This window comes from Heterocephalus glaber, unplaced genomic scaffold (assembly GCF_053883595.1).
Source record: "Heterocephalus glaber isolate CG9 unplaced genomic scaffold, H.glaber_assembly_v1.0 deba00001504, whole genome shotgun sequence".
Taxonomy (NCBI): Eukaryota; Metazoa; Chordata; class Mammalia; order Rodentia; family Bathyergidae; genus Heterocephalus; species Heterocephalus glaber.
Window position 1 is genome coordinate 72,272,187 of NW_028258324.1, and position 281,024 is coordinate 72,553,210.

Below are 281,024 nucleotides of genomic sequence, written 5' to 3' on the forward strand. Positions count from 1 at the left end.
AAGGACAAAGTGCAGGTTTCTAGGGAGTTCTGAAGCAGCCTAGGTGAGAAGTTCCAGGGCTTCCTTGGAATCTTTCCTGTCATGCCCACTTCTGTTCTTGTGGGGCAGGGCCTTGGCCTAGAGCCCTCTCTGAATGCTCCATCCATGTGACATCCTCCACAAGCCCTCCATGCTGCTGGGATTGGGAACAAGAAGAGGCCCTGGTCACCTGGCAGCCCTGTCATGGGAAGCTGTGAGAGAAATGATCCCAGATCACATCTGGTGGGTGACGTCTAGCTCAAGGACCACTTTATATGGGGAAAGTATGAAGGAACTGAGTCTTCTCACCTAAAGAGGGAGTGAAACATGACAGCATTCCCTGGGGTGGGGAGAGGTTGCTACATGGAAGGGGAGCAAGGAGATTTGGTTGGTGTAGCCCCCAAATGCCAGCTAGGGGACACACGTTACCAAACAGGAGCAGACAGTTTATCAAAAGGTGGAAATGGCTGAAAGGCAAATTGTCATCTTAAAATAAGAAGAAGCTTGGGCCGGGGATTTAGCTCAGTGGTTTCGCCGCCTGCTGCGCAAGCGCAAGGACCCGAGTTTGATCCCCGGTACCAGAAAAAAAGAAGAGGCTTGAAATAAGAACAGTCCTGGCATGAAATTAGTAGTGAGAGCCTCTCAGCTGTAGGCCATCTGGCAAGGGGATTGCACGTGGTGGAAGTTTCGGCTGAATAACCCCGTGGTCTGTCCTTCACCCATCAGTGAGCAGATGGATGTGGGTTTTGTTAAATCAGAGTCTTTCTCATTCCTGTCCCCACTACTTTTCCCTCACTGACTGATTATGGTCCTGAAACAGCTCTCAGAGACTCTGGGCCACAGTTCCTGATTCCTTCCCTCCCTTGTTGCCTCTACCCTTCCTAGGACTATTTGGGGTTCGTTGGTCTTCGGGGGCTTGTCAGGAAACGGGTCATAGAAAATAGGGTTATATCTTATTAGGGCCACAGGAAGCAGCTGTTTGTGGAGTCCCCAATCTCTCTTCCCTCCAGTTCCCAGTAGTGGCTGGCATGGCCTGGCCTTGCTGGACATCCTGTCCTCCAGAGTCCTTGGCAAGGCCCGAGGCTTGCAGCCAGGTCAAGCTGGGCCTTGTAATGGCAGTTGGTGCTGGCTCCTCTCTATTTGTCTCAGGTTCATCTGCCATCACACAGGCCTCTCCCATCGGTTCTGCACAAATTGAACTGAGTGATCATCAGGGTGGGTGGAGCCATGGGAATAAACTGGGATGGTGTTCAGTAGATCACTGTCCACACCTCAGGACAGGAAGGTGGGAGGCACTGTGTTACTAAGCTTATCATTCCAGAAAACCGCTTCTGCTGGGCCAATTCAACCATCTAAGTCACATCTAAAGGGATTTCCTTCCATCAATGGGACAAAGAAGGTAACCCAAACACATTCCTGCTACAGAGGCTGGCTTTTTCCAGTACTGGGGCTCCAACCAGGGTTTTCACATTGGGCTACATCCATACCAGCCCTTTTATTTTTATTTTTATTTTTGAGATAAGGTCTCAATAAGTCCCTAAATTGCCCAGGCTGGACTCAAACTTGTGATCCTCCTGTCTGAGTCTCCCACAGTGCTGGAATTACAGGCCTAAGCCTCAGTATAGTATTTTTTTTTAATGCAAAATTAAGTTTGTAATAAAGGAGGAACTGGTCAGGCGTGGTGGTGCACACCTGTATACCAGAACTTGGGAGGCTGAGGCAGGAGGATTGCTGCAAGTCCAAGGCCAGCCTGAACTACACAGTAAGACTCTGTCTCAAAACACCAAAAAAGGAGGAGGAAGAGGAAAAACTGAAGCTGGTGTCCATAATCCCAGCACTCCGGGGGCTCAGGCAGGAGAAGTGAGAGTTCCAGGCCTGCCTGGCTTCATATTGAGTTTGAGGCTGTGCCTGGGCTACATAATGAGACCCTGTTTGTCTCATTAAACCAAACCAAAAAAAAAAAAAAAAAGGAAGGCAGGTACTTGAGACAGAATTGAAAACCAGAGTGATTAAAGAAAACAAGAGTGGTCAGCATGTGAACTGGCTGTGGCTGGTAGGCCAGGGAGAAGGTGTGTGAAAATGGTCTGCTGCACTTGGGCATTTGCGTCCACACAAGTGTGAGAAATGAGACTTTGGCCCACGCCTGCTAGGAAGCTGGAAACAGGACTCCCTGCACGAAGATGGCACCCTGAAGACTTCCTCCTTGGTGAAGAAGTAAACTATGAAAAAATTCTTCCATGGCAGGGATGGGAGAGAACAGGTTCCATGAGAGTTTGCAACCACATATAGGACTCAGATTCAAATTCACACTGTGTGGTCCAGAGAGCACCATGCTGAGGAATTAGCATCAAGATTACTCCCAGCTTGGATTTAGCTCAGTGGTTTCACCACCTGAGCGCAAAGACCCGAGTTCCATCCCCGGTACCAAAAAAAAAAAAAAAAGAGTATCCCCAGCTTGTGATAACTCTGTAACATTTAGTAGAATCAATTTTTTTTTTGAGGGGAGGGTACCAGGATTGAACTTGGGACCTTGCGCTTTTGAGGCAGTTGGCGGAACCACTGAGCTAAATCTCTGGCTCAGTAGAATCAAATTTTAAGAATCAACTGTATGTGCCTTCAGCCTAGCCACAAAACCCACAAAGCACTAGTAAATATAAGCTTTAAAGATGAAACACACACAGAGAAGTCAGGTATGGTGGTATACATCTGTAATCCCAACACTATGGGACACTGAGGCAGGAGATTTTTGAGCCCAGCACAGGCAACTTAGCAATTTAACAAGATTAAAAAAGAAATTAAAAATTTAAAAAGAAAAAAAAATTTAAAAAGAAAGAAAAAGGAGTGGGGATGCAGCTCAAGCCCCTGGGTTCAATCCTCAGCACTGCAAAAATAAAAAACAAAAAATGGAAACAACCTAGCATCGTGAACACACCATAAAAGGTGAAACAGACTTATAAGAATTTCAAATAAGTTATTGGAGAAAGATTATACAGTATGTGCACACATATAGGTATATAGTAAACAAAAATGTACATATAAACATGTACATATACATATATAAACATATGTATGTATGTATATATAAGGAGAGCTGAGCATAGTCATGCGTATCTGTCATCCCAGCTACTCAGGAGGCTGAGACTGGAAGATCACAAGTTCAAGCCCACCATGGGTAACATAATGAAACCAGCTCAAAAGAAAAAAACAAATTGAAAAATGAGAGATTCCCCAGGGCTTCAAGTCTGCAGCTGGGCCTGGCCAGGCCTTGGTGGCCCATGCTGCTGGGCAGGGCATCCTGCTGCTGCTGCTAGCCATGTGCACCCCATTTTGGCGAGAGGTGGAGATGCTGGGGAATAGTTATGGGCACATAGTGACCTGTCAGGACAGTGGCACAATGACATCTAAGAATTCCCAGGGACTTAACACCAATCACACTGTGAAAAGACGAAAGCAACACAGCCTTGTATAGCTCCTTATCGAGTGCCCTGATTGCACTGAGAGGCTATGACGAGTAGGAGAGCTCTAACACCTAGGTTCGTTATTATGTTCTGTGATTGTCCACACAATGGCAAGACTGCCCAACTGCCCAAAGTGACAGGCTGATTTGGAGGTTGGGTGATTCAGATATAGAATCCCAGATCTGTGCCTATATCTTTTCTTTCTCTCTCTCTCTCTATATGTATATACACACACATATATGCCTATATATGTACATATATTGTATCCTTTTTCTCCAATAATTTAAGCAATAACTTTTTTCATCAGTTTCAAGACCAAAATCACACAGCCACCTGAGATGACCTAATAGTTTTTTTTTGTTGTTGTTGTTGTTTTTGGTACTGGGGATCGAACTTGGGTCCTCGCACTTGCGCAGCAGATGGGGAAACCACTGAGCTAAATCCCCAGCCCAACCTAACAGTTTTTAACCACTCTCATCATTGCCTGTGATGCCCAGTACGTGGGGAATAGAGAAGTGTATACCTTGATGCATATGCTGTCTCCCTGCCAGAGACTAGAAGGATTCTAGGCTGGGCTGGGAGCAGGCAATTTACTTTTCCTGCAGGACAGCTCTCTTTTATTCATGCATGGGAAGATGAAGGAATTTCCTTTCAGCTGTGGATAGAACAGTGGCCCCAAACAAGGGAGGTGACAAGAGGAACTGGCCTACTGTGCTCCAGAAGGGAGCTCCTGTGGCTCCCAGCCCTTGTTTCTTTGTGTCCAAGAAATCAGCCCATTGTCTACAAGGTCTTAATCTTGAGCCCAGTGCTAAATGCTATAGTGCTGCTCCACTTGCATCTTTCACAGCTCTTCCCACCATCAGCGGCTGCCAGGAACAGCCCAAGAAAGGTGATAGCCTTCTGATTCTTCTCCCCACCTAATGAACTGCTTGCCCCAGTAGGGTGGGAATTGGTGACACAAAGTGAGACTGAACCTGCCTTGCAGCTGAGGACAGAGGCAGGGCAAGGTGGGAAGGTGGGTTTCAAGTCCAGCTGCAGTAAGGATGAAGGAGTGCTGGTTGTAAAGCATATGCCCCTGAAAAATGAGAGCGGGGCTGGAGTTGAGTCTGACTTTGAATCCAGACAGATTTGCCATTCCAGTAGCACTTTTCTAGCCAGGGAATAAGCCACAGTCAAAATCAGAAATCTCTGAGCTCTCCTTTGAGTTTCAATGAAATTTATTTTTGTAAATGTTGAAATGTAGATGTAGATGCTTCTTGAAAGTCAAGACAGGAGGTCCTAACTGGAAGTGCAGACCAATGTCACCGAACAACAGAGATGTGTTCTGAGAGCCACAGCTGCCATTGGGCAGTTTTGCCATTGTGTGAACATCATAGAACAGAACACACTGACAATCCTAGGGGGTGCAGGTTGGCCACTTGGCACGGTCTTTAAGTGCAATCAGGAGACTCAATAAGAAGCTACGAGAAGCTGCTGATGGAAGAACGTGACCTGCTATTTGACAGCAAACCTTTTATATATACATAGAAGGATGCAGTGAAAATGACAAGACACAGCATGGTAAATATGTAAACACCCTCAGTGACTATCATTACTGAGTGTTACATGCACACAATTTAGTGCGCTATACTTGTGTACAGCTGGCACCAGTGTCACTACAGATGCATGAGCAGTGGATTGTGCTGTGACACTGCAATGGCCAAGGTCACCAGGCAGGAGGAAGGGTCCAGCTGTGTTATGATTTCATGGGCTCTGTCCCACACAGGCATGGCTGTGTGTATCATTCAGGTGAAGAGTGGCTGGAGGAAGTCTTTCATCAGAAGAGATTGTCTCCTCAAAGGAGTCAGCTGAAAACTGGGAACTTTACTAGGACAGACCTCGAGGGTCTCTCCACTGTTTCCCTCTCACTGCCAGTCACGTTTTTCTATTTCCTTTCTCTTCTAGTTCTAGGAATGTAGTTATTAATCCCTGGTCCAAGAGGAGGAGTCTGCTTCCGTCAATCCTGGAGATGGGTAGTGCTTGAGACATTTTGCCAGGGGCAGCTCCTGTGTCCACCTGAGACTGACTCTCCCTCCTGCCACTGTGAGGTTGTGATTGTGATGGACCATGGAGAAGCCTTGAATGAAGTCATCTGCACAGAAAGGGCATGTCCTGTTCCCTCTGGTTTTCAGTTAGGGTTCTGCAGCATATTAGTAAGGATGTGAGAGGGAATTATTCTAGGGTGTAAGGTTAATTAAAGGAGGGTGTGTCCTCCTTTCCTTGAACTTCTTCCAGAAGCATTTACATACCTTCAAGAGGATGAAACCAAAGTAGAGTTTTACTTTGTATATGCTATTTGGTCTAGGGGAGCGGTGGCAAACCTATGGCATGTGTGCCACAGCCAGCTCTTTGTTATCATTGAAAGCTCTAAAAGGGTCTGCAGCCATACCACCCTGAATGCATCAGATCTCATCTGAAAGCTCTAAAAAAGATTCACCATCACTGGTCTAGGGAATCATATATATTGTACAACTTAGTAAGATGACATATATGCTTATTATCTATTTTTGTAAAATATGTACAATTTTGCAACCTTCAACTACTTCATAAAATCTAAAAAAAAATCCACATACATTCTCATTGATAATCAAAAAAGAAAAGAAAAACAAGAGGCTATCAAAAGAGACTGTAGTTTTAAAAAAAACTCAGAAATTCTAGGAATGAGAAATAGTCTAAAAATAAAAATAACACACTAGAAACAGTGAAAGAGAGAATTTGTGACCTGGAAGCTGATTCTGAGGAAATTACTTAGAAATCAGCATCGGTGAGATGAAGAGATGGAAACTGAAAGAGTGTGTAAGAGATTTGGTGGACAGAGGGAGAAGACCCAATATTCAGCTAATCACGATCACCAGGCAATAAGGAGATCACTCGCTTGGTGACCTCACCCAGGCTCATGGCTTGCTTTGTTTATTTGGTGGGTGGTCACCATACCATGTAGTTCAGGCTGGCCTGGAACTCACTGTGTACCCCAGGCTGTCCTTCAGTTTGTGATCTTCCTGCCTTGGCCTCCCAAGTGCATGGGTTACAGGTGTGTGCCACCATGCCTGGCTCAGTCTCATGGTTTTAAACATCAACTACATGCCAACTCTCAATTTTATATATCCTATGTAGACCACACTCCTACACTCCAAAGCTGTATAGACAACTGCTAACTTGACATCTCCACTTGAATAAATAATAGACATCTATAAACTAACATGTTCAAAACTGAATGCCTAACTGTCCCTCTGAACGTGCTCTACCTAGAGGCTCCCTTATCTCACCCCAGTTTCTTAGGCTAAAATCTTTCATTTTGTAGTTCACTCTTTCTCTCACACTTCAGGTTGAACCTTTCAAGAGATTCAGCAAGCTTTACCTTCCTTCCTACTCCATTCAAAATCTAGCCACTTTACTTTGGGCTTGGTGGTGCATGCCTGTAAGCCCAGCAGCACTCAGGAGGCTGAGGCAGGAGGCTTGCCACAAGTTCGAGCCCGGCATGGGCTATACAGTGAGTTCAAGGACAGCCAGAACTACATAGAAAGATCCTGTCTCAAAAAACAAACTAACTAAATCTAGCCACTTCTCACCACTTCTGCCCTATCCTGCTCTAAGCCACAGGCATCTGTTGCCTGGATATTGTAATTGTCTCTCAGCTTTCAGAACAGCAGCCCAGTTAATCCTTTTCAAATATGTTAGATCATATTACATTTCTCAAACTTTAAATGGCTCCCAATTTATGTCAGAGTGAATTCTAAGACCTTAAAACAGCTCACAAAACCCTCCATGATCTTGCTTGCTGTGGTTTTTTTTTTTTTTTTTTGGTACTGGGGATCAAACTCGGGTCCTTGAGCTTCTGCAGCAGGCGGCAAAACTACTGAGCTAAACCCCCGGCCCTTTTTTTTTTTTTTTTTTTTAGTTTTTAAATTTTAAGCCAGTCCAGGCTGGCTTTGAAATCATGGCAATCCTCGTGCCTCAGCTTCCCAAGTGCTGGGATTACAGTTGTGCACCACCTCTCCAGGCTTGCTGTGGCTTCCAGACCATCATCTCCTCTCCTGTCCCTCTTGCCGACTTGGGCTTCTTTCCTGTCTCTCCAACATGACCATCAGCTCTGCTCCAGGGCCTTTACAGTGTCTGTTCCCTCCGCCCAAGACACTTCTGAGTCCTTCACTTCAAGTCACCTTCTATGGCAGACACCATCATGCTTTGACCACAATCCCTTGCACTTCCCATTTCTGCTAATGGCTTCCAACTGAAAGCATCTGCAACTCTCTAGTGAAGGCTTTCTCAGCATCTGAGCTCACCTGCTTTAGGGTAGGCCTGAATGCCAGGAAGTTAACACCTGTAGGAGCAAACCCTATCCAGGAGTTCTTTTTTAGGAGTCAGTGAAGGAGTACTAGCCTCCTCCACCTTGGGTGGAACAACCCTGAGACATGATCTCCACTGTTTCACAGAACCTCCTAGACTTGTGTTTATACATAAATTCATACACAAACAGAATTAAAGAAAAAAATAGTTGGCACATTGTTAATGGGCTACTCGTTGAAATAACATGCTAAAATCTTTAAAGATATTTTAATAACACACTGTTAAAGACAGGTATTATACGAGCATAATGAAAAGGGTGAAGATAGACCAGTATAGCACCCAAGGTTTCCTTTTAGGTCCAAGATTCCAGGTAGGACAAGGAGTTCTGGAGAGGCTTCCCTTTGTTTCACCATCTTTAACCCACAGGGCTCAGACGCTTCTCCAGCTAATTCCTCTGACATCAAGTGGATTCTGTTATACACTGCCCCCACACTCTGGACTGGATTGGTGGCCAGCGGGTTGCACTGTCCTGAACCAATACAAAATAGGGGTAGAGCACAGGCTTTGGGCCAGAGATACCTGAATTTGGATCAGGGTTCTACATCTGACTGGCACAAGACTTTGAATGAGTTCTCCAACTTTTCTGCCTGCCTTTCCTGGTAAAACAGTGATAAGCATGGGGCTCCAAGAAGTGCAGGAATTCATGTGTCAAATGCACGGCAGGGCCTCAACCTGCTGGGCATGCTGTGCTGCAGATGTGCCTTCGTCCCTGTCCATTCGCATAAAACTATCAAAGCATGATGTTCAGCAGACCTTAGCTGCTCTCCCTGCTGCAGTTACAGACCAGCCCCTTCACCTCCCCTGCACTTCCCTCATCACTACCACTATAAATAAAGGCGCTGTAGTTATCAGGCAGTCCCATTCTCCCATCAGGAGGAAGGTTCCACCTGGCCTCAGCTTTTTGTATCTCTGTCTGTCATTTCTTCATTCCCCACCGTTCTCCCTCCATGGACCTTCCAGCCATCAGAACCAACAGAAATGACAGCCCAAATGCCCATCAATGGACAAATGGATAAAGAAGATGTGGTTTTTTAAATACGATGGAGTACTACTCTGCCATAAAGGATGAGCTTCAGACATTTGTAGCTAAACGGATGGACCTTGAGACCACACTCTTTTTTTTTTTTTTTTCTTGGTACCAGGGATCAGAACTCAGGACTTTGTGCTTGCAAGGCAGGTGCGGTAACCACTGAGCTAAATCCCCAGCCCATGAGACCACACTTGTAAGTGAAATAAATCAGGCTCACATGTTTAAATACCACATTGTTTCTCTGGTGTGAGAAACCAAAAGTGGAAATAAGGACTAAAATGTATAATAGATATTGGGAAATGGGAAGAAAATGTTCAAATGGGAAGGGGAACAAGGGAGGGGGAAGAGGAAAGGAAGGAAGGGACAAGAAAAAGTGAAAATAGAAGGAAAAAATGGAAACGAAGCTTTTGTATATAGGGAGGGGAAGGGTTTGCGGAGAGGGGGTGAATGGGGAAAAAGAGGGGGGACGTACCATGCACAGGTGCAAATTCCCTATGATGAGCGTTATTATGTATGCCTAAAATGCACCAATAAATGTTTTGCTATTAGAAAAAAGGATGAGCTTGAGACATTTATAGCTAAATGGATGCACCTTGAGACCATACTCTTAAGTGAAATAAATTGGACACACATGTTTAAATACTGCATTGTTTGGCCAGTGTGAGAAACTGAAAGTGGAAATAAGGACTGAAATGTATAATAGACATTGGGAAATGGGAAGAAAATGTTCAAACAAGAAGGCAAACAAAGGAGTGGGAAGGGGGAAAGGAAACAAGGGACAAGAAAAAAAGAAAATCAAAGGAAAAAATGGAAACAAAGCTTTTGTACATAAGGGAGGGGGTGAATGGGGAAAAAAGAAGAAGCAAGATATGTCATATACTGGTACAAATTCTGTGATGAATATTATCATTATGTATATCTAAAATGTACCAATAAATATTTTTCTAAAAAAAAAAGCCTTTTTAAAACTGGGCATACTGAGAAACTGAAAGCATAAATAAGGATGAAAATGATTAAAATGAACAATTGATAATTTGAAATAGGAAAAGGTCCAAAGGTGGAGGGGTGGTGAGAGGGGAAGGGGAAAGGGAAGAAAGGAGAGGAAAAACTATGAGAAAGAAAAAAAAATGGAAACAAAGTCTATGTAAATAGGGAAGGGTGGTGGGGGTGAAGGGTGCATAGGTAATGGGGAAAAAAATAAGAACTAAGATACATTATGTTCAGGTACAAACACCCAATGATAAATGTAAATGTACTGTATACCTAAAATGTACCAATTAATATATAAATAAAACTGGGCATACTGCATGCCTGTAATCCCAGCACTCTTGAGCCTGAGGCAAGAGGATTGCCATGAGTTCGAGGCTAGCTTGAGTTGCACAGTAAGTTCAAGACCAGCCTGGACTACAAAGTAAGACGCTGTCTCCAAAACAACAACAACAAAAACCCTTTTTACACTGAAAAAAAAAAATAAATAAGGGCTGGGGATTTAGCTTAGTGGCGCTGCACCAGCCTTGCAAGTGCTAGGTCCTGAGTTCTATCCCAGGTACCAAAAAAAAAAAAAAAAAAAGAAATCTATCTATCTATCTATCCATCTATCTATCTATCTATCTATCTATCTATCTGTCTATATTGACTTTAAAGACCAAAATACTGAAAGTGGTTGCTTCCAAGTAAAACTAAAGATGACTTTTTTCCTCTTTTAAAATGTTATTTTTTCTCTATTAAATACAAAATTGCTTTTATTAACAAAAATAGCAATTTAGAAAGAATATATATATATATATATATATATATATATATATATTTTTTTTTTTTTGGTACCAGGGATTAAACTTAGGACCTCATGCTTGCCAGGCAGGTGCTATGCCACTGAGCTAAATCCCTGGCAAGAATAAAGGGAGGAACCCTATTTTTGGAAATGTATCAGCAACCTTGAAGAATAAAGAGAGGATTCTACGTGTGAGAAAGATGGGCACCTCAAGAATAAGCTGTGACTGGGCCAGGGATTTAGCTCAGTGGTTCCAGCGCCTGCCTTGCAAGTGCAAGGTCCCGAGTTTGATCCCCGGTACAAAAAAAAAAAAAAAAAAGAATAAGCCGTGACTGTGAGTCCGTAACTGCAACAGCTAGAACACAAGTGGGTTTTCTTTGATACAAGCTCCTTGAGGGAGAATCTGCTCTGTCCAGATATAAAAGCGCTAAAAGGCTAGAATTCAGTGTGAGTGTGTTAGTAGTCCTAGTAGTAGTAGCAGACAAATATATATATATATATATATATATATATATATATATTTTGGTACCGGGGATATAACTCGGGTCCTTGTGTTCGTGAGGGAGGCGGCGAAACCACTGAGCTAAATCCCCGGCCCAAATATTCTTAAATTTAAAAATAATGTCTGAGAGGATAAGAATGAGCTAAAAGCACGAACACCCAAGAGTAGGCCTTTACTAGGGGACAGGGTGCCAGGCTGTCTCGAACAATGGCGAGAGCAGTGGCCAGGGGCTGGCTAGGTGACCTCTCATATAGGCAAGGGGCACAAAACGGGGGAGACACAGTGGAGGTAGATGTTTGGCTGCAGGCAGAGGTGAGGTTTAAATCCATTGGCAAGTTTGAATTTCTTGGTGGGAAGGGCTATAAGTGGGAGAGCTTTGTGGCGGGAAAGTTGGGTTATTGTTTCCCTGACTGATTTATTATCTGCTGGGAAGAGCCATTTAGGATGTGGGGCTGCCAGAGCCATTTTATCTAGCAGAGAACTCTATCAATGTCAAGGCCAATATTATGGTTTATATTTTATGTCCTCCCAAAGCCTCATGTGCTCATAGGTGGGGTTTTGGGAAGTTACTGGATCATGAGTGTTTGATACTGGATCAGTCTACTGATGGGTTTATATTATAGCTGGGTATGATGTCAGAAGGTGAAGCTGGGTGGGAAGAGCTGGGTCACTGTGATGTGGCCTATATCCCCCCTCCTCCCTTGATTCCTCTCCGCTTCCTGCCTGCCATGTCATGAAGTGTTTCTCCTCTGCCAGGCCCCTCTGCCATGGGACCAGCCATCTATGGACTACAAACTTTAGCCAAAAAAAACCTCTCCTCCTTTACCTTGTGGGTGTTGGGTATCTTTTCCCAGCAAAGAGAAAGTAAGATAAGCAGTCGTGGTCAGGGTGGAAGGAAGCTTCTTTGTTACAGGCTGTTTCCTAACCTTCACTTACAGAAGGGATGAAACAAACTTGTATGTTTTATATGCTCCATACTTGATTCTGATTTGTAGTTAAGACCTTGGGCCAGGGATGTAGCTCAGTGGTGCTGTGTCTGCCTGGCAAGTGCAAATGCAAGGCCCTTAGTTCAATTCCCAGTACAAAAAAAAAAAAAAAAAAAAAGACTGGCAGACCTTGTGATAGGTGCTCAGCAAACATTTAGATGGATGGGTGGTGGGTGGATGGATATGGTAGAGTAAGGGTTCTCAGACTGAGTGCAGGGGGTAGGGCGGCTGTTCTATGCATTTGCCAAAGGACACTGAACAGTATCGCTAGCCTTTATTCATGAGATGGCAGTAACATCCCTGCATTATGACAGCCAAAAATATGCCCAGACATTTCCAAATGCCCCCTGGGGGCAAAACTGCCCCTGGATGAGAACACTTGGGTAGATCAGTCCATGGTAGACAGATTGATGTGTGCACGGAGGCACGGTGTATGGGCACATGACACAGAGGGTGGGGAGCAGGGTGGGTAGATGGATGGTGAGGGGGTGAATTATAATTTGTGACGGATGGGTGGTTTATGTTGGGCAGGTGAATGCTTGGTTGGAGGGGGAGATTAAGGGTGAGTGGAAAAATGAATGGCTGTGCGGGTGGGCAAATGGCTGGAGGGGAGGAAAGGAGGGTGATGACCCATTAGGCCTCACAAACCTAACTGAATGTCTTTGTTTCTAAAGTTTTGATTCTTAAGAACATCCGTTTGTTTTCTGTCCATAAAATAGCATAGCAGAGTAAATATGTGGCAAATAAAATAACTGGAAGAGTAGAGATGGGCTGAATTTGAAATTTCGGACATTGGCATCATTCTCCAATGTAAAATTGAGTTCTAAACTCTGACCCGGGACAAAGAAGACTTGGTAAACATAACTGACATAAAATGAAGTTGAGTATGGCAAAAACCATATGTGGAATACTGTTACTGACTGAAAACTGATGAAAGAATCAAGTCTTTATCACAACATCACGATACAAAAACTTGAACCAAGAAATTTGGGATGATTTCTTCACTAGACTTCATAATGCCCACAAAATAAAATTCACATTAACTAAAGCCATAATTAGTTACATTTAGTATAAAAAATTTCAAAGATTCAAGTACATATTTTAAAATGTAATAATAAAAATAACCTCGATTTTTTTTTTTTGGAGCTGAGGATTGAACCCAGAGCCTTCACACTGAGCTATATCCCCTCTCCAACCCTTTTTAAATTTTTTATTTTAAGGCAGTCTTGCCAAGTGACTAAATTGCCCAGGCCGGGATCGAACTTGTGATCGATCCTCCCTCAGCCTCCCACCGTGCTGGGATTCTAGGCCCTCGCTGCATGCCCGGCTGATTAGGTGGTATCTAGTAGACTCTTCCTAGTCAAAGGACTCTAAGGGAGCTGCAGTTTTGTTTTGTTTTTTGCTTTTTGAGACAAGGTCTCACTATGTAGTTCAGGCTGGCCATGAACTCACTATGTAGCCCAGGCTAGCTTTAACCTTGAAGGAATCCTCCTGCCTCAGCCTTCTGAGTGCTGGGACTATAGGTATGTGCCAGTCCCTCCAGCAGGAGCTCTTACTTTTCAAAATCTTTGAGCTACTTTACAGCTCAGTAAATGACCTAATGGGTAGAAATACAAACACTGTCCGTAGACAGGCAAATTTTGTTCTTCTACTCACCCTCCCCTAAAAAAAGCCAGTATTTAGTGGTACTGCGCCTGCCTCGAAAGCACAAGGTCCTGAGTTCAATCCCCAGTACCAAAAAAAACCACAGCAAAAACCAGTATTTATAAATTCATCTCAGCATTTCTGAACTATGTAACTGCTATGGTTAAAACTCTCCTTTGAATTTTCAGAATCTTATTTTCCTTCATTAACTGAGCCAAAATCTTAGATATATATCTAATTTTATATGTATGACAGTCAGGATTGTAACTTTTTTTGAAAAATGACCCTTTAATAACAGATAAATGGACACTCCACTGCTGGAGAGAGCATCAGCTGTTCATGTCTTCTGAAGAACAGCCAAGACACGTGTCCTCAGAGCCTTCAAAATGTACAAATGGGTAAATACTGTTCATATTACTACATGCTTTTTGGCTAAAAAATTGGCAATATCTTTAAATTTTTCAATTGTGCATACACAAAATGTAATGGACATATTTTGTTCAAATGTAAAACTTAATTATTATTGTGTCATTAAAAATTTAGGGGCTGGGCCGGGGATTTAGCTCAGTGGTTCCGCTGCCTGCCTCGAAAGCACAAGGACCCGGAGTTCCAGAGTTCCATTCCCTGTAACAACAACAAAAAATTTTGGGGCTGGGAGTATAGCCTAGGGGTAGAACCTGTAGGGGGCGGTGAGGGGAGTAGCAGGCGCCCCCGCCACGGTAGTCAAATTTTTAAAGTTTAACATTTTTGCTGGGCATGGAGGCGCGTGCCCGTAGTGAAGGCTGAGGGTACAGGAGCACTTGACCCGCTCTCAAAGCCATAGCAAAGCCTGGACTCAAGCACAGTTTTTTTTGTTGTTGTTGTTGTTGTTTTTGGTACCGGGTATTGAACTCGGGACCTTGCCCTTACAAGGCAGGCGCCCAAACCATTGAGCTAAATCCCCAGCCCTAGGATCTTGTGCTTTCAAGGCAGGCACAGGGCCACTGAGCTACATCCCGGACCTCAAACACAGTTTTAACTCTAAGACACTGACTCTATGAATGGACAGTGGCCAGGCCATCTCTAAAAATAGAATCCTGATCATCGTCTGCAGCCACCGACCCAAGAAACCAATCTATTATTGACAATAACCAGCCTGCTATCTACAACTCAGACTTGTAGGAAGTCAGATCATTATCTTTAGCAACCAAGCCAGGAAGTCAAACAACAACACCTGTGTTAGTCACTTTCTCCTCCTCTTGGAGACACAATACCAACACTTGCATCCTAAAGGGGAAGAGGTTTATTTTGGCTCACAATTTTAGAAGTTTCAGTCAAAGCTAGGCTGGCGCCAATTTAGAAATGGCATGGTGGAAGGGCCAGGTGGAGAACAGCTGCTCCCATTAGAGCAGCCAGGAAGCAGAGAGAAGGGAGGAGCTGGGAGGGAGATGTTCCCTTCCAGTCACACCCTCAGCTCATACCCCCACCATCTGGTCACCTCCCAGAAGCCCCACCTCTGAACTCATAAGACTTCTGGGGGACAGTCTAGACCTAAATGGAAACACCCCATAAAAATGAGCCCTACATAACCAGGACTTTATTGACAACTTCCCTAATTTTTGTCCCAATTTCCAGTTTAGGACCCTCAGGCCAACAGCCTCTGCAGGGTGCATCTGAAGCCTTCTTTTTCATGAGACTTGGTCCACTCCCTTGCCTGACTTTGATTCTCTGCCCAGGTACGGGATGGTGGCTGGCCATAGCTAGTGCTGACTCATAGCCTTTGCTTGTTTGCATTTGGTTGGTCTTTGTTTCCATATCACATGTAAGGTTTATAACTGAACTGGGCAAAATACCATGACCTTTATCTCCTGGTGTCACTGGATGGGGTCCAAGGAAGTCCCTCAAAGAGGACATGGGGATCTAACTCACCCTACCCAGCAGATAGGTTGCAGGTTCACTGACTTATATCACAGAAAAGAACTGCAGGATGTCAGTGGTGAGCATTAGAAAGGTGTATTAGGCAGAATCAAAGAAGTGACACTCAGAAGGGAGCGCAGGCCTCACAGGGGCGCATCATGGTCTGGGGTGGGAGGTTTTTATGTGGCCTTGGGGTGTCTTGAAGACAGGTGATCTAGGATGTGTGTTCCTACTGTCCGTCAGGCTACACATTGGCCTGCAGGCTTCTGCTGGCCACAGAAGTGTGCTGCTTCCTTGAGAGCAGAGGTCTGTGGAGGAAAAGCACAGGTCTAATTTACAGGCTTATTGTATCTTTATGGCCCTCAGGAATCTGGGGAGGGGTGTTTCCTGGAAGGGAGGAGGGCACTGCAACCTTGGGTAACTTCGTGTCAGGAAGCTGTAGTTTTCCTTTCTTTTAATGGCTATTTTATTTTATTGCAGTACTGGGAATCAAACATAGGGACAGTCTACCACTGAGCTACATGGCCGGCTTTATTTATTTATTATTTATTTATTTAGAGACATGGTCTCACTAAATTGCCCAAGCTGGCCTCAAACTTGCAACCACCTGCCTCAGCCTCCAGAGTATCTGGGGTTATAGGCATGTGTCAGTGGACTTGGGAAGAATACTCTTTCTCTTTCTTTCTTTTCTATTTTTCATCCTTTTTACTGGTTATACAGATCAATGGGTTTTATTTTGGCAGATCTGTACATGTGCATAACATACTTTGATTGTTTTCACCCCTCATTACTCCCTTGCTCTGCCCTCCCCTTTGCAGTTTTTCTTAAAAGAACAATTTTAAAATTATAATTTTCCATGTCAAGTGAGGTGGCGCATGCTTATAATCCTAGCACTCGGGAGGCTGAGGCAGGAAGACTGCTGTACATTCCACACCAGTTTACGTTATATAGTGAGTTCAAGACCAATCTGAACTACATAGGGAGACTCTGTCTCAAAAAATAAGCAGGGCTTGGGCCGGGGATTTAGCTCAGTGGTTTCACCGCCTGCTGTGCAAGTGCAAGGACCCGAGTTTGATCCCCGGTACCAAAAATAATAATAATAAAAAAAAATAAACAGGGCTGGGGATGTAACTCTGTGGCACAGTGCCTGCCTGGCAAACTCAGGGCCCTGAGTTTGATTCTGGTACCAAAAAAGAAAAAAGAGACACAAACAAAAACAAAACAAAAAATTTTACGATTTTCCTTGTCTCCTTTTTACATATCTTTATTTCATCTATCTTATTTCACTAAGGCTAATAGCAATTATAATGAACATCCCATTCTCTGACATCACCAGAAAACTAGCCTGAGCCGGACATGGTGGCATATACCTGTAATCCTAGTCAGGAGGCTGAGGCAGGAGGATCTTGGAAATTCAAGGCCAACCAGGGCAACTTAGTGAGACCCTGTCTCCAAATAAAATAAGAAGGGGTAGGGAATGTAGCTCAGTGGTAGAGTGTTTGCCTAGCATGTTCATAGGTCTTGGGTTCAATCCCCAGTACTGCAAAAAAAAAAAAAAAAAAAAAAGAAAAAGAAAAGAAAGAAAAATCAAAACCAACCTGTAAGGTCACTTAATTATGGAACTCAAGAAGCCAAAATCTATGAAGTCATATTGTCTCGGGGCATCTTAATTACTGAAAGCCAAAAGATTTAATTTACCCTAACACAATTTTTAGGCGTTGCAATGACAGTAACACACACTACCCACCAGAGTTAATGGTCTATCACCCTTTCTTTTTGTGGCCCAATTTTCCAAGGTTTTATGACTTTTTGCATCAAAAATTCAGTCAATGCTGAAATTTACTCATTTTAAGTCTCAACCTGAGATTGCAAATTTCCCAGCAACTTCAGAAAATGTCCCCTTGGGACAGTTTTAAATTAGGCTCATGCAACAAAAATGCACATTTCATCTGAACACTCTTGTGCAGGTGTGCCCAGCCAGGCAAATCCAATCAAACAGGGCCAGGGCCTAATGGTGGGGTACTTATTCTTTCATTTGGCTGCCCCCAGAGAGGCCCCTAGGACATAAAACAGTGAAATCCCAAGAAACCAATTTTTTTCACATGGCAAGGAAGACTGGCACAGTACTTAGCGATTTGGAACAGTGACCAAGGGTGATTCAATTCATTCCAGCCCTGACTGATGTAGAAGCTGTGAGCACATTTGCCCTTGAGGATAAGTGGTGCCTTGACCTTGGTCAGCAAAGAGCCGCAGGGTTCTTACATGAGAAAAGAGGGTGGGTAACGGCTGTGAGAGAAGTGGAAGAGTGTAAAATTCACATCAAGAAGGATGTGGAAAGCAGTTAGACTTACAAAAGTGAGGACAGGTGCAGGAGTAGGGGCCTCAACTGCCTGGCTGAAGAAATATCAAGGTGTTAAGAAAAATCATTTTAGGCCAGGTGTGCTGGCGCGTGCCTGTAATCCCAGCACTCCAGAGGCTGAGGCAGGAGAATCACTGTAAGTGTGAGACCATCCTGGGCTACATTGCAAATTCAAGACCAGTCTAAACTACATAACAAGACCCTGTCTCAAAAAACAAAACCAAGGGGGCGGGGGATTTAGCTCAGTGGTTTTGCTGCCTGCTGCACAAGCGCAAGGAACCGAGTTTGATCCCCGGTACCAAAAAAAAAAAAATTTTGTGGTATTGGGGATTAAACCCAGGGTCTTCACACCGAGCTATATCCCCAGACCTTTTTAAATTTTTTGAGACAGGTTCTAAGTTACTGAGTTGCTAAATTGCCCAGACTAGGCTTGAATTTGTAATTCTTTTGTCTTAGCTTCTCAGAGTGCTAGGATCACAGGTATATGCCACCATGCCTGGTTTATTTTCTATTTTGAGACAGTCTTGCCAATCACTAAATTGCTCAGGCTGGGATCAATTTGTGATCCTCCTGCCTCAGCCTCTCAGAGTGCTAGGATTATAGGCATGTGCCATCACACCTGGCTCATGTTTCATTTTATTTTTTTTTTTCAGGTTTCATTTTAATGCTAGGATGGATATATTTGTATTCATAATTCTATGCTTAATATACACCTTTAGTAACTTCCAAATTGATCTCTCATAGACCATATAAAGAAAAGTACATTTTGGAATATGAAACATAAGACCATTCATCTATAAAAAAATAAATTGGGGGGAAGAGTCAAGAACAAACTAGGATCATTTACAGCAAGGAACAGACCGAGGAAATAGGACTTAAACAATCAAGGAAATTGGTCAAAAACTGTTGTGATCTTCATAAAGCCTTATACTGGCAAACCTCAACTTCCAAACATTTGACCTTGATACAAACGCCTCCTGGGTACACTGTTCATGTGGATTTCCAAAATGCCTCTCTTTACTAAAATCAACCTTTCATACACCAGGAACCAATTCAAACCACAGACTATGGCTCCTGGAAACGCCGGGACTCTGCCAAGATGAAAGCATCTGTGTGAAGACATGTACAAGTATGGTTTCCCGTGCTGCCATGCTGACCCCAGGGCCTTGTGACTGCAAGGCAAGCCCTGGACTGCAGGCCTGCGTCTTGCCCTCTTGCCTATCTCACCAAAGTTGGCATTGTGTGAGCTGCTCCACCAGTCCTTTACAATCATCATTTAGGGGAATGATGTGGAGCGGGGAGGAGGCTTGAAAAAGGCAAGAGTAAGCGGGTAGGGGTGGTATTCTCACTCAGCTCACCAGCTGTGGACTCCAGGGGGAGCGAATGACCTTTTCCCTCTTTCCTCATGAGTCAACAGAACTTTGTCCTCAGCATATGGAAAAAAAGTGCCGCTCAGTGTCACTTCAAGGTACCTCACTTAATTGCCTTTGGATTCTTTCAGTTCTAAGAATTGTCTAGTTAACATATTACCTCAAAAATTTGTTTACCAATAGTAATTCTGGAACATGTGCTCAGGGGATGAACTTGCGGTCCCCTGTCCTTACTATATTTCTTCTCCTTCTCCTTTTTTTAAAACTACTTTTTCTCGGGGCCGGAGATTTAGCTCAGTGGTTCCACAGCCTGCCTCGCATGCACAAGGACCCAAGCTGGATCCCCGGTACCAAAAAAAAAAAACCAACCCAAAAAAAGACTTTTTCTCCCATCCCTTTACTATGCACTAGAACCTACTTGGGGGAATGATTAATATTTGGCCTTCTTCTGTCTCCCCTAAGACATAAAATGCTCACGTTGACTTTCACTGTCACTACCGGCCACCCTGGGTCCCCTGGGCACACAAGAGACATTAATAGCAGGAACGATTCTAATGGTTTGTATGTTTGTTTTTTGAGACAGGATCTCGCTATGTAGTTTAGGCTGGCCATGAACTCACTATGCAGTCCAGGCTGGGCTCAAACTCATGGTGATCCTCCTGCCTCAGTCTTCCAAGTGCTAGATTATAAGCATGCACCATCACACCTGGCCTGGTTTGTATGGTTTTTAACACTCCAGGAATTGAATGACTCTTATATTTCATGTTTGGGCTTTTGGACATTTTTCCTTTAACCACATTTGCAGATGGCTTTATGTAAGCAAGCAGGAGACAGTATCTAACAATGCTAAAAGCGAAATTATTCCACAGCCTTCACTGGGAGACCAGATTCAACCATGTGTTCCAGGTAATGTGTTTTCTTTGACTCAAAAATACAAGTACAAAGGTTCCCCAGTATAATAAAAGATAAAGATACTGCCTATAAAAACTCAGATCACAGGATTTATGTTTGGGCGCTAGAATTTCCCACTCACCCCCACGGTTTGACATGGTTACTGCACTGGGTTCTGACCAGGCGAATGCTATCATGAGCCTAGGAATTACAGCTCAGCCGCATCTCTTGCAAGAGTGCTGCTTAGTTTGTTATTAAGGAAATAGGAAACTGGTACCTGACTATTCTTTTTCCTCAATTCACCTCAGCTTAGGGCCTTCTCACTTCATACTTACATTGTTTCAGCCACTTCCAACTCAGGTAGTCCTTCCTGCCTGTCCAATGTCAGGTGGCTCCCCCTGGTCTATGTGGCACCTAAGGCATAGGGGCTTAACCTAAGCCTGAAAGATAACACTCGCTGGGTGCTTACTCAGAGGTACTGTGCAAAGCATGTCCATAGCATCCTCTGCTCAGTGGATAATACCTCCATTTGGCAGGGGAGGCACTGGAAGCATGAGAAGTAACCATGCTCCATAGCTGCTATATACAAAGTTGTTAACCACTGCACTATGACTGAAAAAGTGTTAATATTTGTTGGTTTAGGGCTTTATATTATCTCATTTAATCCTCACAACAGTGAGAGGACCAGTCCACATCAATATTCTCATTTTACATTGAGAAAAACTACAGAGAAATTAGTAACATTCATAGTCCATAAAGAAATGGCCATGGGAGACAAACCTAGGGGGAATGTGATGACTCTGGAACTCCATGCTCCCTAAGTGAGAAACACTGATGATAAAACACTAATAGACATGGCTAGTCTACACAGATGTTAAGAACACATTTTAAAAAAGCTAATGAAGGATATCTATTCGCTTAGATCGCATTTCAGTAATTACACCACATGGCGCCATCCAACTTGTTTACTAGTAAAAAAATCCTAAATTAAAATTAGCAGCCAACTGGGCGTAGTGGCGGAGTCCTGTAATCCCAATACTCTGGGAATTTGAGGCAGGAGGGTCACGAGTTCAAGCTCAGCCTAGGCAATTTTAGAGACTTAGGGAGACCGCGCAACCCCCCTCTCCCCATAGGTATGAGAAAGTACCTCAGTTCCAAAGCCTTGAGTTCAATCCTCAGGACTGCAAACAAAAACAAAGTCCCTCCCCCCAAAAAATCTTCAAAGGACTGACCCTATAAACCACCACCTTCAAAGTGATCAACTGCTAAATTCTCCAATGTCCTGGAAGTTTGGGTAACAGATTTATGTATTCTTATTCCTCTTCCACAAACAACAAAAACTTGCAGCCCCTTCACGTTATCCTACTTCATCTGACCTTGTCATTTCTGCAGGAAAATGATTAATATTTGGTCACGTTCCCCCCCCCCCCCCCCGCAGGACATTGCCTCCCAAGCCTCAGGATACGCAGAAGCAGAGGTGGCTCGGAGACTCCGGGTGGTGGCCGCCCGCCGCGCAGAGATGGAAGGCAGGAGGTGGCGCGGACCCGTCTCGAGGTGGCCGGCGGGACTGGAGGGGGAGCCGGGGCTCAGGGCGCGTTCCCGCCCTGGCTGCGTTTCCACGCTTGCTTCGTCGAGGCTGCGAGATGAAGAGGCAGGAGGGCGAGAGGGGAGCAGCCCCACAGCGCCGGGCGGGCCGTGGCAGGCGCGGCAGGCGCGGCATTCGAGTCACCTCAGACCCCGTGGCGGATCCCTCAGGGCCGTAGGGCAGCGCGGCGGGCGTCCCAGCTAGCTCGGGCCCTCCCGGGAGGTAGCTAAGGGAGGGGTCGCAGCGCGCCCCTCAGCTCTAGGGCCGGCCTACAACACTGAGGCGTGGAGCTTATTGTTCCGGGAAGCCTCTGTCAGGGCCCGGCCGGACCCTGGAACTGCACCGCGCCCCCGCCCGCAGAAGCAGGCAAGCTGACGGGCGAGAGGTGCGGTCCCTTTAAGGGGCGGGGCCTGCGGGGCGGGCGGGGTGCGCGTCGCTGCCGGGGCGAGTGTGTGAGGAGAGCGGCGGCGGCGGCGGGCGGGCGCCGGCGGGAGGGAGGGAGCGAGAGAGCCAGCGACGCGGGCCGACCCGCGGCCTCCCCCGCCCTCCCGCCCCTCCCCCGCGTCGCCCAGCCGCGGGGACGGGGCTCGCGTCGCCGCCCCTCAGCCGCTTCCGATGAAGCAGCTGCCGCCACAGCAGCCGCCTCCGAAGATGGGGGATTTCTACGACCCCGAGCACCCGACCCCCGAGTAAGTGTCGGCGGCGCGGCCTCCTGAGGGCGGCGCGTCCGGGCGCGAGGGGTAGCGGGTTGCGCGGTGCGGGAGAGGCCTGGCCCGGCGGGCGGCGTCGCGGCGGCGGTTGGGCCGGCGGTGGGGGAGGGGCGGCGCGGCCTCCGTCGCCGCCGCGTCGGCTCGGGCCGGTTAGGCTGGGCCGGGCACCGCCCGGGGGTCCCCGCGGCTCCCCGGGGCTCCCCGCGCCGCGGCCGGAACCCGAGCGGGTCCCGGGCCAAGTCGGAGGAGCTTCGGCCGCCGAGGCCGGCGAGAGGGCGCCGGCGAGCTAGGCCTCTTGAGGATCCCCGGGCTCGGGTGGAAGCCAGGTCCGTCCCTGGCCGACCCGCGACGGCGGCAGCGACCGGAAGGGCCCAGCTCGCGTCGCCCGGCCCGGGGCCGCGGAGGGGCCCGCGCTGCAGACTCGGGCTAGATTTTTTCTTTTTTAAACTCCTGGAACGCTATCCCAGCCTTGGAACGCTTCTGGCTTCACATTTTGCACCTTTGGCACCTGATTCTGTAATGGTGGCGAGGTTTGTGTGGCCCTGTTGTTGCGATGACATCGGCTTTATTTTTTCACCCGAAAGCGAAAGCTGCATACATTTTCTTGCAGATTATGGGGTTTGCACACTTTCAGACACGCTTTCCCTGGTAACAGGAACCTTTTACCTAAATGGTTGACTTTTACTCCTTGTGTAGACTTAGTGAAAAGCCCAGACTCATTTGAGGTTTCTGTGTAAAGAAGACATTTTCTACTAAACAGAAATAACAGTTTCGCTCAATAATGGCTTTTTAGTCTAGGACTTCTTTGCATTTCTGTTGAGGGCTGTATCTGCTGTGTCCAATACAGATTCGATAGTCCAGAAAGCTTTCACTCCAGGCCATGAAGTCAGTTCTTTCCGTAACCCCGCACAACACCATTGTTTTGAAAAGGCATTCTTCAACTCCATTGCTGACATTGAAGTCTACTCCCAAGAATGTGATTATACGATTCATTTTGAAGTGAACATTAATGGGGGTTTCACGTGAAACTGTCGAGCTTTCAGGGCCACAGTGATCCAAGAACTTTGCCCTTTGACACATTTTACCTTGGGTTTGCTGTGGCAACTTCTTGACCCATTGCTAAGTCTTCTCACCTTGGCCCAGAAATGTCTGGATCTTGATAATTTTTTTTTGTTAGTGCTTAGATTTAATTGCAACACGAAAGGATTCTCTTGGGGTGTTAGTCTTTTCTGCACAAAAAGAAATTGTGTTGCCTTTTTAGAACAAAATTCAACTAAATTGGAATAGTAAATTAACGTGCTTTTATCTTGGATTCTTGGTCGTAGGTTAACAATTTAATTAGATTGTTTTGATTTACTGAACAGTCAGTCCAATTACAAAGCTCATGTTACAGGTTTTTGGTGTGAGGACTTGAAAAACCTCAAAAAAAAAAAAATCTGTATCATGATTCAGTAAACGCTGATTGAGTGCTTGTACTGTACAGGGTAACATGGTAGTCCCTGAATGGGCAAAGTGTGTGCTTTCAGTTCCTTTAACTATGTTGTTTGGTGAAGTCTAGAAGCTTTAAGGATCATATCCTTTCACTTTTTGGGGGGTAAGGTTACATAATATGTGTGAAAATGGATTCAGAAGTGCATCTTTGGTGGATGCAGGGGAAGAAACCAAGAATTTTTATTATTTTACCCAAGATCTTGGAGTATTTTTACTGCTTTTCTGGTCTAATTGTTTGAATTTCTAATAGTGATTTAAGTTCTGTATTTTTTATTCCTGTTTGTTAATCTGTACAGGTTCTTTAAAATATTATGTTTTCTTTTACAATAGTCTGAGGAGTGGAGATTTTGGTAGGCATTCTCAACACTACCACCTGTTTTACAGATGAAGAAAATGAAGCCTAGCCAACAAAATGAGAAGCGTGACAGCAAGCCCTATGAGGAAGTGTATAAAAGCTAATGTTCATAATGCTGGAGAGAGAAAGGAAGCATAGTACTTGGTTAAAGTACTTGGATTTCAGAGCCAGATACCAAGATTTGAACGCTAGTTTGACCTTGGACAGGTGACTTCATCTCTCTGACATTTTCTCATCTCTGAAATAGTTATCCTAATGGTGGTAACTTGGGCTTTTGGGAAGATTGAATGATAATGAATGAAAAGCACTTCGCACAGAATGTGATGACAGCTGCTTCTTGTTAGGGTCATCTGGGAAAAGCAAGAGGATTTAAGTTGAATATTTAAAAAATTAGGTGGGTTTAAGCAGGGGTGAGGTAGGGTGCAATGTGATTGGGAATAACCAAGTTCTCCTTAGGATAGTTTGAAGTGGTTCTTGGAGATGTAAAGAGATTGAGGTGAAAATGTAAATTCAGTTTGAAGTTCCAGTTTAGGCTTCATACTGTCTTCTACTCACTCTTAATCAGATACAGCTGTAACTTCAGGCCTTCCTGCAGCCTAGAGCACATTGGTGTTTCAGGTGAAAATGAATGGAATCACTTGAGTATCTGCATTAGGTGTTCATTTTAGAGCAGAGACAGGTGTTGAGGACATGGCAGATTAGATACAGTCTTCAAAGACCTTTCCTACGGTAATAAGAGAGGAGGCAGATACTTTATGGTGATAGAAGTGCTGCTTTGTGAATTATGCCTGTCTGTACTTAAGGTAGGCACTCTAGGGATGATTGGAATACAAAGCAAAATTTTATCCTTATGCAGTTTACATCCTAATGAGGGGTGATAAACAGTAAATTATATAGAGTGTTTGAAGATATGTGCCTTGGAAAATGGACCTGGGTAAATGGGATTCAGAACTGTTGAGGAAGAGATTGCAGTATTGACAGTCTCCTTGATTTTTTTTTTTCCCCTCAATAGTGCTGGGGGTTGAACTCAGGCCTCAGCATGCTAGGCAAGCGCTCTGCTATTGAACTACATCCTCAGCAGGGTGAGCCTCCCTGAGAGAGAAGTATTTAGGCAAAACTTAAAGGGGCAGTAGCTATGTTTATATTTGGGAAGAAAGCACTTTAAGCAAGAGTATGGTCTGAAGGTGCTGAGACAGACCTGTAAATTCTGCCCAGTAGGCTAGGGTGGAATGATCCAGAAAGAGTGACAGTAAATGGGGTCATGATGGGTTAAGGTGCAGATTTCATAGGGCCTTGTACAGCCATTATAAAGACTTGGTTGGAAAGTTTTTTTGGTGGTTTGCTTTTTGAGATGGTTTCTTCCTATGGTGCCAGGCTAGCCTTGAGTTCCTAGGCTCAAGTGGTTTTCCTGCCTCAGCCTCCTGAGTAGCTGGATATGTAGGCACTGTGCCTGGGTGGTGGGAGTTTTAAACAGAAGAATGACAGGACTGCTTTCAGCTTTAGAAGGATCATTCATATTGCAGAGAGGAATGATGTAGAAAGCTTGGAGATTTGTAAGGAACCTAGTACTCAAGAAGAGATATGCTGGTGGCTTTTTCCAAGGTAGTAAGAGTGGTGAGAAGTGGACGGGTTCTAGATATAGTTTGAAGACCAAACTAATATGGTTTGTGGATAGATCAGATATGTCTGAGAAGGTGATTCCAAGGTTTTTTGTATGAGCTGTTAGAAATTTGCAATCTGCTAAGATTGTGGAAAGAGCAAGTCTAGGAACTAGATTAGTAATTAAGTATTAAACATGGTAAGTTTGAGGTGCTTGTTAGCTGTTTGGTTTGAATTGATATATAAGTCTGGAGTTCAGGGGAAAGGTCGGACTGGATATAAATTTTGTGGTCATCTCCTTAGGTATTATTCAAAGCCATGAGATTGGATGAGATGACTAAGGGATCCAGTGTAGAAAGAGAAATGGACCAAGGATTGGTCCTTTGAAACTCCACTGTTAAAGAGGATTGTGTGTGTGCAGTGTAATGCTCTTAACATGGATGATATCCATGAATTTAGGGGGAAAATTGTCTCTTTGGAAACCTCTAGCTAGAAGTTAGCATTTCTTTTAATTACTGTCAGCAATGAACTACAGTAGTAATAACAGCACCTGTGATTTTAGTACCGGTACAAATCACAGCTATTTTAAATTAATGGTTATTATAGATATCTCAGCTGGGGATGTAGCTCAGTGGTAGAACACTTGCCTAGCATGTGCAAGGCCCTAGGTTCAATCTCCAGTGCAGGAAAAATAAATGATATTCATCATTACATCACAGTGAATATGAGATCCATCACTACTTTTTAAGAAGTATGCATATTACTATATCACACATTGCATTTTTTTTCTTCTAATATATTAGTTGTGTTTTGCAATCATAGGTATTTTCTTATGCATTTTAAAATGTTAGGCTGAAAGGAAATCCACAAGTGTCATTAGACTTTCAAAAGGTGTAGGGCAAAAAAAGAGTGAAACCCTGGCTCTAGAGTTGGAACTCAGGATTTTAGAATCTCAACTCTTAATAGTTTTGTGAATGTGGACAAGTTTCTTAATTACTCTGTGCTTGGTGGTCTTAACTATAAAGTGAGGATTATGATAGTTTGAGGATTTTAGAATTAAAACAGTGTTCTTTTATTTTTCATATTTATGGAAAGATTCAGCTAGAAAGAACAGTACTTACAAGGTATCACAATATGAAAACATGGTAAATTTAGCAAAAAGAATATTAACTGGGAAAAATATTTCAGCATGTTCAAATAAAATATAAAGCAATAAGGATATTCACATTCTCATAATTCACCTTAGAGTGAAGATAGAGATGCCATAGGAAGTCAATTGAGAGGAAAAAGTTTAATGAGTTCAGCAGATTCTGTGTCTGGTCCTTTAAGTAATTTTTCAGTTAAGAACCTGAGTCAGGGCTGGGTGTAGTGACACATACCTGTGATCCCAGCACTTGGAAGGCTGAGGCAGGAGGATTGCCATGCATTTGAGGCCAGCCTGAACTACATAGGGAGACCCTGCCTCAAAAAAAACCAAATAAACAAACCTGAGTCAGAATTTTTGTTATGAGAGCAGTTAGCTTTGTGGTGATTAAAGTATGGTTCCATAGGCCAGGGGAATCCTTTTTGGATTACTGAGATACATGGGAGGTCAAAACAGTACTTGAGGGTTTACCGGTAATTTTGGAAAGCCTAATAAATTATTGCAGAGCTTAGGATATAGTATACCGCTTTAATATCCATTTCTCTCTTTGGTCTTGCCTTTTCAGAATTTTAGGCAGACCATTCATTCTCCTTTTGACACGTGTTCAATAGTATTAAGCAATGGTTGACACAGTTGTTTTCCTGAGAAATTGTCAAGCCATATTTTGTACATATAATCTAAAAATCATTAGATTCCTTAGCAAGTCTTTAGTGTTCCCAGATCTCTGGCACTTTTCACTGAATTGACTGATTTCATCTATTCTTTTTAAAAATGCTTAAGTGCATTGTGATTTATTCTTTAACAGATATTTAATAATTTCTTTCTTTTTTTTTTTTTTTGGTGCCAGGGATTGAACTTGGGACCTTGCACTCACGAGGCAGGCGGTGTAATTTCTATGCATTTTTCAGTGAATATTGTCAGTTTTTGCAGAGAAGCTAAAGAGTAGTCCTCTGAAAGGCAAAAGATGGTCATCCTGGGTTAGAAATTCAAGGTTAATTAACATCATCATTTCTGTTAATTCTTCCAAGAGAACTACAGAGTGGCTTATTTTATAATGAACTCTGCTATTATTATAAAACCCGGAGATAGTTCATATTAGAACATTTATACTTAGAGTTCCTAAAAGTCAGCTTTAGAATCCTTTCTTTTTCTGCATCTACTTTTTTTTTTGGTCTTATGAGACAGGCTCTCACTATGTAGCTCAGGCTGGCCTTGACCCCATTATCTTGTCCAGGCTGTCCTTGAACTCACAGAAATCCTCCTGCTTCAGCCTCCCCAGGGCTGGGATTATAGGCGTGCATCACCATGCCTGGCTTAAATATATATATATATTTTTTAATAAATTTTACCCCACTCCCCCCCTCAAGCCCCCTTGAATCTACTTTTTTTTGGTACCAAAGATGGAACTTGGGACCTTGTGCTTGTGAGGCAGGTGGCAGAACCACTGAGCTAAATCCCTGGCTCTTGAATCTACTTTTTAAAAAAAGTTTTTATTTTGAAAAAATTTCAAACTTGTAGAGGATTTGCAGGAATAGTACTGTATTCACATATACTTTTTTTTTTTTTTGGTACCGGCGATTGAACTTGGGTCCTTGCGCTCGTACAGCAGGCGGCGAAACCACTGAGCTAAATCCCCGGCCCCATTCACATATACTTTTAACCTAGATTAGCTGGTAATTAAAATTTTCCCACATTTACTTTACCATTCTCTAAAAATTTTAAAATTTATTTGTGGCTGGGGTGTTTGAGAGACATGGCAACATGATTTTTCTCACCTAAATATTTCATGGTATTACCCAAGAACAAGTATTCTCCAGGCACTTTAACATTTATGACAATTGTTACCCAGTATACAAGAAGTGATCGAAAAATACAGTAAATATTTAAGCAGTTTACTATAGTAAAAGACACATTGCCCTTAATCCCTCTCAGAACTCTCTTTGGTTTCACACACACTTATCCCATCATTCTTGCTACTCTTTGAAGCAGTTCTGGAAGTCCTCTTTCATGAGTGTCTTCCTGAGATGTGATCAAGAATGTGTTGAATGCAACTACCAAGTAACACCTAATGGAAAGTCAGGTTCGTGAAAACATTGTGTGTGTCCTCATCCACCTTATTCACTGGATCTGGCACTGTGCAACTTCTGGCTCTTTCCCAAAGTCAAAATGACCATGGAAGATAAACGTTTTGAATTGCAGGACATGGAGGCAGCCATGACAGCACAAATAAAGGCTCTCACAAAAGAGGACTTCCAGAACTGCTTCAGAAAGTGGCAAGAAAGATGGGATAAATACATATGAGGTGAGGGGGAGTATTGTGAGGGGGAGTATTGTGAGGGGGATTAATGACAGTGTGTCTTTTACTGTAGTAAACTTAAAAAAAATTAAAACACCATATATTTTTTTTGGTAACAGGGATTGATCTTGGGTCCTTGTGCCTGTGAGGCAGGCAGCAGAACCACTGAGCCAAATCCCCAGGCCAGACACCATATTTTTTGATCATATGGTGTACAGTTCATATTTAAAATTTGCCAATTGCTCCAAACTGCCTCTTTTTCAATCTGGAATTACAGAATTAATTTATTGTGGTATTGGGGATTGAATCCAGGGCCTTTACATTGTTTTTAAATTTTGAGCCAGGGTGTCCCTAAGTTGCCCAGGCTGGGCTTGAACATGTGATCCTTCTGCCTCATCCTCTCACAGTGCTGTTAGAGGCCTGTGCCACCATGCCCAGCTCATTGCATTTGTCATGTCACTTAGTCTTTTTTGTTTCTTTTTTTTCTTTTACTTTTTTCTCTACTCTCTTCCCTTTATTTTTCTTTTTGGATTGAGATTGAATCCAGGGCCTTCATAGTGGCCTATATCCCCAGCCTTTTTTTCACATTTTATTTTGAGATTTTATTTTTATTTCCCTGAGTGCTAAGTTGCCCAGGCTAGGCTCAAACTTTCTGTCTTCCTGTCTCAGCCTCCCAGAATTATCTCCCATCTTCTTCTTCTGTTTAATCCTTATTTTGTGGTACTGTACCTAGGGTTGAACCCAAGGCTTCTGCACTGAGCTACACCTCAAACCCACCTCCCTCCTTTATTGATTGGTGGACTGATTGATGTGGGTCTATTTTTGAGGCAGTTTCTCACTACCAGTATGTAGTTTAGGCTGGCCTCGAACTCACTGTGTAGCCCAGGCTGACCTTGAATTTATAGTGATCCTTCTGCCTTAGCTTCCCAAGTGGTGGGATTACAGACATGCACCACTACCCCTGGCTTATTTATTTATTTTATTTTATTTTATTTTATTTTATTTTTTTGGTATGGGGGATCGAACTCGGATCCTTGTGCTTGTGAGGCAGGCGCTAGAACCATTGAGCTAAATCCCTGGCCCATTTATTTTTTGAAAGAGGCTCTCACTAAATCACTAATTGCCCAGGCTGGACTTGAACTTTTGATCTTCTTGCCTCAGCCTCCCAGAGTGCTGAGTTTATGGGGATGTGCCACCATGCCTGGCCTTCAGATAGTCTTATCCTGTCTTCTCTTTTTTCTTTTTCTCCTCTCCCCTCCCCTCCCCTTCCCTCCTTTTCTTCCCTCACTCCCTTCTTTTTTTTTTGGTGGTGCTAGGGATTGAACCCAGGGCCTTAGGAGTGCTAGGCAAGTACTCTTACCATTTAGGTATATCATCAGCCCTTTCAGTCTTTTTCAGTCTCTGAGGATAACTTTATATTCAAGCTGGGAGGTATTTTATGATTATATCTATTTACTAAACAAGTGTGTAAAACACAACAAGTGTGATATTTTGGAAACAAAATATCTGGTAGTGTTTAAAATGACTTTTTAAAAAATTCATACCACAAGTGCTTATTACAGAAGGATTCGATGCTGTACCTCTCCAAATCCCACCTCTTAAGAGGTAGCCACTGTTAACAGTTTAGTTTGTACCTTTGCAGACTTCTTCCTTTTTTTGTTTTTTTATAAGTATATTCATATCATGACACATATCTTCTTACCTTTTTAATATACTATTCATCTGCATGTTGTTTTTGTTTTGTTTTTTAAGGCAGGGTCTTGCTATGTAGTTCAGTCTGGCCTTGAACTCACTGTGTAGTCCAGGATAGCTTTGAACTCACAGTAATCCCCCTGCCTCAGCCTCCCAAATGCTGGGATTATGAACCCGTGCCACCACACCAGACTTGACCTATGTGTTTTAATTCACATATAAAATGTGCTCAACTTATTACTTTATTTTCTTAAATTGTGTGATTATCATGTTAAATAGTTTAAAAGGGTATTAAAGCATATTTTGCTGTGTAGAAAGTGTCTCCTTCCAAATTGTTTTTTCCGTATGGTGAGTCTCTCTGGCTATTTATATGGTGGTGTTTTGGGGATTTTGTTGAGAGCTTTTTTTAGTTTGTTGGTAAAACATTTATTGGTACATTTTAGATGTACAGAATAATAACATTCATCGTAGGGAATTTGTACCTGTATATATCTTGCTGCTTTTTTTTTCCCCATTCCTCCTCTCCCTTGGACCCCTCTTCCTCTCCTTATTTACAAAAACTTTGTTTCCATTTTTTCCTTCTATCCTGTCTGTCTTTTTTTTTTAAGGGTGGTAAAGTTTCACATTTATTAAGGGTAGGAAAAGAAAAAAAGGATAGGAGAAAACAGGCTCTGTAGAAAGTACCAAGTAAAAAGGGAGGAAAAAGGGCCGGGGATTTAGCTCAGTGGCATCATGCCTAATAGGCACAAGGTCCTGAGTTTAATCCCTGGTAAGGGGGGTGGGGAGCAAAAGGGAGGAAAAAATAAAAATAAAAGTATATCCTACAGCATAGGGTGGGATATGAAGAGACATGACAACCTTTAGAGGTTTTTTGGAATCTCATATTGATACGATGTATGATGATGATGGATTAAATAACTTTTGTTTTTGGCAGTAGTGGGATTGTAAACAGGACCTTCACACTGAGCTTACATCCCCAGTGGTTTTTTTTTTTTTTGGTACCGGGGATGGAACTCGGGTCCTTGCACTTGCGCAGCAGGGGCCCTTTTTTTTAATAGCAAAATATTTATTAGTACGTTTTAGACTTACATAATAACACTCATCATAGGGAATTTGCACCTGTACACGATACCTCCCGCCTCTTTTCACCAGCTCTTTTTTATTCATTTTCCCCCACACTTTTTATTAGTGCATATTTGATATACAGATTAATGGATTTAATTCTGGCAGATTTGTTTATGCACATAATATACTTTAACCATCCCCCATATCTCGCATTTGCCAATTCTCCCTAGTTTCACATTTTTTGGGGGGTGATTTCAGTGTATATAATGTATTTTGGTCATATTCACATTTTTCATTTTGAGATACAGTCTCAGTAAATCTCTGAGTTGCCCATGCAAGACTTGAATTTGTGATCCTCCTGCCTTAGCCTTTTAGAGTAGTGGGATTACAGGTGTGTACCACTACACCTGGCTGGGGCAGTCACTTGAAAATGGTTGGTTGGAAGCTAGCCAACAAAGCTAAGACAAAGTTTGATCAGTTTATTGTTTTTTACTTTTGGTGTTTTGAGGCAGGGTCTCGCTTTGTAGTTTAGGCTGACCCTGAACTCACTATGTATCCCAGGCTGGCCTTGAACTCTTGGTGATCCTCCTGCCTCAGCCTCCCGAGTGCTGGGATTACAGGTGTGCACCACTATGCCTGGCATTTTATTGTTTTTTTTTTTTTAATAATGGGACTTAACGTTTGAATTCTTCTTCTGTGAATTCACTTGAAGGGCATTACCTCCTACAATTTTTAGTTGTCATATGTTAATAAAACGTGTTTGAGTCCCTTGTCTTTGGAGTCTGTTAATTTGGTAATTTATTTACTTATTTTTGTCAGGCTAATGGTTACTGTCTTTTCCAGTGGAGCAAATAAATGAGTCATTTAAATGAAGGTCTAAGGTTGAGCTGAATCCCTCCAGGTGGATTTTATTTTAGAATTTTTTTTTTCAGATGCTAACATCTTGATAATGAAAATAACCTTTGATGGTGTGGGTGTTGATAGGCATGTGGTGCTGGCATGCTGCTGCAGGGTTTGGTTACTGGGAGCACTGCTGTGGACTTCAAGAGTGTCCAGCAAGTGGTGGTTTCTGAGTATAGTTCTCGGACCCGCTCTTCAGCGAGACCTGTGCAGTAACTAGTATGTGCTTCATGATGAGCACTTTGTGAACACTTGGTCTAAATGTATTTTGAGCCTTTTATCTCATATTTGGCCTCTTGGTGAATAGTTCATTAAACATTCTATTTGAATAGACAGATATGTGAGGTTTAAAATTTTTGAGTTTTGTGTGAATGTGAAGTAGAAAAAACATTATTTTTGATAAGTTATATGAATGACTCTAAAAACCCTTTATGGAAATTCATTTATATATTTTGGTCTTGAGCATACCCCAATTTTTAAAATATTGCCTGTTAAAAATGTGACTCCTGGGCCAGGGATTTAGCTCAGTGGTTTTGCCACCTGTTGCTCAAGCTCAAGGACCTGAGTTCAATCCCCGGTACCAAAAAAAAAAAAATGACTCTTCCACATTTATCAATTTCTCATCAGAGTATATCAACTCTAAAACATAAGCTACACATTCTATGGTACTTCTTCCTTGCCAAAAATGTAGTTAAGAATTATCTATAGTATAGATGTGAATTTGATTGATATACAGTAAAGTATCTTGTTAGTAATAGGTGAAAATGTACTCCAAAACTTTCCCTCAAGATACTGAAATAGGTACACTCTTTAACTTTTTTTTACCATGTCTGTTAAACAAAATCAAAACTCTTACTGTTGTACAAGTATTCGTAAAGCTAGTTGTCACTTATAAACAGTATAGTTTATACAGTCTTTTTGGCATATTAATAGCAGCTTGTATAAAAAAGTAATTTTCCTAACTGGCTATGAACTAATTAAAAGTGGTAGTTGAATATAAAAAGTATAGTATTGCTCAGGTGCGTAAGGGAGACAGTGAGACTGCCAAGAAATTCTTGATGTTTTTCTTGAAATACTTTTTTTTCCTACTAGAGAGAATAATGATAGTGTCAGAGGATATGAAATATGAGCCAGGAGTTAGAACCTACGGTAGCATATTTTTTTCAGGTGTGCATATGCTTGCTGTGTATTTTCCTGCTAGCTGTGTGTATTTGTGAAATGTACCCACTGCTTAACCATTTTTATTTTCATCACTATTTCTATAGAGATATACATGTACATGTTTACATGTACACTTTTATAACTTCTGTGTGTGTGTGTGTGTGTGTGTGTATGCGTGCACGCTTGTGCTGGGAATCCAACTCAGGGCCTTGTGCGTGCAATCTACTAGCTAGCTACATCCCAGTCCCTAACTTTGCAACTTTTATGATGATTTGGATGGTTAGTAATACAAAGCATTATGAAAAGCTAACATTTCATTGGAGCCTAGCTAGCTTAGCATTCATCCATTTTCTTGTATGATTTAGACTTGTTTGGGTTTAGTTACAGGGCTGAGATATTTTGTAGCTCTATGTACTAAAAAATTCAAGGACTATGTTAAATGTTGTAGAATATATTATTTTTAAGTGGAAGAATCCTAGTGACTAGCGGCTGGGTACATAGTACGTTCTTAGTGCATGTTAGAAATAACCTGATTCTTCATAACTCTTAAATTTCCTGTCAGGCCAGGGATTTAGCTCAGTGGTTTCGCCACCTGCTGCCCAAGCACAAGGACCCGAGTTCGATCCCTGGTACCCAAAAAAAAAAAAAAGAAACCACATAATGAGATGATAGTCTTTGGGGCCGGGGATTTGGCTCTGTGGTTTCGCCGCCTGCTGCGCAAGCGCAAGGACCCGAGTTCGATCCCAGGTACCAAAAAAAAAAAAAATTTCCTGATAGAGTGAATGTTTTATCAACACTTAATAATTGCTGATGTCTATTGTAAGAGATTCTAAATTTTTAGATTAGGACAGACGTGGTCAGGGAATTAGATGGCTTGTATTGAGCTTATGGTAGTGTCTTAGTGCTCAGTTTTATGCTCTATTAGGATGGTGACAAACTGATGAAAAGAATTTCATGATCATGGTCTCACACAGAACATGAATACTGCCTTAGGTAGAATAGGCTGTTGTATTTTGTCCTGGACTAGCTCCATCCCCTATGCCTTTTCTGTTGTTTTGTACTTGCTTGTGTATTTTCCAGGATGGATAACCAGTTTAAGGGTAAACTGTATTTTACCCTTGTTTGGTTCACTTCCTGTTGAAATCCTTTAGATCAGTAGTCCTGTTTTTCCTCTCTGAATATTAGAGGCCGAAAAAAAATGAGGACCCTCAGGGAGGCGATAAGACAAGAGGTGTTTTTGGTATAAAAGGTCATGACGCTGAAAAATGGTAGAAAACTTGGTACTTTAGAAATTGAAGCTTTTGTTTTTCTCCAGGGTAGTTGATGCTTTTTATACCTAACATAGAGTTTCAGTTTCCTAAATATTGTATGAGGCAATTAGAAAGTATTGAAGCTGTTTTCATTATAATTGAGTCTTTTAAACAATGTTTAAAAAAACTGGCTGAGATTGAACGCGACTGTTAATTTATTCAGCTAACATTTTTTAGAATGCCTGCCTAATGATAAGGACGGATACAAAAGTAAATACTATGTCCTCTTTTTTTTGGTACCAGGGATCGAACTCAGGACCTTGTGTTTGCGAGGCAGGCGGCAGAACCACTGAGCTAAATCCCTGGCCCTTATGTCCTATGGTAGTGATATATAAGCTAGACTCTGGGATTTGGAGGTTAGGAGGGTAGGCAGACAGGAAAGGCTGCTCAGAACCTGAACTTAGTCTGGAAGAATAGGAGTTAGGCCAGAGAGAGGTAGGCAGATGGTAGAGGATGCTCTAGGGTAGTGGTGTCACAGCAGGTGTTTATATATTGAAAGCTTGAAAGGGTTTGCCTTTACTGCTCTAGGGCCACATATTGGAGGGGGAGGGTTACAGAGAGAAAATTATTCCTATGCACGTTTCCAGTTAGACAACTCTGAAGTTGCTGCCCAGTTTAAATTACTGAACTGCATGAGGGGTGTAGTGGGTCCTTATTACTTGCTGTACCTAAATATTTCATTCTTGTGTCTCCCAGCTTTTCCCCCCTTAACTTGTTTGACTTAACATCGCTGTAATTTTAAAGGGCAGAAATGCCTATCATTTTATGTGTAAGGGAGGATTAGAAAACTCAAAAGTTTGGGCTTTGCTGACTGGCTGATTTAGTGGCAGTAACTAGAACTTGAGTCAAGGTATTTTCATTTACTAGCTTGTCAAAGATTAACTTATTTTTTTATTTTTTATTTTTTGGCTCTTTTATTTATTTGTTAACTTTGAAAAAAGTAATAAAACATTTATTGATGCATTTTAGGCATACATAATTTAACCATACATCATAGGGAATTTGAACCTGTGGATGGTGCTTACCACCCCTTTTTTCCCTTGTCCCCCCAAACCCCTTCCCCTACCTATGTACAAAAGCTTTGTTTCCATTTTTTCCTTCTGTTTTTACTTTTTTTCTTGTCCCTTTCTCCCTCCCTCCTCCCTTTTTCCTCTTCCCATTTGAACATTTTCTTCCCATTTCCTAGTATCTGTTATACATTTTAGTCCTCATTTCCATCTTTGGTTTTTCACACCAGAGAAACAATGTGGTATTTAAACTTGTGTAAAGACTAACTTTTTTTTTTGGTACTAGGGATCGAACTCGGGATCTTGTGCTTGTGAGGCAGGTGGCGGAACCACTGAGCTAAATCCCCGGCCCAAGACTAACTTTTTAATGATGTTAAGGAATAACATTTAGAAGAGTTGTCATTTATAAACAACTGGATTGTTATACTCTGAGCTACTTTTCCTATGGGTCTTCAGAATTAATCTTGATGAGCTTATATTAGTTCATTTTGTAGAGTTCATGAAATTCCTTACCTAAGTTGATTCTTCCCCTCTGTATATGTGAATGTATATGCTAGAAGGTTAGAAACGTGAATACCATTGGAACAAAAAATACACTGTGCTTGTGAACCATGCGTATCTGCCCCTTTCCCAGGTTTTTTTTTTTTTTTTTTTAGTACCGGGGATCGAACTCGGGTTCTTGCGGGGCAGGTGGTGGAACCTGGGTTTCTTTTTTTTTTTTTTTCTGGTACCGGGGATCAAACTCAGGTCCTTGTGCTTTTTTTTTTTTTTTTTTTTTTTCCTTCATACCGGGGATCGAACTTGGGTCCTTGTGCTTGCACAGCAGGTGGTGAAACCACTGAGCTAAATCCCCGGCCCCAGTTTTCTTAAATAGTCTGAAATCTTCATTGGAAATGAACTTCCAGGAATTTTGTTTTCTTTTTTTTGGTACCAGGGATCGAACTCAGAACCTTGTGCTTGCAAGGCCGGCAGCGGAACCATTGAGCTAAATCCCCGGCCCACCTTCCAGGAATTTTTCATCCCATCATGAAACTCAAACTTCCATTCATTTCTATTCTATATATCAAAGGAGACTGGGTAGGGGGAGAGGCAAAGGAGTGTGTGTGTGTAACTTGCTTTTTGTTGACAGGATAATTTTTTAAGAATGCTTTTCTTGGGCCAGGGATTTAGCTCAGTGGCACCACACCTGCCTCACAAGTGCAAGGTCCTGAGTTCAATTGCTGCTACGGAAAAAAAAAAAATGCTTTTCTCATATTGAATATACACGTGAAAGTATGCCACTTTATTACTTTTGTCTTATAACATACTGTGTCTAGGTGGTGGGGTAGTCTCAAGTTCAAGAGTGGCCTTAAACTCATGGTTTCTATCAGGGAACAGAGTTTACAAGTAGCAATAATGAACATATTTGTGGGAGCATAAGATATCAAACAGATACTCTTCTCTATAGCTGATACTAGGGAAATCAAAATAGCTCTGGGTTAACAGGAGAGGCTGTACAGTCATGGTCACTGTGTGAGTCACTTCTACTGATGTGACAAGTACTTGACATAATCAACTATTTTATTTTTTTTCTTTTTTTGGTGTCCGGGATCGAACTCAGGTCCCTGTGCTTGCAAAGCGGGCAGAACCACTGAGCTAAATCCCCGGCCCTGTATTTATTTATTTAGGCAGATCTCACTAGATAGTCCCAGCTGCCCTTGAATTCAGGCTGCAGAGTGCTCGGATTACAGGTGTGTGCCACCATACCCAGCTGACACAATCAACTTTTAAAGAGAAAAGGTTTAATTTGGCTCACAGGTTTTTTTGTTTTTTGAGACAGGGTCTCACTGGATATTCTGGGTGGCTTTGAACTCATTATGTAGTCCAGGTTGGACTCAGGCCCTACCTCTTAAAGATTCCACCACCTCCCAGTACTGTCAAGCTTTAACACACAGGCTTGGGATAGCAGCAGCAGGGGACGAGGGAACTCCAGATCCAAACTGTAGCAGTCATTTGAAATGAGAAACTTGTATGTAACTTGATTGAATGTCTATAGATGTTTTTTTCTCCTAGAAGAATTGTTTGGGGGAATGGAATGATTATTACTCTAACCTCAGTTCTGAGTTGAATATTAAGATGCTAATTAATGAGTCTCTGATTCAGAAATTTGTATTGATTCTAAGATAATTTAAAAAGCAGTGCTCATTTTATGGTGATATAGAGATGGGAAGAAGGTATAATAAAGGTCGAAGAACAGTTGAATCCAAATCATACTTTGAAATTTTCCTTTTAGCTAATTTTCTTTTGTCTTCACTAAAAGAAAGTTTGAGAAGGGTAAATTGTTCTACTTTAGTGACGTTTCCAAGTTATGTGATATCTATAAACATATATATCATTTTACATATATACATACATATCTGTATATATCACATTTATGTATATCTATATCTATAAATTGTAAATGAACATACCATACTAGGGATTGAACCAAGGACCTTATGCATGCTAGGCAAGTGCTGTACCACTGGACTACATCCCCAGCATGATGTTATAGTTTTAAGCCTATGGTTAACTAAAGTAGGGTTTTTTGAGCCTTTTAATAAGTATAATACTTTGATTTTTGTAAGAGTTGTAATCTAGATCAGTTGGCAAATTGGCCATTGGGCCAAATACTGCCTGTAAGCTAAGAATGGTATTTTAATTTTTAAATGATTAAATAAATTGAAGAAGAGTTTTTTTTGGTACCGGGGATCGAACTCAGGACCTTGCGCTTGCGAGGCAGATGGCAGCACCACTGAGCTAAATCCCCGGCCCTAAGAAGAATATTTTATATGTGAAAATAATGTGAAATTCAACTTTCTGTGTCCATAAGTAAAATGTTACTGGAATATAGCCATGTTTTTTTCATTTACATTTTGTATGCAGCTGTTTTTGTACAGTGACAGAGTTGAGGAGTTAAAATATTTACTACCTAAAATATTATACTTGTCCCTGAGCAATAATGAAAAATCTTATTGAGGATTTGGTTTCCAAAGCTGTATGTTCAGAATGCTTTCAAGAAAGCATGACCCATCCTAGTTACATGCTTTTAAGAGCAGCTCAGTAAGAAGCTCGTAGTACTTCAGCTTAACATTAAAGTGTTGAGTAGTAGCACTGATATTTTGGAATAATTCTGTTTTATGTTTCTCTTATTTATTGCGGTTCTGGGAATCAAACCAACCCAGGGCCTTGTGTGTATTAGGTCAGCACTGTACTATTGAGCAGCCCCAGTGCTTCTGTTTAATTGAGGAAAATATTCTTGTTTTTTTGGTAGCAGGGATCGAACTCAGGTCCTCGAGCTTGCGCAGCAAGCAGTGAGTGAAACTACTGCTTCTATTTAATTATAAACTTAAGCTTTAAGTTTTTAGAGTTTTTGGTCTATATCAGCCAAGGAAGTAGAGTTAATGTAAGGAATTGGTTAAAAGGGATTTTTGGAGAACTGAAAAAAAAAAATGACAGAGATAAGCACAAAATAGCTACCTATACCAGCACTGGGAAAAACTGTATGGTTACTAGAACCTAGCAGCCTGGAATAGAGCCCCTTTGATTCTGGAACCTCTGAGAAAATGTTAGCCAACAGTGGATATTATCTGTGAGGATTTATACTCAAGCTGATTATTGTATCTTGATACAGGGATCCCTGCTCTTGCCCTGATGAAATCCAACAGTGGGTTAGTCACATACAGTAACTGACAAAAGGAGAGGAACAGATTCCCCTTACTTATCCACCCTTTTGACCTTCTTAGTGCCTGTCTCTCCATACTGGGGCTTGAACGTGGGGCCTTTATACACCGAGGTACCCCCCCATCCAGGGCCTTGTTAATTTGCTAAACTGTCCAGACTGGGCTTAAATTTGCAATCTTCCTATCTCAGTCTCCCAGAATGCTAGGATTACAGGTATGTGTCACCATACTAGGCTTAGCATCTGGTTTTTTTGTTTTGTTTTTGAGACAGGGACTCGCTGTGTAGCCCATGCTGGCCTCAAACTCATGGTGATTCTCTTGCCTCAGTTTCCTGAGTGCTGGGATTACAGGTGTGCACCACTATGCTGGCTATTTTTTTTTTTTTTTGGTACCGGGGATCAAACTCAGGACCTTGCGCTTGCGAGGCAGGTGCCAGAACCACTGAGCTAAGTCCCTGGCCCCTATTTTTTGTTTTTTAAGGACAGGATCTTGCTAAAGTAACCCAGGCAGAACTTGTGATCTTCCTGCCTCAGCCTCCCTCAGTACTCGTGTTGTGCTACAGGTGTGCACCTGCCTGGTTTGGACTTAGACACAAAAGGAAAAATGAATTACTAGAAAAATGAAGTGAAAAATTTAGACATTGAAAATACAGGGCCACTGATAGAACAGTATGTATTGATTGTGGTTGTTGTTACACAAATGTATACATGGAATAAAATTGGATAGAGCTATGTATATATGTGTATGGCGAATATGAATGCTTGTTAAAAAGAATGGTGAAAACTGAATAAGGTCTAGTCTCGTTAGTGTACCTTTGTCAATTTCCTGGTTTTGCTGTTATACTACACCTATATAGTCTGTCACTGTTGAGGGAAATTGGGTAAAGAGTACAAGGGATTCTATTTTTGCATCTTCCCATGAACCTATAATTATTTCCTAATAAAACATACACCCCCTATCAGTGGTCAAGGTCAAACGGCTGTAAAATTTTCTGAACCCTGTGTCAGTTTCACTATTTGTGGAAAATGTAGCCAACTGTTAAACTGGCTCTGGCTTGAATATCACTTAAGTGTTAACTTCCTTTTCCCTTTGTAGCTACTCTATTTGCCACTCTCCTCAGCCTGTATCTCATCTCCTTCCTTCACCTCTGTATTTTTCATTTGTTCACAAATATTTATTGTGCATCTAATCATTGCCAAGACCCTGAGAATATAAAATGAGCAAGATTCTGGCTATTGCGAAGCTTATTTTTTTTTTTATAATGGAGACTATCGCAGTCAAAGGATTTACAAATACGTAATTCAAATTGCTCCATATTTTGAACATTAACTATGTGTTGGCTGCTAGATGAAGAATTTTAAATAGACAATCATCGTCTCTTTGAAGTAAACATACTGTTTCAGTATTATAGATAATGTCTTTGTCCTCCACTTTTCTTGGTAAGTTAGATTTTAAAATATTGGAGTTGGTATTCAAATTCAGTTTGACTTTCTAGCCTTTGCTCTTAACCAGTATGTTGTACCAAAGTGCCTTCTTATCTGCTGTTTTAGACACATAACAGGAAATGAGCATTTGGGATCCGCCTTCTGAACAGACATGGTAGAAAGACCGTAGCACAGAAAATTTAGTCTGTATACTTCTGTTTAGACTAGTGGTTCTTAAACTGTGAAATTTTTTTCGTTATACTAGTTTTGGTATTCACAAATTGTCAGCCTTGATTTTCAGGGCTCTCATCAGTGTAGACTTAAGCATGTGAACCAGTTGTCTGGTTTGACTTTTGATTATTAGCTGCTGTTTTCAATTCCAAGCCATAGTCTTTCAATTATTTTTTCTGTTAAGGCACATCACCCTTGTCAGTTTAAATAGTTTTTGTCATAGAACATAAGATTTGATCTTCTCTGATGAACTGTTGATATTTAACACTTCCTTACTGGCTTGACTACAGTGGTACAAGCTACCTGAAAGGGAAAGTCACACATGTATGGCCCTCTGGTGAACATCTTAACCTCTTTCTTGAGGCTGGCTAGGGACTTGACAGCTAGGGCTGTTGTCCAGTTGTATTTTCTTAAATTCTGGTACAAGCTGGATGTGGTGGTGTATGCCTATAATCTCAGAACTGAGGCTGAGGCAGGAGAATTTTCTCGAATTCAAGGCCAACCTGGGCTTCATAGTGAATTCAAGGCCAGCCTGAATGACATAATGAGACCTTGTCTCAAACAAAACAAAGAACAAAATAAAACAAAATCCTGGGGTAATATTTGAGCTGTAAAGTAAACAAAAATGGGATAAAGGGCTGGAGTGTAGCTCAGTGGTACACTTACCTAAGCTTTGGGTTTAATCTCCAGCACCTCTAAATAAATGAATCTCATACATTCTATTCTAGATTAGCTTTTTATGTGAATATATAATTATATATAATAAGGAAATGTATAGAAACTACAAAGATTAGTAGACCAGAAGTCAGTACTGAAGTTTTAAATTTCTTCTAGGCAAAATTTGACACTGGAATTTTAAAAATTGTTTTTTTGAGATAGGGTCTCACTGTCTAGTTTAGTTCAGCCTTAAATTTGCTTATAGGCTAGGATCATGAATTCAGGGCCAGCCTGGACTGCGTAACAAGGGAGGGGGAGTGAGTGTGTATGAGAGTGTGTGTGTGTGTGTGTGTGTGTTGTGTTATGTTATGTTACAGGGGGTTTAAACCAGGGCCTTTGTGCAAAGATACATCCTCAGCTGTTTTTATTTTGTGAGGAGTCTCAAGTTGTTCAAGTGAGATTTAAGCTTGTGGTACTCCTGCCTCAGCCTTACACAGTGCTGGGATTATAGGTGTGGACCACAATGCCTGGCTGTCTTTCCTTTTTGAAGTACATACAACTCTGTTGAATGGATCTATCAGGGTTATTCAGCTTTTGATGGAAATTTAGCCTGTTTCTAGTCTTTGAGTACCGATAGCCTTTTGCACTTTATTTTAACCTTGTATTTGTTGAGTGAAATGTGTAATTGTGGTGCATTCAGTTCACTGTTGTTCACAATATCCTATATTAATATTTTATAAAAATACTTCAGAGTTTCTTTTTTCCCCCAAGGGCTATCGTTAGAGTATCTTTGGCCCTACTTGTCTTTGTGTTAGTGGACTTGAAATATTTCTGTGCTCTAAACATTAATTGCAATGAAAAAAATGCTTAAACTCTTCACAAAAGCCAGAAAGTAAGCATGGGCTATTTTTACTGTATTTAAGCTTTTGGTTTTCTTTTTTTTTTGGTACTGGGTATCGAACTTGGGACCTTGCGCTTGCAAGGCAGGCGTTGGAACCACTGAGCTAAATCCCCTGCAAGCTTTTGTTTTCAAGAGAACTGAATTTCATTGCCCTTTGTTGTGTTTTGATTTTGATCTGGTGATGATTTGTTATGTAGAATCTCCTAGATTTACTGTATTTGCTGTTACTCAATAGAAAGCAGCCCGGGTACATGCCCCCCCCCCCCCCCGCCCCCTTAAATAACAAAAGGCTTCCTTGGGAGCATGAAAGAAAAATTTTTTTTTTTTGAAAAATATTTTTTATTTTTATTTTATTTTGTTATTATTTTTTTTGTACTGGGGATCAAACTCGGGTCCTTGCGCTTTCGCAGCAGGCGGCGAAACCACTGAGCTAAATCCCCGGCCCAGAAAAAGATTTAAAAAAAAATTTTTTTATTTTTTGGTACTGGGGATTGAACTCAGGACCTTATGGTTGTGAGGCAGGCAGTGGCACCACTGAGCTAAATCCCCATTTAGGTTTTACTTTTATTGTATATTTAGTCAAATGCTTTTTCTCTGAACCTTTTTACCCTTTGGTTTCAGTTTTGTGTAAAGTCTACATAGTTGACTTAAAAACAGGGGTTCTGCAGACAGCCTGAAACTTCACTAGTTGTGACCTTAGAACATTGTTTTTATACTATGGTAATGAAAATATTGCACCTGTGAGCCTGGCATGATGGTGCATACCTGTAAGCCCGGCATTCTGGAAGGCTGAGGGAGGAGGCTCCCAAGTTCAAGCCCAGCATGGCAGTTTACTTAGTGAGACCCTGTCTCAAGAGTAAAAGTGGCTAATGTGGCCTTTCCTCATCATAGCCCACCCTGCTTTCTTCAGGGTGTACATTTATCTTGCTTTTTCCTCTTTTAGTCAGCCCAAGCACTCTGCAGAGCCAGTTTCTCCCCCACTCTTTGCTTTTACTTTCTTGAATAAACTTAGTCACTCCTTTAAAAAAAAAAAAAAAAAAAAAAAGGAATAAAAATCATGGAATTGAATTGCATACAGTCATCATTAACCCTGACTAGGCCCTGAAGTGTTCAGGTTAGATCACCCTACACCCTAGTTTATGGGTTTTGGAAAAAGGAGATTGTTCCAGCAGGGAAGCGTAATTTATTTTATGTAAGTGTTCTTGCAAACTAATTTGGAAGATAAATTTAGAAAAACAAAATTTGGTATAAAGATAATTGTTAACATTTTGATAATATTCTTTTATCACTGACTTTGAAATTCTGAAGTGATACATTTGAGATAACTGTATGTGTTAAAGTGATTTGGTTAAGAAAAAAAGTTAGAGAGCCGGGGATTTAGCTCAGTGGTTTTGCTGCCTGCTGGGCAAGCTCAAGGACCCCAGTTTTATCCCTGGTACCAAAAAAAAAAAAAGAAAAAAAGTTAGAGATAGGCATGGTGGTGCACACCTGCACTCCAGAGGCTGAGGCTGAAGGATTTCAAGTTTGAGGCCATCTTGGCAGTTTAGCAAATAGAAAGATAAGGGTCTCAAAAAAAAAAAAAAAGTGATTGTAGGGGAGAGAGCTGTTATTTCTGTTATTTTAACCTATATTTAATGTCAGGGCATCTTTTTTTTTTCCCCCCAGGTACTGGGAGTCGAATGCAAGCCCTTGTGCTTGCCAGGCAGGCAAGGTGCCACTGAGCTAAATCCTCAGCTCTAGGGCATCTTTTATTTGTTGTTTTTTGAGACAAGATCTTGCTATGTAGTGTTCAGGCTGGCCTTCATCTCACAGTGATTCTCTTGCTTCAGCCTCCCAAGTGCTGGAATTATAGGCATGTGCCACCATGCCTGACAGAACATCATTTTTAATATCACATTGTTTTCTATAGACTAAATTTCTGTTTCTAATACTATGCTAGACTTAAAGCAAGCAAATAGTGCTTGTGTTTTCTGAGTCCATCAACATTAGTTCAGGTTAGCTTATTTATCCCAGGATGCTTTACCTAAAGTTTCAAGATCTTTGATAAGGTCATACTCTTAAGTGAAATAAATAAGACACACATGTATAAATACCGACTAGTTTCTTTTTTTTTTTTTCTTAAATTCTTTTATTGGTACATTTTAGGTATACAACACATTCACATTTCTCATTGGGAACTTGTACCTTTACATGATGCATCTTGGTTCTTATTTTTTCCCCATTCCTAGCCCTCCCTTCACCACCTCCACCCTTCCCTATTTACAAAGACTTTATTTCCATTTTTTCCATTTCTCATCATTTTTCCCTTCCCTTCTTTCCTTTCCCCTGCCCCTCCCACTACCCCTACCCCTTTGGACCTTCCTATTTTGCATTATCGATTATTCTAATCATTGGTATATTTTAGGTATACAATATAATGACATTCATCATTGGAAATTTGCACCTTTGCATAATCTCTTTGTTCTTATTTTTCACCCTTGTCCAGTCCTCCCTTCAACCCCTCCATTCCTCCCTATTTACAAAGATTTTGTTCCTATTTTTCCATTTTCTCATATTAATTTCATTCCCTTCTTTCCTTTCCCCTACCCCTCCCACTTCCTTCCCCTTTGCCCCTTTTCTTCCTATTTCACATTACCTATTATGCATTTTAGTCCTTATTTACACCCTCAGTTTCTCACACCAGAGAAACTATAATACCCAATAGTTTCTCTAGTATGAGAAATTGAGGGTGTAAATAAGGATTAAAAGGATTAATAACTAATAATTGATACTTTGAAACAGGAATAGGTCCAAAGGGGTAGGGGTGGTGGGAGGAGATGGAGAAAGGAAAGATTGGAAAGGAAAAATTATGAGAAAAGAAAAAAAATTGCAAAGAAGTATGTAAATATAGGGAAGGGTGGAGGGGTGAAGGGCGCACAGGTAATGGGGAAAAAAAAGAACCAAGATATATCATGTTCAGGTACAAATACCCAATGATAAATGTAAACATATTGTATACCTAAAATGTACCAATAAAAGAATTTAAGCAAAAAAAAAAAAAAGATAAAAACTCAGAGCTGCCATTATGATTCTATCATGCTGTTAATAAAATGAATCCCTTTATTAAAGAAAAAGATCTTTAATAAAAAGCAGTGTGATGTTTGCCTTTATAAACCTAGCACTGCTTTCAGATGAGTATGCCTTGTGATTGATTAGAGAACTGGTACTTTTTTCTTTTGGTACTGGTAATGGAACCCAGGGTCTTGTTCTCTACCACTGACTTAACATCTCTGTCCTTTTAAAAAATTTAAAAATTTTGAGACTGAGTCTGGCTGAATTGCCCAATCCTGATCCCAACCCCAAGTAGCTGGGATTGGATGTGAGGGCAATGTGGCTGCCACATCTGTCGCTCCATTGATTGCCAGGGTGGATTTGGCTGATGTGGCTGGCTAGGCAGGTGTTCCCTTCCTCCCTCACTGCTCCATGTGTGTCCCTCCCGAAGCTGTGCACTTGGTCAAAGAAGGACCACCCCCAATAGAGGAGGCTGTTTCCTTGGTCAAGGTTATACGAGTAGCTGCACTCCCCTGCTAGAACCTCCAAACAAGCTCTCAAATTGCTAGGATTACAGGTGTGTGCCACCATGCCTGGTGAGGACTGATAAATAAGTGTTGCCTTTCTGAATGTCATTGAGCAGTCCAGCATGATTGTGTGCTAACTGAAGATATGTTCTGATGTAGTTTTCAAATTTGCCCACCTCACTCAGGCAGTTAGCTAGCACATTCATTCCCTACCAAAATTGTGGCCTACTAAAGGGTTAGCCCAATTGTTTAGAAAAGGTTTGCAAATGTATATGATTATAGGGTAAGCAGAGAGCTAGGTAGTTGTGACCTTTTATGATAAAAGTCTTAATTTGGAAGAGTTTCTGTCTGGTACATACTTCTATATCATTGAAGATCTGTAGTTTAACTTTAAAAAATTTTTAGTATACGTGCTGCCAAAGCAAGTGCATATTTTTCTGAATTTTTCATTTATTCTGCCCCCACGCCCACAGGTATTTTTCACTTGTGTTTACTGGGGAGCAGGTTAAAATTTGGAAACCTAAAGTGGGAACAAGACCTGGGGAGCTAGAGCAGGAGCTGTGAGGTTTCATTTCTTTCCTAATAATGGAGATAATCATTTAGGGATGGAGAAGGACACACTGCCAGTATTTCTCCATGAGTCTGTCTTACTTGGGGCATGGTATAGCAGATGCCTTTTTTCCAAGGAATCCAGATTACTACTGAGCAAGTGTTCTCATGTTAAACCCATTTGTGGCTGATTCTTGCTATTAATTGTGACCTCGCAATTTCATCAACTGTAGGAATCTACTCTCATCATGTCTAGATCTTGTCGTTTTCTTGAAGTATAACTCAATTCTAAATGCTGCTCTCACTATGATTTCTGATTCTTCTACCTTATTCTCCTATTTCTTTTTCTGGTTTTCACTAAATCTGTCCTTTGAAGCCACCAGTATTGTCTTGCCCTTGCTTTGTTCTTTCACTTTCAGATTTTGTTCCTTTTTCTCTATTATCTGTGGATCTCTAGGGTCGGTCAGTCATTTCAACATTCTTGGGAATACCTTCAGTTGTTTCAACCCCTTGCCTTCTGCTCTTCTTGTCTCACCTGTCATGCTGGATTAACTTACCAGTTGTTTCCTGTGAAGTTTGATGCTCTTAGCAGAAGTAGAATAAGTGTGCCAGTTAACTGTTATAAATTGCTAATGTCCAACTTGAGGCAGCAACATTGAGGATTCATTTCTGTTCCCCACACGTGGTGTTTCTTTTTTTTACCTGGCCAGTCTCCAAACTTTCAACTAATGGTGTTAGAGAAATACAGAGGCCAAAAGGGATATGCTTGCTTTATTTTGTTTACTTTGAGATGCGTTCTGACTAAGTTGTCCAGGCTGGTCTTGAATGCTGGGCTCATGTATTCTTTCTGCCTCAGCCTTCTGGGTAAGTGGGACTACCGGAACCACCATTCCAAGTTTTTATTTTGAAATGTCTTTTAAAACTGTTAAAAGTCTGTTAAAATTCTTCTATTGTGCAACCACAAGGACCCAAGTTCTATCCCCGGGACCAAAAAACAAAAAAACAAAAAAGAACTGTTAAAAGTCTTGAAAAATTATCATGATTACAAACATTATTATTATTGTGTTACTGGGATTGAACCCAGGGCCTTTACACTGACCTACATCCCTAGCCACTTTTATTTATGTATATATTTATAAATTTTGCAACAGGGTCTCCATAAGTTTCCCAGGCCTAGCTGTAGCTTGTGATTCTTCTGCCTCAGCCTCCCAGATTACAGTTTTGTTTCACCATGTCCAGCAGTACAGTAGTTCTTACGTGATATCTAGGAGGGTTTTGGTGCTTTTGGAGTAGAAAAAAATGTTTAATCTTGGCACTGCTTTAGATCTCTTCCATATATTGCTAGCTTCCCCCCTCAATCCTCTGTTACTTGGTTTGACTACCACAAACATTTGGGAAAAAGATTTTGTACACTTAAGGAGCATTTTAAAAAGATTGTTAGGGCCAGGGATTTAGCTCAGTGGTTCCGGCCCCTGCCTCGCAAGCGCAAGGTCCTGAGTTCGATTCCCGGAACCCCCCCACACCCCCCAAAAAAGATTGTTGTGCTCAATTCTTGCCACATATATCCTACAGACCAATCAGTTTAAAATACTTACTTGGCTGCTATGCCCTTTTGTAGCTTCCCTTTCCCCAAGTAGATAGTCCCCCAACATACCTTGGTGCGCTAGTGTACACCAGACTTTTGGTGTTCATTTCCTCCCAATCAGGTTATGGTGTGGTTACCGTTCAGCTCAAAGAGCCATGCACTGTAATATATGGAGCAGATGTACTGTGATGTGGAGCATCTTGGATTTAGCAAAAGGACTGTTGAATAGTTAAAGATTGAGAACCACTGATTCATAAAATAAAATGTTTCTTCTTAAGAAAAAAATTAGTCTGTGGATCTGCCCACTGCCCCTTATTCTGCTTGATTGTTGGCTTCTTTGTTTTTTTGGTACCGGGGATCAAACCTGGGTCCTTGCGCTTGCACAGCAGGCAGCGAAACCACTGAAGTAAATCCCCGGCCCTGTTGGCTTCTTTTTGCTTTATACCTTATACTTAGTATAGAACTGTTTATCTCTTAAGACAGGGACTTGTTGTGTAGTAAGCTAGCTTTGAACTCGTTATGTAGCTCATGCTGGCCTTGAGCTTGGGTATCATTCTGCCTCAGCCACCCAAATGTTAGGATTACAGTTGTGTGGCACCATGCCCATCTAAATATTGAACTGTTTTAAATGTATGTATATGTATATATGTATTAGACTTTGTTCCATTATCTGGGACTTCCCCTTGAGCAAGATCTCCTCCCACATAGTCAGAATTAATCCTCTAGTCAGGTTTGGTGGCATAGATGCTGTGTTTCCAGCATCTCAGGAGGCCGAGGCAGGAAAATGACAAGTTTGAAGCCACCTGGGCAAATTAGTGAGCCAGTTTTGTTTTTGTTTTTTGAGCCAAGGTCTTGTTATATGTTCCAGGATGGCCTTGAAGTTTCGATCCTCATGCCTCAGCCTTCTGAGTGCTGGGACTACACATGTGGATTATTTCACCCAACTGATAAGAGCACCTTGGGTTCAGTTCCCACTACTGCCGAACAAGGAAACAAAAAAGCAAAAAACCCCTAATCCTGACTTTAGGAAAGATTCTTTATATCACTATTTTCCCACTAGATTAGTTGCTTACTTTCTTCTTTATTGCTACACCACAGGTATGTCTAGGTTTGTATTTACTCTATTCTGTTGGAATAACTTTGTTTGGGATCAAGCTCTGGATCTTGCCTGGAACCACTGAGCTAAATCCCCAGCCCTGGAATAACTTTGGTAACAATTATATTCTGTAAAGGAAACACAAGTTTATTTTCTTATTTTTGGTTTTTTTTTTTTTTTTGACACAGAGTCCCACCTGTGTCATCCAGGCTGGCCTTGAAGTTGCACTCTTCCTGCCTCAGCCTCCTGAATGTTGGGATTATAGGCATGCGCCACCACGCCCAGCTGGAAGCTGAGTTTAAGAGCAGGAACTCTTTCTTACCTCTGATCTATAGCACATAGCACAGAGCATGGCATTATCTTCAATCCATTTTTGTTAAACTAAGTGTAACTGAGGCAATAGAATGGATATTTCAGTTAGAATATACTTGTAGGTACTAAGTAGGTTTAAGAACAACCTTCATTTCAATCGGTTTTAAGTATTTATAATAAATTTTTATTCTTTTGCATGTTTTCTTGGCTGTATGGAAATAGAGAAGAAGAAAATGAGGTAAGTGTGATTTAAGTAGGCATTCAATGATTATGGGATTGACCTCTATATTTTAGACACTGGGTAAAAGCTGAAAACATTTAAAAAGTTACAGTGGACCCTTGAATTACGACCCGCCTGACATATGAACAACTTGGGTTACGACTGGAATTTTAATTTTAACTTAGGAACAAAGTCTTGAGTTACAACCCGAATGCTGGCCGCTTGTGCTTCCAGATGGTCTCAGATACAGATTTAACCCTTAAAGAGTTCTAGAAGGAACATTATAACATCTTCTCCTGTGTGGGGTTGAGAAATCCTGGGCCAGTGTCTAAGGACACTAAGATCTATCTGCCTGTGTACAGGAGAGAGACTTTGAAGGCTACATAGAGGAGTCTGAGCCTTCAATTGACCAACTTGAGTTACAAGCATGCCTCTCGAATGAATTGAGTTCCTAAATCAAGGTTCTACTATAGAGCTATCATTTTGAGTGTGAAATGAAGTAATACTTTTTTCTTTGTTTTTGGAGCTACAACAACTCAATTCAGTGAGAAATGTGTATGCAATTCTTACCCACCCCCTTCCCTTGGTGGTATTGGGGATTAAACCCAGGGCCTTTGCGTTGGATTACATCCCTAGCCCAGTTTTTATATTTTGTTTTGAGACAGTTTTGCTAAGTTGTGAAGTTGTCTCTGGCTGTGCTTGAAGTTGTCTTCCTCTTCCTCCCAGATTTCTAGGTATGGACCACTGTGCCCAGCTAAGAAAATGTTTTTTAAACATTAGGGATTCAAAAATTCTAGTAAAGGCTTGGGGATTTAGCTCAGTGGTTCCGCCGTCTGCCCCACAAGCACAAGGATCAGAGTTCAATCCCCGGTACAAAAAAATCTAGTAAAGGTTCAAACAAAGTATCTCTGCAGGCAGGTTTTAAAGTTTTTACCTATTGAGCTTCCATTTAAAATTTATTTTGGAAAATGGATTCTGTTTCTTAAAAGAATTTGAAAACTACTAGTTTATGATAATATTATGTGAAAACATTTATTTTCCCATTTGAATAGTTAGTATATACTTTGAAAACTGATTTTGGATTTCACTGTGTTGAATCGAATAATTACTCTTAAGTAGCCACAGTTGATTAAAGATTATCCATTAGAAAATTTTTTTGGATGGCAAGCACACCATCTTTAATTTAGTCTTGAGTTTGTAGCTATAGATTTTTCTCTATTTTTTTGACTCTGTAGGGAAAGTCTTGCTGGAAGGCTCTCTCCCTTTTTTTTCCCCCCTCTTTGACCTAGGTCAGTGTTGTCAAACCTTTTAGAGCTTTCAGTGATACAAATAGCCCAGTGTGGCACATGTACCATAGGTTCACCATCACTGACCTAGGTTATCCCTTTTACTTCTTGTTTTTTGGTACTAGGGATCAAACTCAGGCCCTTGTACTTGTGAGGCAGGTGGTGGCACCACTGAGCTAAATCCCTGTCCCCTGTGTCTTTTTTTTTTTTTGGTACTGGGGATCAAACTCGGGTCCTTGCACTTGCACAGCAAGTGGCGAAACCACTGAGCTAAATCCCCAGCTCAAATAGTTTTGGTTTTTTTTGGGTTTTTTTTTTTTTTTGGTACCAGGGATTGAACTCAGGACCTTGCATTTACTCGGCAGGCAGCAGAACCACTGAGCTAAATCCCGGGCCCTGGCCCCTATGTCTTTTACTTTTAATTTGCACCATTTCCTTTGATGGTTTGGAAAATAATGGAGGGAGAAGTATCACTGTCTGTCTGGTTGCTCATATAGTAGCATCAGACCATACACTAGCATTACCCAAGTGTGTGTGACCCAGGTAGAGACAGTGACAATGTGCCATGGCAAGTAATTTCTAAGAAGACAGAAGGCCTGGTCTTCATTTGGTTACCTTGTCTGTAAAATGAATGAGAGATGGGAGACTTCCCTATACAAGGGGTTTTCCTGGGCAGCTTTCCAGAATCGTTGATGGTGTTTGTCATTCCCCCCCCCCCTTTCTAAGAAATTAAAAACAAACACCCAAAACAAATGTTTTCGCTTCATCTTAGAGCTACTGAATTAATCCCCTAGAGTTTGGGGCACAGATCTATATTTTTATGATCCACCCAACTGATTGTATGTGATGCCAGCAGACCACAGGTTTTGTTGATCTCTATTGTTTCTTATCAGGTAGTACACAAGAACAAACTATCTTGCGTACTAAGATATTAGCTACTGCCCTTTATGTATATGTCCTTTACATACCAAGTCTTAAAAAAAATCTTATTGAAAAATGCTGGAAAATAGCTACAAAATCAGATGAAATATTTTTATGTAAGAAAAAGCAAGAATGGGAAAATATGGGTAACTGTTGAAGCTGGGAGTGGGTATTTAATGTTGTATTATACTGTTCTCTATGTTGTTGAATATATTTGAAAATTTCCATAGTGGTTGAAAAAAATCTGTAGCATAGTAAAATTCATCTTTTGTTACCAAAAAATTTTTTTCCTGATGATAATCATTTTAAACTGTGATGGTAGCCATTTGAAAGTACTACTATTTATTTAATAAGTAATTGTTTATTTCATTTCTTTTAGGCAAAGATTGAAAGTGTGCAGAAAACAGGTTTCATCAAAGGACCAATGTTCAAAGGTGTTGCTTCTAGTCGATTTTTGCCCAAAGGCACCAAGACAAAAGTTAATTTGGAGGAACAAGGACGACAGAAGGTGTCATTCAGCTTCAGCCTTACAAAAAAAACTTTGCAGAATAGGTTTCTTACCGCACTTGGCAATGAAAAACAAAATGATACTCCAAACTCCCCTGCTTTATCTCAAGGAGACTCAACTCCTAAAATTAAAGTGGACATTGGAGATACCTTAGCTACTACAGAAGAATCTTCCCCACCAAAATCAAGAGTGGAATTGGGCAAAATTCATTTTAAAAAACATCTGCTTCATGTGACTTCCAGGCCACTGCTGGCTACTACCTCAGCAGTAGCATCTCCATCTCCTCCCCCAGTACAGTTACCAGCAGTCATACCAGAATCAACAACTATAGACTCACCACCTTCATCTCCACCTCCACCACCTCCACCTCCCCAAGCCACAACACCCTCATCACCAGCACCAATAACAGAGCCAGTGGCCTCACCACACACACCAGTAACAGTTCTCACGACAGCACCACTATCCTTACCAGTAGATGTAGCAGTTAGAACTCTGAAAGAACCACCAGTTACACTTGTAAAAGAGTCTTTAGAAGTGGATACTAAGCAGGACATTATATCTAACAATTCAGAAGAACACATAACTCACAATCTGAATGATCAAGTAGATAGTCCTTCACCAAAAGAAGATTCCCATATTGGGAAGGAAGAAGATATTCCAGATAGTTCTAAGATTAGTCTGAGCTCTAAAAAACCGGTTTCTAAGAAGAAATATTCACAATTTGAAGGCTCATTTTTTGGCTCAGAATCTGATGAAGATTCTGTAAGGACTTCCTCCAGTCAAAGATCACATGATTTAAAAATTTCAGCAAGCATTGAAAAGGAAAGAGATATTAAAAAGAGCTCAGCGCCTTTAAAAAGTGAAGATTTAGGAAAATCTTCAAGGTCTAAAACAGAAAGAGAAGATAAATATTTTAGCTACTCAAAACTTGAAAGAGATACTCGGTATGTATCTTCCCGATGTAGATCAGAAAGAGAGCGAAGGCGGAGCAGATCTCGTTCCAGATCTGACAGGGGGTCTAGAGCTAGCCTATCCTATTCCCGGTCAGAACGATCTCATTATTATGACTCTGATCGACGCTACCATAGGAGTTCCCCTTATCGAGAGAGGACACGCTATTCTCGGCCATATACAGATAACAGGGGACGAGAGAGTTCCGACTCTGAAGATGAATATAAGAAGACATACTCAAGGCGCACCTCGTCTCATTCCTCCTCTTACAGAGACCTGAGAACATCATCCTATTCTAAATCTGATCGGGACTGCAAAACTGAGACCTCTTACTTAGACATAGAGAGAAGAGGAAAGTATTCTTCCAAACTAGAGAGAGAATCCAAAAGGACTTCAGAAAATGAAGCAATAAAAAGATGTTGTTCTCCTCCTAGTGATCTGGGATTCCGATGGGGGTCCTCATATTCTAAGCACGATTATAGTGCTTCCCGCTACAAATCTGCCCTTTCAAAGTCCATACCCAAGTCTGACAAATTTAAAAATTCTTTCTGTTGTACAGAATTAAATGAGGAAAGCAAACAGTCTCATTCTTCTAGTTTACAGACTCCTTGTTCAAAAGGTAGTGAGTTAAGAACTGTTAGTAAAATTCCTGAAAGAGAAAAGACTGGGTCTCCATCTGCATCAAATCGGTTAAATGATTCACCTACTTTTAAAAAGCTAGATGAATCACCTATTTTTAAGTCAGAATTTATAGGACGTGATAGCCATGATAGTATTAAAGAATTGGACTCTTTATCTAAAGTGAAGAATGATAAATTAAAAAACTTTTGTCCCATTGAATTAAATATAAACGGATCTCCTGGGGCAGAATCTGATGTGACAACATTTTGCACTTCTAAAACTGATGCTGTTTTGATGACATCTGATGATAGTGTGACTGGATCAGAGGTATCTCCTTTGGTCAAAGCATGCATATCTTCATCAAATGGATTTCAGAGTATTAGTAGGTGCAAGGAAAAAGACTTGGACACTTGCATGCAGCATAGTAAGTCACAAAGTCCATTTAAAGAAACAGAACCTTTGGTGTCACCATGCAGTGATAATATGTCTTTGCCAGTTATGACTACAGATTATTCTAAAACAGAAAAAGAGCCAGTTGATATGAGAGTTTCTTGCTGTAAAACCAAAGATTCAGATAGATATTGTACTGCAAATGAGAGTAACCCTTCTTTGTGTTATTCTGAAGCTGAAACTGTTGAGCCTTCAGTTACGAAGATTTCTTCAAATAGCTTTAAGAATGTACATTTGGAATCAAAAACAGTTGTATGTGATAAGAGAAATCTGACAGATCAGCACTCAAAATTTACATGTGAAGAGTATAAACAGAGTGTTGGTAGCACTAGTTCAGCTTCTGTTAATCATTTGGATGATTTATATGAACCTATTGGGAGTTCAAGTATTGGTTCATCTCTTCAGAGTCTTCCACCAGGAATAAAAGTGGACAGTTTGACTCTCTTGCCATGTGGTGAGAACACATCTCCAGTTCTGGATGGAGTGCTGAAGAGTAAAAAGAGCACAGAGGTTTTAAAGCATACAGGGAAAGAAAAAATAGTAGACGTAGGTAGTGGCTTTTCTAATTCAGGAAAGGCATTTGCCTCTTGGGAAAACAGGCATAATAATGGGCTATCTGGGAAATGTTTGCAAGAGGCTCAAGAAGAAGGGAATTCCATATTGCCTGATAGAAGAGGAAGACCAGAGATCTCTTTAGATGAAGGAGTAAGGGGGCATGCACATACATCTGATGACTCAGAAGTTGTACTTTCTTCTTGTGATTTGAATTTAACTGTGGAAGATGATGGTGTAACTTACACCTTAAAATGTGATAGTAGTGGTCATGCCCCTGAAATTGTGTCTACTGTCCATGAAGATTATTCTGGTTCCTCTGAAAGTTCAAGTGATGAAAGTGATTCAGAAGATACAGATTCTGATGACAGCAGTATTCCAAGAAACCGTCTCCAATCTGTTGTGGTTGTGCCAAAGAATTCTACTTTGCCTATGGAAGAAACAAGTCCATGTTCTTCCCGGAGCAGTCAAAGTTATAAGCATTATTCCGACCACTGGGAAGATGAGAGATTAGAGTTAAGGAGGTATTCATATGAGGAAAAATTTGAGAATATAACAAGTAAAGGCTGTCCTCAAACTGAAAAGTTCTTTTTTCATAAAGGTACAGAGAAGAATCCAGAAATTTCTTTTATACAATCCAGCAGAAAACAAGTAGATAACCACCTGCCTGAAATTGCCCATTCTCAGAGTGATGGTGTTGATAGTACAAGTCATACAGATATGAAATCTGACCTTCTGGGTCACTCAAATTCAGAAGAAATAACAAAAGCCAAAACATCCTTTAGGCAACAAGATGAGCTACCAGTTTATTCTGATGATTTTGAAGATATCCCAAGTAAATCTCGGCAACAGACCACTTTCCCTAACAGGCCAGATAGTAGACTTGGAAAAACAGAGTTGAATTTTTCTTCTTGTGATATCTCATGCATGGATGGCTTGCACTCATCAGAAGAGCTCAGAAACCTAGGGTGGAACTTCTCTCAACAAGAAAAGCCTACTACCACATATCAGCAACCTGACAGCAGTTATGGAGTCTGTGGTGCACACAGGTATCAGCAAAGTGCAGAACAATATGGTGGGAACCGTAATTACTGGCAAGGCAATGGCTACTGGGATCCAAGATCAGCAGGTAGACCTCCTGGATCTGGGGTCGCTTATGACCGAATTCAAGGGCAGGTTCCAGATTCCTTAACAGATGATCGTGAAGAGGAAGAGAATTGGGATCAACGGGGTGAATCTCACTTTTTAAGCCAGTCTAATAAATTTCTTCTGTCCCTTCAGAAGGACAAGGGGTCGGTGCAAGCACCTGAAATAAGCAGCAATTCCGTTAGGGACTCTTTAGCTGTAAATGAAAGAAAAGACTTTTCAAAAAACCTAGAAAAAAGTGATATTAAAGATCGAGGGCCTCTTAAAAAAAGGAGGCAGGAATTGGAAAGTGATTCTGAAAGTGATGGTGAGCTTCAGGATAGAAAGAAAGTTAGAGTGGATATAGAACAGGGAGGGACCTCAGTGCCCCCAGGTTCAGAGCTGATTGGGCCTTCCTGTGTCATGGATGACTTCAGAGACCCACAGCGATGGAAGGAATGTGCCAAGCAGGGGAAGATGCCTTGTTACTTTGATCTTATTGAAGAAAATGTTTATTTAACAGAAAGGTGAGCCTACTTAATGTTTGTCAAGCAAGTTTCAGCTTTCTTTTTTTAAAATGTTAGCTTTTCCAAACTTCAGATGGACATAGTGTTCTGTGATAAAATGGAAACTTAAAGTATTGTTGACTATTTGGATGTAATAGTATAATTTCTTGTCCTTTTTTTTTGGTACTGGGGATCGACCTCAGGACCTTGCATTTGCAAAGCAGGCACAGTGCCACTGAGCTAAATCCCCAGCCCTAGTATAGATTTCTTTCTCCAGATTTTTTTTATTCCTCTCCCAAGAATGGGGATGTTTTAATTTTTTCCTCTCATTACTTTGATTCTAAAAGTATTTTAGGCGAGCTCAGATTTTCTTTAATTTCTTTTTAATGTAGAAGTATGGCTGAAAGTGAAATTAAACTACAGCAAAATAGCCTGTTCTGAGTGAAAGAAAAAATGGTTAGATTGAATTTGTTTCCTTTTTCCAAATGTGCACAATGAAATATCTTTATGTATTTTTATAAAACAACTAGATTACAATAGAATTTTTTGTCAGTTGTTTTAATGTGTTTTTTTTGTTTGCTTTTAGTACCGGGGATCGAACTCAGGACCTTGCGCTTGTGAGGCAGGCGGTGGCACCACTGAGCTAAATCCCCGGCCCAATGTATTCTTAATAGATTAAATTTGATAATAGTGTAAACATTTTAGAAATGGTAAAATGATTGGAGATGTAGCTCAGCCGTGTAGTGCCTACTTGGCAAGCATGAGGCCCTGAGTTTGATTCCCAGTAACAACAAAAAAAAGAAATTATCAGAAATGGTAAAATGATTATCAAAAATCTAATGTGAAGGAAGGTGTGAAAGTATGGGTAATAAAAACAGTCTTCTAGAGCAGAGCTTCTCAGTTTATAAAACTTAGAGCCCTTAATAATCCTATTTTCTCCATACAGATGTATGTTGATTTTGATCTATGTGTATATGTATTATATATGTGTGTTTATATATACTTTCCTACCTACCCATTCTCTCCTCTTGGAAATTTTCCTCCAAGTTGAGAATCAACCTGTCATTCTTTTAAACATATTCAAAATTTTGTTAAGTCAAAGAAATTTTTGACTATGTAGATAATGTAAAAGATTTCATGTACAGTTAGGTCCCACCAGAAATTTTTTTCTATTAAATAGTTTTTTCTGTTGTAGAGAGCCTGTTCAGCTATGTTCATGTACACCTAGTTGTAAATTAGGTTTTGGTCGAAAATATTTGGTATCTCAAGCAGTGTCTTTCAGGAATTATCGGAGTAGGTTGATGGAATTTATAGCATCTTTGTAAAAGAATGTAAAGGGTGGGGGCCGGGGATGCAGCTCAGTGGTTACACCGCCTGCCTCACAAGCTCAAGGTCCTGAGTTCCATCCCTGGTACCAAAAAAAAAAAAGGAACGTAAAGGGTGTTTTATATGCTAGGCATTTAGGAACTGCCAACAAATTCTTGTGAAATAGTATGAGTGTAATGAAAAAAATAAATCTTAACATCTAATGAAAATACTTATTGCAAAAATCTGTGCCTGTTCACCAAATCAGGCTTTCTAAAGCAATACAAAATAAATCTGAGTCATCAGAACTACAGCTCCTTTTTAAGTACTTACAAATGCATATTTTCTTCATCTTTAGGTTAAGTATACTCATACATCAATTAGTGAATTGTGTCTTTAGTTGATCCAGAGGAATAATTTTTTTTACCTAAACTTAGTTGAAACAATCACAATATTCCTTAGGTACTTTATAAAATGAACTAGAATAGAACAGGTGTTAAAGATCAAAGTAGATTAGAGGTAGGAAATTATGATAGCTACTTATGAAAAATAGCTGTGTTCTTCACTGCCTGATAGTTAGTTTCCTAATCTCAAGCAGATCTTTTTTGATCATCCTTGATTTTCTTTTTAAAATTTTGACCAATGTTAAAAAATAGATTACAATAACCTGTAATCTCTCCACTCAGGAGACTGAGGCAGGAGGATTGCCACAAGTTTGAGGCCAGCCTGGGTACATAGTGAGTTTAAGGGCAGCCTGAACTGCCTAGCACGACCCTGTCTCAACAAAAAAATAGACCACAACAAAAATGCCAATATTCACATGTTCACTTTTGCTTTACAATCCCTAGCATAGTTTTTTATGATTCCAAACAAATTTGAACAGTTTTCTTTCTTTTTTTGATGCTGGGGATCAAACTCAGGACTTTGCGTTTATGAGGCAGGCGGCGGAGCCACTAAGCTAAATCCCTGGTGTGAACAGTTTTCTTTCTGCTCTAGAAGTTTGTCTGGCATTGAGAAAGTTTTGCCTCTAAAATCTTTGATTATTCTTTTTTTTTTGGTACTGGGGAATTGAACTCGGGTCCTTGCGCTTGTGCAGCAGGCGGAGAAACCACTGAGCTAAATCCCCGGCCTCTTTGAGTATTCTTTTAAATTTTCATTCATTCATTCCAAATGAGGTCTTTCTTGTTCTGTTTCCCATACTGGCCTTAAACTCCTGAGCTCTAGTGATTCTCCTACCTTAGCCTCCCAAGTAATTTGGACTGCAGGCCTGTGCCACTGCACCCTCCTCTGTCCGATTGTTTGATAATCATATTTTATTTTTTAAAAAATCATTGTTTTCTGTTAAACAGATTTATGCAAGTATGACAATACTAATGGATTCTCTGAAAAATGTGGTTGAATTAAACTCTTAAAGCTCTTAGTTAAAAATTCTTTTTTTTTTTTGGTACTGGGGATTGAACTCGGGTCCTTGCGTTTGCGCAGCAGGCAGAGAAACCACTGAGCTAAATCCCCGGCTCTAAAAATTCTTATTTAGCAACTTCTGTTTTCCTCGGCTTTATACTTCAACAATTATTTGTTCTCCATGAAGTCTCAATTTTCTATTTTTTAAGTGCTGGGGATTGGATCCAGAGCCTTTGCACTGAGCTGCATCCCTAGTGTGCCCTCTCATCCCTGCCCCTTTATTTGCAGGTGGGTTTTGCTAAGTTGCCTAAGCTGGGCTCAAACATGTGATCTTCCTGCCTCAGTCTCCCAGAGTGCTGGGATCACAGGCATGTGCCACCATGACTGGCCTGATTCTTAAACCGTAACCATATATGTCATTATTTGAAACTTGTGAGCTCAATGTGACTTTTTTTTTGGTACTGGGGATCAAACTCGCTCGTGTCCTTGCACTTGCACAGCAGTTGGCGAAACCACTGAGCTAAATCCCTGGCTCAGTATGACTTGACGCTTCAAACTGCCCAGAATCTGGAACTTAGCTGACCTGAACTAGGAAAGAAGGGTGATAGATTTAAACTCATTCTATCCTCCTATCTGCCAAGGTTAGGGTTGCATCTGTTATTTTTTTGCCATGACGTTCTTAAAGTTTGTAGTCTTATGATGTGAGTGATTAGATGTTTTCTTGTTTTTGAATGATGTATGTATGGGAATCATAAAATGTAGAATTAATATGTGTTAAATCATTAATTTTACATTTACCAATGTTCAATATTATATAATTTATATAGTGTTAAGTGTTCATTATAACAATGTTAAATAATGTCATTAATTTAATATCTCATAAGTAAATATATATATGTCATCTCCTGGAAATTTATTTAATAATTTTTAATGAAATTTTACTCAACAGAAAGAAGAATAAATCCCACCGGGACATTAAGCGAATGCAATGTGAGTGTACACCTCTTTCCAAAGATGAAAGAGCTCAAGGTGAAATAGCATGTGGGGAAGATTGTCTTAATCGTCTCCTCATGATTGAATGGTAAGTAAATTAAAATGCTCTACTTTTAATCAACTCTTCTAGTAAATGTTTGTAAATATTAACAATTGTGAATGAGTAAAATTTAACCTTTTTCCCACTTATAGTTGAATATTCTTTTTTTCTTTTTGGTACTGGGGATCGAACTTGGGTCCTTCCGCTTGTGAGGCAGGTGGCACTTATAGATGAATATTCATGAGCAATAAAATCTCCAGTGTATAATAGAAAACATTAATAAAGATAAATCTCCCAGGCTGGGGATTTAGCTCAGTGGTTTCACTGCCTGCTGTGCAAGTGCAAGGACCCGAGTTCGATCCCCAGTACCAAAAAAAAGATAAATTTCCCATGTATATTATATCATAGTATCTGGCACATTTTAAGTGCTTTATGGAGTTCTATTACTAATGCTAATATAATAATACTAATTTTTATTTAGTCCCCCCTTTTTTTCGCTTGTAGTATTTGTGTTGTAGGAAGTAAATGTTGGTATTTAGCTTTCACCATAAAACGAGAGGAAACCCTAACATTTCAAAAATGTATAAAGATGAAATGGGGCTGAGGATTTAGCTCAGTGGTTCCAGTCCCTACCTTGCAAGCGCAAGGTCCCGAGTTTGATCCCCGGTACCAAAAAAACCAAAAAAAACCCCAAAATGAAATGTCATCTCCCAAACCTCAATCCTTTTTTTTTGGTACCGGGGATCGAACTCGGGTCCTTGTGCTTGTGCAAAACCTCAATCCTTTTAATGCCTGTGCTAACATAGGTAGATATTTTCCTCTTTTTCATGTTGTATGTACTTTCTTGAATTTGCTAATCAGAGCTATACATACCTACTAAATTAATTATTTAGGTTTTTTTTTTTTTTTTTTAATTGGTACGGGGCATCCGAACTTGGGCCCTTGTGCTTGTGGGGCAGGTGGCAGAAGCACTGAGCTAAATCCCCGGCCCTAGGTTTTTTTTTTTTTTTTTTTTTTTTGAGACAGAGTCTCGCTATGCAGTTCAGGCTATCCTTGAACTCACTGTGTAGCCCAGGCTGACCTCAAACTCTGGTGATCCTCCTGCCTCTGCCTTCTGAGTGCTGGGATTATAGGTGTGTGCCACCACACCTGACTTAAAGTTTTAAAATTGTAAACATCTTCACTTTAAAAATGTGTAGTAAGAGGTAAGTTACTCATTGTAGAGTATTTGTCTGGGTTGTGGAAGGCCCTGGGTTCAATCCCCAGGATCGTGCCAAAATAGAGTTTGATAAAATTTCTTAACCAGACTGATCAGTGAGGGCTGGAGATTTAGCTCAGTGGTGCTGCTGCCTGCTTGGAAAGCACAAGGTCCTGAGTTCAATCTCTGGTACCAAAAACAAACAAACTGATCAATGAAAAGTTATATTCATGTTTTTATCCTGGAAAAAATATTAAGGTGCTAGTGTAGCTACCTTATTTTAAAGGTTAATAAAGGTCCCCCAAAAGCTCAGTTTTTGTTTTGGTTCATATTATAGTATTGTAAAAATAAAATAGACATATTTCAAAACAGTGAAAAAGAGAAAGCTTTTTTTTATTTAGTACCGGGGATCAAACTCAGAACCTTTTGCTTGAGAGGCAGGCATGGTGCCACTGCCCTGTCTAATTCGTTTTTTTTTTTATTTTGAGACAGGGTCTCACTGTGTAATTCAGGCTGACCTTGAGTTCATTGTGTTGCCCAGGCTGGCCTTGAATTTGCGGTAATCTTCATACTTCAGCCTCCCAGTATTGGAATTAGAGGTGTGTGCGCTGCCATGCCTGGCTATAATTAAAAAAAATTTTTTTTTTGTACTGGGGATCAAACTCAGGACCTTGTGCATTTTTTTTGTACTGGGGATCGAACTCGGGACCTTGCGCTTGCCTGGCAGGCACTGGAACCACTGAGCTAAATCCCCGGCCTGGGACCTTATGCTTTTAAGGCAGGCAGCGGAACCACTGAGCTAAATCCCTGCCCCTGGCTATAATCTTTTTTTTTTTTCCTTAAATTCTTTTATTGGTACATTTTAGGTATACAATACATTTACATTTATCATTGGGTACTTGTACCTGTACATGATGGATCTTGGTTCTTACTTTTTCCTCATTCCCTGTCCTCCTTGCACCCGCTCCACCCTTCCCTATTTACAAAGACTTTGTTTCCATTTTTTCCTTTTCTCATAATTTTTCTTTCCCTTCTTTCCTTTCCCCTTCCCCTCCCATTTTCCCTACCCCTTTCAACCTTTTCTTCCTATTTCAAATTATCAGTTATTTGTTTTAATCATTTTCATCCTTATTTACACTTTCAGTTTCTCACACCAGAGAAACTATTCGGTATTTACACGTGTGTGTCCTATTTATTTCACTTAAGAGGATGGCCTCAATATGCATCTATTTAGCTATAAATGTCTCTAGTTTCTCATTCTTTATGGCTGAGTAGTACTCCATTGTATTAAAAAACCACATCTTTATCCAGTTTCCAGTTGATGGGCACTTGGGCTGTTTGCAAGCTTTAGCTATTACAAACTGTGCTGCTATAAACATGGATGCACATATATTGCTGTGTTATGATTCTTTTAATTCTTTTGGGAAGATACCCAGCAGGGGAATAGCTCAGTCAAAAAGGACCTCTAGTCTAGTCCTAGTTCTTTTTGGTATCTCCATACTGATTTCCACAGTGGTTGCACCAGTCTGCCCTCCCACCAACAATGGAGAAGGGTTCCCTTCTCCTCACAACCCCGTCAACATTTGTCATTGGTTGATTTCTTTCTTTTTCTTTCTTTTTTTTTTTTTTTGGTACCTGGATCGAACTTGGGTCCTTGTGCTTGTGGGGCAGGTGGCGGAACCACTGAGCTAAATTCCCAGCATTGGTTGATTTCTTGATAGCAGCCATTCTTTCTGGGGTGAGGTGGAAACTCAGTGTTGTTTTCATCTGGATCTCTCAAATGACCAGTGATGTTGAACATTTTTTCATATGTTTATTTGCTGTTTCTATTTCTTTGTCGGAGAAATGTCTGTTCATTTCAGATGCCCAGTTTTGAATTGGGTCTTTGAGTTTGGGGGGGGTCTGATTTTTTTCAGTTTTTTATATATTCTAGAGAATAGTCCTTTGTCTGAGGTACAGCTGCTAAAAATTTTTTCCCACATTGTAGGTTGTCTTTTAGCTCTGTTGGTAGTTTCTCTTGTAGTGCAGAAGGTTTTTAATAAGATGAGATCCCAGTTGTTGATTCTTTGTTCTAGTTCCTGTGCTACTGAGGTTTTGTTTATAAAGTCTTTTCCTGTGCCAGTGTCTTCAAGAGTTCCACCTAACTTATCTTCCAGCAAGTTTAGTGTTTCTGTTTTAATATTTAGATCTTTTTTTCTGGTACTGGGGATCGAACTCAGGACCTTGCAGTTGCAAGGCAGACGGAGGCACCATGGAGCTAAATCCCTGGCCGAATATTTAGATTTTTAACCCACTTCAATCTTAGTTTTTTAGTGCATGGTGATAGATATGGGTCTAGTTTTAATCTTTGGCAGGTTGAAATCCAGTTTTTCCAACACCATTTATTAAATAGGCTCTCTTTCCTCCAGTGAGGGTGCTTGGCTCCTTTGTCGAAGATGAGGTGGCTGCATATGTCTGGAGTTGTTTCTGCATCTTCTGATCTATTCCACTGATCCTCTGGTCTGTTTCTTTGCCAGTACCATGCTGTTTTTATCAAAGTAGCTTTGTAGTATAGTTTCAAGTTGGGGATTGTGGATACGCTCTGCCATGTCTCTGTTGCATAGAATTGCTTTTGCTATTCTAGGTCTCTTCTGGTTCCAGATGAATTTTTGGATTGTTTTCTGTAGTTCTGTGAAATATACTGTTGGGATTTCAATTGGCATTGCATTGAATCTGTGTAGCAGTTTTGGAAGTATGGCCATTTTCACTATGTTGGTTCTTCCTACCTAGGAGCAAGAGATGTCTTTCCATTTTCTTATATCCTCCTCGATCTCCTTTTTCAGAGTGCTGTAGTTTTCAGTGTAGAGGACTTTTGCTTCCTTTGTTAGATTGATTCCTAGATATTTCATTTTTTTGGATGCTATTGTGAAAGGAATTGTTTCCCTAATTTCTCTCTCAGTGAGTTTGCTATTTGTGTACAAGAAGGCTATTTTTTGAGTGTTGACCTCGTATCCTGGCTATAATCTTAATAGACATTAAAATCTCTAGATCCAGGGATGGTATGTGCACACCTGTAATCCCAGCACTCTGGAGGATTAGGCAGGAGGATTGTAAGTTCTAGGTCAGCCTGGATTACCTAGCAAGACCCTGTCTCAATAAACAACGCCCCCCCCCCATAAAAACCGTTGATAGCGGGCAATTTTGGAATATTAAGATTTTGATGAATGTTTTGTTATTGGATCCATTGAAGAGCCTGGCCCTGTTATATTGCATTTACTCCCAACAAGGCTATGTTTAATAATGGCTTTGGTTTCTCTCAAATGTAGATAAAGTAGTTCACTACGTTCGAAAGACCAAATTAATGATGAATACAGTGAGGAAATGTAACAGAAAGTACACTTAAAAAAATGAGTGCTGAGGCACAGTGGCGCACTGGCCTGTAATCTCAGCACTCAGGAGGCTGATAATGAGCATAGGTGTGAGTTAGAGGTCAGACTGGGCTACATGAGTTCAAGCGAGCCTAAGCTATAGCAAGACTCTGTCTCAAAAAGGAAAAAAAAAAAACAAAAAACTGGGTGCATGCCTGTAATCCCAGAACTCTGGGAGGCTGAGGGAGGAGGATCTCAAGTTAGAGCGTAGACTGGGTAACTTAGTGAAATGCTGCTTCACAGTAAAAAAAAATTTTTTAAAAAGGGGATCTGGGGTCTGGGGTGTAGCTCAATATGAAGGTTCTAGGTTCTGTCCCCGATAATGAAAAACGAATAAAAACCAAGCACATATATATAAAGAAAGAAAATAAGTTAACTCTGCAGAGTTGTCAAAGTGTTGTAGCTTGTACATAGCCTGGAACCGTATTCTAAACACTAGGGAGTGGTAGGCAGACCTTTCTGTTGATCAAATGGCAAGGCTATATTTTAAATATGTTTGGCTGAGTAGGAATGTAGACACTGAATTCTGAAAAATCCCTTTGTGATGGAAAGAATGATTCAGGAAGGCTGACTTGGAGGATAGCTGTACATGCACTGATTATGCCATTAAGATGCATTTATTTTTTTTAATGACACATTCTAGTGAAGGTATTTTGGTTCTTCTGCTGCTTAAAGAGTTAATTTTCACCTGTTTCTTATTTCAGTTCTTCTCGGTGTCCGAATGGGGATTACTGTTCCAATAGACGGTTTCAGAGAAAACAGCATGCAGATGTGGAAGTCATTCTTACAGAAAAGAAAGGTTGGGGCTTAAGAGCGGCCAAAGATCTTCCTTCGTAAGTTATGTTTTAATCACCTTATTAAAAATTGCTGATGAGCTTGGTTAGATGTCTTGTAGGAAAATGAATTCTCTGTTGCACTGACATTAAATGTTGGTTATTGTACAAAATGATTATTTGCTAACTTTTTTTTTTTTTTTTTTTTTTTTGCGGTACCGGGTATGGAACTCAGGACCTTGTGCTTGTGAGGCAAGCACGGCGCCACTGAGCTAAATCCCCGGCCCTGGTAACTTTTTCTTTAATTGACTTCTAGGAAATAAAGAATCCCTTTCTATATACCAGAAAAATATTTTGTCACTTGTGACATTTGGACTAGTAGATCCTTTCTTGCCAGGTACCTAGGTAGATAGTTATGATTTCTGTAATTGCAAGCCGTACTGTTTGCTGCAGATCCCCAGAATTGCTGTGAAGTCCTATAAAAAGGGAGTTAGCACAAAATCTATTAATGTTCATAAAACTGAGTTGGGATAAGAGTAGAAGAGATAATCTGATACTCATCAGTGCAGAACATTAAAGCAGATTTGGTAGATACACAACAAGTGTTTGAAAGAAATTCTTTCACTCATGTAACTTTTAAATGTAATACAATGAAAGGTTCCCATTATTTTCTACCTTGAGACATCTAGTTTTCTAATCTATAGCATGTTTAAATGTTCTTAATAAAAACTGAGCGCCGCTGGGGATTTAGCTCAGTGGTGCCGTCTCTTGCCTTGCAAGTGCAAGGTCCTGAGTTCAATCCCCAGTACAAAAAAAAAGTTGAGTGCCTTTTACTTTATAGTTAAATATTGCATGTGTTTATGGTTGAAATGATTTAAAAATACATAAATGGAAGTAAAGGAGCAAATAAAATGTTTGCTGCATTCAGTAACTCAGGCACAACTATTCTTTCAGAACCCTGTAAGCATATAGCCACCCTTGGATGGAAATTGAAGTGGGAGTTGGAATGGGGTGTGGGGGTATGGGTGGGTCGGGTGGTCTTTTTATTGTTGAGATAACTGGGTAATAAAGGCAGTAAGTTGGATTTCTGACATGAATCTTTGTACATCTTTTGAAAGCCAAATTGTTCTTTTTTTCTTGTGTAGATAGAAAATGATTTTCATATCAGTCTCTTATTTTCTCTCATACAAACACTTCAGGTACATCCCTAGACCTTTTAAAAAATTTTTTTAAAATTCCAAGACAGGGTCTTGTTAAATTGCCCAGGACTGGGCCAGGGATTTAGCTCAATGGCACTGTGAATTTCTCACAGGCACAAGGTCCTGTGTTCGATCCCTGGTACTGCAAAAAAAGAAAATTGCCCAGGACTTGTGATTCTCCTGCTTTAGCCTCCCAGAGTGCCGGGATTATAGGCTATCACCATGCCTGGCTAAACCCCATCTTTGTTATCTGTCAGGTGAGCATAATACCTAAGTGACATGGCATCAGTGACCTTTAAATGATCAAATTCAAGGAGTAGAATTTGACTTTTGGTAAAGGAGGGAATAGAAGAATTTTTTTTTCCCTGTGAGTGTCTACAGCCTGCATATAGTAGGCTTTGTAGCCATTATCACAATTCACAAAGCAGCCTATGATACGTTGTTTCTTTTTCTCAAAGGAAGGTATGAATCCTAGAACTGGAGAGCCAGACATTGCATAGGACTTTGAGTTTTATCATCTTTTTGCTTTACTTACAGGTTGATTAGAAAGGAAAATTAAGTTTGGTTGTTAAGATTTGACTCTAGTGGTTTAGTCATAAGTAACTTAATTTTTTGTTATTGAGGTCTAAATATGTTTGTGATAGGCTGGTGCACAAATACACATACATCTTTAAATTTTTCTAATCCTGTTTTTGAGTTTGCTTTTTAATGCAATTGTTCATTTCTCTTTAAAAATTTTTTAATTTAGGAGGGGGACTTGGTCTTGCTATGTAGTTCAGACTTGCACTGAGCAACATCCCTGGCCCTGAAATGCGCTATGTAGCCCAGGCTGGGTGCTGATCCTCTTGCCTGAGCCTTCTGAGTGCTGGGATTACAGGCATACACTGCCCATCTTCTCACTCATTTTATTTATTTATTTATTTTTTTGGTACTGGGGATCAAACTCGGGACCTTGGCGCTTGCGAGGCAGGCGAGGGAACCACTGGGCTAAATCCCCGGCCCATTCTCACTCATTTTAAATGCTTTGTTTTTCTAAATTAAGAGAATTTAATTTTTTCAATTGGCCAGATTAACTCTTTTCTTTGATAAGAATTTTGATTATGTTAGTATGTTGTAAACAAATAAATGATTTGCATTTTTAAAAATCTTCAATAGTGTTAGGACATGTTTATTTTGAGGGCTTAAGACTTCCAGGCAGGCGCCAGGGGGACGGGTGTGGGGGAGTGTATAAGGTAACTGAAAGAAGCCAGAGAGATTAACCATAATTATTCCTAAGTGTAAGAGAGAACTCACAAGATGCAGTCAGAAAAGGTCTTAATTTTCTTTTATTCTTTTGACAACAGGCTATGTAGTCCACACCAGCCTTGAACTTGCTTAATAGCCCAGGCTGCTCCAGTGACATGTACAGTTGAATCTAAATTAAAGACTTTTTTCTTCCTCCAGTGACTCATGTATAGTTGACTCTAAATTAAAAACCTGTTTGTACACCAAAGCCAAGTCCTTTGGGTGGTTCAGGCCACCTCACTTAAAGAAGTCAGACCTCTAACTGGTCACAAGAGAAGTATCCACTCCTTGGCTCGGGTTTTAGAATTTTGTCCATTTTGAGCTCATCAGTACTCATCAGTTCATTATCTTCAAGTATCTGATCCTCAGAGTAGTTTTCATTTATTTGGACCATTAGTGATCTACATTGGCCCCTAAACATTCTACTTCTATAAGAATAAAAAATTTGTTAAACATAGCTTCCTCCACTTTTATTCCAAGTTTTTTTGTTTTTTTTTTTTCCTGAGTGGCTCCACTATGCTGTTAGAGTTCAGCAGGCACAGTATAAGCAATGCAGACCTAAATGAGATACATGGTGTAAAAAGTTGCTACCTCATGTACTTTTATTGGAGGTACTTACAAAACTTTTGCAGCCTGTGGCAGAGGCAGGCAGCCACCCATTCTGCCTTTGGGCTACATCCAGGAAACTTCTGGTTTATACCCCTTTGGATTGATTTTTATTTTTTTAAAAAGGAATTACCTCTATCCTTTTACAGTTGACTGGTGTGAAATCAAATGGAATATGCGGGTTATTCTCAGGAGCATCTCTGTACAAATAAGTTTCTTCCAGCACCATTCTGCACAGCTCTCTTACACAGATTCTGTATGTGTGTTCTACACTGGATAGTGAGGCCACTGGCCCAGCTGGAGCCTGGATTTGACTTTTTTTTTTTTTTTTGGTACTGGGGATTGAACTCGGGACCTTGGACTTGCGAGGCAGGCACTGGAACCACTGAGCTAAATCCCCGGCCTGGATTTGACTTTTAACATCATTAGAGATGTTAGAGATGTTTGAGAGTAAAAGTGGCAGAAGAGCTGCTCCATTTAACTTTCTTTTTTGTTTCTGTTTTTGTTTTTTAATATGGAACGCTTCACGAATTTGTATGTCATCGTTTTGCAGGGGCCATGCTAATCTTCTCTGTATCGGTCCAGTTTTAGTATATGTGCTGCCGAAGCGAGCACTACATTTAACTTCCTTTACTCCTCCTCCTCTTCCTCTCCCCCCGTTTTTCTTCTTTTTTTGGTACCGGGGATTGAACTCCAGTCCTCGCACTTGTGCAGCAGGCGGCAAGACCACTGAGCTAAATCCCTGGCCCCTCCCCCCTTTCTTTTATGTAGTGCTTAAACCCAGGGCTTAGTGCATGCTAGACAAGTACTGTACCACTGAGCTATACTCCTAGTCCATTGCCTTCTCTTTTTCTAGAACAAAATGCCTGTAAGTTTTCTTTGCTTGTCTATTTTTTCAGAGCTGTTTTCTAGCTATGAATCAATTTTCATAATATTAATATTATAAACCATATTTGAACTTCTTTTCCATCAGAGGTTGGGATTGAACCCAGGGCCTCACATATGTTAGGCAAGCCTTTTGCCCCAGAGCTTCATCCCCATCCCAAACATTGGTTTTGCTATGTAGTTCAGGCTGGTCTTCAACTCACTGTGTATCCCAGGCTGGCCTCAGCTCACAAAGATCCTCCTGCCTCAGCCTTCCTGGTGTTGGGATTACAGGTGTGTGCCACCACACCCAGCTCAGCTCAAACATTTGTTTTAGTATCTAAAGAAAGGATATGTATTTTAGAAGTAGGTATGAAGTATAAAATCTATAAAAGGTTCTTAGAGTTAGTATTCTTTGAAAAGTATTAGAAGAAAATTAACCTTGGTTAGATATTAGATACTTAAATATGCATTTTAATTATATTTTGTGTGATATCAGATTGTCTACTTGTTGATTTTGAGACTTGAACTCAATATGTAGCCCTGGGTGGCCTTGAATTTGCCATTATCCTCCTGCCTTAGCTTCCCCAGTGCCGGGATGAAAGGCAAGCACTGCCCAGCCCAAATTTATCCATTTTGCATTATTTCTTTAAATGTTATTTTTGCCTGGATGTGTATGTGTTTGCATATACTTAAGGCAGGAAGTGCTATATTTTTCTCCCATTGTTTGACAGGAACACCTTTGTCCTGGAATATTGTGGAGAGGTACTTGATCATAAAGAATTTAAAGCTCGGGTGAAGGAATATGCACGAAACAAAAACATCCATTACTATTTCATGGCCCTGAAGAACGATGAGGTGAGCAGCATGGGTGTGTTTTCTTTGAAACAGAGCTGGAAATTGTTGGATTGGAAGGAGTATACTCACTGATTGCTAAAGTGACAAGTGAGAGCTAGAACAGTGCAGAGTGCACAATTTCTGTTTGTTTTCAAAAAGGATGGGAGAGGGAAGTGTTTACATTTATATGTAAGCATAAACATGCATGCTTTATATTACAAGTTTTTCTTTTTTTACAACACTTAAAAATTATTGATGACTGACCCCCAAAGTGCTTTTTTTGGATCTGGGTTATATTTACCATATTTTAAACTAAAACAGATTTTAAAATATTAATTCATTTAAAAGTAATAAGCCCATTACTTGTTAATACAAATAACATAATGTTATGAAAACATACTTTCAGAATAATTTTTAGTTGAAAATAACATTTTTGTATGTTTAAAAAGTCTTTAATGTCTAGTTTAATAGGGTTCAGCTAGATTTAGATTTTCCTATTTGCTTCCACATTCAGTGTGGAAATGGAAATTTAAGGACCTACTCTAAGACTTGCTTGATACATGGTAATTGGGCGTGGGCCCAGCAAATTTTTACACTCTTCAGAGATTGGACACATATTCAAGTTTTAGAGTGTGGTACTGGGCTATGGTATAGCATTAATTTTGAAATGAAATGTTACACATATAAAACGAGATTGGAATGCAGCAGGATGTAAGAAGTAGCTACAGGTAAATGGGAGAAACATTAATAGATAGGGAGATAATTTTGCCTTTATATAAAATGTTTATAGTTAACAGATCTTCCAGAAGAATTGTTAGATATTTGTCACTTTGATTGTGAAGTGGTATGAGAGAGTTCTCTTAAAGCACAGCAGGGCAAGAGTGCATGTGGTTTTTAAAATTTATTTATTTATTCATTTTCCATTTAGTTTATTGGTACATTTTAGGTATACAATACAGTTACATTCATCATTGGGAACTTGAATCTTTACATGATGTATCTTGGTTCTTATTTGTGTGTGTTTTAAATTAGCCTTAATACTTTCTCCTTTGCAAAGTGCATGACTATTGTAAGGTCTCACTTTTAAACTATTATCATCTTCCCCCAGATAATAGATGCCACTCAGAAAGGAAACTGCTCTCGTTTCATGAATCACAGCTGTGAACCAAACTGTGAAACCCAAAAAGTAAGTTGAGATAGAAGTAGAGTTTGGGATATTTATTGAAGATTTCTGTTTTAGATTCCATGACAGAGATACTCATAAATTTTATTTTTTTCTAATCTGTTATATTATTTTTATTTTGAAATAAGTTTAGATTTATAGTAGTGTGAAAATAGTGCAGTGTATGTACCCATATGCTCCCCCTTTACCTAGCATCCCCAAATGGTAATGTCATATATAACCATAACACAGGGCATACTGTTAACTAACTGAAAGACCTTATTTAAATTTCGACAGCTGTTATTTTTCTAGTGTAGCCAACAAAGGAACTCACATTGCATTTGATTGTTTCCTTGCCCATAATTATTTTGTATATTATTTCAGAGATGCCAAAATACAAAACTAAATTTTAATTTTGATGATATTGAGCAGTTATTTGCATATTCAAATTCTTTATTAAACACTCATAAGAGACCAAATAGCCAAAGTTAGAGGTATTATGAGTTTAAGAATAAGAAAGGCATAGGCCTATTTGCAGATAAAAGATAAATTGAGCTACCGTCTTATAAATAAATGTTTATCATTGGTTTCCTCTCATGTTGAAATAGTGCTTTTGACTCCTGGATATTTTTGACCCTTTTATCTATATGTTTATAGATATTACATATACCACATAACCAACATGGAAAACCCAGTCTAGAATCATTTAATCTAAGTGATGGTTCCCGTTCTGCCACATCTGGTGGCCACATGTGTAACTGTGAGACTCTCACTCTACTGTGTGCCTTGATCTCTCGAAGTCTGGCATTTCATCAGTAATATGCAAATGGAGCTGGAACGGGGAGCAGTACAGTCCTTGATTTAATCTACATGTTCTGAAACTACACGGTGTACCACCAGTGTATCTGCCCATTTAATTTTTTTTTTTTTGGTACTGGGGATTGAACTCGGGTCCTTGCGCTTGCACAGCAGGCGGGGAAACCACTGAGCTAAATCCCCGGCCCTGCCCATTTAATTTTTGAGTGTTACACATCTGTTCTGTTGTTGCCCTTCCCTTTCAGTATCTTCAGCCATATGACCACAGTTTCATAAAGATAAACAATTGACATCAGTGTTTCTAAGTTTCTAGGACCCATTTGTCTTAGAACATCATTACTTTTGACATAAGTAAATGTAGATTTGCTTGTGATATCAGTGATACCACACATCTTCTATTTGCCTATTTTCAGAACAAGTGAATCTTTATGTATGAAAAAGAGTTAAAGTAGCACTTTTTTCCCCCCAGTGCTGGAGACTGAACACAGGGCCTTCACACTGAGCTATATCCTCAGCCCTTTTTAAATTTTTTATTTAGAGATAGGGTATTACTAAGCTGCTGAATTGTCTAGGCTGGGCTTGACCTTGCAGTCTTCCTGCCTCAGCCTCCTAGACTGCTGGGATTATAGGCATGTGCCACCATGCCTGGCTGGTAGTTACTTTTATTAGAGACAAATTATAGTCTGTTAAATAAAGGTAACAAAGAAAAAAACTCCACTTGCTGTTTGGAAAAACCTTTATTGCCTGAAGAGTCACATGTTTAATTAAGCCACATGATTATGATGTGTATGCACACACATTATTCAGTTACTGATTTCTTTTTTCTTTTTAAAACATCTCAGTGGACTGTGAATGGACAGCTGAGAGTTGGTTTTTTTACCACCAAACTGGTTCCTTCAGGCTCAGAGTTAACATTTGACTATCAGTTTCAAAGATATGGGTAAGTATTATTTCTGCTCTTATTTTGCTGCTTCTGATAGGTAAATAGGCTCTTCAGATATAGAAATATAAATGTGAATGTGAATGACTTAGATGTTACATTTACTATCAGTTCTCATCTATATTATACTGTTTTGGTTTTGAGTTTTTTTCCTGTTGTTTGACACTTCTGACCATTAGGGATATTGTACAGGAAGTATGTAATTTTTCTCTGAACTTCATACTATTTTACTTATATATGATCTTTATTGTAGAAATGCCAACTACGTGTGAAGAGAATAATGTAATAAATCCCTGGGTATCTATCTTTAGCTTTAACAATTAACTTATAACTAGTCTTGTTTCACCTGTATACTATATTGTACTTTTAACAATGACTTTGGTCCAGCTGGGTATAGTGGCACACTCCTGTAATCCTAGCACTTGGGAGGCTGAGGCAAGAGAATCAAACTCAGCCTAAGCAGCCCTAGTGTCTTAATGAGAACTTGTCTCAAAATAAAAAGCAAAAAGGACTAGGAATGTAGTTCAGCACAAAGGTGCTGGATTCCATCACCAATTCTGAAAAAGGAAAAGTTGTCCATTCAGAATGGTAACTTTATGAATACTTTATCACTGAAAGCGGGAAGGTTCTTTTTAACACTTCAAGAATGATAACTGAGATGGTTTGAAAAACATTATGTAAAACCCATGAATTTTTTTTCTTTTTGGCAATGGAGATCGAACTTAGGACCTTGCACTTGTGAGGGAGGCGTGGTGTCACTGAACTAACACCCTGGCCCACACCCATGAATTTTAACACTGTGTTTTAAAAATAAAACTACATTAGTCAAAATTAAAAGAGCCAATTTGTGATTTTGAAAACTAAAATTTATAAAGGCAAAAATCAAGAATTTATCCTATGCTTTTTTTGTTCTTGTTATTGGGATTTGATCCCTGGACCTTCACACTAAGCTACAGTCCCAGCCTTTTTATTTTTGAAACAGGGTCTTGCTAAGTTGTCTGGGCTGAACTTGAACTTTTAGTCCTCTTGCCTTAGCCTCCCAGAGTGGTGGGATTATAAGCACGTGCCACCATGCTTTGCTATCCTGCCTTGTATAGTTTTTTACTTAATAAATTAAGTAGTAATCACTACATCACCATTTGCAACACCTACTGAACTAATAGATCTAAACAGTGGTTGCCAGTATCAAAAGAGAGAATTAATGCCCCCTGCCCTGGAGATTAAATCCAAGGCCTTTGCACTGAGCTATATCCTCAGCCCTATTTTTATCTTGAGACATGGTGTCTCTAAATCACTATGTTCCCAAGTAGTTGGGATAATGGGAATGTACCACCACTTATGGCTGTGTGTGTGTGTGTGTGTGTGTGTGTGTGTGTGTGTGTGTGTTTTCCTTTTGTCTGGTTTCTAAGGTACAGTGCCTCACAAGATGATTTCTGGTTATTAAGAAACCAGTACAGTTGAAAGGATGGAAATTTCAAGTAAGGTACAAAACGCTAATAAAATATTTTTCCCTAGATTATACCTAGTGAATTGGTACTTTGGGTGTTTATGCTAAAAAGCACATAGAATTTCCTGGGCATTTTAGTCTTTTTAATGGTAGCATATGACAAAAGATTTTTTTTTTTTTTGGTACCGGGGATCGAATTCGGGTCCTTGTGCTTGCGAAGCAGGCACCGTAACCACTGAGCTAAATCCCCGGCATGACAAAAGATTTAACTCCTCTGCTTTGTCCGGTTGGATATCTGTAACTGCTACTCTGGCTGTGAAACTGTTTCAGATGCTCCTTCACAGATATCATGCTTCACATCTTAGAAGTTAGCAAACTGAGATTCTTCCAGTTCTGAAACTTATTATCTGATTATAAACTTAAGACGGATGCTGGATGGTTATTTCCTATTCTGACCACTTCTCATGTCATGTATTTGGAGTATGGGTGCAGACTAGGATCTATATAGGACTCTTTATTTTTTCCCTCTGTACTTGTGCTGTCCTAGGAAATGAGATATCGAGTGCTATTTGTGAATTCCTGCTGTTTTCTTTAAAAATTTTCTTTTATTAGTTTGTGTACAATATATGTATAATGTTTACATTCCTTGTGTGGAGTTGGTACATGTACATAACACATTTTAATTCTTTTTTTCATCTCTTTCCCCTTCTCCCCTTCTCTTCTCTTTCCATCTCCACTCCCTCCTTTTTTGTTTTTTGTTCTTTTGAGACAGGGTCTCAATGTGTAGTCCAGTCTGGCCTTGAACTCACTATTTAGCCCTGGCTGGCCTTGAACTCATGAGGATCCTCCTGCCTCAGCCTCTCCGTTGCTGGGATCACAGGCATAGGCCACCACATCCAGCTTTCCCTCTATCTCTTGATCCCCGACCCTCTTCGACCCTCTTCCCATTTGAGAACGATCTGTCTCCCTACTTCCTATTTTTTTTTTTCTGTATTTTGGGTTTTAAGAGAAACCATGTGACTTTTAAGCTTGTGTTTCAGATTTATTGCACTTTACATTATGATATCATTATGCATTTTCCTGCAAATGATTCAAATCTTTTTTGTGGCAGAGTAGTACTCCATTTTGTGTAAATAACACATTTTCTTTTGCATTCATCTGTTGATAGATATATAGCCTTCTTCCAAGATTTAGCTATTACAAATTGTGTTACTATAAACATAGGTATGCATGGATCACTGTAACATGATGGGTTTGGGAGGAGGCTTTGTTTGTTTGGTGTTTTGAGACAGGGTCTTGCTGTGTAATCTGGGCTGGCCTCCAGCTCATGACAATCCCCCTGCTCCCGGTGCTGGGATTACAGGCATGTGCCATCACACTCGGCCTTGTAATATGTCTTTAACTCTTTCAGGAAGATACCTAGAAGGGGAATAGCCGGGTCAAATGGAATTTCTACTTTTAGTTTCTTGAGGAATTCCTATACTGATTTCTGCAGTGGTTGTACTAGTTTATAGTTTATACTTCCACCAACAATTCAAAAGGGTTCCTTTTTCCCCTGCAGCCTTGCCAGCATCTTTAAGTATTTATTAAATAATTTATTTTTATGCCTCTAATTGGTACTGTCATATACTAAATCTGTTCAGTTTTGAGTATTCTTTTGTTTGTTTGTTTTGTTTGGTACTGGGGATCGAACTCGGGTCCTTGCGCTTGCACAGCAGGCGGTGAAACCACTGAGCTAAATCTCCGGCCCTAGTTTTGAGTATTCTTTATGTATTCTTTGATTGTAGAGGTAGTTTTTACCCAGGCTTGTAGTCTAGGTTTGTGTTCTTTCTCACCATTCTCCCTAGCTTCCATGGTTACATTTAATTATTATTTTATTTGTTATTATGGTGTCTTATCCTTATATGATAATAATTTTTAATAGCCAAATATTTCTTGAGTGTCTTATAAAATGCACTTTATTTGTGCTAATTAAACATTCACATATAAACATTTACCAGTTAAACATTTACATAAAATAATAGTCTGAACTATCCAAATAATTTTGTTAGCCTAAATATGTATGTGATCTTTTATTTTCATACATTAGACAGTATTCCCATAAAAAGGAGAAATTATTGTTTAAGTTGTTGGCTAGTTTTGTCTAACAAATAGAAGATTAGAAAATGAATTTTATTTTTAACCTTCACTAACATTGAGTATACTGTATGTCAGGCTTTATGCAAAGAGCTTTATATACATGATCTATTCAGTCTTAAAATAACCCTTTGTTACTGGGTCCATTTTACTAAACTAAGGCATGAGAAAATGAGGCAATTGCTCAGTGTCACACAGTTAGAAGGAAGCAGAGCTGGGTTCAGATAACATGTAGTCTGGCTTGAGCCAAAAGGCATAACTACTGTGCTATACTACTGGATTCTTTTTTTCTTTCAGTTTAAAGTTTTTATTAGTACATGCTTACATTGCTTAATGATTTTATTCTTTGGGGAGAGTTGGTACATATATATCACACTTTCTAGTTGTGTTTTTCATTCCTTTTCCCTCCCTTCTCCCTGCATATTTTTTTTTTTTTTGGTGCTGGGGATCAAACTTGGAATCTTGCGCCTGCAAGATAAATCACTGCCCCCCTCCCTGTATTTCTTGATCCATTTAACAGAAACTATCCGATATTTAAACTTGTGTGTCTGATTTATTTCATTTAACATTATTAGAGTCTCAAGGTGCATCCATGGAAAATAAATTTTTTTTTGGTACCTGGGATTGAACGTGGGACCTTGGACTTGCAAGGCAGGCGGCGGAACCACTAAGCTAAATGCCTGGCCTGGCAAATGACTATTTTTAAAGGAATTTTTAAGCATTTGTATTAGATAGTAGCAGATTTGTTAAATCTCTTAAAGTCACCCGTTTTTTCTTTAGTTTTATTTCCACTAGGCTGCTATGACTCTTATATATTATATTGTTGCCATTTTCATACAGTTTTCTACCACATAACTAACTTGTTTCCTATGCAGAAAAGAAGCTCAAAAATGTTTCTGCGGGTCTGCTAATTGCCGAGGTTACCTGGGAGGAGAAAACAGAGTCAGTATCAGAGCTGCTGGAGGGAAAATGAAAAAGGAACGCTCTCGTAAGAAGGATTCAGTAAGTGTTCTGTCTTTCAATTTCCATAAGAAAAATTTTAAGAAGGGAGATAGCTTTTCTGATTGAAGAGATCATCCTTCTAACAGAGAAAGCTAGAATCAGATGTGATATTACTAGAAAAGAGATGTGGTTGGCTACTTTTACTTCAGATTCATATAGATTAGATTTGAGTATGTAGAACTATTGAGATATTCTTGAAAACACTTGTGCCAATAGTGTTTCAGAGCCTGTAAACCTCCTAAGTACAAATAAAGTATTTGTCTTTCCTCCTCTGATAGCTCACCTGAGTCTGGTTACATTCCTAATTTTTTATTATTGGTTTGTCTTGGGTTTGAAACTCTACACTTTTTGTTTTGAGATGGGGGTCTGGCTGTGTTGTTCAGGCTGGTCTGGAACTCTTAGCCTCAAATAATCCTCTGGCTTCAGGCTCCCAAATAGCTGGGGCAACAGACAAGTGCCCCTGTGCCCAGCGTGGAACCCTAAACTTTAAAAGTATTCTTTTTTTTTTTTCCTGTTATAAATACTTTATTTCAGCTAGAAGGTACAATCTCTCAGGGTTTTCATAGTTTAAAAAGCTACAATCACATCATGTTGAAACTACATTAAAAAAAACAACAGTGCTGTAAATGGAACTGCTTGGCTTTGACCACATACATTTCTGCACAGCCCTTACGGAATCTGCACAAAGAAATATCTTCTCCCTTTGCTCCAGTTAATTGTTCTTGTATGTAAGTTGCTTTCTATTCCAGTATATTCAGAGTGGTGAAATAACAAGGCCAGCCATGTAGGCAAAGGTTGCTCCAAGTGTACAGGAGATGAGCCATACCTGCCATGGTCTTTCCCAATCTAATGGAATAGGAAATGCTGCAAGCCATGCTCCTACAAAACTAGAAATTGTAGTGATCTGGAGACTGTTCTCCCAAATGGATGTAACTCCATTTTTACTGAAAACTCTTAGCCATGTATTGAGGTTTGGTTCTAACAAACGTAAACAAGGTACAGTAGTAAAAGTAGACAAAATAACTGTAAATAAAAATGTTTCCAACACCAACTCAATTAGTAGTGCTCCATATAAAACAAAAATCACATGAAAGGAGAAACAAGACACAAGAAAGTAGACACAGCATTTCAAAAATCTGGTTACCTTATGTGATAATGAACTTCTTTTAGAGGATGCATTTGGCTTTGGTACTAAATATAATACAAGATTGATTGAAGTTACAAAAAGAGAACAGAAGCAAAACCACGTCAAGTGTGTGTCCAATATTGAAAAATTCTCCATGAAGAATGATGGAATAAGGACACTTAGAATAACTGAAAATATGCATAGAAAATGAGCATATAGTAGTGTCTTTATCAGTATCTTTCATGGTGTTTTTGTGGCTAACTCTCCCGCCCGTGGAAGAGGAGGAGCTGCTGCCTCCCACCATCAGGTGCGACGGGAGGCCTTGACCTTTGCGCAGGCGCATGTCCTGGTGGGGGAACCCACGGCCGCACTTTAAAAGTATTCTTAAAATGTCTGAAACTGCTATGAGTTTTGAGAGAAAACAGACAATCTGAAAATGGAAAAAAGTTTTCTCAGATAGTCTTTTCATTTAATGAACCAACAGTTGATAACCTGTTTGTTTTTTGCACTGTGTATCACCTGAGTGACTTCTGAGGAAAGGGAGGGTAGTATCCTGCTACTACCTTTAGACTTTCAACTCTCAACTGAGACTTTGTATTGCTTTAAAAATTTCTCCATTTTTGTGAGGACCACTTTATTAGAGCACTGTTTCTCAGAAGTATTATCCTTATATCATCTGCCTCCAACCATGTAGCTGGATTCATAGTGAAAATGGCACATTTAGGGGGCCTGCCTTCAATTTTACTAGAGCTTAAGGGGTGTTAAGTAGTTCTCCCTGTGATACTTAATTTATGCAGTTATCTTATTCCTGAACTTTGCAGGAACTAGCTCTGTTAGGAACTATAAATTATAGCAATTTTCCTTGTTTGATGGGAAGATAATATTAGGGAAACAATAAAAGTATAATGATTAAAAGGTGATATCAGAGCTGGGTGTAGTGGTGCACACCTGTAATCCCAGAACTTGGGAAGCTGAGGCAGGAGAACTGCTGTGAGTTTGAGCCAGCCTGGGCTACACACTGAGTTCAAGACCAGCCTGAACTACATAGTGAGACCCTGTCTCAAAAAACAAAAGAAAAAAAGAAGTGATACCAGTAAACATAATGATGACTCTTAAAATACAGAGTTGTGCTGGGAGTGGTAGTGCATGCCTCTAATTGCAGCTGCTTGGAAGGCTGAGGCAGGAACATTGAAAGTTCCAGGCTAGCCTGGGCAACTTGCAGGACCCTGTCTCAAAAAATAAAAAAGGGATGAGGATGTGGTGGAACATTTACCTTGCATATATGATGCCCTATTTATGGTCAGGGATTTGCATTTAGCAGGTGGACCTGTAAAGAAATCAAAGAACCATTTTCCAAAAAGTTAGGCCATGTTATTTCTACAGCACAAGAAGGGAAGGTTGTATAACTTGGAAAGGGTGCATTGGGCACTTCAGGAATGCTGGTAGTATCCTATGAAGAAAACATAATATAAAAGGTTTTTTTTTTTTACCTGGACAGTAGTTACATGGTTATTACTTTGTGTTTTTTATTAAACCTGTTTATTTGCTATTTGTATACTGTTCTTATATGTGTTAAATATTTCATCAAAAAGTACCTAAAATAGCTCTTAGATTTGCAAATACGCTAAAGTATAGACAGTTCCTGGCTTAACGGTGTTTCAGCTTAATAACTTTTTGACTTTGCAAAGATGTGAAAGTGATATTCATTCAGTAGAAACTGTACCATGGGGTGACTGAAAAATGGTGACTTTAAATTTTTAAAATGTATTATAGTAAAAGACATTTCCATTAATCTCCCTCAAGATGCTCCCTCTCACTTTGAACACACTTATCCACGGCTCTTGCCAGTCTCTGAAGCAGCTCTGGAGTCCTCTTTCTTGAGTGTCTTTAGGTGTGCTGTTGTGGCTGCCTTGGTGTCCTGAATCGATTCAAAATGTTTACTTTTCGTGGTTATTTTGACTTTGGGCATGAGCCAGAAATTGCATCGTGCTGGATGCAGTGCACAAAAGTGGGTGAGGACAACATAGTTGTGTTTTTATGAGTGCTTTTCCTTGGATGGCACTTGACAGTGGTATTCATTGCATTTTTGATCACGCCTTGTACTTTGGATTTTTTTTTTTTGTACCAGGGATCGAACTCGAGTCCTTGCGCTTGCGAGGCAGGAGACAGAACCACTGGGCTAAACCCCCGGCCCAACTTTGGAATTTTTAATTTTGATCTTTTCTGCTGCTGGTGATATGCAATATGATGTACTCTTTGATTCTGGGCACCTACAGCGAGCCACAGCTCCTACTCAGCCACTGAATGAATAATGAGGGTAAACAGCCAGTACTCTGTAGTGTATTGTGTTGCTGTAAGGTATGATGTTCAGTAGGTTAGGTGATAGTTTCAGTTTACAGAGGATTTATCTGGACCAAACCCCATTGTAAGTCAAGGAACATCTGTTTATTTTAAAACACCCTAATCATTTTTATACATTTATGCTTTTAGTTTCTGTAGATCTTTTTTGGGAGGTAGTGACCCATAAATAAAAAGTAATATTTTTAGTAAATGTAAATAATGAAAGGAAAATCAAATTTATTCTCTGCCTCCTTTCTCCAGGTATTCCAAAAGTTAATTAATTTTACAATTGATCACACTGTTTGACCATCCAAATTATATGGACACTGTATTATAGCACCACTGAGGTTTCTTTCCCCTTCCTCCCCTAACCTTCCTTTTTTTAAAGAGAGGATCTTACTATGTGTAGTTCAAGTTGGCCTCGGATTTACTATGTAGCCCACTCTGGCCTCCAACTCATGATTATCTTGCCTTAGCCTCCCAAGTTCTGGAATTACAGGCATGTGCTACCACACACACCCTATGCATTATTTGGTTCTTAAGTCAGTGGGTGGCTTTCTCTTTTTATAATCAGATATTTTTCTTTGCTGTGGTAGGTAGATGGAGAGCTAGAAGCACTGATGGAAAATGGTGAAGGTCTTTCTGATAAAAACCAGGTGCTCAGTTTATCCCGGTTAATGGTTCGAATTGAAACTTTGGAGCAGAAACTTACCTGTCTCAAGCTTATTCAGGTGAATACTTTAATATAAATTTATTTTTTATTTCTGGATTGGGGATGGGGTAGTATAGCTGATGAGAAGAATGAATGTTATTTTTTAAATGGGTATGAGTTCTGTGTGAATCTGAATGCTTGCAGTCTTAAAAATGGCCAATGAATTCAATATTATTAGTAGATCTGGTTTGCTTTCTCTATCTGGACAGAGAATTCAGTGGGATTTTTTTGATGTAACAGTTAGTGGCACTTGGTATAACCCACCCCAAACCCTAGTTATTAACAAACCAAAGCTATCTTTTTTTAACTTTATGATCTCAAAGCAAGGAATTTTTTTTTTTTTTAAAGGATTTTATTGTTGGTTTGTTTTTGTACCGGGGATCGAACTCAGGTCCTTGCACTTTGAGCAGCAGGCGGCGCAACCACTGAGCTAAATCCCCAGCCAAAGCAAGGAACTTTAACAGTCTTATTCACTCCTCTTTATTAAATATGCCATAAGAAATTGGGTAATAAAAATGAATTCATAGATCTAACCAGAAAGAAAAAGCCTTTTGAATAAGCATCTAAAAGGGACAGAAAAAATGATTGAAAGACTAACTTTTTGGTTGTAGCTTTTTCAGTAAAAGGTAAATGCAATTTTTCCCTTAGTCATTCAGAATTGAATTTCATTGTAAGTGACCTATTTTTATAATTTTCTGTGTTAATAAGTCCTGTTTTATTACCAGAAAAGACACATTTTTTATATACCAGAAATGATTGTAAATCTGTTAGTTTAAACCGTTTGTTTGTTACACAGTTTTAGTTAGGGTTAATGAAAATACAATTTAAAGGTTTCTTACTAATACGTATGGTCCTCTCCATGGTCCTTCTATAACATTCTGTCTCCCCAACCTCCGCATCTGCTCTCTCTTCCCCCATGAAAGAATACACACTCACAATCCTGCCTGAAGTCCTTTCTGGAACGACATGGGCTGTCTTTGTTATGGATCTGGATGGCAGAGCTTGGTGATGGCCGGGAAAGTAACCAGAAGCTTCAGGAAGAGGTCAGGTCACATTCATCTTGCTTATTTCTTTAAACTGTTATATTGACTGCATGATTATGAATTTAACACTATATTTACCACTAACATTAATAATAAACAAGTTTATCATCCCAGTATCATTCCTGCAACTATAATTAACTGTTCATATGTCTTGTTAGTAGTGAGCTTGTCCTATGGCTTTCCCCGGTAGTATCTTCTTAAGGTTGATTATGTAGCTGAGAACTGTAAGAGCAAGTTACATCATTGTAATTAAGTAATGATCCAGTTTGTTGCTGAGGTTATCTCTTTTTATATTTTTTTTGAGACAAGGTCTTACTGTGTAGTTCAGGCTGGCCTTGAACTCAAGGCAATCCTCCTGCCTCAGGCTCCCAAGTACTGGGATTACAGGCTTGTGCCACTGTGCCGGGCAAGACTATCAATTTAAAATGGTGGGAAACAATATAAAACTTGAATTCTGGGGTTCTGAAAAATTGGTAAGGAGCTGAATTTTAGATGACAAGAGTAAGAAAAAAAGAGGAAGGATATTTTGAGATGCAAATGTTTTAAACAATCTCAGTTAAGATTTATTGGCAGTGAGGGCTGGGAATTTAGCTCAGTGGCACCGCGCCTGCCTTGCAAGCGCAAGGTCCTGAGTTTGACCCCCAGTACCAAGAAAGCAAAACAAAGATTTATTGACAGTATTGTTAGTGGAGTTGCAGTGTTTATACCACTGTGTTTATACTGTCTTTTGAACAGTATTTTCTAACTTGATATATATCTTTTTAAAAATCATACTTTCTGGGCTGGGGATTTAGCTCAGTGGTGCCACCGCCTGCCTCACAAGCACAAGGTCCCGAGTTCGATCCTCAGTACCAATAAAAGAAGGGGAGTGCTGGGGATGTAGTTCAGTAGTAGAGTACCCTTGCATTCAGTCTGAGTACTGCTAGAAAAAAAAAGTTGAGGAAACTTTGGGGTTTCTGTAGAACTATACCTAGGAGTACTTGGGAAGAAATTACTGGATTTCAGAGTGGGAAATGTGTCCAAATGAAGCAAAAGTCTCTCTTGCTAAATAGCTACTTATCACAGATTAAAGAGGTAATGTCTGCATCATTTGCATGTGAGACAGCAATTAAACCTTTTCTTGCCAGGCATAATGGCGCCCACCTGTAGTCCCAGTACTCGAAAGCTGAGATAGGATTGCCATAAGTTAAGGCCAGCCTGAACTACATAGAGAGACCCTGTCAGTAGTCAGTCAGATCAATGGATCGATCCATCACATTCTTTTTTTGTTCCCCAGTACCGAGAATCAAACTTAGGACCTTGTGCTTGCCAGACAGGTGCAGTGCTGCTGAGCCACATCCCTGGCCCATTCTTATGTGGTTTCCAAGTCTTATTATAGTCACTTGGGGAACTTCATAGAAAATGATACTCAGAATGAAGTTCAATACTGTATATATTTTTTAGTAAAGCTGTGTAAGTTTGGGAACTACTGGTAGAGAATATGAATCAGTCCTATTTGATGTTGTTCATAGTCACCTGTTCTGCATTTTATTCTTATTAGTTAGACTTACTAAAATAATTTTCTAAGAATAAAAGATAAAAAGACCAAGAGAAAAGCCAAAAAAGGAAAAAATTTTCTTCCTAAGGTAAAATAATATATAATCTTTAAATGCGTCTTTGTTCACAAAGGCTTACATCTTAATAAGACTGTTCCAAAATGTAATACCCCTATAGAAATAATGAGTGTCATCCAGAAGTTTGAAAGGTCACTTATACAAAGTGATGTGATTTTTAAAATTTTTGTTTAATCAGATCATAAAGACCTTGGAGCACTTACCCATTCCTACTAAAAATATGTTGGAGGAAAGCAAAGTACTTCCAATTATTCAGCGTTGGTCTCAGACCAAGACTACTGCTCCCCAATTGAGTGAAGGAGATGGGTATTCCAGTGAAAATACATCTCGTGCACACACCCCCCTCAATACACCTGATCCTTCTACCAAGCTGAGCACAGAAGCTGACACAGACACTCCCAAGAAGCTCATGTTTCGCAGACTTAAAATTATAAGTGAAAATAGCATGGATAGTGCAGTCTCTGATGCAGCCAGTGAGCTGGAAGGCAAGGATGGCAAAGAGGACCTTGATCAGTTAGAAAATGTCACTGTAGAGGAAGAGGAAGAGATGCAGTCACGACAGCTATTCCCTGAACAGCTGCCTGAATTCAAAGTTGAGAGTGAAACCACTGTGGAGGCCAGTAAACTTCCCACATTGGAACCAGAAGCTGACGCTGAGATGGAGCCCAAAGAGAGCAGTGGCACCAAGTTGGAAGAACCCATTGCTGAGGAAACACCATCCCAGGATGAAGAGGAGGGCGTGTCTGATGTGGAGAGTGAGAGGAGCCAAGAACAGCCAGATAAAACAGTGGATATAAGTGATTTGGCCACCAAGCTACTGGACAGTTGGAAAGACTTAAAGGTAAGAAGCATTTTTTCTTCACTGTAACCTGAATTATTCAGGTTTAAGGTTCTGTAAACCTCAGTTAAGTTAACTGCTTTTCTAACCATCTGTATTTGAGAAATGGAATACTTTCTCTACTCTCAGCTTATGTTAAATGTGTCTCAAACATTCTTTTAAGATAAAATATTCAAAAATTTCAAATATTCAAATATTCTTGGCAAAAGTCATGGGCCAGTCAAACCAATATACAGATGTCTCCTTTTCCCTCATTCAGAGGAATATATTACAATAGTAACTTTAGTCATTCAAGCGTTCTTCTTTACATGAAAAATAAGCACATCTTTTCAGTAAAACCTTGATTCTATTTGTAATGAAGAAAATGTTTAAATTAATTGGAAATCAGTTTATTGGATTAATATATTACAGTTGAAATCAGAAAAACCAAATAATTTAGTAACTTCATCAAAAATAATTGAACATGAATTTTTATTCTATAAAAACAACTTTATGGAGCTACTTATTACTCAGTTCCACTATTGTCTCATATAGGCCTGATTTTAAATGCCTATTTCTTTGGACAGAAAACATCTAAAGAAAAAATAGGCCTAGAATCCTTATGCCTAATATAAATAAATTTTTTGTTTAAAAAATGTAGCAAGATGTGTAAGATTAGCTTTGCAGAAAACCTAGCCTGTGTCTTGAATAAATACAAGTGTGTGTAGAAAGATGAGTTTATGAGAGACATGGTAACATTTTGGTTGTAAGTGCTGGACCTGAAATCCACATCTCAAGGACCCTGAGGGAACAGGTCATTTCCCACCTTCTGTTTTTCTATTCCTCCTCTCCCCTGCTAGAGGTGAAGCAATCAAATAAACAAGCAGTCCAGATTTATTTGCCACAAGATGAAGGTACAAAGCTCACCACATTAGATCCTGTGATTTGATCCAGTGGACCTGGCCGTACACTGAATGAAATGAGTAGCTGGTGGTTTGGTTGTATTCATTGCTTCCCACTTGCTGTGTTGAGACCCTTCTTTAAGTATGGTGTGGTTTCAGCTTTTGTTTCTTGATTTGTGCTCTTACTTATTTTACTCTTCCATCACTTAAAATTCAGCATAAACTTTATTAAGTATTATGAAATCTGACTTTTTTATAAATGTAAAAGGAAGCGTTCATAACAGATCTGCTTGTGATAGAATGTGTGATTTCCGGGAATCAGAATTGCATTTAATTGGAAGATTAACTGGGATGGTCACCTATTTAAAGCCTATTTTATGACAGCACAGGAATCCCTAAAAGAAGTCCTTCTTGTGTTTGGAGGCTGTTGCTGCTGGAGCCTGCACTTAGGACTGTAGCTCAGTAACAAAAGTAGAGATGGAGACAAGTACAAAAGTGGCTATAGAAAAAATCCTCTGCAGCCATAGTGTTATAAGAATGAATGGGGTTGTGGACCCAGTAGTTTGCCTGAGAAGTCTATGATTGACAGCTTTTTATATCGCTAAGATATGATGATCATAAACCTGTCGTCTCTTAAAAACCATGAAAATAAATATTTTTGGTTTTCTGTGTAATAGTTTTTGTCGTTGTGATAATATGAATTATTCTCTAGAATAAATTTAACCCAATTAGATGTAACTGGAGTGATTCAAACTCACACGCTGGACATCAGTCCTTACAGAGTTATTTCTTCCCCTTCTTATCCTCACTTCTATCTGAAAGATCAGAGCAGTTTTATAATACGATGTAGGTATTATGATCCTCTTGACTTGAGGTTTAAAATTTTATTTATGCTTAAAATATCCTTCTTATCCTTCATACTTTGGATTTATCTTAACTCTTAGCACCAAGGCAGCCATTAAATAAAATCATCCTTTCTTCTTCAAACTGTAGTTTGCTCTGGAATTGTATTACTGAGAAATATCTTTACTTGCCTGTGAACTGTGATGTTATGTTACACATTGGAGTGGAGATTTCTTTATAGTCTAGTTAACATTTACTGTGGCTATGATTTCTAAACTCTGATTATGGTTGTCCTGTTTTTTTCTTTTTTGTTCTTTTTTAAAAAGATAATTTAGATAGGATTTAACCAGAAGTCTGAAATAGGAATCCATATTTGAACACATTTTAAAGAAACACATTAATGTTTAAAGAAACACATCACTAATGTGATGTATGTATCCATACTATCCCGGCATCAAAAGAGTTAACTACTTCTGTCTGACTTCCACCTATGTGTTTGAGTAGACAATGGCTGAAAAGAAAATACCTTATTCGACAAACCTTATTTAAGCATCTGTTGCCAAGCACAGTGTTAGTTGCTGATATTTAATTCCAAAATCATACTGAAAAACATTGATCCAAGATGGTGGTTATGTTAGCCACTCCAAGTCTCCCTGACCTTCTGGAGACACTAACATTTTTGGACATGTGTTCCACTTGCCTTTTCAACACTGGACAGAGTGAAGAACTGAAAGAGATTGCTTCTGATTTCTTAATCTTGATTTTGCTGTGAAGGCAGACTGTAGGGATCATCAGTAAATGAAAAAGGGTGGGAGGGAAGGGAATGAAGCTTCATGAATTACTCTTTGTCCTCCCAGATCTGATGATGATCTCCCTTGTAACTTGAACCATTTCCATCTAGCTTCTCAGGGCAGCAAGGAGCTTGTTAACATCACCAGCTGACCATGTGTCTCCTTTTCTCAACTCCATTTCCAACTTCGTGCTGAAGAAAAACAAGAACCTAGCGTGCATTCTGTGAAGAAACAGGAAGATGGTTGGGAAGTTGGATGATGCATGAAAAATATAATAGGTGAAAAGAGGACAGAGGTGGTTAACTCACTGGCGCCAGCGTTATTTTGGTGCGTCCATTGCCGACAATGGATGTCGTTCCGGGAAATTCCCTACTTCTGGCGAGAAAGGATTAAGTGAGCTATTTTTCTATACCTATATACACAGGAACACTGCCTTGACACCACGAGGCTTACACATTTGACTCCTAAAGTAGACCTGAACCAGAAACTTCACCTAGCACATTGTTGCTTATGAGCATGTATTCATTTTCATGTGCACATTTACTGGGCTACATTTTTGGCAGGGATTTGTGCATATATATCTGTCTGAAAAGGCATTGTTTGTTTGTTTCCTTTTTTTGTACTGGAGATCGAACTCAGGACCTTGTGGTTGCGAGGCAGGCGGCAGCACCATTGAGCTAAATCCCCTGCTAAAAAGGCATTGTTGTACATTATCCCTTCTGCTAAAAATACAGCTTAGATTTCACAAGGCAAAACAGCTGGTTACATGTAATGACTATTTATAACTTGACTGGAAAAATCTTCATTCATTTGGATCATGTGAAGAGGAGGAGGTAAGGTTCCCATGAACTTGGCAGTTTCAATTGTTAAGCACCAAGGGGTTGTAGTGGCTAGTGATTCCAGAGCCTCTCTCATAAACACTTTAGATTACAGATGTCCATCTCTCCTAATAAGTCTAGGTAGTTTCATTTGTACCTGGATTTAGATGATTTAGGGATAATATTTCCTATGCATGAGAAGTTAAGCACTTTTTAAAGACTCTTCTTATTCTTCTTTCATCTTTTATCTAGACATTATCCTTATTTTTAAAATACAGTATTTATCTAGAAAACTAAGCATTAAACTCTACAGAAAGTTGAAATAAAATACAGTTAACAAAACTGAAAAGTGTGATGCTTGAAATTTCACTCCACTAATACCATTTGTAAAATCTGCTGTGCAGCAGGTTACATGTCCTGATTTCTGTTATAAATTTCAGCCTTTAGTAGAGTGAAGAGATTATTTTATGTCCATGAAGATCAACATTACTTACTCTGCTTTTTAAAAACAATCAGAACTGCCTTCAAAGAATGCTGTTTTAGATAATGCAACATTAAATTTTTTTGTATGTCTCATTTGGTAAAAGGCAGAAATGGTCAAATATCAGTAATTCATGTTGTTATTGGGTTAAATACTTTTGTCTAAATCAGGTGTCCACTGCCTTTTTTTTTTTTTTTTGGTACCGGGGATTGAACTCAGGACCTTGCTCTTGAGAGGCTGGCACAGTGCCACTGAGCTAAGTCCCCAGCCCCCCACTGCCTATTTTTATAAAACCTTTTTTTTAAAGCACAAACCATGTTCATATTATTTTTTTTGGTACCGGGGATCGAACTCGGGTCCTTGCACCTGTGCAGCAGGCAGCAAAACCTAAATCCCCAGTCCCCATATTCATTTTTTAATATATTATCTGTGGTTGCTTTTGTATTGTAGTGGTAGAGTTGAGTGGTTGCCACAGAGATGGGATAATTTACAAGCCTGTAATATATATTATCTTGTCCTTTATAGAAAAAGTTTGCCAACACCTGATCTAAATGATAAAATACAGAACCTGGCCACCTTAAACACTCTTGTCTTTGAACAGAATTGTTTTTCCTTTACTCTTTTAGATGAACTCTTAGTTCTGTTTCCCTAAAAATATACAGTCATGTTTCTGTTGCCCATGAAGTTAGTATTGTTGTCGTTTAAAGTATTGACTTTGTTCAGGAAAAGTTATTTTAAGTGATTTGAATGTGAGACCCTCTGAGAAATGAGAGAGTAATATGCATTTACAGAAAGAATGTGTAGGCTACAAAAGTGTGTTATGGAATGTTCCTCCCATGATGATATCAGTCAGAAACTTGAGAGACTTTTCTAGTGTAGATGTAGGTGGTAAAATCTAGCCTTACTTGTAACCATAGTGGAGAATTCGTGTTTTTCTTTTTAATGTTTTAAATTTTAAATTTTGTTTTAGTTTTTGGAGTCAAGATCTTGGTATGTAGTTCAGGGTGGCCTTGAACTTACTGTGTAGTCCAGGCTGGCCTCGAACTCGTGGTGATCATACTGCCTCATCTTCCTAAGTGCTGGGATGACAGGTGTGTGCCACCGTAATAGTTCAGATTCATGGATTCTTGCTTTATTCAATAAATAATGATCCACCAATTCCATTATTTGATGTGTAAACTGCCCCATATTTGGTCAGTGGGAACTTTTTAAAGATGGCTTTAGCATCATTTTGACACCCTATGCCTACCCTCCATGAAGCCAGGGCCTTCACGCTGAGCTACATTCCCTAGCTTTTTGTTTTTGGTTTTTTTGTGGTTTTTTTTGAGATGGGATCAGGATCTTGCTAAATTGCCCAGGGTGGGCTTGAATTCATGACCTTCCTGCCTCGGCTTCTCAGAGTGCTAGGACTACCAGTGTGTGCTGTGCCATGCCCACCTCCATTACTTTTTAAACTTTTGGTACAGCATTCCAGACTCAGCTTGTGAGTCTCCCCTTCTCAGCCTGGAATTAGCCATTTCTCCGAGAAACTCTGGTGTCTTGTGGTGGGAGATGATATTTTGAAATCAATAACTGGGCTCTAGGGGAGATCTGCTTTTAGGAGCTGTGAGCAGATTGTATTAAAATGTGTGTTATGTGTCTGTGTATATATATAAAGTACTTGACCACTCTACATTTTTCTTTCCTTCTGTTAATCTGAGACCACCTCCTCTTCTGAATCTTTTGTGCTTCCCTGGGACTCTCACTTACTGTTCTTTTTTTGAGACAGGGTCCCACTATGTAGTTCAGGCTGGCCTTAAACTCACTATACAGCCCAGACTGGTCTCAAAACTCTTGGCAGTCCTCCTGTCTCAGCCTCCTGAGTGCTGGGATTACAGGTATGTGCCACCATGCCTGTCTGTTTCTTATCTCATAAAAGGATGTATTTTGGCACACCTGAGATTTCTGTCCTTCGTGTCAATAGGTCACATCAACTCTTTGCCACTTAATTTGGGCTTTTGTCTTTTTCTTTTTCTTGTTCTTTTCCTGGGGAACAGACATTTAATGATATATTGCTTGTCAGAGAAGTGAATACAGAGGCCTTTAAAACCTGTAATCCAGGAACCATGCACCATAAATCTAAAGTAGTTTCTTACCACAACTACCCTTTAAATACTGTGATCTTTTTCTCTCCAAAATGACCTGAATCTCACATGAAAATAATTACCAGTTGGGAGGGGAACCTAGCTTTGTAGCCAGAAATAAAAATCAAAGGAAAAATAGCAATTCACTGGTTAATTGGTAAAAACAGAGAATCCAGTGCTCTTCACTATGCTGTTTTGCTCTTCTTCGGCCCATCCATGTTTGCTCTCAGAGGTCTGAATAAGTCATCTGAAATTTACTACTTTGGAGCTCACCACAGTGCTGATCTTATTTCCCATCTGTAGCCCTCAAGAAACATTTGTTATCTGATGGCACAAAGCCCTCCACAGAACCCTTCCTTGGCGTGGATTTAGTTTGACTATCATATTTTTTCAAAGTGATGTACATGCTACCTGACAGCTGGCACTTCTGGTGTGCTCAGCTTGATCAGGAACTGCTTACTCTCCAGCAGCCCCATCCCTGTGATACAGGTTCCAATCCTTTTGTCTCTTGTCATTTCTTGTTTAGACTCTTGGAGCAGTCCCCTGTTTGTCTTTCTTGCTCCCATTCTTTTCTCCCTTCATATTATTCTGCATTATGTTACAGCGTTAACTTGTAAAACACAGATGTGATTGATAGAAATCTCTAGTAGAATCGCAGAGACCCTCATTATTCAAGGAACAGAGCCTCTAATGTATAGAATGGAAGCATTTCTGTGTCTTCCCTAACCTTCTTGTCCATCACTTTCCTTTACATATTCAGTGCAGGAATCACATCAGTCCTTCATTTTGTATTCATTTCTCCATGTCTTTGAACAGCCTCTCTGTGCCTGGAATATTTTTTTTCCTTAATATCCTTTCACTGAGTTTGATGGTTTCAGTTCATTCTTTACAATGCTTTGTACTGTCTTTTTCTGAGTTTTTTAAAAAAAAGTAGTAATTTTAACAGATTACAAAGATTATTTACTTAGATGTTTGTTTCCTCTCCCTAAATTGTGAGCTCTTCAAGGGCAGGGACCATTCTTTTTTTTTTTTTTTAATTAAGTTTATTTATTGGTACATTTTAGGTATACAGTATAGTTACATTCATCATTGGGATCTTGTACCTTTACATGATGTATCTTGGTTCTTATTTTTTCCCCATTCCTGGCCCTCCACCCCCTCCACCCTTCCCTATTTACAAATAATTTGTTTCCATTCTTTCCCTTTTCTCATATTTTTTCTTTTCCTTTCTTTCCATTCCCCTACCCCTCCCACTTCCACTACTCCTTTAGACCTTTTCTTCCTATTTCACATTATCAGTTGTACATTTTGATCCTTATTTACACTTTAGTTTTTCACACCAGAGAAACTATTCAGTATTTACACATGTGTGTTCTATTTATTTCACTTAGGATGGCCTCAGTGTGCATCCACTTAGCTATAAATGTCTCTGGTTTCTCTTTCTTTATGGCTGAGTAGTACTCCATTTTATAAAAAAACCACATCATCTTTATCCAGTTTCCAGTTGATGGGCAATTCGGCTGTTTCCAAGTTTTAGCTATTACAAACTGGGCAGGCACCGTTCTTTTTTTTGTTGTTTTTTGGTACCAGGGATCAAACTCGGGTCCCTGCGCTTGTGCAGCAGGTGGCAAAACCACTGAGCTAAATCCTGGGCAGAGACCATTCTTAATCTTTGTAGTAAAAGTTATTTTTATTATAGTATCTGGGTAGTAATGGTTACAATAATAAACAACATCTTAATGATTGTGAATGACTACTAAGTGTCTTCTATAACCTGTGGTGCATTCAGTATACAGAGTAGTGTTTTGGGTCACTATCCTTTAAAATTTTTTTCCATGATTCCCCATTACACTGCTAAAATTAAATTCATTTTCCTTAACATGACTTGCATGCCATGGCATTGTCTGATGCCTATTTATTTTTCTATTCTAAATTCAAGTTATCCTAATGTAACAGTTGGTTATTGTTTCCCTTCCTCTTTCCTTACCTTTTCCCTACCCTTCCCCTATCCTTCACCACCTTTCCCCTACCCTCTTATTCATTCCTGAAAATGTTTTTGTTTTAGGTGTCTGTTCTCATTTAAAGTTTAACTTTTCCCCCGGCTGAATCATACCTGTTTCTCTAAGATAGTGCTTGTTCTACCTTTGTGTATGCTCCCATGAGATCCTTTCAAGTCATAGCAAATAACATTTCACAGTGGCACACTGAACAAAGATAGATAGATGAGTTCTGTCTTCCCACTCAAGTCTTAGTGTTCTACTTCCTAGGTGTGAAGAGCCTGGGTAAAGTTGTTTGGTATTTCATAAATGTTTGAATGAAAAAATGAAGAAAAGTCTGTCTTTTTCCATAGTTATCACACTATTTCTTGAATCCATAGTGTGCATCTTGTGTTTGATAGATGATCAGAAAATACTTGTGTGAGTGTTATGTAATTGTTTCAGTCCTGTGAGGTATGTGGTGGGGTTTTGTTTGTTTTTAAGCGGCTGTACAAGGGCAATAAACAGGCTCATGAGGTTATGACTTAGCTTTTGAGTAGAGTGCTAAAAATTGACTCAGGCCTTCTGATTTAAATCCTATATTCTTCTACCCCCCTTTCTGACCTAAATAATAATCATTTCTTTGTTCTTACCAGGCATCTTGTGCAATTTTTTTCTCTTTGGTACTTTTCACATTTCTTTTAATCTGCTTCTGATTTAAAAACTGTAATAAGTCTGCTTTCATTCTATCCTAGAATCCATTTTAATGTTTTGTTGAAATATCTTTTTTTCCTTAATGCTGCAGGCATTTTCAACCTATGATCCATGATTGAACATGAGATTTTCATAACTTCTGAGATTAGTGGAGGTCTTTTCTGGTGTGAAGGCCCATAAATATAAGCAGATTCTCTAACAGGAACCCATATATGTGTGGGATGGGAGAAGGACGAACTGTGGTCCCAAAAGGGTTTTCTGGGTGGTTTGAACATTAGGAGGTTTGGATTGACTAGTGCAACAGGAAATTCAGAGAAATCAGTTGGAGGATTGTGGTGATTTTGAAATTTTAACAATTACAATAGTGGAAGAAGTTAAATTTGAAAAGTATGAGGAAAAATGTTAGATGTAGATTCAATTTGCCTGGAAAACAGAAATCTAAAATTGGAGAAACAATTATGACCTTGATTATTCATCAGTGATTACCATTATTCACAAAAGTGCTTTTATCCCTTTTTTGTGAACACATACTTACTGCTGAACTAGGAGGAACTTGAAAGCAGGAACTGTGCCACCTGGTGACTTGCGTGCTTCAGTACTGAGCCTGAGCCTGCCAGAAGTATGTAGAATAAAACTGCCTTGCCAGAGGAGGGTCTTTGAATTATAGTCAAGATGGGCAAGGCTAGAGAAGAGAGTAGGAACAAGTTTAAACTGAATGACAGTTTCCAGGGAGAGCTTTTTAGATGTGGTAGTTACTAAAGAGCGACTAAAAGTTGCCTTGTGAGTAGCCGGATCTTCACCAGGAATATGGTCCGTGCACCGGTTATTTTGGTACTATGCTCAGTGCGTCTTCTGACACGTTATCTTCTTCTCCTCCCCCCTGCATCCCCCTTCTCCTTTTTCCTTCTCCTCCCCCTCTTTTTAAAAAAATTAAGACTATTTCTGTACATGATACAAAATTCAAAAGGCATACACTGATATGTTTTCCCCTCCCACCCCTGTTCCTTGGAGGCAGTCAGTACAACCAGTTTCTTGTGTAGCCTTCCAGAAATACCTTACACACATATATTTTGTCTTATTTTTTAATAAAACTGGAAGTACTATTTACCTTTTGTTTTTTAAAAAAGTTACAAAAATGATAGTTTATTAAAAAAATTCTTTCATTCATTTTTTTCTTTGGATCAAAGCCCATGGCTTCACTATGCTAGGCTGCCTCTGCCACTGAGCTGCATGCCCAACCATTTATTTATTTAGGTACTGGGGATCGAACTATTTTATTTATTTAGGTACCGGGGATCTAACTACTCTCATTGTGCTTGTGAGGCAGGCGTGGTGCCACTGAGCTACATTCCCAGCCCATTTTTTTTATTTATTTATTTATTTATTTATTTATTTATTTATTTATTTATTTATTTATGGTACTGGGGATTAAACTCTGGACCTTGCACTTTCAAGGCAGGCGGCAGAACCACTGAGCTAAATCCCCGGCCCTTCAGCCATTTTATTTTTGAGAGCAGGGTCTCACTGAATTTCGCAGGCGGGCTTCAAACTTAAAATCTTTCTGCCTCAGTCTGTTCTTTCAGCTATAAAAGTGGCATTTTGCTCATAGTCTTTTTTTCTCTCTCATTCTCAGTAGTGCTGTCCTTTAGGAAAATATTTTATAAAAAGATTTGGGTGGCACATACAAAGTTTGCTCTATACATGCCAACAAGGTAAAGCTAAATAATCTAATCATAGTTTTTTAAAATCTGTTATTACAGAACAATAATTGTTCTTAGAATAAAAGGTAGAAAACTTATCTTACTCTCATTGTAAATTATTTTGTTCTTGTAAGTGCCGCTTAGTTTAGGAACAGTCTAAATCAGTATTAACTTTTTTCCCTTCCCAGAATAAGTTTTTTGGGTTCTTTTTGCAATTGAACCTAGGGTCTTGCACATGTTTAGCAAGCGTTGTACTACTGATCTATGTCCCCAGCTTGTAAAGATTTTTTATAAATTGTTTCCTAATTTATTTTATTTTTTGAGATAAGTTCTCACTACATAATTCAGGCTGGCCTTGAACTCATTATGTAGCCCCAGGCTGTCCTTGAATTTGGCAGTGATCTTCCTGTTTCAGCCTCCAAGTGCTGGGATTACAGGCATGCACCACCATGCCTGGCTATGATGTCCTTTAAAAAGTGCTACATTGAGGGGTCGGGGATTTAGCTCTGTGGTTCCACCGCCTGCCTCCCAAGCACAAGGACCTGAGTTCGATCCCTGGTTCAAAAAAAAAAAAAAAAAAGTGCTACATTGGGCCAGGGATTTAGCTTAGTGGTGCTGCAGCCTGACTCGTAAGCACAGGGTCCTGAGTTCGATCCCTGGTCCCCCGCCCCCAAGTGCTACATTGCTTTATCAGTGGGCTTCCAAATTAGCATACATCCTCCACTCCTTCTCTCCTGTGTACAGGTAGTTTCATCAGAGCTGTGATTCACTACCCTGCTGAAAATTAGACAACCCCAGGAAGCTTTTATAGAAACACCATCCCAGAAAATTGAATCTCTGAGTGTGGCTTCCACATAAACTTTTTTTTAGAAGCTCCTCAGATGATTCTGATGGCACAAAGAAGGCTGAGAATCACTAGATTAATGGCTTTTCTTAGCAGTTCTCAAATCTCATTATAAGAGAGAATTTGGGAAAAAACTACACATAGCCAACTTCAGCTCAGAGCCATATAGTCTCTCTTTCCTCTTGGGCTGGTTTTGCCTATAGGGAGAATACATTTCGGTCGGCTACTCTGAAGAGTGTCTGGGGTTATCAAGTTGCCAGCTTCTACTGAATCAGGGATAGACCGGAAGGACTCTTAGCTCTGTCTGACTCATTGTCTAAGAGGTTACCAGACTTGGAGAAAAGAATGCCATTTAGAGCCAGGCATGGTGGCTCACGCCTGTGATCTCAGCACTTGGAAGGCTGAGGCAGGAGGATTGCTGTAATTAAGACCAACTTGGACTACATAATGAGACCCTGTCTCAAAAAAAGAAAAAAAGGGATGGGGTGGGGTTGAGATTAGCTCTGTGCAAAGGCCCTGGGTTCAATCCCCAGTACTGGGGTTGGGGAGGATTGAGTGCAGAAGCAAGGTTTTTTTCCTTCTTGTTTTCCTTTTGAGACAGATCTTGTTGTGTAGCCCAGGGTAGCCTCAAACTTGTGATCCTCCTTGATGAACCTCCCAAGTGCTAGGATTACAGATGTGCGCCAACACACGTGGCTAAGAGGCAAGATTCTTTTAATTCTCTCTGTTGGCAAGGTGAGAATCATGGTCTCCTAACTCACAGTTTAGTGTTCTTATACTACTCTTAAGTTGAGTAAAAAAAGTGACTTTACATCCACTGCTGATGTGAATGAAGCCAACTCAGATAAACATTTTCTGATGGAATGTGTAGTTTGTGAGTGTGACATTATTCTCAACAGACTTTCATATCACTCAGCCTAACATTGTTTATTCACAAGACAAAAATGAATTTAAGAAATATCACACTAATTTTCACATGGCTGTTTCATTCTCAGCTTCCAATACTGTGAGATTTTGGAAAACTCCAGCTGGATTTTCAGGACTTCAGTCTTCTAATGTATAAGTTGGAGAGGAGGGAGTTAGATCATCACAGTTTCCAGCTGAAATTTTGTATGTAACTTTGACTTCATAATAAGGATGAAGTTAGCCACTCCAAAGATGTGGGCATATATTGATGGAACTTGTGTTTCCATGCTGTTAGGTTCACAGTAAGTAGTCAATAGTAATTGTTTATTCAGTTGAGACTTTTTTTTTCTGTATGGGGATCGAACTCAGGACCTTGTACTTTCGAGGCAGATGTGGTACCACTAAGGTAAATCCCCCGCCAAGTTTAAATTTTGCTTTTTTGTTGGGTTTTTTTGGTACTGAGGATTGAACTCAGGACCTTGTGCTTGCAGGGTGCGGAACCACTGAGCTAAATCCCCAGCTATTCTGTGAACTTCAGCATACATTTTCAGCTTAGCAGTTGACCTAAACTTTTGAATGGAACTAAGAACTTTTAGTATTTCAAGGATAAGTTGCTAAATTTTTCAAGTAATTTTTCCTGTTTGTAAAATGGAGATACTACTTACCTGGTAGGGTTGTTTTGAACCTCAAATAAGATGATGTATTTGAAAGATTAATTGTTTTTTTAATTTTTGGTTTTTTGAGACAGAGTCTTATTCTGTAGTTCAGACTTGCCTTGAACTCACTGTGGCCCAGGCTGGCCTCACATTTGCAGTGATCCTCCTGCCTCAGCCTCCTGAGTGCTGGGATTATAGGTGCACACCATCATGTCCAGCTGCATTTGAAATGTTTAGAATAATACCTGACAAATAGGATAATTACACAAATGCCTGTAACAGTTGCCATCTATGTAGTATCTGTATTGTTCATATATGTCATTTTAAGTGGCAGCTAAATATTACATCCTGACCCTTCCTCAGTTGTGTGTTGCTATGTAGGCCATTTCACATTTCCACAAATATTGATAGAACCAATAATAATGTAGAGATCCCAGATAGGACCACTAGGTTACACAGGTGTGTGCCTAGTATTACATGATTATTTGAAAGAAGAGATACTATTTATGTGTGATTGAGAGTTGTGGATTTGTAGTGTGACATTGCCAGAGATTCCTTAAGATCAATTTTGGTACAGTATTAGATGCCATTCCAGGAGCAACAATGGCTTAATCACTGTAACAGTACCATTGTAAAAGTACATAGTACATTTGGCGATTAGCCAAGCTGGCTTTGCATTTACAGAAAATTCCTGCTGACAGGCAGGAATTGTCTTTACACATACACTTTCTGATGTTTTTATGTAACTGGGTTATTGCTGCTTTTCCTCCCTTGAGTAGGAGTGGTAGGTGAGATGTTAGAATTGTACTTACAAATACAGTTAGTAAGGAAACAATACGTATTTTATGCAGAAAGCATACTGAAATGAGAATTCTCCAGAAGGATATTCTTGGCAGAAATGTAATGCCCAGTCGCTTAAGCTGCTCCTTTTGTAGTGAGATCATACAACCCTGGTTGATGTAAAATAAGGACATTTGTGCTGTATCTCTCCCTCTCTCTCTCACACATACAGTATTGGGAATTAAATCCAGGGTCTCACAAATGCTCACCCCCAACTCTTTTTGAGACAGAGTTTTACTAACTTGCCCAGGTTGACCTCAAATTCATGATCCTCCTGCCTCAGCTTCCTGAGTAGTCGGAATTACAGGTGTGCAGCACACCTGCTGTTTTTACTAGTTTTTAAGGGATCATACTGGGTTCTGTTTTTGTTTAAAGCCAAATAGAAGTCAAATTTTGGAAAATAATAGCAGTTTGTTCCTTCCCATTTCTTTGTTGACATATGAAACCTTATCAGTTTCAAAGCAGTCACTACTTCCACCCCACACTAATCCTTTTGGTTTATTTTTTTGCAGGAGGTGTATCGAATTCCAAAGAAAAGTCAAACTGAAAAGGAGAGCACAGGTAAGTATTCAGCATTATTCTATGGAAATGGCTTTATGAATATTCTTTTTGTATATGCAGAGGTGATCGATAAGAACTTTAGCTTTCGGTTCTTGAAAGCATACAATATATAATTAGATAAATTAAACATTTTGTGTAAAAGTTTGGAAAGTTGCACTGTTTTTGGGGGGGTACTGGGGATTGAACTTGAGTCCTTGCGCTTGCACAGCAGGTGGCGAAACTACTGGGGTAAATCCCTGGCCCCGAAAGTTGCACTTTTTAAAAAATAAATTTTATCCCTTTCCCCACCTCAATCCCCCTCCCCTCCTTATGTACAAAGGCTTTGTGGAAAGTTGCACTTTTCTTCTTTTGTAATGATTTTTTGCCAAAGGAGAGGTCCCTTAACTACTTGTGTTGATCCTTTCCTTGAAGTCATGGTCTTCAGGAGCTTCCCATCCATTCATTTGTTCCTCAAGAGTAGACATGGTTAATTCTGTACTCCCAGAGGTCTGTGAAAGAATATTTACTTCTAATATTTATGCAAAAGCCTATGTATATATTTACTTTTCTGGGGAAAGTTTAAAACTTCTACCAGATTTTCAGGACAACAGTGATCCCTGAAAAGGCTAAAAAAATCATTGTTACAGAACAGAAACAGGGAATCCATGGTTTCTGGGCTTTACAGTTAGTTATGTTTCAAAGGAGTTTTTGTTTTAGGAATTAAAGCAGTGAACTCAGTTATAGTGGCAGTCATTGGTTTCTTGAAGTCCTCCAGCATTGAGCCAGTATAGAATGAAGAATCCAGTTTGTAGGATTTTTTTTTTTTTTTTTTAGTCTTTTACCTTATTTTTGGTGTGTATAGCCATAATTTTAAAAAGTCTTGGGCTGGGGATTTAGCTCAGTGGTTTCACCGCCTGCTGTGCAAGCACAAGGACCCGAGTTCGATCCCCAGTACCCAAAAAAAAAAAAAATTAAAAAAAAAAAAGTCTTATTATTAAGGACCTGTGAGAGATCTTTTGCACCATTACTGTGTCTTTGGCACATTTTTAAATTCTACTGGTTTAATCTCTTCATAACCAGACATCAGTCAGGAGTGCAGAGAACTCTTTCTATAAGAAAGAGAGCAACGGGCCAGGGATGTAGCTCAGTGGGACCGTGCCTGCCTGGCAAGCGCAAGGTCCTGAGTTCTATTTCCAGTACTGAAAAAAATTAAAAAAGAAGCCAACACTGGGCAGTATTGGTTGGCAAAAATGTGGCACCACTGTGGAGTTGATTATCTGAGGCTAACTGCCTGAGCTCACTTAGTTGAAACCATTAGTAACGTAGACAAAGCTTAAATATCCATGAAAGTTTTCCTGCAATATTTTGCAAGTATTTAGTCTGTTGTTGAATTCCAGGGGATACAGAAAATGGTATTTAATGGACAACTATGATCTTTTTAGGGAGCAGCTTTTTATGTGGCATCTTCAGTGTCTTCTTCACATATGGAACCCCCATCTCAGTTTCTGACTTTTAGAACAAGGAAGTTGTTATTAGTGGGTTGGTTTTTTTTTTTTTGGCACCGGGGATCGAACTCGGGTCCTTGCACTTGCACAGCAGACAGCGAAACCACTGAGCTAAATCCCCGGCCCAACAAGGAAGTTGTTATAATGCAAGCCTGTATTCACTCTTCTGTGTCAAGAAATGAAAGCTTAGAACCTTTAAAATTTGAATGAACTAGGAAATACATAGTCTAGCTGTACCTCTGTTTTATAATATGAGAAAATTAGCCCAAATAAATGGAATAACTTCCCTGCCTCACATATTCTAAGGTACAGAGTTAGAATGTGAACTGTTGATGTGAGTCCTTTTTTTTGTTTTACTATGTATAGTGGAAAAATAGGTGCACTTGAAGAAAATTTACACCAGGGCGAGAAACATGACTTTGAAGGAGGAAACAATAGTCCTGAGCACTTCATAGGAAGACATAGTGCTAGTACCTTGTGAACTGGACCAGTTAATTGTACAGCATTTTATATCAGCATGTGATGCAAATTCTGTTAGCCTCCCCACTGTCAGATGCTTATACATGGGGTTTTTGGCTAAAAGAAGTGGAAGAATGGCTTGTGCAAATCTCATCCTGCAGTGAGGACTGATAGCATGTTTTTATGATGTGACAAGAAGAAAAAAACCCATCATGTTTATTGAGAATCTGCTTTGTGCTAAGAGTAATATTTTATGAGAAAGTCTTTCTTTAATAGTGCAAGCCTAGCATAGTGGTGCACACCTGTAATCTCAGCACTGAGGAAACTGAGGCAAGGAGGATCAAGGCTAGCCTCAGCTACATAGTGAGACCCTGTTTCCAACTAAGAAAAAGGAGGGAGAGACTAACATGCAAAGCAAAAGCATATATTACCAATCAATTTATATTGAAGTGTTTAATAGCGACTGAAATGTTCAGTGGGGAGATGACTTAGGAAGGTGAGAAACCATTTAGTAAGCATGATTAGTGAAGAGCAGTATTCAGGTCAGCTTTGGGGAAAAAATGGCAATGGAATTTTGGTTAAGTGAAGATAGAATAAGAACCATTCTCAGTAAAGAGAAACAGTGAAGAAGGCTAGTAACACCATCTTTTAATAGGAAGTTGTTATTCTTTTCTTTGGAGATGTATCTCCCTGCCTAGCCCTGATAACTTCCAAAGTTAATATCTGTGTTTGAAATACTTTTCCTTTTTAGTTGTAGTTCATAAAAAATTGTTTAATCGTTTTTTTTTTTTAATTAAGGAAATGTTTCTAATTGATGTTTTTATGCTTAGCATGTCAGGCTTTTCTACCCATTGAAATACGGAGTTACAGGTCCAGTTGAAGGTTTTCTATATTTTGAACTGACGAACAGATTGCCTTGCCAAAGGTAAAAGGAACATCTTGTGTGCACTGACGGTATTTGTTAGAAGTGCTGAAGACTTAGTCTGAGTCTTTGATGGGGAAAAGAGAAGGGCACTTGTGGAAGAGAGTTTAAGTCAGTAAAGTGAATACATAAGATTTGAGTCTCATTCATATTTGGACAAGATTGCTGAAGGAAGGGTCCATAGGTCCATTTGTTGGATAGAAGTTTAATCACATACTTGATTTACTGTTATAGTGGAGAGGAGTCTACCAAATAAAGTTTTCAAAATATTTTTCCCTTAGTAACTGAGCGAGGAAGAGATGCTGTTGGACTCAGAGATCAAACAGCTGCCCCAAAGACTCCTAACAGGTCAAGAGAGAGAGATCTAGATAAGCAGACTCAGAGTAAAGAGAAAAGGAAACGAAGGGGCTCCCTCTCACCACCTTCTTCTGCCTATGAGCGGGGAACAAAAAGGTCAGATGACAGGTAAGTGATTGTGTTTTCTTTTTGGGGGCCAAGTCAGAAAGTATCCAAGCCAGCAGATGTGGTGACTTGTAATCCTAGCACTCTAGGAGGTTGAGACAGGAGAATTGCAAGGTCAAGGCAAATCTGGGCAACTTAGAGACTTAGACTGTCTAAAAAGTTAGAAGGACTAGAAACGTTGCTCAGTGTGAAGGCCCTAGGTTCAGTCCCCAGTACTGCCACAAAAACAAAAACTAAAAACGGTGCCCAAGTGTCATGCAGTTTGCTCTGAGTCTACTTCTGACTTTGGATACCAGTGACTTTTGGAATTAGTATTATGTCTTGATGAGTGATAAATCTTAAAGGTTCTCAATCTCATTTGAATAGTTTCTATTTGATAATATATAAGTACTATTTAGGGAACCAAAGATTTATTCTTTAAAGTGCAATGGAGATTGATGGGAGATAACTCTTCAAAAGTAATGGTGTCAAAAGGCTGAGGCAGGAAGATTGCAAATTTGAGGCCAGCCTGGGCAATTTAGGGAGACCTTGGCTTTAAAAAATTTAAAAATTTGGGGATGTAGAGCACCCCTCCATTCAGTCCTCAGCACCTTCCCCCAAAGTAATAATAATTCTTCCAAAGTCAGAACTTTAAAGGTGATGGTCTGCACTTGTAATCCCAGGTACCCTGAAGGCTGAGGCGAGAGGATCACAAAGTTTAAGACCAGCCTAGGCAATTTAAATTTTTTGAAAAAAAGAGAGGGAGCTAGGAATATAACTCAATGGCAGTGTGCTTGCCTAACATTCAAGGGCCTGCGTTCAATCACCACTACCATCAAAAAAAGGGGTAAGAACTTTGCTGAGCATGGTGGCTCATACCTGTAATCCCAGCTACTTAGAGGGTGAGGCAGGAGAATCACAAGAGTGAGGCCAGCCTGGGCAACTTACTTGTTTTCTAGTGAATCTAGTGAACCTTGTGCCACACCAATCAAAATACTGATTTAAAAATACCAGAGACTCCCTTCTGCTGGTGGAAAAGCAAACCACATTGAGAGCTAACAAGTATTTCTTCCATGGAAATTCTTTTCAAGTTAAATTTGCTTTTTAAAAAAACTAACAAATAGGATTTGTATAATTCAGTTGCCAGAATTTTTTAATTTTGGGCAGTGTAGATATTTAATAGTAATTCATTGTGATTTTAATTTCATTTCCCTGATCACTAAATAGATCAAACATCTTGTTATGTTTATTGGCCATTACTTTTTCCTCTTCTAGAAAATGTCTTTTATGTGTTGCCCATTTATTGAATTATTTGTCTTAAGTTTTAGGACTTCTGGGTATGTATTCTAATTCTGTCTTGATAATTTTTGCAACTATATTCTATGAGTTTATGACTCATATTTACTTTTTTGGGTATCTTTTAATATTCAAAATTAATGTGTAATTACATATATGGTTGGTTTTTTGTGGGGTTTTTTTGTATTTTTCCTTTATAGTTAGAACTTGCTGTGACTTAACAAATCCTTCTCAGGGCTGGGCATATAGCTCAGTGGTGGAGTGCTTGCCTGGCAAACACAGGGCCCTGGTCTTGATCCCTGGCACTAGGAGGGGATGGGGGAGGAATCATTAGCTACCCTGGAAGTAATCATATATATGTGTTTTTGGAAGAGAATTAAATCCCTTAAATCTAATTGGAGTTGAGTGTGGTGGCGCACACTTGTAATCCCAGCACTCTGGAGACTGAGGCAGGAGGAGGATCACAAATTCAAGCCCAGCCTGCGCAGTTTAGCAAGACCGGACTCAGAATTTAAAGGGGGAGAGGGCTGGGGATGAAGCTCAGTATGAAGGCCCTGGGTTCAATCCCCACTACCACTAAACAAACAAGTAAAATAAAGGGTTTCTTCAATAAAATGTGTAGTTCTCTCCAGACGGGATTATGTATCTGTGGTATATTTATCTAGGAACTTTAATTTTTTCTTACATTTTTGGTTAGGTATTTAGATACACAGTTGACTTATATATTGATAATCTGTTTGGTGGCCATTCAAAACTAATTTTGAAAATTTGTATGAGGTTTTGCTGGTCCCCCACCCCCGTGTTTGTATGTCAGCACCTCTTGGCGTTTGTTTTCTTTTTCTTCTCTGACCCTTGTGTGCCCCCAGCTCCCTCTATCCTCTTCTCCTTCCCTCAGTGCCAGGGATTGAATCCAAGTCCTTCACGCTAAGCTGCACTCCCTGACCCTTTTATTTTTTTCTTTTGAGATGTGTTTTCCCTAAATTGCTCCACCTGGGCTTAAACAAAGTGTGATCCTCCTGGCTCAGTCTCCCAGAGTGTTGGGATCATGGGCGTGTACCACTGTGCCCACCTTAGCATTGAGCTACATCCCCACCACCCCTCTTTAATTTTTTAATTTGAGACACTTTCTTGCTAAGATTTCCAGGCATGATTCAGATTTGTCATCCTCCTTCTCCCTCAGCCTTCCAAGCACTGGGATTTAAGCACATGCCACCATGCCAGACTTTGTCTTGTTTTCTGCTAATAAGAACCTCCAATACAAATCGGAAAGTGATAACTTTTTTCTTGCATTAAGATGTTTTTGTTTGGTTTGGTTTTGGTACCGGGGATCAAACTTGGGTCCTTGCGCTTGTGCAGTCGGTGGAACCACTGAGCTAAATCCCCAGCCCTGCATTAATTAAAACCAGGGCCTCACACACGCTAAGTGCTTGACTACTGAGCTTTTTAAAAGCCCTTTTAAAATTTTGAAACAAGGTCTTACCTAATTACTCAGGCTGGCCTTGAATTTGCTGTCTTGCATCAGCCTCCCAAGTGGCTGTAATTACAGGCATCTGCTACCTTGCCCAGCAATATTTTTTGTCTTAATAATGATTTATACTGATGTTTTCATTTTCTGCTTTCTTTTTTAAAGATTTTTTATGTTGGTTTTCTTTTAATTCTTAATTTGCATGTGTTCTTAGCTCATTAATATCCAATATGTTTTCTCTTCTAATTCCAGTATGATTTCCAGTGTATGCTTGCATTTTTTGCTTAAGTTTGCTTTTAACCATTAGTTGGTCTTGTGGGCTGGGGATTTAGCTCAGTGGCACTTTGCCTGCCTTGCAAGACCAAGGTCCTGAGTTCAATCCCAGGTACCACAAAAAACCCCCCCAAAACCCATTAGTTGGTCTTGTATGATACCAGTTCTTGAAATTTTGTTTAGACTTGATTTATAGTCTTAAATTCTCTTTGTTTGATATTAATAGAAGTATACTGTCTTTTTTTTTTTTTTTCTGTCTTCTTTTTTTTCCTTTTTCTTTCAACCTTTTCTTCTTTCTCTACACTGGGGATTTATCCCAAGGTCTTTGTATTATGTCCCCAGCTCTGTTTATTTATTTTTTTGAGACAAGATCTTGCTAAATTCCCCAGGCTGAGTTTGAACTTGTGATAATCTGCCTCAGCTCCCCAGAGTGCTAGGATTACAGATATGTACCACCATACCCAGCTTGGCTTTAACTTTGTATGTGTAATAAATAGTTTATAACTTATGTTGTAAAAATACATACTGGTAGTTCTTTTTTGGCTATTTCAATCAGCTTAATGAAAATCTAAAATTGATAAATATTCTAAACAATACAGGTACTTAGAATCTTACTCATTTTTCTTGCTTGCATTACTCATATTTAAAAAATCAACTATTATGAGGTATAAATTACTTAGAATAAGATTATTTTAAGTGAATTCAGTGGGTTTTGTCAAATGCAACCAGCACCACAGTCATGCATACAGAGCATTTCCATTGCCTCAGAAAATTCCCTTGTGTTCCTTCGTAGTCAGTTTTTCCCATACAGTAAGTATCTCTCACTCCTGCTATCCACTAACTCTGTTCTTTGATTCTCTTTTCCAGAATGTCATTTATATGGTATCTATCATAAGTACAATACATTTGAATGTTGTGTCTCCATAGTTCTTTTTGGGGGGGGCGGCGACGGAAACAGAGATAGAACTCAGGACCTTGTGCTTGCCAGGCAGGCTCAGTGCCACTGAGCTAAATCCCCAACACTCCATAGTTCTTTATTACTGAGTCCATTGTATAGCTGTACAAATTTATAAATATATCAGACATTTGGGTTATTTCCATCTCCTCCTCTCCTCCCCCTCCTCTGTCCTCCCTCCTCTTTTTTTTTTTGAGATATTGTCTTCCTACATACATTCCAAGCTGGCCTTGAACTCATGATTCCCCTTCCTTAAGCTGCTAAGTGCTAGAATTACATGCATGTGCTACCGTGCCCAGCTGTGTTTCCACATTTGTGCTGTTGTAAATATTGCTTTTCTGTACAAGTCTTGTTCCTTGCTTTATTTATTCATTTATTTTTTGGTACCAGGGATCAGACTTATGACCAGGCAGGTGCTGTGCCACTGAGCTAAATCCCTGGCCCTATTTTTTTGTTTTTATTTTTAAATGTTTTATTTTTGAGGAACTGAGGATTGAACCTACATCATCTTTTACATTGGGCTAGCTTCCCAGCCCTTTTTATTTTTTATTATGAGTCAGGATCTTGCAAAGTTGCCAGGCTGGGCTCAAACTTGTGACCCTCCTGCCTCAGCCTCCCAGTGTGCTGGGATTGTAGACATGCGCCAACAGGCCCGTCTGAATCCCATGTTTTAACTTTTTAAAAAATTTAGTTGCTTTCATTTATTTTCAGTATATACATGGAAGTGGAATTGCTGGATCATCTGATAGTTCTATGGATAATATTTTGAAAAATACCTCATTTTTAAAGGGCAGTTTAGTTATGTTAGCAGTTCTTCTCAATACTTTGATGCTATGGTCCTCTGACTTTCCCTGTTGCTTTTGTGAAATTTATTGGTCTGTTATCATTCTTCAAGTAGTTTTGCTTTTCTCTTAGTCTACTTTTAAATTTTTTCTTTCTTTTTTTCTGTACTATATGTTTATATGTGGATTTCTTTTACCTGGTTGAAATTTATTGAACTTGTGTTTATCTTCCAAGCTCTTAATTCTCTTTTCAGAGCTGATCTCCTTCTTAACCATACTGTGGACCTTAGGGATACTGAATTGAGTATTGGATTATTTCTTGGTTCATTCCACTTATTTTCTCTTTCGGATTTCAGAATTTGTAGTTACACAATAGACTTCAGCTATAAAGAATACAATGCTGTTGTATATCTATAAATGAAGTCCAAGAATCTGAGAATCCCTTGTGTCTCCTTGTAGTCAGTTTCTCTCATAGTAATTTCATCTAAATGTTGATTTCTTCTGGGTTCTATTCTATCTGCAAAGCTCTTTAATTAATTTTGAGTATGATTTTTTTTAACTCCCGCCAAACTGAAATTGGTGTGGTTAGTGGTTTAGTAATGAGTCATATAACAATTCTTTGTTCTTGGATTATGCCCATGATGTAGTGAGTAACTTTGTGACCCTCTTACTGTTTTCTTTCTAGGTATGACACACCAACTTCTAAAAAGAAGGTACGAATTAAAGACCGCAATAAACTCTCTACAGAGGAACGCCGAAAGTTGTTTGAGCAAGAAGTGGCTCAGCGGGAGGCTCAGAAACAGCAGCAGCAGCTGCAGAATCTGGGAATGACATCACCACTGCCCTATGACTCTCTTGGCTATAATGCCCCCCATCACCCCTTTGCTGGCTACCCACCAGGCTATCCCATGCAGGCCTACGTGGACCCCAGCAACCCAAATGCTGGAAAGGTGCTCCTGCCCACTCCCAGCATGGACCCTGTGTGTTCTCCTGCTCCTTACGATCATGCTCAGCCCTTGGTGGGACATTCTACAGAACCCCTTGCTGCCCCTCCACCAGTGCCAGTGGTGCCACATGTGGCAGCCCCTGTGGAAGTGTCCAGTTCACAGTATGTGGCCCAGAGTGATGCTGTGGTACACCAAGACTCCAGCGTTGCTGTCATGCCAGTACCAACCCCAGGCCCAGTCCAGGGACAGAATTATAGTGTTTGGGATTCAAACCAACAATCTGTCAGTGTACAGCAGCAGTACTCTCCTGCACAATCTCAAGCAACCATATATTATCAAGGACAGACATGTCCAAGTGTTTATGGTGTGACATCTTATTCACAGACAACTCCACCAATTGTACAGGTATCTAACTCTATTACCTTTTTTTCTGAGTGTCTGTGGGTGTTAGAAAATTTGGTACAAAAGATAAAAGTCCTGTCATGAATTGCTTGTGTGTGTGTGTATGTATGTATGTGTATACACACGTAAGTTTTTCTTCCCTTGGTTCTAGGGATTGAACACAGGGGCTTGTACATGTGGGCCAGGAATTCAGAAGCAGCTTTGGTGGGTGGTTCTGGCTAAGGGTCTTCTGTGAAATTAAAGTCAAGCTCTTAGCTTGGGCTGCACTCATCTGAAAGCTAGGTTAGGAATGGAGAATTTGCTTTCCACCTCACTTCTGGTCCCTAACAAGCCTCAGTTCCTCATTGCTTAGGCTTCTCAATAGGGCTGCTCACTAAATTATCAGCTATTTTCCCTAAAGCAAGTGATCAAGGTGGGTGGAGAAATGACCAACTGCAGGAACTACAGTCTTCTATAATGTATTTTTTAGAAGTGAGCCCTGCTTGGTGGTGCATGCCTGTAATCCCAGCACTCGGGAAGCTGAGACAGGAGCATCACCATGTATTTGAGTCCAGCCTAGGCTACATAGTGAGAACTTGTCTCAAAAAAAAAAATATAACCATCACTTCTGCTATATTGTATTGGTACCCCAGGGAGGGAGGAGAGATGGCCTAAGTGTGAGTATCAGGAAATGGTGATCATGAGGAGTCATCATGGAGGCTTGGCAACTACTACTGTCTAGTGAAAATAATTTGGTATTAACATAATTGTTTTTTGTGTTAATCCTCTCCTTGTTGCTTACAAATAGTGAATTACATAGATGATTATTCTGTATTCCTGCCAAATGAGAACCCTTTATGGCTTGTCCTGTTTTCCTTTAGACCTAGTTTGTACATTATTCCCCTCTACCCCCTACCCTATCCCATGGTATTAGGGATTGAACCTAGAGTCTTCACAGTAAGCTACATCCCCAGCCCTTTTTATTTTGAGACTAGGTGTCCATAAATTGCCCAGCCTGGGCACAAATTCGTGATCCTCCTGCTTCAGACATCCAGAGTGCTCAGATTACAGGTGTGCATCACCACGCCTGGCTACTTATTACTCTCATGAAGCTGGCCAGAATGGTTTTTTTTTTTTTGGTACCAGGGATCGAACTCGATTCCTTGCGCTTGCACAGCAGGCGGCGAAACCACTGAGCTAAATCCCCGGCCCCAGAATGGTTTTGATACACTGAGCCTGAGGTTATTTTTTGGTAGGAAATAATAGTGAATTTAAAAGGTAAGAATACTGATTTTATATTTCAAAGTATATTTTGTGTTTTTAAATCAGATTTCTTTTTTCCCGCCCAAGAAAACAAAGCAGTACATTTTTAAACTTAAAAAAAAAAAAGGATTAAACATCATTCTTACCACATTCTTGTGTCCTTCCCATCACTTCTTTGTTTGTTTTAGTTTGGTTTTGTTGAGACAGGATCTCGCTTTGTAGTTCAGGCTAGCCCTCAACTCACTATGTAGCCCAGGCTGGCCTCGAACTTGCAGCGCTCCTCCTGCCTCAGCCTCCCAAGTGCTGGGATTACAGGTGTGCGTCACCACGCCCAGCTTTCCCATCACTTTAAAGATGAATTATTGCGGATACAGAAGACTCCAAACAATGTTTCTTCTACATATCACTTAGAGAAGTAAAAATTATTATATAATACTTAATATTTTTGTGGTAAAGCTATATAAAAAATATTTTTTGAGGAAGGTTCTCTCTGTTGCCCAGGTTGATTAATGGACAGGTTCAACTGATTCTACCTGAGCCTCCTAGGTAGCTAGGACTATAGATCCAAACCACTATGCCAGGCTCAAATATTTTTTAAATGGCCATGGCAAAGTGTCCTTTAATTCCTAGAACCTTAGCTGAATTAATACTTTTATTTTTTATGATTTCTTTAACCACATGTTTATATATCTTAGGTATTTGTAGTCTTGAATCTCATGTTTTCCTACTTAACATGACTTTTCCCATATTACTATGTGTCTTTGTGTATGTGTATACACATACATACACATTTTAATAGTTATGATTTTTCTCATTTGCCTGTAATGTCATTATCCATTTCCCTGGGGTAGTCATTTAAATGGAAAGATCTTTCTCATAATTATAAATGATATTGCATTGAACTTTTAAAATATATTTTTTTTCATTAGTTCATATTAATTTACATAATACTTGCTTCCAATGTGGTATTTTCTTTCTTTTTTTTTTTTTGGTACTAGAGATCAAACTCAGGACCTTGCACTTCCAATGCGGTATCTCATACATACATCTAACATATTTTGATCATATCCATTCCCCCCCATTACCTTTCCTTATATCCCCTTCCCCTATCCTCATACTCCCTTCCTCTTGTCTAATAGTATTTCTTTTTATTTTCCTCTTTGGTTTTGTTTTGTATTTAGATTCAACATATTAGGGGGAAAACATGCAATACTTGACTTTCTGAATCTAGCTTATTTTGCTTACCATGTGAAGTTTCTTAATACGTGATTATTTTGTTGGATTTTTTTGTTAAAAATTTGACTTGAATATTGCTAAATAAGGCTAGTAAGAAAATAGACATTATTGGCACTAGATAAGAATTTTCTTTGTATATATACATATACATATTTGTATGATTAATTCTGCCTCCTTTAGAATGTCTTACGAGATTTTTTTTTTCTACCATGAATGAACTCAGGACCTCTTGCTTGCCAGGTAGACATTGTGCTGCTGAGCTACATCCTCGGCCCGAGATTTTTTTTTTTTTTTTTTTTTTTTTTTTAAGACAAGGTCTCAGTTTGTAGCCCAGCCTGACCTTGAACTTACTTTCTGCCTGCTGTAGCCTTCAGAGTGCTGGGATTGTAGGTATGTGCCACCAAACCTGGCAGTTTTAGAAATCTTAAATATGTTGCGTCCTAACTTGTCCTGCTTTATCTTGCCATATTCTTTCTTAGACCAAGCCATTAGTTTTGAAAGTTTTTTCCCTGAAAAAATGTATCAGAGGTACAATAAATATAGTTTACATAAGGGCTGGGGAATGCAGCTCAATAGTAGAGCACTTGCCTAACATGTACAAGGCCCTGGGTTCAATCCCCAGCTTAAAAAAAAAAGTTTACAGTGAACTCTTGAGTTACAATCGACCTGACATACAAACAACTTGGGTTACGACTGGCATTTTAGTTTTATGACTAAAATCTTGAGTTACGACCCGAATGCCAGCCGCTTGTGCTCCCAGATGGTCTCAGATATAGATTTAATCCTTAAAGATTTCTGGAAGGAACATTATAACAGCCTTTCCTGTGTGGGGTTGAGAAATCCTGGGCCAGTGACTCTCTAAGGACACTGAAATCTGCTTGTATATAGGAGAGAGACTTTGAAGGCTGTGTAGAGGAGCCTGAGCCTTCAGTTGACCACCATGAGTTACAATCAGCCCTCTAAGAATGAATTAAGTTTGTAAGTCAAGGGTCCACTGTACTTCACTCCCATTCCTATTCTTGAAGTGTGTCTTCAATTTCAGTGTTAGAGCCGAAGCAACATCACTGGAATATCCGTTAAAGACTCCTCAGTAAAGAGCCCAGTGGTTATATGGTGGTTCTTACAAAACAGAATCTGCCCCCTGCTTCTGTCTCTCTTAGGTAGACGCTTTCTTTCTCCCAATAAATTTTTCCTACTCTTAAAAAAACCAACAAAACACAATCTGTGTTTTCTATCCCAGTAAGCAAAAGGTTTCTCTTAAGTTTAGTTATCAGGAGCAATGCTCAAGCATCACAGTTTTGTTTTCTGTCTTTGAGTCTATCACGTAGTCCTTATTAATTCCATAATCTTTTTTATGTATGCTTGAGTAATAGATATATGGACAAGTATAATTCAGTTTGTCCTTTTGCCTCTCAAAAACATTAGTTGATCAGAGATGATTTGGGGCTTTGGGTAGTGTCTTGGAGATAGTCACTTATATGCTTTTTTTGAATGTTGGTTTTTCCATCTATAAAATGAGCAGAATGTCTCACCGTGGTTGAGATTTTCATGAGATACTAACAATAATTGAAAGCACCATATATCTTGAAAGTTATCACTCAGTTACCTTAATAATGTTGAGGGAGTATTGACATTAATGGGCTGTGAAATACAGCTGAGTTAAGCTCACTGGTAGCCCAAAGATGTGATCTCCAGGAAGAATCTTTGAGATCTTCGTTGTTCAAGCATCAACTATACCAACACAGGCTGCTGAGAATTTGCAGGCTGTCAGTACCCTTAATGATGAAATAATATGTAACATGATTTAAATTTGTGTCATATGTGTATGTACATATTTAGTATAATTTTCCAACAAATGTGTTATCAGAAGGTAACTTTAACCCTTTATCATAACTGCATATTAAATATAAAAACTTTTGGGGTTTTGGCTGTATTGGAGATTGGACCTGGGCCCTCATGCATGCTAAGCAAGAGCTCTACTTCTGAGCAACATCCACAACTCCAAAGTTTAACTTCAGCAGAGGTCATTTGATAGATGTTGATCTTGGGACACTAATAAGTGACCTATTTTTACAAAGTTATCACTCCCCAAAATATTGAGTGCTTGACTACACTTTTTTTACTTTATTCAGTGAAGTGATTTAGATATTATTAATGGTGAGGGGTTTTTTTGTCCCTAGAAGCGAGGCACAAAAAGTATGTTTACCTTTCTACAACATGTTGAACTTTCTTAGATTTCTCTTGTAATTCCCATTAAAAACCACATTTTAAAGATATTTCTAGACAGATTTACATTTAAGAAATTAGTTTTTGTATAAATTCAGGTCATTTCAAAGGGCAAGTCAGTCTCCAGCAGATTTCCCCTCATTAGATTTAAGCAGGTATGTGATATTTGTAAAAGCCTGAAGTCTGTTTTGTTTTTTTTTTTAAAGTATATATCACTATTGTTAGTTTGATGTTGGCATATAATTATCACTGGTTTTAGGGATAGGGAGCCCTTCTCATTTTTCCTTTATTTTAACAGTAGGTTTCCTGAGGTTGAAGCAGAAGGGTCACCACGGGTTCAAGGCAGGCCTAAACTACATAGCAAGACCCTGTCTCAAAAGCAAAACACAACAAAAAATAATTAATCTAATGAATGCAGTGATCTTGGGTGATTTGTCTAGCAGAGCTGATGTTGTTCAGCACGCTTTACCTTTTCCTTTGGAAGTTATTCTTTGTTATTCTTGATGGTAAATTGTCATCCCTTAACATCTTTTATATTTAAGAAACATAAAATTGGAGACTTATTCTGTAAATATAGGTCATAATCAAGCTACATAATGCCATTTCAGTCCAGAAGTTATCTCACAGCCAACATTTGGAGCCCATCTTCATGCTAAAGAAACCACAACTTGATTCTATAGTAATCAACACTTTAAAATGTCTGCATGATGAGACTTTTTTTTGGTACTCGGGAACGAACTTGGGACCTTGCACTTGCCGGGCAGGTGTCGGAACCACTGAGCTAAATCCCGTGGCCCATGATGAGCCTTTTTTAACTCTCTGATCTTGTCAGACAAATTCTTTGTTTTTTTCCCAGTACTAGGGGTTGAACGCAGGACCTTCACACTGAGCTACATCTCTAGTCCTTTTAATTTTGAGACAGGGTTAAGCTGCCCAGGGCAGGCTTACACTTGTGATCCTTCTGCCTCAGTGTCTCAGATTGCTGGAATTACAGTTGTGCTCCACCAGCAGCAGCTTCAAGTATTCTTCTTCTTTTCCTTTCCTACTGTTTTCTCTGCTCAGAAAGTGTTTATCTAAAGGCTGGAATGTATCTCAGTGGTAGAGCACTCACACCATTGGTAGGTAGTGCATGCCTATAATCCCGCTACGTGGGGTCTGAGGTAGGAGGACCAAAAGTTGGAAGCCAGCCTGGACAATTTAGTAAGATCCTGTCCCAAAATTTAAAAATTTTTAAAGGGTTGGGGATATGATGCAGTATTAGATTGCCCCTGGATCTGATCCTCAGTATGTGTTACTAGTACTGGTTGGTTACTAGTCCAGAAATTTGTTAAGTAGCTGCATTGGCCTTTTTACATTACTTGGGTACCATTTGTGATTGTTTTACAGTGGATTCTCAAGTTATGACTGGCCTAACATACGAACAGTGGGTTAATTAGTTAATGGGAGAGTCATGTGCCTTTTGTTAGCTTTAGTGGGTGCCCAGGTAAACATTCAGATCTCAGCTGTATTGACTTACAACCATCTTGAATTATAACCAGCCCTCGTGAACTGATCAAGCTCGTAAGTCAAGGGTCTACTGTATTTAGGATTTGGAGTACTTATCAGTTAATGCTTATAATCATTTTACCTGGTAGAATCTTAGTCCATAGGATCCAAATCTGTTTTTAAGTAATGGATACAATTCTTTAGCAGTCACTCCTTTTAGGTCAGGAAAGTTATTTTTTAGGCTTCTTGTTACTTCTTTAAGCAGGCTTTGTTGTGGTTGAAAAATAATTGCAGAATAGGTTTAATTCCTAGACATAGTACTTATTTCTTATGAAACTCGAGGGCACAGGCAATACTTGCATCTTAGGTGGTTAGGACTAAATGAGATAATATATATGAAAGAGGTTTCTGCATCCTAATAGGGTGTGTTGTAAATCAAGTGTGTGGTGAAAATTTTAGGTGGATTAAATTCTGCTGTCTTTGTAGAGGTTGTATTAGCAGATTACAAAAAGCTAAAACAGATGAGCTTGAAATTTGATCATTTTTTTCTGTGATTCACTCCCTTTAACTTTATTCCATCAGAACAACTTGCAAGTTACTGCTAGTTGATAGCGAAAAGGTTTCCTGAAAAGAGCAGCATGGAGCTATTTCTTGGCTGTCCTAAGACCAGCATGTCATTAAAGTGATACTAGCCGGGGATTTAGCTCAGTGGTTCTACTGCCTGCCTCACAAGCACAAGGACCCGAGTTCGATCCCCGGTACCAAAAAAATTCAAAAAATAAAGTGAAGCTAGTGGAGAGTGTCCATGAGCAAAAAAAAGTTCTATATTCTTATGACAAAGTGAAATCAAAGTAAATGAATAGGGAATTTTTGTAAAAATAAACTTTTATGCTCGAACAAAGATTGCTTTACACATTTGCATCCAAATACATGCATAAAAAGTTTATGAGAAATTTAATGGGTTTATCTGCCAATAAGATTATGCCATCTTGGAAGTTGGTTACCGCTTTATTAGATCTAGAAATTACAGATTATTAATTTCTTCATTTTATCTTTTAGAGTTATGCCCAGCCAAGTCTTCAGTATATCCAGGGACAGCAAATTTTCACAGCTCACCCACAAGGAGTGGTGGTACAGCCAACTGCAGCCGTAACTACAATTGTTACTCCAGGGCAGCCACAACCTTTACAGCCAGTAAGAAATATTTCAGTTGCTAAAACTCTCATTGACTGTCTGCCTTGTCTTTAGACTTTCTTTTATTTTGGGGTTTTGTTTATATTTCAATATAGGTAGTCACCAGTTTCACTTGAGCACTCTTAGAGCGTGGATTCAACCATGCTATACAAAAACTTTGTTTAATTTTGTGAAATTTGGGGTTTTTTGTTTTTTGGTACAGGGATTGAACCCCAGGACCACTGAGCTACATCCTTGGCCCAATTTTGTGAAATTTATAGCCATATTTATTGTTATATATTTTTCTCCTAGGATTCTTTTTGTCATTTACCCTGGCAGTATATTTTTATATTCTGAATTTTTGAAGTAATAATTTTCTAGACCAGGTATCTTAGTATTTACTGAGTATGAGAATATGATTCTATACTAATCACTAGGTTACTAGTGACTAGATTAGGTTAGAGTTATACAGTTGCATAGTGTTATTTCACTGTATATGTTGTGTAATATAAGTTTTGTGTTCTGCAACATATATGGAAGGTTGTAGTGAAATCTTGAAATGTTACTGGCTTTGGATAAAATAGAAAATGAGAGGGCGGTGTGGCAAAAGGTATGAAAAATTAAACAGTAGAGTAATGTGATTGTAGGTTTTCATAGCAATCTGGCAACTGAAATGGGCTTTAAACAGATAGGTTAGTGCAGAGAGTACCAGATGATTTGGAATATTCTTCAGTGACATAGAAGTGTAGGGAAAGAGATTACTTCACTGGCTAGACAGAGCACTGTGGGAATGGAGGAAATAAAACTTAAACTGGGGGGCCGGGGATTTAGCTCAGTGGTTCTGCCACCTGCCTGGCAAGCACAAGGTCCCAAGTTCGATCCTGGTACCCTAAAAAGAAAAAAAACCTTAAACTGGGCCAAAAACCCCAGCTTGGCAAAGTAAGGTGAGGATAGACAGGGAAATGCTCAAAGAAGGGACGCTCAGAGACCCATATGAGGATATTTAATCTGAGTCTGGGATCTCATATTCCTCTTTAACTGCTCAAATAAAGGTAAAGCTGAAAAAATTATGCTTCATCAATTGGTTTACATAGAGTGATGAAGGATATCTGACCTTCTGGTGATTGTGTTAGTCTACTAAGACTGCTGTGACAAAATACCAGGCTGAGTGGCCTAATCAAAAGAAATTCATTTTCTTACAGTTGTGGAGTGGAAGTCACAGATTAAGTTGTCAAGGGCTGGTTTTCTCCAGAGGCCTCTGTCCTTGGCTTCTAGTTGGCCACTGTGTCTTCACAGGACAGTTCTCTGCGACTGTCCTCTGTTGTTACTTCCTTTACTTGTATGGACTCCAAGTCCTAATTGGATTAGTTCCCCATTTTTTTTTTTTTTTTGGTACTGGGGACCGAACTCCGGTCCTTGCACTCGAAAGGCCGGCAGTGGAACCACTGAGCTAAATCTCTGGTCCTCTGCTCTTATGTCTTCAGTTGAGCCTTAATTACCTTTTTAAAGCCACTACCTCCAAGTACAGTCGCAATAGAGTTAGGGCTTCAGAATATGGACTTGGGGGAAACACTTAAGTCTATTACAGTGATTATGAGGCTTTCAATGCTTTTTAACCTGTAACACTTAAGATTTTTAAAATGCAAGTATGAAATTTCAAACTTACAGAAAAATACAGAGAAATGTAATGGATAAATGTTAACATTTGTATAGTATTTGCTTTTCAGGTTTTGTGTTTATTTTTAAAATGAAGTCCAATCAGTATCCTGACATTGGTATGTGCCATTTAGCATTGGGTATTTAAAGTTGGATTAATACTGCTGTAGATGATAAACAGCTTTTTTTTTTTTTTGTACTGGGGATCAAACTCGGGTCCTTGCACTTCTGCAGCAGGTGGCAAAACCATTGAGCTAAATCCCTGGCCCCCGGCTTGGTATTTTTTAATGTGTTATCTTGAATGGTAAATTTGAAGCCACTGTCAATTTTCTGATACATCCCTTCATATATTTTGCCCCTTCAGCTGTTTTCTAGTTTTTACTTTTCCCTTGTCCTTTCTTAAAGAACTAGATGTGTAGAGCTAAGAGACAACCTGCAATGTGGGAAAAAAATTTTAGCAACTGTACCTCAAAGGACTACTCTCTAGAATATATAAAGAACTGAAAAAAATCAGACCCCCCCCCAAATTCAAAGACCCAATTCAAAAATGGGCATCTGAAATGAACAGACATTTCTCAGACAAAGAAATAAAAGCAGCAAATAAACGTATGAAAAAATATTCAACATCACTGGTCATTCGAGAAATGCAGATGAAAACAACACTGAGTTTCCACCTCACCCCAGAAAGAATGGCTGCTCTCAAGGAATCAACCAGTAACAAATGTTGGCGGGATTGTGGGGAGAGGGAAACCCTTCTCCATATTTGGTGGGAGTGCAGACTGGTGCAACCACTGTGGAAATCAGTATGGAGATACCCAAAAGAACTAGGACTAGAGGTCCCATTTGACTGAGCTATTCCCCTGCTGGGTATCTTCCCAAAAGAATCATAACACAGTGATATATGTGCACCAATGTTTATAGCAACACAGTTTGTAATAGCTAAGGCTTGGAAACAGCCCAAGTACCCATCAACTGGAAACTGGATAAAGAAGATGTGGTTTTTAAATAAAATGGAGTACTACTCAGCCATAAAGAATGAGAAACTAGAGACATTTATAGCTAAATGGATGCATATTGAGGCCATCCTCTTAAGTGAAATAAGTAGGACACATATGTGTAAATACCAAATAGTTTGTCTAGTGTGAGAAACTGAAGGTGTAAATAAGGATTAAAACAAATAATAATGTGAAATAGGAAGAAAAGGTCCAAAAGGATAGAGGAAGTGGGAGGGGAAGGGGAAAGGAAAGAAGGGAAAGAAAAAATTATGAGAAAAGGAAAATTGGAAACAAAGTCTTTGTAAATAGGGAAGGGGAGCACAGGGAATGGGGAAAAAATAAGAACCAAGATACATCATGTACATGTCCAAGCACCCAATGATAAATGTAAACATATTGTATATCTAAAATGTACCAATAAAAGAATTTAAGCCAAAAAAAATTAGATGTGTATTTTTATATTGCTTAATTGGGCTATTTTATTCTGTTGAGCCAATTGAGAGATATGTTGTTGATCAAAAATGTGTGTTTTTTTAGCCTGAAATGGTTGTGACAAATAATCTACTGGACCTGCCACCCCCATCTCCTCCCAAACCAAAAACCATTGTCTTACCTCCCAACTGGAAGACAGCCCGAGATCCAGAAGGGAAGATTTATTACTACCATGTGATCACAAGGTAAGAGGGCTGTGTGGGCATCCCCTAATATTCTTCCACTTGGTCAGAGAAGCTGCCACCATTGGGGGAATTGTACAGTTATTGGTTGCCCACTGTGTTTAAGTGCTACTGAATTCCCAGAATCACATTTTAAAAGATACTGTAGATCTTAGACTTTGGTACTTTTAAAATATGTTTTTGATGTACTTTTTTTTTTTAGATGAAATCTCATTAAATGCCCAGACCATCTGTAACATGAAATCCTCCCACCTCAGCCTTAGGAGTAGCTGGGATTATAGGCATGAAGTAATACCACCTCAGCCTATTATGATGTACTTTTAATCCTTAAGACTCTTAGAGATAACTAGGGATTGTTTTAAAGTGGTAGTAACTTTATCTCCAGTAACATTGTAGATAGGGGGTGTGTTCAGACTTTGCTGGCTAAGCAGTCTCTTATCATAACTGTTTAGTTCTTCTAGTATTTTGTAAGCAACCGTAAATAATATGTAAATGATGTCTGTGTCCAATTAAACTTTAGAAGCAAAGCATAGTGGTACACACTTATAATCCTAGCACTTTGGGAGGTTGAGGCAGTAGGACACAAGTTAAAGTCCAGCCTGGGCCACTTAATGACTTAGCAAGACCCTGTCTCAGAATAAAAAAGAAGGCCCTGGGTTCGGTCTCCTCTACCATGGAAAAACAACAACAAAAGACCCTTATAGAAATATGTAGTGGCCTGGATTTGATCCATGAACCTTGGTTTGACAAGTCCTGTAGGTATAAAAATCTGACTTTAGGGTTCAGCGGTTTCACCGCCTGCCCTGCAAGGCAAGGACCCCAGTTCAATCCCCCAGTACAAAAAAACCAAAAACAAGCAAACAAGGCCGGGTGTGGTAGGGCATGCCTGTAATCCCAGCACTTGTGAGGCAGAGGCAGGAGGATCACTGAGCTCGAGGCCAGCCTGAACTACAAAGGGAGACCCTGTCTCAAAACAAACAAACCTGACTTTATCTTAGATTGTTTTTCTAAGAAAATAATTGAAAGCTGTATTGTTTTATTTGGACCAAAATTATGTAGGCTTATTGTACAAAACAAATATCAGAAGAAAGTATTAATAAGGAAATAAATGTATTGGAAAGACCACTACCCAGAGCTATTTAATATTTTTTAAAAATACCTTTTTAGATAGGTCTGGGGATGGGATGTGATAAACTATATGCTTGCATTTGTGAGGGCCTGGGTTCAATTCCTACTACCAAAACAAAATAAAAATACCTCTTTAGTTGCATAGGTTTTATGTAGATCTCCATGGTTTCTGCATATGTATGTACACTCATCAGTAGATAATCTTATGTGAATTGTTGTGTATGTTTTGTAGTCTGCATCATTTACCAATAAAGATGGTGGGCTAAAAAATTTTATTTAACTCTCCCTGATTGGTGGATCTTCATTATTTTTATGTAACTAATCCTAGATATCCTCAGAAACACTAATCTTTGAGTAGATTCTTTTGTTTTCCAGTGTTAGGAATTAATATGTTCATAGTGGGGCTGCAGTATATGTTTCACTGCTGAGTGGCTTCAGCCACCAGTGTTACATGCATGACTGTACCATCAGGTAGCTTTTTATTAATTTTATTAGTAAAAAGACCAATAAAGGCGATGAGATAAAAGTGATTAGATCCCAGTACACCACTGGTGGTTCATGTGGTAGGAACATGTTAAACCCAGGGCCTTGTGGATGGTAAGGAAGTGCTGTACCACTGAGCTAACCCCAAATAGAGTCTTACAGGTGAAATAGTTGGGCAAAACAGGTACACGTTTTATGTTGGGAAATTTGTCAGGGTTTACTTTCGGTTTTTTTTTGGTACTGGGGATCGAACTCAGGTCCTTATGTTTGCGCAGCAGGTGGGGAAACCACTGAGCTAAATCCCTGGCCCTGCTTTGTTTTTTTTCCCTTTCTCCTTCTCCCCTCCCCTCCTCTCTCTCCCTTCCCCTCCTCCCTTCCTTCCTTCCTCACAATGAGCTGCATCTCCAGCCCTTTATTATTTTGAGATAGGATCTTACTAAAAGTTTGTACAAATTTAGACTTCACAAATAAATGTGCAGAAATGCCTTTTTCCTCTTGTCAACTCTTAATCTTGTCTAATAGATGAGAAATCACTTTCATTTACAATTCTTTTATTGTTCAAATGGAACATCTTCATTAAATTACTGGCCTTTGTTTCTTTTGTGAGTTGCTTGTTTGGAACATCTCATCAGTCTCCATTATTTCTCTTCATCAAAAATATTGCAAATGTTTTTATTTTTGATATCTTATAGCATAAAGAAGCATAATTTTTGGTTCTGGGGATCAAACTCAGGACGTTGCCCTTGCCAGGCAGGCGTGTTGCCTGAGCTACATCCACAGCCTAAGAAGTTTAATATTTTTGTAAAGTCTCATATTCTTCCTTTGTGCTTTCTGCTTAGAAAACCCTTCTTTACTCTCATTAACATATCTTTATAAAATGAATGCTTATTATGTTGCTAATTGATGTGTATTGATTTTAAAACCAGTGTCTGTAAATTTAACCCAAGACTTTTTCAACATCAAAACAAGCTTTTTAGTATATTGCTATTCCTCCAAAAAATTTTTAAAAGATCGTATTTCTTATTTATGTGTTCCTTTTCCATTTTTGGTATTTTTCCCTTTCTAGCACCTATGAACAGACATATGTATCTGTTTAGTGTCCATAATATAATCATGGTTTTAGTTCGTATATTTCAGTAGAAATCTTGATTTTGTTTTTTACCTATTTGTATAGATTACGTGTAATCTCTTTTCATGGTCGTTTATAAATTGATATGCATCAGGTGCCTTTAGTATTGCTGATTGATGACTGCCCTCATAGCATTCCCTGTGACAGCTGACTTAGGACTCCTGAACATGAATGCCCTTACTTCCAGTTTTTACCCTATAGATCTAGCTTTAAAAAAATAAATTTTTGGGCTGGGGATTTAGCTCAGTGGTTCCAGCACCTGCCTCGCAAGTGCAAGGTCCCGAGTTTGATCCCTGGTACCATAAATGAATGAATGAATGAATGATTGAATCTTTGAATCTTTGCCTGCTTATTTTCAAAACAGCTACAGGGCTGGGGATTTAACTTGGGTTCCGCCACCTGCCTCGAAAGAGAAAGGACCCAAGCTTGATCCCTGGTACCAAAAAAAAAAAAAGCTACAAATGTTCAGTGTGTTAATATAACTGAGCCCTTTTGTTTTTTGCAATCAGTTAAGAATATTTTTAGCAGAGAGCACTGGTTTTAACCTGTACATCCTGTCAGTCATTAAACTAAAGGGGCAAAATTACAAACAAGATTCCTGCAGTGTGTGGTGGCAAAGGCCTGTAATCCCAGCTACTTGAGAGGCTGAGGTAGGAGGATCAGGAATTCAGGGTCACCTTGGGCTGTTTCAAAATAATTGGGCTGTAGCTGTAGCTCAGCATTGCCTGGGTTCAGTTCTCAGTACAGATTGATATTTCTAAAAGCGAGGGACAGTTTTCTTATGTGATCAAGGACTATGAGGGCTATATTGTGATTTGATTTAATGTATTTTGCTCCAGGTGTATACTAGGTGTAATCACTATTTGATCTCTTGATCTACAAAGGATAGTGTAGGCAGACACCTACTCTGCTTACTTTTTAAACTTTGCTAAATCCTATTTCTAGGGCATTAAGAGTCAGGTGAGAGGTACACAAGATGTTATATTTTAATCTCATAGTGCTGACTTATTCTGCAGTCCACTATATGTTGTATTTTGTGTGTGTATAAGCAAATGCCTGTGCCAGGTTTCTCTGTGTTCTAGCCATGACAGCATGGCTGTTCTTAACTCCTTCTAGGCAGACTCAGTGGGATCCGCCTACTTGGGAAAGCCCAGGAGATGATGCCAGCCTTGAGCATGAAGCTGAGATGGACCTGGGAACCCCAACATATGATGAAAACCCCATGAAGGTGAGTGTAGTTTACACATATGTTTCCCAATTATCCTAGAATGTGTTTTCTGTCATTCTGTCTTTTGTCTTATTCTGAAGAACACGTGAAAGTTCATGTGTCAAGATGGAGGTCGTTAGAGAGACCTTCTTTTAGACTTTCAAGAACTTCAAATGCATACTAGCTACTTAATCATTGAAGGGATGTATACAGGAGAAGAGTTTGAATAGACCAGTCATGAAAAGAAGTTAGGGGCACTAAGAACAGTAACAGAAGGCGAAGAGAGAATGAGAGCAGCCCAAGATAGTCATAGTATTCATAATCTTTTATAACTTATGTTAGTATATCTTAACTCTTTCCTTCCTAGTCAGTGTTGGTCTGCATTCTTCTGGATGGTGAGATGCTGGATGGATAGATGGTTTCTTTGTAACATGTGTTTTGGCTTTTTAAACTGAATACTTAACCTGGATGCATGGTGTAGGTTAATGTGTTTTGGGTCTGGAATGAAGTTAAACTGGTTACATTAAAACTTAGAAATATAAACCTACCTTCCTCCCCCTTTTAAAAAAGATTTCAGGCAGAGGTAATAGAAGAAAAAAGAAGCCAGGTGAGGTGGCCTGTAATTCCAGCACTAGGGAGGCTGGCGCAGGCAGAGCCATGCCTCCTGAGGCAGGAGAAGCACATGAGGCCATAAGTTCAAGCCCAGCCGAGGCTACATAACAAGATCCTGTCTCTAGAAAAAGAGAAGAACGAGCTTATTCCTCATCTCTGCCTCTGACAAAAGTAGTTGGGATTGGAGGTCTTATAAATCATGTACTCAGTGACTGAATTAAGAGTCTTTACTTTTTCTACTTGTAACAGGACCCAACTGTCTTTAAGGATGTGGTATCTTTTTTCTTTTTTTTTTTTTTGGTACCTGGGATCAAACTCAGGTCCTTGTACTTTCGAGACAGGCGTCGGAACCACTGGAGCTAAATCCCCGGCCTTAAGGATGTGGTATCTTAAAAGAAATTAGAGACCATTCTTTTAAGACCTGAGTAATATTTTTTTTCTTTTGAAAATGAGTCACTAGTTAGTAGGGTCAGTTGAAAGAGGGAAGAGAAAAGAAAGGTGCTGGAGTAAAAGGTAAGTAAAGTAGAAATAGATCCATACCTTCTTTTATATTTTATTTAGAAGGAAGTGCTTTTCTTTCTTCACCATATATTTGATGTTTGCCCAAAAAAGTCTGTAGTTACGTTAAATCTATGTGGAGCTCATTAAAATTCAGATGAATCTGTTAAATCACTTGACCACTTGACACCAGCTGCTATGCTGCCGTGTTTCCTTGAATCATTTAGGAATATGCCCAGGACTGTTATACCACTGCCATTTGAATTATCTTTCAACTTAACAAACAAGCAAAAAGCCCCAGCTCCCTCTATCATACTTCTATAGCTGTATAAGTTACATCTTTTGAAAAATAAACAGGCATTGTGATATCTGTACTGCAGCAATACAGCTGTCCTCAAGTTAGCAGGGGATATTGAAAGCCAGCAGCCATGGTGCATAGCCATAATCGCACCACTTGCTGGAGGATCACAGGTTCAAGTCCTGCCGGGACAATTTAGTGGGACCCTGTCTCAAAAAGGAAGGGCCTTGGCTGGGGATGTAACACCCCTGGGCTTGATCCCTAGTATTGTGGGGGCAGGGAGTGTGTTGGAAAACGAGTCTTCTACATAAAGTCAAGTTTGTGGGCACTTTAGCCGTTAATCATGGTTCACGCTTGTTCATATGTATGTATATTAAGTTAGACCTTGAAAAGCAAATGAAGAGTAAGCATATTGCTTACTTAATGCTTAGGGGGAAAGCCCCCTTCCCTCCATTGTTTTTTTGTTTTTTGTTTTTTATTTTTTCAGTCCTAGGGATTGAACCCAGGGCCTTTGCACTAAGTCTACATCTCTAGCCCTTTTTTAAATTTTATTTTTTACTTTGAGACAAGGTCTTACTAAATTGCTTGGGGTGAGCTCAAACTTGAGATCCTCCTGCCTCAGTCTCTCAGAGTGCTGGTATTACAGGCGTTATGCTAGGAAATCCAGCCCGTCAAAATAGCCAAGCAGGAAGTAGGAGCCAAGTAAAAAGGTAGGCTTATCTATCATATTAAGGAGTTAGACCTCTATTCTCTGCTAATGTGGTGGAAAACCTTCGAAATGTATAATAAAAACTTTCTGGGGTCCTTAGTGTTTTAAGATACACAGGTGTCCTGAGATCTAAAACTTTGAGAACCATTGTTCTAAGATTTAAAGTATCCCTATTCATCTCATTATAGCCTATCATCATATAATGTGGCACTCTTTAAAACCTGTTAATGGAGCTAGGTGTGTATTTTAGTGGTAGAACACATGCCTAGTTAATGTGCTTGAGGTCCTGAGTTCAATCCCTGGAACCACCCAAAAATGGTCTGATAACTGTGTAAGAAAATTTAAAACTTCTGACTAAGTCATGTGTTTACCATTTCCAACCTCTTTTGAGTTTCTGTCTGGAATCATTTTCCTTTCACTGGAAGAATTTCCTTTAATACTTTCCTATTTCAGATCTACTGGTGATGAATTTTCTCAGCTTTTGTTGATTTGAAAAGGTTATTTATCAGCTGGATATAATGGCCCATGTCTGCAATCTCAGCACTTGGGAGGCTGAGGCAGGAGGATCACTTGTGAGTTTAAGGCCAGCCTGGGCTACATAGTGAGTTCAAGACCAGCCTGAACTCCATAGGGAGATCCTGTCTCAAAAAAAAAAAAAAAGTTATTACCCTTTTTAAAAACAAACTTTCTTTTTAGAATAATTTTAGTTCTATTTTAGCACAGCAAAACTAAGCAGGAAGTAGATTAAAGGCATCAGGACATGAGACTCCAAAGCGCCTGTGTACCCTTGCTGCCCATGTGGATAGCCTCCCCCACTGTCAGCATCTGGCACCAGAAGACTGCATTATTATGGTGGATGAACCTCCATTGTTGCTTAATTATCACCCAAGGATCATAATATTGGGATTTGCTCTTGGTATTATACATCTGTGGGTTTTGACAAGTGTATAATGACATTTTCACCATTACAGAATCATACAGAATAGTTTCACTGCATTGAAAATCATCTGTGCTAGCCAAGCATGGTGGTGCAGGCCTAAATCCCAGCTACTTGAGAGGCTGAGGCAGGAGGATTGTAAGTTCAAGGCTAGCCTGAATGATTTAGCAATGCCTTGTTGCAAAGTAAGATTCAAAATGCAGACATAGGTCAGTGCTCCTTGAGTTCAATCCCCAGTACCAGGAGGTGAAAAAAAATCGTCTGTTCTCCCTCCTGCCTTGTCATTCTAATCCCTGGCAACTACTGATTACTTTCCATGGTTTGCATTTTCCAGAATGTAATAGAATTTGAATCATACACAGTATGTGGCCTTTTTAGATTTTTTTTATATAGTTTTGTGCATTTAAGGTTCCTCATGTTTCATTTCATTTTTGTGCTGAATGATATTCCATTATCTGGCTATACCAGTTTATTCAGTCATCTACTGAAGGATATCTTATTTGCTTCCAACTTTTGGTAGTTACGAATAAAACTTCTGAAAACATCTGTGTTCAGATTTTTGTGTGAACATAAGTTTTTAGTTCATTTGGGTAAATACCGAAGAACATAATTGCTGGATTAAATGGTAGGATTATGTGCAGTTTTTATTTTGGGTGATATTTTCACTGGATATAGAATTCTAATTTTTCCTCCCTTTTTAACACTTAAAAGATGTTATTATATTGTTTTCTTAATTTTAATTTTTTGATAAGCAGAATATAATTGTAGCTGAGTGTTGTGGCACATGCCTATAATCCTAGCTACTTGGGGGGCAGAGGCAGGAGGATCATAAGTTTTAGGAGAGCCCAGGTAATTGAATGAGATCTTGACTCAAAAAGGGCTGGCTGGTGTTGTACTTCAGTAGAAGAACATTTGCCCAGCATATACAAGACCCAGGGTTCAACCACTATTACCAAGGAAAAAGGAATGTGATTCTTATCTTTGTTCCTCCATTTATCTTAATTATCTCTTTGTTTGTTTGTTTGTCTGTCACAGGGTCTCCTTGTACTGTTGTTCAGGCTGGCTTTGAACTCACTTTGTAGCCCAGGCTAGATCCTCCTGCCTCAGCCTCCTGAGTGCTAGGATTACAGGTGTGTGCCACCACACCCTGCTTAATTATCTCTTTTATCATTCTTTTCAGCAATTTGTGATATACCTAGTTTTTTTTGTATTCAACCTGCTTGTGGTTCTCTTTGCCTAATGGATTGATAGTTTTCATCCAATCTGGAACTACTTTAGCCATTTTTTAAAAAAAATACATTTTTTTGTGCCATTGCCCTTTTTCTTGCAACTCCCAGTTTATATATACAGTGATAGCTCAGTTGTTGAACTCAGTTTGTTTCAAATTTGTATGCAAGGGTGAGGAATGTAGCTCATTGGCACAGTGCCTATGTGGCAAGTGTGAGGCCCTGAGTTTGAGTCCTACTACTAAAAAATTTTTTGTGTGTGTGTTCAAACACTGAAAACTTTAAGAGCTGAACATATTTTTCCCATAAGAAATAATGAAAGACCAAATAATTGGGTCTGAGGCCCAAAAATTATACTTATAAATTCATTTTTCCAGGACTTTAACAAATTTTGCAGTGATTTAATTATCATGGTTCTCAGTTTTTCTCTTAGCTTTACTGCTGGTAGCACTAACTTACTTTGGAGCCATGGTTCAATATTTTATGCAAAGAAAGTGCAAAAAAAAAAAGCACAGTGACCAGTGATTGATTGATTTTGGTACTAGGGGTCGAACTTAGAATCTTGCGCTTATAGGCAGATGCTGCACTGCTGAGGTACATACCCAGCCCATTTTTTTAAAAAAAATTTATTTTAAGCATAACATTTCTTGGTACATTTTAGATATACATGATGATAACATTCATCATGTGGGAATTTATACTTGTTCATAATACATCTTGCTTTTTCTTTTTCCCATAGGACGAGTGGGGTTTTTTTTTTGAGGCTTGTTTACGTGTCTTATTTCTGGGTGTGGGGGGGGTTGTGTTTCTGGTGCCCACGTGGTTCACCTTCTCTGCCCTAGGAGCTTGGGATGGCGGCCGGGGAGCTTCCTCAGGTTTTTTTTTTTATTCATTAAGTTTAGTGGTACATTTTAGGTATACAATGTGATGACAGGGCTGGAGATATTATAGGTCAGTGGCACTGAACCTCCCTCGCAAGCACAAGGTCCTGAGTTTGATCCCTGGTACCAAAAAAAGTAAAGAAAAAAACAAGCAGTGTGATGACATTCATCATTGGGAATTTATACCTGTACATGATGTATCTTGGTTATTATTTTTTCCCCTTTTCCCTGCTCTCCCTTCAACTCCTCCACCCCTCCCTACTTAGAAAGACTTTATTTCTGTTTTTTTCCTTTTCTCATATTTTTTCCTTTGCCCCACCCCCACTTCCACTTCCCCTTCCCCTTTCCCTTTGGACCTTTTCTTCCTATTTCATATTATCTATTATACATTTTGATCCTCGTTTACAGTTTTGGTTTCTCACACCAGAGAAACTATTCAGTATTTACATGTGTGTCCTGTTTATTTCGCTTAAGAGTATGGCCTCAATATGCATCCATTTAGCTATAAATGTCTCTAGTTTATCATTCTTTATGGCTGAGTAGTACTCCATTTTATATTAAAAAACAACGTCTTCTTTATCCAGTCACCAGTTGATGGGCATTTGGGCTGTTTCCAAGATTTAGCCCCTACAGACTGTGGTGCTATAAACATGGGTGCACATATATTGCTGTGGTATAATGCTTTTAATTCTTTTGGGAAGATACCCAGCAGAGGAATAGCTGGGTCGAATGGGACCTCTAATCCTAGGTTTTTGAGGTATCTCCATACTGATTTCCACAGTGGTTGCACCAGTCTACACTCCTACCAACAGTGGAGCAGGGTTCCTTTTCCCCCCACAACCCCTCCAGCATTTGTTATTGATTTCTTGATAGCAGCGATTCTTTCTGGAGGTGGAATCTCAACATTGTTTTCATTTGCATCTCTTGGATGACCAGTGATGTTGAACATTTTTTCATATGTTTATTTGCTGTTTCTGCTGCTTTGTCTAAGAAATGTCTGTTCATTTCAGATGCCCATTTTTGGATTTGGTCTTTAAATTTGGGAGGTCTGATTTTTTTTTAAGTTCTTTATATATTCTATATAGTAGACTTTTGTCTGAGGAACAGCTGCTAAAAAATTTTTCCTACATTGTGGGTTGGCTCCTCACTCTGTTGGTGGTTTTCTCTTGTTGTGCAGAAGCATTTTAATAAGATGAGATTCCAGTTGTTGATTCTTTGTGCTAGTTCACATGCAACTGAGGTTTTGTTCGTGAAATCTTTTCCTATGCCAATGAGCTAAATCCCCGGTCCTCTTCTACCTTGTCTTTGTTGCCTAGAATTGCTTTTGGTATTCTAGATCTTTTCTGGTTCCAAATGAATTTTTGGATTGTTTTCTCTTGTTCTGTGAAATATGCTGTTGGAATTTCAATTGGGATTGCATTGAATCTATATAGCAGTTTTGGAAGTATGGCCATTTTCACCCAGGAGCAAGGGATGTGTTCCCATTTTCTGATATTCTATTTGACCTCTTTTTTCAGAGTGCTGTAGTTTTCAGAGTAGAGGTCTTTTATTTCTTTTGTTAGATTGATTCCTAGGTATTTCTTTCTTTTTTTTTGGATGCTATTGTGAAAGTTGTCGTTTCTCTAGTTTTTCAGTGAGTCTGTTGTTCGTGCACAGGAAGGGCATTGGTTTTTGTGTGTTGACCTTGCATCCATCTACTCTACTGAATTTGGTTATTAAGTGTAGAAGACCTGGTGGAGTTCTTGGTCCCATATGACCAGTGTTTTAACACATTAACAGAAGCACAGTATGTTGTCTGGGTGAGAGCAACGCTTACACTGAAGCATCACCGACTCATTCTCAGTCCCTACAAGTTTTTTCAAGTCTGATTTTTGCTTTGACTATGGAGCAAAATTGTAAACATTGAGCAGATTTTTTTTTTTTTCTAACTTTGCCCTTCAAGTAGTAGAAAGTTCATGCTGGGAGCTGTTTGAAACCGAGTTATCACTGTACACTGTTAGATTGCTTGGCTGCTACATGAGTCAGTATCTCCCTTATCGTTTCTCCCTATGCTTCAGTTTGCATAGCTGCTGTTGCCCTCTTGTTAGAGTTCACTGATCTTCTGTTGTATCTAACCAGCTAAGTTCATCCAGTGATATTTTTAATTTCAAGGTTTTTTTTTTTTTTGGACCGGGGATTGAATTTAGGACCTTGCGCTTACGAGGCAGGCACAGGAACCACTGAGCTAAATCCCCAGCTCAAGTGTGTTTTTTAGTATGTAAATTTTACTTGTTACAGTTTTAATTTCCTCATTGTGTTCATGTTTTCTTGTATATCTTTGAAGTTGCTTTATAGTTGTCTCCTTATTCCAACCTCCCTTTTATTCCTAGGCCTCTTTCTACTGACTTTTCTTGTGGTTATTGGGTTAACATTTTCCTGTTTCATGTTTTTAGTAATTTATAGCTGAACAATGGGTATTTTATGTGTTATATTGTGAAGTCTCGGATCTTGCTCTCCTTTTGTTCTGACACCCAGTCGAGCTGCTAGTGGTTCAGCTCAATTCTTTCAAGGCTTTTTCTTAATCATGGTTCTGTTGGGTCCAGAGTAATCTTTTTCTCTAGGGTAATACCCAAGGTGTAGTCTTTCTGGGGTCTCCACTAAATGCCCCAGGTGTTTACATGGGATTCTCTTCATTCTAGATTAGCTACAGCTGGAAACACCTTTCTCTGAGCTTTCTGAGACTCATCAGTTTATCTTCCTCCCTTCTCGCCCTGATTTTCTCCCTCTCTTCTTTCTTCTTTTTCCTCCTCCTCCTCCTTTCTTTTTTTTTATTTTCTAATTTTGTTTTCATTACTGAAGATTAAACCCTGGTTCTGGCACTGAACTACTCCCAGCCTGTGATGCCCCCCCCCCCTTAAATTTTGAAAAAGGATCTTGCTAAACTGCTCAGGCTGCCCTCAAACTTGCAATCCTCCTGCCTCAGCCTCCTGAGTGGCTGGGATTACAAGTGTGCACCGCCATGCCTGATACATTTCTGTCTTCTCGGTGAGATCTCTCATTTACAGTTAATCCCCGTCTCTAGCCCAACCACTAGTCTACTTTCTTGAGAAGTTTGGCTTTTGTGGACATTTATTTTATGTAAGTGAAATCATACAATATGTAGTCTCTTGTGACTGGCTTCTTTTATTTAACATAATGTTATCAAGGTTCATCTTGGTGTAGTAATATAGTGTATATCCCAATTTCAGTCTATTCTGTGATTGAATAATACTCTGTTGTATAAATATACCACATTTTGTTTATCCATTTGGCAGCTGATATAATCTGGGTTGTTTCCAGTCTTTGGCTATTATGAATAATGCTACGTGAATATTTATGTTCAAGTTTTTGTTTGGACATGTATTTTCCTTTCTTTTGGATAAACACCTAGAAGTGAAATTTGATCATAGCATAAACTTTTTGCTTAGCTCTTTAAGAAATTTTCAGCTTCCCATTTCATTTTCAGCTGTACCATTTATACCTTTCTAGAGGTAATATATGAAGGTACAGACAGGTACTCAAGGGTGCACTCCTTCAGTGTCGTAAGCCTCTTGCAGAAAATTATCTAGATGTTCTGTATCATATCTTCATAGGCTTTAACTCTGACTTGTCATCCTTTTCTTATAATTCTTGAGTGTATGTATGTTTTTTTTTCTTTTGTTTTGCAGTCCTAGGGATTGAACCCAGGGAGCTGTGCATTCCAGGCAAGCATTTTACCACTGAGCTACATTTCTAGCTCCCATTTCTTGTATTCCTAATGAAAAAATTCAACTCAAAGCCCTTTCTTTAGTCCAGGCATAGTAGATTAAAAAAACAAATGCCTGTTGCTCTTTGAGGCAACCTTGCCCTGAAGCACACACCAAAAGTTTGGATCCTTTTGCAGACCCTAGTCTTTACCAGCAGGTCTAGTCTGATTTGCATAGCTGGGACTTTGTGTATCTGCTCTTCTTACAATTTTGAATTGTATTCACCTAGCTAGGATCTTAGTAGTTAGAAAGAAACCTGTGGGGAAAGTCTGTATTTCTTCTGACCCATATTTTTCATCTTTAGTTCTTCATTTAGATTTTAATCCCCTCAGACGTCAACAACTAAATGCATAAGTTTTTCATTAATTCACAGGGTTTATCAGTTGAAAGCAGTATTACTGATGGAAAGAGAAATAAAACTGGTTCTTTAGGAAGTTCAACCTAAGGAAATAGCCAAATCTATAAAGCAAGAATACAGGGAGTGAAAGTGTATTTTTAAAATGCTACAAAGCTAGGCATGGTGACAAATGCCTGTAACCCTCTCACTCTGGAAGTCTGAGGCCTGGGCAACTTAGCGAGACCTCATCTCAAAAAAACCCAAAAAACAAAACAAAAAACTTGGCTGGGATATAGCACAGAAGGTCCTAAATTCAAACCTCGGTTCCCTAACAAAATTCTTTGGGAGCATAGTGATCATGGTGTAAGAAGATCCACTGGAGATATTACAGAAAACAATTTTACCCATGGTTTAAGGATTACCAAGATTGTTCCTTTGAGACAGGTAAGGCAGTTTTTTGCAAAAGCATAAAGGGATAAAATCAGAACATTGTATGTAGAGAACAGTGAAAATAAAGTAAAATTAAGCGGTACTTCAGTAGTAAGATGCTTGCCTAGCATGTGTGAGACCTTGGGTTCTATCCTTAGTATCCTGCTAATATGATTAATGTATGGCAAGTATTTGACAGCCAAAGATTGCTTTTAGTGTAGGCGAGTCAATCAGTTGTTTGTCCTTCTGAAACAGGCCCATTTGAAGAACTGAGCTTGGGGAGATCAGATTCCAGAATATTATGATAGTTCAGGCAAATAGAGATGTCGAGTCCGGCAAAGACATTTGGGAGGCAGTATTCATGACTTAGCAAACCAATTGAGTAAGGAAGAGGCCCACCACTCACACTTTTAGCTTGAGTGGGTAAGGTCCCATTACTCAGTCTAGGGAATGAAGGAAAGAGCAGAAGGAGGTGTGGAGTACTGTAGGAATTTGAGTGTCCTACAGTATTCAGAATAGCAATAGCTGGTAGGTGGTCAAATCTGGTTTGAGTCATCAGTACATTGCTGCTTGTTGGAAAATTAAAGTGTGTGGAATGACCAAGGGAAAGTGTATAATGGGCAGAGAGTTCTTTGAAGCCTGCTGTGTGGTAGTAAAAGCTTTTGATGATGAGACTAACCATCGATGAAAGCCTTCCTTCTCTGTTTTCCTCCAGTGTTGTTCTCCACTCTTGGTCATCTTGTACTCTCTTCCATCATCCATCATGTAGTGAGTGTAACTCAAATTTTCCCTTTTGAGAATCTCAGACCTGAATCATTGCTGACTGCTTGCACAATTGAGAGCAGTTTATTTGCTGTTATCTCCTGGCTTAAAATTAACATTGAGTCTCGAAGTATAATAGATGTCCTCTGTTACATTAAAATAGAACTTGTAGAGTATTTGTTAGGTTAAGTAAGTTGCAGAAGGTGGGGTTGGGGGCAATAAGTTTATTTTCTTTCTTTTTTTTGGTACAACAAATCAAACTCAGGATCTTGTGCAGGAGCGATACCACTGAACTCAATCTCCGGCCCGAGGGCCATGAGTTTTTTCAGTTGATGATCCCATTTTTTACAAAATGATTTCATACAAAATCACTTGCCAGTAATGGAGAGGGGATTTTCAGAAGCTGTAATACAGATCTCTATGGAGAAGATGGTTAACTTCCTGTTAGCACAACTTGGTCATCAGGTAGGGGCGCGAGAGAACCCTCCAGGGCTGCATTACACTTATGGACCAGGTGCAGAGAGTAGGGACCCCCTGGGTTCCTAGTAATGTCTTAAAGAACTTTAGCTCAGGGTATTTTTGTCTTGATTGATTTTTTTTTTTTTTTTTTTTTTTTTTTTGGCAGCACTTGGAATGGAACTCAGAGCCAAGAGTCTTACTACATTATATTGCAGTCCCTTTTTAAAAATTTTATTTTGAGGCAGAGTTTTACTAAGTTGTCCAGGCTGGCCTTCAGCCTCTTGAGTAGCTGGGATTACAGGTGTGTGCCACCACATCCAGGCTAGTTCTAGGGCACTGTTGGTGAACCTTTTAGAGACCCAAGTGCTCAAACTACAACCCAAAACCCACTTCCTTATCACAGAGTGCCAACATTGCAGTTAAAGCTGAATACTGAGGCTTTATTTTGGAAAAAACAACTGAGGCAACTTGGCTCCTGTGCCAGCAGAGAGAGTTGTATGTGCCTGCTGCAGGACGTGTGGCACATTCACCACAGCTGCTCTAGGATTGGTTGGTTGGTTTTTGTCAACCCTGCTTCCCTCTGAATGAAGCACATAGAGATTGTATGTAGTTCAGAGTTTTGAAACATTGTTGCTAGAATATGCCATAGCATAGAAGTCTTTTTGTTCTGTCCTTCCACTCCCACCACTCCTTGCCTTTTTCTTGACAAATTAAGGTTCATCTAGAGCCTTTTCTAGATGTACCCCAGGAAATAAGCTAGTTTGCTGTTTCTGCTACTGAAACATAATCCACTGAGGTGTTTTGTTTTTTTTTTTTTTTTCAATTTTTCAAGTATCTTTTCTTAAGCTTTTAATGTTAACATGTTGTAGAACTGAGGTTGAATTGTATGTGTAAAGTTCTGACACAGCTTCCTCTTCTGCTTCTGGATTCATGCTACCCAAAAGATCTAGTTCCTTTTTTTTTTCTTTTTTTGAAACAGTCTCACTGTGTAGTCCAGGCTGGCCTTGAACTCACAGCGAGCCTCTTGCCTTGGCCTCCCAAGTGCTGGGATTATAAGTGTGCACCACCACGTTGGGTTTCAGTTCCTTATGGAGTCATCTTTTACAGTTCATGTTCCAAGATATATTTAATTAGATTTGCAGAGAGAGAGGCATTAGCTAAGTATACTCTGCTGTCCATTTGTTGGGTTCATTTCTGTAACTCAGGCCAAGTCGCTTTTCTGCCTTTTGGCTAGGATCAAGTGTGTAACTCGGGCCATACCCTGTAGTTCCAATATGTATGGACTCTGTGACCTGTTGTGTCTGTGTAATAAAGGATGGATTTGCATGTGTGTTATTATGGTATGTGTGTAGATCCCAGAGCCACCCAGTAAGCTTAAGGCCACTGCCAACTAAGCCAGCGCTCAGGTTTCACCCTGGTTGAGGTAAAGGTACTGAGGCCTCCCTTGTTGTATCCACACTAGGTTTCTTGGAAATCTGTGCCACAGAGAGAGAAAGGCTGACAGCAAGTCAGCTTCTAAAAGCAGCAGGCTCTGGCTTTCTGCCAGGCCCTTTTGTCTTTATTTCATTGTGTGCTCTCATCTGGCTGCTGCTCACACCAAAATGTTCCAGTGAGTGATGCCTGATAGAGAAAAACAGCCCCATATAAGCAACATAGAGAAAAGGCAAACTGATTATTGCTGAAGTTGTGGGAACACGTTGCTGTTTGTATAGTAGAGTCACCACTGTACTCTCGTGCTTTTTTCAGACCTCAGCAAAGCCCTTGACATATAGGTATATAAATAATTCCCTACCTATGAAGTAGAGTATTGTATATTCGGGACTACTGGTCCAGTCTAATGTCTTTCTGATACTAAAAGATTTTTTAATTGTAGTAGGCTTTTGGGATGGTCAGTGATACTCGGTGTTAATGTTTTACTGTTTAAAATGCTAAAATTAGGGCCGGGGATTTAGCTCAGTGGTTCCGGCGCCTACCTTGCAAGCACAAGGTCCCTAGTTCGATCCCCGGCACCAAAAAAAAAAAAAAAAAGCTAAAATTGTAAATGGGACTTTTTGAGAATGAGGGTGGGGGCAGTCCCAAGCTTGGAAGTATTGATAATAAATCTTCAATTGTGACTCAGCCTCTCATCTGGCTTCTTTGCTTGGCACTGGGCTTGAAGAAACGTTGGTTGCTGAAGTTACTTCCTATGCCATTTGCAGACCAAGAAAAGCAGGGTTTGCGAATTTTGGTACTCCCAAGAATACTTCATTTTGGTCATGATTTATGTGATCTAAGTCTGGGCAACCTTCTCAGGCCCAATTGGTGAGTACTCAAAAGGACCCACAGAGCCGGGGATTTAGCTCAGTGATTCTGGTGCCTGCTGCGCAAGCACAAGGTTCCGAGTTTGATCCCCGGTTTAAAAAAAAAAAGACCCACAAAATTCCTTGACCAGTGATGGCGAACCTTTTAGAGCTTTCAATGATAACAAACAGCTTGGCTGCAGAATGTGTGCCATAGGTTCGCCACCCTTGTCCTAGATGGAACTCAGTGGATTGTGCTCAATAGCTGTGGGGGTTTTTTGTTTTTTGTTTTTTGTTTTTTCCTTTTTGGTACTGGGAATCAAAGTCAGGACCTTGGCACTTGCCAGGCAGGTGCTGTGCCACTGAGCTAAATCCCTGGCCCTATAGCTGTGTTTTTAAAGCTTTCCCAACTTTACCAGAGATCAAGTATGAAAGGTTTTAAATATCCATTACAGTTATTTAGCTTCCTGAATATTATACCCTGTTAGAGGGAAACACAGTACACAGTAACCTACTGCGCCTGGCCTCTTCCATGACACTGGCATCCTTGAGATGATTGTCATACTTGGTCACTTTTTTTTTTTTACTTGGTCACTTTTATACCTCTTTGCACTCCTCACTTCTCAGATCTGTAAGACAGTAGCTGGGGGGTGTGTTGAAATTTCCTTGGCTTATTCAAATACTTGGTCCTTTGGTACCAAAGATCTTATTGTAGAACGCCCCCATTACTGTACAGCTACAATAAAAACCTCAAAGCACAACTTTTCAAAATAGTTATACTTGTCAGCATTTGGGAGGTTGGGGCAAGAGAATCACCACAAGTTCAAGGCTGGCCTAGGTTACATAGTTCAAGACCAGCCTAAACTATAAAACAAGACCGTGTCTCAAAAAAAACAAAAATAAAACAAAATAGTTACTCGTGTTTTGTTTCGTTTCCAGAAACAGAAGTTGGATCTGTATGTTCTTTCTATTCAACCGCCCCCCACAAAAGCTGTCTTCCCCCATTCTTCCACAACCACAGAAAGTAGAAAAATAGAAAATACGTAAATCTCTTGTAACAAATTAGAGAAAGCTGATTTGTAGCAATCCAAAGCCAATGGAGGACTACCTTTTTTGGGAGCCAGTCTAGAACAGAGGGAGATGAATAGCTTCTTCAGCACCAGAGTCTTCATGCTGTTCAGGGAAATAAAGGAAACAGAACCTGGGGAATGGGTTGGAGGAGCTCGAAAAAGTTCTCTGTCCTAAGCCTCTAGCAAAAGTGTGAAATACCTCTAGCACCTACTGTAGCTTCTAGATCCATCTGCAATAACTTGTATTCAGAGGCTGTGCTCGTAATTCTTCTCTCTATGGGAAAGCACCTTTACTGAGAAGGGGCCTGAGAGCTAGTGATGGGTAAAGGTGTGGGGAAATAGCCTGAATGGCAGGGTGGCTAGCTCAACCTCTCCTCTAGCGTTGCTGGAAGGGAGTGGTTTATCATCCTGCCAGCTTTGGACCAAGCATCTTCTGTGTCTTAGCATCTACTTACCTGTTCATTGGCTGGAATAATACATGGCTCCCTACTACCACGGCTGCTGCCACCACGCCCACCCCTTAGTCTTTCTGTTCCTGAGCTGGAGGTGCCAGTCTCCAAAGAGCCTCTCCTTTGTACTGAGACTGTCTTCTCTTAAGAGTGTAGCTGGCTTTACCTTTGGAGGAAATGTGATGAGAAACAGACCTTCCGAACAGAGCATTTGCCTTTCTTCTGGAGCCCTAGAATGTCAGAGACAGGAGAGGTTGAACTCCTTGAGTCCAGGCCTCACTTGGCAATGTGGGGAGCTGAAGCTCAGAACAAGGACATGAAGGTCCAGGTCATACAGCATGTTCTGCTGCAGAGAGAGTGACTCTGAAACAACTGGAAGTGTATGCCTATATGAAGGATGTAGCTTTGACGCAGGTAGAGGAACTCGCCTTAACTGGGGGAGGCCAGAGCTAGATGACAGGATTTGAAACAGAACAGCCAAGTTGACTGAAAGCCATGCCCAAGTCAGGACTTCTAAAGTGGATCCCAATTCAAGAGTCAGGTAACCCAGCAGGGGGAAGAAAGGGGCATTCTGGCCAGGCATGGTGGCGCATGCCTGTAATCTCAGCACTCAGGAGGCTGAGCCAAGAGGATCGCCACAAGTTCAAGGCCAGCTTGGGCTGTGTAGTGAATTCAAGACCAGCCTGAACTATATAGTGAGACCCTGTCTCAAAAAAAAGAAAGGGACACTCTGGAGATAATAGGGCGTCGCTAAACTGATTTCTCATGTGAGCATTGCTGTGTTTTCCACTTCTAGACATCAAAAAAGCCCAAGACAGCAGAAGCAGACACTTCCAGTGAGCTGGCTAAGAAAAGCAAAGAAGTGTTCAGAAAAGAGGTAAGGTTTGGAAGAGCCGTGCCCTTCCTTGTTTTAAGTCTATGCAATATTTCCCTTGCTCCAAGATGGGCAAAAACATAAGATTTGCCTTGTGTGTCTTGATAAGTGTTGCTTTTCCCATTGAGAACTGCTCAGCCATTTCTTTTTTTGGTACCAGGAATCGAACTCAGAGCCCGAGGCTTGCCAGGCAGGCACTGTGCCTGAGAGTCTATGCCATTCTCAGCCCTCCTCAGCCATTTCTTACTGGCTTAACAGGAGCCCCTCTGCATACCACATGGCCTGTTTCACTGTGGGCCTTTGTACTCTCCGAGGCAAAGGAAAGCTGGATGTAGTGTTAGGTTGTATTCTCTTTGGGTGCTCGCTTACTTCTGTGATTTGACTGTGTAGTTGTAGATGATGACACATTGGGATGGACCTTGACAACAGTGTAGCACTTTCATATCCATTATTTCATTTTATCCCCACAATAGCCCTTGAGGTAGGCGAGGCAGAGATTGTCATTCTTACAGAGGTAGAAGAATTCTTAAGTTTCAGAAAAGTTATGTTCTTGACAAAAGAACTCAGGCTCAAATTCTACTTCTCTTTCTTGGATATCTCATTTGGTGGTCACCTACTCTCAAGGGATTAAGAAAAGAGGCAGTCCTTTAGCCCTTTTTGGGGAGATAGGGGATGGTATTGGGGATCAAAACAACCTAGAGATTTTCTGCCTCTGAGCTACATCCTCAGTCTTTTTTATTTTTTGCAGCAGGGTCTCATTAAGTTGTCCAGGTAGGACTGGAACTTGTGATTCTCCATCCTCAGCTTTCCTCAGTGCTAGTATTACAGGCATGTATACCGGGCCTGCCTCAGACTTGTTCTTTGAATGTCTGAAAGCTCAGAAGCAAAGTAGCTGTCACTGGCCTTTTTTTGCCCTTTGTCCCTGTATATTTCATAAGTGCAGTACTTCCAGATGTCCTTGGCCTCTTTTGAGAGCCACTGGGTAGGATAGACCCTACTGAGACGGCCCAGGGGGAAGACACTGGGAGTGGTGGGATGAAGAAGGCCCTGCCATGGTTTGTCTTCATCTGGCTGTTGTATTATGTTTCCCGCAGCTTCACATGGCTGTGACATGAAGTGAGCAAAGGGTAGCACCTCCAGACTCTCAGTGATCTACGAGGACAACATACTAGGGCTTGCTTCCTGGGCTTACAGAGGCTCCTTGTAGCTCTGGAGTACCTGTCCTGCCTCCAGTGGCCAGGGAACCTAGCTTAGTTTCCTATGCCAAGGGCACAATGTAGTGACTGACACCTGAGGCTGTGGTGAGAGTCCTGTTGCAGGGTCCCTCAGTCCATCCAGGAGAGCACCTTCCCTCAAGAGAGCACCTTTCCTCTTAGGCCAGAGCCAGGATCATCTTCTCTTAAGCTCACTGGCTTGCTGGCGTTCCACCGTCCAGGCCAGCCGCCCTGAGGGAGAAAGAGGAATGCACTGGCTGGCCATGCTTGCTGCCTTTTCTCATTGTTCCCTCAGCACAACCCTTGCCCGGTTTGTACTGTTGAGCAGTATGCTCCCTTTCCTCCACCTGCAGATGTCTCAGTTCATCGTCCAGTGCCTGAACCCTTACCGGAAACCTGACTGCAAAGTAGGCAGAATCACCACAACTGAGGATTTCAAACACTTAGCTCGAAAGGTACTCCACTGCCCGCTGGTCTTTTGGTGTCTTGACAACCTGTGTTCCTTCTAGGATGGCCCCCTTTATCATAGAAAGTGTGGTTTTGCTGCCCAGATGCCAGGGCTGGGGGCTCGGGAAAAGGAGGGAAGGTTTGGGGAGGGGAGTATCCTCTAAAAAAATTTAAGTGCTGAGCCTTTGGTGATCCCAGCCACCAGCCTGCCCGATCCACCCTGTTACCCAACTCCCAGGCTCAGTAGGAAGGGCCCAATAGCAGCAGGCTGGGTTGCCCTCTCCTTCACATCATTTCCACTCTGATGGGAGCTGTGGTCTCTTTTCTTGTGCCCTGGACAGCTGACTCATGGTGTTATGAACAAGGAGCTGAAGTACTGTAAGAACCCTGAGGACCTGGAGTGCAATGAGAATGTGAAACACAAAACCAAGGAGTATATAAAGAAGTACATGCAGAAGTTTGGGGCTGTTTACAAACCCAAAGAGGACACGGAGTTAGAGTGACCAGTGGGGCCAGGGTGGGAGGACGGCTGATCAGACAGGCCAGCCTGGGAGAAGAAATTCCTTGGGCCTCTGTCCCACCCCCACCGTCGGGCTGTGCTACTGATGACACGTCACCCTGGGAACTCAAGCCTGCAGGTGTCACCTGAAAGCCACAAAATGAACTCCATCTGCAGATGACCCCTAGTTTCAAGCAATTGGGCTGTGGTTAGAGGTCATCAGAGGGAATAGCCCAGGGAAGACCCTGGCCAAGCCTGACTCGACCCCACTTTCCACCTGGGTCTCCTCCTTGGCGGTGCTGTCAGCGCACAGACCCATGCGCGTCCCCACCCAAGACCCTTTACCCTGACGATCTGTATTATATTTTAATGTATATGTGAATATATTGAAAATAATTTGTTTTTTCTTGGTTTTTGTTTGGTTTTTGTTTTGCTTTAGCCTCTATATGCTAGGATCACAGAAAGACTTTGTAAGGGTGGTTTAAGTTCTCCTGCAAGGTTTAATTTGTTATCATGTAAATATTCCAAAGCAGGCTGCCTTGTGGTTTTGGCTAGCCGTGTGCTCTGTTGATAAGATTGATTTACTGCTTAAAATCACTTTACTTTATCCAATTTTTACTGAACTTTTTATGTAAAAAATAAAATGAATTAAAGAACTTGGCATGTGTGTTCTGTAAAAGTTAATCAAGCATGTTGTGTGTCATGATGTCACTGGTTGAGAAAGGAGAGGTAGTGGCCATTGTGTGAAGTTCAAGATTAAGCCTTGCTCCTGGATTTTATTACAAGCCTGTTCCCACGGGTCCTGTGGCTGAAGCAGACAAGTTGTCCAGAGGCCGACATCTGTGGGCTTCGTTAGGATCTTGTGGCTGGAGTTGGGTTGGGTCAGCTTGCATAGGCATTCCAGAGCAGAAGTGTGACCTAAGGCCTCACTGGCACGAGGCTGCTTTGGTTAGTGGGTCTGTCAAGAAGGCAAATACATCTGCCCCTTGCTGCCTCCTGGCTGGAGAGAAGCGTTGGATCTCTTCCCTCCAGAGGCTTGATTTCTCCCAGCCCACTGGAAACTCATCCCATGTTTTGCTTCTTGACTCCTCAGTGTGCCTCCTGCCATGCTGGAAGGACAGTGCAGGTTGGGCAGAAAGGGCCTCTGTGAAAGGGTACAGCACAGACAGTGAGAGTGGACATCTCACAGAGGTGGGCCCCTTGTAGCCTTGTTGCTGCCTCGAGGGTCTGGGCAGTGAGGAGGGCCTAGAGCTTCAGCAAGAGCCCACCTCTCCTCACCAGACTGGGTCTGCTCACCACAGTAGTGGCTGCCACATCTTGGGCTGCAGAAAGCACCCACTGCCTGCTAGGCACTGTGCTGAGCATTTGGGAGCTCAAGTTGTAGTCATATAACAACCCTGAGGCACAGGAATTGGCCTTATTGATGAGGCAGTAGCCTCAGGAAGGATAATAACTCATGTACATTTCTAGTATTAAAGGAACTCTTCAACAAGGATAAAAATCCTTACTTTGTGGTAACAATACATGCTGTTTAACAACTCTTCCCTTACCATTTATGGGGGATTGGTTCCAGGACCCCTTGGATACCAAAATTGTGTGCTCGAGTCCCTTAAACGATGTAATATTCACATATGGCCTATACATGTCCTCCCGTGTACCTGGATTATGCGGTACCTAGCACACTGTAAACACTGTGTGAATGGTGTTCCAGGGATGTGGGCCCACGGGTACAGATGAGGCCTGTTTCCCATGGTACTGCATGCAGCCTGCAAAACCCTGAAAAGCACAGAATTTGCTCAGCCCTCTTAGTGCTTTCTAGTTGTGCCTGTTGCAAACTGTTCATCCTGTGCTTGAGCACATTGAAAGGGAGTGTGCCTCTTCTGGGTGAGTTTGCAGTAATGGGTGTGGCCTCTCCCCCTGCAGCTCACAACTAAATCAAACCCATGGTTTTGATCCAGGCTCCAGGTTTCAGGTTTTCCAAGGAAGGTTAGACTTCCATTAAAGGGTGGCACCAGGGCGCTGTCACTTTTCAGCTAAGACACCTTTGAGGGAATTCCCAGTTTTTTACACCTCCGTTGAGTCTTTTCCGTCCCCCTTCAGGTTTACATCCCCTCCTGTTGGGATAAAGCACACCAGTACTTGCCACTCATTGCAGAATCTTAGGCCCATTGCTGACCTGATCCTCAACAGCCCTGCGGCTGACTGCTCAGGCAGAGTGTGGTGTTTCTGGCTTGAGCCTTCCTGCTCTCTCCTGATCCTGCAGGGATATATGGCCTGAAGATGGCTATAAACTGCCAGCCCTTCCTTGAGTAAGGGCAAGACAGGGTCTTAAGCACCCCTTGTAAATCATTTCTTAGGAACAGCAGAAGCAGTCTGGGACAAGCAGCCCATCCCAGCCACATCTCTTCAGTGAAGACACAGGATCTACCTCGGGCCCCACTGGACCATGCCTGGAGCCCAGGCGTCCTCAGTGAGGCTGGATGATCTGAAGCCCTTGGGTCCTGGTACATGCTATGGTAGCCATAGTTCCTAGGTAGGGCCTTCCTACCACAGCGCCACCCATCTCATCCCCGCCCTCGATGGCACCGTAGCCAATCTACCTGCTCCTGTGCCCTGCTCTGACCTGCCAGCTGCTTGTGTAAAGGCTGCACAGCAGCTCTGGAAGCCTGTTTCTCTCCTGAGTGCAGTTCTGGTCCTGTAAGGAGAGGCCTTTCTTCCATCCTGGTCTAGAGGTGACCCGAGGTCCTCAGCAACTAGCTCCCCAGACCAGCCTGCCTATCGCCTGTCAAGTGGTTCGGGCCTTCAGCCTCCCCTTGTCATCACACCACACCTCTGGAGAACGGTCTCAAATAGCCACCCAGGCTACGGCCATACCACCCTGAACACGGTCGAGCTAGTGAAGGGCAGGTGCCAGGCGGGAATTCCGATCTGTGCATCACTATAGTAGTGCCCTGCCCGCCATCCCTGCTGCTCTCTGGAGAGCGTCCACATCACATCCTAGGGCAGTGACAGCAAACCCTAATTTAGGGCTTTCGGTCATAACAAAAGCTGCTGTGCACTCGTGCCATAGGTTCGCCACCCTTGTCCTGGGGACTGCCCCTACCTGCCCTGTTTTCTTTCTCTTCCTCTCTGTCCTGTCCCTTGGGCATTGAACCTGGCCACACACACACTGGGCAAGTGCCCTACCACTGAGCTATGTTCCCAGCACCACCCCACCCCTTGTTTTTGAAACAGAGTTTTCACCAAGTTCCCCAGGCTGTCCTCTAACTTGCAGTCCTTCCTCGGCCTCCAAGTTGTTGAGATTACAGATGTGCACCACCCTGCCCAGCACTCAGTCCTTTTCTGGGCCTCTGCATCATAACCATCACAAGCCCAAGAAGCCAGATAGAAAAAGAAAAGAAGCCAGATAGAGCCAGCACAAAAGTCCAAAGTCACCTTTAATATAGGATACAAAAGTAGCAAAAGTAGTTGAGGCTGGCTAAGGGGAGGCGCTGTGGGGACTGGGAGGGCAGGATTGCCCCTCACTGCCTACTCCCCTCCATGTCCTGGTGGCACAAGGGGGATGTGGGTTGCTGCTGGATCCTGTGTTCTCCCCAGAACAGCGCAACCCAAAGCCCGCAACGCTAGAAGCCAGTGAAGGGAAGTTGTGCCCCGGGGAGGCAGGGGTGGTAGGGATCCAGCAGAGCAGGCTGTGGGGACATCACTCACACCACAGAGCAGCCCTCCCCTGGGGATCCCAGGACCCGAACGACATCTTCCCGGCCCATGGCAGCCAGGGCATCCTGCAGTACCCTCAGGGTAGCTCTGCTGCCCTCTTGGATGGCCCAGTCCCTCAGCAGGGTATAGGCTGGCACCTGGCCCTGGGCCATGGTCTCTACAGCCTCAGCCTGGTACCCAAGATGACCTGCCAGGCCCTGCCAGGCCTTGTCAGGTTCGCCTGGCACCTCCAGGAGCCGCTCCACTTCCTTCTGCTGCTGCCGAGGGAGGTGAAGATAAAGTCGGCAGCCAAGGTCAGGGGGCACCCCTGGGGTAGGAGACATGAGGATCATGAGGGATGAGGGTGGGGGACCCGAGGGGGACCCATAGGGCTACAGAGTGAGGAAAGGGGCTCACCCTGGCTGGAGGCACAGGGCTCTAGACCACTAGGAGAGTCCAGGAAGACGCTGCTGTCGTCATGCCTCTGGTCCCTGCTGAGGGGCCCCAGCTCTGCAGGCCTAGCTTTAGCCAGCTGCTGTCTTTGCTTATGTGAGCGCCAGCTGTGGGGAGCAGGGGCTGCTTGCCAGTCTGCTCCCACCTTCACCAAGGCAAGGAGCTGCCTGGGAATCCCGACGTGCAGGGGCTGTGTCCAGGACACCTACCATTTGAAGGCCACATAGGCAAGCAGACCGAGGACCACAGTGCCCAGGAGGGCACAGTAGACCGGAATGATGCTGCCTGAGGCCTCCGGAGGCTCAGGGGGGAAGGGGGAGGAGGTATTGGGGGCCAGGGCTCCCCCAGCTCCTGCCCATACTCCTTTCCTTTCTCTGTCTTGCCCCCTCATGGTGTTACCTGAGGAAGAAAGGACAGATAGGGTCAGGAGCAAGGCACAAGGCAAGGGTCCCTGACAGCCTCCCCTAGACCTTGTTGCCTAAAAGGTCTTAATAGTCCTTACCATGTAGAGTCAAAAACCCATAGCATGGCATCAAGCGTCGCCTGGCCCCTTTCCCACCCTAGCTACAGCCTGGCCTTTGCTTGCCACTCTGACACCTAGCCCTTCCCTGATGCACCTTTGTCACTCACGCTTCCAGACTTCTGTGGCTGCTCTACCTCAAAGACAAGACAGCAGGCATCTCCTACTCTGGAAGCCGCCCCTCATCTTGCCTTTCTGACTCCAGTTGTGCCACCTCTGTCTTTGATGGCACTAAACTGTACCTCCCCCTACCCAGTCTGGACTGTGAGCACTAATGATTCATTCTGGGGTGCTCTGTGCACAGAGCTCGTAGGTTATTGCAAACCAAAGGTGAACTGGAAGGAAGGAGATGCTGCCACTCTTCTGCGTGGAGGCCAGTTCCCCTCCCATCCTGTGCAGACAAGGCATAAGGGACACGGACCCCAGAGCCTGTGCCGAGCAGTGTGTAAACTGCCCAGCTGGGGTGCCTCCATCTGGGTTAAGGGATGCTTACCCACATAGGCCACGCCTCTGCTGTGGCTGGAGTTGTGAAGCACACCAGATGGCCTTGTCGGTGGGCAGGACTTCCTGGGGCTGTTTCTTGGAGCAGGTGTTGGAAGGTCTTGGACAGCACCCAGGCCAGGGAGTTGGGAGGCTGCTCCTTGGAGTCCAGAAAGGGGCATGCGGGGATTTGAGGAGCTCCTCAGGCCTGGTGTCAGAAGTCCCTTGGGATACTCTGTCTCCCTCTTGGCTCATTCCACCCTGATTCACTCCGTGGCTGCACCAATATCACTGTGTCAGCAGGGGTGGAGGTGACAGGGCTGGCGCTAGCTGGCCAAGGCTGGGCAGTCAGGATGCAGCCCAGGATGAAAAACAGGTCGGAAACCATTGTCTCAAAGAACTTGCAAACACCTGGCTTGAGCGCAGGGATGGTAAGGGAGGTTAAGGGGACTGTCTCAGCCAGAACCTGGCTGAAGAAATTCATGGGCCAGTGGGGAGCTCACTCCCAGACATCTCAGCATGGGCCCTGAACCCAAAGAGCTAAGGTCCCAAGGCAGAAGGACTTTCTGTAGTGACTATGCTCCTACTGCTTCCTCTAGGTCAGTGTCCAGCCCTTTCCTGGTCAGATGTTGGGTGGGAGGGTACCTGCTAGGCTCAGCAAGGACATAGGGCCTTGGCCGATCCTTTCTCATCAGGGAATTCAAAGAGGACCTGAAACCTGAAGAACAGGGCCAATCAGTCCAGGACCCACCTGGAGCCTAAGGGCTGAATTTCTTGGTACCTACGGCTCCTGGAGGTCTAGGGAAGAAAGGGCCCCGATCTAGGGGCAGTGGGGAGGCCAAGGAAGTTTGGGCCCTGGGCTGTTGTGGCTCTTCCACTGTGAGGTGTGTACGTTTGTGTCACTTACCGCATGGGGGCCCTTCCGGGATCCTGGTTGGTGGGTGGGGAGCAGACAGGCCTGGCACCTACCCCACCCAGCCGGAACTGCCGGATGGGAACCTCTCCTCGCCGACCCACCAGTCTCCAAACCCACAACACACACAACGCGACGACCGCGTGCGCCCACGCCACCCTGAATTCTCACACACACCTCGGACGCCGATACCCACAGGACCAGCGGGGCTCGGCGGGAGCAGCCTGGCTCCCTCTGCCCCCCGCCCCTCCTGACCTGCGGCGCGCAGCCCTCCGAAGGTGCCAGGATCCACGGGGCCGGGTGGGATGGGGCCTTTGAGGCCGCGGGGCTGCCCTGGGCTGCAGGAGGACGAGGGGAATCCCAGCGGCCAGACGTCGGTGCTCCCGAGCCGCAAAAAGGAGCGGCGGCTCGGGCGGGCCTTGGGGTCGGTGGAAATTGCGGCAGGACAATGAGGGGGCGGGGCCGGGGAGGGCGCGGCCTTGCCACCACCCCGCGGGAGCGCGCACTGCCACTACCACGCGGGGGCGCGCGGGGCAATCAGGCCGAAGGAGGCGAACGCCGCGAGACGGCGGGGGAGGGGGGGGGGACCCAGGGGCAGGGGCGACACAGCTGGAGAAACTGAGGCCCCAGGGTCGCTGGGACGGGAGACGCCGGGTGCACGCATACTCGGAGACGGAACGGCTACAAAACTAGGCCAGGTTTATTGCTGCGAACGGGCAAGCGGGGACCGCCTTTGGGGATTAAGGCCACGGACGGCGGTCCTGTGCTTCGATAGGGGGACCGGGACTCGGGAGCTGGGGATCCCCGGCCCAGACTGTGCAAAATGTGCCGGCACAGCCGCGAAGGCTGGCCCTGGGTCTCCAGCCCTCAGCCGAAGAGGAGCGGACTTCCGGCGACTCCACCCGTCAATCCCAGAGGGCGGGGCGGGGCCTCCTGGGTCTAGGGTGCCGGGGCGGAGCCTGAGCAGCCTCGTGAGCGAGCTCAGCGCGCTTCGCAGGGGTTGTACTCGGTCTCTCCCGAGGACACCTGGGAGATGCGCCGCGAGGACCGCCACAGCTTCCGCGCGAACTGGCTGCTGCGCACCTGGTCGGGGTGGCAGGGACGTGGGATGAGCTAGGTGGTAGGCCCCCCGCGGGTTCGAGCCCCCCCCCCCGTCCGGATCCTCACCTCGGAGGGCTGCCCTGCGCCCACCACAATCAGCTTGCCGTCCTCCAGGCCCACCAGCACATGGCTGCGTTCCTTGGTCAGCGCCACACTGCGGATAGGCACCTTCATGGGCAGCGGGGGCGCGGCCGGGAGCAGTCTGGAGCAGGCAGGGGTGTGAAGAATTCGTAACCCCAAGGGGACTTCGCACCAGATGTGGCCTGCTCATCCCGTATACCCCTCCCCCACCCGTCCTCATTTCGAGGGTGGCTAAGTTGAAACCCTCAGACATAAGGGGATTTCCTGCAGGGCAAGAGCGCCCCATGAAGAATGCGGCAAGCTAGAATGTCCCCACAGATGTGTACAGTGTGTGGGTCCACGGGGGTACCCCCCCTTCTCTGCCATGAATTCATATGAGGTGGTGCTCACTTGTTCAGGTGGAGGATGTGCAGGGTGCACTGGGCAGTGCCGAGCAAAACAAAGTCCTCTGTCACCGCCAGGGCTGTAGGGTGCTCTGCCAGGGGCAGCGAAGCTCGCAACTTCCCATTCACTGAGTACAAGTGTAAGGCATGGGTGACCTGGAGGAAGACAGGCATGTCAGCAACCAGCCCCCATTCCAACTGCCCCGCTGCCTGCCAGGCACCCCTTCCCCTGACCTGGGCTCCAGGGCGTTCCCACGTGGAGCTCTGGACCACAATCTGCCCCTCAGGCCCCAGGCCCAGGTGGGACACAGGTCCAGGCAGTGCAGCCCCTGGAGGCCGTAGTGCTGCCACAAACTGGCCCCGGCGTACAGTATGTATGATCACAGTTCCATCCTGTGGAAGGGTAGTTTAGGATGCTGGGCAGGGTGTTCTGGGGTACAGGGCGGTACCCAGCACACCCAGCCTCCCCTGGGCACACGTGTACACGCACCTCAGACCCAGACACAGCCATGTCAAGCTCCGTGCTGATGGCCACACAGCTCACTGCAGCCTCGTGCCCGTATAGGACCTGCACGGGCTTTGGTGCCAGCCCTGCTGATAGACCACCCTGTGGGAACCAGGGCTGGCTTAGGACTGGGCCCAGATGAGAAGGCTGAGGGTCAGGAAGGAGAAGGCCATGTCCAAGGCCAGAGAGCCCCAGCCTGGCTCACAGTGGTGGAGGGCAAGGGCCACCAGGGCAGATGGGCTGCAGGCCTGGGCTTCTGGTCCCCACAGGGCTGCCCACCAGGCACACCTGCTGTAGGAGCCGCCACACCATGCACGTGGTGTCCCGGGAGCCCGAGATGAGGTAGATGCCACAGGTGTCCAGTGCAAGGCAGGTCACTACATCTGCACAGGGCGGGGAGGACGCAGGCAGGACACTGTCATCACAGCTCTGACTGGCCTCAGAACCCACCCTGCACCTGCATGGCTCATTCTCCCCAGCAGCAAGGCTGCTCATACCAAGGTGGCGGCTGAGCTGGTTCAACAGCTTGCCACGGGGTAATGCAGTCACCCGCAGGCTGCCATCCCAGTGGCCACCGCTGAAGAGCAGCTTTCCGTCAGGGGCCACCGCCAAAGCTTGCCCACTCACACCACTGCCTGGCACCCATGGGCCACTCAGCAGTCTCTGCATCCTGACCCAAAGAAGGAGAAGTAGCTGAAGCCAGGCCACAGAGCGGAAACCCAGGCCCTGGGAGATCCTGGCCAGACCCCTCCCCTGGTGCTGGGGGACATCCTTCTTGGGTGGGGAGGTGCCTCACAGTGTGAGCATTTACAGCCCACCCCGCCCCGCCCCATCCCTGTGTCCTACTTGGGGTTGCCTATGGTGGGGTCTTTGCTGAAGCTGAAGTAGTTGTTTATGTTTCGGTCATAGGGCAACCAGTTGTGGGTGCCTAGCAGCCCGTTGGCACTCACAGTCACCTGCAGGCAGAGGGGGGAACCGGTGGGTTTGGGGCAGAGCTAGAGAGTGGAGGTGGGGTCCTTGGCCAGTGCACCTACCAACAGGTCTGGGGAGCCCTGGGTGATGAAGGAGTGGGGCTGTTGGTGGGGGACCAGGGCCAGCACAAGGGGCATGCCATCACTGACCACCTGTGGGGGAAAAGCACAAGCTGGGAGAAGAGGAAAGAGCAGGGCTGGGAGGGCCAAGCCAGCAGCCTGCTTCCTGGGGCACCATCCCTTCCTCTGGCCTCCACCACTAGACATGCCAGACTCAGTGATGCAGGAGCAGAGGCCCCTCCAAGAAACAGGCCCGAGAGTCGGGGGACGTGCAGGAGGGCATCTCAGAGTGAGCGCGAGGCCGGGATGGACACACAAGGTCCTTCCAGAGCATCAAGCTTGGCCTCAGCCTTGATTTTCCCACCCCGCTGCCCCACGTCCCCTCTCCCCTAGGAAGAGGGGAGTCGAAAAACATCAGACCCCAGGGCACCGTTTCCGGGAGCAGGCAGGGAGGCGTCCAAGGCCACATCCCCTCCGTCCTCACCTCCCGAAGACCTGAGAGACTCTGTGGTGAGTCTACAGCTCGTCCTGGCCCTCAAGAAGGCGGATTTCCCTCCTGCCTCCATATTCCTCCCGTGTCCAGTGCATAGTCCAAGGTGCCTCTCAATCAGTGCGCTTGACTCAGCATTCCCACGTGCTGGGTAGGGACAGCGGGACTCACCCCACTTCACTCAATGGATGCCAAGGCCTCGGCCGCCTCACCTCTGCAAAGAAGGCCTTGAGCTGGTCCAGGTGCTGGAAGAGGCTGGGGGAGTTAGTGTCCAGACGGGCCAGGCGCTGGGCGGCTTCCTCTGCCAACAGCCGGGGTGGGTGTGGCTCCTGCAGACACGTGGCCAGTCAGCACCGGGGCCTGGGCACCGTGACCACCGCCCCCCAAGCTAAGCTGGCCCCACCTTCAGCAGCTGGCAGGGAGTCTGCCCGAAGTTGCTGATGATGCCCTCCAGGGCCTTGCGTTCGCGCTCATCTGCCACGTGGTCCAGGTCCACGGCCCCTGTGAGGGAGAATGGCGAGGACTCCCCCTGTGGCCTCTCTGCCCCCAGCATCTACACCCCAGCCCCCGCGAGTGTGCAGCGCATGCCCACCCTCATAGGTGCAGTAGTAGAAGACATTGAGGGCCTCCTCCGCCGCTGGCCCCCGCTGCTTGTAGCCGAAGATGAGGTCGATCCACTCGTGCAGGTGGGCAGACACGTGCTCTGACTCCTGGGGGCGTGAGGGGGCCACCAGTCCAGGGACAGTGGAAGCCCCTTGCCATGACCCCTGCCCTGGCCCCCCGCCGGTCTGTGAGTGGTCACCTCCTCACCAGAGCCCTGCGGTGCTGCTGGATGAAGTCCTCGGGAGAGCTTGCCCATGGGGGCAGCACCACATTGCCCACCTTCTCATTGGTCAGCTGCAGGCAGCCCAGGTCGAAGCCTAGCAGAGAGCCAGGTCGGCAGTGTCCCCTGGTGCATCCTCACCACCCCAGGTTCCTCACCCCCATGGTAGCCAGTGTTCCCCATGCTACCATTCTGGTTCTCCAGGAAGTCCGGGAAGTAGAAGAACTCGGGGATGAGTTCCTTCACGTCGGCCGGGCTCTCCAGGCGCGCCTGCCAGGCTGCGGCCACCGAGTGGAACTGCCGATCGGAGCAGTCGAAGCTGGTGGAGGGTGGGCCACAGGCCAAGGTGAAGAGATGGGGGGAGCAGGACGGGGTGGGGGGGAGGGGAGGGGCAGGGCCAGGCCCCCTCCCTGCCCGCAGCCCTGGCGCACCGGCCACTCTGCAGCTGGACATGCAGGGAGGTAAAGGGCTCCACTCGGATGAGGTAGTGCATGACGCCCGCTGCGTTGGAGTAGTGGGTGCCATAGTGGAATTTGTCGATCGTGCCCGCCGGGTCCTCGAAGCTCTCATACCTGGGGCCGTGGGTGGGGGAATCAGGAGCAGCCTCCTCCCCTCGCCATCCCCACCCCGCTGAGCCCTCCCTGCCCACATGCTCACTTCTCCCGCACGAGCTGGGCATGCTTGGGGTTCACCACACCGATGGGTTTGGACAGGTCCCGGAAGACAGCCGGGTTGCTGAGGTCCAGGGTTGGGGACACGTAGTCCTGTAAGACCCAGGGGAACTGGCCACCCACCCAGGGAAGGGGCACATGAGGGTCCTGCCTGCCCAGATGGGCACAGAGCCTGCTCACGGGGAGGGGAGGGGAGACGGCAGTGGAGAGCAGGAGCCAGGCCCAGGCTGGGTGGGACTGAGGGTGGCAGGGAACAGCGCCAAGGCTTCGGGCACAGCTAGTTAGGACCCCACTCAGTGAGCCCCCAGGGAGCACACGCCGAGCAGGCTGGCGGAGGCAGGCAGGGCCCTCACCACAGGGTACTGAGACAGGTCATTGTAGGTCCGTCCCGCAATGGTATTGAGCTGCATCAAGTACTCAAAGTTGGAAATCTCCCGCTGGACCCATTTCTGGGGAGCAAAGGCAGGTGGGAGGTGAGCTGGTGGCTGTTCAGCATCCCCTGACTCTCGGGACGCCGATGTCACCCGGGTTCTCACCTGGGTGAGGCCTGAGGCGCGCAGCATCTCCTGAGGGGAGCGGCTGCTCAGGTAGCCCTGGGCGGGCGGCCGCAGGCGCAGGAGCCAGGAGTACACCTGGTTGCGGACCTGAGTGTGGGGGACTGGAGTGCGGGGCTGGGCCCGGGGCGCCTGGGAGGGAGAGGAGGCAGCGGTCCCTGTGCCCCGGCATGGGAAGTTGAGGAAGTAGTTGGACTGATCGATGAAGAAGAGCTCGAGTGCTGAGCGGCGCAGGTTGAAGCGCCGCAGGTGGACCTCGCGCAGCTGGGCCAGAGGGCGCCGGAAGTCATGGCCGATGCCTGCAGGAGCCACAGCAGGCGCAGGAGTTGCTTGCCTGAGCCCCAGCCCGGCCTCCGCGGGTCCCTGCCGTGCCGTGCACCCCAACCCCCAGGACGCACCCTCCTCCGTTTCCACACGCTCGGCACTGCCGTCATAGAAGTAGACATGCTGTGTGGTGACCTCCAGCAAGCCCGGGACCACGGCCACCACCGTCACCAGCTGGCACTCAGCCGACAGCACCAGCTTCTCGCGCTGCTCGTCCAGCTCTGCCGCCTCCATCCTGGGGGCCAGCACCCACCTCAGCTAAGGCTCTGGCAGCCCTTGCTGGCCACCCCAAGGCCACCAAGTCCTGAGGTCTACACACTTGTGCCACCCACACCTGTAACCCCAGCACTCTGGGAGGCTGAGGCAGGGGATCATGAGTTCAAGCCCAGCCTGGGCAGCCTAGTGACTTAGTGAGACCCTGTCTCAGAATAGAAAGGGCTTCTGATGCAATTCAGTCCAAAGGCCCTGGGTTCAATACCCCGTACTGCTAACTAAGTAAAATAAAGAGCAGTTATCAACCCTGTCACCTGCGTGACTCTCCCAGGTACCCCAGAAAGGACCTGGACTCCAGGAGCCAGTCCCTCAGCAGGTGTTTGCATGCAGGAGGAGGCCCTGCCTGCCACCCTGTCGGATCCCAAGGGCTGAGGGCCAGCTCCCAGCCCTGCCACTCACGGGGTCTCCAGCCCAGCCAGCTCATCCTCCTCCAGCTCGTCTTCCTGCTGCTCCGTGGGCCGGGTGCTGACTTTGGCCTCTTTGGTCATGGCCAGAGGCAGCGAGGCCTCTTCGGTGGGTGCCAAGGGGACCTCCCCTGCAAGAGGGCAAGGGCGGTCAGCCTGAGAGGCAGAACAGACACACCGACCAGTGGACCCAACCAGGCACCCTCTCTCACCCAGATTGTCACGCAGGGCACTGGCCTCCAGATGAGGGTCAAAGTGATGGTTAGGTACCAGCTTCAGACGCATGCGTGAGTATGTCTCAGCGCTGGACAGCTTCCAGTGGGGGGTTGGGGGGTCCCTGCAGATGGGTCCCCGGTGGTGGTCACAGGTAGGCAGAGAGCTGGAGACCCCTCTTCCTCCCAGGCCTTATACCAAAGGTAATGCAGGCTGCTCCCTTACCGCCGAGCCCTACCCCTGCCCACCTTAGCGCCCAGGCCCCACAGGGACTGGAGAGCTGGCGCCACAGGGCCCCCCAGTGCAGCAGGGCCACCGAGTGCTGGGCAGCCTGCTGCTTCAGCGCCGCAGCATAGCGCAGGCCCTCCAGGCGCGCCCGCCGCTGGGCCGGCTCCAGCACTAGCTCCTGCGGGAGAGGAAGGGGGCTGGTCAGTCCCAGCGGGCTGCTTCTGGCCCTGTGCCCACCACCCTGGGCCACGCACCTGAAAGGCCTGGCGACTGTGTGTGCGCTCCCGCTGGCGCCGCTGCCCACTGCTCATAAGCATGTCATAGCAGGTGTTCCAGAAGCCTGACATGAGGTCGTGGCTCTTGGCATACGTGTCCATCTCGAACTGCGACATGGTGGGCTGTACCTGTGGGACCAGTGGGGACAGCAGACTGGTCACGGGCACACGCTCCCACCAAGTCCTGCTCCTCTCCCTCCGTCCCCACTCCCACACACCTGCTTGTCAATGAACTGCCGCCATTCGGGGGTGGCACAGAAGGCCTGGAAGTCCTCGAAGAAGGTGGGGCTGCCGTTGGTGGGCGGCAGGGAGGGCAGCCCCCACTGCAGCCCCAGCGGCTCGTAGGCGCGGTCCAGCAGTGTGCGCACCAGTGGCACCAGCCATGAGCAGCGCTCTGAGGCGGTGGCTGTGGCCGCGGCCAGGGGCTGTGCACCCTCGGGGGCCCCCTCTTCCTGGGAGGCCAAGAGCGCCCGGCCAAGGGCAGCTTCCAGCTTGGAGAGCACGTAGCAGGCCTCCTCGCGGCCGGTGGGTACCGCCGTCTGCAGCAGCATGTGCAGCTTCACGTAGGCCTGGGCGTGCAGCTGTGGGTGGACATGGCCCAGGGATGGTGGTGGTGAGGGTGCACCAGGCGCTCCTCGTACCTGCCGCCCCTCCCACTCCTGCCTTCATGCTCACCTGCGGGTCCTCCAGCAGGATGTAGCCGAGCACAAGGCGCAGGCCAACCTGTGCCATCTCCCGGAGCTCGGCTGTGCTGTTGGCCAGGTGCGGCCAGGCTCCCAGGCGATCCAGCAGGCTGCACACACCTTCAAAGAGCTGCCGTGCGTGTGCACACGCACACACACACACACACACACACACACACAAAGCATGTTCTTGACAGATGTCACCACCCCAGGAAGCCCAAGCATCCACGGGGAGTGGGCAAGGTCGGGTCTGTGCACGGGGCATGGCCTGCATGCACGGTGCACCTCCCCTCCCAGTGCACGAACCTTCTCGCTCCACAGCTCCTGGTTCCCGTGGCCCTCGGCACACAGGAAGTCCTGCAGCAGCCGGAGCAACCACAGCACCTGCTGGGTGAGGCTGGCCAGCGCCCCGGGGGCGGCCTCCTTGATGTCGGCCAGTGCAGACTCCAGCATCATCTCCAGCAGGCTGCGGGGGTCGAGTAAGGGAAGCGGGTGTTTCCCTGTCTGCCGCCCTTTCCCCGGCTCCCGAAAGCCCCACAGCCTCCAGAGCTGCCCTCACACCTGCGCTTGATGCAGTCAGGGGGGCGCACCAGGGTGGCCGAGGCGCCCAGCTGGGTGAGCACCGAGAAGACCTGGCCACGCTCCCGCCAGGCAGCCTCGTCGCTCCCCTCCACGCCCCTCCACGTCACCGAGAACAGCACATTGGTGAGAAGGTTGCACAGCTCCTCCTCCGGAGTTTGCTGTGGGCGCAGGAGGGGGATGTGGCGGCGGGCTGGGAAGCGGGGATCGGGCTGACCCCCACCCTGGCCCCACTGAGCACCCCTTGCCCGCCATGGGTAGGGATGACAGAAAATTCAGCTAACAACCAGCCTGCAACCCAGGGCCTGCAAGAACGGTTTGGGGTCACCAGTCTGAATTAAAGGAGAAAGTTGGGAAGTTTTTCTTTTAGTTTTGTGAGACAGGGTCTCACTACGTAGTTCAGGATGGCCTTGAACTCACTCTGTAGCCCTGGCTGGCCTCAAACTTACAGCGAGCCTCCTGCCTCAGCCTCCTGAGTGCTGGGATTACAGGTGTGTGCCACCACGCCTGGCTCCTACAAGCTCTCTCGAGGACCCCCCAAAGCCTGGCTGGTGTCCCCCACCTGGCTCAACATGACTGCCCAGTTCCAGGGCACCCTGCAGGTACTGCTACCAGGGGGCAGCACCCGGCCCTACTGCAGCCTCAGCTGTGGTGTCAGATACGGCCACACCTTCAAAGTGGCCTCACTGCCAGCCCGGGCACCTGCACCTCCTCACCTGAGGGTTGCTCGTGTTGGAGGCGTTGTCCCCGCTCACAGTGGGGAGGCTGCCATCTTCCAGCACATTGGAGAGACTGGAGCTGTGTCGGCCAGGGGCAGCCGGGAAAGGCCGTGGCCCGTCGAGGGGGGAAGGGGTGCCAGGCTGGCTGGCCGGGGTCAGGGTGCCACTGCTGCTGCCGCTGACGGCCGTGGTCCCTGAGCCCATGCTGGCCCGTTCCAGGACCAGGTCAAAGGGTGTGCAGAACGGGGAGAGAGCTTGGTAAAAGGCATCAGGGTCGGGACCGGGGCTGTCTGAGGGCAGGAAGACGTCAGAAAGGTCCACCGGGGACTCAGTGGATGAGGGGGGCAGGCCTGGCTCGGGGGAGGTGGGCAGCTCTGGGGCCAAGGGTGGGGCACCACTGGCTGCCACAGCCTCCAGGACATACAGCCGGGTCAGCACATCCTGCCAGCCAGCCTGCCGGGCCAGCAGCCGCACGACGTCTGGCTGTCGGTAGATGAGGTGGAAGAGCTGCAGGCCAGGACACAGCCGTGAGGGGCCACCCAGCTGCCTGCCGAGCCCCGCCCCAAGCCCTCCTCTCTCACTCACCTGGCGGCAGATGTCCAGGCGCACGCTGAGGTCAGTCTGGAGGGACAGCTGCACCACAGCCAGCAGGTCTGAGATGTTCAGGCCATCTAGGGGACAGGCAGAGGAAACCTGAGGGGCTGGCCCTTGCAGGGAGGGCTGGGATGTGAGCCCTCGTCACCCAGCCAGGCCGTACCTGCCCCCAGGAGCAGCCTGTACAGGCCCTGGCAGAGCTGAGGGGAGACAGTCCCCTCGGGCAGGCAGGCAGCGAGGCCCAGAAAGCCACTGTCTCGCAGGCGGAGCCGCTGGCGGCTGCGCTCAGGCAGCCCCTCGTTCTGCTGCAGTCTGAGTAGGATCTGTGGGGGCCGTGGGGTTGGTGTCATTACGGGCAAGGACTTAGTCTAGGACAAGGAGTCACTGCACGGGAGTGTGGCCCCAGGAGAGGCCCACGAAGGCGGTATCACCCGCAGGCCCATGGCTGCCCTGGGATGCCAAGGGTGTACCTTACAAACTCGGTCTGGCAGCAGGGGAAGGGACCCTGGCCGCACCAGCAGGGCCAGCAGCACCTCAAGGTTCCCAGGCTCCAGCAGGGACACAGCCAGGAAGTCCTGTGCCGAGGAGGCCTGGAGCAGGCCCAGCAGCAGGTCCAGCACGCCCACCACCTGCAGACGTGAGATCGCTCACCACCTGGTCCTTGTACCTCTCCCCCAGACCTCACCCTCGCCCACCTCCAGTCTACCTGGCTGTCATCACCCATAGCTGCCAAGAAACTCAGCAGGACCTGCAGGTCCTCAGGAGAAGAGCTCCGCACCAGGAACTCCCGAGCCAGGCCCAGGAGGGAGGTCTGCACGGTGCGCAGGTCGTCCACCACCAGGGGGCGCTCCCGCTGTGGGCTGGCAGGGGACGGAGCGCGAGATTAGCCAGGCTGGTGGGGAGCGGGGGCCAGGGCCGCTGCCCAAACGTCCCGCGTCCCACTAGCCTCACCCGTAGTGGGTACGCAGGGAGTCAAGGATGAACTGGACCCCGTACTTCCTCCGCAGCTTCTGTCGGTGCTCTCGGATGATGCTGGACATGTACTGGATGTGGCCTGAGGGGGAACCCACAGAGCACCCTCAGCTCCTCGGGCCTAGCCACACCGCCAGGGCTCCCAGGTCGGGGTCACCCCTCTCCCCCCACACCTACCGAGACGCACAGCAAAGTCGCTGAGGGTCCAGAGGTGGAAGTTGAGGAGCAGGTGCTGGTACAGCAGGTACAGGAGGGGCCCCCTGCTCTCCGAGGCTACCTGCTCTATCAGCAGCTGGGCGGACATGAGCACGTTCATGTCCATGCCCCAGCTGGGCACCTGCAGCAGGAGGAGGAGCGGGCCGAGATGTCAGGCTCTGCCCACCTAATGTCCCAGCCACAAATGACACAGCGGACAGATGCAGATGTGACCATCTCTATACCCCTCGGCGGCTCCTGCCATCGCTAAGGGCCAGGTGCCACCTGCTTTGGGGCTCCGCTGCCCTTGCCTGGCTGCCCTTTCCCAGGACCCCGGCTGCCCTCAAATGCCCCCCACAGGGGGTTCCGCCTTTCGATCCCCTGGTTCAGATATAGTCTCCCACCCCGCCCGCCCCACCAGGCCGTACCTTGCGCAGCAGGGCCCCAACGATGGCGGGCCCCTGGCACTGCACCAGGCTCTCCTGGTTCCCAGTGTGGCCCTGCAGGAAGTTCCGCAGCATCAGCAGAAAGGCAGCCACCGCGTTCTTCTCCATCCGCTCCTCTGCCGCCCACCGGAAAGGGGACAGAGTTGGCTTAAGGGCTTGGCGGTGGCCACGAGGCCTGGAGCACTCCAAACCCGCATCATGCCCGGATTCTGTCCCTCGACCCAGGCCCTGGGACACTCACCGGAAGACCTGCCCAGAGGGAGGAGCAGGCCCTGGGTGTTGTGGCCGGAGGTCAGCTCAGGCCCCACGAGATCATGTGCTTCAGCTGGCCCTGCCTCGGCCTCTTGCGGCTGTGCAGCCACTCGATCCAGCAGGGGCAGCAGGGCACCCATGCCCCCCACACAGTTCACCACATCCTGGGGGAGGTGTGGTGGTGAGAGGTGGCCCCACCCTGTGTCCTGCCCTGCGGTGTCCCTGGTCAGGGGGCCCAGATCCAGGAAATCTTGGCCATCTTATTTGTTTGTTTGTTTTTTTGAGACAGGCTCTCACTATATAGCCCAGGCTGGTCTTGAACTCAGAGGGATCCTCGTGCTTCAGCCTCCCAAGTGTTGGGATCACAGCTGCGCCCTCCCTCCCGTGGCTGAAGCTTGGCTCTTTTGAGCAGGGGCCCTTGCAGGACCCAGCCTCACTCACACCCAGGTCGCACACTCAGGCCTGCCACGCGCACCTTCACATCCCATGTCTCCACCCTGTGTCCTGTCAGGCGGCCGTCCAGCGTGTGGCTGGGGGACAGGTCCAGGCAGATGTTGTTCTTACAGGCCTGGGGAAGGGGGGGTGAGCAGGTGGCAAGGCTTGGGCAGAGGAAGGGGTGGCGGGCTGTGTGGGAGCCAGCGCAGCCCCCCTCTGGCCCCAGATACCTGCGGGGAGTAATGGAGGAGCAGCTTGACTCCCAGATCGTGCAGTTCGCCCTCGGGCTTGAAGGGCGCTGGCTCATTGGGCCCTGGGGAGGTTCGAGGGCTTCAGATCTCCTGATAGGGGTGCTCTGGCCACACCCTGTCCCCAGCCAGACCTGAGGACAGAGTCCTAGCAACTCCCTCTAAGCCCTGGACACCTGGTGCCTCCCCATGGCCCCTCGGCAAACACAGTCCCTGGTCCTGGGACAGTGGCACAGCCACAGGGCCGGGCACAGGGGGCTACGTACCCAGGGCACACAGCGTCCGCAAGGCGGCGGCCTGCACAGCCTCGTGGAAGATGGCCACAGTCCCCAGCTCACCCTCCAGGGACGTGGGGCTGCCCCACCGCATGTCCTGGGTGCCTGCAAGCGTGGAGCTGATGCTGCCCTCCTGCAGGGGGGTCACCAGCCCGGACCCCCAGCCCAGCCCTGTGGAGGCCGGGACCGACTGGGAGCGCGTGAGGGAGGGGTACGTGTGGGCCAGGGCCGTAGGGACGGGTGGCTCGGGCAGCCCCAGGGTGGTGGTCGTTGTACGGTGCCCAGCAGAGCCGATGCAGCAGGAGGAGAAAGGCTGCGGGGCCGGAGTTGGGGACTGGTCAGCTCACAGAAAAGCCTGAGGCACCACTTACATCCGCTTCTTCCTGGGGACCCCCATGGCCGCACAGACCCCAGAGGCTGAATTTTTTCGAGACAGGGTCCCACTGTGTGGCCCAGGATGACCTCGAACTCGAGGTGATCCCCCTGCCTCCGCCTCTCGGGTGCTGGGATTGCAGGCATGCACCACCATGCCTCCCTGGCTTTTCTAGAGGCTGAATTCCCAGGCCCAGGGTGGGAGGGGAGGACATGCAGGACCTCCAGGCCCTACCTCACCCCGAGTGCTCCAAGGCCCCCCGCCGACCCCAGGGCTCCCCAACCCCAGCCTGACACACCTCACTGAGGCAGGGGCAGCGCAGGGGCGCCGTCTTGACCAGATGGCCGTCTTTGTAGACGTGGAGCAGGTTCTGGCTAAAGGGCCGGCGCCCAGGCACGTGGACAATGGCCACACAGTGCTGGAAGAGGAGCCGGGACATGAGGTTGGATTTGGGACTTGGCCTGCCCCCTGCCCCATGCACACACACGCATGCACACACCCACTGGGCCATGATGGACGGAGGCCAAGGCTCACCCAGGCAGAGTCGGCGAAGGACACCTCAGGCAGGCTCATGGTCAGGTACTCCTTCCGTGTGCACACAGCCACCACCAGGGTCCCCGCTGCCGTGAAGAAAGCCTCGAACCCCAAGCCGCTGCTGGAGAAGAAGCTGGGGACGGGCAAGCTGGTTATGCCCACTTCCTCCTGCTCCCTGTGGCAGTGGCTCCCCGATCCCCCGAGCCACCCACCTGTACAGCTGCTTTCTCTGGAGTGGCCGGGCAGGTACTGGGGCTGGCGCTGGGTCCGTGGGGTGCAGACAGAGCCAGGCATGGAAGGAGAAGCCGGGTCCTGGCCATCGCTGCACAGGTGGCACCATGATGCCCGCCATGCTGGGCGTGAGGTCAAAGTAGCGCAGAGCACGTGTGGGACCCTGGTGCCGGGCCATGCCCGACAGTGCTCGGATGACTGCGCCCGCATGACGAGCCCTCTCGGCCTCAGCTCCGTCCAAGTCCAGCCAGGACGGGGGGCGCAGCAGGCGACGCAACTCCAAGGGTCTCAGGGACACTCGGCCCAATGCCTGCAGCAAGGCCAGCAGCTGCTCCTGGCACCGGGCCCCCAGGCCACTCCCCGTGTTGAGCGTCTCCAGCAGGGACCCCACCAGGCCTGCCTGCACACAGGTGGCCCGGCTGGCAGCACAGCTGTCACACAGCCACCGGAGGCGCTGTGCCAGGAAGAGCCGCAGCTCAGCGGTGGGCAATGCGGGCAGCCACTGCATCAGCACCAGCACTGGCTGCTCGTTGCGGATTGGTGGAGGCGGGCACATGCTGTGGTCACCCTCCACAGCCTGTAGGGGAGACACTGTGATAATCCCCAGCCAATGGTGGCATCCTGCCCATGGCAGGACTTCCTGTCGTGGTTTACTTGCCTCCAGCATGGGAAAGCAACACGCACCACCCCTCTGCTCACAGTCAGAGGTATGTGGGGATCGTGACCTCTGACAATAATCCTCCAGCCCTGCCTGCCTCTGAGCCTCAGCGTACAGCCTGGGTTGGCTGAGCCCCCAGCAGCAAATTGTTAGGATGATCCCACAGTACAGAACCCTCACCCCAGGGACCCCCGACGGTGTGGCTGGGCCACGGGTCACACTGTGTACAGGCCACCGGCAGCACAGCCCTGCTGGGTGGTGACCTCCCGCTCCCAGGTGACCCTGACCCCAAGACCTGCCCTCACCATGTTGAGCAGCTCCTGCAACAGCCTGTGGGTGGGCGGCCCGTGGCTCTGCAGGACCTCCTGGAGTTGCAGGTAGCCGATGCGTTCCTTGAACACCTCCTACGGGGGGGAGCATGGTGTGGAGCCCCTGAGCTCGCAGGCCGCCCTGGGGCATGAAGAGACCCTGGAGGGCATCTTTTGAGGCTCCCTTGCCTGGCTCTGCCTCTGGGGTGAGAGGTACCAGAGGGATGGAGCCCTGGTCCCCCTTGGGAGGCTGCAGATGGGACCTGCCCTGACCCTGGGTACCCTGCTCCCAGCACAGACTGACGACCACACCTGCCCAGGGTGCCCCACTGTGCCCCAAGGCCAGGGCGGGCACCTCCCCAGCTCCCTCGTTCTGCCCCAGGAGGCAGGGTTCTTGTGGGCCACTGAACGCTGCCTCGAGCCCCTCCAAGGCCAGGCCCAGGTGTCCTCACCTTGGCTGACGGGGAGCCGCTCATGATGCAGGTCAGCACGCGGACCACATGCACGGCGATGGCATCTGTGTCCTGGTCCAGGACCTTGGGGAGAGGCGGGTGCAGGCTGTCACAGCTGGCAGCGCACTGCACCCCATGCTGGGGGACCTGGCAGGTGCTGGATCAGCAGGCCTGTCTGGGTACCAGGCCCTCTACTTGTCCCAACTGCTGTGACACGACCCTGTCCCCAGACCCTCTGTGAGCAGCTTGGCCAGACAAAGGCCTGGGAGGAAGCCGAGGCCACTCAGGGGACAGATCCATGGTGGACACTCACACGGCACCCCTACACGTGCAAGCAGCCAGCAGGTGCCCATCCATCACCCACATGATCGACAGCAGGTGGGGGTGGGACAATCAACCACAGGATGTTGCAACCAGAAGAACCTTCGAGCCTCTCTGTCCTACCGTGCCCCTGCCCTGAGACCCAGGTGGGGACACTGGCTCAGCCTGGCTGGATCTGACAGCCAGGGGCATGCTGCTTGCTCCCTGCCCTGCCCCAGGTAGGGGAAGACAGGGATATAGAGCCAGCATCAGTAGGCCCTAAGTCTGATTTCAGTGCTGTAGGGCCTTTTAGTCCCAGCTCTGGCTAGCTCCCCTGTGTGGCTCAGGCAACCCTTTTCCCCTCTCCAGGCCTCAGTTTCTTTGTCGATAAAAATAAAAGGAAAGGGGGCTGGGGGGGATTTAGCTCAGTGGTTCCGCCACCTGCCTTGCAAGTGCAAGGTCCCAAAGTTTGATCCCCAGTATCAAAAAAAAAGAAAGAAAAAAAAAGGACGCACAGGCTCTCAGCAAATGACCACAGCACAGTGGACACAGGGCTGCCTGATGAGACAAAGCCAGGGTTGGGGCTTCCTAGAGCTCCACACAGGTGAGACAGCACAGGCTGAAGCTCAGGGAGCACCCAGGCACCTGCTAAGGGTGGGTAGGAGATGCCCTGCCGGGGACCCCTGCCTCCACCAGCGACAAGAGTGGAGTCCCTCCATATCAGGTCTTCTGAGTCCCCTTTTGAGAAATGGGGTGGGTGGCTGAGTTTCGAAGGTTCCTTCCAGTGTTTGGCATAGCCACACCCCAGCACCCAATTTTGATACCAGGCGTGCGATGGACCACTTCCCGCCCAGCTCTAGGAAGGACTTGGGAGGTGGGCGAGACAGCACAGGGTACCCACCCCACTGCCAGGCATCTCACCCCCATGCCAGAGTGCAGAAAGGGCTCCAAGAAGGAGCCTGGGGGCAGTGCCCAGGGAGGGGGTGCCTGAGCCGGGCAGCCCCGGGGTGGTACCTTCTGGACATCGGGCTCAGTCAGTAACCGGGTAGCCAGGTCACTGTCCCCCTCAGGGGGCGCCCGGGCCTGCAGGTACAGCTGTTGGGGAGGGGAGCACAGGGTAGAGGGGGCAAAGAAGAGGAGGGAGATGGGAGAGGTGGGGTTAGAGCAGGACCAGGGGAGCTGCCAGGGCTCTGCCCCAGAGGGAAGTGGCACCCTGAGTCCCAGGCATAGTGCCCCAGCCAGGCACTGGGAGTGGGGCTGAGCCCCCTGCTCTGCTCAGAGGAGGGGCCGGCAGCTCCTTCCTCCCACAATGCTGCCCTGCTGTGGGCTCAGAGCCATCCAGAGCCGTGCTTAGGCCCAGGGGACAAGCTGTGCCCATGCCCCAGACCTCCCCAAAACAGACCATGGCCACATCTGCTTGGCAGCAGCTTGCCACCTCCACCCCAGCCTGAGCCCTGCCCACCTTGCTGTTCTGGATGAGGCGAATGAGGTGCTCGAAGCAGTTGTTGCTGAGGAAGGTGGCCTGCAGCACAGGCCGGTCCTCACAGGCCAGCATCAAGGGGATGGCGTCTGTGAGAGGCTGAAGGTCAGGCTCACCGAGCCCGGCAGCAGCATCAGCAGCCTTGCCCCTTCCTCTCTGACGTCCACCCGAACAGTACCCACCGAGCATGCTGACCCGCAGGGCGACCAGGGCCTCCTTGGGGCCCGAGCTAGGACTAGCCGGCCAGTCGGCGTTGAGGACACGGAAGTAGCCCTCCAGCAGAGTGCGGAGCTCGGGCCCGCGGGGCGGTGTGCGGCTGGCATGCAGCACGTGGACAGCACCCACCAGGGCCTCCAGCGCCAGCGGCACGAGGCGGGCGTCCTGGGCTGGCCGGCGGCCCCAGTCCCGCACCACGCCCAGCAGGCCCTGCACGGAGCTGGCACTCACCGCCATCTGCCCATTCTCCTGCAGATCGGCGGAGCAGGGGAGAGAAGGGGGCTCAGTGGGAGACCCAGGCCCAGGCCCACCAGCTCGCCTTCCCCGCCTACCTTTCCTCCCGCGAGGACAGCACCGAAGAGGTGGATGAGCCGCAGCAGCAGCACCGGGGGCAGGCGGTCAGCATCCCATAAGGTGTCTGCAAGCAGAGGGCACAGGACAGGGTCACCAAAGCTGCAGGGCCGGGGCCAGCAGACTGCCCAGGAAGTGGTGTCCTGGTGCGGGATGTGGAGTGGGAGCTGGACCAATAAGAGACCCCACCTGAGGAAGAGTACTCACTCCACCCTCGGCTCCATGGCTCCATGCTTGGGGGACATGGACAGGGACGCAGGGCCCTGCACTCAGACCCTAGCCAGCTCCCCAGTTCTTAGGCCCCAAAGTGGGGGGCTGCAGGATGAGCACATCCCCCACCACTTCCCCACAGTGACCCAGGGTTTAGTTTCTCAGATGCAAATCTCCCCCTCCCTCTGCCTGGTGACAGCGTGGTTCAAACCCTGCTGGGGTTCCCTGCTGTGTCAACTGTCCAGATGCCCTCCCCACTCCCACCTGGAGCCCCGGCTGGGGACTTCTAGGGGCTTTCACAGCCTCGTTTGTGGGAGGCCCACCTGGCCCTGCCCCAGTAAAGCTCGACAGGATGCCTGGCCGGGGCCTGAGACCCGGAGAGCAGAAGGGACCAGCGAGGGGTCACATGTGGGAGGTGTGGGTGTGACTCAGGTGGGAAGGGGAAGGCCCCCCGGGGACAGGGCTTTTGAAGGGAGAGGACCCTGTGGGCAGACCCTGTGGTGGGGCAGCAACAGCATCCTAAAGGAGGGGACAGGAGAAAGGCTGGGTGGGCAGGACTGAATCCTGCAGGGCTTGGGGGTTGGCCACCTCCAGGGGATTCACTGGGGGGCACCAAGTCTCCTCTGTTTCAAGAGGGCCCACAGCTGGGCATGGTGGTGCATGCCTGTAATTTCAGCACTTTGGGGGGCTAAGGGAGGGGACTGTAAATTCCCAGCCCAGCCCAGCCAACTAAGCAATTTAGTGAAATCTTGTCTCAAAATAAAAATAAGCCAGATGGGCCAGGGATTTAGCTCAGTGGTTCTGGCAAGCACAAGGTCCAGACTTCGATCCCCAGTACGAAAAAAACCCCAAACAAACAAAAAAACAAAAAGCCAGGTGTTGTGGCACACCCCTGTAATCCCAGCACTTGGGAGGCAGAGACAGGAGGGTTGCCATGAGTTTGAGGCCAGCCTGTCTCACCCCCCCCCAAAGGGTGGGGGTGGAGGGTGGGGATGTAGCTCGGTGGGAAGGCCCTGGGCTCAATTTCCAGTAGAAAAACAAAACAAAACAGTGCTCAGGGGGAAACTGAGGCAGGTTGCTCCCCAGGGAGCCTCCTCTCCTGGAGTTGCTGAACTTTACTTCAGACCGGGCGGGCAGCTCCCTATACTTCACTGAGGCACTGTGCACCCCAAAGGCCACCACCTTCCCGCACCCTGCCCACCCTGAACCCCTCAAGGCCTGGCCACTCTTCTCCAGAGCAAAGAGAGGGACCCCGGGAAGGGGGTGGCTGGGCAAAACCACTGAGCTATATCCCCGGCTGGGGAGTTTTCTGACATCAGAGAGGAGGACCAGGAAGGCGGGATGGGGCATCCAGGGTGCAGGTCAACACCCCACTTCAGTCCAGCCCAGGAAAAAAGTTACTTTGCCCAGCGTGTCCTTTCTCTCCTCTGCCCCTGAACTTCTACTCGGCCTCTGGAACCCCGCAACACCATGACTCCCCTAGGCCTGGCCGCAGCCACCAAGCAGTTGCTGTTCGGCTAAGGGTCCGGGAACTGCGAGGAGACAGCCTGGCCTTGGGGGCGGGGCCAGGCGGGGCGGGGCAGGGCCAGGGGGCGGGGCCTGACCTTGGAAGAAGGCGCTGAAATCGCGGGGCAAAGGAGCGGGAGGGAACTTGTACTTGCTCTTCTCCTTGGAGCTGATGTCCTCCCTGGGGTAGGGATAGGTGGGGATGAGGCGAGGCTCTGGGATCCATACGCCTGGATCGCCCCCCTCGTCCACCCTCCTCCAGCCAGCGCCAGGGCCCAGGTGTGCACAGCAAAGCCCCGGCACCCGCAATTGCCACCCCCACTTCTCCGCAGCGGCCCCCTCTGGGTTCCCTGCCTGAGGCTGGGTCTCACCCACTGTGCTGGCGCCGCCAGGTCTGGTAGGGGTCAAAGAGGCCCTCACAGAGGAGCAGGGCATGGAGGGCCACGCTCTCCAGCTGGGCCCCCTGGTCCTCCCGGGGTGGGGGGTGTCCTTTCAGCTGTGGGTGCGGGCAGAGGTCGAGGAGGAGGACGGGTCAGCCCTGCCATGGCCATAGCTGCTGCCTGCCTCTGCCGCCCCACGAGAGTGCCCCTCACCTCGGCCACCAGCCCGGTCAGCAGCGACAGCACCCGGGGCAGCAGCACCTGGCCCCAGCCGGCCTCCACGTTCTCCAGGTTCCTGAGGCCATGAGTGATGGGGAAGGGAGGTCACACTCACGCGCCACGCCCCCTTCCCATGACCCTGCCCGCGTGGGGGGGACACCAGGGGGCACCTGCACAGGACGATGAAGAGTTTGAGCAGCAGCAGAGCCTGCCCCAGGTCCCTGTGGTCCAGCTGCTCGGCCAGCACGTGCAGGGCATCCAGGGGGAGCAGCGGGACTTCCGCACCCGCCTCCTCCGGCCTGCAGGAAGGGAGCAGCGTCACTGGGGGCTTGCCGGGACCCTGCACTGGGCCTCCTGCTCCTGCACAGCGAGCCTCACCTTCGTGGCTCCAGGGAGGACAGCGAGATGCTCTTCTCAAAGGTACCCACAAAGGCCTTCAGCCACTGCTGCAGGTAACCCAGGTCCTTCTGCAGGGGATGGGGTGAAGGGGTGCAGAGAGCAGGGGAGGGACAGGGTGTGGACAGGTGGAGAGGAACGGAGGGGGACACGGGAGGGACAGGGGTCACCGCAGAGCAGAGGGGGTGGAGCCAGCGAGGGAGGACCGGAAGTTGGAAGGTCAGCCTCTGCGGACCCCTCTCCCAGGACCCCATGCAGCTCCTAGCCCCACCCCCAAATCCTCCGGAATCCACAGGCCTGACACAGGCAGGGGAGGGGCAGAAGTGGGGTGTGGCTGAGGGTCACACTGGCGCTGGGGCTGAACCAGGTCTCCAGGGCACCGGCTGCCGCCCACTCGAAGTTGTGGCCTGTGTCTCGCCTGCTTCCTTCTCCCAGCTCTGCAGCCACCGCCTCTGGGAAACCCTCCTGGACCGGGGGTCCTCAGACAGTGTGCACTGTTGGTCAGGCACCCCGGGCACACGCACACCCCAACACTTACGGGCCAGCATCCCTCAGAGGCCCCACCTTGCCCTGGAACCTCCACACACCCTCGCTCGTTACCTGGACCCCAGGCCCCAGAGCAGGCTCCATGGGCAAGGGGGCCGCGGGGAGCCTGGGTCTGGGCGCCACCAGGGAAACTTTGGTGTGAACGGGAAACGTCTCCTCCTGCCCGCCCTACGGGGGCAGGAAGCGCAGAGTCACGGTGGGGGAGGGGGGCGGCTTCCTCCCTGCAGACCGCAGGGATGTGGGGGGGCCGGGCACCCCGGCCCAGCGAGAGAGGCTTCGAGGGACCTGCCAGGCGCCAGGGGTGCGGCCTGGGGCACCTCGGGGCCGCCCTGCCCTGCCCTGGGTGGGGCCTGTGGGCCAGAGACCAGTTTTACAGGCTGGGCTGAATGCAGACAGCAGCCTCCTTTCTCGGAGCCAGAGGTGGGCCACGGACAGGACAGGAGAGGATGAGGAGGCCTGCACATCACAGTCACCACCTAGCGGGCCTGAGGCTGCTCCAGGCCTGGACCTCTGACCCGCCTCTGGGTGGATGGCCCCCTCCCACAGGCCAGGCCCACAAACTCCCGAGGCACCCTGAAATGGCTATGCAGCCCAGGCTGGCCTCGAACCCACAGCAATCCTCCTGACTCAGCTTCCCAGAGATATCCCTGCAATAACAGCAGTGCACCACTCCTCCCGGCCAAGCCCAGGATCACTCCTGGCTGCGAACCAGCCAGCCCATGCTGACCACAGGTCCCCTGAGACCTGTCTGCCTTCAAAAATGTCCCCTCTTTGGAAAAAGGAACGCTTCTCCACTGTTGGTGGGAGCGCAGACTGGTGCAACCACTGTGCAAATCAGGGTGGAGATTCCTCAAAGAACTAAAACTAGAGGTTCCATTTGACCCAGCTATTCCCCTTCTTGGTACCTTCCCAAAAGAATTAAAAGCATTGGGCTGGGGATTTAGCTCAGTGGTTTTGCCACCTGCTGCACAAGCGCAAGAACCCAAGTTTGATCCGTGGTACCAAAAAAAGCCCAAAAAACCCAAAAAGAATTAAAAGCATCACACCACAGGGATATATGTGCACCCATGTTTATAGCGGCACAGTTTGTAATAGCTAAAGCTTAGAAACAGCCCAAATGCCCATCAACTGACAAACGGATAAAGATGTGGGGTTTTTTTTAATACAATGGAGTACTACTCTGCCATAAAGAAGGATGAGCATTAGGCATTTATAGCTAAATGGATGGACCTTGAGACTATACTCTTTTGTTTGTTTGCTTTTTTGGTACTAGGGATCGAACTCGGGTCCTTGTGCTTGCGCAGCAGGCGGCGAAACCACTGAGCTAAATCCCTCGCCCAAGACTATACTCTTAAGTGAAATAAATCAGACACACATGTTTAAATTCTCTGATGTGAGAAACCAAAAGTGGAAATAAGAACTAAAATGCATAATAGATATTGGGAAATGGGAAGAAAATGTTCAAATGAGAAGGGGAGTAAGGCGGAGGGAGAAAGGAAGGAATGGACAAGAAAAACAGTGAAAATAGAAGGAAAAAATGGAAACAAAGCTTCTGTACATAGGGAGGGGAGGGGCTTGAGGGAAAAAGGCAGGATGTACCATGCACAGGTGCAAATTCCCTACGATGAGTGTTATCCTTATGTATGCCTAAAATGTACCAATAAATGTTTTGCTATCTAAAAAAAGTCCCCTCTTCTACCCCAAACCACCCCCAGTGAAGCTGGGCATCTTTCACCCAAAATGAGGGGCCCTTTTGTGCACAGGAGTTCTGCTGCGTCTGAAAAGCCCACAAGGGACCAAGCCCTCGCCTCCTGCCTGGGTCAGAGGCTCACGGCTGAGCCAGCCATGCGCCCCCACTGCCGCGACTCCTGCCCTTCACAGCCATCACCCGGCTGGGCCTCCCCAGCCTGGGCTCCCTCATCCACTCAGAAAGCTCACACGGGACCGAGCCTGTGGCCGCCCAGGCCTGTGGCTTCCAGCGGGCAAGGCCTGGGCTTTGTGCAGCGGCCTCCTGGGGTCTGCAGGGGGTGTGGGGCCTCTGAAGTGGCTCCCAGGCCCTGCTGGGGTGAGGAAGGCCGGTGTCCCTGGGGATGAGCACCGGTGGCCAGTCCTACAGGGACTCGACCTGTGCTGCCGGCCCTGAAGACTCGGAGTGCTCGAGCTGAGGGGCTCCCAGGGCTCGGTGGACAGGGCTGCCCCTCTGCTGGAACTCAGGTAACCCAGAGACCCTTGCCCATGGCTGGAGCAGGGGAAGAGGCGCTGTCTGCCACTGGGATGGGGACCACAGAGCACCGCTCCTCCAGACCCTGCTTGACCTGCTCCAACCCAGCACACAGGCCCTCCAGGAGACATCAGTCACCACCCTGGCACGACTCTTTTCCTTTTTTGTTTTTTGAGACAGGGTCTCTCTACCTAGCTCAGGCTGGCCTTGAACTCACCATAGCCCAGGCTGCCCTCAAACTTGTGGAGATCCTCCTGCCTCAGCCTTCTGAGTGCTGAGATTACAGGTGTGCCCCACCATGCCCGGCTTTGACAAGCTTCATCTTTAGATCAAACCCAGCCTTCCCCACATCTGAGGCACTGCATGGGTAGGTGCCCCTCACCTCTAGCCTCAGCACTCCAAACCTAAGTGCCCCAGGTTATCTATCACTCACTGTTCCCACCCTTATGGGCCCAAGTGTGCTTTGCTTTCTGAGCTTCGCCCTGGCAGGGTACTTGGGGGGCCAGCACCTTCCCAAGCCCACCCTGTCTGGTGCCCCAGAAGGTGGGGTTGCTAAAGAGGGTGAAGGCAGGGCCAAGGCTGGCTCATTGGCAAGCAAGGTCAAGCCTGTTTGTAGCCCCTGGGAGGAGCTCAGAACAGGTACGGAGAGTCAACCAATCACAGCTCAACAGTCAGAGCACCCCATCTCCGGGGACCGAAGGGCGGAAATGGGACAGGCGTGGTGGGTCTGCTGAGGACAGCCTCTCGGGCCTAGCATCGGGCGCAGGAGGGCAGTGTCAGGCCAAGGTGGCTCCGGCTACCTCACAAGGACTGCGGGCCAGGCTGGAGGACCTCGGGCCATGGGATGGAGCAGGGAGACTGGAAGTTAGACAGAGGGGGCAACTCAGGGACAACTGAGGACAGTAGTCAGGTAAGTGCCGGGGTGGCTGGGCCAGTCTCTGGCCCCTTGTGGAGAAGAGATGTTGAAAGGGGTGGACCTTCAGCTCCCTGTGATACCCATCTGGGTATCCCCTTAACCATCCCCTTTTCCTATCACTATGGAAACTGGGAATCTCCTTCCAGGGTCCCCATAGTAACTGACCCTGTTTCCATGGGGATGCCACACCTCCATCAGCTCCCCAGTTGCCATAACAACCCCAGAGCTTCCCAGCTCCTCCCTCGGCCCCCAGCTCAGTGCTAATGGCCCCAACACCTCAGTTCCTCTCTCTTGGCAATAGAGGCCGGCTGGAGAAACCCCAGTTGCCCCTTTGAGCAACCTCCCTTTATTTCAAGATGGTAGAGTGAGGTTCAGGAAGGAACAGGGCCCAGCTCAGATCCTGGAGAGGGCAGAGGGCCTGGCAGAGCTTGTGGGTCAGGGGTAAGGGACAGGCCAGAGGGATGAGCAGGATAAGGTCAGCTCCAGTCCCGGCCTGATCTTCTCAGTGGCACGGCTGGGGGACTCCCATGGGCCCGCACCTGAAACCTGCCGCCCCCCCCCGCCGCATTTTGCTGGGAAATACCAGGGCTTCAGCCTGAAATGGGGCTGCTCACTTGCATGCTGATTTGCATGGGCGTTTGTAGGCTGCCCAAGTGCCCTCCTGCCAGGTGCTGTTCCAGCCCCCTTGCCCCTCCCACCACCCTTCTAGCTCTCCCTGAGGAAGCCCTGTTGGTTTCAGAGCTCTCTGTCTTTTTTCTTTTTTGGAGGGCTGGGGATAGGACCCAGGGCCTTGCACATGCTAGGCAAGTGCTGCACCCCAGTCCCCAGAGTCCTTTCGATGGCCCCCACCCATCCACAGGGCCTGCTCCCATTTCCCACTGCCATGTGCTTGCTCTTGCTGTTCCTGTCCCCTCACCTCCTCCGGGATGGCTTCCTGGATTGCTCACTGCTGCAGGGCCTAGCTCCTGTCCAGTGATTCAGCGAATACCTGAGGGTCAAGGGGCGGGGGAGCAAGCTCGGGGAGGACTAAAGTAGCCCTAGCACAGCTCCCGCAGAGGGACAGCCAGTGGGGTCCCACCCGAGGCTTCCACCCCCAGACTAAGCCTCCTCTGGCTAAGGAACTGTTCTCATGATCTCGTTTGGACCTTGCCTTGGTTTCCCCACCAGGGCTCTTGGTGGACCTTCACTCCCAGTCTCCTCCCTCAGGGCAGCAGGGCAGACCAGGGGTCTGTAAGGAAGAGGAAGGGCAGGAAGGGGGCGGCCCCCCACCTCACCCAGACTCAAACTGGGGAAACAGGTTTGCCAGCTGAGGTCAGCTCTCAGAGCGCAGGGAGGGGCGCAGGTGTGGCTGGCTGGGTGGCGCTGAGCCCCTGGGGGCGAGGGTCTCTCAATACCATCAGTTCGCCTGCCGTTCCTTCCCCAGGCCGGCACCAAGGGGCGGGACAGCGCCTGGGAGCCCGAAGGAAGGCAGCGGGAGGCTGCCAGGCTTCCTCTCCCGCTGGTGGTGGCCACGGCGCCCCTCCCGGCTCCGGCTCCGGGTTGCTCTCACATCCTGGATTTGTTTGCCCCGCCCCAGGCTGCCCCCTGCCTGCCTGCCCTGCCTTCCAAGGTTACCAGCAGACAGCCTGTGCCCCAGAACGGCCCTGGGAGGTGAGCGGCTGGGGAGCTCTGGGTGGGGGGCAGATAAGACGGACAAGGAAGCCAGCAGTCCAGCCTCAGGAGCACCATCATTAACAGCTCTTACACGCATCACCCGCTCGGGCCCTCTTCACCTGGCCACAGATGGGGAAACTGAGGACCAGGAAGCTGCCCCAGGCCACAGGGCAATCGAGGGAGGAGGCCAGCGATAGATTTCCCTCCAGACCCTTTGCTCCCTCACCAGGGCCAGCCCTTGGAGAGGAGACAGCCCAGGGCCAGGGGACCCAATGGGGCCAGGGGAGCCGGAGCAGCCACAGTGGCCGCTCTTCTCTTAAGTCCAGGCGAACCCTGAGGTCAGGGCCATGCCGGTTTTGCCCGCCGGGAAGTAGAGGCGCACAGCCCTCGGTGTGGGTCCCACCAGAAGGGGTCTTCCGAAGGCACTGCCCTCTGCTGCGGGCCTGGGCCTCTCACAACCAGAGCCCCCACCCAACCGGCGGCCCCGGGATCACAGGTCTGGCACGAACTTCCTCCGGTGACACGACGCTGGGGAGCACAATGATCCCTTGTGCCCGGGGCACACCTGAGCCAGGAGCTCATGCCAGGCAGGTGCAGGGAGGGAGGGGTCACCGCCTGGATCCCTTCCCGCAGCCAGCAGAGGAAAGCGCGAGAAGGCGTGTGACAGAGGGGGGGGCACCAGGTCGGATCACTGCCCTCACCCTCCGAGGCCACCCTCGGTAGCCCCCGAAAGAGGGGTGGCAGCTCCTCAGGAAAGGCCTCTTGGCTTCCGCCTGGCCCCCCACCCCGCCCCACTCCACCCCACCCCAGAACACGGCGGGTGGGAGGAGCCAGTCACCAACTTCTGGGGGCGTGTGTGGGACTCGAGTCCGCCCCGCAGCAGTAGCGCACCTCCCTGCCCCGCGGGGTGGGGGGACCCCGGCCACCTCGGCCCCTCAGCCACGACCACCCCACCCGCTGCGCCCACATGCAGACCGCGTCCCCGGCCTCAGTGTCCCCGGCTGTACAGGGTCAGGGTCCGGCCGGCACAACTCCAGGCGGGCGGGACCCGTGCGAAGGGTGGGCACGCACGTGTGCGCAGGGCCGGGCACACCAGAAGGCGGGGCGCAGGTGCGGCGGGCGCGCGCGGGGACGCGGGGACACGGCGACGCGGGCTCACCTGCGCGTAGTACAGCAGCCACAGCTCGTAGAGCCGCTCCGAGGCGGCCATGGCCCGACCCGGCTCCGGCCCGGCCGACCGCCACCTGTCGCGGCCTCCTCCTCCGCGCCGGCCTCCAGCTGCCCCCGGCCAGGCCCAGGGGCGGAGCGCGCCGGGGAAGTCCGAGCCCGGTCCCCTGCCTGCCGCCGAGGCCGGTGCTCCGCCTCCTCCTGCCTCGGCCTCCCGCCCCGCCTCCCGGCCCGGCCCGCCGAGAGCGCGCGGGGAGGAGGAGCCGGAGTCACCGGAGCGGATAGAGCGGACCTGAGGGGCAGGCGCCGCCCCGCGGCCCGGGAGACTCCGCCTCTCGGCCTCAGAGCTCCCACGGCTGACACTCACCCCCCCACCCCCCCACCCCCCCACCCCCCCCGTGACGGCCACTTGTCCCGCTTACCACCAGCCAGGTTCTGTTCTAGGCGCCTCCCCGGCACTGAAGGATTGAACCTAGGGCTTCCCACTGAGCTACAGCTCCAGCCGTTTTTATTTTTTACTTATTTTCTTTTTTTTGGTACCAGGGATCCAACTCGGGTCCTTGCGCTTGCGAGGCAGGTGCAGGAACCACTGAGCTAAATCCCCCGCCCTTACTTATTTTTGAGATGGGGTCTCCCTAAATTGTCCAGGTTGGACTCAAATTTGCAGCCGTCCTGCCTCAGCCTCCTAGACCCTTGGTATTACAGATATGTGCCAACGCGCCTGACTCCAGAAGCTTTTTGGCAAGACCTGAAGGCCACTTTTGAGCTATGCCACGTGAGGGGAGGTATGGGGACCAGGCGACAGGAGCAAGCATCAGGACAGGAGCCTGAAACGCCTTTCTTGTGGGTGGGCAGGTTGCCAAAGAGCCCTGAGTCGGGTCCCCTCCTCCAGGAAGCCTTCCCAGGTGGTGTGGAGGCACTCCTACCCCACACTCCAGGGCCCACCTTTGTTTCCTTTAGCCTCTTAGGGTGGGTGCCTCCTGCCTGCCTTACAGATGGAGAAACTGAGGCTGACGGGGCAGCAGGACAGGGACCTAGGCCTAACAGACTGCTGGGCCACTGTCCCCATGCCTCCTGTGCCCCTTTTCCTGTTCCCATTTTGCCTATGAGCCCTCCCCCCACGTGTGGGGCAGGGGTCAGGCCTTTTGTTGGAGGTGGTCGGGGGTCGCCAGGCCCAGTGATATGCCATGGCTCGAAGGCACTGATCAGTCTGGAATCCACGCCCTGGCCCTGGCCCTGTCCCCTTGCTTCTTGGGTAGCTCCCACGTAGTCGGCCTCTGCTTCTTTCCCCTTGCTCTGAGCTCCGAGCTATTTCCTGGGCACCTGCCACCCACATACCAGGCCTTGGCAAAGCACTGCACCCACTGTGGGGGGCGGGTCTATCGATCAGGTCGGTGAGGGGGTCAGGTGTCGGGAGGGAGGAACAGCCTTGTGAGGGTTGCTGTCCGGGCAAGGGTGTGGGCTAGGGGAAAGTGGAGGACGGACGGCCTCATCTCAGACAGGTGCCGGCCTGGCTAGGGACCCTGCATCCTGACCAAAGTGTTCTGTTACCAAGGCGGGCGATCAAGGCAGGAAAGGATCCTGCAGCCGTGCACCTCAGGGCCACTGCCACAGGCCAGGCCACACCAAGTCTTTCTAAACCAGGGTACGGTGGACGGTCTTGTTCCCGGGGCCTACTGGCTCTCCTCCAGTGAAGGTCCTCGACTCTCAGTACTTTGCCGTGGAGTAGAGTGGAGAAGGGGGAGAGGAGAGATCATCTGTAAAACCTATGCCGCTTTACAGAAGAAATGCCACGCCGCCAGGTCCCGCTCTGTGCAGATTTTGTCCGGGCTAAGAACGGACACCTGAGATGTAGTGGAGGGAGAGGCAAACCTCCTATAAGATCGGTTCTGAGTCAAGGAAGGTTTCTCAGGGTGACCTTAAACTCGAGATCATCCCTCGTCCTGCCTCAGCCTCCCCAGTGCTGGGATTACAGGCCTGGGCCACCACGCCTGGCTCAGAAAGGTTTCTCGAAGGCATTCACATCTGAAGAGCCAGGACAAATGAGTAAGAACGGGGCAGGGGATTCAAGAGGCCAGCAGGAAATGAGATATAGTTTAGTCCTCAGGCAAAACCAGGGGTGATCGACGCACTCTATTTTTTTCCTCTCAGGTCTGATTCCACGTGGGGCTGAAACTGCTTAGCGTTGAAGAAAGCGAGCCTTAGCAGTTTCTTGTTGTTTTTCTTTTGTCGGCTCCTCATCCGCCAGGCGAGTTACGGGCCCTCCGAGAGCACGTCAGCACTGATTGGCTCTCAGGGGTTCCGGCGCACCCATTCTCGTCTTAGATTGGTCGTGAGATCTCGCGCGATCAGGACAAAACCAAAAAGGGGACCGGGTCGCGAGCAAGATGGCGGCCGCTGCGGCCGGTGTAGGCCGGCTAGAGGAAGAGGCCCTGCGGAGAAAAGAACGGCTGAAGGCCCTACGGGAGAAAACGGGACGCAAGGTGAGGAACGCGGAAGGAGGGACAGAGCCGAGGCAGCCAGCATTCGGAGTCCCGGTTGGAGAGCTGGGTCAAGTAGGAAAAGGCCGCTGCTGAGGCACGCATGCGTAGGCGGTTGGCGCATGCGCGAGGAGAGGCGCCCACTCGTGGGCTGTGGGGCGGGTCTTTCTGGGGGCCGCTGAGTGGTAGCGCAGGTGCTGGGGTGCGCCGTTAGCGGTCAGGGCGCTGCAGGAAGTTTGGCTTCTCCCTTTCAGCTTGTTGCTAGGTCTACCTTCAGTTTAAGATGCTTGCTGGATTCGGCGTGATTTGTCCCGTTTCACTCCCACACTAGATTTCCTGAGCCTAACAGACCCTGCCCTGTTGTCCAGCGCACCGCCGGAACTATAGAATGCAAAAATCCGAAAGAAAAGCTGTCAAGGTGGACTGCAGGGCGGGAAGAGGGCGCTTGCTTTTGTTTCTTTGTTTCTTTTTTTAAATTTTCACTCCAGTGACATTTATTTATTTATTTATGGTACCGGGGATCGAGCTCGGGTCCTTGCTTTTGCGAGGCAGGCGGCGGAACCACTGAGCTGAATCCCCGGCCTTGCTTTTGTTTCTTGCGCAGATAGTTCTCTGGGGTGGGCCCACCGCCCCTGTTAGTTGACAGATTCAGAAGCATTTTCCCTCTCCTTCGTTTGCAATCAAAATGTTTCGAATCCATTTCGGCCTTGTTATCTTCCAAAGCAGTGCACAAACAGAACTCCGAAGCTCACTCCGCAAGTGCAGAACTTGCCCGGTCACTGGAGGCTGTGGGACTAGGGACAAATTGCTTCCGTTCCCTGAGCCACTGGGGGTAAGGGTAACAACCTTGCCCGTACCCTGTCACTGGGTTATTCTGAGATCTGGTGGCATAGAGATCCCTAAAGACCACAGCGGGAGGAGATTGTTAACCCAAAACTGTCCTTTACTAAGCAGAGAGAATATTAAATATGCCAGAGTTGCCAGAATGGCGGGGATCTGGGGACACTTTCCTGTTTGAAAAAAACAAAACCAACCTGCTTAGTCTGGCCCATTTTCCTTCACCCTAACTGCCTGGTTCTCTGTGGGAAAGCTAAGGGGGAAGTAACTTGAGAGTGAAAGCTGGCCAGGTTGGCGTGTGCGTTTGTTGGCAGCTGTGCTACACATCAGACAGCTACCTGCAACCTGCTCACGTGTTGGCCTTTTCAGGCAGTACCAGCCACAGAGGCTGCTTGCTTGCATTATGGCTCATGTTGTTGGGGCTGAGTTTGAGGTCCGAATACAGGGGACAAGATAGCATCCTCTTAGCTCACTGCCATGGGAAGGATGTGCCAGGCCCTTGGAGAACTAGCCTTTAAAGATTCTTCTCAGTGAGGTATAGTGGTGCACACCTGTAATCCCAGCACTCTGGGAGGCTGAGGCAGGAGGATCACAAGTTCAAGACCAGCCTGGACAATTTAGCGAGACTCAGTCTCAAAATTTTAAAAAATGGCCCAGGGCTGGGGATTTAGGTCAGTGGTTCCGTCACCAGCCTTACAAGCGAAAGGTCCTGAGTTCCATCCCTGGTACCAAAAAAAAGGCCCAGGAATGTAGCTCAATGCAAAGCCCCTGGATTCAAACCCCAGTACCATGGCCACACACTTGCGTGCATACATGCACAAATTCTCTTGCAAATAGGAGTTGGTATTTTTCTTTATTTAAAAAATTGTGGTAGGGCTGGGGATTTAGCTCAGTGGTTCTGCCACTTGCCTCGAAGGCACAGGTCTGGAGTTGGATCCCCAGCACCAAAAAGAGAAAAAAAAAGATAATAAACCAACATTCTGACTCCTGCCTCACAAGCATAAGGTCCCAAGTTCGATCCCCAGAACAAAAAAAAAGATTGTAGTAAAATGTACATAAAATTTATAATTTTAATTGTTCAAGTGTACAGTCCAACAGCATTAAGTAATCCACATTGTTATCATGCCACAGTCTATTTTCAGAACTTTTTCATCATTCCAAACAAACTCTAGGTATTAAAACAGTAACTCCTCATGCCTCCCTCTCTACCTCTGGCACACACTGTTATGGTTTCTGTGACTATGAATTTGACTACTCTGGGTGCCATATATAAGTCGAGTCATACAGTATTATTTAACTTAGTCTAGTGTCTTCAGTGTTCATACATGTCTGAGCATTTGTCAGAATTCCATCACTTTTTTTTTTTTTTTAGTACCGGGGATCAAACTCAGGACCTTGCACTTGCAAGGCAGGCATGGTGCCACTGAGCTAAATCCCAGGTCCTGTTTCATCACTTTTTAAGACTGAATAATATTCCATTGTGTGTGCACACAACATTTTGATTATCCATTCATCTACTGATGAACAGTTGGGTTACCTTTACCTTTTGGCTGCTGTCAATGCTGCTGTAAACCCTGAAGTAAAAACATCCGTTTGAGTCTCTGCTCTGACTTATTTTAGCTGTATACCCAGAAGGAAATTGCTGGGTTGCACAGCAACTCCCTGTCTAATCTTTTGAGGCCCCAGGCCCCCCACACTATTTTCCACAGGCGCTGCACCCTTTCACATTCCCAATAGCAGTGCACAGGGATGCCGATGTCTTCACTGCTCCTCTTCACTTGTTCTTTCCTTTCCTTTTTAAGTTATAGCCTCCTAGCGAGTGAGAAGTGATGTCTCATTGTGGTTTTGATTTGCATTTCCCTGATGATCAGTGATGCGCGTGGAGTGTGTTTTCATGTATTTATGGTTGTTTGCTTGTTGTCTTTGGAGAAATACATATTCAAGTCTTTTGCCCATTTTTAAAATCCAGTTGTGTGAGATTTTTTTTGGGGGGGGTTACTCTCATTGATTTGTAAGAGTTCTTCATGTAGTTTGAATATTTACAACAAATCAGATACATGATTTGCAAATATTTTTCCCATTCATTGGTTTGTCTTTTCACTTTCCTAACAGTGTCAGTAATGTCCTTTAATACATAAAGGTCACCGTCTCCCACTGGAGATTGATCACAGAACCTTGCACATCATAGGCAAGCACTCTGCCTCTGAGCTACACCCCCAGCCCTTTTATTTTTAAATTTTTATTTTTTTGGTACCAGGGATCAAACTCAGGACCTTGTGCTTGCGAGGCAGGTGCCAGAACTACTGAGCTAAATCCCTGGTGCTTTTATTTTCAAATTTTGAGACAGACTCTCACTAATTTGCCCAGGCTACCCTTGAACTTGTGATCCTCCTGCCTCAGCCTCTCAAGTAGCTGGGATGTAGACATGTCTAACCACACACCCCTCCCCTCTGCTGTGGATTTTTCATATTCAGCGTTTATCATGTTACATTTCCTTCCAGTCATGGCCTTTTTTTTGGTCCCGGGGATCAAACTCGGGTCCTTGTGCTTGCTCAGCAGGCAGCGGAACCACTGAGCTAAATCCCTGGCCCCTGAAAATCTTTTAATAGTTCTGATGTGATTTGGTGACACATGCCTGCAATTCCAGCACTTGGGAGGCTGAGGCAGGAGGATTACTAGTTTGATGCCAAGCTGGGGTATATAGTGAGACCTTGTATTAAAAAACCAAAGGGGGGAAAAATAGGACTGCTGAATTCAGTTTGCTGGTGTTTTCAGGATTTTTGCATCAGTCTTTGTAAGGTATATGCACCTATAATTTTCTTAGCATGTCTTTGTCTGACTTTGGTGTCAGGGTTATGCTGGCCCTTTAAAATGAGTTAGGAAGTGTTCCTTTCTCTGCAGTTCTGGAAGGAATTTGAGGAAGATTCATAGTGCTCCCCATCATGAGTTGTTGCAGCTATAATTCATTCCTTCCACAGATGTTAATGGAGCATCTACTCATGCAGGCATTTAGAGCAGTGGTCAAAGCACAGTCTGCCCCAGGTAGCTCGCATTCAGCAGGGAGACAGAGTCACACCAGCCGTGTCAGGGGTTAGGTGGAGAAGGGGCTGGGGGTGGTCGGTGCTCCTGAACACTAGTGGTCTAAAGTTCTTCATTAAATATGGTGTGTTTTTAGAGCCGACATGGTAGCTGATAACACTTGCTTGGCTTATCTGCTCTTATCAGTGAGTAGGTAGGACAAGAATTTTTCTGTTAATTTTCTTTGCACTTTCTGAAGCAGTTCTGGAAATTCTCTTTCTTGAGTGTCTTTGAGAGCTGTGATCAAAAATATTGTCCCTGCCACCGCCGAGTGCTATCCAGTGGGAAGGCAGGGTCAGAAAAACATGACCCTGTGTCCGCACCCTCCTTATTCACTGGAGCTGGCGCTTTGTGACTCCCGGCTCTTCCCCAAAGTCTCACTGTCTCTGTCTCTCCCTGGTGGTGCCTTGTATGTTTTTATTGTGTTGCAGCCTATATAGCAAAAAACTTGTCATTTTTACCATTTTCCAGTGGCACTAAGTATACTCACAGTATTGTGCAATTGCCACCACTATTTCCAACATGTTATCAGCCAAACAGAAACTCCTATTAAGCAATAACTCCCATTTCCCTCCCCCCCAGCTCCTCATAGTCTCTAATTCATTTTCTGTCTCTATGAATTGCCTCTTCTAGGTACTTCATGTCAGAGGGATCATGTATAATTATTTGTCCTGTTGTGTTTGGCTTGGTTTCACATTGTGCTAAGTATCAGGATCTCCTTCCTCTTTAAAGCTAAATAATACCATCACCCCTTATGTAGATGCTATGTACATTTCCCCCGGCCATACTGGGTTGAGCCCAGGTCTCAGCCAGGCATGACAGCACACAGATGCCTGTAATACCAGCACCCCCGATGCCTAGGTAGGAGAATGGAGTTTGAGCCCAGCCTGGGCAGCTTAGTGACTTAGTGAGACCCTGAATCAAAATAAGAAATAGGGCCAGGGATTTAGCTCAGTGATGGTGCTGCCTGCCTTGAAAGTGGAAGGTCCCGAGTTCGATCCTTGGTTCCAAAAAAGAAATGTAAAAAGGCCGGGGATTTAGCTCAGTAGCACTACACCTGCCTTGCAAGCTCAAGGTCCTGAGTTCCATCCCTGGTACTGCCAAAAAAACAAAAAACAAAAAAAAAGAAATAAAAACAGGCTGTGTTGTAAGTTCAGTGAGAAGGCCCAGACAAACAAATGAAAAACCCAGGTACTTGTGTGTGCTAGACAAATATTCTGCTGCTGTACTGCCATCTGTGTGTGTGTGTGTGTGTGTGTGTGTGTGTGTGTGTGTGTATGTGTGTGTGTGATGCCAGGGATGGAACCAGCTTACTCTGCCACTGAGCCGCACCTCTCAGCCCCTCATATTTTTGTGATTGTTTTGTTTTTGGTAAGTTTTTTTTTTTCCTTTTTTGGTTTTTGGAGATAGGATCTCACTCTGTAGTTCAGGCTGACCTTGAACTCACTATGTAGCTCAGGCTGGCCTCAACTCATGGGGCAGTCCTCCTGCCTCAGCCTCCCGAGTCCTAGGATTACAGGAATGTGCTACCATGCCCAGCCTGAGTCTCTGTTTTCAATTCTTTTGGATATATACCTAGGTGTGGAATTGCTGGTGATTCTGTTTAACTTTTTGAAGGACTGCCAAGCTCTGTGCCATGGTTGTTCCTGCCAGTAACCATAAGGGTTCTGATTTCTCCATATCCTTGTCAACGTATTTTTTTAATTACACCCATCATAGTAGGTAAGAAGTATATCTCATTGTGGTTTTCATTTGTCTTTCTCTAGTGGTTAATGATGTTGAACATCTTTTTTCTTTAATCTTTTTCCTTTCCTTTTGACACAAGGTCTCGATATGCTTTTTTTTTTGGTGCCGCGGATCGAACTCGTGTCCTTCGCGCTTGCGCAGTAGGTGGCGAAACCACTGAGCTAAATCCCTGGCCCCTCACTATGCTTTTTTCTTTTTTTCTTTTTTTGGTACCAGGGATTGAACTCGGGTCCTTGCACTTGCCAGGCAGGCGCCGGAACCACTGAGCTAAATCTCCAGCCCCTCTCACTATGCTTTTTGCTGGCCTCGAACTCACTGTTGAACTGCTGATCTTCCTGGCTCAGCCCGCTGACTGGTGAGTGCAGGTGTGCACCAAGTCACTATGCCTGGTCTTGCCCATCTTTTTATTTTTATTTATTTATTTATTTATTTATTTATTTTTATTTTTTTCACACTTGGCTGCTTTATTTCTTCAATGATACAATGGAAGCAAAGTGGGTCCCCAGTTCAGCACCGTTAGGGGCAGTTCTGTGTCTGATGTCCCTTCCTGTGCCCGTGTTGTCTTTGTCCTGCCTCCACTGGGAGCCCCAGAGTCACCAGAATTCGTGGTGTCTCAGATGTCACCCCAAATGCTGAGCTGAATGACAGTAAGCACTTTCACACAAAGCACAGTCAGAGCCACAGGCTGTGTGCTGCTGGTGGCCAGGTGTTGCCCAGCTGGCCTGTGTCCCCTCCAGCCTCAGAGGGTCTTCCCTCGGCCCTCGGAGATGACATGCTCAGGCTGGGCATGGATGTACCACTCCACCCAGGAGCCATCATAGACTTGCCCATCTTTTTAACTGGGCTGCCTTTTTGCTGTTGAGTTATAATTGAGTTGTTTACATATTTTTGGATGTTAAATCTTAATTAGATTTGATATTTGCTAATATTTTTTCCCATTCTCTGGGCTTTCATTTCATTCTCTTGGTAATGTCCTTTGATGTACTAAAGTTGTTTTGTTTTGTTTTTGTGGGAGCAGGGATTGAACCAGGGCCTTCACACTAAGCTACATCCCCAGCCCTTTATTTTGTATTTTTTATCTTGATACGTGTCCTTGCTAAGTCACCAAATTGCCCAGGCTGGGCTCAAACTTGCAGAGTGCTGGGAGTAAATTACAGTCATGTGCCACTGCACCTGGCGAGTTCGTTAATTTTGATAAAGTCGTTTTTCTTTGTTGCCTGTGCTTTTGCTGTCATATTTAATCCTCAGTTCTTTTTTTTTTTTTTTTTTTTTTGGTACCAGGGATTGAACTTGGGACCTTGCACTTGCAAGGCAGGCGCCAGAACCACTGAGCTAAATCCCCAGCCCAAATCCTCACTTCTTGAGTGACTTTTTAAAATACTGTTGCTAGGGCTGAACTTGTGGTAGGCGAATGCCTGCCACAGAGCTACAGCCTCCAGCCCTTGAGGGAGTTTCCTAGGGCAAACTCGGGGGGAAGCGAGCAAGCATCAGAATAACCGAGAATTGGCTTCTGGCCCACCGTGGCTTGCGCACACGCACGTGGGGAGGCAGGAGGAAGCGTGGACGCCTGCAGCGGCAGATAAGATGCCAGCAGCCTCCTCCTCCGAGGAAGTGTGACATGTTTTAGTTGACCTCTGACATGACCACAGTCATGGGCTCAGCTCTTCCGTGCCCGCACCTCCCAAAGGTGCCCCTGTTTGCCCTGTGGGGCAGCTGGTCCCCTAATGGCCCTAAGTAGTTGGCAGGTCCTTCATTGAGTCCCCACTGTGTGTGAGTCCCTACTGAGCATATGGTTTTGTTGAAGGTCTCAGGGTTTGGGGCATGGAGCTGGTTTCCATACAGTTTTACCTTCTTCTCCTCCCCTCCCACCCCTACCAGACTTTTTCTTTTTTATTTTTTTTTGAGACAGGATCTCACTCTGTAGTTCAGGCTGGCCTTGAACTCACTATGTAGCCCAGGCTTGCATCAAACTCAGTGATCTTCCTGCCTCAGTCTCCTGGGTGCTGGGATGACATGTGCTGCCATGCCCAGCTTATAAGTTTATAATTTAGTGGCATAATGGACAGATCAGAGTCCTGAGATTGTGACAAGTAAAGCAAGATGAGGTCAGGGTCGCATTGCTTCCACGTCATTCACCATAGAGCTCTGTGGCAGTCTTCATGTGGCTGTATGGTTTTACTAAGTGCCTCCTTCTCAGCCCACCCTATGTGACTGACGTGAGGGCTCAGAGGTGTGAGGACGCCCAAGGACCCGGATGGGAAACCAGGTCTCCTGGACTCTGGTCTGTGGATGGGGTTCTGTTGGGGCTGCAGCACTGCCTGAAGCAGTGTTCTGGGGGACAGGTGGGACCTATACTGCTGGATTCATTGTCTGGGAACACCAGGTTGGGCCAGGGTAAGCCTCAGGGAAGGCAGCTTGGGCCTTGAGCTTGAACTCAAAGAACTCCAAGTGTTCCAGTAAAAAGAAAGTAGTTAGCCAGGCATGGTAGCCCATACCTGTAAGTCCCAGGACTCTAGGAGGTTGAGGCAGGAGGATCATAAGTTTGAGCCCAACTTGGGCAATTTAGGGAGAAGGTCTGGGGATGTTGAAAGAGACAGAGTTCCTGGGTAGGGATGTTCAGGGACACGGGCGACAGTGGAGATGCCCTGGGGTTTGACAGCAAGCACCTGGCAGCAATGGTGGCAGGGCATGACCCGAAAGCACTGGGCTGGGTGCTTTGGTGGCCAAGTCCTGCTGGATCTGGGTTCCCAGCTGGGAGTGGGAGAGCCATCAGGCTCTGCAGTGGGCACCCTGCAGTGCTGTCCAGCAGGCACTGTGGGGCGGCTCTGCCCTCTGCCGACCTCTTTCTTCCTTAGCTGCCGGGAGGAACTCTCTGGTGATTCACTTGGCACAGCTCCTCGCTGCCTGGCTGCTGGCTTGAATTGGGCTTCTCTGGCTGCCCTGGGATGGAGAGAGACTGGCTGTCTGGCCTAGCAGCCCCTCAGGAGTTTGGTATGGCCCTGGGGCCTGGGCCAGTTGTCACCCTGCACACTCAGCAGCAGCTCCCAGCTTCTATCAGGAAGAGACCAGGGCAGGGCCATGCAGTGGGACTTTGTGCATTGATGGTTTCCTGTCACCTGCACTGTCCAGTCCTACAGCCAGGAGCCACATGGCGACTTTCGAGCTCTAGAAATGTAGCTATTGTGGTTTTATTTATTTTTAATTAAGTTCCACTCAAACAGCCACGTGAGACTTATGCCACCTTACTGAACCATGCATCTCTGAGGACGTGCTGCTCCCAGCCGCCTCCTGAGAAACCTTGTCTGCCTGAGTCCCATATATTGAGAGCAAAGAGGATGAGGGCGGGTGGGAACCCAGAGGCCTGGGAGCCCGGGTTGGGCAGAGGGATCGGGAGGGGTCGATCTTCCGGGTTCCGGAGGGCACTGTGGTGACTCGTGGGCCCTCACTTGGGGCGGTGGCTAACAGAGGAGCTATGGGTGTTGGACAGCCTGGGAGGGAGGGGCCCGGCGTGCAGGTGAGGAGCCAGACTTGCCTGCGGCCTTCATGTGCCTCAGAAAGTTGGCCCTGCCCGTGTCTAGCAGCCAGTCTGTCAGCTGAGGAGGTCACTGTGTCCCAAGGTGGCAGCCTTTCACAGTTTGGCAGACAGCGTTTGCATGGCAGTCTGGCAGGATCTCTCCACTTGTTCAGTCCTGGAAGCAGCCTTGGAGGGGGATTGGTCCATCCCTGTTTCAGGACCAGGAAACCTGGATGGAGGAGCCTCCTGCAGTGCCGATTTGGGCTGCTGCCCCTAGACTGTCCCTCCCGCTCCTCGCCCTGGGTACTTGAGAACAAGCAGCCCCCAGGAAGGGGCTCCTCCCCTCACATAGAACTTTGGGGCTGCGCTGTGGAGCTGTGGGCCTGGTGGGGAGCTGGCATGGGCCTCCGAGCCAGGCTGAACTGGTCTAAGCCTTAGCTCCACGAGTCATGTCCGCAGGCCCTGGAGCAAGTCAGAAGCCTCATCTGACTGCCGCTCCTGCCTGTAGAGTTGAGATTACTCCCGACCTCAGGAGCTGGAGAAAGAGAAGTGCTGTCTGGCATGTCCTGCACCAGGGCCTACACACAGGCCTCTCCTAAACATGGGCCTCTAATTCCTCATCCTCTCAAAAGCGGGGGAGGTCCCTCGGCCCCCAACCCTCTGTCCTAGGAGAAGCTGACCTAGGTTCATTCTTTTTTTTTTTGGTACCAGGGATTGAACTAGGGTCCTTGTGCCTCCAGGGCAGGAGGTGAAACCACTGAGCTAAATCCCCAGCCCTTGTTCTTTCTTTTTTTGAGACAGAGTCTTGCTGTGTAATGCAGGCTGGCCTTGAACTCACTGGATAACCCAGGCTGGCCTCAGACTTGCAGCGAGCCTCCTGCCTCAGCCTCCCGAGTGCTGAGATGACAGGCATGTGCCACCACACCTGACCTCTGACCTAGGTTCTGAAGAAGCAAAGAGGTCGCTCTCATCCCAGCCCCAGTTCTTTCCAGGTGGGACTCGGAGAACTCAAAGTGTTACATTCAGAAGTCCTCGGTTAGCTGGCACGGTGCTGCATGCCTGTGATCCCCGTGCCCTAGGAACCTGAGGCAGGAGGGTCTAAAGCCCGGGCGATGTAGTGACTTTGAGACAGCTTGGCTCACATTTTTAAAAATTTAAAAAGAGGATTGGGGATGTAGGTCAATGCAAAAGCTCTGGATTAAACCCTCAGTGGCACAAAAGAAAAAAAAAGAAAGTAGGTTTGTAGCGCGCTGGGCAAGGTGGAGTATGTAGCCCTCTTTCCTGCTAAGGCGGACTTTGCCACCAGCTCTCAGAGCCTGAGCGTGGAGGGCAGAGTGAGGGCCCCGTGTGTGGCGGGCTGGGCTCAGGAGCCAGCGAGTGGCCCCGGATGGCATCACCCTCACAAGGGCCTGGATATGGCCTGTGGGAAACTGATGGCTGGGTGAGCCCCAGGAGCCTCCTGGGAGAAGCTGCAGTCTCTTCTCTGGTCCTCTGCAGACCGTCTGGCGTGGCTTGAGGATGCAGCCCAGAAACCCAGCTTTATTTTTACTTTTTTGGTTCCGGGGATCGAACTCTGGACCTTGTGCTTTCGAGGAAGATAGCAGAACCGCTGATCTAAATCCCCGGCATTTGTTTTTTGGCAGTACCCTGGCTGGAACACAAGCCTTCCCACACACTGGGCTGGCGCTCTTCCACTGGGCCCGCCCCAGCCCTCTTTATTCTGAGACAGTCTGACTATGTTGCCCAGGCTGACCTTGAACTTATGATTTTCCTGCCTCAGCCTCCCACGTAGCTGGCATTACAGGTGTGTGCCACCATTTCTGGCAAAGCCTAGGATTTCTGATGTTCCCCACGTGATCTGAGGCTGCATTTCTTGGGACCCTCTGACTGCTCCCTGGCGTTCTCTTGCTGGAGTGGGGCTCTCCCTTTCCCTGGAGCATAGCTAGCCCTCTTCCCAGCAGCAGCCCCCACGCAGTGTTTGTTACCAAGTACTGGCTGGGTGCCAGGCCCAGGCCCAGGCATGCGCTGGGGTGGGAGTTGCTGGGCAGGCTGACACATCCATCCGCCCCAGGCCGGCAGACCTCCCCAGTGGGCAGAGGCAGCAGTGGGGTGGAGAGGTGAGACCGGGATCTGAGGAGGTGCAGCAAGTTGAGCCGGGTGAGCTTGGCTGCTTTGAGGGCCAGCGGAGCAGTGGAGCAGTGGGGTGGGATGGGGTGGGCTTGGCCATAGCTCTAGGACTTCAGGGATGGGAACCTTCGGCTTGCTCAGCGGGCTGTTAGCATTCAAAGCTCTAAAGGTTCGCCATCCCTCTTGTAGATGATGAGGGAAACCCTGCCCTGGCGGTGGTGTATGCTGGTCAGAAGCCCCCGGAGAGGGCAGCAGGATGCTCTGACAGAGGGACTTTGGGGGTGGGGACCCCATTCCAAGATGGTGAAGTACAGGACACAGTGACTTGCTTTTTTAACTGATACAAAACACTTATTCCAAGGTGATTCTTTCATGAAGCAGTGTTGCCCTTGGCAGACCTGTGATAGGGGGAGTGACTCTGCAGGGGCAAGCAGGAGTCTGGTGTGGCCGCATTTTGGCTGAGACACGTGTGGAGACAGAATTTGGACCTGGGGGTCAGCCAGGCCTTGTGAGGACAGGGCCGGGCACCCTCTGCCCTGAGGTTGCCTGCACCGTGGCCTTTAGGACCAAAGAGAGGACAGCAGGTGAGGGAGGGGATGAGAGAAACCTGGCAAGGCCCAGAGCTGGTCCTGGTGAGCTGGGCGGCAGGCAAGCTTGGTCCCTTGGTTTCCGGGGTGCCAGGGAAGAGAGGGAACCCAAGTGCCCTGCTGTGCATTGAGCCCTTGGTGCTCTGCTCTGAGCCTCCCTAGAGCCTCCCTGTAAGACCTGCTGGTCTTCCTGGGAGCAGTGCCCTCGGGACCTGGCTCTGGGCTCTGCCCAGCATTCCTGCTGACCCCAGGGCCCAGCCCAGATCTTGGGGTGCTGCTCTGTCCCATGCCTGCAGTCTCCTGGGGCTGTGCAAGACTCAGGCTGGGTTTGCTCAGGTCTCCTGCACTGTAGGTTGCCTGGGCAGTTTGCTTTTGCCTGGAGAGAATCACGTCACTTCCTCAGCTGGAAGATGGCGCGGGAGGAGCGGGGAAGGGCAGTGCTAATGCACACGCGCATGTGTGTTCTCTCTGCTGTTCTCTCGATTTAGTCCTGGGGAGAGCCCCTGTATTTTACAGACCGGACAGCTGAGACCCAGAGAGGCAGGGGTGGTACGGGTCACACAGGACCCAGCCCTGTCCCCAGAGCCACCCACCCCAGCTCCAGGGAGCCCTCCTGAGTTCCGGGCATTCCTCCTAGGGGCCGGCACTGGGCTGGCCACTGGAGCTTGCCGAGGGGCACAGAGAACCCGCCTTCCCTCCCTCCCTCTGCCTGGCCTGGCGGGCTGGGAGCCAGTTGCCCCTTGGAGGCTGAGCTCCTACTGAAGCAGCTTGGAGCTTCTCCGGTCCTTTGCGTGGTGCCCACCGTGTAGCCGAAGAGGTGCCAGCCAGCCGCAGGACAAGGCCCCCTGCCCCGGGATGGTGTTCCCACCTGTGTCTGTCTCCCCTTTGGTGACTTCCATGGCATCGTGGGTTTTAACCAGTGTTCCATGGCCTCACTTGTTAGGGACAGGGAATTAGGAACAAAGGAACCTTGACCTTCAGGTGGGTTGTAAACTTTCTGTTAACTTTGGCAAGAAAATTTGGGTGACCTTTCTGGTGAACCTTCCTGTTGTTCTCGCTGCCCAGCTCTCTGCTGGAGTCCAAGCAGCTGTCTAACGGGAGTGCTTAGGGACCTCTCTCTGGAGGCCTTTGTCTCACACTCCTCTAGACTGCATTAATTCTCACTTTAATTTTTTTTTTTGGTGCCAGGCATCAAACTCAGGTCCTTGCGACTTGGAGGCAGGTGGTGGAACCACTGAACTAAATCCCCGGCCCCTTACTTTAAATTTTAATGATTTTCATCTTAGTATCTAAGTGGGCTTAGGTTTTTCTGGTTTTTTGTTTTTTCTTTTTTCCAGTACTGGGAATGGAACTCGGGACATTTCACTTGCCTGTCAGGTGAGGCAGCAGCACTGAGCTAAATTGCCGATCCTGTTTTTTGTTTTTTGAGACAGGGTCTTACTGTTGTAGTTAAGGCTGGCCTCAGACTCCTGGCACCCTTCCTGCCTCGGCCCCCAGAGTGCTGGAATCACTGGGATGTCCCACCACACCTGGCTGTTTTACTAACAATCTGAAGTGACTTCCTTTCTTTCTCTTCTTTTCTTTTTTTTAATTGAGACAAGGTTTAGCTATGTAGTCCAGGCTGGCCTTCAGTTTAACTAGGTAGTCTAGGCTGCCCTTGAACCCATAGTCCCCCTGCCTCGGCCTGGTGAGTGTTGGGATTCCAGGTGTGCACCGCCAACCCTGGCTTGAGGTGGCATTAAAACGAACTTTTAATTGACATACACTGTGCATAGTGTACACAGATTGGCCCAGTGGGGTGCACAGAGTGAACATGCTCCCGCAGTGAGTCGCACAGGTGAAGAAACCAACAGTCTCGAATCCCACAGCCCCTCCTGCTCTCGCCCAGGGTTGTGCACCTGGAGGGAGCCTCTCTGAGCATCCTCCGCCCCCTGGGAACCCTACTTTATATACCTGCACCTTTCACCCCTCGAGGTGTCTGTGGCCCCGGGGGTGGTGTTGGCTCATTCTTAGCACTGTACAGCATTCTGTGGGCTCTTCTGGATTGTGCTGCTCTTCCCAGCCCTGCACATGCATGGATTGCTGAGCACGCGTTCGCACAGCTGCTGGGCAGATGCCAAGCAGTGCAATTGCTAGGTTTCAGGGTGACTGTCAGTAGGGTGGATGCTGCCAAACAGCTTTCCAGACCTGTGGTAGCGTTTCATGTTCCGCAGCAGTGTGTGAAGCTTCCTGTCCAGCACGTGATGTGGTGCGACTCTTGCCTTAAACGGCAGGCTGTCCTATTCTGTGTGGCTTAAGCTTGCATTTGTCTTTCTCAGCAGTGAAGCTGCAAGCATCTTGTCATAATTTCTGTGACATGCCTCTTCAAGTTTTTTGCCTCCCCCCCCTTATTGGCTTGCTTGACACTTTTCCTGTTGATTTCTAGGAATTTATTTTTTAGCATGGGGGTTGCTGAGGATGGAACTAGGCCCTCATGTGTGCTAGGCAGGTGCTTTTACCACTGAGCTGCATCCCAGCTGGCTTCTAGGAATTTTGTCTGGTTTTGTTTTTGAGACAGGGTCTCACTGTGTAGATCAGGCTGGTCTTGAGCTCACTGTGTAGCCCAGGCTCCCCTTGAACTTGCAGTGATCCTCCTGCCTCAGCCTCCCGATTGCTGCGAGTACAGCTGTGTCCTATCATGCCTGGCGACCAGAATTTGTTTTTGTGTGGTGTGAGATAGAGGTTGAGATTCTTTTTATTTTTCTTATATGAGTAGTGATCCAGTACTGTTTACTAGTTAGCATTTGGGGCTTTTTTGTTTTGTTTTATTTGCTTTTTGGTACTGGGGATCAAACTCAGAACCTTGCGCTTGGGAGGCAGGCGCAGTGCCACTGAGCTAAATCCCCAGCCCTTGTTTTGTTTTTGAGACAGAGTCTCACTATGTCATTCAGGCTGGCCTTGAACTTGAGGGGATCCTCCTGTCTCAGCCTCCCAAGCACTGGGATTATAGGCATATGCCACCATGCCTGGCTGGCATTTGTGTTTCAGAAAGACTTTTCTTATGAATGGTTGGCTCAAAGTGTGCCCGATAATCTTGTTAGCCCCCCACAAATGTCTTGATAATCATTGCAGTTATGATAACGGCAGTAGTAGTAGCTGGTGCTACATTTTTCTGAATGTTACTAAGTCTCACTTTATGCGATGCCCTCAGTAGACAGGCAGCTCCTGGAGGACACGGACAGCTCTAAGCTGCCCGGTAGTGGCCCTGTACTGGAGACGCTGTTTCCCATTACCTGGGGTCCCGAGGCCTTGTGCAGTACAGGAGGGCCTTACTCTGGTCTCGTGGGGAGGATGGGAAACAGCCTCACAGGCTGCCCTTGTGCTCTGCCTTCCAGCCTGTGTCCGAGCCCTGGACCACCGACAGTGTTCTTGCTAGAAATCTGGGTTGCCCCAGACAGCTGCTTCTGGGTGGGTGTTTGCAAACTGGCACAATGTGTTTTAAATGGTTGTTGGCTTTCAAGGTTCCTTACCTTTCCCTGTCCCTCCTCAGGGAGGCCTTGGGAACACCAGCTACAACCTGCAATACTGTTGAAGTCACCGGAAGGGGAGGCTAAGGTAGGGACACTTGGTAGTGTGGACATTTGGACCAGGATGTGGTTGATTTGTGGTATAAACCCTAAGAATTTTAATATAGAGTTGAAATGCAACTCCTGTCATTCATTGTGTCTAGAGAAGTTGTGTCCCACACTTCCCTTTGGGCTATGGAGGGACCCCCTCCCTCACCCCTCTCACGAGCCTCCTGGTACACCTCCTGCACACCCCGCACCCTCCCTTAGCAACCCATGTCACCCAGCACACCCCAGTCCTGTGTCCCCACCTAGCACCTCCCAGCTCGTTACCCACACAGCCCCCCACGGGTATCACCTCTGCCCTCCCCCCCTGCACCCCCTCCCGCGCTGGGCAGCAGAGGCACTGGCAGGCGGTACGAACCTGTTATACAGCTGGCCAGGGCCCAGCCTTGACCCCGGACTGCAGCAGCAACAGCAGCCCTACTCCTGAAAACGATCTAAGGGGAAGGTAGTTGCTGTGGAGACAGTGTCTGTGGGGAGTAAGATCCACGCTCCAGGGCTGTTTTGATTCCGGCTGTAAAGAGCTGCTGTCTGGAGAAAGTGCACAGGCCCCTTTTCAAGGGCAGCCCCTCCTCGTGCTGTTTTGGTTGCCAGCGGGCGCTGGTGCATTCTTACAGGGCAGTCTGAGTTCTGGAGTCCTGACCAGGCAGGTGCCTTCTGCTCTGGGAGTGAGAGCCAGTGTGAGGTCACCGGTCCTGTGGGAGGCGAGGATGGGGGCTGAGGACAGTGAGGTCAGGCTAGCCCTAGGGGAGGCTGTTACAGTGCAGCTCTCGGCCTGAGGGTGGTGGCATGCAGTATCTGCCTGGAGTAGAAGCTGGTTGGGGGGAGCAGCACTGGGGATTGAACCGAGGGCCTTGCACTGAGCTGCATCCCCAGACCTTTTTTTAATTTTTTATTTTTAAATTTTTTTTTCCCAGACCTTTTTAAAAATCTTTTATTTTGAGACAGAGCCTTGCTAAGTAGCCCAGGGTGGGGTCAAATTTACAATCCCTCTGCCTCAGCCTCCCAGAGTGCTGGGATTACAGGTGTGCACCGCCACACCCAACTTGGAGGTAGAAAGTTTGAGTCTGGGTGTGGACTCAGGTACCCTGCTTCTTCTCTGGATTGGCTGATGGGTCTTGGTCCCTTGGGCTAGGCTTGGGCTAGGTGCCCCAGGCCACATCCTCACAGAGCCTGACCTGGCTAGAGAGCTAGAAAGCCCTTGAGGGATTGAGTGTGGGCAGAGGTGAGGAGGAGGGGCAGGAGCAGAGCCAGCAGAGATGCAGGGGTCTGACTTCCAGAAGCCCAGCTGTGGAGGCCCCACTCTGTCCCCCTGGCCCCTGCATGCTGTGAGTGGCTGCCTCTGACAGGACTTGAGTTCTCTGCAAGCAGGTGGGCAAAGGTGCAAGGGCAGGGTCTTCCTCCAGGTGACACCGGTGCTGCACACAATGAGGGCTGAAGCATGCGTGGTGGAGGTGTTCTGTGACCCTGTTGGGACAAGTGAGACAGCATCATCCTGAAGACACAGGGCTGTCAGCCTCCGTCATTGTCACATGGTCAGCACCTACTGATGGAGGACTCGCTCTGTGCCCGCCCGGCACACAGTCCCCTCGCTTCACACCACCAAAGAACCCCCCCCCCCCCCCCGGGCAGGCACTTGGCAGAGCCAGGGTTGGTCCTCAGTGGCTCTGCCCTGTCAGCCTTTTAGCTGGGAACAGAAACACTTTCCCAGGAAGTGTGTGTAGGTGAGGATGGTAGGAGCTTGTTGGTGCAGCATCTCCCTCTACAAATAAATGTGCTGGTTCTGACTCTAGTTCACATTTGGTTCTCATTAGCATCTTATGCCTTGTAGATCACACTAAAGGAGACAACAGCTTGCTTTACCTCTCAAACTGTGACAGCTGATCAGAGGTTAAAATAGCTAATCGTCTCCCAGGACCTTCGGTGCATCTGTTACTCTGTAAACCTCTAACTTGCCTGGAAATTGACTTGGGAAGAATTTGGCTTTCTAAATATGGGTGCCAGAAGTTGAGTCCCAGGACATTTTATGCTCAGCTCCGTGGTGGGATAGAGGGAATGGAAAGGGGATCTCTCCGACCATGTGAGGGCCTTGAGGTTGTCGGGAGACTTGGGGAGATGCTGGACCCACAGTCACAGAACACTTACCATCCGGCCCCCCACCCTGGCTTTTCTACTTGCAAAATAGCCATCAACATCTTTGCCCTGTCTGCGGGCTGGGATCTCCTGTGGCCGGACAGGATATGGAAGGAGGGATGCTCTGAGCCCTGCTTTGTTATGAGGCCTCTGCTACCAGTGGCACTCAGCTGCAAGCAAGAGAAACCCACTCTGGCTGATTGTAGAGAAAACCAGATGTTGTGTACATTGGTCTGTTGAGGGAGAGAGAAAGAGAAAGCTCGAGCCATCATCTGAAGTCCAGAGACCTGAGGTCTGCCCCTAGCTCCTGCCATTCTCTAGCTCATGGAGAAAGGGCAGCCTGTGTGCCCCTCAGGCCAGGTGTAAGCCCTGTGTCCTTAGGACACAGGCCCGGAATGGCTGCTCTGGTCCCCAGGACTGCCCTCTGCCCTCTGCCCTCTGTGAGGCAGCGGAAGGAGTCCCAACCTCACTGGCCCTGCCCCAGGCTTTTGTGGTCCACTTGCTCCTGCACTATCTGAGCCTGGTGGGGAGGAAGGGCTGGTAGCCATCGGTTCTGCTTTTCGGCAGAGGAGGCTTTCCCACCCGGAAGAGGGAGATGGTCGGCCCGGGAGAGGGTTGAGACATGCAGCTCTCCTGAGCTACATCCTCAGCCCAGCGTTGGTTCATTTACTTTTCTTTTCTTCCTCCCTCCCTTCCTCCAGCCCTCCCATCCTCCCTTCCCTTTCCCTCTTTCCCTTCTGTCCCACTAAGTAGCCCAGGCTGGCCTTGAATTCTCCACCTCCTGCTTCATCCTGAGTGTGGGGATTGCAGGTACGCTCCACCATCCCCAGCTACCATTGGTCACTTTCTTCACTTCAGTTTTCAGCTTCTGGTGCTGGGGCTGTTTGTCCTGATGTGGGTGACTTGGCCTGTGACATGGCTGCCGGGTCCAGCTGCGTGTGTAGTGCCAGGCTGCAGGGGGACACTGGAATGTGCAGCCTCGGGCCGTCCTTGGCTTGTTCTCCAGCAGCACTGGTCTGTTTGCTGTTGCTGAGCTGAGAAAGGTCACCAGATGTGGGCCTGAGCACCAGCCTTGGCTTCCTGCCCTTTCATCTGGCCGGGTGGCCAGGAGGCTGTTTAGGGTTTGAGTGCGGTCAGGAGGGCAAGCAAGCCACAGGACGGATTTCTCTGCTTTCTTGTGTTTATTATTAAATAATTTTGATAGCAGAATTACCAGCAGCGCTGTGTTGTTTGAGCCGTGAAGACTTGGACTGCCTGTACATGTGGCGTTGCGGTGGTCGCAGTCATGGCTGTGGCGTGTGGACTCGCTGGCCTTGTGTTCCTGTGTGTGTTCCGTGCTGCCATCAGGCCACTGTCTTCATCGGTTCTCTGGCCCTTGGCATGAGCAGCTGGCCTGCCCACCTGGGCCTGGTGGCGTGGACGTAGCTGTGAGTTCCAGCCCTCCCTGCATGGGAAACAGCTCTCCACACCTCTGCACACATCGCTCCTCTGTGGCCTGTGCTGCCTTTCATGATGGGCGTCACTGTCCTGGGCCTCTTAGTGGTTGGCTCCTCCCTTTGAAATGACACCAGGAAGAGCTGTCAACTCTAGTGTGGCGTGGAGGCACCCGGTGGGGCCAGGAGACCAGCCGGGGTAAGAAGTGGGGTGTCCGGAGGGGAGCGGCCAAAGCGTGAAGGTCATCCTGCCGTGGACCCGATGGCTTCCTTAGCTGCACCGGGTGGGTCTCCGTCTTTCTTCTCTGTGAGAGCCGAAAGGAATGGTGACCTTACTCGAGTTTTACAGTGATTGATAGAATCATTTGGATTTTATTCAAAAATATCAACGTTACCCAACTAAATGAATAATCAGTTGCTTGGCATGCTTTCAACATTTAATAAAAATAACAGCCGTTATTGTAGAAAATACAGTAGAACAGAAATGCGTAACATGTGGGTCCAGTCCTCCCCAGTGTCCCTCCTCTAATGGGGTGTCTTCCAGTTTCATGGAACCTAGCTAAGTCTCATCCCTACTGCACTCCTAAGAAGTAGCAGGGTTAATTTTGCAGGATAGAAGCAGGGTTCTTGGAAGGGAAGGAATAGATCACCAGGGATAAAAGAGCAGGCATCGGGGCAGAAAGGACCGTGTGACAGCAGAGGAGTGGGGGACTGGGCTTCTGCTTGTCTCTGTCCCCACTGTCTTGAGCTCTGCCTGAAGGGAAGAGTGGGGTGTGGGGTGCAGAGACCTGAGTCTCAGTGCTTCGTCCCTGCCACAAGGAGACACCTCATGTGTAGGCACTGCCAGGAGGCTTAGATGGTGGCATGGAGGAGGGACCCCAGCTGGTGAGATGGGGTGAGTCTCCTACCTCCCCGCTGTCATTCACTCAGTTTCGGCCCAGATGTGGGGAGTGGGTGCTGGGGCACTGTGGTGGGCAGGCCTCTCAGGGCTTCCAGTCCGGGGGAGACAGGTGGCACAGTCTCACACAGGCACATCCGGGCAGAATCGTGTCTGGGGTGGATACCATCAGAAGGCCTGGGAGGAGCACCATCCTATTAAACATGGCCAGGGGAAAGTGCTGAAGCCAACTCACTGCCCCGTGGAGGTTTGTAGATGGTTTAGAAATTGAGGAGTCTGTGCAGAAGCCTCTCCAACCTGGAACCTGTTTTCCAGCCCCGGGGGCTCTTGTCACTGCCCCTAAGGAATCATTCCCTTTTTCCTTTATCCTTCCTGTGCTGGGATGGAACCCAGGGCCTCACATGCTAGATAAGCACTCTGCCTTTGATCCACACGCCTAGCCGGAGGGACTCCTTCTTACTTTGAGCTTTTTTCCCCCAGCCCTAGCGACTGAACCCAAGGGTGCTCTACCACTGAGTTGCACACCCAGGCCTTTTAGTTCTTAATTGGAGACAGGGTCTCAGTAAGTTGTCTGGGTTAGCCTTGAACTTGGCAATCCTCCTGGTTCAGACTCCTGGGCAGCTAGGATTATAGGTGTGCACCACCTCACCTGACTAAGCCTTATTAAAATTTTTTATTGGTAATTGGCCAATAATAACTATATAATCATGGGGTCCAGTGTGGTGTTTTGATACATCCATCCATTATAGAAAAATTTAACACCTGGCCTGTCAAGCTAATTCACATAAGTCAACTGACTTACCGTTGCTTTGAAATATCGACTTGGAAAATTTACTTTTTTAGCAGTGTTAATGTACAGCACATTATTCCCTGCAGCGTGTGGTCACCATTTTGGGGAGTAGATCTCCAGACTCACTCATCCGGAGTGCATGCCCGGCCCTTTCTGCCCTTTGATCCACATCTTCCTTTTCCCTGCCCGCTTGCGTGAGTAACCGCCTTTCTCCTGTCTGCTTCTGAGTTTGGCTTCTTTAGATTCCACATGTGAGTGAGGTCACACAGTGAGTGTCTTTCTGTGCCTGGCTTCTTTCACTTTGCATCACATCCTCCAGGTCTGTCTGTCTTGTTTGAAGCAATGCCCTCCCCCTTTCCAAAGGGAAATAGTATTCCCTGTGCATGTGGATGTGTGGGTGTGAGCACGTGTGGGTGTGAACACATGTAGGTGTGGGGTGCATGAGTGGGCCCGAGTACGTGTGGGTGTGAGCTGCACACATGGGTGTGAAGTATGTGTGTGGATCTGAGGTGCATGGGTGGGTGTGAGCACTCATGGGTGGGAGGTACGTGCATGTGAGCACATGTGGGTGTGAGCATGTGTAGGTGTGGGCACACTGCATTTTCTTAGTTCTGGGATGGGCACTTAGGTTAGTTCCGTTGGGGCCTTGTTTTTAAAGATTAAAAGTAGCCCCAAAAAGCACTACCAGAAAAGGATACCATGTCCTGTTTACTGGAACGTTGCTCCCTGTAGACCTTGGTGGGTAGGTTTCTCAGCTGGCTTAAGAGGGGACGGGCCTTCTGTATCAGCATGGTTCTACTCAGAGGCCTAGGTACTTGTTCCGTCTTCTGTGGCTCCTGGAACTCAGCTGCCTGCTGTCTTGGGGTTTCTTGAACAGGGTGGGAGTAGGCAGCACATCGCCAAGGAGGACTGGAGCCAGCAGGGCTTGGGACACCCCAGGGTGCCAGGCTGTTTCCCAGAGCCTGCCAGCTGGGGTCCTGGTTGCTTCCCCTGGAAACAGCACCAGCCCCGCATTCCCAGGGCGGGAGATGGAGCCTTAGGGGTCCTGAGTCTGCCCAGTCCCACCCCAGGTGAATGTGGGCCTTGACAAGCCTGGGCTGGACTTGCTCCCACAGTGAGGCTGGGCGGGAGCCTCTCCTGGCCGGGCCGGGCCTGCTGCGGGTGAAGGAGAGGCGGGAGATGGTTTGCCCGGCTCTGGTGCCGAACTTCCTTGGGCTTATTTCCCCTTGGGGCTGTGGAGGTGAAGCCCTGGGCAGTGGGTGGGGCCAGTGGTCCTCGGTGTGTCCCATCCCCATTCCCAGGTTCCAGCCCAGCCTGGGCAACCTGGGGAGACCCTGTCTTAAAATTGAAAACAAAGGGGAGGGGATGTGGCCCAGGTGGCACCCTGGCCTAATCCCCAACCCCCAGCACTTTAGGGGAAAAAGAGGAGAGACTTGGAGCCCCGCCCTGCTGCACCCTCCGTGTCGCCTCCCACAGGGTCCCCTTGCCCCTTGTGCAGCTCCTCTCAAGAATCTGAAGAGCTGAGCTCCGATTCTTACCCCTCAACGCTGCACCCCTTCGCCCCGCGTCAGCCACCCGAGCCCTCCCAGGCACTGGCACAACCAGTCAATATTTGTGGACTGGCAAAGACAACTCCTCGCCTAGTGCTAGGCTGGGTTCCCAGGGGACTTGTGGCAAGAACAGGACCAGCCCTGGCCTGGGGCCAGCTCCCCACACTCCTGGACACAGCGGGACATCAGTGGCCTGGGGCCTTGGCCATGGGGTGTGGACAGTGGGCTTCCTAGAGGAGCCCTGGACAGGGGCAGGCCCCCACCCAAGTCTGCCCCAACACTGCTGGCTGCACCCCTCCCTCTGTCCCTGAGCCCCGTCACCTCTTGTCAGAGGCGCTTGGTTCTCCCCATGAGGTGAGTCACCCCTGATCGGAGGGGAGTCTCAGTGGTGCTGGCTCCTCCCTGTCTCCCCACAGCCTGACCTAGTTCCCCTCTTATCTGCAGTCCTTATCTCCATTTTCCCTGCTGGGCGCTTTGTTTTTCTCTGTTCTCAGCCCCGAGGGAGCCTAGGGCCTGGAGAGCCGAGGCTCCTAGCCTGGTGGTCCCCGGCCTCTCTGCCCCTCGGTCTGAGCCCTTGGCGAGGAGGGGTCAGAAGACCCAGGTCTCACGTCTCATGCTTGGAGACACTGCCCTGTCTGCTCCCGGGACCGCTGAGCCTGTGCTTGCGCTGTGGCCTTGCTGCCTTCTCTGTAGCCCTGTTCTCCCTGCTGTGGCCCAGCTCTCCCTGCCCCACTGGCCCATGCACCCAGCTTGTGACTTTTCCCCCTCTTGTAATAGGGCTGTGATGTTGTGTCTCTGTCTTCATTGATGGAGAAGCTGAGGCAGGACTGGTGGTGTAACCTGCCCAAGGCTGGCCTTCCCATCACATGCTGTGCCACCGCTGCCCCCTGTTGTAGTCAGAGTTGGGCCTGCGGGGCAGAGGATGAGACAGCCCATGCCCCAGGGAGCCCGAGCTGGAGGGCAGACAGTGATGCTAAGCAGCGGTCCAAGCAGGCAGCCTACTCCGGAGAACCCCAGCCCCAGCTCAGCCTCAGCGGAGGGAGCTGTGGTATCAGTCCAGGGCTTATCTTCCCGTCGCTAGGGTGAGTCAGGTTCTGTGGCTGCCCCACTGCCCAGTGCCCTTGGGACCCAGCTCCTAGGAAACCCCTGCACCCCAGCAGGGGAGGTTGTGGAACCTGCCCCCTGCAGGCGCTGTGTGCCCATCTCTGTCTCTCTGACTTCCCTCAGCCCAGGCTCAAGTTAGACCTGGAAAGGCCTGAACTTCCTCCTCTTAGAGCACTGGGGTTCAAGGCCTCTCCCTCCTCCCTCTCTTCCCCCCCCCCCAATACTGGGAGTGAACCCAGGGCCACTCCATCACTGAGCGATGAGCGATATCCCTGGCCTTTTTTATTTCATTTTTTATTTTGAGGCAGAGTCTTGCTAAGTTGCTCAGGCTAGCCTAGAACCTTTGATCCTCCTGTCTCAGCCTCCTGAGCAGCTGGATTACAGGCAAGCGCCATCTCGCACTGCTTCCTTGCTTTCTCACGATTGTTGTACAAAGGGCTGATCCCATGGAAAGGTCAGCTGGCCTCTGGGGCCAGCCTGGTGTGTCTGTCAGGGTGACAGGACAGGTTGCACACCGGAACTCTGCTATGTCCTGGCGGCTCAGGAGTGGGCAAGATTGGGAGGAACAACATCTCTTTGCCAACTGTCCCAGCCTCCCTGCTGCCCCAGGCAGCAGCTCCTAAAACCAGAGGTATGGGCAAGTCTTGTTCCTCCTCCGCCTGCCCCTGAGGGCAGTAGCCTGAGCACCCTCCAGATAGGTACACACAAGGCCCTCTCCCTACCTGGTCCTGGCCGGGCCAGCCCTGTGGGGCTCTGCAGTTTCCTCTCGTAGGTCAGTGCCTCCTTTGGTAGCCCCCTGGTCCCCCTGCCAGACACCAAGGATTGGGCTGGAGGGTTGCTTTTTCCCTCACCACGTCTACAGAACACTCAGGCCACAGTGCGACCTTGTCTCTGTCTGCTCCTTTGGGTGTGCTGGAGCCCTCAAGGGCGGGGTTCTTAGTTTCCACATCCCTGCCCTGAGGCAGAGCCTGCATACCAGGGGGTGGGCAGCCAGGGAAGAGAGACCCTTCCTTGACCTGGCATCAGGAGCAGTGGCTTTCTCCCTGCCACCTACCCTGCTGCGTGTCTGGCTTGTAGTTGTGGTCCTACCCCTGGGCAGCAGTGAGGCTTGGTGCTGCCCATCTCGTCTGTGCCCACAGCTGGCGGTCAGCTAGTGACGCCTCATTCGTAACAGGAGGCTGAGGAGCAAGCCCATTATCACACATCTGAGGAGACGGGGGAGGCCTGTCTCAGATGGACAGAGCTCTAGCTGTGCGGTGAAGAAGTGGAATCACCATGAGTCTCACAGGCACTGGAAGGATAATAAGGAGTCTGCACACCTGTAATCCCTGAACTCTGGGCCGCTGAGGGAGCAGGGTTGCAAGTTTGAGCCCAGCCTGAGCAATTTAGCAACTTAGTAAGAGCCTGTATCAGGCCTCTGCAGTGAGGGAATGTTGTGTAAGCCATTTCATGCCAGTAAATTTGTTGACAGGTGAAATGGGCATTCCTTGAAAGACATATATTAGCATTACTGACTCAAGAGGAAAGAAAATCTATATAGTCCTGTATCTGAAATCTTCTCACAAAACTTCAGGCCAGCATAGTTTCGTTGAATTCTCGAACCTTTAAGGAAGAGTTGCTGTCACTCCTGCTCAACTCTCTGATTCTATTTATTTTGGGGCCCTGGGGATTTAACTGGGGTCTAGCATATGCTAGGCATGCCACTGCCACTAAGCTACACCTTCCCTCAGCCTACCCAGTGCTGGGACTATAGGTATATGCTACCACACCTGGCTCTACAACTTTTTTTTTTTTTTTTTTTCAGTTCTAGGGATTGAAGCCAGGACCTTCACACTGAGCTACATTCCAGATCTTTATTTTTTTATTTTGATTTAGGGTCTCACTAAGTTTCATAGGCTGGACTTGAACTTTCGATCCCCCTGCCTCAGACTCCAGAGTACTGGAATTACAGGCTTCTGATTATATTTGTAAAAGTGTGTTCCCTGCTAAGAGGATTTCAGACATTAGAAAGCAGTTCAGTCAGGCTGTGTTGGGACAGGCTGCTCCTTCCTGCAGGCTCTCAGGGAGGTGGGGGGCCAGGAGCTGGTGAAGAGAGGCGTAGATAGGTGAGGAGTCAGGGTGATCCAGTCCCAGCTCTGGGCTGGCCCCAAGGTGCTCCAGGAGATGCCGTGCAGAGCGGGACCTGGGAAGGGACCCAAGACCTGGGTGTCAGAGCAGTGGCTCCGGCTGCCCAGAGCAGGGGCCTTCACCTGGGGGTCTTGAGGGGCTAGGAGTTGCCCTTGTCCTGGGGGTGGACACCAGCTAGGGTTTTGAGCAGAGGGCAGTGCTGACTGTGGGTGGAGAGGTGGGGGCATAGGGAGGAAGGAGAGGAGCAAGGGGGGAAATGCAGAGGCAGCTGTGCTGTGGTCTCGGGCTGGCGGGGTGGGGGGCTGGGGGGTAGGGTAGGGGCCAGGCCCAGAGTCAGTTAAGGGTCCCAGGAAGGCCAGGTTTCTTGGATCCTGGGACACGGGGCGCCCAGGGCACAGCCCTCTGTCCAGCTTGGGCTGACTGGGGCCAGGAAGGCGGCTGAGGTCAGAGCCCTTTATAGACAGGTGCTGCTCTCGATAAGAAGGCTGGGCCCAGACCTGACTGACCTGCAGCCAGTGCAGGCAGACAGATCCTGTGACCTTGGCGGGTGCTTTCCTCTTTCCTTTGTCTGCAGCCGTTTCCGGGGTTTGCCGTGGGTTGAACTGAGGATCTGGAGTGAGCAATCCCGAGGCCCCCAGTTCTGGGCTCTGAGTGTCTGGCTAGCCAGGGTCAGCACCCCAGAGACTGCCCTTCTGTGGATGCTCACTGTCCTGTCTGAGTCACCACCTAACAGGAAGCTGAGGACCCTGCCCCCGCCTCTGTGGCTTGCTCTCGACACCTGTGCATCTTGCTTGAGCCCTTGCCAGCTCAGCGTCCTGGGCAGGCGTCTTCCTTAGTCTCTGCCATCCACAGAGCCAGGGCTGCACCCCGCCTGCCAGCTGGCTGGGCTGTTTAAAAAAATGTCGTTTAAATGCTTGAGTATTTTCTCATCCGTTGATGAATAACTTGGACTCCTGGGGGTGGTGGGAGGTGGGGAGTGCCAGTCTGGCTGAGTTGACCTTGCTCAGGGCTGGAAAAGAGCCTGTATTGGCAAAGCCCTCTCCGAAGTTCCGGACCCCCCACCAAGGGTGGGTGTCTCCCCTCCCCTGAGATGCACGTGCCTGGCCTTCAGGGAGCCCGCTGGCTGGCAGGTGGGGGGACTTTGGGGGTGCATGCCTGTGGGCATGTGGGGAGCGCTGACCTGCTTCCTGGTTAGGGATGTGCTTCCTGCTGCTCTCCCTGCCCTCTCTTGCTGTCACCTCTCAGCCTCACAGCTAGGGTGTGTGCGAGGGGCAGGCTAATCTGCAGCAGCAAGATGGGAAGCAAGAGAGCCTGGGACACCTCCTGCTGCAGGTGGAAGCAGGGGGAGTGTCCTGTTGTGCACCTCAGGGCACCCGAGAAAAGCACACCATGCCAAGGTCGGCATGAACACAACTTCTCTAAACTAAAAGGGTGAGGGGAGATGGGGCACACCTGCAGTCCCAGCCATGCAGGAGGCTGAGGCAGGAGGATCACTTGAGCCCACAAGTTAAAGACGAGCTTGGGCAACATAGCAAGATCCCATCTCGAGAAACGTCAAAAACAAAAAGTGGGAGTGGGAGGGACTGGTCTAAAGAACTAGATTTGGAAGAAAATTTTCCCATAGAAACTTCCAAAGAATTCCCTCTGCCTCTCTCCCAGAGTGTATCACAACTCCCATTCTAGTTAGAGACATGGTTCCTAAAGGGAACTAAATAAGCATTTCTGGCTGGGCATGGTGGTGCATGCCTGTAGTCCCAGCACTCAGTAGGCTGAGGCAGGAGGATCATCATGAGTTCAGGGCCAATCTGAGCTACGTGGTGAGTTCCAGGGCAGCCTGAGCAATGTAGAGAGACTCTGTCTCAATCCTTTACCCCCACCCCCACTGACCCATAGGTATTTCTGGAGAGGTCTGTGGCCTGGAGGGGAGGTCAGGAGGCCTGAGCTCTCTTTCAGCCCTGGGTGCTGGCAATAGGTCCCTCCCCATCTTCCCCCACCCAGCAGGTGGCTTCGTCCAGACCCCTGAAGGTGGCTGGCTGCTAACATGGGCCCTGCGGCACTGCCTGCTCCATTTCCCACCACCCAGCCCCTCTGGGCCTGCCTGCTAGTCTCTAAGGGCTGCCCCGTGCTGAGATCCATGGGGGCTCGGGCTGCCCATAGTGGGGTGGGGAGTGTCACACTGTGCGTGCTGGAGCGTGTGGCTCCTGAGTGTCCCATCCTTGTAAGCTCCTTGTGGCATGGCTGGAACTGGTAGCAGCTGTCTGAGTGAGTGGTTTTCTTCTTTTCTTGCAGGACAAGGAAGATGGGGAGCCAAAGATCAAGCAGCTCCGAGAAGAGGAGGAAGAAGGCGAGAAGCACAGGTTGGGCTGCACTCAGTGGCTGTCTGCCCCGCTGCCTTGTCCAGACCCGAACACCACACCCTCCCCTGCATCCTCTCCTTGTTGGCTGTCTGGCTCTTCCTCCTACCACACCTTTCCTCTCGTGTTACGAGTCCCCCACAGAGTTGGGCCCTCTTCTCTCCCATGGGAGAGCACTGCTTAGGTGATGGGCCTCGTCCACCTCTCCAGCCACTTGTGCCTCCTGAGCAGCACTTTGTCCGCTCATCCGAGCCCTCTGCCGCTGTCCTGCTAGAGCTCAGCTCCAAGGCTGCCTCTTAGCTCTCTCTGCCTCCGTTCCCCAGGTAATTCCTTAAGAGCATTGATCTTATTTGCTAAACACTGGCCTGTGGTTGAGTCGCTGCAAGTTGCCCAGCATGGCACATGCGAGGGTCTGGTCACGCTTCCTTCATGGGCCTGGGCAGGAAGTGCCTCTACCCTCAGTCTTCAAGGCTGTAGGGCTACAGAGCTGCTCATTGCTTTGCTTCAAAAATGCCTGTGAGGGCTGGAGTCCATGGCTGAGTGGGTGGTGGAGCACTTGCCTACCATGTGCAAGGTCCTGGGTTTGATCCCCAGCACTGCCAGAAAGGTGTGGGCAAGGAGAAACTACTAGGTAAGGTTGAAATATACAGTGAATGTTTAAATTTTAAAGATGTATCCCCACTAAAAGACACAATGCCTCAAATCCTCCCCAGAATCCTCCCCTTTGCTGCTTTGAACACACTTTTCCATCATTCTTGCCACTTTCTGCAGCAGTTTCTGATGCCTAGTTGTGCTGTTATGGCTGCCTTAATGTCCTGAATTGATTCAGAACATTTCCTTTCCATGGTCATTTTGACTTTTGGGAAGAGCCAAAAGTCACGCAGTGCCAGATCAGTGAATAAGGTGGATGAGGGAGGACACATTGTCATGTTTTTACAAGCTTACCTTTTCCTTGGATGGCACTCAGCAGCAGCATTCACTGATTTTTTATCACACTTCAGAAAGACACTTTTAATTATTTGTTGCTGAAACAAAATACTTGATGCCCAAAGTTAAAAGAGGAAGGGTTTTTTTGCCTCACAGTTTCTAGAGGTTTCAGTCCATAGTCAGCTGGCTCCAACACAGGGTGGCATGGCAGAGGGGGATCGTAGAGGAGAAACAGGTCACAGTGCGCAGAAGATAGCAAAGCAAGCGAGGGACAAGACAAGTCTTTCTCTGTTCCTTATATTGTACCCAGGCTACCAGGATTAGGACAGTGCCAAACCAGTCAGTGGACTGATTTAGTAATCAGTCACCCTTAATTCTAGCCAGTTTCTGGGCTGTCTTTGATTTGCTGGATGATCTTTTATTATTATTATTTTTTAATTTAAAATTTCGGGTACTGAAGATTGAACCCAGGTCCTCTTACATGCCAAGCAAGCCCTCTGCCCCTGAGCTGCATCCCCAGCCCTTGTTATTTTATTTTGAGACAGAGTCTCGCTAAGTTGCCCAGGCTGGCGTCAAGTACTGGGGATCGAACTCTGGTCCTTGTGCTTTCAAGGCAGGCAGTGGAACCACTGAGCTAAATCCCCGGCCCTAGCCTCAAGCTTTTGATCTTCCTGCCCCAGCCTCCCAAGCAGCTGGGGTTACAGGCCTGTGCCACCATCCATGGCCTTGGTGGCCTCTTCTGATCCTTCTCTTTGCTGGGAAAGAGGGGTCCTTGGCTAGTGGCGGGTGGGTCAGACAGTTGATTTGAGTATCGGACCATGTGGGTAGACCTCAGACTCGAGGTGGATTGAAGGGAAAAGCAGGTTTCAGGGTGGAGACCTGTAGGGCAGGAAGGAGGAGCTGTCAGGTTCCCAGGCAGAGCTGTGACATGGGTGTGACTCAGCCCACCGTGCTGGCCTCACTGGGAGGTCGCCAAGTGGGTGTGGTGGCCTTTGCTGGGGAGGCATAGCCTGATGTTGCTCCAGCTCCAGTCCCCTCGTGCACACAGACCTTGCCTGAGACCTGGATGGGCAGGCTGAGCTGTCTCTGATGCCCCAACCCTGGCCCAGGGTTGGGGAGGGCTCTCCCCTCCCTCTCCTCCCCAGTTCCTGTGTGCCCTGGCATCCTATGCTGCCACTGGCTCTGATTGACAACCTCCGGGTGACCCCAGGAACCCTCCAGATCACTTGGCATCCCTTGCAGAGGCCTGGTGGCCTTGTACACATCGCATAGACCCAGAGCTGGTGCCAGATCCATCGACTGGCATAGCTGATTCATCATGCACTTTTTTTACCTTGGGACATGGGGAGATAAATGTTGAGACGATTCCTGGTTCAGCAGTGGGCCCTGAAATATTAGGAACTGCAGAGGGCGCATACTCAGGACTGGAAGTGGCTGTGGGTTGAGGCATTGCCCTGTTAACAGCCCTCTGTTGGGTTGGAGCTGGCAGGTCGGGGGAGAGGGGAGGCCTCCCTGCCTGGCCCTGCTTCCCTGAGGCTCTGGATGCAGGTCTGGGCCAGCAGGAGCAGTGACAGTGGCTCGAGGGGTGGGTGTCTTGTATTACAGAGGAAACCAGGCCATGGTCTTCCTGCTTCAAAGCTGGAAACCTGTTCTCTGGCTCACGTGTGCTTGACTCTCTTGGAGCATGGCCACCCAGCTGAGGCGCAGCCCTGGCCAGGGCCCAAGACTTTCAGTTGCCAGATGCCTGACTTTCACTCCTCTGCAGGCTGGGGCCCGGGGATGGTGTCGTTGCACCTGGGCGTGTGACAGATCCATGACATCAGCTTGATTTGGCATACATTGCTGCACTCCAGGGGTGAGCACCTAGGAGACCACCCTCAAGCCCTGAGTCATCTCAGCCCAGCTCCGGGCCTGGGTGATCTGTCTCGACCAGAGGGGTGGCCATGGCTCTTCTCACAGAGACCTGCAGCGCTGTTTCCTGACCCTGTTCCTCAGAAGCAGGCCTGGGAATGCAGGAGAGTGAATCCCAGAGGATTGGTGTAGGGAGGATGGTAATCTCCCTCACTTGGGATGGGGGATGGCACGTCCCTTCTGTGTAGGAGGAGGGGGCAGGCAGGTACTTTCTGCATGGAAAGAGTCATGACATCCTGTGTTGTGACCTTTGCAACTGGACACCTGGCCTAGAGCCTGAAATTGCCATCTGCCCAGGGGCCAGGCGTGGTCCACATTGTAGATGGGGAACTACAGTTTTGGCCAGTGAAGTCACTTGGCTAAAATCTCCCCAGCTCCTGGGAGTGGAGCTGGCAGCAGGATCCTCCCTGCTTCCTCTCTGAGCTGCACGGGGTGGGAACAGTGAGCTCACCCAGCCTCCTGGGTAATCAGTGAGGAAGTGCAGCCATCTCCACTCCAGCCTGTGAGTCCTCCTGACTCTCGGTGGTCCCCACACGGGGAGCACTGTGACCTCTATCCCACTTGGCTGAGGAGAGCGTGTCTTCCCTGGCAGCCTGCTGCAGCCTGGGCAGTTTGGGGCCAGGCCGCCTGGTAAGGTGAGCGCCATCCCCCTCCCGAGTGGCCTGTAGGGGTCGGGGGCGAGGATGGGGGCTGCACAGCCCCTCCCTGTATCAGATGTCCGCCCTGCACGGCCAGTGTGCTGACAAATGCTGCGCTCCGAGCCCTTGGGATTCACGTCGGCACCATGTACCTGTATTTCCCCTATTAAGTTTAAATCGGCATTTAAAGTACATTTGGGTTTTTCTAATTGTAGAAAACAGATTGGGCTCTTCAGAGTCATGAGAGCGGCACAGGCAGACGAGATGGGTGCCCCGCCGGGCCCTTGCCTGACCGTCCTAGCTGGTTCTGACCTTGGGCCCCGTGGCTTGGTGAACTCTGGCAGTGTTGTGGATCTGTGGCGGGGCTTGAAGAGGAACCTTGTTTCTGGACACTGCCTCTTCTGGCTGTAGGTTTTGTGGTTTGCTTGTTTGTTTTCAGTGCTGGACACTGAACCCAAGGCCTCGCCCCTGAGCTCCCCCCTGGCCCGGGCCACCTGTTTTTTAAGGTGAAAGCATAACTGTGTGGTTTCTGTCAAGCTCTTCCTGCCTCCGACACTTTCGACCCACTGTGACTTCGGGGCTAGTGAAGCAGGGAGTAGCAGGGAGAGCTGAGAGGATGGGTATCTGTGGACAGTCCTTAGGAGCTGTTTTCAAGATGATGCTACGGCTGAATGCCGTGGAGGGACAGCGGCCTGACTTCCTCCCCCGCTGCCCAGAGCCCTGGCTGAGCCCCCTGCCCCCAGGTCCCCGGGGAGACTTGGGGTTGGATTCCAGCTCTTGCTCTTCCGTCACCTCGGGCACATCCACGAGTCCTCGGATTGTTTCCACATCTACTAAATCCTAGTTACGGCTGCTGTGTTGAAGGGTGGTTCTGGGGTGAAGGGTGCTGCACAGGAGTCCTGGCCCCTTTCCAAAGCCCTCTGGGGAGGCATTTGCCAGGGTCGCCCACCTCCTGGTGCTGTGATGTGACCCTGTCCTGCGCTTGGCCAGTTCCTGGGCCATGTGCCTGGGCCATGTGCTCCAGGCAGCCTGTGTTCTCTGTGGTTGTCAGAGGACGGGAGGCCCAGGGAGGCTGGGATGGGGATAACAGGGATTTCATTACCCCGTGCTGCCCTCTGACCAGGTGGGCCAGAGCAGCCTTGTGGGGGCAGCTAGAGGACAGCCCCCTCTGCCCACCAGTGGGGAGCCGCCGGGCTCTCTAGAAATTTCCTTACGCCGACACTCTGGGGTCCCAAAGGGAAAAACAAAAGCATCCCCAGGACTCCTGTCCTGTCCTGTGCTTCACCTGTGTTCAGCTGTTGTGCTGCCCTGTCTCCAGCTGGTCTCCTCCTCTGGAAGCCCCAGTGGCATATTCTGGGGTTCTTCGAAGAGCGCCCAGTGGGATCACCTCACTCCCTGCTGGTACTGTACTCCTTACGCTGCCTTACTGTACGCCTTATGCTGTCTCTGTGTGAAATGCTTTGTCTGTCCCTGTTTCCTTACTGTTTCACTGGAATCATCTCCCTGGGGCAGGATCACTGGGTCAAGGGGTTTGGACGAATTAAGAGCCCTGAAAGAACCGTGCACATAAGGCCCTGGCCTAGTCTGGTCTCCTTCGTCCAGGTTTTCCTGGTCCTCTAGGGTCTGGTCCCTGCAGCGACCCAGGAGGCCTTATTATTTGCTGGCTTTGGGACACAGGGAGGGTCTAGATGTGCAGGGCCTAAAGCAAATAGGAATGTTAGAGACAGAAGCCTTCTGAGGCAGGGCTGGGCCTCCCCTGGGTCTGTTTCCATGAGGAGAGCCTCATGCCAGCCCTGGCTCCCTCCTGAGGGGACTGAATGGCCAGGAGGCCTCATCCGCAGCAGCTGGTCAGGGCAGGGGATGAGTGTGGAGTGGCCCCAAGATACAGGGCAAGGCAGCTATGGTGGTGCACGCCTGTCATCCCAGCACTCAGGAGGCAGGGGCAGGAGGATTGCTGAAGAGTTCGCCAGCTTGGGCTACATGGTGAATTGAGGACCAGCCTGAACTACTAGACAGTAAGACCATGTCTTACAAACACAAAACAAAGACTTACGCACAGAAGAGAGGCTGACGCCCGAGGCTACGTCAGGAAGCTTGAGTGGGGTGGGGGCGCAGCAGGGAGGCCCCACGGGCAGCTCTTTCTCTGTGCCCGGCTTGCTAGGGGTGAAATTGGACCAAGGGGATCATGTTGAAGCCCTTGTTTCACAGGCTGGTACAGAACTCTACTTCAGTGTTCACAGAAAGCCTAGCATGCTCTACCCCTTCCCTGCCTGGGAGGGTGTGAAAAACACTCCAAATGGTGATTTCCCTTGAGCCTCCGGGCCCCTGCACCTGGCCAAGGAGGGCCCCGCCATGGTCACCACACCACTCCCGTGCAGGCAGGTCTTTCTGGAGGAGGAAGCAGATAAGGAACTCTCCCCACTTTAGGAGGCTCAGGAGGAGGTGAACGTGGACTTACCCTTTGCTGTGCCATGAAGACCATGGATGTCACTGGAGCGGGCTGCTGTGACCCAGTCCCGCCCCCTGCATCTGCAGGGTGCAAGTCAGGAAGAGCCTGGGAGGGCACCTGGCTGGTGGGCCCCTGGGTCCCTTTCCCCAGACCGAGGCAGGCATGAGCTGAGCACCCAAGCAGGTGCTCCAGAGCTGGCCAGCGGGGCCACAGGACCGGCAGGTGGCACCCTGAGGCAGGTGGGGCCCATGTACACAGAGGAGTGTGCACAGGGGTGCCTGGGTGGAGGAGCCCGCCCACCCACAGTGCTGCCCTGGGAGCCGCAGGTGAGGCCTGAAGGCTGGGAAGGAGAAGCAGGCAGGGCTGTCCCCGAAGCAGCCTGGGGCAGATGGGCCAGGACCCTGTGAAGAAGTTTGGACTTGTTTTGGGGACCTGGTAGGGTCTGCCTTGGGTCAGAGGCAGTAAGGGGGCAGCACGGGGGTGGCCACTGTGGAGAGACAGCAAGGCCCACCTTGACAGTGGAAAGGACTGTGGCCCAAGGTGTCGGGCACCAGAGCAGTGTCCTCGAAGCCTCTGGGCTCACCACACTGCCTCCTTCCCGTAGGTGTCAGAGCAGAAAGACCCAGAAGCATGGCCTGGCCGCTGCTTCCGGCCTGGCCCGAGGCCACCGAGACGTCTGGAGCAAGCCAGATGCAGGTCTGCCTGATCACAGAGCCTGCCGTCATCTGTCCCGGAGTCAGCCTCACTGCTGCCCCTCTGCCTGCTTCCTCTTGGCTGCTTGCTTGGTTGTTCAGTGTAGTAATCAGAATGCTGATTACTTTAGAAACTCTGAAAATTACAGAAAAAAAGTTAAAACATTTCTCCCCTGTCAGTTTTCTGTTACATGTTCAAAACAATCCCTTACAAACTTATTTTCAGTGGTTATATAATGACCTGCCTCATGGGTACATTTAAAAAACTTTTTTATTTATTTGGTTTTTTTTTGGTACCAGGGATTGAACTTGGGACCTTGCATTTGTGAGGCAGACAGAGGAACCACTGAGCTAAATCCCCGGCCCTTATTTTATTTTTTGAGTCAGAGCCTCGCTATGTAGTCCAGGCTGGGCTTGAACTCACTATGTAGTGTAGGCTGGCCTCAAACTCAAACAGGCGGGCTGTGCACAGGGAGAGACTCCTGTACCCCCACACCCTGCTCCCCGCCCTCTCCCCGCCCTTCTCAGCCTGGCAGTGTGTCTTGACGTTCATTCCCAGGAGGGTTGTAGAGCATCTCTGTCGTCCCTCTGTTGGCGAATGACATTTTCTGCCTGGCACACAACCAGAGTTTCCTGGACGTGTCCCCACCCTGGAAGGGGTCTGGCGGCTGTGTCCTTGTGCAGCACCTGTAGGATGGGGAGGCCTGACTGTCTCCTGTACCTTTTGCCTGCAGCTCCTTGAGAGCTTCCTGTCATCCACCCGCAGCATTGGCCCGGGCATAGGTGGGCTGTGGGATTGGATCCTGCTCTATCCCCCTGTCCAGGTCTCTACACCCGCTTCCGGGCAGAGAGCTGCAGAGATGAGTAAGATAAGCCAGGCCCCCCAGCTGGCCCAGTTGCCAGGCTCCCCAGAAGTGAGGCCAGGCTCAGGAGAGAGGACGAAGGGGGCTCTTTGGCAGGCCTCGGCAGCTGCTGACGTAATGTGCAGGAGTGGGGGTGGCCCACTCAAGGGGTGGAGGGGCTTTGGGAGGCCAGGCGTGGACTGTGGGTCCGCCCTGTTCCCACCCGGCAGGTGGATTCCGGGGCTGCTGGGCAGGGAGGTGAGGGCTCTGTCCTCTTCTCTGCTGGTGTCCACACCTCACCCCACACAACCTCGTGACTCACAGGTGGCCTTGATTTCCACATGTGCCTGTGCTGAGGAAGGCGGGATCCCACCTGTGTCTCCAAAGCTCCGAGGGTCCAGGGCTCCAGCACCTCCTCCCTCCACAGCCTCCTCACTGAGGTGGGGGGCAGAGCCAGCGCTGGGCTCCTGTGGCCCCGGGAGGCATCTTCAGCTGCTGGTGGCCACTTCAGCATCCCTGGCTGGCTGGCATGGCTGCCGGACTGGTCTGGCTGGCACTGTGGTCACCGCTACCCAGACAGCAGCCTGGGCCTTTTCTTTCTTATCTCAGTTCTGGTCTTTTGGGTTTCATCATCCCATTTCCTTCTTGTTTATTATATACTCTTTTCCTTTTCTTTTAGTAGTTTCCATAGAGATAACAGCATACATCTTTAACTTATCAAAGTCTAATAAAAAGTAGTAGCACTTTCATGATTTCCCATACAGTTCTAGTCATTTAATTGGTTTTTGTTTTTTTTTTTTTTGAGATAGGTCTCTTTATGTGGGTCAGGCTGCCTTGAACTCATGGTGATCCTATCCTCCTGCTCAACCTCCTGAGTGCTGAGAGTACAGGTGTGCATCACCATACACCAGGTGTGTGGATTTCCTTTTTCCGTTTGGTTGTTTTTGGGTTTCAGAGGGTCTCACTGTGTAGTCCAGGCTGGCCTCGAACTTGGGGCAGTCCTCCTGCCTCAGCCTCCTGAGTGCTGAGATTACGGGTGCATGTCTGGCTCTGTCTTGAATTTCCTGTCCTGAAGGCATGTAAACTAGATTACAATTCTTTCATGGCGTTTTATTTTCTTCGCACATCTTTGAGATGGCATTCCACCGTGTCATGGTTTGCATGTGTTTGGTTTAGAAGTTGGCTGTCAGTCTTAGTTTTTTTTTTCTTTGAAGGTTGAATGGTTTCTCTTCGGGTTTCTGTTTCTCTTTTTCTTTTTTAGTGATTTGGCAGTCACTTGCCTAGGTATGCTTTTCTTTGGGATTCAGTTTTCTTTAATTTATGGTTGTGGTTGATGATTACTTCATTAATTCTGTACGATTCTTTGATTCTGTAAAATTTTCAGTCACTGTCTCTTAAAATATTACTTCTGACACTAATTATGTGTGTGTTGGTCCTTTCATCGTACTCCGTTATGTCTCATAAGGTGTGTATTTTCTAGCTTAATTCTTCTGTGCCTCAGTCTGGATATTTTCTGGCATACTTGATATTCACTGTTCTCTCTTCACCTGTATCTAAACTGCTGTTAAGTCCTTTCACTGAGCTTTAAAATTGGGATATATTTTTCAGCTGTGGAATTTCCATTTAATTAGGGATTTTTGGGGGGGGTTGAGACAGGATTTTGCCATATGGTCCAGGCTGGCCTCAAACTCATAGGAGTCCTCCTGATTCAGCCTCCTGTGTGCTGGGATTACAGGCATGCACCACCATGCCTGGCTCTATTGAATTAGTTTTTACAGTTTCCAGTTCTGCTAAAATTATCTTGTGGTCTACTTTCCTGAACTTTTATTAATTGTGATTGTTTTAAATTTCATTTCTGATGATTCCAGTATGTATATCTCTTGTGAGTGTATTTTTATTTATTTTTCTTATGGTTTTGTTTGAATCCTGGATGTTGTGTATGAAAATTTCTGGAGATAATTCAAGGTTCTGGGTCCTTTACTGTCCTCTGGAAGGAAGCTCACAGCAGAGCCCACTCCTCAGTCACCTCAGCATGTCTCTCTGGTGGTGTGAGGTTGCAGGCAGCCCAGGTCTGGAGCTGCTGCCGGTAAACAGACAGATGGTTCCAGGGGAGAAAGGCCCATGTCACGCATGTATTGTCACACTTCCCTTACCTCTGCTTGGACCCGACCCTTGTTGTCATGGTACTTCTCCAAAGAGATGTTTAAAATACATTGACATCAGGCTTGCTGAGTTGTTTGTGGGGGGGGTTGAGTCTGGGGCCTGTTTTGGAAAGGCCAGGCCCCCAGCAGAGCCCCGTGCTCCTTCTCCTGTGCCTCCTGCCCTTTGGCAGGGTTGGAGGCAGTTAACTGGGCATCCGCTCTCAGGAGAGAGCTTGAACCCAGCTTGATACACGGCCAGGAGCACCCAGCAGAGCCTCTCCTTACAGACAGGGCAACCAAGGCCTAGAACGGCCCATCCCACAGGGGCTGGGACCGGGTGTCCTTGAATGCTGGAGCCAGGCTCAGCCTGGGATGAGCAGGGATTGGGCAGTGGGGCTGCTGTCTCTCCTCTGGCCTGGCCTCCTGCCCTCCCGTTGTGTCCTTCCTGTTTCCAGCGTGGGTGGGCGGAGACCGGGGCTACTCACGGAACCTTGAGCCAGGTTTTTTTCTCACTAATCCCTGGGACTTTCTTCCTACACCCAGTTCCTCTGCCGCTTTCTCCCCACCCTGTTGTGAGCAGGTCATTGCTCCAGATTACTCTTTTCTCACCGTGTGCCCCAGTGTCCGGCTGCTCGCCCCAGGCCTGCAGCAGGCATTAAGGGGTGGGGACACTGGACCCCACCCAGAGGGTCAGCTGGGCCCTGAGGGCAGGGGGCGCTGGCGTGGTGGTGCGTGAGCTGGGGCCACTGCCACTGGTCACAAGCTGTGTGGTCGAAGCCCCCTGCCTCCCTCTGGAAAGGCTCATCCCGTTGGCTCCTGGCCACTCCCCACAGTCGTGTGGTGGGGTCGTCCTCGGGTGTGCTGTGCTCCTGGCCCTGTCTGGCCCTCCTCTCGGCATCCTTCCATGCCCCTGCCAGCTGTAGGAGCCCCCACCTGCGCCTGTCCTGGCGTCACTCCACCTCACACACCTCACACACCTTTGACTGTGCACGGCCAGACCTTTTCCACTCGCAGCTGAGGGACTGCGATGAGCAGGGGCTGTGAGCACCGGCTTCCGGTGCAGGAGTAGCTCAGCCGGGTCTCGCACAGACGGTCCCTGCTGAGACCTCGGTTCCCCTGACTGTTGGGTGAAGTGGTGCAGGAGAGACGAGTGGGTGCTGTACCCGGGGCCCTGGCACGGCTCAGGGAGCAGCCGAACTCTTGCAGCACAGGCAGGGCCCTTGGGGAGCAGTGGGCCTGGCCCTGAGTGGCTGGTGAGGATGGAGGCTTGTCCCCATGGTGCTTCTGCTCTTCGCTGTCCCTCAGAACTGGCCATCTCCAGAGAGGCCAGTGGGGAGCCAGGAAGTGGCCTGCCTGGGCGGGCCTGGGGTGAGTGAGGCTGTCCTGCAGGTGACTCATCTCTGCCGTGCTCTCTGTTGTCACAGGGAACTCAGGCTGCGGAACTATGTCCCGGAGGATGAGGACCTGAAGAGGAGGAGGGTACCCCAGGCCAAACCAGTTGCCGGTAGGTGGCTGCCTCTGTGCCCCTCGGCAGGTGTCTCCTTCCTCCGAGCCTCAGGACCTGTCAGCCGGCAGTGTCTCACTCGGGCGGTTGCAGAGGCAGTCTTCCCAGGGAGGCCAAAGGGGACCCCGGGGGTGAGGAGTAGAAGTATTTCCGGCCCCCTGGGCAGCAGGGCAGGGCAGCCCGAGAGATGGGAGCGTGCAGGCAGGCAGCCTAGGGCCGGGGCTGGGTTCTTCCAGCTGCGCCAGGGTGTGCATGGTGCTTCGGCCAGGGCTGGGGCCCAGCACAGGTGCCTCCCAGAGCCTCCTGCCCCCTGGCCCTGGGCTTTGGGTTTTCCTAAGTAAATGTTATATTAGCCCACTCCGCATCAAGCCTGGACTTTGTTTTTATTCTTTATTTTGTTATCAACTTTTGGTGCCGCTGGGAATCAAACCCAGGGTCTCACACATGTGAGGCAGATGCTTTACCACTGAGCTGTATCTCCAGGCCAATTTTCTTAGCAACTTTTTTTTTTTTTTTTTGGTTTTTTGAGACAGGATCTCAGTTCAGTTTGGCTTTGAACTCACTGTATAGTCCAGGCTGGCCTCGAACTCACAGAAATCCTCCTAACTCAGCCTCCTGTGCTGAGATTACAGGTGTGTGCCACTAGGCCCAGTTTTGTGATTGACCTTTAATGTTACAAGTAACATTAAATGGGGGCTGGGAATGTAGCTCAGTGGTGCTGCGCCTGTCTGGCAAGCGCAAGGTCCTGAGTTTGATCCCTGGTACTGAAAAAAAACAAGAAACAAGGAATGAATAAATACATTCAGGAGTCAAGAGGCAGCCCTATGATATTATGCGCACCAAGCAGGAACGAGGCCCTGGGCTCCAACCCCAGGGCTGCACAATAAATACATAAACTCATACTTCATATTTGACCACTTTGAAACTCATCAAATTTGTTACTCGATGCATTTTGACGCGGAAATTTTGTCTGGTACTGGTCATTTGGCGCTTGATGTGCAAGCCAGACCCTGGTGCCGATTGCCTTATGACCAGCCACCCTTTCCAGACAAACAGTTGGTTTGGTACCTGTGGTTTTCGGTCCTCGCTGAGCCTCCCAGAACCAGTTACAGATGAGCGGCCAGGTACCGCTGTAGGTGAACAGGTGCGTACTTGTACGTGGTCATCTCGTTAGTCACACGCAGCCCTTCACTCTCTCTCGGGCGCTTTTCGCTTACTCCTTCCCCGAGATTCCCACATTGCCCATGATCTGCTCTGTGATTTGGGTCCCGCCTGGTAGGGCAGCAGCAGCAGCAGCAGCAGGGCAGGGGCAGTGAGAGAGAAGAGAGGGGCGAGGAGCCAGCCCGGCCTCAGGGTCGGGAGAACCCTGCTCAGATCAGAGCTCCCAAGGGTGCCCAGGGCTGGAGGAGCCCAGAGGTGTGGGTGCTTCTGCACCTGACTGCACGGGGGACCCAGAAGCCCGTCAGCACACGCCTGAGGTGGGATGGGAAGAAAAGCCACTGTGGCTCTGGCCAGGCCAGGACGCAGCGGAGACCCTACTTCCTGTGTATCCCCAAAGCCCTCCACTGTAGGGAGACTGAGGCCACAAGAGTGGTCTGGGTCCTGTTGCCTCCAGCTTGCAGCTCTCTGCTGTGCCTTCTGTTCTGTGGGGAGCCCAGGAGGAGGAGGGTGGCACAGCAAGAAAGCCGGGCCTGGGCCAGGGATTTAGCTCAGTGGTTTCGCTGCCTGCTGCGCAAGCAAGTGCAGGGACTGGAGTTTGATCCTGGTATCATAAAAAAAAAAAAAAAGCAGCAAGAAAGCCGGTCCTGCCCTCCCCTCAGGCAAGACAGCCTGTCCTGCAGCGGCAGCGCCTTTCTGACCGGCCTGCGTTGTTGTCTGGCACCCTCTAGTGGAAGAAAAGGTGAAGGAGCAGTTGGAGGCCGCCAAGCCTGAGCCCGTCATTGAGGAAGTGGTGAGGTCCTTCCCGTCCCTCCTCCTGCTGTTCTTCCTCCCATTCTTCCCTCTGTCCCGTCTCCCCATGTCCCCGGGGCCCCTCCATCCTGATGCGCATCTCCTTCCCCCAGGACCTGGCCAACCTGGCACCCCGGAAGCCCGATTGGTGAGTGTTGCTGCAGCCAGGTGCACATGCTGGGGGCCTTGGTGCCCGACACAGGGAGGCAAGGCCGTGGTGAGCAGTGGGAACCCTCCATCCCAGGGAGACCAGACGAGGGAGGGGCAGCCACCACTTGGCCCTGCTTCCCTCTGACCCCCGATTTTCTGCAGTGCAGGGTGCCCATCTTAAGGCCCCCCTGGTCCACAGGGCTGCTCCCACTGGGCTGAGGGGGAGGGGAGGAAGGCGCTGGGGCTGGGGCTTGGGGCTGAGCATACCCTGGGCTTTATCCCTCTCCCCTGTGATTCTGAGATGGAGAACAGCACCAGCTTCGGCACTAATTAAGGAAGAAAAGCTCCGGGCGTGTGTGTCCCAGGAGGCCCAGAGCCTGTGAGACAGGCTGTTTCAGGTGGGGTGGCCAGGGCAAGTCACTTCTGTCGGTGAGCAAGGGACCAGGCCAGGAGGATGCCTGAGCACTCCTTGGCACCGTCCCCCACCCTGGGCGGGGGTGCTGTCCCCATTGCCTCAGTGGACTGGGTTGCAGAGATGAGGGTCACTAGTGTGGCCACCAGGGGGCGCAGATGCCCCCAAGCCGTCACCCCCCTCCACCTGCAGGGACCTCAAGAGAGATGTGGCCAAGAAGCTGGAGAAGCTGGAGAAGCGGACACAGCGGGCCATCGCCGAGCTGATCCGTAAGTGCGGCTGGCAGGCCGGGGTCCGGCCCTCTGGGTGGTGGCCCAAGCACAGGGCCCTTCTCCACCTCCTGTCTGCCCCCTCCCAGGTGAAAGGCTGAAGGGCCAGGAGGACAGCCTGGCCTCTGCTGTGGACGCCAGTGCTGAGCAGGAGGCCTGTGACTCCGACTGAGTGGCTGCTGCCCCTCTGCCTGCTGGGCGGAGTAGATGGCCTCGGCAGTGGGGCCATGCCAGTGTCACCCTAGGTCTTCCTGGACAACTGCAGCAGCCCTGGTGGGGCTGAGCCCCATGGCGGGGTGAGGACAGTTCCTGTCCCCAGGGTCCCTGCCACCCTGAGTGAGCACCCGTGCCTGTACATACGTCTGTGTGCTGAACTCCAGTGTCAGAAGTGGAGACAAGTAAACCCTGTGTGCAGCAGAAACCTGTGAGGTGTGTCCTGGGTGCAGTGTGTTTGGCTTCAAGACAGGGAGGCTGTGGCGGCGTTGGAGGCGAACAACTCAGGGGATGGCAGGAGGGGTGGGAGAGCCTGGGGCTGGCCTGGATCCAAGTTGCAGCGCAGTGGTGGACATCTCAAAGCACTGGGCGGCAGAGACAGGGTCTGGAGTTGCCTTAGGGCCTCCCACGGGCCTCGGCCTTGCCTAGTGTCCCATCCCAGTCCTCATGGACCCCCACACAGATGAGAAGGAAGGAGGAGACTGGGCCCTGCAGATCTCCTGGGGACCACTCCAGACTTGAGGGCCCCCTCCCCCGCCCCCAGCAGCCCCTCTCCCTGCCCAATGGACAGAGCCCTGGCCCATCTGCTAGAGGCTGACACGTGGGAGCTTTCAGGTATGGTCCGGCCCTGGCCAGGATCCTGGCTTGAGGACTCAGAGCGCCTCTGGGGGCTGACCAGAGTGACTCCTGGCTGCACTGGTCCCATGACCCCTGGAGTTCTTGTGTCTTTCAGGATGCTGCACATGAGAGTGTCCCTTAGGGTTCCTGTGCGCCTCTTGCCCAAAGCCACCCAGTGTGCTCTGCCTGGAAACTCGGTGGTGCAGCTCTGGCAGAGTGGGTGTGCACACGCAGACAATGATCAAACCCTGCAACTTAAAATCCTGCAGCTGCTCTCATGAGAAGCAGGAGCTGCAGCTTTGATTGAGGGCCAGGTGCTAGCTCCCTCCCTGAGCCGTGGCACGAGCCAGGACTGGTCTCCACAAGGAACAGGGACCACACCTGCCCACGGTGTCGGCGGCAGAGCTGCCTCCCTTTCTAAGGATGAAAGGCTGCAAGGGTTCCCTACACATCCTGGCGGCATTGGATGCACGGCTGTGGCTGTGAATGGACTCAGACACAGGGCGACCAGGAACCAGAGCGGGGTTGTCCCCAGGGCCAGATGCTCCTGAGAGGAGCACTTCTGTGCGTGCGGCAGAGAGACTGCCCTGGGAAGAAAGAGAAAAGCACACACCGCCATGTATGACAGGCTTTCAGGCAGAAATCAGAACACATGAGAAAAGCCAATGCCTTAAACAGTAGCCAGCAGCGCAGCATGGGGCGCATTTACATCCAGAGAGATTGAAATGGCAACCTCCTGTAATGAGCATTAAATGGTTTGTTATCAGAGAGGAAAGAGAGCCTGGCCCCCATAATTCAAGAACAGGAATTAGACATAAGAAAGAATTGACTAGAAATCTTGGAAATGAAGAATACAGTTATTAAACTCAGGGAATGTAAGTAGTACAACTACTATGGAAATCAGTATGGCTATTTCTCAGAAAACTAAAAATATAAATTGCATTAGACCCAGCCTTTCTCTTCTGGGTATCTTCTCAAAAGAGTTAAAGGCATCATATTACAGTGATCCATGCACACCCACATATATAGCAGCACGATTCATAATAGCTAAGTCTTGGAATTGGCCTACATATTCATCAACAGATGGATGGATCAAGAAAATGTATTTACACACAGTGGAGTATTACTCTGCCATGAAGAAGAACAAATGAGTCATTTGTAGGAAAATGGATAATATGTGAAATAAATTAGACACACAAGCTTAATTGCATAGTTTTTCTTACATGAGAAACCCCAAATATAAAGAGCAAATAAAAATATAGATAATAGGGGGCCGGGGATTTTCCTCAGTGGCATCTCCCCTGCCTCACAAGCACAAGGTTGTGAGTTCGATCCCTGAAACAAACAAAATATATATATATATATACAGAGAGAGAGAGTAGGAAGTAGGGATTTTGATCTTTGGCAAATGAGAAGGGGACCAAGCGATGGGGGAGGAGGAAGGGGAGGGAGGGGATGTGAAAGTAAATGTGTCATATACAGTGGGCCCTTGACTTAGGAACTCAGTTTGTTCCCGAGGGCTGGTTGTAACTCCAGTTGGTCAGGCTCCTCTACACAGCCTCCAAGTCTCTCTCCTGCGCACAGGCAGATCTCAGTGTCCTTAGAGAGACACTGGCCCAGGATTTCTCAGTGAAGCCCACACAGGAAAGGATGCTGTAGTGCTCCTTCCGGAACTCTTTAAGGGTTAAATCTGTACCTGAGACCATCTGGGAGCACAAGTGGCTGGAATTAGGGTTGTAACCCAAGTTGTTTGTATGTCAGGCTGGTCATAATGCGAGGGTGCACTGTACATGGACCGTCTCCCCACAAGTAAGGTAACTATTACATACTGCAAACATGTACTAATAAAAAATAAAAATTAGAAATAAATTCACTTGGAGAGTTAAGAACTAGAGTCACAGAATGGATTAATACCTGGGAAGGAAAAGCTGGGGAGGTCCAGAAGGTGGCAGTGAGAGAGGAAGAGGGTGATGAGGTAGACTTTGAGCCCATCATACTGATAGGTGTCCTATCTATATAGGTGCCGGGGCTGAGCCTCCCTTTTTAGAAAATTAAAAATATTGAATAAGTAATGCCAACAAATACTTTTTAAATGCAGCAACAAAGGGGCTGGGGATGTAGCTCAGTGGTAGAGCACCTGCCTAGCAGGCACAAAGCCCTGTTTCAATCCCCAGCATGCAAGAAGCCAAAAGCCAAAGCCAAAAACCCAAAGACCACCCACCACATCTCCACCAATTAGCTGGTAACTTAAAAGCTAGGCTCATGCAAATACTCTCACAAATTCATATGGCTGTCACCAGCCCTTGGAGTTCCAAAGGTAATGCATGTGGAGAGAGAAAAAGAAAATTTGTAAGTTCTTTAATGATTTCAAACTTCAGTCCATTTCATACCATAATCTGTAAGTCTTCTCTCCATAATGTGAATAAACACAGCAAGAATCTGGCAAGAAAGTCAAGAATCCTTGGGCAGAAATGTCACAGAAGTAGCTGGATGCCCAAGCCCAGCTTTGACAAACCAGGTGAAACAGAACTGGCTTTTGGGGTCTTCAGTGTCTAGGGTCAGGACAACCCAAACCTGTGCAAAACTGGGGGCCCAGTATGAGCCCTCCATAAAGCTGGGGCGGGGGGTGCTCCAAGGGCTTGCGAGTCTGTGAGCCTTGCCACTTCCTGGAGGAAAAGAAGGCCTTCCTTGGTCTGGGGGCATGCGCACGAGAAGGCTGGGGCCAGGGATTTAGTGTTCCCAGGATGTGGTGACCTCAGGCGCCTGATGGAAACGCAGGTCCCACACGGACAGACTTACTCATCCGGGTCCCCAAGGAATTCACACTGGTATTCAAGAAAAATGAGCAGTTGCCTAGGTGCGCAGACAGCAGCAGAAGCTGGGGTGCAGCTCAGTGGCAGAGCGCTTGCCTAGTGTGTGCGAGTCCTGAGTTCCATCCCAGCACCAGAAAAACAAAAACCCCACCAAGCTGAGAACATAAATAACGTGGTAAGCTGGGCATGGTGGCGCATGCCTGTAACCTTAGCACTCAGGAGGCTGAGGCAGGAGGATTGTGAGTTAGATCAAGGCCAGCCTGGACTACATCATGAGAACCTGTCTCGAAAAACAAAATAAGCAAAACAGACTCAGACTTACAAAGACTTCACACACTAGAGTTATCAGTTACAGAATTTTTAAATGTTTTAAAAGCTTTTTGCTTTTGTGGTACTGAGGATTGAATGAACTCAGGGTTTTTGCACTGAGCTGCAACCTCAGCCCTTTTTTAGCTTTTTTTTTTTTTTTTCCTTAAATTATTTTATTGGTACATTTTAGGTATACACTACATTTACATTTATCCTTGGGTGCTTGTACCCGTACATGATGCATCTTGGTTCTTACTTTTTCCCCATTACCTGTGCGCCCTTCACCCTTCCCCCCTTCCCTATTTACTTAGACTTTGTTTCCATTTTTTTCTTTTCTCATGATTTTTCCTTTCTGTTCTTTCCTTTCTCCTTCCCCTCCCACTTTCCCTACCCCTTTGGACCTTTTCTTCCTATTTCAGATTATCAGTTATTCATTTTAAATGTTTTAATCCTTATTTATACTTTGTTTCTCACACTAGAGATACTATTTGATATCTTTTTTTTCTGGTACCGGGGATCGAACTCAGGTCCTTGTACTTGCACAGCAGGTGGCAAAACCACCGAACTAAATTCCCTGCCCCTTACTATTCGATATTTACACATCCTTTTTTTTTTTTTTGGTACCGGGGATCAAACTTGGGACCTTGCGCTTGTGAGGCAGGCAGTGGAACCACAGAACCAAATCCCCGGCCCCATCCTTTTTAAACTTTTTCTTTTGAAACAGGGACTTGCTAAGTCACTAAGTTGCCTGGGCTGGGGTCCATCTTGTGATCCTCCTGCCTCAGCCTCCCAGGGTGCTAGGATTACAGGCATGCCTGGCTATTGTGCACGTTTTGTATGTTTATTCTAACTCAAGAAGCAAATTTAATTAAAGTTCTTTCACACCTTGTATCAGTCATCAGTTGCTGCATACAAATTACCACAAAACCCAGGGGCTTAAAATAAATGATTCTTATGTCACAGTTTCTGTGGGTCAGGAATCAGGAAGTGGCCTCTCTGGGTGGTCCTAGTATTACAGACAGCTGAGTTAGGTAGAGGTATCCTAGGCAGTCAGACAGGGCTGGGCCTCGAGGGCCTCTGTGCAGAGGATAAGAACACACCGCAGTTGTGGCTGGAGGCACATCTGTTGGAGGCCAGGCCTCAAGGTAAAGACGGAATGACCAGGCCTGCATGCCTCCTTAATAAGGATAAGATAAGTGGTATCACCTGGCCCAAGAAAGTCTAGATAGACGTCAGTCACCCATGTGGGTGACCAGGACCTCCTGATCCATCCCTTCCTAAAATGGTCGTTGTTCCTTCCATGTTCACTCGCTACATGGCCAACTTCCCCACTGGATCAGTATTACCTAAGCGGCTATACTTGTATTCTTACTCGTTAATCATAGTTTGAGCCCACGTTGTATGCACATCGTGATTTTTGTACCTACTTCGTGATTTTACTCTATAAAACTTCCTTTGGGAAGTGGGCTCGTGGCAACCCACTTTCAGATCTCCTGTCTCGGGAGCCCTCTTTTTTTTAATTTTTTGGTACTGGGGATTGAACTTGGGACCTTGCCGGAACCACTGAGCTAAATCCCCAGCCCTCAGGAACTCTCTCTTAATAAAGTTTTCCTATTCTAGGGCCGGGGATTTAGTTCAGTGGTTTCGCGGCCTGTTGCGCAGGTGCAAGGTCCCGGGTTCGATCCCCAGTACCAAAAAAAAAAAAAGTTTTCCTATTGTTGTTCACTATTTTTTTTTTTTTTGGTGCCAGGGATCGAACTCGGGTCCTTGCGTTTGCGAGGCAGGCGCCGGAACCACTGAGCTAAATCCCCGGGCCAAGTTTTCCTATTCTTAATCTCTGTTGTTCCTTAGAATTCATTCTTCAGCCGGGGATTTAGCTCAGTGGTTCCACCGCCTGCCTTGCAAGCGCAAGGACCTGAGTTCGATCCCCAGTACCAAAAAAAAAAAAAAAAAAAAAGAATTCATTCTTCAATTTTGGAAAACACGAACTCGGCGTACCTGACATCAGGTTGGGAGTTACATTTACTCCCTGTCTGTCACTCACCCGCTGGCTCTATGAGGTGCCAGACCCCCGAAGGCCCAACTGGGTGGAGGATTTGGCTCTTTCTGGAAGGCCTTTGCTCCACGCATGCAGCCCTCCGGTGGCTGGTGTGAGGTTCTCAGGCTGAGGAACTGCCTCCCAGGTGTGACCCTAGGGAGGAAGTGGGAGGGGCTTGGGGCCTTGCTGAGCCTGGCTCGGGAAGTGATGTTCTGACACATCCTGCTTGTTAGAAGCAAGTCTGTACCCGGTGTGTTGAAAAAATATGGTGAATGTTTGCCTGCCTTTTAATTTACCATGGTAAAAGACACGAATCTTCCTCACAATCCTCCCCCTCACTTCACACACACTTCCCATCCTTCCTGCCACTTCCTGCAGCAGCTCTGGAGTTCTCTTTCTTGAGAATCTTTAGTTGCACTGTCCTGGCTGCCTCGATGTCCTGAATGGATTCAAAACATTTCCCTTCCATGGTCATTTTGACTTTGGGAAGAGCCAGAGTCACGCGGTGCCAGATCCGGTGACCAAGGTGGATGAGGAGGACACACTGTAACGTTCCTTGACAGAAATTGCCTTAAAAAGTTGATCAATGAGGTGTTATAAAAAATACAGTAAATGTTTAAAAGTTTTATTACAGTAAAGGAAACCTTGCAGTTAATCTCCCTCAAAATAGCGCCCCTTGCTTTGAACACATTTATCCTATTATTCTTGGCAGTGTGTCTTTTACTGTAATAAATTTTTATGGCTATTTTTTATATTCTTAATCCAAAATATCTTCTATAAATGAGTAAAAAAAATCTTGGAAAAAAATCTTGAGCTTGGGCCAGGGATTTAGCTCAGTGGTTTCGCCGCCTGCTGTGCAAGCACAAGGACGCAAGTTTGATCCCCAGTAACAAAAAAAAAAAAAATCTTGAGCATAAGAACTGCCAACTCTGAACAGAATGAATGCATCTAATCAGAAATAAAAGTGGTCCTGAACAATACATGAAACACACTGAGCATCTAACTTTGACCTCAAGCCAAGGTCCATTGCCAGCTCTGTTGGAAAGAGGCCTCTTGCACACTGGCTCTTGGGGACAGTGGAACCCAGGGCGGGGATGGAGCCCTGGGCAGTCCTTGTTGCCCTGGAGGTTACTAAAAACACTGCTGATACAGCACAGTGTCAGCCAGCAGAACTCCTGGGGTCCACAGAACTGGAACGAAAGGAAAACTCCAACCTAGAGCTTCACAGCTGGAGAATTGTCTTACAGAATGTGTTAACACAAAACCAGGGATTTCTGCCGCCTGCAGACCCAGACTAAAAGAAAATATACTTTGGGGAAATTAAAAAGTGATCGTGGTGGTGGTTGTACTGTGAATGTGCTAGAACCCACTGAATTGTACACTTTTGGTGAGTTGAACACGTTTGCCATCCTAACACTCTGGGGGGCTGAGGCAGGAGGATCACAAGTTTGAGCACAGGCTGGGCAACTTGGTGGGACTCTGTCTCAAAATATAAAGTGCAAAAAGGGCTCAGAATACAGCTCAGTGCGAAGGTCCTGGGTTCAGGACCCTGGTACAGCAATCCTTCAGTCCATCAGTCAATTAGTGCATCCCTTTCAAACTAGCTGAGAAAAAGATGGAATAAGAAAAAGTATCCAAAGGAAGGAAGAGTGACCAAAGATAGTATGAATAAATGAATCCAGAGATGTCAGTGATTACAATTAATATTGAAAGCTACTTTCTAAATCTCGTTTCAATGTTGTGTGAGAGAAACCTAAACCCAAACAGCAAGCTCAAAAATAGAGGGACTGGGGCCGGGGATTTAGCTCAGTGATTCTGGTGCCTTCCTCGCAAGTGCAAGGTGCCAAGTTTGATCCCTGGTACCATAAAAAAAAAAAAAATGTAGAGGGACTGGGGAAGCTCTGCCAAGCACAGAATCAGCAAAAGAAAGCAGAGGTGCTCAGAGCAACAGCGGGGAAGGGAGACTCAGACACAGGTGTTCCTACTGCACAGCTGTGCTGTGGCTGAGGCCTCACGCACTGCGGACAGAGCTGAAGGAGAGGCCACCCCGAGACCCAGCGGTTGCACTGGCAGTGCCCTAGGAACAGGTGCCAAGTGCACCAGGGGACAGGGCCAGGGACGCTTGAAGTGCCGCTCAAGGTAGCACATGTGCACAGAATCAAACCAGCGTGTAGTAATGTGAAAACTGTGGTTCTTACCATGCTTTGCTCCACACCGTGAATGAGCTGTAGCCACACAGCAGCGTGGAAAAAAATGAGGCATCCAAGAGTCTGAGCCAATCGTGGGATGCTCCCCAAACTGGCAGAGTGAAACAGACTAAGGACACATGAGTGTATGGGGTTCCTCGGCCTCAGACTTGCAGTTTGCTCTGCACCAGGGCTCTTCGGTACTGATAATGTTCTTGTCTTGGTTTGAGTGATGGAAATTCATTCTACTCCTTTATACTCATTGGTCTATATGCTGTATATCACAGTTTGTTGGGTTTTTTTTTTAAGAGCAGCTTTATTATAACTGCACTTCGAATAGTGGTCTAGATTAGAACTCTGAAAGTAAAGAGAAATCATACATGCTACATGTAAAAAATAAAAAAGATTATTGACAAAGGAACAATATATACCAAAAAATAAACTTTCCTAAGTATGCCAAGGAACTGTAAGTGTCAGACCACTGAATTATCTTAAATAAGGGCAAGACAAGCACTTAGAGGCTTATGACCCTGTTTACTCTGTACTGATCTTTGCTGAGAAAATTACTAAAGGATATTCTACAGAAAGAACAGGGTGGGACCAAGAGGTGGATGTGGGAAGCAATGTTGCATGTGGCAGATAGCCACAGTCTGAGTCTATAACAAAGAGGAGGTTTAGTTTTCTTGTCAACTTCAAGGCAGTATAGTGGCTGCCTGAGGCCACCAGGTGTAAGTCCCTTCTGTCCCCCTCAGTTGCTATCCTTACCTCGCTAAGGTAGCATCTGCTGCCCTGCAGGTCTGAGCTGTGGCAGGGGGAGAAGGGAGGAGCCCAGACCAGCTGAAGAAACCATGACTCCAAGTCCCCTCCACTAGGTTTTTCCTCACTTGTGATTGGATTACTATGTCCCAGGGCCACCCCTGGCTGCAGAGCCACATGAGGAGCAAGGATGTTTTAGGCTAGGCACTTTCCCACCATGATTGAAACAGATTCTGTGGGAAGGGAGGCGGGCAGAGACCCTGGGTGCATGGCCAGGAGGGCTGCGGATTGTAGGGAGACGTATTGAGCCGAGAGACCGCTACACGCTGGACGATCGCTAACACTGAGGAATGTCTAGCGAGGCTGCCAAAAAGACAAGACAGATTATAAATATCAAGAATGAAATAAGGGTGTTATACTTCACAGACATCAAAAGGAGAGCAAGGACACTAAAGTACCAACAGCAAGTTGACCAGCAGATGAAATGAATTGATTTCTTAAAAGGATAAACTGCCACAACTCACCCAAAATGAAATAGATAATGTGAATAGCTCTGAAACTGTAAGGAAGTTGAATTTGTAACTTTGAAATCCTGAAGAAGAAATCTCCAAGCCCAAGTGTTTCACTGGAGAAATGATTTAAGATTCCTATCTTCGATTTAAGGTAACTTTATCAAAATCTCACTAAGACTTCCTTCTAGAAATAGATAAGGTTATTCTAAAACATATATGCAAACAAAGCATCTATGATAGTTAAGCAATTTTTAAACAAAGCAGGAAGAATACCTGACCCATTTCAAGACTCACTATACAGCTACAATAGTCAAGACTAGGTATTGGTGGGCAAATCAGTGGAACAGCACTCAGGGCTAGCCAGCTGAGCTGAATTTGATGAAGCTGGGTGTGGTAGCACATGCCTATAATCCCAGCACTAGAGAGGCTGAGGCAGGAGGATTGCTGGAGTTGGAGGCCGGCCTGGGCTACATAGTTCAAGGGCACCCCGGACTACATAGGGAGAAGCTGTCTCAGAAAAACAACAACAAAAAACCCCCAGTATACCTCGCAACCCAGTAGCTACATCCTTGTACATTTATCCTAGAGAGATAAAAACGGATATTTACTTAAAAACCTGCACAGAAATATTTATAGCAGTTTTATTTGAAGTTGCCCCATGATAGGGATAAAATATCCTTCAATAGGTGACTGATTCAACTGTGGTACATCCTCACCATGGATTACGACTCAGCAGTAAAGAGCAGCAGAGTATTGATGCATGCTTCAGCCTGGGTGAACCCTGGCCATCATGCTCAGGGAACAAAACATCAGATGGCATCATCTACATGTCCCATTTCACGACAATCAGGATGGCAGGATCACAGAACAGATGGGTGTGTGCTGGGAGTTGGGCTAATGGGGACAGGCGTGGCAGCAAGGGAAGGTTGTGGTGGTGGTGGAACGGTTCTGTGTTGGGATGCGGGGTGGCCACACAAATCTGCTTACCGGACAGTGGAACTGAATTACATACCAGTGTCCATTCCTGGTACGGATACTTTGCACAGCTGAGGAAGATGTGGCGCTGGGGGAGAGGGTGAATGTCCCGTGGGACCGCTTTGTGCCCTTTCATCTTCCTGTGACTATATTTTAAAATAAGGTTTAAAAAAAATACAAATGGCAAGCAAGGAAACTGGAAAACTAGGATATAGTCTGCTGTTTTTGTTTTGTTTTCCTGGAGCTCAAAGTTGGGGCATTAGGAATGCTACTGGAAGCTGTAGGAGGTGGGGCCTTGGGGCAGGAAGTCAGATCAGTGCCTAGGAAGGAGGTACTGGGCCCTTGGTGGGCATGAGGTGAGCAGCTTGCACCCTATGCTCCGCGCACCATGACAGGCTGCCTTGCCATACGTCCAGCTCATCACAGATGAACCTCAACTGTGAGCCAAGATAAACCTTTCCTCTCTCTAAGCTGGTATCTCAGGCATTTTGTTATAGTAATGGAAAGCTGCCTAACACAACATGTTAAAATATGTGTGCTTTCTGGGTTTAAAAGTAAGATAGAACAGGCATTCTGAAGACTGGGTCACAAGCTTACGGAAGACCGGGGGGATAGTTTGGCTGCAGTGAGTCCTGGGATTGGTTAGAGGGAAAGGTGGGGAGGACCTGTGTGACTCGTGTGTCTACTGCTGCCCAGCTCACAGGCACCTCCCCAGTGCATCTCTAAACAACCTCCCAGCCTTCCAGGCCCCTCCTGTTTGGGGTTCCCCAGGAAACCTGGCCTCTTCATCTCAGGAGAGGTGTCAGGCCTGGCATGTTCAGTGGCAGCAGGACAGGAGATTGGCCCACTGGTCCCAAGATCCAGGCTCAGATTAAGGGTTGAGAGCCAGGGTCTGCCAGGTGTAGTGGTGCATGCCTATAATCCTAGCATTTGGGAGGCTGAGGCAGGAGGATCAACTCAAATCAAGACCAGCCTGGGCTCTAGAGCAAGACCATGTCTCAAAAAAATGACCCAGGGTCAAAGGGCAGGCAGCAAGAAGGCCTGGGGTTCAGGCCAGGGGTGGTGCACACACTCGTAGATAACAGGTCCTGGGTTCCCCAGCCTCTCAAAAGGGGGTTGGGAGAAAGTGGCACCAGGAACTGAAGGTCTCGGCCTCCAGGAGCAGGCAGCATGTGGCCAGCACAAGGCCTTGTAACCATGGCGAGGAGCAGAGGCCTTGCAAGGGGAAACCAGTGTCCAGCCTTGCTCTGTGCACCCTGCTGCCTCGCAAGCTCCATTGGTGAGATACTCCCTCACCTGCTGGAAGCTCCCTGCCCACCCCCTAAATTTCTGGGGGAGTCGTCACCGATTGACATGTTCCCAAGAGCCTGCCTTGTCCTGGGTACTGGTCCAGCTCAGATGACACCCCGTGCGTGACCCGATGACAGAGGTGCCTCCCAGGAGTGGCCAGCTGACCCTTCCCTTCCCTCAGACCCCACCCTACCCGCTGCCTGGCTGAGGCCACCTGGGGCCCCTCAGAGCCACTCAGCCTCCCAGGAGCCTCTCCTTGCGCCCCCCATCCTCATGGCCACTGGGGGGCAGCAGGGGGACGCCCGCCAGGGGACGGGAGAGGAACACAGGTCCTACCGCCTGTGCTCCCCAATGGGAGGGCCTGCAGCCAGCCCGGCGCCCCACTTCATGTGTCCCCTGGGCATGAGTGGTCGCTGGACGGTCCTGAGTGGGGTCTAGTCCACCTGCACCGGAGCAGGGGCAGGCAGCCGTGCCTGGGGAGAGCAGGTTCCAGGCACTCCACCGTGCCCAGGTCTGGTTGGGGGTCTCACGTGCTCTCCCAGCCCCAAGGACAGCAGGGCCCTGCCAGGTCCCCATGTCACCATGTCACAATGGCTCACCCCTCCTTGGGCTGCTGAGGGCCTGCATGTGCCAGAGGCTCCATGCACAGAACCCCTGGGGCCTTGGACCCACTGTGGCCTGGCTGGGACAGCGCCTCTCAGCCCCTGGAGTTCAGGACCCTTGGCCCCGGACCTGCCCCAAACACCTGCTGCATGGAGCCACGCTGTCAAGGTGCCCAGTATTGGCGGGGTACCCGCAGATGGGCTGGCGATAGAAGTGGGCAGACCACAGGGCATGAGGGTGTGTGTGCTGAGCCCTACGGCCACCTCCTTCCTGAGCTCAGGCCTGGCCTCAGGCCCCAGCAGCCATGGGCTGGGCAGGGTGTCTGGGCCGAATTTCCCGGTCAGCCTGCCCCTCTGTACAAACTTACTGGTTTTCTTTAAATGTTCCCATTACTCAGGCCTCTAGTGGGCACTGAGACAGAAATAAATCCCGCAAGGCAGCCCAGCCAGAAGCTGGGAATCTGACTCCCCCTCAAAGGCCGGAAGAGGCCCCTGTGCAGAGCGCGCCAGACCACAGTGGCTCACACGCTCCACGTGGCCACACCCCCACGCACACGCGCGTGCACACACATCTTTGCACACACAGCCCCCATGAACACTTCACACACATACATGCAAGCTTTCATGCTCACATAGCCCCATTAGGTTTGCCTCCTCCACAGCCTTGACTCATGCGTGCATACATGCACATAGTACGCGTGCAGACCTTGCATACGCACACGCCCTGGTAGCCAGGCTCCCATCCATTTTCGACCACACACCCCAGGGTCCTGCATCCCGCCAATCTGAGGGTGCTGGTGGCAGGACAAGTGGGCCAGTCTGCGGGAGGAGGACGGGGCAGCCTGTGCAGCTCGGGAGCAGAGTGGCCTCATGGGAACGGAGGACGGGGCAGCCCTTGCAGCTCGGGAGCAGAGTGGCCTCATGGGAACACAGGACGGGGCTGCCAGGGCTTCTGAATTTTTCAGAGAAGCTGGAAAGCTGAATTTTTATGTGAAATATCCTGATTTTTAAATGTTGGCTCAAGATGTTGAAAATACTGTGAGGGCCAAACCAAACGTGTCTGGGAGCCAAATTCCACCCACAGGCGGCATTTGCAGACCATGGGTCCACACACAGACACACACGTTCACAGACACACACACAAACAAAAAGAGACACACTGGCCAGCACACCGTAAATATACAAACACACATAGACATACGTGGCACACACACAGACACAAGTGTGATACAAATGGAACCACAGACACACAAGCACACACATCCCTGCAAACACACACAGAGGCTGACACACACCTCACCCTCCATCCTGTGGTGTCACTGGGCTCCCAGGGCAGGTAGTGAGTGACTGCCGGCAAGGTGTGAGCCACAGCATGCAGACCCTCCCTCCCAACTGCCGGAGGGCTTGGGGACAGTGACAGGCTGTCTTGGGGCAGAGAGGGGCCGACAAAAGCCTTGGAGGCCAGGCCTTGATGGGGCGGGGTGGGGTTCGCCTGGGTGCACAGGGGCTGAGACGGGAGTGGGGGGCCCAGAGCTCCTCCTCCAGCCCAGTGCACCCCACCTTCCTGTGCCTGGGAAGCAAAGCCAGAGGACTCCAGGGCTGGCAGTGGGAGGTGTCCATCTTCAGAGCTCCCACTGGAGCCATAGGCTCCCTCACCTGGTGGCTCTGCCTGTTTCCCCCTGGCTGGGCCTGGCCATCAGCCCCCGAAACCCCAGGCTGAGCATGGGGAGGGCCTGGCACAAAGCAGTCCTGCCTGCTCGCCCCTCACCCCTGGGTGGGAACCAAGGCCAGGAAGGGTGACACAGGCCCGGAACCTGGTCTCGTGCCTCCTGGGCCCTGGCCCGTCCTTCTTGAGCTATCCTGGAGGTGCTGACCCCAGTCCCTGGGCAGGTAAGATCTGCACACCTGCCCGACCACGACGCTGCAGGAGGGAACCTAGGGATGTCTTGGCCTTGTGCCCTGAAGGTCTCAGGTCTGCCCAAGGGAAGCACAGGGCTTCTGTCTAGTTGCTAAATCCCATCCTGAGGACTTAGGTCGAGACCTGACCTGAGAAGCCTAGGCCAGAGAGCGTAGGTGGCTTGCCCAGGGCCACACAGCACACTGAGCCAGCTGGGGCAGGGCCCCTGTGGCCCTCTGGAGTCCCCCCGCCCCGGGCCAGGCTGACAGCCCCCCCGCCAAGGCCTGTTTTCTTTGGCCATGGTTGGTCCCAGTCCAGTCGGCTACTCTGGAGGCTGGCAGCATCCTCCCGGAGTTGGTCGAGGAGGCAGCAGGGGCAAGGGGCTGAACCCAGCTTGGCCTGGGTCCCAGAGCTGCCCAGCCCCCACTGGGGCCTCCACAGCACCCCTCAGCAGTCCCAGCGATCCATCCGGGGCCTCATTCATGCTAAGCAAATGTTCCACCATTCAGCTGCATCCCCAGTGCCCCATAATGGTTTCTAAATTATGAGACAGGATCTCTGCGATCGTCCAGCCTCCGCCTTCAGCATAGTTGGGATGCAGGTGTTCACCACTGTGTCCAGCTCCGACTCCTTCTCTCCACCACAGCAGAGCCCGGACTCTCAGACCCCGGGGCAGGGCTGTGCCCTGCGGAGCAGCACTGTTCTTCTCAGGTCCCTGGGGGAGCAGGGCTGTGGCCCCCTTGCCCTCTGCCTAGGGTTTCTCTGTCCACCTCCCCAGGGGAGGACTGAGTGTGGAGCACCACGACGCCCCCTCCAGGCCAGGCCCCAGTTCAGCCCTTGGGCCCCAGGACCCCCTCTGAGCAGAGGCTTCGGGCTGGCTCATACCCCTTGAGGTGGGGCCTGTTCCTTCCAAGGTTCCTCAGAGGCCCCTCTCCAGCAGGCTACTCGGGGAGCTGAAGCAAGAGGACTACAAGTTCGAGGCCAGCCTGGGCAACTTAGTGAGACCTCACTTCACAAAAACAAACACCTTTCTGCCCTGTCACAAGTTCCCTCTCCTAAGCCTGGGCTTGAGAAGCCAGCCAGGGGAGCAGCGTCTGTCCACACTGGGGTCAAGTAAGAGCTGGATCGGGCCCGTGAGGAGTGGGGGTCCCTCACCACCCTCCTCCTGCCCGATGCCGCCTTGCCTGCCTGGTGTTTACGTGTTCCCTGTGGCTTGGCTGGGCCATGGGGCCTTGAAGGGAAAAGTGACCACCTGGCTCCAGCCACCACGCAAGGCAAACAGGGTCCTGACCGCCTGCCAGGCCTGCTGAGGGCTCCCACTCCCTCTGCCAACACCTGGATGGCCCGACAGGGCACAGGGCCTCTGCATGCAGGCCGACCAGGCTGCCGTCCTTTCCCTAGAGGTCCAGTTGTGTGGCAGGCATCTGTCAGGGTTGCCCACTCTGAAGCGTGAGCCCTGGCCTGAAATGGGAGCTTTTAAACCAAAGAAGATAAAGAACAAAAGCAGACCCCCCTCCCCCAAAATGGTCCTATTAATTGAGGGGGAGCATAGCCCTGTCCTGGGGCTGGGGTCCCTCTACAGTCAGTGTGCCCAGGCGTCCGAGCGTGTTAGGGTGAGTAGACGAGGCCACTGTGAGGCCCAGCCCACTCTGGACGTTGCCCTTGCCATCAGGTACAGGATGCATCCCTGAGGGCCAGTGTCGGGGGCTCCCAGAGCTCTGAGCTGGGCTGGGCGGGGGTTATCCAGGCCTGACAGCGCCTCACCCGAGGCCCTTCCTGACCTCCACTCCCTGCTCAGCCACTTGTGTCCTGCCCGGCTTCCTCTTCCCACCCTGAACCCTCCTCTGGCCTCCATGTTGGGGTGGGGACTCCTCTAGATCCCAATCAGATCTTGCTGCTCTCCCTCTCCCATTGCCAGGGGCTCCCAGTACCATAGGAGTGCTTGGTGTTCCTCCTCTGTGGCCCCTCGGGACGCCTGGTGTCCGCCTCTCCCACCATCCCTGCAGGTCACACCAGAGCACCACGTGTACCAGGCCCTCTACCTGGCAGGCAGGACCTGCACCACGGCCTAAGGAGTTCAATGTCTTGCAGCTCACGAAGCCCAGCCAGCCCCAGCGGATGGGTCCTGGGGCGGTGGGGGAGCCCTCTGATGGGGGTCCATGGAGGAAAGCCAGGGGCGCGGGGTGGGATGGAAGCCTAAAGCCCAGAGGCAGGGCCATCTGCAGGCTGGTGCCGGGCAGGATGAGTCCCAGCCAGAGATGGTGGGCGTGGAGTTGGGCGGGCCTGGTGGGGCCCACGTCATGCTGGGATAGGCAGGGTCTAGGTGAGTGGGTGTGAGGTGGGGGCACTCGGTGACCCCCAGCCAGACGGGGACCCCAGCTCCCCTCCCTGCTGGCCTGGGTGCTCCCCCTGCCACTTGCTGGTAGCTGGAGGCTGTGGACAGAGCTCCGTGTGGCTGCCAGCCAGCCCAGAAAGGTCCCTCCAGGGGCAGGGCCTTGGGCTGTCATCCCTGGGGGCAGTAAGGGGACAGCAGGAGCAGGAGTTAGGCCACAGAGCCCTGCCTGCCGTGGGCCTGGGCACAGGGGTACAGCATGACCGAGGTGGCAATGGCGACAGGGAAGGACCACAGGTTCAGACTCGAGATCCCCGTCAATGCCGCCTTTCCAGTTTTGCTTTGCTTGTTTGATAGTCTCGCTACGTAGCCCAGCCTGGCTTTGAACTCCCAGTGATCCGCCTGGCTCGGCCTCCAGTGCTGGGAGTAGAGGGGTGCACCCCACACCCTCCCCGGGCCCTGCCCTTGCCGAGGGGTGAGGCCCAAGGCCCACTTCTGGGTCAGCTCCCCCAAACTCCCCCGTGGCTCCCAGACCCCTCCCTCCCTGGAGTGAACCCCAGTTCAGAACGTAGGAAGCCACATACCACTTCCTTTTCCCTTTTTTTTTCTTTTTTCTCTTTTCCCGTTTCTCCTCCTGGCCCAGCCCTGAGTGGGCAGCCGCCCAACCACTGGTCACTTGGTCCGTCTGCCTGGCCGCCCGTGCCCACGGGTCCAACCCGGTGCTGTCACATGACGGTCTCCCACTCTTCCTGCAGCAGCGGGTGTGGCCGCTCGGGCCCCGAGGCCTCCTCATCCAGGCCAGGGCAGGGGCCCGTGAGGGACCCATCGTCCTTGGGGGTGGCCTCCAGCGTCTCCAGGGCTGGGGCCCCTGGCTTGGTGTGGCCGGGGAGCTGGGAGTGGCCGTTGGTGGTGGCAGCGGGCAGCAGGCGGGGGCTGAGGGGCAGGCCGAGTCCCCCTCGGGGCCCCACATTGGTCACACTCGTGTGAGACACCATTGGGCCGTAGCTGTAGCTGCTGCTCCCGCTGCGAGCCTTGCGCTTGAAATCCAGTGCCAGTGTCCAGCGGCTCCAGGATTTCTTGATCTCAGCCTGTACCTTGGGGTGGCAGGGACCAGTCAGTTCTGCCCTCAACCCCTCAGCTGCGGGTGCCCCGGCTCCAGCACTGCCCCATCCCTGCCTCTGCAAGGCCCTTCCAGCACTGAATGAATCATTACTGCACAACTGCAAGGCCAAGTCCAATTTCGCCACCCTCAATATGGTGCCTGAATGCAGGCACTTGGCACACCCAGGATCCACAAGGCTTAAGTGGTCCTGGGGGTGGCTGTGCCCTTGGCCTGGGAAGACACCAGGCCCTGCCAGATCGAAGAGCTCCCAAATCCTACCACACCCTGGATCTGAGTCTTCCAAGAACACTCCTCTCTGCCTTGAAAACACCCCTGGGTGGGCTATTAGGGTAACAAAGAACGGGCGGGAAGAGTGGAGGAACAAGCAGAAGCCCGCCCCGGTGCTGCCCGCTGCTCACCTCACCGTTGCAGAAACAATAAATGATGGCGACAAAAAATCCCTGTGGAGAGAGGTGCAAGGGATCAGGGCCACCACCACTGTCCCTCCCCCGCCCCGTCCAGGGCCAGCGCCGAACCTGGAAGGAGTTGAACAGCATCTCGTAGTGCATCTGGATCTGCCAGAGAGTCCCTGAGACCTCGGTGTAGGGCAAGGCCATGAAGACGGTGTAGTGGACGCCGAAGAGCGGCATGAGTACCAGCGTGGACTTGAGTAGCTTCCTGGCCATGGGGTGGGCAGGTCAGGCACACCCCGTCCCCCAGCAAGCATGGCCACCCTTGCTGGCCCCGGGCTCCAGAGGCCCCAGAGGGGCCTGAGGCACAGCGTTACCAGGGCTCCCCGGCTCTGAGTGGTATCCCTAAGTGGGCCACGAGTCTGGCCCGGCCCCAGGCCCTGCGCACCTGCTGGTCCTCAAGGCCCCCGGTAACAGCTCTGAGCGAGGCCTGCACCCATCCTCCCCTGCAAGTCCCAGGTCTGATGCAAAGCTTGATGCCACGTGGGCTCTGGGGCGCCAGTGGTAGGGCAGCCAGGCGACAGGGGCCCAGTCCTGCCCTTGTGCAGGAGGTGCTGGCCACCAGAGACCCCAAGGCCATGCCCACGCCGGGCCTCACCGGTACTGCTGCCGAGTGTCACACCGGCCTGCATTGGTCTCCCGAAGCTTGGTGGCCAGCACCCGGATGATGTTGATGAAGAGGATGAAGTTGAGCTGCAGGGGTGGGGAGGCGGCATCTGGGGCTGTGTCCTCATGGCCCCGGGGCAGGGACTCTGCCACCCACACCCGTCCCCAGGCTTGGCCGCTTCCTTTCCAGGTGGCTCTCTGCCCCGGTCTGGACTAGAGTGAAGGCTCGCTGGTCCCCAGGGTCCAGGGAAGCCTCCTATGTCCTTGCCCGGCGTGTCCTTGGGGCCCACACCCACGCCACCACCCACTCCTGCTCACCACAACGGAGGCCAAGATGGGCACCTGGATTATCCACTTCTTGTGCCCGGAGCTCAAGTCCCAGCACCTGGGGAGGTCCAGGCATTAGGGCCCAGCCCCTCCTTACCAGGATGGGGGAGGGGCGTGGCCAAGCCTGAAGCCACCTTCACAGGCCCCAGGGGGTTCCTGGCTAGAATCGGGACCACTCAGTGCCAGGGCCCAGGAGGCTTCCCGGGTGGAGGGAGGGAGCCAGGGGTGTTTCCAGCCTGTGTCAGCAGCACCCAGGCCCCGCGTCCAGCTGGACCTACCCAGTGTTGGCCAACGTGGCTCTGACACTGACCCACACAGCCACGAAGACGGCGGGCAGACCTGTGGGCACAGAGGGTGGTGTGAGGGGCTGACAGCCCAGCTTCCTGTCTCACCCGGGTCACCCGAGCAGCTAGAGACAGAGCCAAATCCCACACGTGCTGCCTAACAACTTTCCCTGGGGGCCCCAGCATTGGGACCCCGCCGGTTCTGTCTCCCACAGGCACCCACGCTTGCCTGCTGGGCACATGGCGAAATAACCAGGTGCCACCAGCTTGCTCAGGCCCAGTCAGCTGTGCCCCTTCCTGAAGCACAAAGCTCTCCACTTGGCGGGAGCCGTGAACAGCACTTCTGTGTCCCCTTATATCCCCTACCTGGCTTGAAAGCCCCAGCCTACACAGGTAAGGTTGGCTGGGGTAAGGGGTGTCCCGCCAGCCTGGCCAGGGGCCACAGGGAGCCCCAAGTGTCCCACCTGGGCCAGCTCAGGGAAGGGAGCCCCCCTTGTAGGCCTGGTGCACCCTTGGAGGGACAGGCTGTGACCCGCGGGTTGGGGGGAAAGAGCTTCGACATTCCCGGCCACAGCATTCCGCATGCTTCCTGGACCTCATGTTACCATCCAGACACCTCTAGGCCCCAGCGCCTGTGCCAGCTCCTGGGAGCTGGGACCAAGCCAGGTCTCCCCAGCTCTGAGGGCTGCCCCTGGGGAGGTTGGGCAGGGGCCGGGTGTGTGCCAGGAGGCAGGGAGGCTGCGACCCGAGGGCCTCTGGGTGCTGAGTGTGGGAGGGCTCCAGCCACCTGACCCATCCTCTGCAGCCTGGCTAGCGGCCCAGGAGCCCAGCCAAGCTCCTGAGCTGCCAACAATAACGGCCAATTATCGGTAACCGGATCCGAGGGGCTGGGAACAGTGCAGAGACCCAGGAACCCATTCTCCAGAGGGGCCGCTGAAGCCCAGAAGGGCGAAGGAATGGGGAGGGTGACAGGCGATGGCCCGGCCCACGGGGCTCAGGGTAGAGGAGGTCCGGACTCCAACTGAGCCCCAGGCAGACCCCAAGCAGGACCAGGGGCTGCGGGTCTCCCCTCCCCCTCCCCTGGGCTGAGCCCCCACCTGGGTGAAGCTGGCTGCAGGCGAGCAGACTCAGGCCCTGACACCAGGTGAGCCCCAGCCATGGCACAGGGCAGGCTTCGGACACCTTACCCCTGGGGGTGCCCCCTCGCCCTGCGTACCCCAGCCAAAGACTGTGAAGCCCCACAGGTACTTCTTCTCAGAGAAGAAGGCCATGAAGATGAGGCTGTGCAGGTAGAGCCCCTCCACCAGAATCCAGTAGTAGTTGGTGGCCAGGAAGTAAAGGAAGAAGGTCACCGCCACCCGGCAGCCCACCTAGGAGACAGCGTGTTAGCCAGGGGCAGAGCCTTGGCTGGCGACATCAGGGCTGGGCAGGCAGGAGGGCAGGGCAGGGGTGGGACAAGAGCTGCTACCAAGCAAGCCCCCTGAGCTCTGGGGACCCCGGGACAGGCGGAGCCACGGAGCAATGAGGAGCTGCGAGGGGCCCAGGGTGGCAGGAGCACGGCCCCTGAGGCCCTGGCCGGGGGGTTGGAAGCAGAGCTGAGGCTGGGTCCTGAAGCGAGGGGTGGCAGTGGGGAAGGCCGGGCATTTGGGCTGCACACAGGGCGTGCAGGCTGGGCGCTCACGTAGCCGGCGGCGGGCGGCGGTGGCGCCTGCGCGAGGACGTGCAGCTCCTGCTCGGTGAGGCGTTCCGCCTCGTCCAGGGTGAAGCCCGAGTACAGCACCGCATCCTTCACGAAGATGCTGGCGGCGCGCAGCATGAAGGACAGGAACATGTGCATGTGGATGTAGTTGCGCGTGCAGTGCAGCCGCCTGCGGGCGTGCGACATCACCGTGGGTGGGGACCGTGACCAGGACGCCTCACGGCGTGGGCGTGGGTGCGCAACGTGGCCCCGCCCAGACCCCGCCCACCCAATCTTGCCATCCTTCCAAACTGCCACTGCAGGCCACGCCCACATACTATCACCAAGGCCCCGTGTCCCACCCAGCCCAACAAACCCTGCCCAAGCCACACCCACCCTTGTCCTGCGCCCCAATACGCCCGCCCCCATCACCAAACCACTCCCACACCCCAGCCACGCCCAGCCCATATGGCAGCCCCCCCCCCCCACCTAAAGTAGGCCAGGATGAGCACGGCCACGGTGAGGGAGGCCAGCGACATGGAGTAGCCCACGGTGTAGATCATGCCCAGGCGGTCGAACACCTCCTGTGCAGGAGGGGAGATACAGTTAGCTGGGATTAGTCAGGGGAGCGTGGGCAAGGGTTAGGCCAGGCTCAGGCTGCTGGAGGAGTCCGGGTGGGAATCAGGGCTGGGTGAGGGTCACTCTGCATGGGGCCGCGGCGCGGGCTGCCCGGGGAGAGCTCGCACCCGTTCCCGAGTCTCGTTGGTCAGGAACTTGAGGCACTCGGTGTAGTTGGCCCACGTCCGATTGTGCCCGGGCACCACCTCCCAGCTGCCGTTGTGGTCGCAGCGTCGGTAGGCATGGCCTGTGGGTTGCGGGAGGGCCAGGTGGGCAGAGGGCCTGAGGTCCAGCCCTGCCCCGGGAGCCCGTCCCACAACGGCACCAGCCTCACCTTTATGATTGAAGTCGTAAATGTAGTCCGGACAGGGCACGGCCACCACCTCACCCGGAGCCCCCAGGGGCCAGCACACGATGTAGTCCCACTCAGGCAGGCAGGGGTGTCCTGTCCAGAGACAGACAGGGAGGGGACACCAAGGGGCCGTCAGAGGCCTGCGAGGGAAGTGCAGGCAGGCCTGGGGACAGCAGGCAGGAGCATCTGGAGAGAGTGTACTGGGCCTGACTTCCGGCTGGCCCCAGCACACACTGGCCCCATCTTCCAGGTGGTCTGGAGAAAGCCGAAGAGACGGTGACAGCCCCAGTCTCCGTCCCTGGTCCAGCACCCAGGGCCCCCGAGGAAAGGCAGGTGCACAGACTGATTCCCGGGGCAGGGTGGGCCCCCAGGGAACCTTCTCCAGGGACCACGGACAGCAGGCTCCCGACCTCACCCAGGAGTCCTGCTCTCCATTTATGTTTCCTCATCTGGAAGCTGGGCTTGACCCGCCCTTCCACCGGCTTCTAAGGTCACCCTGAGACCTGCTGTGAGACTCACAGACCACCATGGGGGCCACGACCCCCCAAAGCTAAGTGCTAACTTAGCACTTCATGGTGAGATCCCAAAGCAGGGTGATGCGCCCATCTGGGTCCCCGGCCCCCGCACGGTCTCCACGCTGCCCCAGCACACCGTCAGCTCCCTCTCCCCCGCTGCAGGGACTGCAGTTGTCCTCCAACCACAGGACTCTCCAGCCTCCCTGGACAGCTGCCTCGACGGCCGGACCCGCCCAACTTGGTCAAAGGCTCTCTGTCCTGGGCGCCATATTCCCAACCCCACCCAGCAAGCTCACAATTCCCTCTGGTCCCTGGGGAGCCGCAGGGTGACCACAGGCTCCCAGATGTGGCCCATCTGGAATCCGCTGCCCACCCGGCCAGTTCTAACTGGCCCTGTGGCCACAGCCTGGGCTGTGTGAGTCTCTGCTCACCTCCCAGAGGGACAACGCCACCTTCCTCCTCTCCCCGCCTGGCCCACTGTCCCCGCCCCGCCCCTCCGCGGCTGCCCTACTATTTCATTCCGGCTGTTTGACCCTCCCCACTGTGTGCCACCCTACACCTCCTCCACAGGCCCTGCACCTTCAGACTGTGCCTCCCGGGCCCCTGTGTCAGTGGCTTTCTCTCTGCATCTCTCCCTGGCCCCGTTGCCCAGGATTCTGTTTTCTTTCTCTCCAGAGCTGTACTCTTAGGGGGTGGTGACCACATCTCCTGGGGTCCCAAGTCCCTTCCAGTTTGCCTGGGCTGCCTCTCCCCAGCCCCTGCCCTGCTTCTTGGGGAGGCAGCTGTGGCCCCTTCCTTTCCACCTGCCACACGAACTCACACATCTGATGGGGACAGGCTACTCAGCAGGATGCAGGCAGCTGCCGTACCTTGGCGCCTGCTGCCAGCGGACACCTCCTTGTCTTTCTTGGACTCGGGGTAGAGCTTTGAAGATGTCTTCTCCTTCCTGGGCTTTCCGGATGTGGACGCTGACGTCCATCCCTTGTCTGATTCCATGATGTTGGCTGCAGAAATCAGGGCATTCACAGCTGTTGGGGGGCTGCACCGGCAGAACTGGGGTGGATCCTGGCCTCAGACACCTCCTTGGAACAGGGGGATCTGTCCCCTGCCCAGAGATGGGGGGCACGGGCGTGCTTTACAGATGGTCGGGTGTGCACATGTGCGGGTGTGCATCTGCTCTGGGAGCTCAGGCAGTCGGGCCCTCAGGTGTAGGGGGGTTGCCAGGCCTGGACCAGTGTTACAAGGCCCCATGTCCGCTGCCAGGACAGGGGCTTGTGGGAGGAGCATGGCGAGACCTGCCTGAGGGGGTTTAGGCTGGTGCTGCCCCATCCCCCTGGCAGGGCTCCCACGGAGGCCTGAGTGGGTGGAGAGCCCCTCTCACAGGCAGTGACACAGCCACTCTCGGCCCCTGTCCCCACCTGCTCTCCATCCAACCCCACAGATGCTCAGTCCTTCCCAACCTGGACCCTCTGCCTTCTCCTCGGCCCAGGTGGCCTTTTCTTTCCTTGCAGTACTGGGTATCGAACCCAGGGCCTTGATCATGCTAGCTAAGCACTTACCACTGGGCTACAACCCCCGGCCCTTTTTGTTTTGGTACCAGGGATCGAACTCGGGCCTTTGTGCTTGCGCACCAGGCGTTGAAACCACTGAGCTAAATACCCGGGGCCCCCAGCCCTTTTTAATTTTTTATTTTCACAGCAAACTTTCGATCCTCCTGCCTCAGCCTCCCAGGTACCTGGGATTACAGGCCTTTGTCACTGTGCCTGCCTGCATAGCGCCACCAGGCCTCTTTCAAAGACCTCCCCCTCTTCCCTGAGGGGTCCTGAAAGCCCTTCCTTCAGGAAGCTGTGTAGCAGCACCCGGGCAGGGCTCGGAGCTGGCCTGCCTGCCTGCCTACCCGCCTGGGGCAGCGTGGCCTTCTAGGGCCTCCTACCACCCTGCAGGCATCCCTGGGAGAGTCCGGGTCTTCAAAGCCCCCTCAACTGGCTTCTCAGGGCACCGGGGAGGTGAGGGTGTCTGAGGTTCTGAGGGCTGGGGTGCGTGGACAGCACAGGGGCCTGAGCACGGGGGCCAGGCCAAGGCCCTGCTCACAACACCCCATTTCCGGTCCTCACTTCGGACATCCCTTCTACTGGGCCTACCTGCCCGCCTTCAGCCTCATCTGGCCCCGCCCCTCTAGTTTAGCCCCCGCCCACCTGCGGTCTGCAGCACTTCCTTGAGCAGCTTGTCGCACTGGGCCTGGGCTCGGTGCAGCAGGTATATCTGTTCCTCTTTGGTAAAGACGTCATCCGTGTCTGCCTGCAGAGCCAAGGGTCAGACTGCAGGCAGCAGCAGGACTGTGGGGCCCAGGAGCGGGCCTTCCGAGCCTCCCAGGACTCCCCTTTCCAAAGGCCCTCACTGGGGAACGCGGAAGGCTGGCCACACGTGAGACAGCCACTGGGTAAGCCCTCTTTTCTTTTTCTGTAGTACCGGGAATCAAACCCAGGGTCTTCTCACGGAGCTTTGCCCCATCCCTTTTTGTTTCTAATTTTGAGACAGGGTCTCTTTTAAGCTGCCAAGTTGTCCGGGCTGGCAATCGTCCTGCCTCAGCCTCTCCATGATGGGATCCCAAGCGTGTGTGCGCCACTGTTCCGTCTTGGAGCTCCCACTTACAGATGGGAAGCCGTGGCGCCCTCGAGGGCCTGCCCCAGTCCCCTGCCTGTCCACCAGGAACCCTGGATTCTGGGCCACTAACATTCTCTGTCCGGCCCACTCCCCTGGGGCACTTGGGAACGCATGGAATGTCCCAGGATGAGTCCTCACAGGGCTGCCTGCTGGGGGCATGGGCGGGGACAGGGTGGACGGGGAGGAGTGAATTCTGGGGAGACTGGCCCAGCCGGCCCAGGGCGAGGGGAGTCACCAATTTCCATCCCAGCTCAGCATCCCAGTCAGCCCTTTCCCCAGGGAAGGCTGGGCGCCTCGGCCTCCCCGTAGGGTAGGGGCTGAGGATAGCAAGCAGAGCTGCTGGGAAGCTGTTGGGGCCGGGTGGCACCCCTGGAAGCTTCCCACGTTGAACCCACCCTGTGGTTTGCTGGCAGCCGCAGGCCTTTTCCACTTATGTTTTTCCACTGATTTTTAAAAAAAAATTTTTTTGAGACAGGGTCTCGCCATGTAGTCCAGGCCAGCCTCGAACTCACAGCAATCCTCCTGCCTCAGCCTCCAGTGCTAGGATTACAGGTGTATGGCGCCTGGTGGGGATGTTCTTCTTTTCCCTCCTGCGACCCTGCAGACTCATGGGGAGTCGCCGAATCACTTCAAGGAAGGGAAAGGCAGCACTTGGGAGGGGGGCGGGTTGCAGCAGGCAGCTCTGGAGAGGGGCTGGGGCTGCAAGAAGCAGCACAGAACTGCAGTGCCTGCACGTGACCCACAGGGACATGGGCATCTGAGGCCTGGGATGCCCCGGGACCCCCTCCAAGTTAGGGCTGTGTCTCCTCAGACCCCGGTCCCCAGACACCACCCCGCAAAGGCTGTGTCTGCTGCTGGACACCCTAGAGCACAGTCCTAGTGCAGCTGGAGAGAGGGCAGGAGGCGGCAGGGAGGCTGGCCGGAGAGCCCGGTTGCAGGGAGAAGTTAATTGACCGCGTCTCTTGGCAGCAGCGCCACGGACTCCCAGGCCAGGCTCTCCCTCAGGCTCCTCCAGGCCGGATCTGCTGGTTTCACTTAGCGAGGGGCGTGCGTGCACGCTCGTGTATGCACGTGCGCATGGCTGCGCACATGCTCTGCCACTGTGTGTGCACTGTGTGTGCCCACTCCTGAGTTCCCACGTGGGCACTGTCCGGCAAGGAAACGCAGGCCTGGAGCCCAGTGTGTGTGTGAACGCACATGCAGTGTGACCGGAAGATACAGCGATCGTTTGAAATAAACACATTATTGCAGTAAAGGACACATGGTCGTGAATCCCCCTCAAAATCCTGCCGCTCACTTCCAACATGCTCACCGCATCATTCCTGCCACCGCCCAAAGCAGCTCTGGAGTCCTCTGTCTTTAGTTGTGCTGTCATGACTGCTTCAATGTCCTGAACTGGTTCAAAACCGATTGGTGGTCATTTTGACTTTGGGGAGGAGCCAGAAGTCTCACGGTGCCAGATCTGGCAAATAAGGTGGGTGAGGACGCAGCGTCGTGTTTCTACCTTTCCACTGCATGGCAATCAGCATGGTAGTTTTGATCACACTTTTAAAAGACCCTCAGAAAAGAGGACTCCAGAACTGCTTCAGAAAGTGGCAAAAATGATGGGATAAGTTGTGTTTGAAGTGGGGGGAGAATTTTGAAGGGGATTAATGGCAATTTGTCTTTCACTGTGATACATTTAAAAAAGTTTATTACGTTCGCTGTATATCTCATCACACCTCGTGTGTGTGAGCACACGTTGGTGTAAGCATGCCTTACAGTTCTTAATGTTCACAGCCCCCACTCACTGCCGCTCTTGTCTCCAGCAACAACTAGCACCAAGCATCCATCCTTGCCTGTATCACCCCTGTCCCACGGGCAGCACCGGTACCACCCTGAGCACTGCCCTGACTGTCAGTCCAAACACTTCACCATCAGCACTGTCACAACTGGCACAACCTCACCGCCAACAGCTTTCCAGCAAAGCACTGCCACCGTGAGGGCAACACCAGCCCCAACATCACCGCCCGCACCCACCCCACTCCTCCTGCCACCTCCACCCTCTAGACAGGGAACACACACCACACCCTGCCCTCCTCGGCCCAGAAGCTCTCAGGACGGAGCGGGCTGCCCCGGTTCCCAGCCTGGCCCCCACACCCCCAGTAGGCCGACTGTCCCTCTGCGGCCACAGCAGATGGCCCAGACCAAGGCAGGCAGCCACGGGTTGAAAAGTGACCAACACAGCGCCCCACAGGTCCAGGGGGGTCCCCCACTCTCTCCATGGCCAGGAGGGAACAAGCTATGTGCTCCCAGCGCCCCCTGCTACCTGAGCTTCACTCATCCACAGGGATGGTGGCCTTGCTTCTGGCCTCTCCTTGGGGTTTATTATTTTATTTTGTTTTGCGGTACTGGGGATTGAACCCAGGGCCTCTGTACTGAGCTACATCCCCAGCCCTTTATTTTTTATTTTGAGGCAGGGTCTCAAATGATTAAGTTGCCCAGGCTGGACTCAAACTGGCAATCCTCCTGCCTCAGCCTCCCAGAGTGCTGAGATTGCGGGCATGCACTTTGGTGCCTGATTTCCCTGGGCTTTAGGATGAATGCAGGTTAGAGGTAGGAAAGCATGGTCCCGAGGAGAAACATTGGTCCCCAGCTCCAAGCCTCAGAGCTGGGCTCCCCTCCTGGAACACCTGCCGACCCTTCCTCATCTGTGTCCTCTGCTTCTCCAAGGAGCCTGGAGCTGTGTCCTGCAGGAGCAGGGTGACCAGAGAGCTGTCACAAGGTAAAGGAAACTGCACAGGACGCCTCTGGGGCAGAGCTCCCTGTTAGCAGCACCACCTTAGAGTCATCCCTCCCCGCCAGGGCTCCGGAGAGATGGGGAGACTGGGTAGATGGGCCGATGGCTTGGGGGACCCCGGGGAGAGCTGGCGGCAGGAAATACGGGGAGCCTGTCGGGTACGATGTGCCCAGCTGGGCTTTCAGGAGGAAGGACATCCCAGTGACCCCTGGATCTACCTAGGACTTGACAGGATTCAGGGTCACTGTTAGGTCCCCCACATCTGTGCTTGGGGAAATGGCCCCTGCTCTGCCTGTGTCCTGGGTAAGGATGGTTTCTTTCCCGGGTTAAGGGGGAAATACTGGTGACAGCTCCAACCCCTTCCTGTCACCCCCACCCCTAGCTCAGCCCTCCCAGGAGTGCCTTCGGCTTGGCCCAGTTCCAGGGAGCAGAGGCGTCGAAGCGCAGCCTCAGACCCAGGCTGCACATCTGGGGGCTCAGACGAGGACTGGGGCTGGCTCAGGGCCACGTGTCACTCTGTCCAAACCTACTGCTGACCGGGCCACATGGCATTGGCCCCAGGTACCCGCAGCCCCATCCTCTGCAGTCTCGGATTAGGGCCGTTGTGACGTCCTAGGGCCCAGGCGTCACAGGGCTGGCCCTCCGTGTGCCCTGAGATTGAGTGGCATGTGCACACCCAGAGCCTGTGAACCTGCGCGTGACGCAGCCCGACCTGACCCAGAGCTGGCAGAGCGGGGTGGCCGGCAGCTTGGGGACATCAGCTGGGACTTGTGGGGCTCCAGGCAGGCACAGGGGCAGACGCAGAAGCTGTCTTCCAGGGAGAGAGCATCTGCGGTCAGGACGCCCAGGTGTATTTTGTCATTTCCTTAGTTCAGAGCCCAAAGAGAAGCCACCGTTCCCTGCCTCCTCCTCCCCACATCTGTCCCTGGGGTGTGCTGTCCCCTAACTCCACTCCCGGGAACCCCACAGAGCGAGGACGGTGGGAGCGGGGACAGCCTGGCCAGGCTGAGGCCAAGGGAGTTAGAAAGAGCAGCCAGGAATGGAGGGAAGCAGCAGGCTGGAGAAGAGGAAAGAAAAGCAGAGGTTCCCAGCCCACAGCGCCAGCTGTGGTGTCATTTCCCACAGTCCTCTGCTGCGCTGAGCAAGTGTCTCTCTGCAGCCTGCAGAGTTCATTCGCCTAGCGGGGGCGGTGGCGGTGTGCTGGGGATGGTGGTTCGTCCCCAGCTCCAGCCAGGCAGAGTCAGCGCTGGTGTCAGGAGCAAGGTGGTTCACAGCTCCCGCAGAGCGGGGAGAAACCTTGGCTAGCGAGAGACCCCCGTGACCTTGTGGCCTTCCTGCACCCCGCCTTCAGGTTCCACTCCTGGGACCCACGCTGGCACCCCATGACGTCTGCCATGCCAGCTGGCTGGGGCTGTTCCCTTGCCCCTTGCTGCCCTCGGTCTGGCTGGCTGGGACAGGCTCCTCAGCCGCCACCGCTGACAAGTGCCGACTTCTCCTCCCCCTCGCAGCCTTCCTGAACAGGCTGCCTGTGTTCCGGGGGGAGGCACCATGACGCCTGCTCCTCCGGGCCAGCCACGCTGGCTGGCCGGCTGGCCTCGGGCAGGGACACGGCGGATCTTCACAGGCAGCCTCTACCTGGGCAGGGAGGGTGGGAGGGCCTTCCCCAGGGCCTAGTGGGCAGAACAGGGTCCCCAGGTGTCACCTTGGGCACAAGGCTGGCCAGAGCTGGGCTTCTTAGCAAAACTTCGCCTCCTCCTGGCCTGCCGCATCATCATCATCTGCAGACAATTCCAGGGGCTGCAAACGCCCCACCCTACCTTTGATTTTCCCCGGGGCTCGCTCTCACCCTCTCTGTGAAGTAGCTGCCTTCCTGGTGTGGTGGCTGGACAACCAGGGAGTGTCCCCAGAAGGCCCACGACAGGAATCTGGGGGAGGCCACTTGACGCCTCATTAAAACATTCCGGAGAAAACCGAAGTCCCCGGGAGGGCCCGGCAGCAGGGCGCCGGGCGGGGAGGAAGGGATGTGTCTAAGGGCAGGTGATATAAAAAGCCTCAACAAATCAATACGGCCAGGACAGGATAGATAACCCACAGAAGACGGGCCACTGCCTGGAGCAAGCTGAGAAGGTGGATAATAAATAAGTAGAAAGGCCCCAAGCCACTGATAATCGGTAAATTACAAGGAAAGAGATAGCACTGTCCACTTATCAGGAAGCAAAGTGGAGCACAGGAGCAGAGGACCGGCCCCCTCCAACATCCCAGGAGACACAGGGCAAGGGGTGAGGGCCCTCCCCTCCCGGTGGATGTTGGTGAGTTTGAACCTGCAAAAGCTTTTTAGAGGGCTGTTTGGCCAGACCTATTAAAATGAAAAATGTGTGTGCTCCCAGACCCAGCAAAGACGAGATCTGGAAATATCCTACTGGGAAATAGTCACATGGGGACACGAGGGCATTTCAAGGAGCTTCCGTGCCACCCCCTGGAGGCTTCTTTCACACGCACATGCACGTGTACTTACAAGCAGAGAAAAACGATGTAGAAACAATCTAATGCACATTCTGAGGGAATGCTTCATGAAGCTCACATTTTGGAATACTATGCAGGATTTAAAAAGATAGATGCATATTTACTGACACAAAGGTGTCCAAGACACACCTTTAAATAAGCACTGATACCATTGAACACCAACCAGAGAAACAAACCCGACACAATAGAACAAAGCTATCACCTCCTTGGTATGTACGGAGCAGCACCACCACCTGGAAACACGGGGAGGGAGGGCTCCCCACCCTAAAGTGTTAAAAATGGTTTCCTCTAAAGCAGGCGTGTCATCCTCGCACTCTGGGAGGCTGAGGCAGGGGGACTGCTGTGAGTCTGAGGCCAGCCTGAACTACATAGCGAGACGAGACCCTGTCTCAAACAGATAGACAGACAGAACCCACAGCTTTTGTCTAGAAGAGGATGTCACCTAGGAGGACTTCCCTTTAATCTGTATTAGTTGATTCTTTTGTAAAAATGAACATATTTATACATTAGTTATGAAATTACAAATAAGAAAATAAAAGTTTAAAAAGCCAAAAGATTTTGTTTTTTAAAAAGAAAAGGAAGAAATAGAAAAAGAAAACGCAGAGCAAGACCCAGAGGTCTCCTGCCAGAAGCAGCTCTTGCCCTATTTGGGAGGAAGGAGACCAGAGCAGGGGTAGGAAGACCTGAGTTCAAATCCCATCTCTTCCCCACGAATCCTGGGCTTCAGAGCCCTTCCAATCGATGGCTGGGTGAAGGGGGATGAGAGAACATTTGTGACCCACTCAGGCTCAGAATCTGGGACAGTCACTGCTCAAGACTGCTCAAGCTGAGGAGGACATGGTGGTGGTAGGATGTCCTTAGGGTGCTGCTCCCCAGGGGAGCCCGGCTTTGCTTCCTCCCCACAATCTGTGGTCCATCCCCTCTGACCCCGCTTCCTCTTCCCTGAAGGTGCAGGAGGAGCCAGCTCAGACCGGGCAACTGGGTTTTCTTCAGCAATTTGCTCCTCCCCAGGCACTAGGTCTCGGAAGAAGTGAATATGCTTGCAGGACCGGCTGGGCGGGGAGCACACAGGTTCGGGGCCAGAGAGGCTGGTGGGCTTGGTGGGCACTGATGCAGTTTGGACAGAAACCCTCCTGCTGGCTCCCGCTGAGCCAGGGGCCCACAGGACACCAGCAGCAGGTGTGTTGCCCATTGCCCCCCTCAGGCCACGTCCCCAAGCCTGGGAGTCCATGCCGCAGTCAGGTCTGGACCCTCAGACTCTCACTGGCACCCCTCCTGCCCTCCTACCTCCAGCTGAGCCAAGAAAACCCTTCGCACACAGCTCGGCTTCCCTGCAGAGCAGTGTCCGGCTCTGGGGACCCTGGCTACCACGCGCAGAGACGCGCAGGGCCTGGCACTTGCTTAGTGGGAGATAAACAATATCATAGTGGTTGTGTGATTTGGGTCCAGGAAATGAGGACAGCTGGCTTCAGTGGCACACGCCTGTACTCTCAGCACTCTGGGAGGCTGAGGCCGGAGGACTGTTAGGTTCCAACTCAGCCTGGGCAACTGGGTGAGATCCTGGCTCAAAAATAAATAGATAAATAAATTTTAAAATGGGGACGTGCATTGCTGAGACAGTCACTGGGAAGAGCAAGCTGGCTGATAAGATCAGTGTCAGAAGGATGGAGGTGTTTATTAAATACGAATCAGAAAACAACAGACCCAGGCCACACATGCTTACAGTGCACGCGCACATGTGTGCCTAGCCGTCCAGCACAAGGCATGTACAGACCCACAGCCTCCACACACGTGAACTCCCTCATGGGCTCAGACACAACCCTAGACCCTGAGCAGCTCCACACCCAGCCCCAGAGTCCCCCAAACCCTGCTCCACCCAGTGCAAGGCACACTCAGGACACGAGGGCCCATGGCCCTGTCTGCCCTGCACACGACATGCACACGCCATGCGCACGTGGTGCATGTGAAGAGCTCATGGAGGGCTTAGCCCCTGGCAGCCGTACTGGAGAGAAACCTTAGGCTCTAGCTAGAGTCCTGCCTCCGGCCAGAACTGTGAGAACAGGGCACACTGTAAAGTGGGTGCTCGGAGGGGCAGAGTCTGACGGGGGAATGTTAGAAAATGCCTCTCTGACGCCCTCTTTTACAGATGGCACGACTGAGGTGTGCAGGGCAGCTCCAGGTCACAGCCCTGGGCAGAGCTGGAGGAGCCCCAGGCTTGGGCCTCCCAGCTGGGGCTCTGTAGGTGCTGGAACCCACTGCTGCCCAGAGTCCTCTCGGGAGGCCAAGGGTCACACCCCGGCGGGGATAGGGGTGGGGGCTGGATGGGCCTGGTGCTCCCAAGGAACGTCTCCAGGCTCTGTCCCAGGATGGGACCCTGTGCAAAAGTCTCCAGCTCTCTCCTCTGCAGTCTCTCCGTTTGGGTTTGCTGCTCTGGGACTCTCATCCCCACTTCCCTTTGTCTGGTCTCTAGCTTTCTCTGCCACTGTCTCCGGGTCTCTACTCTCCCTCAGGGGTCTTTTCACCTACGGGGATGCCCTTCCAGCACGGGTCTCCTGCAGGCCCGCCATGCCCTACCACACCCACCTCCGCGGGGCAGACAGCCTGGGCCCTGGGTGAAGCAGGCCACGGCTGCACGCGTGTGTGTGATCGGGAGAGCAGAAGGGGGCCCTAAACCCTGCCCCTGCCTGGGGGATCCTGACTTTCGAGCCCCTGCTTTTGCGGGCTAAACTTCCAACAAGACTTGCAGAAAGCAGAGGCCCCCAAATCCCAGTCTTCGAGACTCCACAGCCAGAGTGAAAGCCTGGATCACAGAGCTTTCCGCTGGATCACACTGTCACCTCGGAAGGGGACACCCCACACCGCGTGTGTACTCCTAGAGTGGGAAAATCCCAACCACTGATTTCCAGTCCTGGGACCCCAAACCTAAATTTCAGAACCGGGGAGGCTCCAGGCATCTGGCACCCACAGTCAAGCTCGGAAGAGAGCAGCAGGGGCCGAGGATCCCGGGTCCAAGGGAGCCACCATCCATAAGTTCAGACGGTGGAGGAGGTGGCGCTCCGCAGCGCAGACCCTCCCGGGGACCCCGAGCCGCGCCAGGACCGTCCCGAGGGCGGCCCGCGTGCGCGGCGAGCGACTTACCACCGCGTACGCGGAGCTGAGCACTGGGCAGCAGAGCAGGAGCGCCAGGCCGGGAGCCATCCGGGCGGCCCCCATAGCCGCCGCCTAGGGCCGCGTCCCTCGGGGCAGCAGCCGCCGGCCCTGGTGGGGAGCGGGGGTGCAGACTACGTCAGGCCGGGCCGCCCCGCCCACGCCCGGGCCTAAGGGACCCCGGCGTCCCGGCCGCCCGAGGCCCGGGAGCCCGGCGCGGGGCCCATGCGCCGAGGGCGAGCGCGGCCCGGAGAGGGCGGAGAGGGCGCAGGGGAGGAGGGAGCGGCGGGCGGGCGCAGAGGGCGGCGGAGCGCGGCCGTCTGCCTGCAGCGGAGAAATCACATCCATATGGCCGGGCCCCCCGCCCCCGGCCCGCCCCCCGCGCCGCCTTTCCTTTCTTTCCCTCTTTCTTTTTTTCCTTCTCCCTTAGGGGGAACTGGGAGCTGCGGCTTCGCCCCACGCCCATGGGGGAGGGGCGGGGGAGGGGTCGGGGTCGCGGTCCGCGGGGGGCGCACGCGGTTATTTTTAGCTCCGCGGCCGTCGCGGGAGGGGAGCCGGGGCGGGGCGCGCGGGGGGCGCGGCGCGGGGACGGATCCCGAGACAGCAGCGACGCCGGCCCCGCGGCGCCCGGACCCCCGCCCCCGACCCTGTTCGGGCGCCCACCGCGCGCCCCTCCCCGCGCTCCGCCCGGCCCCGCCCGCGCCCCCCGGCTGGAGCGCGCGGCCCGGCGCCGGGTGCCCAGGTCCGCGCGCCGTCGCCAGCTCCCCCCCGGCCGTGGCCTCCGCTCCTCGCGGCCCCAGGCTCCGTCTCGGTCACTCCCTCGAGCCCGCCTCCCCTCCCCCCCTCCCCGCTACGAAAACATTCGCAAGTTTCCAAAAAAGCCACCGAGCCGAGCGGCGCGCGGCCGGCGGCTCCATCGAGCTCTGAGGAGAGGCGCCGCCCGATCCGGAGACAGCCTCACCCGGACGGCGATCCCCGGACCCCGCGCTCCCGGACCCCGGACCCCGCTCCCCTGGCCCCGACTTACTCCGAGCGCGCCGCTGCGGCCCCCGCCTTGCCATGGATGTCGGGGCTTCCCCGACTGCTGCCTCTGCGAACCAGCGCCCCGTCCGCGGTCCTGGGGGTGCTGCATGGAGCTCTCGGGGTGCCCCCCGCCCGGCCGCGGCCCGGAGCCGCCGCGCGTCCCCAGCCCCGCCGCCTGCCGCGCCCTCCCCGCACGGGCGCCCGCCCTCCCCTCCCCTCCCCGCCCCTCCCCGCCCCCGGCCCGCGCGGGTCCCCAGTGCCCCGTCCGGGTCGTGCGGCCAAGGGGCGAGGAGGACATCGGGGCCTGGGAGCCGCCCGGACGCTGCCGCCTCTCCACTCGACCTCAGCAAATCACACTTTTAAAAAATTCCCTGATCCTCCGGGCCGGGATGAAGGACGGGGACCCTTTGCCACCACAGGGTCCCCTGGGGGGCGCTGCGCCCCGCGAGCTCAGGCGGCCACTGAGTCGGTCTCATTTCCGGGTCCCCTGGCCTCTTCCCACCTGCGATCGCGTCCCAGCCCAGGGTCCCTCCTGGACGCTTAAGCCCGCGACCCGGCCTGCCTCCGGGTGTCCTCTCCGGTCCCCATCAGACCCCAGCCCAAGGGGCTCTGGGCGGCAAGACCTAGGGCTCAGCCTGCACCCCGCCCCAGATGCTGGCGGCCGGCTGGGGTCCGCCGAGTTGGAGGAAGGGAGGGAGGAGTGGACAGGGGCTGCCCCAGACGGGCGGGGCTGCCAGCTGCCGTGCTCGACTGGCAGGGACCTTGGACCCCAATCCCACAGCTCCCTAGGAACCTGAGGGGGGCTGGTGCAGAAAGTTGGGCAGAGGAAGGGACTGGGGCTGCCTGGAGCCCAGGACTCTAAGGATGGTTTGGGGGAGCAACCTGCTATCCCAGCACTCAGGAGGCTGAGGCAGGAGGATCGCTCCAAGTTTGAGGCCAGTCTGAGCTACATAGGGAGTTCAAGTCCAGCCTGAACTAGGTATCCAGACTTTGTCTTAAAGCAAAAATGAAAAAGAAAGAAAGATTGTTGGAGATAGCTAATGAGAGTGTGGTGCCCTGAAAAATATCAAGGCCAAGCGCAGCCTGGCTGGCCTGCTTACCAGTTGCGTCTCCCAGCCACTAGGACGCCCCTGCTCTCTGGGCCTCAGTGTCCTCATCTGTAAAATGGGGGAGTTGAGCATTGATTCAGAGGGCACCTTTTACTTTTCCCCTGAAAATGTCTAGGCCCTTGGTCTCCAAGGGCTCCCCACAGGGAGCCTGTAGAAATGAGCTCCTGTGTCCATCCGAGGGACAGTGGTCCCCAAGGTGTGATGTCTTATGCCTGTCATTTCAGTATGTGGGAGGCTGAGGCAGGAGGATTGCCACAAGTTGGAGGCCAGCCTGAAGGGCTGCATAGCAAGACCCTGTCTTAGAGCAAAAACAAAGTGTCAGTGGTCCCCAGCCCAGGCCAGCTGCCGCCGTGTGGCCCAAGCTCACAGCTGTCTTCCCCACACATTCTGGTGACCACATCCTCTTCCTGACATCCCACCCCACTCCTTCACCTGGGCAAAGATAAGGCCTTCCTGGAGGGGTCAGGATTGAGAGGTAAAGCTTGGGGCTGATGGTGCAGAGCCCTCAGATCTGACACCCGGGGGAAGCTGGAGACCTGGAGACGTGTGCACTGGGGAGGACCAGAGTGGGCTGTGCCGGGTGCAGATGGGTCTGGTGGGCTCCAGGTCCCTAGGACATTTCCTCTCTGGAGCTCTCCGCACCATCAGAGCTCCTGACATTCCACAGCGGTAGATGGGGCCAAGCATCCCCTGATTTACCCCCAGGCCTCTGGTTAAAGTGCCACCACGGGGGTGGGGGTGTCACACATTCACCAGAAGCACCCCAGCACCTGGCACCGCCAGAATCACCTTTCTGACAGAGCCCCCCCGACCCCTGGGTCAGTTTCTGGTCAGTTTCAGTAGCCTTTGGAAGCTTTCTGGCCAGGGGTCCATCCCTCTCTCCTGTCCTACAGCTGGGGCCTACTGGGAGGACCCATGGCCTCTCTGGAGCTCAGAACTGGAGCAGGGTAGAGCCTGCCTGCAATCCCAGTACTCAGAGTGGGGGCTGAGGTAGGAGGATCATCCTGAGTTCGAGGCCAGCTGGGGCTACATAATGAAACCCCGAAAACAGAAAAGCAGAGGAGTAGGCTGCGCTCTGGCTGGGGCCCTGCAGGTGCGGTGCAGCAGCCCCAGGCTAACAGGCCTGGGTTGTTACCTCCGTGAGGCGGGCTGCGGGCTGCGGGCTGCACAGGACAGACGGGAGCTCTCAGTCTCTGGGGCCAGCCTGTGGACTCGGGGGCCAGGCCCACATCTGCTTCCTGGACACACGTGCCCCGCTTCTTCACCCCAGCTCCCAGGCCCAGCCCTAGCCTGCAGTGACCCTCAGCCCAGGCTTCGTCCTCCTCCAGTCTGACCTCTGACCTCTAACCTCTGGCTGAGCTGTGACCCTGGGCCCAGCCCTAGACCCTGCTCAGTTTCCAGGGATCGATGGAAGCTTTCTGAGGCAAAGGGCCACTAGGGGAGAGGATGGCTGGGCCCTGAGTGGAGCGAGGTGTCATTTTTACAGCCATTTTGGCTGCTCATAAACACCCCCGAGTCGCTGGAGGCCCCCGCAGCTGGTGGGCAGCCCCCTCCCGGTGCAGCGCGGCCGGGTTTTTCCCTCTTGAGAAAGCAGAGGGAAGGTGGGGGCCCAGGGCCCAGCAGGCTCTGTCCCAGGTGGCTGAGGCACAGGCTTCCTCTCAGGCCGATCGCATGGTCCCAGGTACCCGCTGTCAGAACCCCAGGTCCACGGACATGTGTCCATAAGGTCAGACCTCCTGCAAGCCCAACACTCACTCAAGAGGCTGAGGCAGGAGGATTACCGAGGCCAAGGCCAGCCTGAACTACATATGAGACCTTCTCTCAAAAAAATGAAAGGAAAAAAAGAAAGTACACCTTGCATACCCTGTGGTGCTAACCAGGGCCCACCCTGGGGGAACCACAGCTCTGCCCCTCCCAGCTGCACCCAGGCCCCCTGGGGTCCCCGGCCCTGCTTACCTGGAGTCCTCAGGCCTTCCAAACCAGGCCGGAAGCTGCAGGGAAGACTCAGGTTGGCCATGAGGAGGCCATGGGCAGCTCTGAGCAGCTTCTCTGGTCCAAGCCTGGCGAGGATGCGGCTGCTGGGGACAGGAAAAGGCCTGAGTCAGAGCTTTCCCTTGAAAAGAAAAATTAATTATTTTTCACCAAGCCTGTGCTGGCCCAGGACTTTGTCCCAGACCTGAGCGTGGCTGTGGTCAGACGCCCTCCCCCAGACCTCGTGGGTCTGCCTGCCAGGCGTGGGGCCCGCTGGGGCCCCAGGCAAGCATGGGCCTTTCCTCTCCTGCCAGGCTTCTCTCTCTCCTTTTGCCTGTCCCTGGGTCCCCATCTAACCGTTTGGCCGCTTCTTTCTTATTTTATTATTTTTTGAGATGAGGTCTTGGTGCATAGTTCAGGCTGGCCTTGAACTCACGATGGCCTTGAAGCCATTCTCCTGCCTCAGCCTCCAGAGTGCCAGGATGACGAGCATGGGCCACCATACCCGCGTCCCTTTGGCCCTTTCTACATTTCAGAATCCCAAACCACTGTGAAATATGAGGGTGGCCCCTACACGTGACTTGCTTCAAGTTTTAGTCTCCTGAGAAATCAGATGGGACCTAGGCTGCTTTGTGCCTGCATGCCAGGTAAGAAAAGTGAGACGTGAAAGTCTTGGTGTCCCAGTGCTGGGGACCCAGTGGCTCCCAGCTAGAAGACAGGGGGACCTGCATTCCACCTGACCCCTGCAGCCCCACGGCCACCCTGAGCCCAGCCGGAGCTGGTTTGGGTCTGGAAGTCCCGGCTCAGCCTGCCAAGGTGTAATGATTCACATGGCAGTGGCTGCTCAGCACATTCCAGCATAGCCCCGGTGCCCGGCACGTGAAGTAACCGGCCCCGAACCACCCCTCTGCCACCCGCGCACGATCCTGGGACCCCCATCCCAGCGCTACCTCCTCTGAGGTTGTTTCCGGTGTGCTCTTTGGCTCCCAGACTAGAAAGGCAGGCAGGAGTTCGTGAAAGCCCAGCTCCAGGGAAGGAAACTGAGGCTCAGAGAGCAGAATGGCAAATGGCACATACGGGCCTCCTGCTGAGGGCTGCTTGGGAGAAGCCACTCACCGGGCATCCTTGGCTGTTGGCCATCTATGGCCCCGTTTCCAGCACAGTGGCATCAGGAGGAGGGAGGGCTCCCTGGTCTCTGCCGGGTGCCCCCACCTCTCCTAGATCCCGAGGCCACTCAGCCTGCCCTGCTCGTCCACTGACCCCAGCCTCGCTGGCCAGGGATGGGCGGCTGGGGCCTTCCTGCCCACAGTGATGGGGACAGAAAATTTGAGTCTGAAAGGGGCCCCTTAAGCCTCCTGTCTCAGATGCAGGCAGAGTTTGGAATCTGGAAATCTCAGTCCTCTCTGGCCTCGAGCTTGGGGTACCTGTGTCCAGCCTTGTTCCTCCAGAGAGCCCCAGCCAGGTTGTATCTGGTCCCCAGGTTCTGGGGAAGTAGGCCAGGGGAGGAGGGGTGGCTCAGACCCAGCCTCCTGGACCTGGCCGGGTCCCTGGGGCCACAGCAGCTCCCATTTGTGTGGAGCCCGTAGCCCCTCGGGCTCCTGAGGTTTACAGCTCCTGGATCCCTGGCCTGGGTGCTGGGGACCAGGGGCAGCAGGTGGAGCCTGGGAAAGGCAGGTCAGGGAGGTCATGGTTCCCAGGCTGTGGACTGGGGAGCAGAGGGGATGAGTGCACGAGGTGGGGGCCAGAGTGCTTCACAACTTCACCCGTAGACCAGGACCCCCCCAAGGCCAGGCCTGTGTTCCTCCAGACTGGAGTCCCAGGAGCCATTCTCAGATCGACTGGCCTTCCGGGCGAACTTGGGGCTCAGTGCCCTGCCCCTGACTTCCCTGTTGAGACCCCACAGCTGGCCTTGGGTTGCTGATGTCCCACATCTGGTATCCACTGGGGTGGAGGGTCCCTCATCTTCTCTAGCCCTCTTTCCCCTCTGTTTGGGAAGAGTTCCTCCTCCCTCCCCTCCCCTTCTCCCCTTCCTTCTCTTCTTCCTTTTCTTTTGTTTCTCCTCCATCTCTTCTTTTCCCTCCTCTTCCTCTTCCTCCTCCTCCTCTTTAATTTTTGTCATACTAAGGACTGAACCTTGGGCCTTCACACTGAACTACATCCCCAAGCCCTTCCCCCCACCTTTTTCTTTTTTGTGGTATCAGGGTTCGAACTCAGGACCTCGCGCTTACAAGGCAGGCGAGGTGCCATTGAGCTAAATCCCTGCCCCTCACTCTCCCTTTTTTGAGATGGGATCTCACTAAATTGCTAAGATACCCAGGCTGAGTTTGAACTAGAGCTCCCCTGCCTCAGCCTCCCAGAGGGCTGGCGGAATAGGCGTGAACCACCACACCTAGCTAGCAGGAGATCTTTTGGGGAGCTGAAGCATCAGGACTGGATTGTTGCAGAGGGCTGAGGCCCAGTGCCTGCTTACCCAGGGGCTCTGCAAGGCTCTTGTGAGACACTTTACGTGACTGGGTTAAGGTCCCTCCGAATACAAAGGCACCAGCATTTGGAGGAAAGGACCTGGGCCTGACCTTGAAGTTCTCCCCTTTCCACCCTGGTCCTCAGGTGGCACAGCGGCTGCGGGGGTTACAGAGGGCACTGGCCAATGCCGAGCCTCCCAGTGGACAGCCCTGCGGTCCCCATGTGGCCACAGTGGGCGGGGGAGAAAGCTCCCCCCAGAGCCCCTCGTGCCCCAGCACCCAGGCCAGCCTTGGGGACCCCAGTGGGGGCCAGAAGGGGTCTCACTTCCCAGAAGCCTTCCAGGTAGGGTGTGACTTCCCGCTCCAGTGGTCGTAAAAAGCCCAGAAGTCCAGCGTCCCGGTGTGTGTGGGAGGGGTCCAAACTCGGAATCCCCCTCCCAGGCGTGTTTGACACGTGTTTCCGCCTCTCCTGGCCCTGGCTCCCGCAGCTGCTATTTATAACCTTTAAGAGCTCCTGCCGGCTGCAAAGTTTTCTTAAACTCAAAATATCACCGAGGTCCCGGGCACGCGCTCCAAAGGCTGCCAGGCCCTGCGGTTTGGAGAGAGGAGGGGCCAGGAAGGAGGGGTGGGGAGGGGAGCACAGACACTGGGTCCTGGCCAGGGACTGTGGCAGGGGGACCCCGGGTGGGGGACCTGAGCCCGGGGAACCGTGGTCTTGACACTCTGGCCCTGCGTGGCCTGCAAGGACCCTCCACGTGGGTGGTCCGTGGTCATGCTGGGCCATCCGAGGACACCAGGGCCCTGGCTAGGCCTCAGTTTCCTCTGTAGACATGATTTGGGCAAGGTAGGGAGTTGGTGGACTCTGCGGACATCCAAGGCCAGGATCAGCGCTGCATCTGCCTGGCCATTCAACCCCAGGGGAACCTGTCCCAGAGGCATCGGAGCGGCTAGGGAGAGGTGACAGCAACACTCGGAAACAGCAGTGGCAAACCAGCCACCCGCTCCTGCAGCCTGAGCTCCAGCCCTCAGAGGGTCACTTCAGCTGTGAAAGAGGCTGATGTAGGGGAAGAGATGCACCTCCCAAACCTGCTAGATATCCAAAGTGTGAGTTCGTGTTCTCTAAAATCCAAGCATGACTTCTAGGAGCAACAGAGGTTAAGAGTAGGAAGAATTTATTGAGAGAAAGATGGCTTCTGTCTAAGTGAGACAGAAGGGGGACCAGAAAGTGGGTTACCTGCTCACCTGACTTCTCAAAGGTGTTGTATGGAACAAAGCTGTGAGTGAGGCGGGTTCAAGGTGGGACAAAGCTATATAGTCAACTAGTAAGATTGCAAGTAGAGCTGCTTAGGTAATATTGATCCAAAGAGAAATCACAAGGTCGACAAAACTATGAACAACCAATAAGATTATGACAAGTATAGTCACTTAGGTCATATTGATTCAGTGGGGATCCAATGGGGAAACAAGTCACATAGGAAGTGTACAAAGAAGGAGCAAGGATTTTCCATGGTAAAGGAAGGGTCAGGGATCTTTCTTGGAAGATTTGATCCCCCACAGAGGTGATCAATACCTATTTAGAATATTGATCACTGCTATTCATCCTTAGGGGAAGCATATGGGTGTGGTAGTTTCCCTTCTTTTACAGTGCTGGCCTTCAGTGAGTGGGTCTTGATTGTCCTCTAATGCTGGTTCCTCAAAGGCCAGCCCTGTCTAACTGCCCACAAGACATCTAATTAACTCACCTACCTACAATAGACCTCCCTGGGGACAGATGGTCACTGCCTGTAGAAGGGTCCCAGGGACAATAGAAGGGTGGCTATGCCTAGCTCTGATGCTAGGCAGGAGCTGGAGGAGACAAGTCCTGGCGAGGGCACAGTGCCACCTAAAGCCACACACTCAACTCCTCCCCACCCTGGCTACCCCTCGGCCCACGGGCCCCCCATGTCCTCAGGAGTGGGTGAGAATCTCCATTCCCCTCAAAGCCTCACACTCCTTGTCTTGCAAGGAGAGAAACAGGGACTTCCTGGGGCCCCGAATCAGGGCCCTCATTCCCCAGACATCCACTTCCTGTGTGTGCTGGGAGACAGATGCCTGAGGGTGAGGCAGACAGGGCCCTGCCGTGTGTGTGTGTGTGTGTGTGTGTGTGTGTGTGTGTGTGTTTCCATCCTGGCCCTTGGGGAGCCCGGGGCCTCAGCCCTTGCACTGCTGCCTTTACAGCCCGGGGGCTCTTGTGTGTCCTTCATTTACTTATGTATTTTGTTTTATTGTTTTATTTATTTATTTATTTATTTATTTATTTAGTAAGTATTTTGGTTTTTTGAGACAGAGTATTGCTATGCAGCCCAGGTTGGCCTTGAATTTGTGGCGATTCTCCTGCCATGGCCTCCCAAGTGCTGGGATTCTAGGTGTGTGCCCTTCTGATGTCCTGTCCTCTATGAAGATTTCCTGGGTCTGCAGCCTCAGCAGTTAGCTAGAGAATTTCTTTCTGTTTCAACGCCGAAGTTGGACCCAGGACCTTTCGAATGCTAAGTGCACTCCCCCAGCCCCAGCCCCAGTCAGGACCTGGCCTGTGCCTGGTGCTGCCTCTCATCTCTGTCCCTGCTGAGGGTCTTAGGCCCGTGGGCTTTGTGGCACAGTTACTGGCTGGATCTTTGACCTCAAACACCTTCTGTCTCAGTTGCTGGGGGGCTCCCCTCCTTCTGACCCTCAGTGTCCTTGGGAGTGCGAGAGGAGGGCATGGATCCCAGGGCCTCAGAAGCCCCCACATCATTAGAAAGTTCTCTCCCAGGACCCCCCAGGATCAAAATGCTGTGATGGAAGTTCTCAGAGAATCAGGAAGCACCCCCAGATGGAAGATGGAAGTGGGCAGCCCTGGGGGCTGGCAGGGAGGACTCACCCTAGTCCCCTTCAGCCCAATCCACGTCCCCGGCCCAGCCCTGCTGTCCCTACAGCTGCTGCCCTCCATGGGGCAACAGGGGTAGGAAGACTGGAATTTCCTCTCTTGGGCGCCCAGGGCCCAGCCTGGAGGTGGCAGAGGCCCTGACAGCATGAGGACTGCTCCTGTTGCTCTGGACTCTACCTATATCGATGACGTTCAGGAGGGGCCTGTGTTGGGGTGGACAGGGGCCGCCTCTGTGTGTTCTGACAGCGGGGCACCCTGCCCTTGGGACATGGACAGGGCTCTAGGGTGGGGTGAGGAATCCCTGGGCCCACCCAGTTTATCTGCAGCTGGGAGAGTCCTTTGTGCAGATTCCAGCCCATTGTCCCCTGTTGACCTCTGATCTGAAGACTGGGCAGGGGGCAAAGGTCTCAGCAGCGGGAGGTAGTCTCAGATCCCAGAATTCTGAGGGGCCCTACCTCGACCTGCACGCATCCCAAAGCACAGGTGTGAACCCTGAGTCCCCGGCAGGGGAGACAGTGCCCATCGTCCCGGAAGCCTCTCCATCCGACCCCACTCCAACCCCAGAGCTCCGGCTGCAGAATGGCACCACCCACCCCCAGGCCCCCTGGATCAGAGGGTAGAGTCCACACCACCTGCCGGTGAGCTGGTCCCCAGCATCGCCCCTGGCCATCTGCTCCAAGCCCTGTACTTGGGAGGCCTGGGGCAGTCATTGCTGGCACCTATGTGGCTCTTGGAGCTGACCTGCTGGGGACGTGCCTGGCCTGGCCGTCCCTCGTGCCCTGTGGCCTTCCATCTGCTTGCCCTGTGTCTTTGCGATGGAAGGAATGGGTCGGGAGCCTTCCAGAGAGTCCTTTCCCACGAGAGCCCGGCTCTGACCCCGTCCTTATCGGGCCTGGATGTGCCAAGAACAACACAGATGTGGAGGCTCATGAGCCCCGAACTGGGGGACGCCGACCTCCCGGCCAGCTGCTGGCTCTGGCCTGTTGCCTCCGCTGCGGGAGGAGGCAGTAGAAAAGCCCTAGACCTGGGCACACATGTTCGTATGCACTCGTACACACACGCAGACCACGCTAGGGAGCCGTTGGCGGGGCCTCAGTCCTGTCACCTCCTGGCGGCTCCTTCCCAGGCCTGTTTGCAGCCCCAGTTCTTTCTATGCTTGTGAGCTCAAAGGTGTGCAGGTGCCTGTGTGGGAGAGTGTGGCCATGTATGCAAAGGCATGTAAGTATGTACACATATATGTGCAAAAGCACGTTTGTGCAAGTGAAATGTGCCTGTAATCCCAGCTACTTGGGAGGCTGAGACAGGAGGATCTCAAGTACAAGGCCAGCCTGGACAACTTGGCAAGACCCTATCTCAGAAAATAAAGTAGGCCAGTGATGTAGCTCAGTGGTAGAGCAGCCTTGGGTTCCCTTCCTGGTACACACGCACACACACAATGTATGTGCAAAGGCATGCAGATTTGTCCGCACAGGTGTGTGAACATGCATGCAAGGCATCTATCTAGCTTGAGGATAAGTGTGTGAAGATGTGTGCACAGGGGTGTGCTTGCTCTTGGCCCAGCCTGTGTGGGCCAGGTTCCTGAGTGTGTGCATGTGTGTGTGTGTGTGAGCGTGTGTGTGTGCATGCAGACTCACTTAAGCATGACCCTTGGATGCAGTGGCACAGGCAGGGTGGGCAGAAGTAGAGTGGGGGGCGGACGAAGACCCACAGGACGGGCCTGAGCTGTGTCCAGCTGCAGCGAGGTGGGGCAGCCAGGCAGATGTGTAAATACCACACTGGCAGGCACCAGAATCGACCGGTGACTCCTAGGTGGGGCTTGGCCACTTTCAATGCAGCGTCCATGCCCTGGCCACAGAGGGCTCTGCATGGCCCCTGGAGGCGTGGCTACAGAGGGGTGGGTGGGGTAGTGCGGGGCCACCCTGGGCCCGGTGGGGACACAGCAGGGTGGGGCTGTGGGGGGACGGGGGGATCCCCCAGCCAGCACTGGCTCCTCGGCGTCCCTGCTGCTGTCACTGCTGTGCCCTCTGTCATGTGTCCACAGCGCTCTTGGCCTGTGTCCTCGCCTGGCACCCCCTGCTCGTGCCCTGGGCTGCTTGAAGCTTGGCTGAGTCAGCTCCATCTCTCCCTCTCTGTCCTCCTGCTGTCTCTACCTCCTCGGTCTCTGCGATGGTCAGGGTCCTGGTTCCCGTTCATCCCTGGGCTGGGACAGACGTCCCTCCTCCTCTGGCGTGTGCTGCCTTCCCGAGACACTTGGTCCATCTGCTCAAACAACCCCTCAATTCAGACTTCGACTCTGACTGACGGGTTTTTTTTCCTCTGCTAAATTTACTTGCATTTTTGACTGAATCGGCCATTCAACAGGGGTTGTGTCCACAGCCCTCATCCTGCCCCGCCGCCTGATGGAGGTGCACGGAAGGATGGACAGGCACATAGAGCCTCGCGCACCCCACCCGCTCTTCCCCAAGCATGGCCACGGCCTTGTGCCCAGTAACACACGCAAGCACGCCCCTGCACAGTCATGTGCACACTACCCGTGTGCCACGGTCATACACGCACCAGGAACCTCCCAGGGCGCTCACACCTTCTGGGGCAGCCCTGTGGAAACAGAGGCACAGAGACAGAAAGGTGCGGCCTCTCCTCCAAGTAGGGCCTGTGTGGACCCTCCTCCTCCTCCCTCCACCTGTCCCAGGGGTTTCTGGTCATCTCAGGCCACTCCCGTGGCCCTGCAAACCTCAGTAGCAGCTCCCAGACCCTGATCCTAAAAGGGGACTCTTTTTTTTTTTTCCCAAGGACAATAAATATTTGCTCTTTGGGAGACTGCTGGTGGCAGAGTACAGGGTTTGGCCGAATGGCAGGGAATGTCCAGGGCAGTGCAGGGAGGCCACAGGCCCTGCTGAGGGAGACGCTGGGCCCTGTCCATCTGTCCATCTGTCCATCCAGAAGCTGGAGCAGCAGGCAGGGCTGGGAGCAGGGGCTCAGGGCAGTACTCACTCTGTTTCTTCTGAACCCCTTTTCTCGGACCCCCTCATGCACATCAGACCCCTCGGCCCCAAGCCTCACCCCATGCAGTCCTGCTCAACTCCATGCCCCTACAGCCCTCCACTCCTTCTCATTCTCCAGGAATGTGTGACCCTAGCTCACGTTCAAACTCTGCAGAAAGAAGGGGTTCAGCGTTCCCAGAATGACTGAAATTCTGCTCCCTCCAGCTGTGCAGGGTTGGGCTGAGGCCCCACAGGCCGGGCCCTGAGAATGGGCAGGGCTGCTCCCCTTGTCCATGCCGCCCAGCTTGGCCCAGCTGCCCCCTCCCATGCCCCACCAGCCCTGGTCCTGGTGGCCGGCCGCCCCCTCCTTCATGCTGAATCGGGCTCCCAAATATAGCGGCCGTGGCCACAGCCGGCCGGGACACCACAGCCCCAAGCGTCAGTCCTGGGCTGGGATCAGAGGGGCAGGAGCTGATTATAGGTCCCTGGGCCAAACCAGGGCTTGCCTGCCAGCCCTCGAGCCCTGGCACCCCCACCCCCAGAACCACAAGGTTGGAGCATCTGGTCCCTGTCAGCACAGTGGGCAGGGGGGCCGCCGAGGACAGAGTTGTCTGTGTGTGGCGTGGGACAGTGTGGACGGCCTGGGACGCAGGGCAGAGGGTCCTCCCACCTCGTGTCATGGGAAGCCGTCACTGCCTGTGGTATGGGTTGGGGAAACTGAGGCCAGGAGGAAGTGGGACCAGCCTGGGCTGCAGGAGCCAGGGAGAGCCCAGGGAGCCTTCTTCTTCCCCTCAGGCAGTCTTTCCCATCTTTCAAGCCTGGGCTGTGCCTCTGGGAAGCGGGCCACATCCTGTTGGTGGCAGAGCGGCCCTGCTGGGAAGCCCTCCCTGGATCAGACTTTCACACGAGGCCTCAGCGCTGCGCGGTGGCACGGACAGGCTTGGATGGCCAGCTTCTCCTGGTCCTGCGGCTACCTCAGGCTGCCTCTAGCCAGGCCGGCCACGGTTCATCCCTCCACCTGTGCAGCAGGCAGTGTCCCCAGAGCCCGGGGCGGGGGGTCACAGGCACCCATCATGCAGTGCAGGTCGCATCTCCGTGGACATACAAGCATGTGCCCCGCAGGTGAGTGGCAGCCAGGACAAGGTCCCAGGACCTGCCGCATGGCAACATCTGACCTACTTCTAAGGCTCTGGGTCTGGCCCAGGCCGCGTTCTCGACTCCTCCGGGAAGTGTGGGCCTGTGGCCCAGCCCAAGGGCTGTGGGCCAGGAGGGGCGGGCCGGGCAGCCTGCGGAGCCTGCGGCCGGGCAGGAGCATGTGGGAGCCTGACCCTCCTCCTCCTCTGCTCTGGCTCTGGGCCCACGGGACAGCCACCCCCCACTGCCTCACACACACGCGGCTGCCGTGGCCTGAGCTCCCTGGAGGGCTCCGGGCAGTGTGCACACAGCTGGGGAGGTCTGCCGAGCACCCTCTGCCAAGCCTGCCAGGAGCTGACCTGTCCACAGGGCAGTGGGCAGTGCCAATCTGGACAGCCCCGGGCACTGTCTGCTTCTGGGTCTCAGGTTGGGTGTGGGGTTACGGTTCTGGAGTCTGGAGTCTGAGTCCTGGGTCTGGGGCCTGGGCCTGGGGCTTGGGTATGAGGTTTGGGTTTGGTATCCTAGGTTTTGGGTCCTTAGTGTGGAATTTGGGCTTGGACTCTGGGTTCTGAGTTCTGAGTTTAAGGTTCTTTTTTTGTTTTTTGGCTGGCTGCTGAGAAGGGACTCCGCCAGGGGAAGGGGCGGCAGGAAGGGCAGAACTGGACTGAGGTAGGTGCGGGAGGGGGCTGGGGCCTCTGCGGTCACCGGAGCTCCTGCCTGTCATACGACAACGCCCCATCTTCCCTCACCCCTCTCCAGAAGGGGCTCAAGGGGGGCTTTGATCCCTCGGGAGACGAGAGTAAACTGAGAGAAGTGAGGCATTTGCTCATCCCGACGTTTCTTGAGTGCTTGCTGTGTACGGGCTCTGGGGATGCAGAACACACATGCTGTTGCGACAGATGGCACTCAGAGGGACACAGCCACGGGACAGCTTAACAAAGAAACGCTCGTTTTAGGATCCGCAGGAGTGGGAAGTCAGCAGACAGGAAGGGTGGTCTGGGGAGGCAGCTTGGGGGTGTTAACATCTGCTGAGAACGGCAGTGACAAGGAGCGATTGGAGGCCAGAGACCCGGGCAAGGGTGTGGGAGGGAGGTCACAGCTGTGCCCAGGCCCGGGGGACTGGAAGAACTGCAGTGAAAACCAATGTGACCAGGACTCTCCTGCCTCAGCCCACAGGGCCTTCAGAAGTTGTGATGTTGAGTCCCAAGATGGGCTCTGGAGCACAGCATGAGGGGTCACCACCTGGATATCGGAGCCATCATTCCTGGGCTGCGAGCCAGCAGCTGTAACCTGTCCTTACTGCCCATGGGGGACCCCTGCCTGGCCCCCCTCGGTCCTGGTAACAATTCCTGCTGGGGGCTGGGTGTCTGTCAGCTTTTTTGTTTGTCTGTTTTCTTGAGACAGTCTCTGTATGTAGTCAAGGCTCTCCTCGAACTCCTGGCAATCCCCCACCCTCAGCCTCCTCAGTGGTGGGATCACAGATGTGCGCCCCCAGCCCAGCAATTGTTGAAGGTTTGAGGCAGCCTGCCCTGGGCTCCAGCGTCCGGCCACCTTCCACCTGAAGGGAGGGTCCTATAGGCTGATGCAGGACAGTCCTGGCCGCACCGGTCCCCACGGCAGGCCACACCTGCCCCGTGGACGAGGGGAGAAGACCAGGACGCTGCCTCCCTCTGGCCACCCACAGGCAGAGGACTGGATGGGATGGAGGTCAGGATGCCGTGTGGCTCACGTGCTGCGCCCCAGCCTTGCTGGGCCTTCTCCTGGGGATGGCGCTCTCACGGAGAGGAGAGCAGTGGCAGGGGCTCCGGGGGCGGTCTGTGTCCACCAGGGCTGGGTTAGTGCTGATGGAGGACGGCGGTTGGGTCACGTCTTGGTGCCTGCTGTGGGTTGTCCCGAGTCAGCCATCCTGGGGGTCAGTGGGCAGGGTGGGGACCCCCAAGCCGCCCCCCTTTGTGGGCTCCTGGCCGTCCCCGAGGGCCCTCCTCCACCTCTTTCTTTCTCAACACTGTTGCCAAACATCTGGAAGAAAAGTGAAAAACACGCCCCCCCCCCGCTATTGTGAGACTTCCAGATGTGGGGTGTTCTGCCCGCCAGATGAGGAGCGGGGTGCTGGGGGGCCTGGGCAGCTGTCCCCTCGGAGAGCTGAGTGACGGCTGAGGGGGACCCGGGACCCACAGGAGGACGGTCGTGGGGGTCCCAGTGGAGGCGGGGGGCACTGTCCTCTCAGGCTGGGCTGCACCCCGACTGCCCCGGGAACCCCCTTGGGGTCTAGGCCTGGCGGCACTGCCTCTGAAGTTGCTATCAAAGGCTCCCCGGCACAGAGCTTAAAAATAACCCGGGACACTCTCCTCCCCCCCGCGCCAGGGCGGCCAGGGCTGGGCCCAGTGTGCTCGCAAGATGCCTCTGCACCCCTCAGCTCAGACTCCAGGGCCTCGTGCCGCCTCAGTCTCCCACCACCCCACAGGGTGGCCCTGGCTGGCTGTGTTGTGGCCCTGCTCTCCGGGATGGGTGGCCAAAGAGGGCACTGAGCAGCAGGAATGAGGGTGAGCATCTCAGGCTGGCTCCAGGGCACCCCCGCCCAGCTGTGGGGTCCCCTGAGGTACAGTCTCCCCGGGACCTTTGCCCAGGGCTGCAGCTGCCTGCATGGGCAGACTGTGACACGCAGACACATACAAGTGCCTAGATGCCTCGGGGGCACATGCCTGCAATCTCAGCCGTCTGAGAGGCTGAGGCAGGAGGATGGCAAGTTGGAGCCCAGCCTGGGCAACTTAGCAAGGCCCTGTCTCTAAATAAACACATAAAAATAAAAAGGGCTGGGGTTGTTGCTCAGTGCAAAGGCCCTGGGTTCAATCCTAGCACTGGGAAAACAAAACCCAAACTGCCAGACAGAAACACACAGCGGCAGGGCCACAGGCACGCTCGCCTCAGCCCGCACAGACCCTGGAAAACGTGAGCCCAGACACAGACCTGCAGACATGAGGCCCAGTCGCACGCACCAGTGCAGGTGGACCCTCTATGCACAGCCGCAGACCCAGGGCATCCAGGCCAGAGGGGATGCGTAGCTCAGGTGGTGGGATGTCCTGCCCCCAACTGCACGTACTCACCCACCGTCTTCCCCTGTCCAGGCTGCTGACCTGCAGCAGAGTCCTGTGTGCACGTACACACGAGTGTGAGTGTGTGTGTGCACCTAGCGCTGGCCTCTGTCTGCCTTCGCCCCCCTTTCCCCAACAGGTGACCAGGAGGAATGGAGAGCCCTCCCTCTCCCCATTCCTGGGCCAGAACAATGCCCTCCCCAGGCCCCAAAATAGCCCCTGAGCCTGCCAATGTCCTTTTATGGCCCTGTCCCTATTGTGCCCGGTGGGGGCCGGCGGGGTCAGGAGGGTCCAGGACGATAAAGGCCTGGGCAGTGGCGCTCACCTACTCTGCTCCCTGCATCCTCTCTGCACAGCCCTCTGTGCTCACAGCCCCAATGGCCCCCAAAAAGCCAGAGCCCAAGAAAGAAGAGGCCAAGGGCAAAGCAGCTCCTGCTCCGGCCCCGGCTCCTGCACCTGCGCCTGAGCCTGAGCGCCCCAAGGAGGTCGAGTTTGATGCCTCTAAGATCAAGGTGGGTGCAGGATCTGGGCTGGGCGGGAGAGGCAGTGAGTGCAGCCCAGGGTGGGCAGTGCAGGGGCAGGTGAGGATGCGGAGCTGAAGTCATGAGCTGCAGCAGGAGCAGGAGGGATGGCAGTCAGACGCCAGGCAGGACTGGCCCGTGCTGCAGGGAGCCCGTGCATGTGGACTGGGGTCAGAAGGGAAGGTCTTTTTGGTGGCCCTGGAAACTGCCTTTACCTAGCCTTTCTGGGCCTTCATATCTCTGCGGAGTACTGCAGGCAGCTACTTGAGCCCCGAGATCCCAGTACCCAGGCAGGCGTCTTCCTGGCCCAGCTGGGAGCCCTGTCCATGGCAGCTCCCCCAGGGAGGCAGAGTGGAGAGCAAGTGGAGGGGCCCCGCCAGCTGGGCCACACTCACCCCTGCTAAGGTCCCCGAGCCTGAGCTGCTCGAGCCCTCCTGGGCCTCAGCTTTCAGGTGGGGAAATCAAGGCACAGCTTGGAGAGGGATGTCCAGAAAGTCACACACAAAGCTGGTGGTGAGGCTCTGACCCATGGCCCCGGGAGCCCTTCCTGGCGGGAAGTCATTCCCAGAGTCTAAACTTGGAGGCCAAGTGTGACTCCTATGTGTGGCATCCGCATAGCAGCACGCCTGGCTCCTGCCCACCGCCCGGCCTGGCTGGTGCCCCGGCTCGCCTGCCCAGCAACAGAGGCCCCAGCAGGCGGGTTCCCTCCGTGCCTGTGCCCTTCCCAGAGCACCTGCCGTGTCCCTGGAGATGCAGTTCCTGTCCCAGCCTTGCTCCTGCTGTGGGGGGTGCAGGCAGATGCACGGGGCTGACTTGAGGTCCCCCTGCCACTCCCTGCCCTGTGCCCTTCAGCCCCCAGCACAGCTCGGTCCATCTTGCTGCCTGCAGTGGCACTGGTCTCACCAGGTCTGAGGTGGGTGTGGACTCCCCTCCCAGAGGCAGGGACCACGAGGACCCTCCTGTGGCCCCTGGGACCCCAGGCTGGCTGGTGAGGGCAGGGGACTGAGTCCCTTCCTCTCGAAGAGAGCTCTCGGGGTGAGGAGCGATTGCCAACCTGTTCCCCCAACACGAGGAGGGACATCAGGGCAGGGTGCTGGGATGGGGTCCCTGGCTCTGGTGTGCACCTTGGAGCTGGGGGTGGCTCCGAGGGAGCAGCAGAGTGAGAGGTGCCCAGTCTGTCACCTGTCCCCAAGCCCCCAGGCTCTGTTCCCTGGTGTGACCTTGAACTTGGGAGGGTGACAGCAGTGATAAAAATAGACCTGGTGTCAGGTGAGGAGGGGGACACTGGGTCCCCGGAGGCTTCCTGGCTTCAGGGTCCCCTCAGCAGTCAGGGCCAGCAGAGCCTGGGCCCACAAGGTGCTGGGGTGGGGACTGTCCTGGGCCCATGGTCACAGGTACAGGTAGGGATGTAGGGGGACAGTGCCCGGCCACAGAGGGCTCTGGGCAGGGCGGGATGCACAAGACACACTCATGCCACAGCCCTGTGGCAGAGCCCACCTGGTGGCCCTGGGAACATCCGTTTAGAACCAGGACCCTCCTCCTCACCCCCTGCCATCAGGGTCTGGGGGGCACAGACCCCAGGCCTTGGGGTACACAGGTGTGGAGGGGCGGGAGGAGGCAGGTGACCTGAGAGGCTGGGGACAGGCTGGCCACCAGGGACCAGGCCCTCAGAGCCTTTGGCCTCTTTCAGATCGAGTTCACGCCGGAGCAGATTGAAGGTGAGGGGGTCCTGAGCCTGGGGCCGTGGGGTGGGGGCAAGGGTTCTGTCCTGGGTCTCCCAGCAGCCTGGGGGCGGCGTCGGGTGGCTGAAGCCCTCCCCTCCCCCTCCCCCACAGAGTTCAAAGAGGCCTTCATGCTGTTCGACCGCACGCCCAAGGGCGAGATGAAGATCACCTATGGGCAGTGTGGGGACGTCCTGCGGGCGCTGGGCCAGAACCCCACGCAGGCCGAGGTGCTCCGCGTCCTGGGGAAGCCGAAGCAGGAAGGTAGGGCCACTGCCTGGGTGGACGGGGGGGCAGTCGGGGCCCTCAGGCCCTGGTGCGGGTCCAGGGAGGCCTGGGTGGCAGCTGCCTGACTGGGGCTGGGAGCGGAGTTTGAGAGAAGGATGGAGCCCGAGGGGAGGGAGGCCCGTCCTGCCCCGCGCACCCGCCTTGGCCCTCTGCAGAGCTGAACACCAAGATGATGGACTTCGAGACGTTCCTGCCCATGCTGCAGCACATCGCCAAGAACAAGGACACCGGCACCTATGAGGACTTCGTGGAGGGGCTTCGGGTCTTCGACAAGGAGGGCAACGGGACCGTCATGGGCGCTGAGCTGCGCCACGTGCTGGCCACGCTGGGTGAGGCTGCCTCCTCCACCCCGGCCCCCGACGCGCCCTGGACATGGGGGAGCGACAGTCAGGTGCCTTGATGGCAGGCCACAGAACGTCCCTTAGGTGGGAAATAAAGAAAGCATGTTGGAGCCTGGTGTGGTGCTGCACGCCTGCAATCCCAGTACTCTGGGAGGCTGAGGCAGGAGGATCACCAATTTGAGAACTGCCCGGGACATTAAGCAACTTAGGGAGATCCTATCTCAAAATTTAAAAAATATTTAAAAAGGGGAGGACCGAGGATTTAGCTCAGTGGTTCCAGTGCCTGCCTCAAAAGCACAAGGTCCTGAGTTTGATCCCGGGTCCAAAAAAAAAAACAAAAACCGGTAGAAAAATTGGTCATTCAGACACACACCAAGATGCCCAGCCCCCCCCCCCCTTGCCACAAGTCCTCCTGGCCTCAGAAGGGGGTGGATGGCCACTGTCTGGTGAGCCACCCTGGCTGGCAGACCCCGGAGAGCAGCCCCACCCTGTGGAGGGACTCAGGGGTCCCCTCCCTGCCGCCTCCCGCTTGGGACGGTGCTGACTCAGCCTCCTGCTCCTGCCAGGGGAGAGGCTGACTGAGGATGAGGTGGAGAAACTGATGGCCGGGCAGGAGGACTCCAGCGGCTGCATCAACTATGAAGGTGGGCGGGGCGGAGGGGCGGGGGCGGGGCGGAGGGGCGGGGCGGGGCGGGGGCGGGGCCTCGGGCCTGTGCTCAGCGCCTTGCTCTTCCCCTGCAGCTTTCGTGAAACACATCATGGCCAGCTGAGACCCAGCCGCTCTGGGGCGGGGACCCACGCGGGGACGTTGGTTCCGCCCTGCATGGGACACGATGGCAACGGAGCGGTGTGGCCGTCATCTGTGTCACCGTCGGGCCGCGCTGGCCTGGCACTGTGTCCTGTGTCCACCGTGGGCTCATCAATAAATGACCGCGTGCTCGCCTGCTTGCCTCCCTGCCTTCCCCCTTCATTTCTTCCCTTCTTCCTTCCTTCCTTCCTTCTTTCCTGCCTTCTTCTCCCTCCCTTCCCTCCTCTTCCTTCCTTCTCTCCTCTCGGCAACCCTTTTGCTGACCTCTGTCCATTCCATGGGCCATGGGCTCCAGGTGGGAGCCAGTGAGCTGGTGGCCCCTCAGGTCCCCTCCACTTGCCCCTGCCCTCGTCCCGCTGTGACCCAGGGGTGCTCCTGAGAGCACAGTCTGGGTGGACAGGCGACCCCAAGCCTGACCCCGAGCCCTGTGTCCCAGCCAGGCCAGCTGAGCCGGGGCAGGGAGAGGCCCTGCTGAGTCACGAGGCTCCTGGAGGAGAGGCCACCCAGGTGTGGGGAGGAAGAGCCATGCGGGGCAGGACACAGCTAGGGGTGCAGCCGGGAGGCCCCCGAGGCTGGGCAGCCCCTCCTCCCGCCGTCCTCTCATTTCCATGGCCTTACAGGTGTGCAAGAGCAAACTCCAGAGCCTGCACAGGGGACCTATGAGTGTGTGTGTGTGTGTGTGTGTGTGCTCGGGCGGGTGTGCCGTGCATCCGTGTCCGCTGGGGTTTCTGCAGCACCTGCCGCAGGCCAGGGAGGGGTGTTGGGAACACTGTGGGAGACTTGCAGCCACACCGGGCCAGACCTGTCCGAGAGCAAGGAGGGCCGGCGCGGCGAGCGGCCGGGCTGGGCATGCGTCAGTGAGCGGGGGGTGCTGAGGAAGGAGGTCGGGGCCATCTGAGATGGTAATGTTGGACAGAGAGCTAAAGGGCAGGAGTAGTAGTCATCATATACAAGGAACACCTACAGGCAACACCCCCTGGTAACCTGAATAAAAAGGGGGCAGAGGAATAAACAGATCTGTGCAGAGGACGCCCGGATGGCCAAGGAGACCGCAGGCTGCGGGTGCACAGTGATGATCAGGGTGAGGCAAGGCAGAGCCACAAGGAGGGGGCCGGCAGGACAGCTGCTATGGAACAGCAGCCGCAGGAAGGGACAAGTGCTGGCGGGGGCGAGGAGAAACTGGAGCCCTGTGCCCTGTTTTGGGAATGGAAATGATGCAGTCACTGAGGAAAACAGGACGCTGGGCCGCAGAACATTAAATATAGAATTACCTGTGACCGAGCTGTCCCGATTCTGAGTATAAACCCAGAAGGGTGGAAAGCAGGATCTTGAGCCAGTATTTGCACACCATATTCACAGCAGCATGGGTCACACCAGCCAAATGGTGGAAACAACCCAGGTGTGGGTGGGTGGATGAGCAGACAAGCAGGGTGTGGCACGCAGGTGGCAGAATATTACTCAACCTGAAAAAGGAGTGGCTGGAGCTGACAGGGCTACCAAGGGTGAAGGTGCACAGGCCCAGGTGGCCCTGGGGTTTTCTTTTATCCTCTTCTTCCTCCTCCTCCTCCTTTTTTTTTTTGAGACAGGGTCTCTCTATGTAGCCTAGGCTGGCCTTGAACTCCCTGTGTAGCCCAGGCTGGCCTCGGACTCATGGCGAGCCTCCTGCCTCAGCCTCCTGAGTGCTGGGATTACAGTGCCCACCCCCACTCCTGGCTACATCCCCACTTCTTACAGACTCCTCTGGTTCCAGGTGCTGCCACCACGCCTGACCTGGGTCAGGAATAGAAGGAGCACCCCGCAAATCCTGCGTGACACCCTGCAGCCCACACCCCTAGTCTTCTTGTGTGGACCAGGAGGGGACAGGCCAGGTGTGGTGTTTCACTAGGCTGGCTTGGGCAGCCTGGGTCCCCCCATTGAGGCTCAGCTCCACTGAGAATGTGTCCGGGGGGGCGGGGGTGCATGCCTATAATCCCAGCACTTGGGAGGCTGAGGCAGGAGGATCGCCATGAATTTGAGGCCAGTTAGTGTGACACTGTCTCAACTGCCCCAAAAAGTGTGTCTGTCCCTGCCACAGCCAAGGTACCACTCTGGGCCCCCGTGAGCCTCCTCCGACTTCAGCACCCTCCCTGGGTGTGCGCGCCCATGTCTGTGAGCAAGTGTGTGCTTGGGTGTGTGTGAGGTGTGGACGTCCGTGACTGTGTGGGCAAGTGTGCCTGTTTGTGGGTGCATGCGTGCACACCCGTCTGCCACTGTGTGAGTGTGGGAGTCAGTGTGCATGTCCTGGGCCGCAGTTGGGTAAACACTGGTCCTGCTCCCCTCGAGCAGGGTGGTCCGGTGGCAAGGGACGGCGTTTGCCTCCCCGCCGTTCCCTGTCCCCTCTGAGAGCTTGCTAAGGTGACCCGCACAGCCACCCCTTCTGGCGAGGGCGGAGCCGGGCTAGAGGCAGGTAAGGGCGGAGTGCAGCCTCAGACCCCAGACAGGGCCAGAGTCACCCCAAAGAAGCCCCGGAGAGACACTGTGTGCAAAGGTGCTCTGAGGGACTCATGGCTTTAGATGGAGTTTTGGGGCCTTGAACTTGAACCCGGAGGACAGAGAATCATGGGAGCTGGGCCCATAGGGGACTGGAACAAATCGTCCCCGCCATGGCTGATGTCCTGCAGGGACACCCAAGGCTCCTGGCAGCCTGCCACTTCCTGTGTCCTCTCTTCCAGCCACCATCCTTCCCCTGGGACACGAGGGTCAGGTCACGTGCAGTGGGGTACGGGAAGGGCAGAAATGAAGAGCAAAGAAGTCAGACAGGGGTTTAAAGTCAGTCATCAGGCGAAAACTTTATCAGGCCTTTAGAAGGAAGGAAATTAGGCCTCAGGTATGAAAGACAGGACCACTGGGGTCAAACACCAGGGACAGAGGGGTCTAAGGAAGCTGATGGAGGCCCGAGAGGAAATCTGGGTATGGAGTAAAATGACCCAACACAGGAATATATGAAACTAGGGGGAGGCTGAGGCAAGAGGATCACCGTGATTCCAAGGCTAGCTTGAGCTACATAGGTAGACCCTGACTCAAACAAGCAAAAAACCCAACAGCAGCAAACAACAAAACCCCCAAAACAGACAAACAAAAAAGAAACTGGAAGAGGGAGAAGGGGCCAAAAGGAACCTGCAGCAGCCTGACAGGCAGCTCCTCGGGTTACCCAAGGACCTTGGGTGGTAGAAAGGGCTGTGGCAGGGGTCAGGGTGGGCTTCCCCGGGTCCAGGGCCAGTCCCCGCAGAGGACAGCAGGAGAACCCAGGCCTTGAACTCTCGGGCCCCATAGAAGTGGCTGCCTGGGGTTCTCCCGAGGCCCTCCCAGCCAGCCCCAGTCATGCCCTGGCCTAAGTTTGGGGTTTGTGGCATGTGTGAACGTGGTGCATGGGGTCCCCCGGCCCCCGGCGTGGGGTCCCAGGGCCTCAGGACAGAGGAGCCTGGCTGGGGACCCTGGGGGTCTGCTGTTTGCTTCCAGTCTGCAGTTCCTTTTCTGATCTGGGAGTGCACACCTCACTCGTCCCCTGAGGCCAGGAGAGAAGGGGGCAGGCAGAAGCTTTCTGGGGAGCTGGTGGGGTGGGGACTCTGGAGGTAGAGTCAGTGCACCCTGGGACAACTGAGGTCTTGTCTTCCAGCTTTCTGGTTTTTATTTTTTAGAGACAGGGTCTCACTGTTTAGCCCAGGCTGGCCTTGAACTTGAGGTGATCCTCCTGCCTCAGCCTCCCATGTGCTGGGATTGTAGGTGTGCACCACCACGCCCAGTACTTCCTGGTTTTTATACTTTGATCCAACTGGACACTGCCTTGTCCTCACCACTCTTGTGCCTGGGGCCGGGAGCTTCTGCCTGCCCTCCCTGTGCCCCTCTGTTGCCTCACCCCAGTCCTGGTCTCCTTCCCCCTCCCTCCCGTGAAGTCGTGGAGGCCACTGAAAGGTGCCCTGGAATGACATCCCCAGCTCCTGAGCCCTGGGAGGTGGTGAGCTCCCCGTCCTGTGGGGTGCACAAGCCCGGGGGTCCTGTCCCAGTTGGGAAGGCTGCCAAAGGGGATCTTGTCCTGGTGGCAAGTGAAAGCACTTGGGTGTCATAAGCTCCAACGCTTGACCATCATGATACCCAGGAAAGTCTCCATGGAGCAGGAGTCCCACACTGTGTTTCCCAAGAAGTTCAGTCTACACATCTTGAGGTCCTGTCTTTCCTCCAACAGCACAGCTTGCCTGCATTGTTCTCTTTGAGAGCATCTTTTTGTTCATAAAGCAACAGTGATGGTAGTTGCTAACTTGCTCTTTTCCATATCTTGGCAAAATAAGAATTTACAAGTCAGTTTTAAGTTTTGTGGAAGATTGAATAGGGACTGTTATGCATCAAACCAACCATCCATCTATCCTTCCATCTATCCATTCATCTACTCACCCACACACCCATCCATCTGTCCATCCATCCATCCATCTATCCATCCCTCCCTCCACCCACCCACCCATCTACCCATCAGTTTGTTCATCTGTCCACCTATGTTGCATCTATTTATCTATCCATCTGTCCATCTACCCCCAACCCATCCATCCATCCATCCATCCATCCATCCATCCATCTGTCCATCCACCAATCCATCCATCTTTCCATCCATCCTTCTGTCCATCCATCCATCTGCCCATCCATCTATCCATCCATCTACCCACCAATCCATCCATCCATCCATCCATCCATCCATCCATCCATCCATCCAACCATCCATCCATCCATCTGCCCATCCACCAATCCATCCATCCATCTGGCCATCCATCCTTCTGTCCATCCATCCATCTGCCTATCCATCCATCCATCCATCCATCCATTCATCCATCCATCCACACATCCTTTTGTCTGTCCTGTAGCTACCCAGTGCCTACTGGGCTCCACTATAATGACTAACAGAAGTCTGGCCCTGCCAGTAGAATGGAGCAGGGACTTGGCAGGCACAGGTGAGGTGGGGGCCAAGGAAGCAGGGCACTGGGAGAAGAAGACCCCTTCCTTGGAGTGTCTGGGCCTCTGAGAGTCTTAGCATCCTTGGACCATGGGTGCCATGGTTGTTGCCACCCTTGGGGCCTGTGGCTGGAGGTGGGGAGCCCTGGCCACAGCATGGGGTGGGGATGGGGTGGGGCTGTTGATGGCAGCTTCGGAGAGAAGGCAAAGGGTCAGTGGGGTGCAGCCCAGGATGCTGCTCTGGGCTGAGAGATGGCAGGGGGACCTGCATGGCTCTTGCCTCAGTTACCCTTCTTGTCCGTTCCAGCACCTCTCAGGCAGGTCTCCACCTCCAGTGCTCACAGGGGCTGGGGCAGGCCCCCACTCCCACTGTCGGTACCTGGTGTCACACATCTGTCAGGTGCCAGCCCTGGGCCCAGTGCCAGGGCACCTGTGAACCCACAGGGAAGACACCTTGGCCGAGGCCCATATCATCCCTCTGTGTGTTGACCAGTCCTTCCAGACCTGTCCAGGCGTGTAAGGAGGGAACCCTGATGCTGTTCCCCTGCTGTGGGTCCCATGTCTGCTAGCCCCAGACTTTGCCCTAAATGCCGGGCAAGAAGGGACCTCAAGCACCAAGCTGCTGCTTGCTTGAATGCCCTTAGCAACAGGGATCTCACCCCTTACTGAGGCAGCGAGTGCTGCAGACAGCTTTCTGACAAAACATAGACAACTGACCCAGGTCCCCTCAGTTCTGACTCGGGGTCCCCACAACTGTCCCCCTGACTCAATGAGGCTCAGTGTGCTAGGACTGCAAGCAGGCAGGGACCCCAAGAATTGTCCCACGCCTGCCCAAGGCTGGCTGTGTGTTATAGACGGGCCACTGAGGTCTGTGTGGGAAGTGGACAGGAGGGATGAAGACAGGTGAGGGGGGCAGAGTGGCGGGAGGGTGACTGGGGGTACACAGGAGGGGGCCAGTTCAGGTGCAGACTGTTGGGGGAGGTCCCCAGGGTCCATCTGCCTCCCGGCCTCAGTTTCCCTGTTTGCTAGCCTGGAGGTGCTGGGCACTCGTGAGGCCTGGAGAGGCCTCTTCTGGACACTGAGCTTCGGGCTGGAGGTGGTGGGGGGAGGCGACAGCTGCTTTGAAATGTGGAGAATAATAAAGCCAGGAATGTCTTCCCAGCTGGCCGTGGTGAGTTAGGTGCAGGGAGGCCTGCTTCACGTGGGGGTGAGGGCTGGGGAGTGAGAGGGCCCTAATGAGAAACAGGGTCCTGGGATCGTCCCGGGGTCTGTGTGGAGGAAGCAGCAGGTGCCGTCCCAGCCCTGTGCTCACGTCTGACTCCGGGCTGCAACCTGGTGCTGACAGGAACCCCAACAGGCCGGGAAAGAGGTGGAGGTGTAGAGAACGGAGAGACCCTCTCCTCACTCCCCTTCCACACGCATCCCCCTACTTATTTACTCAGTGGTACGAGGCATTGAACCCAGGGCCTTCGCACTGAGCTACCTCCCCAGCCCTTTTTAATTTTTTACTTTGAGACAGGGTCTCGCTAAGTCACTAACTCATCCAGGCTGGGCTCCAACTTGTGAACCTCCTGCCCCGGCCTCCCAGAGTGCTAGGATCACAGGTGTGCACCACCACGGCTGGCTTACAAGCATTTACCAGGCACTGACAGGGAGCCCCTCGGGTACTGGGTTGATGGCAAACCCTGAGCCCACACCTCCTGCTTCGGTGTCTGCAGACTCCCTTCCTCTGGCCAGGTCTTCGGACCCCTCTGTCTACGTGAGGCATCCTTCCTTCTGCCCTAGGTCCCGGCCCCATTATCCCCAGGGCTTGGAGGCTGGTGACCCCCAGTCTGGGAGGGTCTGAGGGTTCTGTGGTTTTTTGGGGGCCCCTTCCTCTACTTCCTGTCTCTGCTTCCCCAGGAAACCTCACGAGTCCAACAAGGTCTTCCCGCATTCTACTTCCTTTCCTTTCCCTTACCTGCCTGCTGGATTCCACGGCCAACTTGCTCTTTGGAGACCCTCATGTTGAGTGACGTGACCCAGATTCAGAAACACAAATGTCACATGCTCTCCCTAATGTGTGGGATCTAAAAAAGATGTCAAGAAAGTAGAAGGCACAGCTG

General features: G+C 48.8%; 6 protein-coding genes, 1 non-coding gene and 2 pseudogenes across 25 annotated transcripts; 3 read left to right on the plus strand and 6 right to left on the minus strand.

The window, feature by feature from the left end:
- The first annotated feature begins 22,370 nt into the window (after positions 1 to 22,370).
- On the plus strand, positions 22,371 to 143,460 carry Setd2 (SET domain containing 2, histone lysine methyltransferase). Of its 5 annotated transcripts, XR_015441168.1 has the most exons (22): positions 22,715 to 24,659; positions 50,862 to 50,877; positions 53,446 to 57,800; positions 61,435 to 61,566; positions 66,828 to 66,956; positions 71,584 to 71,707; positions 72,795 to 72,872; positions 74,507 to 74,604; positions 79,063 to 79,189; positions 83,252 to 83,386; positions 84,291 to 84,410; positions 86,202 to 86,864; positions 89,487 to 89,769; positions 100,947 to 100,995; positions 104,142 to 104,325; positions 109,758 to 110,424; positions 117,670 to 117,804; positions 120,972 to 121,111; positions 124,965 to 125,076; positions 140,562 to 140,642; positions 142,207 to 142,308; positions 142,642 to 143,460. XR_015441168.1 is itself a non-coding variant. In XM_087187095.1 (21 exons), exons 1-21 carry the CDS (start codon positions 22,512 to 22,514, stop codon positions 142,801 to 142,803), a joined length of 7,683 nt encoding a protein of 2,560 aa, XP_087043221.1. In that variant the 5' UTR covers positions 22,371 to 22,511; the 3' UTR covers positions 142,804 to 143,460. The 5 variants fall into 5 exon arrangements, 3 of the variants coding, with proteins under 3 accessions (XP_087043221.1, XP_021112579.2, XP_087043220.1); XM_087187095.1 differs by lacking the exons at positions 22,715 to 24,659; positions 89,487 to 89,769 and adding an exon at positions 22,371 to 22,585; XM_021256920.2 differs by lacking the exon at positions 89,487 to 89,769 and having other exon boundaries at positions 22,729 to 24,659.
- LOC110349090 (NADH dehydrogenase [ubiquinone] flavoprotein 2, mitochondrial pseudogene) lies at positions 69,630 to 70,275 on the minus strand (annotated as a pseudogene).
- On the minus strand, positions 70,494 to 70,600 carry LOC147825447 (U6 spliceosomal RNA). The gene has a single exon (XR_015441181.1). It is a non-coding gene; the product is annotated as a U6 spliceosomal RNA (small nuclear RNA).
- Positions 79,669 to 80,559, minus strand: LOC101711440 (GPI ethanolamine phosphate transferase, stabilizing subunit pseudogene; annotated as a pseudogene).
- A 2,758-nt stretch (positions 143,461 to 146,218) lies between the features above and the next one.
- LOC101711815 (death domain-containing membrane protein NRADD) lies at positions 146,219 to 149,525 on the minus strand. The gene is made up of 6 exons (XM_087185990.1): positions 149,469 to 149,525; positions 149,117 to 149,372; positions 147,962 to 148,108; positions 147,158 to 147,347; positions 146,913 to 147,055; positions 146,219 to 146,823 (listed from the first exon to the last, which is right to left on the minus strand). Exons 1-6 carry the CDS (start codon positions 149,523 to 149,525, stop codon positions 146,504 to 146,506), a joined length of 1,113 nt encoding a protein of 370 aa, XP_087042116.1. The 3' UTR covers positions 146,219 to 146,503.
- An 18-nt stretch (positions 149,526 to 149,543) lies between these two features.
- Nbeal2 (neurobeachin like 2) lies at positions 149,544 to 175,944 on the minus strand. Of its 7 annotated transcripts, XM_087187091.1 has the most exons (55): positions 175,725 to 175,944; positions 169,830 to 169,943; positions 169,212 to 169,300; positions 169,004 to 169,132; positions 168,828 to 168,909; positions 168,606 to 168,730; positions 168,333 to 168,415; positions 166,500 to 166,585; positions 166,134 to 166,416; positions 165,934 to 166,040; positions 165,486 to 165,566; positions 164,172 to 164,255; positions 163,717 to 163,815; positions 162,735 to 163,330; positions 162,523 to 162,655; positions 162,287 to 162,406; positions 161,607 to 161,928; positions 161,323 to 161,405; positions 161,133 to 161,225; positions 160,647 to 160,821; positions 160,388 to 160,521; positions 159,942 to 160,101; positions 159,744 to 159,846; positions 159,499 to 159,652; positions 159,263 to 159,421; positions 158,956 to 159,115; positions 158,784 to 158,869; positions 158,196 to 158,705; positions 157,462 to 157,640; positions 157,207 to 157,366; positions 156,893 to 157,030; positions 156,436 to 156,798; positions 156,197 to 156,346; positions 155,963 to 156,120; positions 155,714 to 155,838; positions 155,497 to 155,632; positions 154,899 to 155,059; positions 154,483 to 154,799; positions 154,300 to 154,395; positions 153,933 to 154,057; positions 153,707 to 153,847; positions 153,464 to 153,594; positions 153,263 to 153,372; positions 153,045 to 153,162; positions 152,856 to 152,953; positions 152,665 to 152,781; positions 151,966 to 152,055; positions 151,778 to 151,887; positions 151,429 to 151,601; positions 151,220 to 151,314; positions 150,917 to 151,033; positions 150,661 to 150,819; positions 150,434 to 150,582; positions 150,029 to 150,164; positions 149,544 to 149,944 (listed from the first exon to the last, which is right to left on the minus strand). In XM_087187091.1, the coding sequence occupies exons 1-55, from the start codon at positions 175,773 to 175,775 to the stop codon at positions 149,843 to 149,845; spliced, it is 8,355 nt and encodes a 2,784-aa protein (XP_087043217.1). In that variant the 5' UTR covers positions 175,776 to 175,944; the 3' UTR covers positions 149,544 to 149,842. The 7 variants fall into 7 exon arrangements, 6 of the variants coding, with proteins under 6 accessions (XP_087043217.1, XP_021112606.1, XP_087043218.1 ...); XM_021256947.2 differs by lacking the exon at positions 169,830 to 169,943; XM_087187092.1 differs by lacking the exon at positions 165,486 to 165,566.
- Ccdc12 (coiled-coil domain containing 12) lies at positions 174,290 to 220,409 on the plus strand. 4 transcript variants are annotated; one of them, XM_004834992.4, is made up of 8 exons: positions 174,290 to 174,562; positions 177,884 to 178,215; positions 206,034 to 206,101; positions 217,123 to 217,202; positions 219,092 to 219,153; positions 219,266 to 219,300; positions 219,907 to 219,983; positions 220,073 to 220,409. In XM_004834992.4, exons 2-8 carry the CDS (start codon positions 178,120 to 178,122, stop codon positions 220,153 to 220,155), a joined length of 501 nt encoding a protein of 166 aa, XP_004835049.1. In that variant the 5' UTR covers positions 174,290 to 174,562; positions 177,884 to 178,119; the 3' UTR covers positions 220,156 to 220,409. The 4 variants fall into 4 exon arrangements, 3 of the variants coding, with proteins under 3 accessions (XP_004835049.1, XP_021112641.1, XP_087043229.1); XR_015441169.1 differs by lacking the exons at positions 174,290 to 174,562; positions 177,884 to 178,215; positions 220,073 to 220,409 and adding exons at positions 189,601 to 193,695; positions 218,251 to 218,346 and having other exon boundaries at positions 219,907 to 219,981; XM_087187103.1 differs by lacking the exons at positions 174,290 to 174,562; positions 177,884 to 178,215 and adding an exon at positions 192,650 to 193,695.
- Positions 220,410 to 237,114: 16,705 nt separating this feature from the next.
- Positions 237,115 to 257,852, minus strand: Pth1r (parathyroid hormone 1 receptor). Of its 6 annotated transcripts, none has more exons than XM_087187102.1 (16): positions 257,678 to 257,830; positions 255,713 to 255,769; positions 253,581 to 253,700; positions 244,672 to 244,774; positions 243,346 to 243,480; positions 241,944 to 242,054; positions 241,738 to 241,856; positions 241,481 to 241,575; positions 240,995 to 241,181; positions 240,530 to 240,683; positions 239,308 to 239,368; positions 239,021 to 239,087; positions 238,695 to 238,789; positions 238,163 to 238,304; positions 238,046 to 238,087; positions 237,115 to 237,612 (listed from the first exon to the last, which is right to left on the minus strand). In XM_087187102.1, the coding sequence occupies exons 3-16, from the start codon at positions 253,653 to 253,655 to the stop codon at positions 237,250 to 237,252; spliced, it is 1,749 nt and encodes a 582-aa protein (XP_087043228.1). In that variant the 5' UTR covers positions 253,656 to 253,700; positions 255,713 to 255,769; positions 257,678 to 257,830; the 3' UTR covers positions 237,115 to 237,249. The 6 variants fall into 6 exon arrangements, with proteins under 6 accessions (XP_087043228.1, XP_087043225.1, XP_012928040.1 ...); XM_087187099.1 differs by having other exon boundaries at positions 237,115 to 237,618; positions 257,678 to 257,829; XM_013072586.3 differs by lacking the exon at positions 253,581 to 253,700 and having other exon boundaries at positions 237,115 to 237,618; positions 257,678 to 257,850.
- Positions 257,853 to 270,569: 12,717 nt separating this feature from the next.
- Positions 270,570 to 274,085, plus strand: Myl3 (myosin light chain 3). Its single transcript, XM_004835005.4, has 6 exons — positions 270,570 to 270,775; positions 272,475 to 272,502; positions 272,620 to 272,769; positions 272,949 to 273,122; positions 273,701 to 273,778; positions 273,876 to 274,085. Exons 1-6 carry the CDS (start codon positions 270,641 to 270,643, stop codon positions 273,902 to 273,904), a joined length of 594 nt encoding a protein of 197 aa, XP_004835062.2. The 5' UTR covers positions 270,570 to 270,640; the 3' UTR covers positions 273,905 to 274,085.
- Positions 274,086 to 281,024: the final 6,939 nt, after the last annotated feature.

Excerpts from the sequence above, each read along its gene's own strand:
- Pth1r (XM_004835003.4), bottom strand. The coding sequence starts at position 253,655 with ATGGGGGCCGCCCGGATGGCTCCCGGCCTGGCGCTCCTGCTCTGCTGC. Across the intron at positions 244,775-253,580 it reads TCAGCTCCGCGTACGCGGTG|GCAGACACGGATGACGTCTT; the intron begins GTAAGTCGCTCG and ends TTGGCTCTGCAG. Across the intron at positions 241,182-241,480 it reads CTCATCCTGGCCTACTTTAG|GCGGCTGCACTGCACGCGCA; the intron begins GTGGGGGGGGGG and ends GCACGCCCGCAG.
- Ccdc12 (XM_087187103.1), top strand. The coding sequence starts at position 193,282 with ATGCCCTCAGTAGACAGGCAGCTCCTGGAGGACACGGACAGCTCTAAG. Across the intron at positions 206,102-217,122 it reads GAAGAAGGCGAGAAGCACAG|GGAACTCAGGCTGCGGAACT; the intron begins GTTGGGCTGCAC and ends CTGTTGTCACAG. Across the intron at positions 217,203-219,091 it reads CCAGGCCAAACCAGTTGCCG|TGGAAGAAAAGGTGAAGGAG; the intron begins GTAGGTGGCTGC and ends GGCACCCTCTAG.
- Setd2 (XM_021256920.2), top strand. The coding sequence starts at position 24,556 with ATGTTCATAATGCTGGAGAGAGAAAGGAAGCATAGTACTTGGTTAAAG. Across the intron at positions 79,190-83,251 it reads GCTCTCGTAAGAAGGATTCA|GTAGATGGAGAGCTAGAAGC; the intron begins GTAAGTGTTCTG and ends TTGCTGTGGTAG. Across the intron at positions 100,996-104,141 it reads AACTGAAAAGGAGAGCACAG|TAACTGAGCGAGGAAGAGAT; the intron begins GTAAGTATTCAG and ends TTTTTCCCTTAG.
- LOC101711815 (XM_087185990.1), bottom strand. The coding sequence starts at position 149,525 with ATGCGTGCACCCGGCGTCTCCCGTCCCAGCGACCCTGGGGCCTCAGTT. Across the intron at positions 147,056-147,157 it reads GCCTATGTGGCCTTCAAATG|CTGGCGCTCACATAAGCAAA; the intron begins GTAGGTGTCCTG and ends TGCTCCCCACAG. Across the intron at positions 146,824-146,912 it reads GCCCTGTGCCTCCAGCCAGG|GGGTGCCCCCTGACCTTGGC; the intron begins GTGAGCCCCTTT and ends CTCCTACCCCAG.
- Nbeal2 (XM_021256932.2), bottom strand. The coding sequence starts at position 169,483 with ATGGGGTCCTGGGAGAGGGGTCCGCAGAGGCTGACCTTCCAACTTCCG. Across the intron at positions 166,417-166,499 it reads CTGTCCTCGCGGGAGGAAAG|GAGAATGGGCAGATGGCGGT; the intron begins GTAGGCGGGGAA and ends GCCGATCTGCAG. Across the intron at positions 162,656-162,734 it reads CAGAGAAAGCAGCTGTACAG|CTTCTTCTCCAGCAGCGGCT; the intron begins GTGGGTGGCTCG and ends GCCCGTCCCCAG.
- Myl3 (XM_004835005.4), top strand. The coding sequence starts at position 270,641 with ATGGCCCCCAAAAAGCCAGAGCCCAAGAAAGAAGAGGCCAAGGGCAAA. Across the intron at positions 270,776-272,474 it reads TTGATGCCTCTAAGATCAAG|ATCGAGTTCACGCCGGAGCA; the intron begins GTGGGTGCAGGA and ends GGCCTCTTTCAG. Across the intron at positions 273,779-273,875 it reads CGGCTGCATCAACTATGAAG|CTTTCGTGAAACACATCATG; the intron begins GTGGGCGGGGCG and ends CTTCCCCTGCAG.